General features: G+C 46.4%; 1 protein-coding gene across 1 annotated transcript; it reads left to right on the forward strand.

Annotated features, from left to right (window-relative positions):
- Window positions 1-67644: 67644 nt before the first annotated feature.
- LOC310648261 (glycylpeptide N-tetradecanoyltransferase 2-like) lies at window positions 67645-215936 on the forward strand (the record flags this gene model as incomplete). The annotated part of the gene is made up of 12 exons (XM_083376012.1): window positions 67645-67754; window positions 156989-157124; window positions 179324-179468; window positions 201087-201205; window positions 202098-202189; window positions 202893-203009; window positions 209300-209470; window positions 211257-211365; window positions 212087-212257; window positions 212865-213032; window positions 214886-215023; window positions 215666-215936. 12 exons carry the CDS (start codon window positions 67645-67647, stop codon window positions 215684-215686), a joined length of 1497 nt encoding a protein of 498 aa, XP_083232138.1. The 3' UTR covers window positions 215687-215936.
- Window positions 215937-288358: the final 72422 nt, after the last annotated feature.

A 288358-nucleotide genomic window follows, 5' to 3' on the forward strand; every position in this document is an offset into this window, starting at 1 on the left:
TACCTGCTGCCAACGCTACTATATACACACCCGAAAACCCCACCCATACTCCACCCAAACACGCCCACGCCCTCCCATTCCCTATAACTTCCCCACCCCTCCCCTACAAGGCCCTTCGCCTGACGGCCAGTCAAGTAAGCCCCCTCCCGTGTTTTGCCGCCACCGTGCTCCTCCCCCTCACCCACTCCCTGCCGCGGCCAACTCCGAACCCCACTGTCGTCGTCCACGCTCGAGGCCCCCAGCCACCCGGTCACCGCGGCGGGGAGGGACCCGTCCCCTAACGGCTTCGCCAGCTCCCGAATTACACAGTCCTGCGCAGGCATGGCGTCGGCCGGAGGAGACAGCCGCAACGGAGGAGTCTCCGAAGCATTCCGCTGCGAGGCCGAAGCTCCCGAAGCCTCCCAGGCCGCTGAGACGCTGAGTTGATCCGGGCCTCTACCGGTCATGCTGCAGGCCGGGGAACCTTGCGGAGACACGCCGCCGGGCGGGGACGGCAGCCACGGCGCGTCTGGAGGCGGCTGAAGCGGCGGCGCGGCCCCTGGAGCTTTTCGAGCCGAGGAGCCCTGCGGAGACGCGCCGCCGGGCAAACACGCCAGCCGCGGTGCGTCCGGAGACAGCAGAAGCAGCGGCGCGGGCCCCGGAGCTTTTTGAGCCGGGGAGCCCTGCGTAGACGCGCCGCCGGGTGAGGACAGCAGCCACGGCGCGTCTGGAGGCGGCGGAAGCGGCGGCGCGGGCCCCGGAGCCTTCCGAGCCGGGGAGCCTTGTGCAGACGCGCCGCCGGGCGAGGACAGCAGCCGCGGCGCGTCTGCAGGCGGCGGAAGCGGCGGCGCGGCCCCCGGAGCTTTTCGGGCCACCATGGAGCCTGGTGAGTTCGGCGGCAGGAAGGCAGGGGGTGCCGGGGGGGTGGAGGGCCCCCCCTCGAGTGTCAGGCTCCCGAGGCCCGACATGCTGCCCCCTCTACCAGGGGCCCACCTGGAATGCAAGGAGAGAGAGGTGAGTAGTCCGTAATGTGACCAGCAGTCCCCCCCTGGGTCCCCCCGGCTTCCCTGGGTGTTTCCGGTGGAAAGCGCGGAGAAGGCGTGGTGCGCACACATCCCCGTCCCGCACCCAGGTGGCCTCCTCCATGGGGTATCCCTTCCAGAGCACCAAGTATTGCACCCGCCCCCTCCATTTCCGGGAGTCCAGGATCTCCTGTACCTCATAGTGGTCGCCGTGTACAGGCCCTGGGCCGCCCTCCCCCACCGCCACAGAAGCGGTTGTAGCAGGCTTCAGCAGGCTACTGTGGACGACGGGGTGTATCTTCCCAAGGAGGGGGGGTAGCCGAAGCCTGACGGTGACAGGGTTTACTACCTGTATAACCCGGAACGGCCCGAGATATTTGGGCCCTAGCTTCTTACATGGCACCTGTAGCCGCAGGTACTTCGTGGAGAGGTATACAAGATCACCTACTTTAGGAAGTGCAAACGGCCGTCTCTTCCTGTCTGCCTGCTCTTTGTATGACCCTGCAGCCCGCTCTAACGCCTTCTTTACTATCCCCCACACTTCCTCCAACCGGTGCATCCACTCCCCAGGTGTGCAGGATGCCGGGGCCCCCTGGTCACAACCCGCGATGGGAATGAACTCGTAACCAGAGACTACTTTAAAGGGGGAGAACCCGGTGCTGCTATGCACTGCGTTGTTGTAGGCTACTTCCGCGAAGGATAGCAGGTCCACCCATTCAGACTGCTGGTATGAAACGTAACAACGCAGGTATCGCTCCACCGCCGCGTTTGCACGTTCCGCAGCTCCATTTGTGCTTGGGTGGTACGCCGAGCTCAGGCCCTGTGTTGCTCCGATATAACGTACGAAATCCCTCCAGAACCGGGCCGTGAATTGTACCCCACGGTCGGAGATGATACATTGTGGCACCCTGTGGAGACGGTAAATGTGTTGGACAAACAGCCAGGCCAGCCGACGGGCCGAAGGCAACCCCTTGCAGGGGATAAAGTGGGCCTGTTTCGAGAATAAGTCCACTACTGTCCACAAAACGTTGTATCCCCTGCTTTCCGGTAGCTCGACCACAAAGTCCATGGCAATGTCCTGCCAAGGTCGTACGGGGTCTGCCACCTGTTGCAGAAGGCCTTCCGGTTTGTTGGTGGAGGGCTTGGTGGTTGCGCAAATGCGGCATTTCTGCACATAGCTCTCAATGTCTCGCCCCATGGTTGGCCACCAAAACTGGCGGCGGGCCAGATGCAGGGTTTTCACGAACCCGTAATGGCCTGCCTGCCTGGCGTCATGGCATTGATAGAGCGCTTGATCCCGTGCCGCCGCAGGCACATACAGCCTGACCCCGTGCCAAGCTAAGCCGTCCCGCAACGAGAGGGTATCGGGGTGCGCCTGCATCCATTCATCAGTCGCCAACACTCCCTTACAGGTCCGCAGGAAGTTGTTCGTCAAGGCGTTGGCCCTGTGCTCCGCCGCCTCCACCGGGCGGGGTGGCGGTACCAGTGCCTGTACTACCTCCTCTTTCCGACAATCGTATTGTGGTAGCCGAGACAAGGCGTCTGCCAGGAAGTTTCTACCCCCGGGCACATACTTGAGACGGAACCGGAAGCGCTGAAAGTACTGGGCCCATCGCACGTGTTTCAGGGACAGACGGCGGGGTGTTTGCAGGGCTTCCAGGTTTTTATGGTCCGTCCATACCTCGAACTCCTGGCTAGCCCCCTCCAGAAGGTGTCTCCAAGTCCCCAAGGCCCAGCGGACCGCGAAAGCCTCTTTCTCCCAGATAGCCCAAGCCCTCTCCGCGGTGGTCAGTTTCTTGGAGGCGTAAGCGCAGGGCCGCAGTTCCCCCATCGCATGCCGTTGCAGAAGGACAGCTCCAACAGCCACGTCACTCGCATCAGCCTGCACTACGTAGGGCAGGTCAGGGTTCGGGTGTCGCAGGACGGGCTCCTTGGCAAATTGTGCCTTGAGCGTCTCAAAAGCCTGCTGGCATGTAGTGGTCCACGCTAGCTTCTGCCCTGGCCGCGGCGATGTTGCCATTTGTTTTGTCCGCAGTAGATCTGTGAGTGGCAAGGCAATGGAAGCGAAGTGCGGAATAAACTGACGATAAAAGTTAGCGAAGCCCAGGAAGCTCTGCAACTGTTTCCGGGTCCGTGGGGCCTGCCACTGTTGGATAGCCTCCACCTTCCCCGGGTCCATCTCCACCCCATTTGAGGACACCCGATATCCCAAATAGTCCAGCCGGGGCTTGTGAAACTCACATTTAGAGAGCTTCACATATAACTGGGCGTCCCTCAGTTTGGTCAGTACACACCGAACTAAGGCGACATGCTCCTCTAGCGTTGACGTATATATGAGGATGTCATCAAGATAGACTAGGACCCCCCGGTACAAATGATTATGCAGGACCTGGTTAATTAACTGCATGAAGACCGCGGGGGCTCCTTGCAGACCAAACGGCATTACCCTGAACTGAAAGCTCCCCAACGGGCAATTGAAAGCCGTCTTCCATTCGTCGCCAGCTTTAATCCGGACACGGTAGTACGCCTCCCTGAGGTCTAACTTGGTGAACACCCGGCCCGTAGCCAAATGGGCCAAAAGGTCCTTCACCAAAGGGAGGGGGTACAAGTGCTCTACACATACCGCCTTAACCCCCCGGTAATCCATGCACAGTCTTAGGGTCCCATCCTTCTTCTCCCTGAACAGGACAGGGGCCGCCATCTTGGACCGGGCGGGCTGGATGAACCCCCTCCGCAGGTTCTTGTCTATGTATTGGCGAAGCTCCTGCATCTCCCGGGGTGCCATTGCGTACATGCGGGGTTTCGGCAGTTTTGCCCCCGGCTCCAGTTCGATGGCGCACTCCGTAGGGCGGTGGGGTGGCAAGGCATCACACTCTTTCTCATCGAAGACATCTGCTAGATCGCTGTACTCCCGTGGCACCTGTATCTCAAGCCCAGCTCCCACCCCCGCGGCCCCCTCTGGCCCACCGATCCCCTCCGGACCCATGAAGGAATGCTTTGCAGAAGGCTGGGGCCCTGTCCCAAGACGAAGGTGTCGGCACCCCCCCTCCCACCAAACCGTGGGGCCCCACCTGTCCAACCATGTGAGCCCCAGAATGACCGCCTCCGTCATGGACGGCACCACGACAAACCGGAGGGTCTCCCAGTGTGTACCCAATTCCATTCTCACCGGTGCCGTTACATGCGTAATGGGTGCCCCACCCAGAAGGGACCCATCTACCTGCTGGAACCGGAGAGGTTTGGGGAGCCGCTGAAGGGGGATGCCGGCCTCCCTTGCCATTACCAGGCTGATAAGGCAGCGCGTGCTACCTGTATCGATCAAAGCCTTACACTCCCTCCTCTCGCCTGTTCGTGGGCTTATCAATGCCACAGGCAGCACAAAAGGGCACACTGGAGCACTTACCATCGGGTCCTCCTCGTACTCGTGATCCTCAGACCCATCGGATATGTCAGTCCGTCCATCCGCCGGCCCCTCTGGACGCACCGGTGTTGACGTTCGGGGTGTCTTGTCGGCCACCTGGTACGCTGCTCTGGAGCGTTCCGCAGCTCTCCTGGGGGTTGGGACCCGTGCCACCGGAGGGTTGGGCCCTGGCCGCGGCGGTGGGAACGGGCAGTCCACTGCCCGGTGGCCCGGTTGGTCACATCGGAAGCAGCGGAACGTTGGATGGGGCGCCGGTAGGGGGGCGGGTTGTGACACCGCCGGCCCGGACTTCCGGCTCTCGGTTTTCGGCCCCTCCGGGGCCCTCCAGGCTCCAGGGCCCACTACAGGCCTTCCCCGGGTGTCCTGCAACCCAATATCTAGCTCCACCGCCACCCGGAACCAGTCCTGAAGCCGTGCAGGAACCCCCCGCACCACACATGCCCGCCGGAGAGCTCCATCAAGGCCGGCCCGAAAGTGGTGCACCAGGAAGCGCTCGGGCCACGAGCGCAACCTGCCCGCAACCCTGCGGAACTCGTGCACGTACTCCTCCGCTGGCCGTCCCCGCTGCCTGATGGCTAAAACTTCAGCTTCCGCACGATGTATACAAGAAACATCCTCGAAGCGGACGCGCAGGGCTTCCAGGAATAGCCCCACATCCCCGAGTTCACGGGCGTGGTCACTGTAAAGATCCGCTGCCCAGGTTGCAGCCTCTCCCTGAAGGCACGCGGTGACCGCCACCACCATCGCCCACTGTGATGTGTAGGCCTGGGCATACCCATCCAGATGGTTAATCACCTGACCCAGGAACATAGCCAGGCGGTCGGGATACCCATCATAGGTTATGGTGAGCGGTGGAGGTCCCCACACCACACCCGGACCCCAATGCCCGACAGGTGAAGGGGTCTGAGCCTGGGACACCCCCGCCGACCTGGGCGCCGGACGTCCAGGGCCCCGGTCAGGCGTTGGCCATGCATCACGCCCTCCTTGTGCTCGTGTGGATGGGGGCCGAACGCCACCCTCCCCAGGCACCTTGAACTTCGGGCTGGCCAGTCGGAAACGGGACGTCGCTGGCTGACTGGGTGCCCCCCCAAGAGACCACTGTCCCGTGTCTCCTTCAGGGCCCATGGCCGCCCAGGAACCGCCGTCACGTGCCCCGACCTCTCCAAACCTATCGTGCAGCACGTCCATAGTCTGGCTCCCCGGTGCGGTTGAATAGCTCCATTCCTCGCCGTCGTCATCGGTCAGCCGACGCTCCCTCCAACCCAGTGGAGCCCCACCGGGCCGGCCCGTTCGTCCTTGCTCGAGTCCCGTGCGCCCCAGGACCGAGCTCAGCCACCACTCCCCCCCCAGGGTCTGACTACTAGCACCCTGGGACTCCACCGCAGGGTCTGCTGGTGGCGCTTCCCGCACCTTAGGCCGCACAGCTGGCTGGGCGTCCTCCACTTCCCTCTCCGCAGGTGGTGTCGCCTCCGCCCCGGCCACGCCAGCCTCCTCCAATCCAGTCTCCTTGCAAACCCTCTGCCATGGCGCACAAAACGGAACACAGCAGAAAGGCAGAAAGACCGCAGAGCTATGGAAACGCTGGCTTTCTGTCAAAACTCGTCCTGCAGCAAGCAGGGCAGGGTGCCGAACACAGGAACGAGAGACTTCCGCTGCAGTCTAGAAGCACTTTATTCTTCAGGGCAACAGCCGCAACAAGAAACAAAGCCAGCGTTGGCCGCTACCTGCAGCCAACGCTACTATATACACACCCGAAAACCCCACCCATACTCCACCCAAACACGCCCACGCCCTCCCATTCCCTATAACTTCCCCACCCCTCCCCTACAAGGCACTTCGCCCGACGGCCAGTCAGGTAAGCCCCCTCCCGTGTTTTGCCGCCACCGTGCTCCTCCCCCTCACCCACTCCCTGCCGCGCCCAACTCCGAACCCCCCTGTCGTCGTCCACGCTCGAGGCCCCCAGCCACCCGGTCACCGCGGCGGGGAGGGACCCGTCCCCTAACGGCTTCGCCAGCTCCCGAATTACACAGTCCTGCGCAGGCATGGCGTCGGCCAGAGGAGACAGCCGTAACGGCGGAGTCTCCGAAGCATTCCGCTGCGAGGCCGAAGCTCCCGAAGCCTCCCAGGCCGCTGAGACGCTGAGTTGATCCGGGCCTCTACCGGTCATGCCGCAGGCCGGGGAACCTTGCGCAGACGCGCCGCCGGGCGGGGACGGCAGCCGCGGCGCGTCTGGAGGCGGCTGAAGCGGCGGTGCGGGCCCCGGAGCTTTTCGAGCCGAGGAGCCCTGCGTAGACGCGCCGCCGGGCGAGGACAGCAGCCGCGGTGCGTCTGGAGGCGGCAGAAGCGGCGGCGCGGGCCCCGGAGCCTTCCGAGCCGGGGAGCCTTGTGCAGACGCGCCGTCGGGCGAGGACAGCAGCCGCAGCGCGTCTGCAGGTGGCGGAAGCGGCGGCGCGGCCCCCGGAGCTTTTCGGGCCGCCATGGAGCCTGGTGAGTTCGGCGGCAGGAAGGCAGGGGGTGCCGGGGGGGTGGAGGGCCCCCCCTCGAGTGTCGGGCTCCCGAGGCCCGACATGCTGCCCCCTCTACCAGGGGCCCACCTGGAATGCAAGGAGAGAGAGGTGAGTAGTCCGTAACGTGACCAGCAGTCCCCCCCTGGGTCCCCCCCGGCTTCCCTGCGTGTTTCCGGTGGAAAGCGCGGAGAAGGCGTGGTGCGCACACATCCCCGTCCCGCACCCAGGTGGCCTCCTCCATGGGGTATCCCTTCCAGAGCACCAAGTATTGCACCCGCCCCCTCCATTTCCGGGAGTCCAGGATCTCCTGTACCTCATAGTGGTCGCCGTGTACAGGCCCTGGGCCGCCCTCCCCCACCGCCACAGAAGCGGTTGTAGCAGGCTTCAGCAGGCTACTGTGGAAGACGGGGTGTATCTTCCCAAGGAGGGGGGGTAGCCGAAGCCTGACGGTGACAGGGTTTACTACCTGTATAACCCGGAACGGCCCGAGATATTTGGGCCCTAGCTTCTTACATGGCACCTGTAGCCGCAGGTACTTCGTGGAGAGGTATACAAGATCACCTACTTTAGGAAGTGCAAACGGCCGTCTCTTCCTGTCTGCCTGCTCTTTGTATGACCCTGCAGCCCGCTCTAACGCCTCCGGCGCGGGCCCCGGAGCTTTTCGAGCCGGGGAGCCCTGCGTAGATGCGCCGCCGGGCGAGGACAGCAGCCGCGGCGCGTCTGCAGGCGGCGGAAGCGGCGGCACGGCCCCCGGAGCTTTTCGGGCCGCCATGGAGCCTGGTGAGTTCGGCGGCAGGAAGGCAGGGGGTGCCGGGGGGGTGGAGGGGCCCTCCCTCGATTGTCGGGCTCCCGAGGCCCGACAGCTTGTTTATTTATTTATTGTTGTAGAGTTGCTTTTTGTTGTTGTTTTGTTTTTGTTTTTATGTTTTTATGTCTGTGTGCAGGACACACTGTTAGAAAATAATACCTAAGAGAAATTGAACAGTGTAAAAAGGACATTGAAAATTTTCCCTTTGATAAACATCCAAATATATCAGCCTTCCCCTTAAGGGAGTTGCCAAATGAGGTAGATGGGAACAATGCCCCAAGGATAAGCTTTGTCCAAGAGCCGTTAAAGGCATCTGAAGTAAGGGCATTTAAAAAAAATGAAAAATTTAATTGAGGACCCGCTGGGGGCCGCTGAACAGTTGGATAATTTATTAGGACCAAACATTTATACCTGGGACAAACTGACGGCTATTTTAAATGCTTTATTTTCGGCTGAAGAAAGACAATTAATTAGAACTGCAGCAGCAGCAATTTGGACTAAGGAACACCCAAATTGGGGGGGGGCGGTAGTGGCAGATGTAAAGCTTCCTCTTGCCAGACCAAACTGGGATAACAATGAGTTGGCTGGAAGACAAAATATGGAAGATATGAGAAATCTTATAAGTAGAGGAATGAAAGAAGCAATACCAAAGGCTAAAAAAAAAAGGATCGCCCTAAATGCACTCCCCGTTGTGGGCCTGTTGAACCAACGAGATGGTTCCGCCCCAGGCACTTAATGGACCCTGAGAGGTTCCAGGCAGCGCTGGGGTCCCCACCTGCCTCCTTTGCTCACAGCTCGGCAGATGCCTTAGTGGAAGCCTGGGAAAAGGCAGCCACGGAGGCACTTGACCGAGTTGTACCCTTGCGGCCCCTGATCCGGTGCAGATCCCAGTGGGCTCCATGGTTTTCCGCGGAGCTCCGGGAGATGAAGCGTCGGAGACGGGGCCTAGAGAGCTGTTGGAGATCCAGCCGGTCTGAATCCGACCTATCGCGACTAAGATCCTTTACTAGGTCTTATCTCGCGGCGATCAGGATGGCGAGGTCTAATTGCTTCGCTACCCTCATCGCGTCTGCAGATAACTGCCCGGCCGCCCTGTTTAGGGTGACCCGCTCCCTCCTTAATCAGGAGGTGAGGGAGGAGCCCTTGCAGGGTCGTGCCGAGGAGTTTAGTCAACATCTGTCGGACAAAATCGCTCGGATTCGGACCGGTTTGGACTCCAACTGGGCAGAGTCTGACGATCAGGACATGGGTGGTCTTATCGATGTTATCTGGGAGGAGTTCGATCCTGTGACTCCGGAGGAAGTGGACAGGATTATGGGGAAGCTGAGCTCCACCACGTGTTTATTGGACCTGTGCCCTTCCTGGCTGGTTTATGCGGCTCGGGAGGGGACACGAGGCTGGCTCCAGGTGGTGATATCTGCATCTTTGAGTGAGGGTAGTTTCCCCGCCGTCTTGAAGGAGGCGGTGGTGAGACCTCTCCTCAAGAAGCCTGACTTGGACCCAGCTGTATTAAAAAACTTTCGTCCGGTCTCCAACCTTCGCTTTCTTGCGAAGGTTGTTGAGAGCGTGGTGGCGCATCAGCTCCCTTTGGTCCTGGAGGAAGCTGACTATCTAGACCCGTACCAATCGGGTTTCAGGCCCAGGTACAGCACGGAGACGGCATTGGTCGCTCTGGTGAATGATCTCTGGAGGGCCCAGGACAGGGGTTGTTCCTCTGTCCTAATCCTATTAGACCTCTCAGCGGCTTTTGATACCATCGACCATGGTATCCTGCTGCGGCGTCTCAGGGGATTAGGAGTGGGAGGCACGGTTCTTCAGTGGTTCTCCTCCTACCTCCTGGGACGTTCGCAGTCGGTGTTGGCAGGGGGACAGAGGTCGACCTCGAGGCCTCTCGTTTGCGGAGTTCCTCAGGGGTCGGTCCTCTCGCCTCTCCTGTTCAACATCTATATGAAGCCTCTGTGTGAGATCATACGTGGTTTTGGAGTTGGGTATCATCAGTATGCTGATGATACCCAGCTTTTTATTTTGACCCCAAACCACCCCAGTGATGCCCTTGACGTGATGTCCTGTTGCCTGGAAGCAGTTTGGGTCTGGATGGGGAGGAACAGGCTTCGGCTCAACCCTGACAAGACTGAGTGGCTGTGCGTGCTGGCATCTCGGGAAACTCAGATCATTCCATCTCTTACTATGGGGGGTGAGTTATTACCCCCCGTAGATAGGGCTCGCAACTTGGGAGTCCTCCTAGATACACAGCTTTCTTTAGAAGATCATATAGTAACTGTGACTAGGGGGGCCTTCGCCCAGGTTCGCCTGGTGTGCCAGTTGCGGCCCTATCTAGACCGGGATGCCTTGCATACAGTAACTCATGCGCTCGTGACCTCTCGGTTAGACTACTGCAACGCTCTCTACATGGGGCTGCCCTTGAGGACCACTCGGAGGCTCCAACTGTTGCAGAATGCAGCTGCGAGAGTTGTGTTGGGGGTCTCCTGATACTCCCATGTTACACCTCTGCTCCGTGAGCTGCATTGGCTTCCAGTTACCTTCTGGGTGAGATTCAAGGTGCTGGTAATGACCTACAAAGCCCTACATGGCATGGGTCCAAAGTACCTTAGGGAGCACCTGCGGCCGGCATCAACTTCCCTCCGCCCAGTGCGCTCCCACAGAGAGGGCCTCCTCAGGGTGCCACCAGTCAGAGAATGCTGACTGGTGGCCCCCAGGGGGAGGACGTTCTCTGTGGGTGCACCTTACCTGTGGAACCATTTACCGGTTGAGCTCCGGATGGCCCCCGACCTTCGCTCCTTCCGACGTGATCTAAAAACCTATTTGTTTGAACAAGCCGGCCTGGTCTGATGGGTTTGGGTTTTAATTATTGTTTCTAAGTAATTTATTTATTGGAAAAGTGGTCTCACGAGGTCGATGGATCGTTAAGGTGCTTCAAAGTGAAAGGCATCACGCAAGAATGCGATCATTCAAAGCTTTATTTAACGATAAAGTAAATAGAAGGAGTTTCCTGGCATGTAGGCCTCCATGCCTTGATTGTAAGCTAGCAGAAGAGAGAACAGAGAGCAAGCAAGCATAGCATAGCTGGACTAGAACAGACGTAGAACAAAGAGCAGCCCCTTGAGCAGAGGTATTTATGGGGAGTCTCAGCCCCTCCCTAACCATAAAACTCTCTCGCCAATGGGGCTGCAGGGGCCGGGGACCCCTGACCCACCAGTGGGAGCAAAGAAGCCTCTTTGCTCCCATCTGATGACCTTTTTGGGGAACTGCCAATGGCTGGCACAAAACATCTAACAATTCCCCATCTTGCCAGCCAATGACAGGGACCAGTGAATGTGTGTGAGGGGGCGAGCAGGTGTCATAGACATGCATAAAAACGTTCAGAAGACCAAACACAAACGCTTACACAGAAGGTTGTGCTGGTCAATGGGAACAGGTTTGGTGAACAGGTCAGCTATCTGGTCAGTTGTATTACAATGCTCAATATGTATAAAACCCTCTTTGGCAAGCTGCCTGACATTTTTATAGCGTATGTCTATGTGGCGGGACCTAGAGCCCACAGCATATGCCCCTGAGATTGCTATTGCGGCTGTATTATCCTCTTGAATTTGGATGGGCAGAGGAGGAGATGCCCAGATGCTCGTTATCAGAGCATCGAACCAAATCAAATCATTGGCCGTGTCTGACAGGCTGGCATATTCAGCCTTGGCCGTGGAGCAAGAAACAAATTTTTGCTGCCTAACATGCCAATGGATAGGACAGCCATTTAGCAATATGAGGAAACCAGAGGTGCTCCGTCTACTCTTGGTGTCGCCAGTCCAGTCTGCGTCTGAGTAAGCGGAGAGCTGGGCCGTCTTCCCCTTCTCTGGTTCCAGCACAAGGAGAGCATCGGTTGTGCCCCTGAGGTACCTAAGTACCCTCTTAACAGCAGTCCAGTGGAATTCCTTTGGGTGTTCCACATGCCTGGACAATAGATTCACAGCTAAAGCTATGTCAGGCCTGCTCCAATTGCTGATGTATAGCAAGGAGCCAATCACAGATCTGTAAAGCGTGTTATCTGTGAACTCAGGACCGTCCTTGTGAGTGTGATTGTAATAGTCACTTTGTATCGGGCTACGTGTTGGGTTAGATTCTGCCATTTTGCATTTGGCCAATAACTCCTCTATCTTTTCTTTCTGAGATAGAGCGAACCCCCCCTTAGTGGCCAAGATGTGCACGCCCAAGTACTTGTCAACCTGCCCCAAAGACTTCAGCAAATTCATCACACCCTTCCTTGTCAGGCCCTACATATAGTAGGTCGTCCACATAAACTAACACCCGTTCTGTGGTACCCTTGGAGTTGCGTGTGAAAACACATTCATCTGCATGGGATGCACTGAAACCAACTCATTCTAAACTTTTTCTAAGGCAGTCGTACCATAGTTTCCCCGACTGCTTGAAGCCATATAACCCTTTGTGGAGCAACCATGTATTTCCCCCTTCCTGCTGGTAGCCAGGAGGGGCCCTCACGTAGATCTGTCGGTCCACGTTGGTGTGGAGGTAAGCCGTCTGGATGTCGAATTGGAAGACTTCCTCCCCCAGAGCGGCTGCAGTCACGAGGGCGGCCTTGACGCTCTCTGCCCGGACGGTTGGAGAGTAGGTCTCCCTGTAGTCCTCCATGTAGCGCTGAGAGAACCTCTGAGCTACCAAACGGGCCTTATACAGGTAGAGGCCATTGGTAAGTGGTTTGGCCTTGTAAACACACCTTGTGCCAATGACTTTCCTCTCCTTTGGTGGTTGCTGGGGGGTGAAGACCTTGAGCTTTCTTAGGCTCTGCATCTTCTTCTCCATCGCGAGCTGCCATTTCTCTTGTTCTTCGATGGGCAGCTCCTGGATGTCAGAGAAGGATTTGGGGGTGACCACAACGCTGTTGACAGACGCGATGTGCCCAATGTCAATTCTCTTTGGCGGGATCCCTTTGTTGGACCGCTTTGATCTCCTGACCTTCTGCCACTCACCGCCCTTTTCTTCCGCGGGTCTCTGAGGCATCGCTGGGGGACTGGACGGCTCATCCTCTCCATCTGAACCAGGTGGGATGACATCTTCCTCTTGTTCCTCACTTTCGTTGGTGGCAGGGTATGTGGTCGTCTCAGGTGATGTCGTGGTCGGTGTGTCCTTGCTGGGTCAGTTGATATATGGGCTCAGATCATTGGAGTGAATCTGGGTCCAATTGGAGTCCTCTTCGAAGGAGGCAGATTGGGAAGTCACAATCCTGCCCCCTTCTCCCAGGAAACGGTAGGCCTTGGAGCCAGGAGCATAGCCCAAGAGCCTCAGTCTCTGGGAGACAGATCTCCCCTTCTTCCGCAGCTGCTTGGGGATGTGGACCCATGCGTAAGACCCAAACACACGCAAATGTCCCAGATTTGGTTTCCTACCGTGAACCAGGAAATATGGGGTCTGGTTCACAACACTGCTCCAGGTGCGGTTTAAGGTGTAATTGTCGTATTTTACTGCCTCTGCCCAGTATGATTCTGCGACCCCAGCGTCCGCAATCAGACTACGCACCATAGTTTGCAGGATTCCATTTCTTTTCTCTGCTACGCCATTTTGAGCAGGGGTGAATGGCGCAGTAAGAAAATGGCGGATGCCCTTACGCCTTACCCAGTCCTGGAATTTTCGAGACATGAACTCAGCCCCGCGGTCGCTCTGTAGTTGTGTGATCTTGGTCTTATACTGGGTCTCTACAAAGTTGTACAGTGATTTTATGGCGTCAAAAGCTTCGCATTTTTCTGTGAGGGTATACACGTGGCCGTACCGTGAAAAATCGTCAACGGCAGTGAGAAAATACTGTCTTTTCCCTAGTGATGGTGTGAATGGCCCAACCAAATCAACATGTACTAGTTGGTACGGGTATTGGGTCTTACGCAGTGACACCTTAGGGATGGGGGCAGCCTTCCTCTTTGCCCTCTTACAGATAGCACAGTCCAGGAATACCTCACAATCCTTGAGCTGGACACCCTCAGCAAACTCTCCCATCTTTTTAACCACAGGAAAGCTCGCATGACCTAATCTTCGGTGTAAGAGATGGGCACACTTATCGTGGAGCGGCTTCCCCACTGACACCTTCTTGGCTCTGGTTGCCTTGAGCGGTGCTGTAGGTGCCTGCTGAGATTCGGGTTTCTTGTCCACACTGCCCTTGGAAAGCCGTGGGGCTGGCCGAGGTGGCTTGGGTGCAACCGCTTCGGCCTTGCGCTCCTTAAACAGCCTTGGGGCTGGCTGTGGGGCCCCTTCTGAGGTGGCTGGGTTCTCAGGGGAGAAGTATGGCAAACCATTTATGATGGCAATACTTCCAATGACCCTCTGGTTCCGGGTGACATGACCTTCCCCTTTGCGAAATAAAACTTCCACCTTGTCATCGTCACATAATTTGATAATGCTTAATAGGTTGTTGGCAATGGAGGGAGCATGCAATACCCCTTCAACTTTTCCCAGCCCGTGTACAGAAACAGTGCCCTCCCCAACAACCAAAGCCTTATCACCATTTGCCACCTTGACAGATGAGTTAATTTTCTTTAACCTTTTTAACCCTTGACTCATATTGGTAATGTGAGATGAAGCTCCAGAGTCCAGTAACCATATGTCAGTGGGGCTATCAGCTTTTGTGGTGGGGGTGAGAGCACAAGTACACACAAAATTGCCCTTGGCACTACCTTTGCCCCCACCACGCCCCCTTCCTTGCCCCTTGCCCCTTCCTTGATTGGGACCACGTTTGGGGGCTTGTTGGTGATGGGGGCAGTCTTTCTTCAGATGCCCCTCAGAGCCACAGATGAAACACTTAAGTAGAGCATTAACCTGCTCTGGGTTGTGGTGCCCTCTTCTGGCTCACTGGGTGGTGACTCTGGCGTATTCTCCTGCATCTCTTCGCCTTCTATCTTCCTCAATGAGTCTGCCTGCAAGGTAGGACAGAGTCATGGCTTCGTTTCCGGCCCCCTCCAGTGAAATAATGAAATTGCTCCAGTTTTTGTCTAGGGAAGCCAGAATGACAGCGACCATGTTCTCCTCAGGTACACGGTAGTTTCTGGACATCAGTTCTGCTCTGAGCGATTTTAATTTTCCTAGGTGTTCTGCCATGGTAGCTCCAAACTTGAGTCTTGTGGTGTAAAACTCAGTTGTGAGTCTGGTGAGTGAACCAATGCTGTTGCTGTTGAATAAATTGTATAATAAGTGCCAAACTGCGCCAGCTGTGAGCCCATCTGGAATGCTAGGGAACAAGTTGCCATCCAGTGAGCTCAGCAGAGTGGTGTATGCTTGTCTATGACACCTCTCTTCTCGGGGTCCCCAGGGAAGAGGTGGGGGATTCAGAACCATCTCTAGAGTCCCATCCTTTAATAGACATACCTGCACATCTCTACTCCAACTGCTGTAATTCTCCCCCCCAAGTTGCAGTTTTTCAAAATCATTTGGGAGGGGAGAGGCAGGTAAAAAAGAGTTCTTGTTGGTTCTATCCTCATTTGCAAACATCTGAGAGCTGTCCATTGAGATAAATGGTAGAGGGATCCCTCCGGTGGCAGTTGGTGGTATTTTTCTCTGATTTTTGGATGGCCCCGACTGGGCATGCTCAGGATTCAGCTGCTCCCATGAGGCATAGGGGGGCGGAGCCCAAATTTGCCAGCCGGCATTAGAGTTTGAGAAGGCCGCAGATGCCCCAAAGATTCCCCCTGGAGCCCCCCCGGCAGTGGAACACTCACCGGGGGGCGAGGATCGCTGGATGGGTCTTGGATGGCACATGGATTGCCTGGATTGCCTTGAGAAGCCCATCGCTGGTCTTGAAAACCTTGGAGATGGCTAGAGACGATGCGGGAGGAGGGGGCCTCATCCAGAGCCCCCCCAAAGGCCATCTGGTAAGCAGGGCGTCTGGGCGGTAGCGAAAGGAAAATTGGGGGCCCCGGGGGTTCACTGGGGGCCCTCTGGGGTTGCAGGACCCAGTTGGGAGGCTCCAGGCTGGATGCCTCCCGGCAGTTAGGCCCCGGGGAGAGGGTTGGAGGTCTGGGAATTCCTCTGGGAGGCCCCTGCGTTTGGGCCTCCAGAGCTGCAACCAGAGTCCGGATAGTTGCTCCAATCTCTGCTGCAGTAGGCACGGCTGGGCAGGCCTTGAGGCTTTCTGGTGGGGAGGACCAGGGAGTTTGCATGCTGCTTTGGCTGGATGCTCCCGATTGCTGGGCCTCCAGGCTTGGTTGAGGCCTATCTTTATCAGACCATGTGGGTGCCCTGGGGGCCGCCATCTTGTTTCCGGTTGCCCCAGGAAGGTGTAGGTCATAGTTTGGCGGGAAATTTCACGCCAAAAGCTCTGGGGTCCTGGGGTCACTCAGGGTGGCCGGCGCCATGTTAGGGGGCCTCGTGGGCATTGGGGAAGGACTCACCCGGTGTCCAGAGGCCCTCTGTGCTGGTGTCCCTCGTGGAGGGGCTTGTGGCATCCTTTGTGCTGCAAGGAACTTTAGAAGCAGCTCCTTGCATTCTTGTTCAGTCATTTGGTCCACGCGGTGCCTGTCTTGGGCCCGGGCCGCTTCTGCTGCATCTGGGCAGTCTTGGGCAGACTGCAAGCCTTCCATGCTTCCCTCTGTGGCTTGCAGCTGTAGGGAGGCATGCGAAGGGGTCCCTGGCGCTCTGCTGGGTCCTCTGAGGGAATAGAGGTCATCTGTGCTCTCACCTGGAGCGGAGCTTGCGTCAGGGGCTGGATGCAGGGCAGCTGTCTTTGATTGAAGACTTCTTGTCACAATCGGAGACCTCCTGCCATCCATTTTAAATGGATTCTTGCTCATCTTGCAGTAGCCACTGGCTTGGAAGCGTTGCCTTAAACCATCCTCTTGCTTCCAACTTGTGAACTGGTCTCACGAGGTCGATGGATCGTTAAGGTGCTTCAAAGTGAAAGGCATCACGCAAGAATGCGATCATTCAAAGCTTTATTTAACGATAAAGTAAATAGAAAGAGTTTCCTGGCATGTAGGCCTCCATGCCTGGATTGTAAGCTAGCAGAAGAGAGAACAGAGAGCAAGCAAGCATAGCATAGCTGGACTAGAACAGACGTAGAACAAAGAGCAGCCCCTTGAGCAGAGGTATTTATGGGGGGTCTCAGCCCCTCCCTAACCATAAAATTCTCTCGCCAATGGGAATGCAGGGGCCGGGGACCCCTGACCCACCAGTGGGAGCAAAGAAGCCTCTTTGCTCCCATCTGATGACCTTTTTGGGGAACTGCCAATGGCTGGCACAAAACATCTAACATTTATTGTATTTGGGCGTTATGGTTTAATCTGTTCTTAATTTTTGTATTTTGGTATTTATTGCCCTGTTCACCGCCCTGAGTCCTTCGGGAGAAGGGCGGTATACAAATTAAATAAAATAAATAAATAAATAAATAAATAAATAAATAAATAAATAGAGCAGCAAATTTACTCAGTGTGGGAAGGAGAGGATAGTTTTACTAGGGGTGTCAGGGGCAGTTTATTTTTAGGTCCCACAATGAGCCCTTGATAAATTTAGAAGTGGGACCCGAGAAGGAAGAGGTAGTGTTTTTAATTGATACTGGGGCAGCGCGCACTTCAGTGTCAACTTTAATACCTACCATGAAGATTAGTCAGAATCAAATTAGTGTGTCTGGAGTGAAAGGAGAAGGATTTTATGTAAAAGAATTGGAGGAAATTCAAATTGGGCAAGAAAATGGAGAAACTATAAGGGCAAAATTATTGTATATACCGGAGGCAGGTGTGAATTTGCTAGGAAGAGATGTGTTAGGAAATTGGGACTTACAATTACATTTAAGGAAGAAACGAATCCTCTTTTTGTATTAACAGAAGAAGATGAAAAGAGGATAAACCCAAAGGTGTGGGTTGGGGAAGGAAAAGGGGAGGTTTTCAAATTGAACCCCTAAAAATAGAATTAACAAGTCCAGATGAAGTAGTAAGACAGAAACAATATGCATTGTCAATGGAGGGTCGGAAAGGTTTTCAATCTGTAATTGATGGTTTAGTGAAAGATGGGTTATTAGAACCTACCATGTCACCTTTTAATACACCTATACTTCCTGTAAAGAAATCAGATGGAACATACAGGTTAGTACAAGATCTTAGGCTTTTGAACAGAATTGTGAGGACTAGACACCCTGTAGTCCCAAACCCATACACTTTAATGGGACACATTCCACCTGAACATCAGTGGTTCAGTGTGGTAGATTTAAAAGATGCATTCTGGGCTTGCCCCTTAGCAGAGGAATCACGTCCATTATTTGCTTTTGAATGGGAAAATCCCTTTACAGGAAGGAAACAACAATACCAATGGACTGTGCTTCCTCAGGGATTTACGGAATCTCCAAACCTGTTTGGACAAGTGTTGGAACAGGTATTGGAACAATTCCAGGTCCCTGGAGAAACATACATGATACAATATGTAGATGATTTATTAATCTCAGGAAAGAAACAACATCAAGTAAAAAAGGCAACTGATAAATTGCTAGAATTTTTGGGAGAAAAGGGGTTGAAAGTTTCTAAGAAGAAACTACAATATGTTGAAAGAGAGGTGAAGTATTTGGGACATTTGATAAGTAAAGGTAGTAGAAAAATAACACTGGATAGAATTGAAGGGGTGGTTAAACAGCCTCTTCCTAAAGATAAAAAGGAGTTGAGAAAATTCCTAGGCTTGGTAGGTTATTGTAGGTTATGGATTGACAACTATGCTAGTCTGACTAAACCTTTATATGCTAAATTGATTGAATCTGAACCATGAGATTTGGAGTGGGAGAATCAGGAAAAAGAAGATTTTAAGCAAATTAAAGAAGCTTTGACCCAAGCTCCTGTGCTGAGCCTTCCCAATTTAAACAAACCTTCTCATTTGTTTGTAAATGCAGAAGAAGGAATAGCTTATGGGGTTTTGACTCAAACCTGGGCGGGTCAACGCAAACCTGTAGCATTTCTGTCAAAAACTATGGATCCTGTAGTAAGAGGATGGCCAGTCTGTGTACAGGCTATAGCAGCAACGGCCCTCTTGGGGGGGATCTCGTTGTAAGCACACCTCACCAAGTAAGAACAATTCTCCAGCAAAAAGCAGGTCGCTGGTTGACTGATTCGAGAATTTTAAAATATGAGGCAATTTTAATGGAAAAAAAATGATTTGGTTTTGACAACGAATCATAATGTGAATCCGGCTCAAATTTTAGTGAATAAATCGCAAACAAGTGAAGAGAATTTGGAGCATTTTTGTTCTGAAGTAATTGAGATGCAAACAAAAATACGACCTGACCTGGAGGAATGTCCCTTGGAAAAAGGGGAATCCCTGTTTATAGATGGGTCATCCCAAGTAGAGGCAGGGATTAGGAAAAATGGATATGCTATTGTGAATGGACACACGAAGGAATTATTGGAGGCTGGTGGGCTACCCACTAACAAATGTGTTGTCGGGCCGGGCACGCCCGACATTCGGACGGGCCGCGGGGTGACTCACCAGACCGCCAGGCTCCCGCAGAGCACCCCGTCAGGCCCCGAAGCCTCTCGCCGGCGCCCGTCGTCTCCCGGAGGGCCAGGACGGCATACGGCCCTCCCCAGCACACCGGCAACCAGAGCAACCCCCCACCAGGCCCCGAAGCCTCCCGCCGGCGCCCGTCGTCTCCTGGAGGGCCGGGTCAGCATACGGCCCTCCCCAGCATCCCGGCAACCGCCCGCCTCCTCCAGAGCAGCTTACCAGGCCGGAGGGTCGTTCGCCGGCATCCTCACCTCCCCGCCGTGCTGCCGGGCTCCGGAAACGGCCGGCCACGCCCACGCCACTCCGACGGGTCGGGGAATGGATCAACTAGAAGAACGGCGCAGCGGCGGGCCGCCTGTCAGCTGGGGAGGCCGCGGACCAGCCAGCCGGCCTCCAGAAGCTGCCTACAGGCCGGGGAGGGGCCGTACGATAGAGTAGCCGGTGACTGCCCAGCGCCCGAGCAGCAGGACAGGAACGGGTGCCTGGGTGGGCCAGGGGGTGACGGAGACGACCGGTGGGCCGGGGAGGGGTTTAAGGCGCAATTCGCGGCGGTCTGGGGTGGTGAGGGGAAAGAAGAGCCTAGGCAGAGCTCTGGGCGAAAAGAGGGAGGTTTAGGCTGGGGGGGTAACTTACCGGCTGCATTGGTGGTGGGACGGGAGCCAAAAGGAGGGAACCTTGGGAGGCGGTGTTTAAGTAGGGTGGGGGCGTGGTGGTGTAATTAAGGGTGTGGTGGTGGGAGTCGGCCTTGCCGGTTATTTAACAGCGTTGACTGTCCTGTGAAGTCAACGCTGACTTCGTTTGTCTTTGAGCAACTGTTTATGCGGCTAATAAACACAGCTTAGAAGAACCAGCTCCCGTTCTGGTTTCAATCTTTTGGTGACTCGTCGGACGGGGACTGAAAGTAAGTCAGCGTTCCTTTATTCTTAGCGGGGAGCTCTTTTCTCGGAAGTTTGCTATGGCAGAAGGCACGGAGGATTCTGCACCACTGGCTGAGGAGCAGGAGGAAGCTGGAGCTGCGGCTGGGCTCTTGCAGTCGGTGGAGGTGGGGGAGGAGGCGTTGCCCTCGGTGCGGCGGAAGGAAAGGCCTCCCCCACTCGAAGGCCCTGGTCCGGGGCCGCAGGAGGCTGCAGTGCGGAGTCGCAGCAGCGATCGGTGGACGCATTCTGATGGGGATCATCGAGGGCTCGGCCAAGGCCTGATGAACCGGCCTAAAGGTGCGTCTACTGAGTGGAGGGAGCGGTGTTTCATGGAGGACAGCGGTGAAGAATGGAGCTACTCCACCGTTCCGGGCAACCGTACTATGGAGATTCTCAGAGAGCGGTTCGGGGAAGTGAGGGGTCGGAAGCCTGGGTTTTGGTCTGTTCCAGATGAGTCTGATCAGGGGCAGTGGTCCCTCCCAGGTGGCCTTGCTCGGCGGTCTAGCCCACCCCGCTTCCGTATGGACAGCCCGAGGTACCAGGGATCAGCTCGCCAACCTGAGGTTCACAGAGGTCCCGGGGTTTCGGCTCCCGCAACGGCGGTACCAAGCGGCACGACTCCCTGGGACAGTGTAACCGGAAGACCAAGACAGCAGCCGTCACGACCAGATGGGGGGTTCCAGCCCAGGGGATGCCGCTGGGTCCTTGGGGTCAAGGGCTGGCGTGGGGTCCTCCGCCCCTGACCGCGGTCTATGATGGTCATCCAGACCGCCTGGCAATGTTTTTGGGGCAGGTGATTAATCACATGGACCAATACGGCCCGGCCTATACGTCCCAGTGGGCGATGGTAGTGGCTGTAACGGCATGTCTACAAGGAGAGGCCGCGGCCTGGGCGGCTGACCTATACGGCGATCATGCCCGTGAGCTCGGGGACCTTGGTCTTTTCCTGGAGGCTTTACGGGCCCGTTTTGAAGATATCTCACGGGTACTCCGTGCCGAGGCCGAAGTGTTGGATCTGCGCCAGCAAGGAAAACCGGCAGTGCGTTACGTTGGGGAGTTCCGGAAGGTGGCCGGGAGGCTACGGTCATGGCCTGAACGCCTTCTTGTGCATCACTTTAAGGCTGGACTGGATAGTGCCTTGCGGCGAGCTTGTGTGGTAAGAGGGGTGCCGGCCCGTCTGCAGGACTGGTACCGGGTGGCTATTGAATTGGACATTGGCTTGCAGGATACTCGAGGAAGGTCTGAGGGGGTGACTGGGGCCCGGCGGCCGGCCGAAAGAATGAAGGTGGAGGAGCGGCCCGGCTTGCCGGTGACCAAGGCCAACCCTGTACCGCCACCACGTCCTGGTATTAGGTGTTTCCGATGTGACCAGCCGGGTCATCGGGCGGCTGAATGCCCGCTTCCGCCAGCCCGGATGGTTCCCCCAGCAACCTCGACACGGGCTTTGCCTGCTAGGAAGACCTCGGAGCGGTCCCGAACTGCTTATCAGGCAGCTGACGACAACCGTCGGGTGACGACACCTCCCTTGGCAACCGGGCCCGTAACCACCCAGACCGTGCCGACGGAAGACCTTGAGGATCTGGAGTTGGAGGAGGATCCGATGGTAAGCGCTCCGGTGTGTCCTTTTGTGTTCCCGGTGGTGTTGGTGAGCCCCGTGTCTGGGCAAAGGCGGGCGGTTAGGGCTTTGGTCGATTCAGGGAGCACCCGGTGTCTGATCAACCGGAAAACAGCGGCTGCAGTGGGTATCCGGTTGCAACGACTGGTAACCCCTCTTCGTTTCCAACAAGTGGATGGGTCGCTCCTTGGGGGGGCTCCTATCACCCACGTCACTGAACCAGTCCGGCTGGAATTGGGGGCCCACTGGGAAATTCTGCGTTTTGTTGTGGTGCCCTCTATGACTGAAGCTCTTATCCTGGGCCTTACGTGGCTTGACAAATGGGGCCCCACGATTTGGTGGGAGGGGGGTAGTCGTCATCTTCGGGTGGGTCTGGGCCCTGAGCCCCCTCTCCACCATTCCTTCCTGGGGCCGGGGGACACGGGGACGCGGGAGAAGGTTTGCGGGGTCACGGATGACTCGAAGGTGCATGTACCCCGGGTTTATTCTGATTTAATGGACGTCTTCGATGAGCGGGAGTGCGATTCGTTACCACCCCACCGGCCGACGGATTGTGCCATTGAGTTCGAACCTGGGGCCAGACTGCCTAAGCCCCGTATGTACGCCATGTCCCCAAAAGAGATGCAGGAGTTACGGCGGTACATAGATAAGAACTTGGAGAGAGGATTTATTCAACCAGCACAATCCCGGGTGGCGGCGCCAGTTCTTTTTCGTGAAAAGAAGGATGGGGGCTTGCGCTTGTGTGTAGACTACCGGGGGGTTAATGCGGTGTGCGTGGAGCACCTCTATCCCCTTCCTTTGATGAAGGACATGCTGGCCCATTTGGCGACAGGCCGGGTATTCACCAAGTTGGACCTCAGGGAAGCCTATTACCGGGTGAGGGTCAAAGCTGGGGACGAGTGGAAGACTGCGTTTAATTGTCCCCTTGGTAGTTTCCAGTTCCGAGTGATGCCATTTGGCCTACAGGGAGCTCCCGCTGTGTTCATGCAATTGATCAATCAGGTCCTGCATGAGTTCCTGTATCGGGGTGTTTTGGTGTACTTGGACGACATCCTGATTTACTCGGACACATTGGAGGAGCATGTGCTTCTTGTGCGGCAGGTGTTGTCAAGACTGCTGGAAGCACAGCTCTATGTTAAACTGTCCAAGTGTGAGTTCCACAAGGCCCAGCTGGACTACCTTGGGTATCGTATATCGGCGGCGGGGGTGGAGATGGACCCTAGAAAGGTACATGCCATTCAACAGTGGCAGGCTCCACGGACTCGTCGACAGTTGCAAAGTTTTCTTGGCTTTGCCAACTTCTACAGACAATTCATCCCACGTTTCGCGGCCATCGCCCTGCCGTTAACTGATCTTCTGCGCACACGACAGTTAAAGACACGCCCGCGTCCGGGGCTTAAACTGGAGTGGTCCACCGCGTGACAGCGGGCGTTCGAGGAACTGAAGTCCCTCTTTGCTAAAGAGCCCGTTTTGAGACATCCCGACCCCGAACTGGCTTATGTCGTACAGGCGGATGCGAGCGATGTTGCTCTTGGGGCCGTCCTCCTTCAGCGGAACAGTGCCGGGGTCCTGCAGCCGTGTGCTTATGCCTCTAAGAAACTGACTCCCACTGAACGGGCCTGGGCGGTGTGGGAGAAGGAGGCTTTTGCGGTCCGTTGGGCTTTGGAGACCTGGCGACATCTTCTGGAAGGGGCCTCCCGTCCGTTCGAACTGTGGACGGACCATAAAAACCTGGAAGCCCTACAAACCCCTCGCCGCCTGTCGCCTAAACATGTCCGATGGGCCTTATACTTTCGTCGCTTCCGTTTTGTGCTGAAGTATGTGCCGGGGGGTCGGAACTTTCTGGCGGATGCCTTGTCACGCATGCCTCAGTTTGACAGCAAGAGGGAGGTGGTGGTGCAGGCACTCATCCCGACACTGGCAAACGAGGGGGTTGGTCCGGAGAGTGCTAGACAGGTGTCGGAGGAGAATTTGAACCAGGCCATCCAAAGGACCTTGCAGGAGGATGCTTGGTTGCAGAGTAATCCGGGACTTTTAACTATACGGGACGGTTTAGCGTGGCATGGAACACGATTGTATGTGCCCGAAACCGTGCGGCCACACGTTCTGCATGGGTGTCACGACGCCAAACAGGCGGGACATTTCGGGTTTGTGAAAACCTTACATCTAGCACGTCGTCAATTCTGGTGGCCCCGCATGAAGAGTGACATCGAGCAGTATGTACGGCGTTGCCATATTTGTGCCACTACAAAACCCCAAGTTGGGAAGCCTTTGGGGTTGTTGCAACAGGTAGCTGACCCAACTCGGCCATGGCAGGACATCGCCATGGACTTCGTTGTGGACCTCCCAGAGAGTAAGGGTCACACCGTTATCTGGACAATAGTTGACCTGTTCTCTAAACAGGCACACTTTGTCCCGTGTAAGGGGTTACCATCAGCTCGTCGCCTAGCTTGGTTGTTCCTCACGCAAGTATACCGACTGCATGGAGTGCCGCGGCGTGTGATTTCAGATAGAGGGGTGCAGTTCACGGCCCGGTTTTGGAGAGAGTTCCTGCGTCATATCGGCTTGTCCCAGGGATTGAGTACCGCCTATCACCCTAGCACCAACGGGGCCGCAGAACGAGCCAACGCTGCTGTTGAACGCTATTTACGGAGCTATGTTTCTTTTCGGCAGACGGACTGGGTAGACCTGTTAGCGCTTGCTGAAGTCGCATACAATAATGCAGTTCACAGTAGTACTGGCTTCTCTCCATATCGGGTGGTCACCGGTCACGAGTTCGTTCCTTTCAGTGAATGTCCCCAGGAAGAGGGATCTCCGTGCTCACCGCTTGACTGGATGCGTCAAATCACGGCTGCCTGGGGGGCGGCGAAGGAAGCGTTGGATCGGTCCGCCGTGGTGACCAAAGCACAGGCGGACAAAAAACGAAAACCCTTTGTGACACCGCGGGTGGGGGACCTGGTTTACTTGTCCAAGTATTTACGGTTACAGGTCCCGTGCCGTAAGCTAGGACCCAAATACATCGGGCCGTTCCGGGTGGTGCAGGTGGTGAACCCGGTGACGGTGCGGCTGCGGTTGCCTAAGTTTTTGGGTAAGGTCCACCCGGTGTTCCATAGTAGCCTGCTGAAACCTGCTCCAGCGGCTACTGCGGCAGCAGGGGAGGGGGGTCCCGGACCGGTTCACGCTGACCAGTATGAGGTGCAGGAGGTCTTGGACTCCAGGGTGCGGAGGGGTGCCCTACAGTATCTCCTTCGGTGGAAGGGGTACCCGGTGGAAGAGGCAACGTGGGTGTCGCAGAAAGACGTCCATGCTCCACGTTTGATCCGGGCGTTCCACCGAGCCCACCCTGGCAGGCCGGGGGGTAGGGGTCACGGGGGTGTGTGCACAGTGAATGATGCTATAACCTTGTTTTCTACATCTGCAGGAGGACCCTTGGTAGGGGGGGCGGCATGTCGGGCCGGGCACGCCCGACATTCGGACGGGCCGCGGGGTGACTCACCAGACCGCCAGGCTCCCGCAGAGCACCCCGTCAGGCCCCGAAGCCTCTCGCCGGCGCCCGTCGTCTCCCGGAGGGCCAGGACGGCATACGGCCCTCCCCAGCACACCGGCAACCAGAGCAACCCCCCACCAGGCCCCGAAGCCTCCCGCCGGCGCCCGTCGTCTCCTGGAGGGCCGGGTCAGCATACGGCCCTCCCCAGCATCCCGGCAACTGCCCGCCTCCTCCAGAGCAGCTTACCAGGTCGGAGGGTCGTTCGCCGGCATCCTGACCTCCCCGCCGTGCTGCCGGGCTCCGGAAACGGCCGGCCACGCCCACGCCACTCCGACGGGTCGGGGAATGGATCAACTAGAAGAACGGCACAGCGGCGGGCCGCCTGTCAGCTGGGGAGGCCGCGGACCAGCCAGCCGGCCCCCAGAAGCTGCCTACAGGCCGGGGAGGGGCCGTACGATAGAGTAGCCGGTGACTGCCCAGCGCCCGAGCAGCAGGACAGGAACGGGTGCCTGGGTGGGCCAGGGGGTGACGGAGACGACCGGTGGGCCGGGGAGGGGTTTAAGGCGCAATTCGCGGCGGTCTGGGGTGGTGAGGGGAAAGAAGAGCCTAGGCAGAGCTCTGGGCGAAAAGAGGGAGGTTTAGGCTGGGGGGGTAACTTACCGGCTGCATTGGTGGTGGGACGGGAGCCAAAAGGAGGGAACCTTGGGAGGCGGTGTTTAAGTAGGGTGGGGGCGTGGTGGTGTAATTAAGGGTGTGGTGGTGGGAGTCGGCCTTGCCGGTTATTTAACAGCGTTGACTGTCCTGTGAAGTCAACGCTGACTTCGTTTGTCTTTGAGCAACTGTTTATGCGGCTAATAAACACGGCTTAGAAGAACCAGCTCCCGTTCCGGTTTCAATCTTTTGGTGACTCGTCGGACGGGGACTGAAATGTGTGAATTATATGCCCTAAACCAGGCATTGAAATTGTTGCAAGGTAAAATAGGAAATGTATATACAGACTCTAGATATGCCTTTGGTGTAGTCCATACTTTTGGAAAAATATGGAGAGATCGGGGAATGATTAATAGTAAAGGGAAAGAGTTGGCTTATGTAAAGTTGATAGTGGAAGTAGAAAAGACAGAAGTTAGGCCAGAGTGGCAGAAGAAAAGGATAAAGGAATGGATAATAGAAGGAAGAAACAAGAAAGTTGTTTTTAAGTTGGTTTGAACAGACTTGTGAATTGCATGCATTAAAATTGCTGGAAGCAGGGAGACTGCTGGTAATGGGATCAGCTCAAACATGTGAGTTGTATGCCTTAACACAAGCCTTAGAATGTTGAAGGAACAAGAATGTACTATAGAAATATGGAAAGAGAGAAACATGGGAAGTAGAAGAAAGTGAGAGGTGGATGTTGCAAGATGGAAGACGGATGTTGAAAAGAAAAAAACCCAATAGCTAGGACACAGAAGCAGCCACTGAAAGGGGGTTGCAAGGGATGAATGATACTTAAAAAAAAACAGGATGGTTGTATTTATGCTCTAGTTAAATAAATCTGTGATAAATATATGATATGTAAACAAGTAAATAAAAAGCTCTATAATATCTAGTGGTGAGGCTATTTCAATGCGTTCAAGTTGAATTTAAATTATCTCAAGTGGGGAAAAATTCCACAATTTGAAACTAATGACATTTTTATAAAGGATTAGATACTGGGGCTGTTTTCTGCTTTGTCTTTTCTCAGGAAACAAGGATTGCTAGCCCAGACACCTCCATTGGAGTTTGCTGTCCACAAGTTTCAGCCTGGTGATTGGGTCCTGATAAAAAGCTGGCGTGAAGAAAAACTTACTCCAGCCTGGGATGGTCCCTACCAAGTCCTCCTAACAATTGAAACAGCAGTTTGAAAGAAAGAAAAAGGGTGGAGCCAAAAGAGTGGAAAATAATTCCTGGAGAAGACCCGCTGTGAATAAAAATTACCAAAAACTGATGTGATCATTGTGGGATGAATAGCTTGGATTTTGTTTGTGGTTTTTCTCATTGCAGGAGTAGCAGCTTTCTGGCTTTTTCGATCTGAGTGGTGGCCTATGCTGTACCATCCAAAGGATTCCAGAGGAAGCTGTGGACCTCCGCATTCTACAAACCCTTACATAATATGTTGGTTCTGTGATTGCAACTGTATCACTGAATGCTGTTGTTGTTATCACTGTTGTGATTGTGGACCAATCTGTCCCTATGAAGAACCTTGTGACATAGTAATAGTGGAAGATTGGTTATAAATTGGACTACTGCAATGCTCTCTACATGGGGCTGCCCTTGAGGACCACTCGGAGGCTTCAGCTGGTGCAGAATGCAGCTGCGCGAGTAGTAATGGGAGTTTCCCAATACTCTCATGTAACACCTCTTCTCCACGAGCTGCATTGGCTTCCAGTTGAGATTCAAGGTGCTGGTGATGACCTATAAAGCCCTAAATGGCATGGGTCCGGATTACCTTAGGGAGCACCTGCTGCCAGCATCAGCTTCCCATCGTCCTGTGCACGCCCATAGAGAGGGCCTCCTTAGGGTTCTGCCGGTCAGAGATTGCCGGCGGGTGATTCCCAGGGGGAGGGCGTTCTTTGTGAGTGCGCCCGCCCTTTGGAACGAACTGCCGATGGAGCTTCGGACTGCCCCCGACCTTTGCTCGTTTCGCCGAGATTTAAAAACTTGGTTGTTTGAATTGTCTGGCCTGGACTGAGGGATTTTAAGTTATATTAATTAAATTAAATTAAATTAAATTAATTTTAAATTTTAATTTTTAATGTTATCTTAATTGTGGGCTGTATTAATTTAATTTTATTTTATTCTCTCTTTTGTATTGTTTTTAACTTGCCCTGTGAACCGCCCTGAGTCCTTCAGGAATAGGGCGGTATATAAATTCAACTAATAAATAAATGTGTAAAGGTCCAACACCAAAAGAGCCTTTTTATCCCACATACCCAATTACAGGAGAAATTGAAATTGAGACAGCGGAAACACAACCTGACCTAAATTCTGTTATTCTGGGAGATAGTGATATTCAAATTCCACTGGAGGATATAGAATGGATAGATTTAAGGTATATACAGGCTAATCAAACATATATTGGGACAATTAAGTTAAGGGATGAGGTTTTCTACCACATTACACTGAATACTACTGATATCACATTTCAAGTTGATGCTAATGCTGCTATATTAGCATGTTGACAAAAAAAATCATCAAGCCTTTGAGGTTTTAAAAATGGAAACATGTGTCCAGGATGGAGTAATATATGATGGATGACAAATAGTTGGTACTCTCCCTGGACCCAAGATGAAAGGGAGAGTGACTAATAAAACCTTACATGGAAGGAAAGAATCAATTGCTATAAAACATCAAGTAGATAAAGAACATTGGGAGGATTTTTGGAGTCCCTTTAATTTTTTTTAATAATCTATTTCTAGATCTTAGAGATCAGGCTAACACAGGGATTGCATTTTTATTACTAATTATAGTTACAGGAGTAATTTGTTGCTGTTTCCAGTGTTTTTAGTGGATTATTTCAGTATGCAAAGAACATGTTCTTTTATATATCAAAATAGGTTAGCATTAGATTGTTTGCTGGCAGAAGGAGGTGTGTGTGGAAAATTTAATTTAACTAACTGTTGTTTGCAAATAGATGATAATGGAAACGATATAGAAGAAATTACTAATAAAATGCGAAAATTAGCACATGTCCCTGTACAAACGTGGATTGGAATATTGGATGATAATGGCTTTTTAGGGGGAATTTTTAGAAATTGGAAGCAAGCTTTATTTATGCTTGTAATGTTAGATGTTTTGTGCCAGCCATGGCAGTTCCCCAAAAAGGTCATCAGATGGGAGCAAAGAGGCTTCTTTGCTCCCACTGGTGGGTCAGGGGTCCCCGGCCCCTGCAGCCCCATTGGCGAGAGTTTTATGGTAAGGGAGGGGCTGAGACCCCCCCATAAAAACCTCTGCTCTGGGGCTGCTCTTTCTCTGATCCTTTTGTTCGTTCTTCTGCTTGCTTGCTAGCTGATCCATGAGCTCAACCCAGGCATGGATGCCTCCATGCCAGGGAACTCTTTCTATTTACTTTATCGTTAAATAATGCTTTGAATGATTGCATTCCTGCGTGATGCCTTTTACTTGGAAGCACCTTAACGAATCATCGACCTCGTGAGACCATCTCACAAATTGGAAGCAAGAGGATGGTTTAAGGCAATGCTTCCAAGCCAAGCAGCTACTGCAAGATGCCTGGACGTTCCAGCAAGAACCCATTTGAAACGGATGGCAGGAGATCCCCGATTGTGACAAGGAGTCTTCAATCAAAGACAGCTGCCCTGCATGCAGCCCCTGATGCAAGCTCAGCACCAGGGACCCCTTCACATGCCTCCCTACAGCTGCAAGCCACAGAGGGAAGCATGGAAGGCTTGCAGTCCTCCCAAGACTGCCCAGACACCGGGGAAGCGGCCAGGGACCAGGCCACCCCCAACGTGGACCAGATGACTGAACGGAAATGCAGGGAGCTGCTCTGAACGTTCCTTGCAGCACAAAAGACGCCACAAGCCTCTCCACGGGGGATGCCAGCGCAGGGGGCCTCTGGACACCGGGTAAGTCCTTCCCCAGTGCCCACGAGGCCCCCTAACATGGCGCCAGCCACCCTGAGTGACCCCGGGACCCCAGAGCTTTTGGCGCGAAATCTCCCGCCAAACTCTAATCTGCAACTTCCGGCCCCAACCGAAAACAAGATGGCGGCCCCCAGGACACCCACATGGTCTGATAGGCCTCAAACAAGCCTCGAGGCCCAGCAATCGGTGGCATCCAGCCAAAGCGGCACGGAAACCTCCTGGTCTTCCCCACCGGAAAGCCTCAAGGCCTATGATGGCATTGAAGCCTGCCCAGCCGAGACTGCTACAGCAGGGCTTGAAGCAGCCATCCAGGCCCTGATTGCGGCCCTGGAAGCCAAAAGGACCGCAGCCTCGACATCGGGGTTAGCCAGCCTCCCTCGCTACCCCCAGAGGCCTCCAACCCTCTCCCTGGGGCCTAACTGCCGGGAGGCGTCCGGCCTGGAGCCTCCCAACTATGTCCTGCAACCCCAGAGGGCCCCCAGTGAACCCCCGGGCCTTGCAGCCTACTTTTCGCCGCCGCCCAGATGCCCTGCTTGCCAGATGGTCTTCGGGGGGCCTCCGGACGAGGCCCCCTCCCCCAGCACCGTCTTCAGCCGCCTCCAGGGTCTTCAGGACCAGCGATGGGCTCCTCCGGGCAATCCAGGCAATCCAGGCAATCCATGTGCCAACTCTGCCCCATCCTGCGATCTTCGCCCCCCGGTGTGTGTTCCAGTGCCGGGGGGGGGGGGGGGCTTCAGGAGGAATCTTCGGGGTTTCTGCGGCCTTCAGCCCCTCTTCAGGCTCAAATCCCGGCCTGCAGACCTGGGCCTGGCCCTCCCTCCGTCTCATGGGCTCAAATGAATTCTGAGAATGCCCAGTCGAGGCCATCCAACTCTGAGCATGCCCAGTCGGGGCCATCCAAAAATCAGAGTAAAATACCACCATCTACCAGCAGAGGGGTCCCTCTTCCATTCACCTCAATGGAAGGCTCTCAGATGTACAAACATAGAGCTAAGAAAGAGTCTCTTTCATCTGCTTCTGCTCTCCCAAATGATTTTGAAAAACTGCAACTTGGGGGGGAGAATTACAGCAGTTGGAGTAGAGATGTGCAGGTATGTCTATTAAAGGATGGGACTCTAGAGATGGTTCTGAATCCTCCACCTCTTCCCTGGGGACCCCAAGAAGAGTGGTATCATAGACAAGCATACACCACTCTGCTGAGCTCACTGGATGGCAACTTGTTCCCTAGCATTCCAGATGGGCTCACAGCTGGCGACGTTTGGCGGTTATTATACAATTTATTCAACAGCGACAGCATCGGTTCGCTCACCAGACTCACAACTGAGTTTTACACCACCAGACTCAGATTTGGAGCTAACATGGCCGAGCACCTGGGAAAATTAAAGGCGCTCAGAGCAGAACTGATGTCCAGAGACTACCTTGTACCTGAGGCGAACATGGTCGCTGTCATTCTGGCTTCCCTGGACAAAAATTGGAGCAGTTTCATTGTTTCACTGGAGGGGACCAGGAAGGAAGCCATGACTCTGTCCTACCTCGCAGGGAGGCTCATTGAGGAAGATAGGAGATGAAGAGATGCAGGAGAATACGCCACAGTCACCACCCAGCGAGCCAGCAGGAGGCACCACAACTCAGAGCAGGTTAATGCTCTACTTAAGTGTTTCATCTGTGGCTCTGAGGAGCATCTGAAGAAGGACTGCCCCCATCACCAACAAGACCCCAAACGTGGTCCCAATCAAGGAAGGGGCAAGGGGCAAGGAAGGGGGCGTGGTGGGGGCAAAGGTAGTGCCAAGGGCAATTTTGTGCGTACTTGTGCTTTCAACCCCACCATAAAGGCTGATAGCCCCACTGACTTATGGTTACTGGACTCTGGAGCTTCATCTCACATTACCAATATGAGTCAAGGGTTTAAAAGGTTAAAGAAAATTAACTCATCTGTCAAGGTGGCCAATGGAGATAAGGCTTTGGTTGTTGGGGAAGGCACTGTCTCTGTACCCGGACTAGGAAAAGTTGAAGGGGTATTGCATGCTCCCTCCATTGCCAACAACTTATTAAGCATTATCAAATTATGTGACAATGACAGGGTGGAAGTTTTATTTCGCAAAGGGGGAGGTCATGTCACCCGGAACCAGAGGGTCATTGGAAGTATTGCCATCATAAATGGTTTGCCATACTTCTCCCCTGAGAACCCAGCCACAGAGGACAGTCCACAGGGTGCCACCTCAGAAGGGGCCTGCACACGGAAAGAGAGAAAGCCCCCACAGCCAGCTCCAAGGCTGTCTAAGGAGCGCAAGGCCGAAGTGGTTGCACCCAAGCCACCTCAGCCAGCCTCACGGCTTTCCAAGGGCAGTGTGGACAAGAAACCCGAACCTCAGCAGGCACCCAAAGCACCGCTCAAGGCAACCAGAGCCGAGAGGGTGTCAGTGGGGAAGCCGCTCCACGATAAGTGTGCCCATCTTACACCGAAGATTAGGTCATGCGAGCTTCCCTGTGGTTAAAAAGATGGGAGAGTTTGCTGAGGGAGTCCAGCTCAAGGATTGTGAGGTGTTCCTGGACTGTGCTATCTGTAAGAGGGCAAAGAGGAAAGCTGCCCCCATCCCTAAGGTGTCACTGCGTAAGGCCCAATACCCGTACCAACTAGTACATGTTGATTTGGTTGGGCCATTCACACCATCACTAGGGAAAAGACAGTATTTTCTCACTGCCATTGACGATTTTTCACGGTACGGCCACGTATATACTTTCACAGAAAAATCCGAAGCCTTTGAAGCCATAAGCCTTTGATCGCACAACTGCAGAGCGACCGCGGGGCTGAGTTCATGTCCCGAAAATTCCAGGACTGGGTAAGGCGTAAGGGCATCTGCCATTTTCTTACCGCGCCATTCACTCCCGCTCAGAATGGCGTAGCAGAGAAAAGAAATGGAATCCTGCAAACTATGATGCGTAGTCTGATTGCGGACGCTGGGGTCGCAGAATCATACTGGGCAGAGGCGGTGCACTACGTCAACTACACCTTAAACCGCACCTGGAGCAGTGTCGTGGACCAGACCCCGTATTTCCTGGTCCACGGTAGGAAACCAAGTCTGGGACAGTTCCGTGTGTTTGGCTCCTACGCTTGGGTGCACATCCCCAAGCAGCTGAGGAAGAAGGGGAGATCTGTCTCCCAGAGACTGAGGTTCTTGGGCTATGCTCCTGGCTCCAAGGCCTACCATTTCCTGGGAGAAGGGAAGACTGTGACTTCCCAATCTGCCTCCTTCGAAGAGGACTCCAATTGGACCCAGATCCACTCGAATGATCTGAGCCCATATGTCAACCGACCCAGCAAGGACACACCGACCACGACATCACCTGAGACGACCACATACCGTGCCACCGACGAAAGTGAGGAACAAGACGAAGATGTCATCCTACCTGGATCAGATGGGGAGGATGAGCCGTCCAGTCCCAAGGGGGAAGACACGCCGTCTTCACCCCCAGCGATGCCTCAGAGACCCATGGAAGAAAAGGGCGGTGAGTGGCAGAAGGTCAGGAGATCAAAGCGGTCCAACAAAGGGATCCCGCCAAAGAGAATCGACATTGGGCACATCGCGTCTGTCAACAGTGTTGTGGTCACCCCAAAATCCTTCTCTGACATCCAGGAGCTGCCCATCGAAGAACAGGAGAAATGGCAGCTCGCAATGGAGAAGGAGATGGCAAGCCTGAAGAAGCTTGAGGTCTTCACCCTCCAGCAACCACCAAAGGAGAGGAAAGTCATTGGCACAAGGTGGGTTTACAAGGCTAAACCACTTGCCAATGGCCTCTACCTGTATAAGGCCCGTTTGGTAGCTCAGGGGTTCGCTCAGCGCTACATGGAGGACTACGGGGAGACCTACTCTCCAACCGTCCGGGCAGAGAGCGTCAAGGCCACCCTCGTAACTGCAGCTGCTCTGGGGGAGGAAGTCTTCCAATTCGACATCCAGACGACATCCAGACATCCAACTTGGACCGGCAGATCTATGTGAGGGCCCCTCCTGGCTACCAGCAGGAAGGGGGAAATACATGGCTGCTCCACAAAGGGTTATATGGCCTCAAGCAGTCGGGGAAACTATGGTACGACTGCCTTAGAAAAAGGTTAGAGCGAGTTGGTTTCAGTGCATCCCATGCAGATGAATGTGTTTTCACACGCAGCTCCAAGGGTACCACAGAACGGGTGTTAGTTTATGTGGACGACCTCCTATATGTAGGGCCTGAGAAGGAAGGGTGTGACGAATTTGCCAAGGCCCTGGGGGAAAAGTTTACCCTGAAGTCTTTGGGGCGGGTTGACAAGTACCGTATATACTTGAATATAAGCCGACTCGAATATAAGCCGAGACCCCTAATTTTACCCCCAAAAAATGGAAAAAGTTGGTGACTCGAGTATAAGCCGAGGCTGGGAAATGCAGCAGCTCACCTTATGCTCCTCTCCAGAGATCTTCCCTCAGCAGCGGCCGGCAAAGTAGCTCGCACGCGAAACAAGCCCGGCAGAGGAGCCGGAGCGGCGAGCAGAGGCGCCCGGCCCAGATCCTGCAAGGCCCGGCCGAGACGCGCCCCCAGCAGCGGAGCTGCTCCGGCTCCTCTGCCGGGCTTGTTTTGCATGTGAGCTACTTTGCCTGATGCTGAGAAGACCCGCTTGGGCACTCGGGTTGCTGTCAGTCTCCGCAGGCCCTTCTCGTTTCCAGGAATGTCAAGCGCGCTTGGCTCTCCACCCCCACGGCAGGGCAGGGCAGGGCAGAGACTTGCTCGCCCTTCTGACGGCCCTGAAGAGAAACGAAGGGCTTGCAAACTCCCCGCGAGAAGCTGGGCGAAGCGCGCGGCTGGGCGAGTGTGTGCCTGCGCGCGTATTTATGAAAGAAACGCTCCGAGAGTTCTTCTTTCTCCGCCCCCTTGGGGGGAACTCTAGCGACTGCTGTAGCCGCGCTTCTCTTCTCGGCTCCGAAAATAGGGATTTCTACTCTCTCTCTCTCTCTCCCCTCCCCACCCCGCATTCTCCTGCCTCTTCGATTGCGACAATAAAAGGGCGAAGGGTGCGCTGGTTTCTTCCTCCTTCCTCCCCCCCTCCCCTCCCCGATTGTCAGGTGAGGCAGCTGGAGGTCTGGCCGGGAGATTGTAGCAGTTTTGAAACGCCGCGGCTTGAAACGCCCGATCAGCTGATTTTCGGGTGGAAGAGCCGCGGCTTGAATCTGTTTGCATCTGCCTGAATTAGACCGAAACGGCCTGAATTTGACCAGAGTTGCTTTGTAATGGCTGGAGGAACTGCAGAGGAGGTCTTGCCGGGAGATTGTGGCCGTTTTGAAACGCCGCGGCTTGAAACGCCCGATCAGCTGATTTTCGGGGCGGAAAGAGCCACGGCTTGAATCTGCTTGTATTTGTTTGAACTTAACCAGAAACGGCTCGTAATGGCTGGAGGAACTGCGGAGGGAGTGAATGCTCTTCTTTCTCCGCCCCCTTGGGGGGAACTCTAGCGAATGCTGTAGCCGCGCTTCTCTTCTCGGCTCCGAAAATAGGGATTTCTACTCTCTCTCTCTCTCTCTCTCTCCCCTCCCCACCCCGCATTCTCCTGCCTCTTCGATTGCAACAATAAAAGGGCGAAGGGTGCGCTGGTTTCTTCCTCCCCCCCTCCCCTCCCCTCCCCGATTGTCAGGTGAGGCAGCTGGAAGTCTGGCCGGGAGATTGTAGCCGTTTTGAAACGCCGCGGCTTGAAACGCCCGATCAGCTGATTTTCGGGGCGGAAAGAGCCACGGCTTGAATCTGCTTGTATTTGTTTGAACTTAACCAGAAACGGCTCGTAATGGCTGGAGGAACTGCGGAGGGAGTGAATGCTCCAGCCTGGAATATTTCTAAAGGCTGGGGGAACCGGATGAACTGCAGCTTAAGCGACTGTTGCCGGAGGAGCCATGGCTTGAAACGCCCCAGTTTTGGGGCAGCGTTTGCTTGTTCCCTCCCTCCCTCCCTCCCTCCCCTTTCCCTCCTCTCTAAATCCTTCCTTCCTTCCTTCCTTCCTTCCTTCCTTCCTTCCTTCCTTCCTTCCTCCCTCCCTCCCCTTTCCCTCCTCTCTAAATCCTTCCTTCCTTCCTTCCTTCCTTCCTTCCTTCCTTCCTTCCTTCCCCAGCCCTAATCCGGAAAGTGGAAGGAAAGAAGAGTAAAGGCTGGGCGGAGGAGGAGGGGAAGTTTAAAAAGGGGGCGCCGTTCCCTTTAAAAAGCCGCCCGCCACGCCGCGCTCCCTCGCAGCACTCGCGGCGGCTGGCTTCTTGGCTCCCGGTCTCCCCCAGGCTTCCCGGCTGTGATTGGCGAGCGAGCCTCCCGAGCTCCGGCGGCCGTGACATCAGCAGAAGCGGAGCAAGCAAAAGCGAAGGGGGAAGGAAGTTCACCAGCAGCACCTCGAGCCCGCTCCAAGCGCTGGCGGACGCGGAGCCGAAAGAGAAGCAGCATCTCTGCGCGCCCGGGCTGCTGGGGTGAAGTTGCAGCCGCCGCACCAACCAGCCGAGGAGAAGCAAGAGAAGGAAGTCGCCGCCGCTGCCCAGGCTGGGTTTCCTTGAAGGCTGCTGTTTGCACCCGGGAAGGAAAGTGCAGGAAAAAGGGCAAAGTGGCGAGCTAGCCCGGCATTCAACGTTTCTTCGCCGCTGCCATCCCCGAGAAGGCGAAGGGCTCCTATTTACAGCCACCCATCCGAGAGAAAAGCAGATGTCGGTGCTTCGTCGGCCTTGATCCGGGACGCAGCCTGACCTCCCCTCGTCCCGGGAGACTCTCGCTTCCCCCCACCCCCCACCCCCCACCCTCCCTACATCCCGAGCCTTCCAGATCTTCGCCTGCCTACTCGCGAGCAGGCATGTTTTCCAGCCAATCCGGGCCTGGGAGCAGGGCGCCGGTGGCACGTCCACTTTCCCCGCACTCTCCGTTCAGACGGCGCCCTTTGAGCCTGGAGTGATGCGGACGTCGGAAAAGGGCGCCGGGCGAAAGCAGCGAGTGCCCAAGCGGGTCTTCTCAGCATCAGGCAAAGTAGCTCACATGCAAAACAAGCCCGGCAGAGGAGCCGGAGCAGCTCCGCTGCTGGGGGCGTGTCTCGGCCGGGCCTTGCAGGATCTGGGCCGGGCGCCTCTGCTCGCCGCTCCGGCTCCTCTGCCGGGCTTGTTTCGCATGTGATTCCGGGCCAGGTGCTGCTGAGGGCGAGCAGAGGCACCCGGGCGACCCCAGCAGCATCAGGCAAAGTAGCTCGGCCGCGCGCAAGTCCTCGGTAAGTTCTTTTTATTTGTTGACTGGAGTATAAGCCGAAGTGGATTTTTTCAGCCCAAAAAGTGGGCTGAAAAATTCGGCTTATACTCAAGTATATACGGTACTTGGGTGTGCACATCTTGGCCACTAAGGGGGGGGGGGGTCGCCCTATCTCAGAAAGAAAAGATAGAGGAGTTATTGGCCAAATGCAAAATGGCAGAATCTAACCCAATGCGTAGCCCGATGCAAAGTGACTATTACAATCACACTCACAAGGACGGTCCTGAGTTCACAGATAATAAGCTTTACAGATCTGTGATCGGCTCCTTGCTATATATCAGCAATTGGAGCTGGCCTGACATAGCTTTAGCCGTGAATCTACTGTCCAGGCATGTGGAACACCCAAAGGAATTCCACTGGACTGCTGTTAAGAGGGTACTTAGGTACCTCAGGGGCACGACCGATGCTCTCCTTGTGCTGGAACCAGAGAAGGGAAAGACGGCCCAGCTCTCCGCCTACTCAGACGCAGACTGGACTGGTGACACCAAGAGTAGACGGAGCACCTCTGGTTTCCTCATATTGCTAAATGGCTGTCCTATCCATTGGCATGTTAGGCAGCAAAAATTTGTTACTTGCTCCACGGCCGAGGCGGAATATGCCAGCCTGTCAGACACGGCCAATGATTTGATTTGGTTCGATGCTCTGATAACGAGCATCTGGGCACCTCCTTCTCTGCCCACCCAAATTCAAGAGGATAATACGGCTGCAATTGTAATCTCGGGGGCATATGCAGTGGGCTCTAGGTCCTGCCACATAGACATACGCTATAAAAATGTCAGGCAGCTTGCCAAAGAATGGTTTATACATGTTGAGCATTGTTACACAACTGACCAGATAGCTGACCTGTTCACCAAACCTGTTCCCATTGACCGGCACAACCTTCTGTGTAAGCGTTTGTGTTTGGTCTTCTGAATGTGTATATGCATGTCCATGACACCTGCTCGCCCCCTCACATACATTCACTGGTCCCTGTCATTGGCTGGCAAGAAGGGGAATTGTTAGATGTTTTGTGCCAGCCATGGCAGTTCCCCCAAAAGGTCATCAGATGGGAGCAAAGAGGCTTCTTTGCTCCCACTGGTGGGTCAGGGGTCCCCGGCCCCTGCAGCCCCATTGGCGATAGTTTTATGGTAAGGGAGGGGCTGAGACCCCCCATAAAAACCTCTGCTCAGGGGCTGCTCTTTCTCTGTTCCTTTTGTTCTTTCTTCTGCTTGCTTGCTAGCTGATCAATGAGCTCAACCCAGGCATGGATGCCTCCATGCCAGGGAACTCTTTCTATTTACTTTATCGTTAAATAAAGCTTTGAATGATTGCATTCCTGCGTGATTCCTTTTACTTGGAAGCACCTTAACGAATCATCGACCTCGTGAGTCCATCTCACATGTAATAATTATTATGGGATTAATGTTTTTACCTTGTCTCATCCCTCTCATTAAGAATATTGTTCAGAGTACTGTGGAAGGAATAATACAAATTAATCAGAAGGAATCATTAGGGAGAAAAATGTATAACCTTACACAAATCAATGAAGAAACTAATTTTGTAGAATATGAAAAGAAATTAGAAATACAAAGAAATTTGGAAAGATTTTAATGTTTTATTTTTAAAGAATGGGTAAAAAGAAAAAGGGTGGATTTGTGGAAAATAACTGGAAGTAGCGAGGAAATTTAAAAATAAAAATATATATGGTTTTAGTATTATCATGTAATCATATTTTATATTTTATAATAATCATTTTATAATCAATTGCCTGAGTAGATGCTTTGAGTATATGGGGAAAAATACAGGCCTCAAATGGAGGGAGAGGGAGAACAGGAGTTACCATGGGACCCAGTGTGAGTCACCATCTAGGAATTGTTTTTAAGTACCTTCTGGTGCCTGGTACCCCTGGCAGGTGTAGAAGATGGGAGACATCTCTCCCCTAGAAACAGGATAGTAGGGGAGGGATCTTGTTAGTATAATGTAAGCAAACAGGGGCAGAGATAATGTATTCTGTTTAGGCGCTTCTGATAGATTGTAACCTCCAAAGCCTAAGCCAATGGGGCCATGGGGGAGGGAATGGGGCGTCGCAATAGGATGTATAATAATATGTGATTTTGGAATTTGGGGTGTGGTTCAGTGCTTGGCTGCATTGTTTGCCTTCCTGAATCCACCACGCTTTGCAAACCGTTACTTTTTAGACTTTGTTATGAAGTCTAATAAACTTCTTTTTTATTTGTAACTCAAACAGAGTGGATTTCAATTTGTGACTATTTTTGTGTCTAACAGAAGTAACCATCATTGTAGAGATCCTTACAAAATTCTAACTGGGTATTTGATGAACCTGCAGTTGAAGAAGAAGCTCTCTCGAAAAGGAGGCATTGCCTGTTCTCATTGAAGGTAAATCTTGCTAAACAACTCTTGTGTTTCACAGTGTCACAATGTTGTTGAATATTAAAAGGCTTTGGGGCCGATACCTTAAGTTCACACTATTTACAAAACAAAATATCACCATTGTTACTGAAAATCTGCTCCCCAACTTCTTGAACAAGACGCCATAATTTCACACTCACTGAACATCTACTTTTAGGCATGTTAAAATCAGATTGCAGATCTCACATGACTCCACCACCTCAAACACACACACACACACCTGAGTTGGGGAGCAAATAAGAAAAAGAAAACAAAACAGGCAATTTCTCACCGTTTTTTTTCCAGGCTTGATCAGTGGGAGAAGCCTTTGCCCTCTCCCTCCCTCCTTGGCACACACACATCCCTGAGTTGGGGAGCGAATAAGAAAAAGAAACCAGGCAAATTCTCACTTTCTTTGCTGGCTCAAACTTGCTGGCTTATCAGAAGGGTTGCCAATACCAAAATATGACCAAAATATGACATGTGTTACAAAATTAAGCAGAAATATGACACACCTTTAAAAAGTCAAAATATGACTTTTTAGACAAAATAAAAGGCATCTAATTTTCACCAGTTTACTCTAAAACATGCTTTAACTTACTTATGAATTCAAATAAAGGTTCCAGAAAATATATGTCATAGAAATTCTCACCCTATTTATCACAAATTCTCAGCCTGCAACCCACAATGTTTGAAAAGCCAAATAATTTACTGTCTAGTTGAAAAACCTCTGGTCATCTCTAAAAAGCAAACAACCCTCTCTATCTCAATAAGTAAATACAAATCTACATATACTGTGTTAGAAGAATTTACTTGGTCCGTTTTCTGAGCTGGGTTACTTTTCACAAAAATTGTTCCTGCTGAAAAGTACTTCTAAAGCAGAAATGGCTTTAGCTTTCAGCCTTAGAGAATTTAATATAACATAGAAAGTACCCATTTCTGGACAAATTGGATTACTGGCCCCACCTCTCAGCCTAACTCCTACATATACCGTGTTAGAAGAATTTACTTGGTCTGTCTTATGAGCAGGGTTAGGAATAAACACAAGTGGCAGCTGTTAGAAGGAGGGTGTACAATGACTGAAGGTAGCCTACAACATTAGATATGTATTTCTAGAGGTATATATTATAACAAGTGGGATTTGATGTTGAGATATACAGATTGAGGTTCCTGCCCTAGACTTTGATTGTGATTTGTCCTGAGGATGTGTTAAGTCCCGGAAGGAAGATACAAAGGATTTTAATATTATCTTATTTCCTTAATAATTTCCTAGGATGAGAACTTGCAGAGCTGGAAAGCTACATAAGAATGTATTTATTATTGCCTGGATTGCTTCCAGAGCTAAAAGGTGAAGAAAAAAAATATTTTTCTTGTTTCGGATAGACTATACCTGTCCATGGAAGCTCTATCAAATATTTCCAAACTTTACCTTTCCTCCCCCATTTCACCCTTATCAAATGCCATGTTAAGGGACAAAGATGAAACCCAGTAAACGTGTTCTCATGACATATTTAGGATTTTAAAGGTAAAACACATAGGTAAAGAATAAAAGTTACACACCTTTAGATTTTTCTTTTTTCACCAACCAGCACTGAGCAACAACAGAGGAATGATTTTGACTTCCATTTTTTGTGCCGTAGCGCATGGCTGCAGGATTGTGAACTCTTGCATCCCGCGGCTGCTTTCGTCCTGCCAGGGGACCCTAAATGGGTCTGAAGTCTCCCCGGAGAGGCGGCAAAGGAAGAGGGGCACCCCTCTGATCACGGAATGGCAGCGGTTGTTCTGTTTCAATCTGGTAGAAGCCCTCTGACCTGACAGGAGAAAGACTAGCTGCATGTCAGCGTCTAGCCCAAGCTACCTGCAGCCGAAGTCCAAGAGCACTAACCAGAACAACGGTGAACAGCATGCTTGGAATTGGTGAGAGTATTTGATCGTCTCTCCCTTATTTTGCAACTATGTCCCTGGGAAAGATCCCCAAAGCAAAAAAACCTCCAAAAGTGAGGAGAGGGGACTATATTCCCATTCCCCCATAGACGGAAGTGGCGAATTAACCTTTAAGGAGGAAAGAAACATATTGAAATTAAATTAAAAATACTACAAACTGATCAAACTTAGAAACTAAAAAACCCTGCTAAGATTATATTCTAAAGCATTTTGATGAAATAATAATAATAATAATAATAATAATAATAATAATAATAATAATAATAATAATAATAATAATAATAATCAGAACTGTTTTTATAGACAAGTTTTATTGATTTTTTAATATTTACATATACATGTATTTGTGAAACAATATGGTGGTTGGGTAGTTAAAATAAGAAATAACCAGCTGTAAATAGTTCAGGTTACATCAACAGAGATGCCCTCTCTACTTTCCTTAGTTATTACATAGTCAAAATAGGCAAGTTAGTACATTTCTAGCTGTAACCTAGTCAATCAACAAAACTTAAAGTATATTTTCAGTAATACATATCAATATCCTGTTTTTAAATTTTATCTAACTGCAATAGGATATTCTAAAGTGGCCTATAGTATATAGGAAAAAGCTTAATTTTGGGGTAACCCACAATTCCCTATTTCAATAAAGAATACTTCTTTTGTCTACAAAACCTAGATTGTTCATTACAAAGCATTCTTATGTTTTACCATTAAAGTCTAATTTTCATCTTAACAAATCACCAGTTATTAGAAATATGTTTTTTGCCTTAACCATTCAACAATTATTAAAATACTATCTTTTATATATAAAATTCTAGGTTCTATACTATGATTCAAAAGTTTACGTTTACGTTTACGTTTACGTTTTATTTAATTTATATACCGCCCTTCTCCCTGGGGACTCAGGGCGGTTCACAGGGCATATAAATAAAAATACAGTACTATACAAAAGTTAAAACAAAAATTAAATCAGTGCCCAATTAAAAAAAAAAACAATAATGCAATCTAAAATGACAATTTAAAACCCAGCTCCCCCATCAGGCCAGACCGGCCAATTCAAACAAATGGGTCTTCAGGCCACGACGGAAAGTTCGGAGGTCCGATGCCGTCCGGAGCTCCACCGGCAGTTGGTTCCACAAAGCCGGGGCACCCACAGAGAAGGCTCTCCCCCTGGGGGCCGCCAGTCGGCATTCCCTGACCGGAGGCACCCTGAGGAGGCCCTCTCTGTGGGAACGCACAGGGCGGAGGGGAGTTGAAGCCGGCAGCAGGTGGTCCCCGAGGTAACCCGGACCCATGCCATGTAGGGACTTAAAGATCATAACCAAGACCTTGAACCTCACCCGGAAGACAACTGGTAACCAATGCAGCTCGCGGAGCAAAGGTGTAACATGGGAGTACCGGGAAACTCCCAAGACAACTCTCGCGGCCGCATTCTGTACCAGTTGGAGCCTCCGAGTGGTCTTCAAGGGAAGCCCCATGTAGAGAGCATTACAGTAGTCAAGGCGAGAGGTCACGAGCGCATGAGTGACTGTGCACAGGGCATCCCGGTCCAGATAGGGCCGCAACTGGCGCACCAGGCGAACCTGGGCAAAAGCCCCCCAGTCACGGCCACTACATGATCTTCTAGGGTAAGCCGTGAATCTAGGAGGACTCCCAAGTTGCGAGCCCTATCCACGGGGGGTAAGAGCTCACCCCCCATAGAAAGAGATGGAACATTTTGAATGTCCCGGGATGCCGGAATGCACAGCCACTCAGTCTTGTCAGGGTTGAGCTGAAGTCTGTTCCTCCCCATCCAGACCCGAACCGCCTCCAGGCAACGGGACATCACAGCGAGGGCATCACTGGGGTGGTTTGGGGTCGAAAAGAAAAGTTGGGTATCATCGGCATATTGATGATACCCAACTCCAAAACCACGAATGATCTCACCCAGCGGTTTCATGTAGATGTTGAACAGGAGAGGCGAGAGAACCGACCCCTGAGGAACTCCACAAACGAGAGACCTAGGGGCCGATCTCTGCCCCCCTGCCAACACCGACTGCGAACGTCCCAGGAGATAGGAGGAGAACCACTGAAGAACTGTGCCTCCCACTCCCAATCCCCTGAGACGCCGCAGCAAGATACCATGGTCGATGGTATCGAAAGCCGCCGAGAGGTCTAATAGGACTAGGACAGAGGAATATCCCCTGTCCCGAGCCCTCCAGAGATCATTCACCAGAGCGACCAATGCCGTCTCCGTGCTGTACCCGGGCCTGAAACCCGATTGGTAGGGGTCCAGATAATCCGCTTCATCCAGGACCAGAGGGAGCTGATGCGCCACCACACTCTCAACAACCTTCGCAAGAAAGCGAAGGTTGGAGACTGGACGAAAGTTGTTCAATACAGCTGGGTCCAAGGCAGGCTTCTTGAGGAGAGGTCTCACCACCGCCTCCTTCAAGACGGTGGGGAAATAACCCTCACTCAAAGAAGCAGATATAACCGCCTGGAGCCAGCCTCGTGTCCTCTCCCTAGCTGCATAAACCAGCCAGGAAGGGCACGGATCCAACAAACATGTGGAGGAGCTCAGCCTCCCCATAATCCTGTCCACTTCATCAGGGGTCACAGAATCAAACTCTTCCCAGATAACATTGACAAGACCGCCCGTGTCCTGATCGCCTGACTCTGCCCAGCTGGAGTCCAAACCGGTCCGAATCCGAGCGATTTTATCCGACAGATGTTGACTAAATTCCTCGGCACGACCCTGCAAGGGATCCTCCCTCACCTCCTGATTAAGAAGTGAGCGAGTCACCCTAAACAGGGCGGCCGGGCGATTATCTGCGGACGCAATGAGGGTAGAGAAGTAATTACACCTCGCCACCCTCATCGCTGCGAGATAAGACCTAATATAGGTTCTTAACCGCAACCGGTCGGGTTCGGATCGGCTCGACCTCCAACAGCTCTCTAGGCCCCGTTTCCGACGCTTCATCTCCCGGAGCTCCGCGGAGAACCATGGAGCTCGCTGGGATCTGCGCCGGGTCAGGGGCCGCAAGGGTACAACCCGGTCAAGTGCCTCAGTGACTGCCCTTTCCCAGGTTTCCACTAAGGCATCCGCCGAGCTGTGAGCAATGGAGGCAGGTGGGGACCCCAGCGCCGCTTGGAATCTATCAGGATCCATTAAGCGTCTGGGGCGGTACCATCTAATTGGTTCCGTATCCCCACGGCGGGGGGTGGCAAAACGGAAGACCATCCGCAGGAGATGATGATCGGTCCATGACAGGGGCATAATAAATGGAGAGCCCCCACCAAGATCATCCAACCACCGTCTAGATAAAAAAATCAGGTCAAGAGTGTGGCCTCCCTCATGAGTTGGTTCAGAAATTACTTGCGTCAGGTCCATGGCCGTCATGGAAGCCATGAACTCCCGAGCTAGCTCAGATGAGCCTCCCAGGGATGGTAGATTGAAGTCTCCCAAAACTATAAGTTTGGGAAACTCAACCACCAACCCTGAGAGGATATTGAGCAGCTCGGGCAGGGCTGCCGCTGTACGACTAGGCGAAATGTACATCAGCAGCAAACCCAACTGCGCCCCAGAACCAAATCTCACAAAGAGAGACTCACACCTGACTATCTGAGAAACGGTGGTCTCCCGCGGACATAAGGTCTCCCTAATAATAACCGCCACTCCCCCACCCCTACCTTGAGCTCGTGGCCGGTGCAGCACCCGGAAGCCTGGTGGGCAGAGGTCAACCAAAGGGACCCCACCCTCTGGGCCCAACCAGGTCTCCGTGATGCAGGCCAGGTCCGCATGCTCACCCTCAACTAAATCCCTAACGAGGGGAGCTTTGTTAACCACGGACCTGGCATTCAGATACACCAGCCGGAGCTCAGGAGGCTGCACATCCTCGCTCCCGGAACCTCGGGGAAGAAGCAGAGGGTCGGAGCGCCTCACCGCTTGCAAGTAGCGGAGATGGCCCTCCCGGTAGCGATACGGCCCCCTGTCTATCCGCCTGCTGCCATTCCCCGTCGTGGGAATTGGTAATCCCACGACCCGCTCGTGAGCTCCGGAGACAGCGACACCCCGTTCTCCCGCCGTGCGGTCAGACCCAAGTCTGGCCTGAACCATGGTTGATTGGCCACCCCCCAAGGCCAGACAACCCTTATCACCCACCCCGCTCCCTAACCCTATAAAAAATCTAGATAAAAAAATGATCAGAGGCCTTCTATTAACTTTATATTGACGGCCCCTGCCCCTGCCCAGCCATCTCTCAGGGTCCCAAAACTCGGGCCCGTCATCGAGGTTGAAAGTGTTTAAGGAGGCGGGTCACACCCAGGAGAGGGGGGCTCCCCTGAGGGCATACAAATCCGTGCTAGTATATTTCCGCATAAGTCTAGCAAGTCCAGGAAAGGCGTCCCATTAGTGGGAGGATCGAAGCATAAAGACAGATATCTTGGTCCCCACCCAACTTCACTGCCACTCAGTTGGGTGCCCCCAGAGACAGGCCACCCCCCGCCCTCTCACGACGGGTTGCAACTCTGTTCCTGGAGGTGGGCCAGATATCCTCTGGGTAGGCAACCCCATAGAGCTCCCACCTCCATGGGGTCGCAGATGGAAAAAGTCAAGCCACTCTCCCACCGTGGCCGATACCCAGTTGTGTCCCAAAATCCAAGGGGAGAGGGGGAAGGTAGGCAGACAAGATGATAAGTATGTATGTCCATATGTCCGAGGCAAAAAGGGCAAGCAGGCCAGGATAGTGAAGATGGTCCAAATCGCGAACATCGCTGCAAAAGCAGTCCAAAGGCGGTGCGGGAACCACGTCATCCTAGTACCATTATGATGATCCGCGGTCATCTTCTCCGCCACTGAATGGATTGAAGACGCCGTCGCCGCCAAGATGACTAACAGTCACCCTTTCCACCGTCGAAACGGCCCGAGGGCGACATTGCCGCTAAAGAGCAGCCCAAGGCGAGGTAGGGCAACGTGGAAATCCCACCGCCGGCGAGAGGGCCAAAAGCCGAAAAAGCGCGAAGCCAGCCACCGGCAAACAGGCACACGGTCCAAGAAACGCCGGTGCAGCCGTAAGCAGTCCAAAAGCTGGCCCCCGAAATGTCTCATCAGCTGTTGGGCCGCTAAAGACGGCCAGAACATACCATCTTCGCCGTCGCCGCCAAACACGTATTGCCGCCGCTGCCGCCGAGCACGGGCCGCCGTCGGCGCCAGGCGCGGCCCAGACACCACCGCAACCAGTGCCGGGGACGCCGCCCACGCCATTGCCGCCATTGCCCCATCACCATCATTGCCGCCATTACCGCCTTCGTCATCGCCCGAAATCGCCGCCGCCCGAGCAGATTCACCGGCGTCCACCCCGACAACCGGGGCCAGTCCGGGAGCGCCTAGGCGGCCCAAAACGGCCCGAAGTGCAGGAAAAAAAACGCCGGCGTCAGCCCCGAGCAGCCGCAGACAAACCGGGGAGAAACAGCTGACAAGAAAGAAGACAGCCGGCGTCGGCCCAAGCAGCCGCAAATGGTCCGGAGAGGCGGCCGCAGGAAAAGACCGCCGGGAGACAGCAAGAAGCAGGCGACAAACAGCAGGGCCAGTGGGCGGCCCCAAGCAGCCGTAAATGGTCCGAAAAGGCGGCAGCAGAGAGAACAGCCGGCGGACAGCAGGAAGCAGCCGAAAAACAGCAGGGCCAGCAGACGGGCAGCTCAGCAGATGGAGTAAGTCATTGCCAGCTTCGTCGACCTCCTAGTTGTCTCGCTGCCTAATTCCCCAACCCCTCAATCCCCATACTCAAAAAGCCCAAAGGCTCATGAGGGGCTCCCAAGGGACGCCTAACAGCTGGTGCTCGCGGAGCTCAGCCGAGCACGTCCGCCATCTTGGGTGGGGTAATAGTAACCACTGAATATTCTATAAGTCATCTTGACTGTACATCAATTATTAAAATACTATATTTTGATATGTCATTCCAAATTCTAAGATATAGTTCGGAGTTATATTCTAAACGCTTACATTTGTTTACCTTTACAGATCTAAAATCTAAATGTAAAATCAGTTATATTTTTTAGAGATTCTCCTTAATCCATAGTCTATCTTTAGGAATCCCAAAAGAGAAACAAGTTCAGTTTTTTTAAAATCTAACTCTTGCCTTCCTTTTGTGCCAATCATGCTTCCCTCTTGGCATCTTTAAAATGTCAAATGTATCTTCCTTTCTTCCTATACCCCTTATTTGAATCCAGGGAGCGTATCCAAATGTCAGTTTTGCAAGGAAGATGTCTCCTTTGTAACCATTGTATTTTTGCTTTGATTATTCAGTTGTTGATGGTTGATATAATATAGTTGTCATTAAATCAGTCAAATCTTTTTGTTCTTCCAATTCTATCTGGGCTAGGCAGAAAGTAGTAGCTGGTATTATGATTGTCCTTTGATTAATTGAATTCTCAATATAGTATATTTGGAGGCCTTTAGTATCTTCACTCTTGGTGTTGTTTTCTTCAGGTGCTGCTGCTTTTTGGGTTGCAAGTTTTGTAGTTGCCATTAAAGTTTGGACTTTAAGGTGTTCTGTAGGTTGCTTTTGTTGTTCTTTGAAATCTCCTATTTTAGTATTAGTTTCCACTTCTTCTATTTGGTTTTGGGTTATCTTTTCCTCATTTAAAATCAAAATTTGATTTGGTGGCTTTAAGTTGTCAGATTTTTCTTGCAATTTGGCTTTAGTTTGCTCTGTCATTGCCAAAATCGTGTCCAATATCAGTTTATAATCAAGTGGTGGGATGTATTCATCCATTTCGTTGTTGTTTGCAGTTAAATCTTCCATGGAGGCTATTAAAACAATAATAGTCATAGATTTTCCACCTCCTGAAGAGTTGTATTCAGTGCCAGGTGTTCCCACCCTTATCTTAGTGTCAAGGACAGCTCTGTTATTTAGTGAGCTCTCACAACAAAAAAAGGAAATTTACTTGCTGTACCAGGTTTCGCCACAAGATGTCATCAGTAACATTTAACATGCAATGTAGAAATTTTCTTTTCTTTTCTTTTTCCAAATTAATACAGAACTTTTGTGGGATTGGTCCAATTTTTTTCCTTAATTCACAGTTTAGAGAAAAGATAGGGTAGTGGATTCCCAACAACAAATAGAAGCTTTTTAGTAAATACAGATGAAATTACTTAATTTATTTGCTGAATTAATTAAAGTTCTTTTGTAGCTTTGAGGCTTTAAGATTTGTTCCCAGAGTAGATATTCACCATTTTCTCAAAAAATGGGGAAAGAGGTTTTCAGGAAAGTCCCACAGAAAGATGGTTAGGGAATAAGAAAGGTAAAAGCTCACCCAGGTGCTCCAGATTGCTTCTTAGTGCTAGGTAGTACTTTGGCTTTCGGCAGGGAGCGGCTTAATGATTGGCAATCTTTATGCCTGGTCTCTTCTTCTTCAGGCCAAAGGAGATGATTCTGGATTCCAGCGGAGGGTAATCGCCCCTCCAGGGTGATTTTTGACCCTTTTTAGGGTCCTCCAAAAAAGAAAGAAACGGACAGCAGGAAGCAGGCTGTTCCTGGACGTCCGGAAGCGCCGCGCACGCAAACCAGAAGCCAATAATCAAAACTTCTTGTCTGAAAGAGCTGGAAAACAAATATTTGCTGACATCTAGTGGACAATTAGAATATAGCACATTAAAGTCAATGTCCAGAAACAAAGAAAAATCTGTTCCCATGAACTCTAATAACCTTTAAGAAGATAGTTGCCAGGGAACAAAGAAGAGGTTGTATACTGGGCCAGCTATAAGATTGAAAAGTGTTTGAAGGAAAAGAAATACTTTGATTGTGGACTAAATTTAAAAACTTTGATTTATGACTAATTTTTGAGAGGAGAAGTTACAGGAAGGATTTAAGGTGGCTAAATATATTGAATTGCAATTCTGACTGGTTGACAATTGACTCTTGAAAGAAAGAATTGTTATAAAACATTGATTTTACTGAAGCCTTTACAATTGAAAATTACAGTGGATTATAAAAATTATATATAAAGACAAGAACTATACAAAATTGGACTGTTTTCTTTTTGAGTTTTGGCCAGCTTGACAAGGCTAATTACAGAGACTATGGCACTTATGATACATTACTTGAAATGGGGAGACAACATGGATATGACATATTCATCAAAAAATGATAGAAAACCACACTTAATATCTACTCCTGAAGGATTCAGCCTCAAAGATCAAAGACCTCTAGAAGCAACATTTCAAGACAAGACAAATACTCTCCAAGAAGACATTTATGCAATGCTACCACAGATACAAATCACAATAGCGTTAAACCACAAGGAGATTAAACATAACTTTGATAACATAAATGAATGCACTTCTAACTTAAATTTACAATAAAAAAACATCCAAACAATGATGGTAAAGAATGAACAAACAAATCAGATAACAAAATGTGAACTAGAAAAAAATGACTTACAGGTGAAACTCGAAAAATTAGAATATTGTGCAAAAGTTCATTTATTTCAGTAATGATTTGTCATAATTGTGATGATTATGGCGTACAGCTCATGAAAACCCCAAATCCACAATCTCAGAAAATTAGAATATTACATGCAATCAATAAAACAAGGAGTGTACATAGAACAATATTGGACCTCTGAAAAGTATAAGCATGCATTCACTCAGTACTTGGTTTGGGCCTCTTTTGCAGCAATTACTGCCTCAATGCAGCGTGGCATGGAAGCTATCAGCCTGTGGCACTGCTGAGGTGTTATGGAAGACCAGGATGCTTCAGTAGCGGCCTTCAGCTCTTTTGCATTGTTCGGTCTCATGTCTCTCATCTTTCTCTTGGCAATGACCCATAGATTCTCTATGAGGTTCAGGTCAGGCGAGTTTGCTGGCCAATCAAGCACAGTAATCCCACGGTCATTGAACCAGGTTTTGGTGCTTTTGGCAGTGTGGGCAGGTGCCAAGTCCTGCTGGAAAATGAAGTCAGCATCCCCATAAAGCTCGTCTGCGGAAGGAAGCATGAAGTGCTCCAAAATCTCCTGGTAGACGGCTGCGTTGACCCTGGACTTAATGAAGCACAGTGGACCAACACCAGCAGATGACATGGCTCCCCAAATCAACACAGACTGTGGAAACTTCACACTGGACTTCAAGCATCTTGCAGTGTGTGCCTCTCCATTCTTCCTCCAGACTCTGGGTCCTTGGTTTCCAAATGAGATGTAAAAGTTGCTCTCATCAGAAAAGAGGATTTTGGACCACTGAGCAACAGACCAGGTCTGTTTTTCTTTAGCCCAGGTAAGACGCTTCTGACGTTGTTTGTTGTTCAGGAGCAGCTTGACAAGAGGAATACGACATTTGAAGCCCATGTCCAGGTTCTGTCTGTGTGTGGTGGCTCTTGATGCACTGACTCCAGCCTCAGTCCACTCGTTGTGAAAGTCCCCAACACTTTTGAATGGCCTTTTCCTGACAATCCTCTCCAGGCTGCGGTCATCCCTGCTGCTTGTGCACCTTTTTCTTCACACTTTTCCCTTCCACATAACTTTCTATTAATGTGCTTTGATACAGCACTTTGGGAACATCCAGCTTCTTTTGCAAATACCTTTTGAGGCTTTCCCTCCTTATGGAGGGTGTCAATGATGGTTTTCTGCACAACTGTCAGGTCAGCAGTCTTCCCCATGATTGTGACTGCTAGTGAACCAGACTGATAGACCATTTAAAGGCTCAGGAACCCTTTGCAGGTGTTATGGCTTAATTAGCTGATTAGAGTGGGACACTTTGAGCCTAGAATATTGCACCTTTTCACAATATTCTAATTTTCTGAGATTGTGGATTTGGGGTTTTCATGAGCTGTAAGCCATAATCATCACAATTATGAAAAATCATGGCTTGAACTATCTTGCTTTCCATGTAATGAGTCTATCTCATATATTAGTTTCCCCTTTTAAGTTGCATTACTGAAATAAATGAACTTTTGCACGATATTCTAATTTTTCGAGTTTCACCTGTAATTGGCGAAGTCACAAATGAAGGGAATTACAACTTAATATAAACAAGAAAAACCTCACAAGATTTGGATACAACAATAAATATGGAAAAGATACTTTATGCATTAGAATGTCAACATAAACCTGAGAAGAAAGAAGACTTAATAAAATGGACACTGCTAGGAGAATCACTGTTTGGGAGATAAAAAGCATACATCTTACGTACTATGTACTCTGTATGTATTCGCTTGGAAAAGTTAGTGGTAAAAGGAAACCAGGTCACCAAAGAACACAATGGAAGAGAGTAGGAAACTGTTGTTATGTGCTCCTGGCTACTTTCCTTCATGACCAGAGGCAAGCTCGCCTGACCAATAACCAGCCAAAACACAGTGAAGGCCTTTTGTTTCATTTATTGCAATAAGTGGGGAGAGAAGCTATCAAAGCTTGGTTCTCTCCAAAGTTTCAACCCAAAATATTCCCTTCTTTATACAGCCCTGTCCCGGCCGCCACATCCCTCCTCTTTCCCCATTGGCTGAGGTACTATGAGGTTACACTCTTTCCGACCGCCTCCTACATATTTCCTGCTACATACTAAATCATACATCACATGTACATTAAAATTAGGAGATAATTTATGCAAGGTGTGTCAGTTAATATTAATCAACTAATTGCACATGCTCAGTTGCCTGAGTTCTGGCCCCCCTTTTTTATGACTTCTTAGAAAAATAGGTTTTTTCCTGTTTTGCTAGTTATCTTCTCTTACAGCTCCTTTTCCCATTCTGAAGACCCAGATAACAATTTTGCCTACGTGTTTCTCTTACATCCTTCCTTTATGCTATCCTTTCCTGGTTCCCATCTATTATAAGCTTGTTTCTCCACTCAGTAAGTTTCCACTGCAGCAAATTCAATTTTAAATTTCTCTTTCAATATTAAATTTTGAAGACCTTTCCTTTACTTCTATCACTGTTCATAACATTTTCCTTAAAAAAAGAAAAAGAAACCCCAAAACATTATGCTAGGATTTCTCCCCTGATCTTTCTTATGTTTCTCATCTTCTTGGCACATTTTTCAGAAGTGGCCTGCCAGTATCTCCTTCCTAGGGTTTAGAGAGAATGACTGGCTCAAAGTCATCCAGCTGGCGTTCATAGCTAAGGTAGGACTTGAACCCACAGTCTCACACTTTCTAGCCTGGTGCCTTAATGACTAGACCAAACTGGCTCTTCTATAAAAAAACACTTTGCCTTCTTTTCCTTTGCTCCAAGGAAAAGGACAACAAATTTAGTATGCACATTTAACAATAACTTGTCACCTCTTTTGCAGTAGCGAGGAGTTCCAAATGCACATGCTTTATTACATCTTAAATTGTATTAAGCAAAAGCAAGTCAAACTTTATTTCCTTGGTCCTAACGCAGAAAAATCATTCAGATCCTAACGCAAAATGTACCACATCAAACAGCACAAACCCTCCTTCTGTCTCCTCGTAGCCAAACAAGCACAATGGTGGGGAGGGTCCATGCTCCCGGCAGCTGGGGAAAAGGGGGACATATTCTGTAGCCCTTTTTCCCACTTTGCCAGTTCTGGGATAATCAGCAATTGGAAATAAGCAAGCACACAATGGAGAATACACATTGAAAGGGATGCCCTGGCCCCTGTTCCCAACCACTTTTGATACTAAAGGGAGCCTGGGCTGTAGACAAAGAGAGAATTATAAATTTCAGGGGGGAAAAAATCTTTTTTGAACTATTTGGATTACAAATATTTATTTAATTGGGACTCTAAAGCTATTTGCAGAGAAAAGAAAGGAAGAGAAAAACTCAAATTCTTGGCCATCATGGATCAGAGACATGTAGAAAGAACATATCAAGAAAACATAAATAACTTCACATGAGATATATAGTATACTGCAACTAATTCAAACAACAATGACTTTAAACCACAAAGAAATCCAAAATAACTTTGGAAAATATAAATCAATCTATTTCTAAGTTAACTCTACAACAAAAAAACCTCCCAGAAAACAACAACAGAGAAGGAGCAGATAAAACAGATAAATGGATATAGAATTGAGAATAGAGACTTAAAGATGGAACTTAACAAAATAAGGAAACATGATTTAATCCTAGTGGAAAAAAATTCACAAGAATTGGAAAATCATAATCATAACAGTAAAGTTGGAAGGGACCTTGGAGGTCATCTAGTCCAACCCCCTGCCCAGGCAGGAAACCCTATACCATTTCAGACAAATGGCTGTCCAGTCTCTTCTTAAAAACTTCCAGTGTTGGAGCATTCACAGCTTCCGGAGGCAGGTTGTTCCACTGGTTAATTGTTCTAACTGTCAGGAAGTTTCTCCTTAGTTCTAGGTTGCTTCTCTCCTTGATTAGTTTCCATCCGTTGCTTCTTGTCCTGCCTTCGGGTGCTTTGGAGAATAGCTTGCCTCCCTCTTCTTTGTGGCAGCCCCTGAGATATTGGAACATTGCTATCATGTCACCCCTAGTCCTTCTCTTCTTTAAACTAGACATACCCAATTCCAGCAGCCGTTTCTTATATGTTTTAGCCTCCAGACCTCTAATCATCTTTGTTGCTCTTCTCTGTACTCTTTCCAGAGTCTCAACATCTTTTTTACATCGTGGTGACCAAAACTGGATGCAGTATTCCTGGATGCCTTACCAAGGCATTGTAAAGTGGTATTAATACTTCACGTGATCTTGATTCTATCCCTCTGTTAATGCAGCCTAGCACTGTGTTGGCTTTTTTGGCAGCTACAGCACACTGCTGGCTCATATTGAAGTGATTGTCCACTAGGACTCCGAGATGCCTCTCACAGTTACTACTATTGAGCAATGTACCCCCTATACTATACCTGTACATTTGATTTTTCCTGCCTAAATGTAGAACCTTACCTTTTTCACCATTGAATTTCATTTTGTTAGATAGCGCCCAGTGTTCAAGTCTGTCCAGATCCTCTTGTATCTTAGTTATGTCTTCTGGAGTGTTGGGTATTCCTGCCAGCTTGGTGTCATCTGCAAATTTGATGAGTTCCCCATCTATCCCCTCATCCAAATCGTTGATGAAGATGTTGAAGAGCACTGGGCCCAGAACAGAGCCCTGGGGCACCCCACTACACACTTCCCTCCATGTAGATGCACTTCCATTGAGGACCACACGCTTAGTACGGCCAGTCAGCCAGCTACGAATCCATCTGGTGGTGATGCTATCTAACCCACATTTTTCTATCTTATCAAGTAGTACTTTGTGGTCTACTTTATCAAATGCCTTACTGAAGTCCAAGTAAATTATATCCACAGCATTCCTCTGATCCACTAATTTTGTCACTTGGTCAAAGAATGCAATAAGATTTGTCTGGCATGATCTGTTTTTGACAAACCCATGTTGGCTTTTAGTAATGACTTTGTTTGCCTTTAGGTGCTCACTGATTTGTTGTTTGATTATCTTTTCCAGAACCTTCCCAGGTATTGAGGTCAGGCTGATAGGTCTGTAGTTTCCTGGATCATTTTCCCCCTTTTTTGAAGATGGGAACTACATTAGCTCTTTTCCAGTCCTCTGGTAGTTCCCCAGTGCTCCAGGATCTTTGAAAAATATAGTTCAGTGGTTCTGAGATCACATCTGCCAGTTCCTTGAGAACCTTGGGATGTAACCCATCTGGTTCTGGTGATTTGAACTCGTCTAGGCTGGACAGGTGCTCACTTACCATTTTCTTGCCTATCTTAACTTGCGTTTCTATTCTGTTTTTCATGGCACTATTTTTGATAGGTTGGTCTGTTTTTTCCCTTTGTGTAAAGACAGATGCAAAAAACGAGTTAAATAGTTCTGCTTTCTCCCTGTTGCTTGTCACCTTCTTGCCACTTTCCCCCACTAATAGTCCAATCATTTCCTTCACTTTTTTCTTGTTTTTTACATGTTGAAAGAAGCTTTTTTTGTTATTTTTGACTTTGGTCACAAGCCTTAGTTCATTTTGAGCCTTAGCTTTCCTCACTTCGTCTTTGCAGGCTCAGGCTATTTGCTGATATTCTGCCTTAGTTATGTGCCCCTCTTTCCACTTTCTATACTTGTCCTTTTTATCTTTCAATTTATCAGAGAGTTCTTTATGCAGCCATGCTGGTTTCTTTTGAGAGCTGTTATTTTTCCTCTTTGTTGGTATTGTGCTAGACTGGGCTTTTATTATCTCACTTTTCAAAATTTCCCAAGCTTCTTGAGTTGTTTTCCCCTTTAGGATTCTCATCCATGGAATCCTTCCCAAGCTCTCTCTAAGTTTATTGAAATTAGCTCTCTTAAAGTCCAAGACTCTAGTTTGACTGTATTCTATTGCTTGTGCTTCCAACGTATCCCTTAAGACTACAAAATAAATCTGAGGACAAGAAAACAGATTGGATAAAATGGACTGCAGAGATGTCAGTTACATTGGAGAGAAAGGAAATGATAAGAGAAGCGGAAAGAAAGAAAAAGAAAAAAGATTTTCAACAAACATGGAAAGGCAGAAGTCCCGTACAAAGACACTTCACCAGATTTACTTTTTATATCTACAGCAACATCTATGAACATACAAAAAAACTTTTTGATTCAGCAAAATACATTGATTAAAAAAGATATTGGGCAAAGGAAAAAGACTAAAGTGGAAACCAAGAAAATAGATGATGGGACTTACCAGAGAGAATACTTAAAAAAGAAACATTTGTTTGAATATGGTTAAAGAAATAGAAAAGTGGATTTCCGGTGACATCAGCTGAAAATCAGACTCGGGAAAAGTTCTCTCTCTTCCCTGGGTCCGAATTCTACCAGCTGGTGGGTCCAAATGGACTGAACGCTGCCCTGTAGAGGCAGCCCCCAAAGGGTGAATGTCTGAGGACTGCGGTTAGGCGGTAGCCAGACCGCTGGTCCCAACAGAGCCCCTGGAACCGGCATACGACTGCCATTGCCAGCTGCTCAGTGGAGACAAAAGACTTCTAATTTACATGCAAATAGTCAACTCGGTGAGGAACTTCCTTTTACTCTCTTTGCAAGCCAAGACCCTTAGCGATTAGCACTTTGGGAGCGAAGCCCTTACTCGAGGGAGGGGGGTGGAATCCTCTTTTATCCCCCCCTTCCAATTTACAAGCTGAGGTTTAAGCTTCTGGCAAAGTGAAAATGCTACTTTATCACAGGGCTGTTTTTGGCTAGAAGCTTGGAAAAGCTTTTGCTTCTATAAAATTGGGCCTGTGTGTGAAAGCCACTATGATTTTTACTTTTTATTTTTCCTTTTAGCTTTTAATTTTTAATTCTTTTTAAACTTGAAAGGTTTTATCCCCCCCCCTCACTCCTTCTATTTTATTTTCCCTGCAAAGGGTGGGACTGGATAGATAATCCCATCTAGTGGTGAAACTTGAAAATTTATCCCACCCTTCTTGAATGGCTTTATCTCACACTGGAATTTGGCTATTCGCCCAGACATTGCCCTGAAAGTCTTCGGCATCTCTGTTTTTGAAAGGAAAAAGGACTCCCTCTGGTCTTTTCGGCCTGTTTGGTTTTGAAGATTATTGCTTAAACAAGTTTGTCCTTGAAGCTATTTGATTCCCCTGGACTATAAGTACACAGAGATTTGTAATTGTTACTACCTGCTTCTGAATATAACTTTTTGGATTATAACTTGGATTGACCAATTTATATCACTCATATTACTTTTACTATATTTCTTATTGAATTTTTTTTACCTCCTTTTATTATTAGCCTTTTGTGGGCTCTTTTCCTTATTTTTATTTTGGGGGCATCTCCTCTTTTTGCTCCACTATTTTTCAACATACTGCTTTTTTGGCTCCCTCTATTCTCACTTTTTATTATTATCACTATTTTTATCTTTACCTTTGCTTTTTTATTATTATTTTCTTTTTTTCCCCTTTGCTCATGTGCTACCTTTTTGGGACTTCTTTTTTTTGGGTTCCCTTTACTTTTTACTACCTCTACTGTTTTTGATGGTTCATCTCTCCTAATTATTAGGAGCTCCCTGGATTACAAAACTTAACCATTGGGCGGAGATACTATACGATTTGAAGGAAAAGATGAGTATTTCTAATTTATCCAAATTTGGAAAAAATGGCTCTTCTGCTCCTGCATCAACGTCTGCAAGCCCAGTCTACCAGAAATCAATAACTACAATGTTACAACAGGAGAAGACCGATACCCAACAGAAGGATACCCAAGCTATCTTACAAGCAATTTTTGATGCCAACGCTGCCCAGTCCGCCACAGCAACTAAAAACCATGAAGAGTTGAAAAGTGACCTAGACAAAATGAACCAAAAAATAAACAACATAGATTCTCAATTGGCAGACTTCAAAAGATGATTGCAGAAAACCAGCAAAGAATCCAAAAAATGGAACATAAGTCAACAGAGGTTGACCATCAAATAGCAGACCTGAAAGATGAAAACCAAAAACTCATCCAAATAAATGGAGAACTGGAAGATTCTTTGATGACCATAGAAATGGAGCGGGCGTCGTATTTCCTAAGATTCCAAAATATACAAGACAAGGAAGAGGATCTTCTCGAATTGATGATAGAGTTGCTGGCAGACCTTCTAGGCTCGAGGAAGTCACAAATACAAGGAGAGGTCGATCAGGCCTATCGTGTCAGCTCAAATTATGCTAGAAGAAATAAGGTGCCCAGGGAAGTCCATGTCAGATTTTTAAAAAGAGCCATAAGAGATGAAATCCTGAGAAAAGTAAGAGATGAGCCGTTGAAATACAAAGAAAAAGAAATTGTGGTTCTTAAGCAAATTCCTAGAAGGATAAGAGAGGCTCGAAGAGACTACCAATTGTTGAAAAAGGAGTGAATTTTAGATGGCTGATTCCAGACGGGATTTTACTCTACTGGGATACAAAAAGTTACAGACTGGATACACCACTTAAAGCATTGGAGTTTTTTGACAGTCACAGAGCCTTTTTGGAGAAAGACAATCCGGAACCCAAAAAACAAGAGGAATTGCCAGTTCAAGGTGAGGCTGACCAAAAAGAGAGGGAAGAGACCAAAGAAACCCAAACCACATATGCCTATTCAGAAGAATGTGCAAGACCAAGAGACCAGAGACAGATAAGATCGACTAGAAGATTAAGACCCAGATATAACTGAAAAGGATGGAAGAGATGGGGATACTATCAGTAAATATTAACGGCCTATATTCTCCCTCAAAAAGAAGAAAAACTTTCACTCGCTTACAAAAATTAAATATGGATATAATTTGTCTCCAAGAAACGCACATTAAGAGGCAACATTCCAAAATTCTAGACCAACCAAAAATAGGCAAACTTTTCTTTGCATCGGCATCCCAAAAGAAAAGAGGAGTAGCCCTTTATATGAAAGAAAAGATGCGCCCCAAACAAATTTATGCAGACGAAGAGGGGAGAATTTTAATGGTGGAAACTATGATGGATCAAAAGCAAATACTAATCATTGGAATATATGCACCTAACGATAAACAAGAACAATTTTATCTTAAACTTTATAAGAAAATACTAGATCTAAACTACCAAAACTTTTGCATAATTGGAGACTTTAATGCAATTGCGGATGCATCCTTGGACTACAAAAGTGCCAAGCAAGGAAGGAAAGGAGGAAATCTATTACCTAGAGCATTTTTAAAAATGATAGGTGAATTTAGCATGTTAGATATATGGCAAGAGAGAAACCCAGAGAAATTACAATATAAATTTTACTCAAATAGACACAAATCATGGTCAAGAATTGATATGATATGGATCTCATTGGACTTGAAATCGATGATTCAAGAGGTGGAAATTGAAGCCAACGACAGGGCAGACCATAATCCAATAAAAATGATCTGGAAAGGAACTAAGAAGAAACCTAGATGGTCTCTAAATAAATTGATACTGAAGGAAAAAGAATTTCTACAAGTAGCTACAAAGGAAATGGAAATTTTCTTCAAAATAAATAAGAAGGAAGAAATATCACTCCAAAATGTTTGGGACACTGCTAAAGCATAACTTACATGGCTAAGAAGAAAAGAAACAACTACAACTAAACTTGAGGGAGGAACTCAGAAGACTAGAAGCAGAACTACAAACAGATCGAGATAAAGTATCACTCAAGAAACAAATGGAAATAATAAAGCATAGGTTAAATTTAGCTGAGATGGAACTAATGGCTCAACAGATCAAACGGGCTAAACCGAATTTCTTTGAAAATGCAAATAAGCCGGGAAGATGGCTAGCATATAGATTGAAAAAAGAAAAAGAAAATGATAAAGAAATTACAAAATACAAATGGAGAAATACAGTTTCAAAATGACACAATGAAAAAAATTGTTAAAGAATATTATGAGACACTTTACAAAGCAAAGGAAATCCCCAAGGAAAAAATACAGCAATATTTTAAAAAAGCAAACTTACCAAAAGTTTCCCAGAACATTCGAAATTGTTGTGATTCAGGGTCAGCCTGTGGGTTCGGCAGTTGGGTCGGACGAATCAGAGGAGGAGGGGGGTGTTGAAGACCTTGCTGAGGGGGTTGAAGATCTTGCTGATGATAGCCCTCAGGCAGGCCCCTCCCACTTGGTCACCATGGAGACCCAGCTGTGTGAGCCTGACAGTGTGGATGAAGATGACCCACAGCTGGCCCTGTTCAAGGACGCCCGACGCAGGAGGCAGTCAAGTAGGAGTAAACAGAGGAAGGCTGTGGGGCTTCTCGGAAGGAGGCAGAGAGAGGCCACGCCCTGAACTCTTTATAAAGGGAATGTTTGGGGAGGGCTGGTTTGCTGAAAGCAACCGCTCAGATAGTGTTTCAAAGCTCCTGTATCTTGGTACGTGTCTTGTTTGTTTTTTGTAGTAATAAATTTGGCAGACGTCATTCCAGCCTCTTGCCGTTTATAAAGGGGTTGCCTTTTCTGCAGGGCCGGTAGCAGGCTGGTACAGAACAGAAATATATTGAATGAACCAATATCAATGATGGAAATTACAGAAGCTATAACAAGGCAAAAAAAAAAGATAAGACCCTGGGGCCAGACGGACTGCCTGCAGAATTCTACACTGCTTTACAAGATATCTTAACTCCAACTTTGAAAGAACTTTGCAATGAAATTCTCCTGGAAACAAAAATACCAAAGACATGGACTGAAGCTAATATCACTTTAATACCTAAAGAAGATGCAGACTTGACACATATAAAAAATTATAGACCAATCTCATTACTCAATGTGGACTATAAAAACTTTGGTACAATAATGGCAGAAAGAATTAAGAAATGTTTGAGTGAATTTATACATATTGATCAAAACGGCTTTTTACCTAAAAGACAGATAAAAAACAATTTAAGAACAATCCTGGATGTCCTAGAGTACTATGAAGCCCATCCAGGGAAACAGATGGCTCTGATATTTCTTGATGCACAAAAAGCATTTGATAATCTTAATTGGTAATTCATGTTCCAGTAACTTGCCGAAATGGACTTTGGGGAAAACTCTATGAATGCAATCCATGCAATTTATGATAAACAGACTGCTAGAATAATTGTAAATGGAGACTATACAGCAAACTTTAATATTAAAAAGGGCACAAGACAGGGATGTCCTTTATCCCCACTACTATTTATACAGCTCTGGAAGTAATGAACAGAAACAATAGACAAAACTCTGAGATTAAAGGACTAGAGATAAAGGTTGAAAAATATAAATTACAAGCATTTGCAGATGACTTGGTTTTTATATTGGAAGAACCCTTGGAAACGAGCACGAATGTCAGGACCCACCTCAATCCACATCTTAGGAAATAAGAACTCTTGGATGCAAGTTTAGTCCAAAAGGGAAATGTTTACTAGGATGGAATTGATTGTGGCAATACAAGACAGAATCTAACAAAGTTACATTTCAATCCTATATAAAGCATTCCCATTACAGCCCCTCCCCTCATCCATTTGGTCAGATGTCAGGCCCTTCCATGGGAAAGGGAACTCTCCTTGGTTTTATGGTTATTGCTTCCTTTTTTGTTCAAATGTTCCCTGTTGTTTGAAGATGCCTAAAGTCTATCCTCTCCCCCCCCCTTCGGAGAGATGGCAGAATCCCCAGAATAAGCACATTGTTCTACCTATACATTTATGAAATGTGATATAAATGGATTCTGACATTCGGCTCTCCTTTCAGAAAAAAGATGAGTCCATCTGTGGGGAAAGAAAACATATAAATGTTAGCCTGGTTTGTTCGGATATTCTGTATGAAACCTCTTAAGCAACTTAGGTGCTTTAACATGGAGTTTGTTAACCCACTCATTTTCTGAGGAGGGGAGGTGTTTCCATGCCACTAAATATTTTATCGTTCCATGGTGTTTTCTGGAATCTAAGATTTCTTTCACTTCAAAATGTTGTTCTCCTTCCACCATGATGGGGGGTGGTGGTGGTGGGATTTTTGCTCATAGTGGTGATTGTTGTTCTCTCTTTAATAGACTGCAGTGGAAGGTTGGGTGTATTCGTCTAAGATTTTGGGGTAGTTCTAATTCAACTGTTACTGGGTTTATGATTCTTTTAATTGGAAAGGGTCCAATATATTTTGGTCCTAGTTTTTTACAGGGTTGGAGTGATTTCAGGTATTTTGTGGATAAATATACCATCTCTCCTACCCTAAATGGTGTGGGATCGGTTCTTTTTTTGTCTGCCTGTGTCTTGTATGCTTTTCTGGCATCTTCCAACGCTTTCCTAACGATTGGCCATGTATTTTGTAATTGAGCAATCCATTCCTTCAGATCAGGGATAACCGGTTCTTTTGGGGTTAGTTCTGGTATTGGGTTGAAACTCTGGCCTGTAGCTACTTGAAAAGGAGTGTAACCTGTGCTTGAGTGGACTGCATTATTATATGCTACTTCTGCAAAAGGCAGTAGGTCCGCCCAGTCGGACTGCTGAAAATTAATAAAGCATCTCAGATATTGTTCAAGTATATTATTAAGTCTTTCAGAAGCTCCGTCTGTCTGAGGATGGTGACTAGATGACAGTCCTTGGGTGGTTCCTAAGAGGGATAAAAATTCTTTCCAAAATGCCGACGTAAATTGCACCCCTCTGTCAGATATGATGCGTTGTGGTACCCTGTGCAATCTGTAAATATGCTGTACAAAAAGTTTTGCTAATGCTTTTGCGGTCGGGATTTTTTGGCAAGGTATGAAATGTACTTGCTTAGAGAACAGATCTGTGACAGTCCAGACTACGGTGTTTCCATTACTTTCTGGCAGTTCTACGATAAAATCCATGGCTATTTCTTTCCATGGGGCTGAGGGGTTTGCCACTGGTTGTAACAGACCTGGCGGTTTCCCTTGCAGTCTTTTGGCCATCGCGCAAATTTGACAGCTACCCACATAGCTTTCTATGTCCTTTTTCATAGATGGCCACCAAAATTGCCTTTTAGTTAAGTGTAAGGTTTTTACAAAGCCAAAGTGTCCTGCTGATTTTGTATCATGGCACAGTTGCATGAAATTGATTCTCTGTGTGGCAGGTATATATAGCTTCTCCCCCACCCATGGCAGTCCATCTTTAATTGTGCACACATGTCTATTTTTCTGGAACCATTCGTCACTTTCCAAAGACTTCCTGAATTCTATTCCAGTTTGGCTATCTACCTTCGGCTTCATTTTTTCTTGTGCCCTGGTGGTGACTGGTGCTGCCAGTTGTTGTTCCGGTATAAGTGGTTTAAAGTCAGTAACTCTTGTGCTGTTATATTGGGGCATGCGGGATAATGCATCTGCCAGGAAGTTCTTCCCCCCTGGTAAGTGTTTGAGAGTGAAATTGAATCAGTGAAAATGTTGGGACCAGGGGGCTTGCTTAGGAGTGAGCTTCCTGGGTGTTTTTAGTGCTTCCAAATTTTTGTGGTCTGTCCAGACCTGGAAAGGTATTTTATTTCCTTCTAAAAATTGGCGCAATGTTAGTAATACCCACCTCAACGAGAATGCCTCTTTTTCCCATATTGGCCAGCGTTGTTCTGTTTCTGTGAGTTTTCTGGATGTGTAAGCACATGGTTGCAATGTCCCCCCATCATTTTCTTGTAATAGTATGGCTCCTACCGCTACATCACTCGCATCTGCCTGTATTACAAAAGGTTTGTCGGGATCTGGGTGTTTTAGGACAGGTTCAGCAGAAAAAAGTCTCTTTAGCCTCTCAAATGCTGCTTGACATTCCATTGACCATTTCAGAGGCTGGCTGGGTTTCACGGGTGACCCCCCCTTCGTTTTCAACAAATTTGTGAGGGGCATGGCTATTTGGCCAAATGCGGGGATGAATTGGCGGTAGAAATTTGCAAACCCCAGGAAACTTTGTAATTGCTTCCGTGTGCGGGGGGGTGCCCACTCTAGTACTGCCCTGACCTTCTCAGGGTCCATTTCGATGCTCTCTGGAGATATGCGATACCCCAGGTAGTCGATTTTTTCCTGATGGAATTCACACTTCGATAATTTAGCATATAAATGGGCAGCTTGCAACTTCTTCAGGACTGCTCTGACTAGTTTGATATGTTCCTCTTTGGTTTCTGTGAAGATAAGGATGTCATCGAGGTAAACCAGGACCCCCTTATATAGGTGCTCTCAGCACATCATTAATTAATTGCATAAAGACTGCGGGGGGCCCCTTGCAGTCCGAATGGCAATACTTTGAATTGATAGCACCCCATTAGGCAGTTGAATGCAGTCTTCCATTCGTCTCCTTCCTTAATCCTAATATGGTAGTATGCTTCCCTCAGGTCTAGTTTGGTAAAAATCTTTCCTTTCGATAGGTGGGATAGCATATCCTTCATTAGGGGAAGGGGGTACAGATTACATTCACTAATTGTGTTCAAATTTCTATAGTCCACAACCAAGCGAAAAGACCCATCCTTCTTCTCCCTGAACAGAACCGGGGCGGCCACTTTGGGTTTGGCAGGCTCAATAAATCCTCTTTCTAAGTTTTTCTTTATGAATCTTTCCATTTCTGCCATTTCCCTTGGGCTCATGGCATACATCCTGGGTTTTGGGAGTTTTGCCCCAGGTTTGAATTCTATGGTGCAGTCTGTGGGGCGGTGGGGGGGAAGCTCATCTGCTCTTTCCTCACTGAAAACCTCAGCCAGGTCCCTGTATTCTTCCGGTATCTCTGGTAACCCCTTCTCTTTCCCCACCGCTGCTGTCTCCTCCCTCTGGGTTGGGGGGGTGCTTTTGGAGTCTAAGTTCTTCTGCCCCCCCTTTGGGAAATTGAGTTCTGCTGTCCTCCAGTTTATCCCAGGGTTCCATTTCTTCAGCCATTCCAGTCCTAGAATCATTGGGCATTCCATGCCTGGGGCCACTATAAACGTTATGTCCTCCTCATGGGGCCCCAGTGATAGGTGGATTGGTAAAGTGGCTAGGGTGGCTGGTCCTCCCCCTGCTATTGTCCCATCTAATTGACTAAAAGAGATTGGTTGTTTTAGCTTCCTCACTGGGATGCTCAATCTCTCCACCAGCGTTGGGCTGATAAGGCAGCGGATGCACCCAGAGTCTATCAGAGCTTTTATTTTGGCTGCTTCAGGCATAGGGGAAGCTAATATAGTCACTGTCTTAAGTATGGGTGGAAGGGGTCCACTTACCAATGGTTCTCCCTCTGAGCTGTCTTCCGAGTTGTCCACCGTCCCTGCGGTGCAGGCCGGAGTCCAATCCCAGTTCCTGGCAGGAATTGTGGACTCTACAGCCTCTGTCCCCTTCATGGAAGATTCTTTTGTGTTGCCTTGGGGCTTCCCCGGCTTCTTGGAGGATGATGCCTCTGGTTTTCGTGGGGGGGCTTTTGAATGACATTCTGCAGCACGGTGGCCCTCTCTCCCGCATTTGAAGCAACCTGTTGATTTTTTGGCTGTGGCTGGTGGTTTTTCCCCCTCACGTGTTCGCTCGGGTGGCAGGCGGCCCCATGGTTTTCCTCTGCGGTGTCTCTTCAGTAGGTCTATTTCCACTTCCTCCGCCAGGATGTACCAGTCGTCGAGATGGGGTGGGTCTCCTCGAGGCAGGCAAGCATCATACAGGTCGTAGTTTAGACCGTCTTTGAAATGGCTGAGGAGGATGTCTTCTGGCCAGTTCAGCTTGCTGGCAATGGCTCGGAATTCTTGGGTATAATTAGCCACTGCTCGCCTGCCCTGCCTCACCGTTTTGATTCTCTCCCGGGCCTTATGGTCAGCCAAAGGATCCTCGAACCGCCGCCTCAAAGATGACATGAATCGGTTGAAGTCGTTGAGTTCTGGGGCGTTGGAGTCATGCAAGTTCACCACCCAGTCTGCAGCCGTCCCGTCCAGGGCAGATTGCACAATTCGGATGCGTGCTTTGTCACTGGGGATGTCCTGTCCGTACTCTTCCATGTAGCTGAGGACTTGGGTTAGGAAAAATCCCAGTCGTGATGCCTCCCCCTTGAATTTGACTTCCAGGGGCGGGAGTCTTTGGCTGGAGCGTTGTCTGCGCCGGGGCCGGTATCGCTCCTCATCCTGGTCCCCGTCTGTGGTTCTGGGGTGGGTGGGTACTGCTGAGGCAGCAATTCCTGTTCCATTGGACGGCCCCGGGGTTTCAGGTGTTGGATCCCCTCCGTTGCCTTTCCAGTTGCGTCCCCAGGCGCTGCCTCGGTTGCGATTTTCAGCTCTCTCCTCCCTCAGTGAGCTCAGGGTTGCTTTCATCAGATCAATGGCCTTTTCCAGGATCCGCTCCTCCTTGCTGGCGTGCAGGGAACTCTCCATCTCTTGCCTCCATTCCGGTTGGTGGTTACTCTGCCTCAGGGTCGCTTCTCCCGAAGCCTTTTCCCACTCACTTTTCCTTCCAACGCCCATCGACCATCGGGGTTTTCGGTCATACTGCTCCACCGCTTCTTCCCCGGGGCAATATGCTGCTTCAGCTTCCCATTGTCTCTGGGATTCCATTTGGGGGGAAGACTCCCCCTCCATGGGGCTTCCCTCCTCTCTTGCTTCGTAGCCAGACATTGTATTTGTTGCAAAGTCCCCCGGTAAGGTTTTCCCTTCCAGGTTGACTCTTAAAGCAGATTCTGTCTACTGTCAGGACCCACCTCAATCCACATCTTAGGAAATAAGAACTCTTGGACGCAAGTTTAGTCCAAAAGGAAAATGTTTACTAGGATGGAATTGATTGTGGCAATACAAGACGGAATCTAACAAAGTTACATTTCAATCCTATATAAAGCATTCCCATTTCAGCCCCTCCCCTCATCCATTTGGTCAGATGTCAGGTCCTTCCATGGGAAAGGGAACTCTCCTTGGTTTTATGGTTATTGCTTCCTTTTTTGTTCAAATGTTCCCTGTTGTTTGAAGATGCCTAAAGTCTATCCTCTCCCCCCCCCCCTTCGGAGAGATGGCAGAATCCCCAGAATAAGCACATTGTTCTACCTATACATTTATGAAATGTGATATAAATGGATTCTGACAGCAGGGCTGTCAGGGCTGAGCGGAAGCACCAGGATCAGTGCCAGGCTCCAGCTGGAGCTCGGTGCTGATCCTGGTGCTTCTGAGCCCAGAGGAAGTGCCAATCAGCTGGAATGTTGCAGCATCTCCAGGGTCTTGTGATTTACATTCAGATTCATATTTATTATGGTCTCAGTGTCCCAGGGTCATGTGAAGTGACCAAAACCTGCTGCAACCACCCAGCAGATGGGGGGAATAAAAACCAACCCCCCCACTGCCAATTCTCAACAGAAATGCTCACAATGAAAACCTTGGGCAGGAGGAAGAGCTCCACCAGGCGGGCAAGCAGGTGTCTTGCTTGGCTGTGGCTTGGGGGGCATTTTCAGTGCCATTGTAACTTTGAACAGTCACTAAGCGAACTGTTGTAAGTCAAGGACTACCTGTACTTCATCACTTTTTTCCTTTTTTTTTGGTCATCAAGTTTTTGACACCTTGCTAGGCGACTGGTGGTACTCGGATGTTGCCATATCCTAAAAGTGGTACAATGGGTGAAAAGGTTGAAAAGCCCTGGTCTAACCTACCTCAGTGGTCTGTTCTGTGGATAAAACTGCAGGAGCGGAACACTGCAGAAAGGGCAGGCTAGCGATAACCATTGTCTTTCGCAGTCCCAGATCCAGCTTCTCAGACGAGCAGGAGCGTGTCCGAGGGCGGGGGGATACGGGGGGGGGGGGAAATAAACATCCGACTGGCGTCTGCCGAGAGACACAAGTCGACCGCTAGGGGGCTCTCGTCCGGCGGCTGCCGCCTGCCAATACGCCTTCTCGCGTGGAGTCCTTCCTCCCCCCCGCCCCCCCCCCCCCGTGATGGCGGAGGATAGCGAGTCTGCCGCCAGCCAGCAAAGCCTTGAGCTGGACGACCAGGACACCTGCGGCATCGACGGCGACAACGAGGAGGAGACGGAGCACTCCAAAGGGTAGGGCCGCCGCTCCCGATGCTCCGGCGCGCCCAAGTCTGCCCAGGAGCTGCAGTATTGCTTGAGTGCTCTGTCGGCCCGACTTGGGGGCAGCCAGAGCCTGGCCTGAGCCGGTCTCCTGCGGCAAGGATGGGGGCAGCCGCAGCAGCCCGGAACTGGCGAGCAGGGGCGGCCCCTGAGTCGAAGAGGCCACGCGGGGCATGGAGCAACCTTTCTGGCTGGGGCTTTCGTGCGAGGTGGGCGGGAAGAGCCGCTCCCCTTTGCTGCGGTGGAGGAAAAGGAAAGCGCCGGGCAGCAGGCTGTTTCCCTGCCGTGGAAGCTGCGTGGCATCCCTGCCCGGGGCTTTCCACTGGACGCGTTTCGTTGACAACCGCAGTCTGCCGCACCGCCGTTGCCCTGATGCGGAGGCTGAGGCTTTGGCCTCTTGGCTCCCCCGCTTCCCTCTGGCAGCTCTCTGCTGCGATTTCTGGCGAAACAAAGCAGCCCCGTCTACCGTCCTCTTCATTTCCTTCATGTTTCCTTTGTGATCGCCACCATCCTTTGCAGCCACTGGCAACGCAGACAAAAAGCATCCGCGTCGTTTTCACTTCGGAGAGGGATCGAGGGCGCCTCATAAAGTCTGATTTAGAGTTGCCCACAAATACCCTCAGCTGTGGCCTCATACCTACACCGTTAAGGGGTTGATGGGTAAGCGTAGGTTGCAGATGGCTGACGCAAACACCTCCCAAATCCCAATTGCCCGTTGTGCCTTAAAGGTTAGGGTTAAGGGCTTGAGCAGGTTTCTCCGGCACCGCACGTGAAGAAACAAGTATCTGTCGTTTGTAGCTGTTGCATTCATAGGTCTGCGAATTTTAACGCTTCTGGCTAGGGGGCACTCAAACAGCAAAGTACAGAACAGGAAGTCGGATCAACCAATCAGCACGCAGGAGGCGCACTTCCGCACAACGGGCAGTTCGGATTTGGGAGCTGTTCGCGTCGACCCCTCTGCGGCCATCTGCAACCTACGCTTACCCATCGGCCCGTTCGCAGTATTAAATGCAGCGTCGGCTACGGAGCAACTCTTAAGCGTTTAAGCTGGGCGGAAGTGGTGGGGGTCCTTCCCGCTGCCAGGCACTCGCTCTGGCGATAGTGGTGGGAGGTGTGGCTCACAGGGATGTGGTTTGGGTCACCTGCACATTATATATCTTACTTGGACTGAGTTTTGGATTTCCAGGTGCCTTCCCTATGCCTTGCTGTTTGTAATCTCTGATGAAGCGTCCACCTGTTTTTGGTGATTATTTTGTTAGTCTGACCTGTACTGGATATTTTTCTTTCTGACAGCTGTCATTTATGCGTTTCTGCTGCCATCTCATATTGCACTTTTTAGGTTTTTCCCCAGATAAAATAGGGAGCAAGATAAAAGCATAGATAACCAACCATGATATGGCTTTGCATATTTATGAACTGAGATGCCATTTGGAATGCCTTTCATTTACTTCTATCAATTCCCCCCTTTTAATTTTAATTACACTGAATGGTCTTCATTATCATGCTTAGAAAATCTTATCTTTATCTTTATTAGACTTATATACCACCCTTCTCCCGTAGGACTCAGGGCTGTTCACAAGGTTTTATTAAAATAATAACAATTAAAAAAATTAAAAACAGTTAAAATAATTACATTTAAACCTTGAATAAGTATAAAACCCCAATTAAAATCCAATTTAAAACCCAATTAATACTCTCAGTCCAGGCCGGAAAGCTCAAAGAGTCTTCACGTCCCAGCGGAATGAGCGAAGGTCAGGGGCCGTCCTATAACCATTAACTGTATAATTTCTTCTCTTCCTAAAGCTTTTGCTACAGCTTTGGTTAAAGTAGATGCACATAAAGGAATACATTGCAGACCTGTATAACACATAAGTCCTACACATATTTGTTTTAGCCATCCAAAATTGAGAAGCCAATTAGTTAACCAACTCCAATCACTCCACATATTTTCATACTTTTGTTCAGGAGCTTTAGCCACTTTCCTAATTCCTTTTGTAATATCCATGAGTGTCATCTACCTTTAAATCCCACAAACAAAGTTTTACTTTTATTTCCCAGGCTGCTCTGGTGTGTTGTCTTCAGTAATATTAGAATTATAATCCACCCCCTTTCACAGTATTTCACACCCACAAATTGATCCACAATCACAACAGCAATAACAGCAATAGCAATCACACTGACAATAACAAAAAATATACATTTACCACCTAAATCTTACAATTTACAATTCTACATTTTCAGTTTCTAATGGTGTGACTTCTGTCTCAGTTATTGGTTTTATTTGTAACAAACCACTTTTACTTCTCTCATGAGTCACCACCAATTTCTTTGTTCTTCATCTAGGGTCACCTGAAATTCTAATAGAGATGTTCAAAATAGGTAGGGGTTCTGGTCCACTACCCATTCAAGTCCTTTTAAGCATGGCTTTCAGTCCTTGTCCTGGAATGACCATCCAACCTCTTTCAGGTCCAGTCACCACCTTTACTCTTGTGTAGTGAGTCCAACCCTTCTCAGCCCTCCGGACAGCAGATTCAATATAAGGAACTTGTGAGGTTTTCTCACGATGAATCGTTAAAGGAGCTTCCAAGCAAAGGCATCACGCAGAGATGCAATCATATTTAGCTTTATTCATGATAGATCAAAGAGAAAGAAGTACTTGGCATGAAAGCATTCATGCCTGCATGTAAGAGAGAAATAAAATAAAACAAAACAAGCTAGTATTACATGACTAATATAGAGGTTAGGAGTAGAGATAGAACTAGAAGTAGAAACTAGAACTGGAGAAAGAGGAGACAAAAAGCAGCCCCTCGTGCGGAGGTATTTATGGGGGGTCTTGGCCCCTCCTTGACCATAAAACACTCTCACCAATGGGGCTGTGGGTCTGAGACCCTTGGCTCATCAGTGGAAGCGAAGAAACCTCTTTGCCTCCATCTGATGACCCTTTTGGGGAACTGCCAATGGCTGGCACTAAACATCTAACAATTCCCCTTCTTGCCAGCCAATGACAGGGACCAGTGAATGTATGTAAGGGGCGAGCAGGTGTCATAGACATGTATGAAAACATTCAGAAGGCCAAACACAAACGCTTACACAGAAGGTTGTGCCGGTCAATGGGAACAGGTTTGGTAAACAGATCAGCTATCTGGTCAGCTGTATTACAGTGCTCAACATGTATAAAACCCCTTTTGGTAAGCTGCCTGACATTTTTGTAGCGTATGTCTATATGGCGAGATCTAGATCCTACTGCATAAGCCTCTGAGATTGCAATGGCAGCTGTGTTGTCCTCTAGAATTTGGATGGGCAGAGGGGGAGATGCCCAGATGCTTGTTATCAGCTCATTGAACCAAGTCAAATCATTGGCCGTGTCTGACAGGCTGGCATATTCAGCCTCGGCCGTGGAGCAAGAAATGAATTTTTGCTGCCTAACATTCCAATGTACTGGGCAGCCATTTAGCAATATGAGAAAACCGGAAGTGCTCCGTCTAGTTTTGGTGTCGCCAGCCCAGTCTGCGTCTGAGTAAGCGGAGAGCTGGGCCGTCTTCCCCTTCTCTGGTTCTAGCATAAGGAGGGCATCAGCTGTGCCCTTTAGGTATCTAAGCACCCTTTTAACAGCAGTCCAGTGGAATTGCTTTGGGTGTTCCACATGCCTGGACAATAGATTCACAGCTAAAGCTATGTCAGGTCTGCTCCAATTGCTGATGTATAGCAAGGAGCCAATCACAGATCTGTAAAGCGTGTTATCTGTGAACTCAGGACCGTCCTTATGGGTGTGGTTGTAAAAATCGGTTTGCATTGGGCTATGCGTAGGATTAGATTCTGTCATTTTGCATTTGGCCAGTAATTCCTCTATCTTTTCTTTTTGAGATAGAGCGAACCCCCCCTTAGTGGCCAAAATATGCACACCCAAGTACTTGTCAACCCGCCCCAAAGACTTCAGAGTAAATTTTTCTTCCAGGGCCTTGGCAAATTCATCACACCCTTTCTTGTTTGGCCCTACATATAATAGATCATCCACATAAACTAACACCCGTTCTGTGGTACCCTTGGAATTGCGTGTGAAAACACATTGATCTGCATTAGATGTATGAAAACCAACTCGTTCTAAACTCTTTTTAAGACAGTCATACCATAATTTCCCTGACTGCTTAAGACCATATAACCCTTTGTGAAGCAACCATGTATTTTCCCCTTCTTGCTGGTAGCCAGGTGGGGCCCTCACGTAGATCTGCCGGTCCAAGTTGGCGTGGAGGTAAGCCGTCTGGATGTCGAACTGGAAGACTTCTTCTCCCAGAGCGGCTGCAGTCACGAGGGCGGCCTTGACGCTCTCTGCCCGAACGGTTGGAGAGTAAGTCTCCGAGTAGTCTTCCATATAACGCTGAGCGAAGCCCTGGGCTACCAAACGGGCCTTATACAGGTAGAGGCCATTGGCAAGTGGTTTTGCCTTGTAAACCCACCTTGTGCCAATGACTTTCCTCTCCTTTGGAGGTTGCTGGGGGGTGAAGACCTTAAGTTGTTTCAGGCTCTGCATTTCCTTCTCCATCGCGAGCTGCCATTTCTCTTGCTCTTCGATGGGCAGCTCCTGGATGTCAGAGAAGGATTTTGGGGTGACCACAACGCTGTTGACAGACGCTATGTGGCCAATGTCAATTCTCTTTGGTGGGACCCCCTTGTTGGACCGCTTTGACCTCCTTACCTTCTGCCACTCACCGCTCTTTTCTTCCGCGGGTCTCTGAGTTGTGGCTGGGGGTGAAGACGGCGTGTCTTCCTCCGTGGGACTGGACGCATCTTCATCTTGTTCCTCACTTTCGTCGGTGGCAGGGTACGAGGTCGCCTCTGGTGATGTCGCGGTCGGTGTGTCCTTGCTGGGTCGGTTGGCATATGGGCTCAGATCATTTGAGTGGATCTGGGTCCAATTGGAATCCTCTTCGAAAGAGGCAGATTGGGAAGTCACAGGCCTGCCCCCTTCTCCCAGGAAACGATAGGCCTTGGAGCCAGGAGCATAGCCCAAGAACCTTAGTCTCTGAGAAACAGGTTTCCCCTTCTTCCGTAGCTGCTTGGGGATATGCACCCATGCATAGGAACCAAACACACGCAAATGTGCCAGATTTGGTTTCCTACCGTGAACCAGGAAATATGGGGTCTGGTTCACAACACTGCTCCAGGTGCGGTTTAAAGTGTAATTGGCATAATGAATTGCCTCCCCCCAGTATGATTCTGCGACACCCGCGTCTGCAATCAGACTATGCATCATGGTTTGCAGGATTCCATTCCTTTTCTCAGCTACACCATTTTGCGACGGGGTGAACGGTGCAGTTAGGAAATGATGGATGCCCTTATGCCTTACCCAGTCCTGGAACTTCTGAGACATGAACTCAGCCCCGCGATCGCTCTGCAATTGTGCGATCTTGGTCTTGTACTGGGTCTCTACGAAGTTGTACAGCGACTTTATGGCGTCAAAGGCTTCAGATTTCTCTGTGAGAGTATATACGTGGCCGTAACGTGAAAAATCATCAACGGCAGTGAGAAAATACTTTTTCTTTCCTAGGGATGGTGTAAAAGGCCCAACCAAATCAACATGTACTAGTTGGTAAGGGTATTGGGTCTTACGGGATGACACCTTTGATGTAGGAGCAGCTTTCCTCTTTGTTTTCTTGCAAATGGCACAGTCCAGAAACACGTCACAGTCCTTGAGCTGGACTCCCTCAGCAAACTCTCCCATCTTTTTAACTACAGGGAAGCTTGCATGTCCTAGCCTTCTGTGCATGAGGTGGACGCACTTATTGTGCATTGGTTTTCCCATGGACACTCTCTTGGCTCTTATTGCTTTGAGTGGTGCTGTAGGTGTCTGCTGAGATTCAGGCTCCTTGCCCACACTGCCCTTGGAAAGCCTTGGGGCAGGTTGTGGTGCCTTGGGAGAAAAATATGGCAAGCCATTTATTATTGTAATATCTCCAATGACCTTCTGGTCTCGGGTGACATGACCTCCCCCCTTGCGAAATAGGACTTCCACTTTGTCATCGTCACACAATTTGGTGATGCTCAAAAGGTTGTTGGCTATAGAAGGCGCGTGCAAGACACCCTCTACTTTCCCAAGTCCAGGTAGAGAAACGAAACCTTCCCCAACAACCGAGGCAGTATCACCGTTTGCAACCTTGACAGATGAGGTAATTTTCTTTAACCTTTTAAAACCTTGACTCATATTAGTAATGTGAGAAGAAGCTCCAGAGTCCAGTAACCATAAGTCAGTGGAGCTATCAGCCTTTGTTGTGGGGGTGAGGGAACAAGTATGCAGTGAATGTCCTTTGCCCCTGCCACGCCCCCTTACTTGCCCCTTCCCTCTTACTTGATTGGGACCACGTTTAGGGGCTTGATGTTGATGGGGGCAGTCTTTCTTGAGGTGCTCCTCAGAGCCACAGATGAAACATTTAAACAGAGCATTAATTTGCTCTGAGTTGTGGCGCCCCCTTCTGGCTTGCTGAGTGGTGACTCTAGCGTATTCCCCAGCATTTCTCCTTCTCCGATCTTCTTCAATCAGTCTCCCTGTGAGGTAGGACAGATTTATGTCTTCCCTCTTGACCGCTTCGAGTGAAACAATGAAATTGCTCCAACTCCTGTCTAGGGAAGTAAAAATTATGGAGAGCATGCTCACATCAGACACAGGAAAATCTCTGGAAATCAATTCTGCCCTGAGTGCCTTTAATTTTGCAAGATGTTCAGGCATGCTGGCACCAAATTTCAGTTTGGTTGTATAAAGCTCAGTTGTATATCTGGTGATGGAACCAATGGTATCGCTGTTGAATAATTTGAATAACAGATCCCAGACCTGAGCAGCTCTGAGACCAGCTGGGATGCTAGGGAACAAGTTATTATCCAGGGAACTGAGTAGAGCGGAATAAGCCTGCAAGTGTAGCAGCTCTTCTTGACGTCCCCATGGGGAAGGGGGTGGTTTTCGAACCATCTGTAGAATCCCATGCTTTAAGAGATATAGCTGTATATCTTTACTCCAACTGCTATAATTTTCTCCTGCTATTTGCAGTTTTTTAAAATCACTAGGTAGGTCTGTGACCAGAAACTCAGACCCATATTTAAAAAATTCTGAGATGGGCATTGATGTAAAAGGAAGCGGAAAAACGCTTACTCCTGAAGCTGTTTCTGCATTGAAAGGGGACACTCTTTTTTCTTGTTGCTTATTTAGCAATTCCATATGGGCGTGCCCGGAGACCATGTGATCAGGGGGAGGGCGTTGTTCAGGGTTTCTCCCTTCTTCCCATGAGGCATTGGGGGGGCGGAGCCCAGATTTACCAGCCCGGGGTTGTTTGAATGGATCCTCCCGAGAATTAAAACCACATGGATTTTCATCATTGCCTGGCTTGCCTTGAGGAGCCCATTGCTGGTTCTGAAGACCTGAAGAGAAGGTGGGAGGCCGCAGGGGTTGATTGTTGGGAGGCTGCAGGCTGGATTCCTCCCGGCAGTTGGGCTCTGGGGAGAGGATGGGAGGCCTTGGAGGGGGGGTGGGCACCCCCGATGTCTGTGTGGCCGCTGTCTTGCTAGCCTCTAAGGCAGTGGCCAGAGCTTGCATGGCTGTCTGGAGAGCCGTTGTAACAGTTTTGGCTGGGCAAATCTCATTGCTATCATAGCATTTAAGGCTTTGTGGGGGGGAGAAATCAGGAATATGCATGCTGTCTTGCTCGGATGCCAGGGATTGCATGTCATTTAGGCTGGATGCCAGTGACTGCAGGCTATTTTGGTTGGAAGCCAGAGATTGCTGGCTTTCCAGACTTAAAGAAGTCAAGTCTTTGTTAGACCGTGTGGGGGCCGCCATCTTGTTTCCGCTTGCCCCCGGAAGCTGTAGCTCACAGCTGGGAGGGGGGGTTCCCGCCAAAAGTCCTGGGGTCCCGGGGTCACTAAGGGTGGCAGGCGCCATATTTGGGAGCCTCGTGGTCTCTTCGGTTTCCTGGGCTGCCTTCCCCCTCCCTTTCCCCTGCATTGCAAGGATCTCTTTAAGCAGCTCTTCACGTTCCTGTGCAGTCAGTTTACTCACGCGGCGTTTGGTTTCAGCCAGGTCCGTCTCTGCAGCATCTGAGCAGCCTTGGACAGTTTGCAAACCTTGTATGCTCTCCTCTGTGGCGTTCAGTTGTAGAGAGGCATATGAAGGGGTCCTAGACGCTCTGCTGGATCCTCTGACGGGATGAAGGCCATTTGTGCTTTCATCTGCAGCTGAGGTTGCCTCAGGAACTGAAGTCTTGGATGTAGGCAGGGAAGCTGTCTTCGATCGATGACTTCTGGTCACGATGGGAGAAATCCTGCCATCTGTTATAAATGGATTGGAGCCGGGCCTTTCAGACATCTTGTTGGCTAGTTCCTGGCTGGCTTGGAAGCTTTCCTTTAAACCATGCTCTGACTACCAACTTGTGAGGTTTTCTCACGATGAATCGTTAAAGGAGCTTCCAAGCAAAGGCATCACGCAGAGATGCAATCATATTTAGCTTTATTCATGATAGATCAAAGAGAAAGAAGTACTTGGCATGAAAGCATTCATGCCTGCATGTAAGAGAGAAATAAAATAAAACAAAACAAGCTAGTATTACATGACTAATATAGAGGTTAGGAGTAGAGATAGAACTAGAAGTAGAAACTAGAACTGGAGAAAGAGGAGACAAAAAGCAGCCCCTCGTGCGGAGGTATTTATGGGGGGTCTTGGCCCCTCCTTGACCATAAAACACTCTCACCAATGGGGCTGTGGGTCTGAGACCCTTGGCTCATCAGTGGAAGCGAAGAAACCTCTTTGCCTCCATCTGATGACCCTTTTGGGGAACTGCCAATGGCTGGCACTAAACATCTAACAGAACTTCCCTTCTTTGGGTGTAGAAGTTCCTCCTTCCATTTCAGCACCCACTGTCCCCGCTGGATCTTCGACTGGAAATCCCAAAGGAGCTGTTTGTTTTCTCTTGACAGGAAGGCTTGGTGGCACAAAGACCCCAGTACTTGTTCTACATATAGCTATTGGTCTCCCTTCTTTGGGAGCCTTAACCCTTTTACATATCAAAAATCCCAAGGGTAGTATTAGAATTTCAAATACATTTCTACCTATGCTTTAATTCCCCAATGACTCCCCTCTTATAGTTTTTGGATCACCATTCTTGCAGGACCTTGTAATAACCACAGAATTCCCTTAAGACCATTTTTATTGTTTGATAATTATAAATGTACTATAGCCTCAATCCTTTTACTATCTATTTTCCTTTCCCCTTCAACTATAATATATCCTAGATATGTTACCTCCTTTCATACCAATTGGGCTTTATTTGCTAAACACCCTCAATCCTTTCTTCTGCTAAAAATTTGCTTTCCCATTTCTTGATAATTACCAGAATAAGATCTTACAAAACTGGGAAGCTACATAAAATTGTATTTGCTTCCACAGCTTAAAAGTGGAGGGAAGAAAAAACCATTTGTCCTGTGTCAGATAGACTATACTTGTCCATGGAAGCTCTATCAAAAATTGTCACATTTTTCTTTCTCCTCCCCCTTTCACCCTGATTAGATACCATGTTACAAAAAATATAACTCAATAAACCTATTGTAAATAACACATTCAGGATTTTAAAAGGTAAAGCACATAGGCTCACCAATCAGTATTGGGCCAACATTTCTGCAATACCTTTTGTCTCAGGCAGATAATATTCAAATCACTCTTGTGGTAGCACATCAAAGAACAACAGGATAGCTAAGAAGACAAAAGATTGTCTCCCCCTTCCCCCATTCACCAAACCAGACAGAGTAAAAATTTACACAAAACGTTTGCTTTCAGAGAACTTGAAACAGCCCTCAGGAGGAAAAATGCCATAACATTTACAGAAGTGGCTTGCCAAAACCTCCCTCCTATGGCTGAACAAAAATAAACCAGCCCCAAAATACTCAGCCATCCCTCATGGCCAAATCAGGATTTGAACTCAAATCCAGCCTTGCAGCCTGTGGCTATAACCCTGAAACCAAACTAGTTTTCTATAAAGATTTCCCTTCCTCTCCTTGGCTCCAAGGAAAAGGAAAACAAATTGAACACACACAATATGCAGCCATTAATCATCTCTTTTGCAGTAGCAAGGAGTCCCAAAGACACATACCGGTATTTATCAGATGTTAAATAAAACTTCATACGATTGTTCCTTTTTGACAAGAATACCCTCAAATGCATTATTAAGGATAAATCCAAACTAAAATGCAAAGGAAAATCACTGAAGCATGCCACACATACAAAAACAATACCAGAGTTGGATGGGACATTAGAGGTCCTCTAGTCCAACCCCTTACTGAAACAAGAAACACTATCCATTCCAGACCCTATCAATTACTAACCTCCTCCCAAAAACCTCCAATAATGAAGCATCCACAGTTTCTGCAGACAATTATCCCACTGATTAATTATTCTTACAGTCAGGAAATTTTACCCAATTTCTGTTCTTTAAAACAAACAAACAAAAACCAAATATGCAGACAGAAACTGCCTCCCCCGCTTTTAATTTTCTTTCTTTTTTCTGTATCTCTTGCTTTTCCAAGGCAGAAATTCTTGGGTTAAAAAAAGTAACAAACTAAACATGTTTAAAAGGATTGCTCAAAAATTTCACCCCCCTTCCATAGCCCTTCCACCATGGGCTTTAAACCCATTCTTCCTTCCAATGTAATGTTATATACTGTTTCTGGTGAATTGCTTCACCAGGGTTCTTTAAAGTCACCTTTAAAGGATCCATGTGTACCACTCTTTTATTGCCCTCTTGGGCCCATATAAGAGGGTCCACATTTCCTTGGGCTTCCTCACTCAAGGCCATAATATTTACAATTATTTCTCTTTCATTCCCCATAATAACAATCCCCAATTTACCAATTAAGTACCTCCTGGCCAAATTGCAGCTCCCTTTTACCAATACAAAATTGCACCATAGTTCAGGTACTTTTGCTACTGTCTGGACCATCACAGATTTAAATATTGTTGCTTCTACTACATGTCCCTAATTCCCTGATCCTTAATCTTCTCTTTCCCAATTTGCATTCCTGGAGGTATATAGTTTAGGGTAAATCTGGTGGCTTTGGAATCCACCCAGTACACCCTTTCCTTCTACAGGGGTCCAACCTTTAAGGTTTATCAGGCGTTCCTAGAAAGCTGGACCAGAAAACAGATTAGTCCCCTGACACCCCTTATCCTCAAAATTCACCAAATTTGCTAGTTCTTCCCCCTCCTTCCTCTTAAGGCACTCATTTTCCCAGTGTCCTTCCTCCTTACAAAAGGCACCTTTATTTATTTATTTTTACGGACTGGGGAATTTTTTCCCCCTAGGGGTTTATATCCCCTGGTGCCAAATGGCTGTCCTCACCCTCAGCCTCTCCCAAGACCCCTTATTGATTTTCTGTTTATTTCCCCTCCCCCGTCCTTTTTGCTGGCCTGCTTGCACCAATTGAGCCATCATTTTTATCTTATCTTACGCTTATCTTTCTCCTCTCTTTGCATATACTTTCTGAGCCTCTTACCTGTAATAAATCTTCTATTGTTTTAGTTTTCCATGTGTCTAATTTCTGCATTTTTACCCTAATATCTTCCCATGATTTCCATACAAATTGATATTTCAAAATCATTTGATGTCCTGGATTACCAGGATCCAAATGTCCATACTTTTAAGTTGGCTTTTTAACCTCTCTAGCTATTCAGTCATACTTCCTCCTTTCCTTGTTCTAATCACAGTGCCTTCTGAATGTTAAGACTCTGAGGCACTGCATATTTAAATACCTTCTATCCCTTATAATCAGCCATAGCATTCCTCTCTGCACTCTGTTGCCTGTCCATTCTTTTTGTGAAAACCTTTTCTTACAGTATTCCCTAGCTACTCACCTAATCATCCCATTCTCTTCTGGTGTAAACATGTTAAAAATGGGTTGCATTTCTCCCCATGAATATTCCATTGGTCCTAAAAACATTTCTACCCTGTTTTCCTACTTCAATAGGATCTTCTATTAGTTTGGACAATTCTTTCCTAAATTGCCTGATTTCAAAAGCTGTTAGGGGGGGCAATTTTTTCCCTCTTGGAGAGGGGTTTTCCCCTCTCTAGTCATCTTCCAAATTATAGGAACCTCAAGAAATACATAGCTTTCTACTTAACTCTCGCACACAAAATAGCAGATCAGAGTACTTGCCTTTCATCCTGGCCATGCATAAAACTTCACACAGCTCCTTTCTTTCTCTTTCTCTCTCTCTTTCTCTACCTCTCTTCCATCTGATTATTTCCATTCGTTTAACACCTTCTATTGTCCTTCTGAAGGGACGCGGTGGCTCAGTGGGTTAGGACGCTGAGCTTGTCGATCAGAAGGTCGGCAGTTTGGTGGGTCGAATCCCGAGTGCCGCGTAACAGAGTGAGTGCCTGTTACTCGTCCCAGCTTCTGCCAACCTAGCAGTTCGAAAGCACGTAAAAATGCAAGTAGAAAAATAGGGACCACTCCGGTGGGAAGGTAACAGCGTTCCCTGCGCCTTTGGCGTCTAGTCATGACGGCCACATGACCACAGAGACATCCTCGGACAAGCGCTGGCTCTTCGGCTTTAAAACAGAGATGAGCACCGGCCCCTAGAGTTGGAAATGACTAGCACGCATGTGCGGGGGAACCTTTGCCTTTACCTTATTGTCCTTCTAATTACTAAGAAACTAGCCTTCTTCACCCTTTCTTGGATTTACACCAGACACAAAAAATTCCAAATACTTCACCCCAGGCAAAATGATCATTATTATTTTCAAGGAGCTTTTTCACAAGCCAATTTCCCAAATTTCCTTTTGGAATAAGGCCTTGTTGTTTTGTATATTACTGTTAGAGGGTCTCTCCCCCTTCCCCCAGTCTTTAGGAATGAGCCAACACAAGCACACAAACACAGAGACCCTTAAACATCACTTCCAGACCTTTGGAGGTTTGTGTCCCTTTAAATTTCCACTTTTCCTCTCTTTTGGGGCAACTTGTAGCTTGTTCTCCAGGCAGTGGGGAAATGCAAGAAGCATTTCTGATAGACCTTAACCACTGCCTATCCATTCCCCACTGCTCTGAGCCAAGCTGATGTTAGACACAAAAATAGACACAAATTGAAATCCACTCTGTTTGTGTTACAAATAGAAAAGAAGTTTATTAGACTTCACAACAAAGTCTAAAAAAATAACGGTTTGCAAAGCGTGGTGGATTCAGGAAGGCAAACAATGCAGCCAAGCACTGAACCACACCCCAAATTCCAAAATCACATATTATTATACATCCTATTGCGACTCCCCATTCCCTCCCCCATGGCCCCATTGGCTTAGGCTTTGGAGGTTACAATCTATCAGAAGCGCCTAAACAGAATACATTATCTCTGCCCCTGTTTGCTTACATTATACTAACAAGATCCCTCCCCTACTATCCTGTTTCTAGGGGAGAGATGTCTCCCATCTTCTACACCTGCCAGGGGTACCAGGCACCAGAAGGTACTTAAAAACAATTCCTAGATGGTGACTCACACTGGGCCCCATGGTAACTCCTGTTCTCCCTCTCCCTCCACTTGAGGCCTGTATTTTTCCCCATATTCTCAAAGCATCTACTCAAGCAATTGATTATAAAATGATTATTATAAAATATAAAATATGATTACATGATAATACTAAAAGCACATATATTTTTATTTTTAAATTTCCTCACTACTTCCAGTTATTTTCCACACTGAAAAGCCCAATTTAATTTATTGGCTGGCCAAACATGTACTTAGGCCAGATATATACTGTAATGTATCATCCTTCCTTTGTTCAAATGCCTTGTTTAAAGCATTGACTTAAAATACTTCAACATTCTCCCTAAGGGATTCCCATCTCCCTAAGGGGATTCATTCCAGAATGTAAATACCTTTCCTCTTTTTCCTTATTGGCTGGCACACTGGCCGGGGAGGTGTCCCTCCTCTTCAAACCCTTATTGCCATGGACACCCCTCTGGTATCTAAATACCCCTCTGGTATCTTACCTGTCAGGCTGAGGTGAAGTCCTTCCTCTAGTCAGCCAACTTTCCCTTAGGTTTTCACTGCGTCCTGGCTTTCTGTCACAGGATTTCCAATTTCTCTTTGTTTGAGCAGGGGCAATCCGACCTTTAGGGCTGGGGAAAAAAAACTTACCCAGGTGCGCACTCCCCTTTCAAATATCCCCGGCTGCCAAAGATGAAACGGATGCAAATCCCGGACGAGCCCCCAAGGCTGTTATGCGCTCCTGGCTACTTTCCTTCATGACCAGAGGCAAGCTCGCCAGACCAATAACCAGCCAAAACACAGTGAAGGCCTTTTGTTTCGTTTATTGCAATAAGCGGGGAGAGAAGCTATCAAAGCTTGGTTCTCTCGAAAGTTTCAACCCAAAATATTCCCATTTTTATACATCCCTGGCCCCGGCCGCACATCCCTCCTCTTTCCCCATTGGCTGAGGTACTATGAGGTTACACTCTTTCCGACCGCCTCCTACATATTTCCTGCTACATACTAAATCATACATCACATGTACATTAAAATTAGGAGATAATTTATGCAAGGTGTGTCAGTTAATATTAATCAACTAATTGCACATGCTCAGTTGTCTGAGTTGTAGCCCCCCTTTTATGACCTTTTTGGAAAAAAATAGGTTCTTTCCTGTTTTGCTAGTTATCTTCTCTTACAGATGTTTTTATAGCTTGTCTTCTTCCTTTCCCACTCTTTTTTTTATTGAAAAGTTTTACAATTTTTAAATACAATTAACTCCCTCCTCCCCCTCCCCTCTCCCCAACCCTCCCCTCCCCTCCCCCCTCCCCGACTTCCCAGAGCTGAATACAGGGTATAATAATACAAACATAAACTAAAATATGCTAACAACAAAAATAAAACATTAAGTTCTATCGGACTTTAACTCTCCATAGTCATAATATTAATAAAGTAACAAATAACTAATCATACATCATAAAAATCCACTACTTATTCAAATTTATTTTTTTATTTTAATTCCATTTATATCCCGCCCTTCTCCGAAGACTCAAGGTGGCTTTACAAACTTAGCAGTAGCCTTCATTCTATGTATATGCCTGCTTATTAGGGCTTTCACACACCCCAAGCGGCATTATTACAAAGTCAGATTGTTGCCCCCAACAATCTGCTAAATGAAACTTTTAGTCCCATATTTATTCTGAATATATTCAATCCATCTTCTCCATTCCACAATATATCTCTGTTGCGAATGATCTTTCAAATATGCCGAAATCTTTGCCATTTCCGCCAAGTTGGAAACTTTCAAAGTCCACTCTTCTATAGTCGGCAATTCCTCCTTCTTCCAGTATTGTGCAACTAAAAGTCTTGCCGCCGTAATTAGATGCAACATCAACTTAGTGTCTATAACAGTAGTATCTGTAATAATACCCAATAAAAACAATTGCGGAGAAAACTTTATCCTTTTCTTAAATATCTTTTGCATATTCCACCAAATTTTAATCCAAAAGGCTTTAACCATTTTACAAGTCCACCATATATGAAAATATGTTGCATCCTCACAACCTTGAGCCTTGGTGGAGCAGTGGGCTAATGCCTCCTTAAGTAACACCAGCTGCCTGCAATTAGTGCAGGTTCGCATCCCACCAGGCTCAAGGTTGACTCAGCCTTCCATCCTTCCGAGGTAGGTAAAATGAGGACCCAGATTGTTGGGGGCAATTAAGCTGACTTTGTAATAATGCCGCTTGGGGGTGTGTATGAAAGCCCTAATAAGCAGGCATATACATAGAATGAAGGCTACTGCTAAGCTTGTAAGCCGCCCTGAGTCTTCGGAGAAGGGCGGGATATAAATGGAATTAAAATAAATAAATAAATAAATAAACCACACCTCCAACATTTGGGCTGGCAGTTCGGATACATACTTGCTAATTTTTTAGGGTCTAAGTGCCACCTATAAAACATTTTATAAAAATTCTCTCTTTATAGAAGAATGGACTCTAAAAGTTTCTGACCTGGCGGAAATGGCAAAGATTTCGGCTTATTTGAAAGATCATTCGCAACAACGTTATATTATGGTGTGGAAAAAGTGGATTGATTATATCCAGAACAAATATGGGACTAAAAAGTTTCACTTAGCATTTGAATAAGGTTTTTTTAATGTGATATTAGTATTGCTTGTAGTCATTTCATATGAGCTAGAGCAGGGGTGTCAAACTCAATTTCATTGAGGGCCGCATCAGCATTGCGGTTGCCCTCAGGGGGCCGGGTGGGTATGGCCAGGGTGGGCGTGGCATACTGGGTGGGCGTGGCTAGAGTGCGTATGGTCTACTGGGTGGGCGTGGCCAGCTCTACATCATTCGCATCAAGGGTGCCTATGGGGGCCTGGGCAGGAGTGGGACAGATCTGGGGGTCTCTGGCAGAAGGAGGGTCTCTGGGCCAGGGCCAAGGCAGTGGGGGCCGTTCCCTCACTGTTTCCAGGATGGTTTCGCGGGCCACTTGAAACCACTTCACGGGCCGGGTCCGGCCCCCGGGCCTTGTGTTTGACATGTCTGAGCTAGAGTGCGATAGACTTAATAGTTTATTGTTGTTAGCATATGGTTGTTTATGATTGCTTCTTGCTTTTATACCTTGTATTTAGCTCTGGGAAGTCGGGGAGGGGGGAAGGGGGGAGGGTTAGGGAGGGTTAGGAAGGGGTGGGCGGAGGTAGGGGGGGAGGGATTGTTAAAGATAAAATGTATTGTAAAACTTTTCAATAAAAAAAAATTCTCTCTTAAGTTTTGGGCCTGTGTAAATTTTACATTTCTAACCCAGATCTTTTCCCAAGTGTCCATTGTTATAACTTCTTGAAAATTCTGGGCCCACTTTATCATACAATCTTTAACAAGTTCCGTTTCTGAGTCAATTTCTATCAATGCATTATATATCCTTTTAATATGTGCTTGACCTTGATCTCTAATTTGTTTTACCAAATTTTCATCAGTCATCGAAAAGCCAGCTTTCTGGTCCTCTTTCCATCTTGCCTGTAATTGCCCATACTGAAACCAAGTTTGTACAATCTTTTCTTCTTTTAAAATATTATATGGCTTTAATTGCCATACATTCCTTTCTAGACTTAAAATTTCCTTATATGTAGTCTCATCCTGTTTGAATCCCACATTTATATTTTCTATTGCATGTTTAGGTATTGCCCAAATTGGTATCTTATAATTTAACTTATGTCTATACTTTTTCCAAACTCGCAACAGAGCATACCTTAAAATATGTATCTTAAACACATTATCCACCTTCTTATCATACAATAAATATGCATGCCAACCAAATAACAAATCATAACCCTCAAGATTTAAATTTGTGTTAAATTAAATTTAAATTTGTGTTAAATTAAACCAGTCACTTATCGATGACAAAGCAGCAGCCTCATAATATAATTTAAAATTAGGCATTTTAAGACCACCTCTTTCACGCGTATCTTGCATTATCTTAAATTTAACTCGTGGCTTTTTCCCTGCCCAAACAAATTTATTAATTCCTTTTTGCCATTCCTCCAGATTTAAATCCTTTTTAAGTATAGGTATCATTTGAAACAAAAACAAAAATTTTGGCAAAACATCATCTTCACTGCTGCAATTCTTCCCAACAAAGACAATTGTAATTTTTTCCAACTATCTAATTCTTTTTGTATTTTTCCCCATAACATTTCATAATTATTTTTATATAATTTCACATTTGAGGCTGACAGATATATCCCCAAATATTTACCGTATATACTTGAGTATAAGCCGACTCGAGCATAAACCGAGATCCCCAATTTCACCCCCAAAAACTGGAAAAAGTTATTGACTCGAGTATAAGCCGATCCGCCGTTCTGCAAGCCTCCGCCGCTGGCGGAGGCTGGATCCGCGCTCTGCAAGCCTCCGCCGCTGGCGGAGGCTGGATCCGCGCTCTGCAAGCCTCTGCCGCCAGCAGAGGCTCGATCCGCCATTTTGCAAGCCTGAATACACAGGAATACCCTGTGTGGCCGCGGCTCTCGGGGAAGCCCTGGCTGTCCGCTTCCTCGCTCCACGCTGCCATTCGGGGCCCGCGCGTTCCCCGGGCAAATCGCGGCGCCCAGCAGGTGAGGAAACACGCCTGCTCCAGTCGCCCCCCCTTCCCTCAGGAGACGCGAAGCAAGTGACCGCCCGGAGCTTACCGAGGACTTGCGCGCGGCCGAGGCTTCGGTGCTTCCAGGATCGCGCGCACCTCTCCCAAGCCGCCGCCGTCCGGAGACCTGCCGAAGTTTGGGGAGGTTTGGGGAGGTGCGCGCGCACCTCCCCAAACCTCCCCAAACGTCGGCAGGTCTCCGGACCTCCGCGCCCTGCCTGCCTGCTTCTTTCCGCTGCAGGGCACGGAAGTCCGGAGACCTGCCGACGTTTGGGGAGGTTTGGGGAGGTGCGCGCGCACCTCCCCAAACCTCCCCAAACTTCGGCAGGTCTCCGGACGGCGGCGGCTTGGGAGAGGTGCGCGCGATCCCGGAAGCACCAAAGCCTCGGCCGCGCACAAGTCCTCGGTAAGTTTTTTTGTTGACTGGAGTATAAGCCGAAGTGGAATTTTTCAGCCCAAAAAGTGGGCTGAAAAATTCGGCTTATACTCAAGTATATACGGTAATCTTTTTAACTATTTCAAATCCCATTAGCTCTTCTAGAGCAGCCTTTTGTGCTACAGTCATATTCTTAGACAAAATTTTAGTTTTTTGTGTGTTTATCTTAAATCCAGAAACTTTCCCATATAACATTATCTCCATCAATTCTACAACTGAGTAATCCAGCTGAGTTACTGTAATAACCAGGTCATCCGCAAGCGCCCTCAATCTGTATTCCTGATCTCTTATTTGAACTCCCCTAATTTTATTTGGCGGGTCGAATCCCGAGTGCCGCGTAACAGAGTGAGCGCCTGTTACTCGTCCCAGCTTCTGCCAACCTAGCAGTTCGAAAGCACGTAAAAATGCAAGTAGAAAAATAGGGACCACTACGGTGGGAAGGTAACAGCGTTCCGTGTGCCTTTGGCATCTAGTCATGCCGGCCACATGACCACGGAGACGTCCTCGGACAAGCGCTGGCTCTTCGGCTTTGAAACGGAGATGAGCACCGGCCCCTAGAGTCGGAAACGACTAGCACACATGTGCGGGGGAACCTTTACCTTTACCTTTAATTTTATTTGAAGCTCGTATTTTAATCAGTAATATTTCCAATGTTAAAACAAACAATAAGGGTGACAGCGGACACCCCTGTCTTGTACCCTTTTCAATATTGCATGATTCTGTCAAACTGTTATTTACTATTATACGAGCTGTTTGCTTCTGATATATTGCCCTAATAGGTTGTCTTCCTTTCCCACTCTTAAGACCCAGCTAACTTTTGCCTACGTGTTTCACTTAACATCCTTTCTTTGTGCTCTCCTTTCCTGGTTCTCATCTTCTCCATTCACCTAGTAAATTTCCACTGCAGCATATTCAGTTTTAAATTTCTCTTTCAATATTAAAATTTGAATACCTTTCATTGACTTCTATCAGTTTATGACAGAACGTATTGTGTTGATCAATCTATGTTTTTTTAAAAAAATGTCCCATGTGTAGTCTGCTACTAATAAGATATTTTTTTCAAGTTGAAAAATCTGAATAGAATAGAATAGAATAGAATAGAATAGAATAGAATAGAATAGAATAGAATAGAATAGAATAGAATAGAATAGAACTGGAATGGACCTTGGAGGTCTTCTATTCCAGCCCCCCACCCCACTCAAGCAGGAGAACCTATAGGGGTAGGCAACCTTGGCTCTTTTATGACTTGTAGACTTCAACTCCCAGAATTCCTGAGCCAGCATGGGAGTTGAAGTCCACGAGTCATAAAAGAGCCAAGGTTGCCTACCCCTGACCTATACCATCTTAGACACAAGTGACTGTCCAGTCTCTTCTTAAATTTTTTTTTAAAAGTTTTTATTGATTTTTAATACAATTCAAAAGTACTTATTCAACAAATGTGTTGTCTGAGTATATCATTCACTAGTACGAATTGAATTCCTAATCCCTTATTCTTTTCTCCAGCCATTGATAAAATAAGTCCCAAGTTTGAAAATATTCTGTTTCTTCTTTTTCTTTTAATCTCAGAGTAAGTCTGTTCATTTCTGCACAATCTAGTACTTTTTTAATTATTTCTTCCTCTGGTGGTATTTCTTCATTTTTCCAATATTGTGTGAATATGATTCTTGCCGCTGTTATCACATGTAAAATCAAGTATATACTTTGTTTGTCAAGGTTTTCTGACATTATACCTAATAAAAAAGTTCAGGTTTAAAAACTACATGTTTTCCCAACATCTTTTCTAGCCAAGTATGATTTTTTGTCCAGTACCTCTTTGCTTTAACACATGTCTACCATATATGATAATATGTACCTGACTTGTAATTACATTTCCAACATCTATCTGACATATTTTTAAACATTTTTGCTAATCCTGCTGGTGGCAAGTGCCATCTATAAAACATTTTATAGAAGTTTTCTTTGTAAGAGGTTGACATTGTCAATTTATAATTTCTTTCCCATACGTTTTGCCATTTCTCTAAATCTATATTGTATCCAAAATTCTTTGCCGCAAGTCTCCATCTTGCGGACAAAATCTCTCAGATTCGGGCCGGTCTGGACTCTGACTGGGCAGAGACTGACGGGGAGGAATTGAGCGGTCTTGAGAACGTTATTTGGAGTGAGTTCGATCCTGTGACCCCGGATGAGGTGGACAGGACCATGAGGAGACTGAGTTCCACCACGTGTTTATTGGACCCGTGCCCCTCCTGTCTGGTGTATTCAGCTCGGGAGGAGACACAAGGCTGGTTCCAGGCTGTAATAACTGCTTCTTTGAGAGAGGGTACCTTCCCTACCGCCTTGAAGGAGGCAGTGGTGAGGCCCCTTCTCAAGAAGCCTGCTCTGGACCCGGCTATTTTGAATAACTATCGTCCGGTCTCCAACCTTCGCTTTTTAGCGAAGGTTGTTGAGAGCGTGGTGGCGCATCAGCTCCCTTTGTTCCTGGAGGAAACTGATTATCTCGACCCGTACTAATCGGGCTTTAGGCCTGGGTACAGCACGGAGACGGCATTGGTCGCACTGGTGAATGATCTCTGGCGGGCTCGGGACAGGGGTTGTTCCTCCGTCCTAGTCTTGTTAGATCTCTCAGCGGCTTTTGATACCATCGACCATGGTATCCTACTGTGGCGTCTCAGGGGGTTGGGAGTGGGGGGCACTGTTTTACAGTGGTTCTCCTCCTACCTCCTGGGCCGCTCACAGTCAGTGTTGACGGGAGGGCAGAGATCCGCCCCAAGGCCTCTTGTTTGTGGAGTTCCTCAGGGGTCGGTTCTCTCTCCCCTCTTGTTCAACATCTATATGAAGCCGCTGGGCGAGATCATTCGTGGTTTCGGGGTGGGGTATCATCAGTACACTGATGATACCCAGCCTTTTCTTTCCACCCCGAACCAGCCCAGTGATGCCCTCGACGTGATGTCCCGTTGCCTGGAGGCGGTCTGGGTTTGGATGGGGAGGAACAGGCTTCGACTCAATCCCGCCAAGACTGAGTGGCTGTGCATACCGGCATCTTGGGAGAACCAGTTTTGTCCATCGTTAACTATGGGGGGTGAGGTGTTACCCCCCGTTGATAGGGCTCGCAACTTGGGCGTCCTCCTGGATTCACGGCTCAGTTTGGAAGATCACATAGGAGCCGTGACCAGGGGGGCTTTTGCCCAGGTTCGCCTGGTGTGCCAGTTGCGGCCCTATCTGGACCGAGATGCCCTACGAACAGTCACTCATGCGCTTGTGACCTCCCGGTTAGACTTCCTAATGCTCTCTACATGGGGCTGCCCTTGAGGACCACTCGGAGGCTTCAGCTGGTGCAGAATGCAGCCGCGCGAGTTGTGATGAGAGTTTCCCGATACTCCCGTGTAACATCTCTTCTCCGTGAGCTGCATTGGCTTCCAGTTGCCCTCCGGGTGAGATTCAAGGTGCTGGTGATGACCTATAAAGCCCTAAATGGCATGGGTCCGGATTATCTTAGGGAGCACCTGCTGCCAGCATCAAATTCCCATCGTCCTGTGTGCTCCCATATGGAGGGCCTCCTTAGGGTGCCGCCGGTCAGGGAGTGCCGGCGGGTGATCCCCAGAGGGAGGGCATTCTCTGTGGGCGCGCCTGCCCTTTGGAATGATTTACCTGTGGAACTCCAGACCGCCCCCGATCTGCATTCGTTTCGCCAGGACCTGAAAACCTGGCTTTTCGATCTATCAGGCCTGGACTGAAGGGGTTTTAAGCTTTTTTAAACATTGTTTTAATTGTTTGGGCTATATTTAATTTAATTCATTTTAATTCTATTTTATCCTAATTTTATATTGTCTTTTATATGTTGCCCTTTAAACCGCCCTGAGTCCTTCGGGAATAGGGCGGTATAGAAAACTAATTAAATAAATAAATAAAATAGGTCAAGTTACATCAACAAGAATTCCCTCTCCAATTCCCTTAGTTATGATAGGTAAAGGTAAAGGTTCCCCCGCACATGCGTGCTAGTCATTTCCGACTCTAGAGGCCGGTGCTCATCTCCGTTTCAAAGCCGAAGAGCCAGCGCTTGTCCGAGGACGTCTCCGTGGTCATGTGGCCGGCATGACTAGATGCCAAAGGCGCACGGAACGCTGTTACCTTCCCACTGTAGTGATCCCTATTTTTCTACTTGCATTTTTACGTGCTTTCGAACTGCTAGGTTGGCAGAAGCTGGGACAAGTAACAGGCGCTCACTCTGTTACGTGGCACTCGTGATTCGACCCGCCAAACTGCCGACCTTCTGATCAACAAGCTCAGCGTCCTAACCCACTGAGCCACCGCGTCCCTTCTTAGTTATGATAGCATAGTCAAATTAATCAAATTAATACATTTCTAATTGTAACACAATCAGTTACAGCAATTTTCAATATATCTTCACATATACATATCCATGTCCTGTTTTTAAGTTTTACCTAATTGGAATAAGATATTCCAAACTAGCCTATAATATATAAAAGAGAACTTAATTTTCGGTAGCCCACATTTCCCCCATTCCATTATATAGTAGTTATCCTGTCTAAAATACATATATTGTTTATTTCAGTGCATTGTTATGTTATACAAATTTATTCTATAAGGTTTCTCACAATTGCCCCAGCATTACTCAGGAATTTAAAAGAGCCAAAAGAAACTCCTGAGCTGAGGTTTCAGCAAGCAAACAACTTTTATTTTGATCAAAATAGAGTTGGGTGGCCACATCTCTCTTTGTGGCTTGTAGAGAGATGAAGGCAACAACCAGGAAAGATGTCTTCCACCTTTTATACCCCTTCAGAACAAAGAGATCTGGTCTTGGTACTAGGAACCAAAAGGTACAGAAAAATAATTTCTAGATCATGACTCATACACAACAACCCAGGCTCCACCACAGCTCCTTTTCCCCCTCCCCTTACCATGCTTACCATGTAAGCAATCACCTGTACCTAAAGCACGAAACATTTGCTTTTATATAACTAATTACCCAATATAAAGCACCTACAAAGCTGCTTGCACATAAACAAAGATGATTACAAAGTATCACTACTAATATCAATATTGCTAACATCAACCTTAAGCATAATAAAATCCCTTCAGTTCTATTTAACATCTTAATAGTTCACCAATTATTGAGAAAATATCTTTTGTTGTCTCCTTCCAAATTCTGTAATATAAGTCAATTCTAATAGCTAACTTTCCTTTAAAAGTCTAAAAGTTAAGTATAAAATCAATACAGTATGTATCTTTTAAAGATTCCCCTTAGCCCATTAAGAAATTTTTTTAGCTCTATCATTACAACAAATATATTCTCTTTATCATCTTAGTAGTTCATCATTTTTTAAAATAATATCTTTTATTACCGGTATATCATTGCAAATTCTATAATATAATTCAGAGTTATGTTCTAATAGCTAATCTATTTCATTATATAGTACATACATATTCTGTTTGTCATCCTTACAGTTCATCTATAGTTAACAAAGTATGTTTTATTGTTTATAGCTAATTTTCATTCCCTTAAAAATCTAGATCCTAAATATAGACTCAGTTTATATCTTTTAACAGTTCTCCTTGGCCCGTTGAAAGAAAAAATTAAGCTTTATTATTGCAAATCCTAACACTTACAACAGAAAAAGAAGAAAAGTTCTTTCTCCCCCCCTTAAATCTAATTCTAGCTTTCTTCTTGTGCCAGGCAGGCTTCCATATCATTGCCTTTAGCTTCTCAAATGTGTCTCCCTTTCTTCCTACGCACGTTGTTTGAATCCAGGGAGACCATCCAGTTATCAATTTTTCATAGAGAGTGACCCCTTTGTAGTCATTAAATTTTCGTTCCAGTAAATCCAATCTCCATGTTTGGTGTAGTGCAGTTGTCATGAATTCAATCTGGTCTTCTTCTTCTTTCAAATCCATCTGTCTTAGGTAAGAAGTCATGTCTGGTGTTATAGTTATTGTTTGGTTGGTTGAAGTCTTGGTGTACTGTATTTAAAGGCCTTTGGCATCCTCCATCTTAGTATTGCTTTCTTCAGCTTCTGTTGCTTGTTGGTTTGTAGGTTTTATAGTTGAAATCAATGTTTGGGCATCAAGGCTCTCAGTAGATTGTACTTGTACGTTAAAGTCCCCTGTTTTGTTGTTAAATTCCTCATCCTCTGTTTGTTTTTGGATTGTCAGTTCATCAATTGAAGTAAGAGTCTCATTTGGTGAGTTTGTGCTGTCAGATTTGTCTTTAAGTCTGGCTTTTATTTCTGCAGTCATTGCCAAAACTGTATCAAGTATGAGTTTATAATCAAGTGGTGGAATATATTCTTCCATTTCTTTAGTATTTTACAGATAGGCCTTTAGTGGAGTCAATAAATGTCCACCTCCACTATTCCTAAAAGTTGTTTTCAGTGCCAGGTGTTCCCAATTTTTATCTTTAAAGATAAGGACAAATCTGTTAGAGCCAAATCTCAGAGTAAAAAAAAAGGTTTACTTGCTATACCAGGTTTCGCCACAAGATGTCCTTAAGAGCATGTACAATCCTTTTGCAAACTAATATAATATAAGTCTTTTATCCAATTAATTCATTTTTAGTAGTAAATAGGGTAGTAGGTCCCCATAAAATTAAGCAATAAAAACTTAGTGGCCCAAAAGTTTCAGAGGTAGAAATAAGGTTGCTTAGTTATTTAGCTTAGTCATTTGATTTCTTTTGAGGCTTTAAGGTTGTAAATCCCCAAGTAAGCAGTCACCGATCTTTCAAGAAGGGGGGGGGGAAGATTTTTCAAGAAAGTCCCACAGGAAAGTAATTAGGGAACTAAGAAGGGTAAGGTCTCACCCAAATCCTCCAGATTGATTCGTTGTGCTTGGTAGTAATTTTGGCTTTTGGCAGGGAACGACTTAGTGATCGGCCATGTTATTGGCCGATCTCTTCTTCGGGCCAGAGGAGTAACTCAAATGGACTCGCAGAGAGAGTCTCCTCATGGTGGTTGCCCCTCCAGGGTGACTTTTAACCCTTTGCAGGGTCCTCCGAGGCAGAAAGACCGGACGGCGGTGGGAGAGCTTCTCCTGGCACGTCCGCTAGCGTTGTGCGCGCAAACCATAAGCCTCAATTTTTTGTCTTCTTATCACCTCTATCAGTTCCATCATTGTTATTTTGTCATTTAACATAGTTTTAAAGTTTTCTGAGATTTTTGGTAATTTTTTTCCCATATATTGAATCATGTTCTCCAATGAAATTTCTTCTATATCATTCAGTTTCTCATACTATTCTTTAATTATATTTATTACTTCATTTTTAAATTGTAAACAGCCTTTTTCATCTGCTAAGTTATTTATCAATTTTTTCTTTTTCTGTTTTTTAAGTTTGTAAGCTAACCATTTTCCTGGTTTATTTGCATTTTCAAAAAAGTTGTTTTGCTCTTTTAATTTGCTGTGCCAGTTTTTCTGATTCTATTTAATTTATGTTTTATTATTTCCATTTGTCTTTTCAGTATTTTCTTTTGTGGATTTATTTGTAATTCTAATTCTAATTTTTTAAATTCTTCCCTTAACAGTATATATTGTTGTCTTTTTTCTTTGGTTTTTCCCGCCATGTATCTTATAGCTATATCTCTAAAGCAGATATGTCAAACTCGCGACGTCACATGACGTCGCATGACGTATTGGAGCTTTTTCCCCATTGCCAGCAATGGGGTGGGTGCAGTTTCTTTGTGACGCGTCTGGCCTGTGGGCTGGCAGTTAGACACCCCTTTGTTTTTTTCGCCATGTATGTTATAGCTATACCTCTAAAGTATGCTTTGGCTGTATCCCATACATTTTGTAATGTATCTTTTTTATTTTATTTTTAAAAAAGCTCCATTTCTTTTGTTGCTAATTCTATAAATTCTTTCTCTTTTAATATGAATTGGCTCAAGGTCCACCTTAGGTTTTTTTTGTATTCCTTTCCACGTCATTTTTAAAGGATTATGGTCTGCCCAAGTGCCTAATTCTATCTCAATCTCCTGCATTTTGGTTCTTAATTCAGGCATCATCCAAATCACGTCAGTTCTGGACCAAGATTTATGGCTATTCGAGTAAAATGTATATTGTAATTTTTCTGGATTGGTTTCTCTCCAAGTATCTTGTACACCAATTTCCTCTATCATATTGAAAAAAGTCTTAGGTAATCTTTTTCTTCCTCATTTTCCTGTTTTGCTACTTTTATAGTCTAATGTCCCATCTACTATTGTATTAAAATCCCCTACTAGGCAAATGTTTTTCCTATTTGTTTGGTCCATATATTACTACCAAAAGTATCTGTTTTTGATGTAAAAATATTTCTACCATCACAATTTTTCCTTCTTCATCTGAATAAATCATTTTAGAATCTATTGTCTCTTTAACATATACAGCTACTCCTCTTTTTTGTGCTGATGCATAATAGTTTCCCAATATTTGGGTATTCCAAAAGTTTATAATATTGTTTTTTTATATGTGTCTCTTGCAGACAAATTATATCATTATTTAATTTCTGCATTTTTTAAAGATTCTGTTCCTCTTTGATGGGGAATTTAGTCCGTTTATATTCACTGAAAAAAATCCATTTTCCTTCTCTATTTTATTTACTTATATTTAAGTCTTGTCGATCTCATAGTCCTCTTCTCTCTTGCCATTCCCTCACCCTCTTGATCTGGTTTGTCTTTCTCTTCTTCTGTTTGTGTAATTGTTTCCTCTGTTGTTTGTTCTGTCTGTTTCTGGCCTTTTCTATCCTCTTGATGTTGTACTCTTTCATCCAGGAATGTTGTGTTTCTTTCGTTGAAATCTTCTGCCTTCCAAACTGAATCCAATTTATATATTATATTGTTCCAGTTGATTAAGGTCACTTCTGGCATTAACCATCTAAAGTTTAGACCTTTTGCAATTAACTTTGTAGTCAAAAAGTGATATTGTTTTTGGGTGTCCCTTATTCTGTTAGGAATCTGCTTCAACACCACAATTTCTTTGTTTTTATATTGTAATGGGTCATCCCTAACTCTTCTCAGTATCTCATATCTTATTGTTTTCTTTACAAATCATACATGAACTTCTCTAGGCAATTTGTGTTTCCTCGTATAGCTTGAATTCATTTGAAATATTTCATCCATTTCCATCTGTATCTCCGCTCTATCTGTTTTTAGAGCCTCCACCAGTAGATTGATAATCAGTTCTGCTATATCTTCCTCTTTATCTTCAGGTATATTTTGGAATCTTAAATAGGGTACAGCTTTCTCCATTTCCAAGGCTGTAACTGCTCATTCTAAGCTTTGATTTGCTTGTTCTAGCCTTTCATTTTCTTCCATTAATGCCTCCATTTTTTATCAATTTCTTCTGATTTATCTTCTATTTTCTGAATTCTTTGTTCATTTTTGGCAATCATTTGTTGATGGGCATCAAATTGTGTCTTTATGTCAAGCATTTTCTCATTTTGCTTATCTAAGTTACTTTTTGTCTCTTCATGATTTTTCTGCATTGTTTCTTGAATTACTGTAGTGTGGCTTGCATCTCTTTTTGAAAGCTGTTTTTTTCCTCATTGTAACATTGTTTCAATAGAACCCTGACTTGCTGGGCTAGATATTCCAGACGGGGGTGTAGAAGAGGGTTTTTTTGTGATTTTAGTAAAATTTGGTGCAGTCATTTTTCAATTGAGCAGGTTTTGTAAATCCACAAAGAGAAAAGGAAGAAGTAAAGAAAAGCCAACTGCCTTAGGCTATTAATCCAACCGTGAAACAAGCCAACTGCTTTAGGCTAATCCAAATGTTCCAGTTAGTTTAAAGATGTAAAAAGTCCTCTATTTCCAACTAGTTTCTATTATGGTTATATCCAGGGTCAAAAGATATGATTGTAAAAAGTCTTTTCTAGCATAGAGTCACATAAAGTTCTTTTTGTTTATAGCAGGTGTTAATTCAAGGTCAGCAATTTCTCCAGTTGTTTTAGTGTTGTTGTAGTATCTCCTCTCACCACTAGATGTCCTTATTTACTGTATTGTCTATATCAGGGGTAGGCAACCCTGGCTCTTATATGACTCGTGCTGGCTCAGGAATTCTTGAAGTTGAAGTCCACGAGTCATAAAAGAGACAAGGTTGTCTACCCCTGGTCTATATCCAGGTTTTAAAAAATTCTTTTTAAAAATGCTTTTGCACAGAAAATAAATGAAAAAAAATTCCCACATCATGAAGGTTAGCCAAATTTTCTTTAAATCAGTCCCAGTTTCATTTTTGTATATTTTTTTGTATTCCTTAATTTCATACCCCCATTTAAAAAAATTTGCCGCTTTTGCCTCCCTTCTTCCTGGGGACTTTGCTTTGAAAATTTATCCAATCAGAGGATTTTTATTTCTAAGTCCACAGGGAAGAGAAATAAACAGTCTCACCCAGATCTCAGCACATTATTGACAATCAGCTGTTCGGCGGCATGCCGCAGCTCTTTACTTTTTTCCCGGTTGTCTATGACTTGAGCTGCCTGTGCATTTGTAGAGGTTCCTCGGTTTGTTTGGGCCGACCGCCATTGGCTCCAAGCTGCCAAGGCTTCACTTCCTCTTTGTTGCCTCTCCAGGGCAACTTTCCGACCCCTTGGGGTCTCCAGATGGAGCAAAATCGGACTAGGAAACCGGAGCCCTGATTTCTTTTGCCCATCTCGTCATGACACCAAACTGGATCTGGAGCACCCACGATTTCTGAAGGCAAGCTGTTCCACTGGTTAATTGTCCTCACTGTTAGGAAGTTTCTCCTTAATTCTAGGTTGCTTCTCTCTTTGATGAGTTTCCAAACATGGTTTCTTGTCTTGCCCTCTGGTGCTTTGGAGAATAGTTTGACTCCCTCTTCTTTGTGGCAGCCCCTCAAATACTGGAATACTGCTATTATGTCGCCCCTGTTTCTTTTTTTCTTTAGACTAGCCAAACCCGAGTCCTGCAGCCGTTCTTCATATGTTTTGGTCTCCAGGCCTTGGATTATCTTAGTTGCTCTTCTCTGAATTTTTTCCAAAGCCTCAACATCTTATTTGTAGTATGGTGACCAAAATTGGTTGCAGTATTCCTGGTGTGGTCTTACTAGGGTTTTATAAAGCAGTACTAATACTTCACATGATCTTGATTCTATGGCTCTGTTTATACAACCCAGGATTGTATTAGCTTTTTTGGCTCCTGCTGCACACTGCTGGCTCATAGTCAAGTGATTGTCCACTAGGACTCCAAGGTCCCTCTCACAGTTACGGTTTTTAAGCCAAGTCTTGCCTAATCTGTACTTAAACCTTTAATTATTCCTGTCTAAATGTAAAACTTTGCTTTTCTCCATGTTAAAACTCATTTTGTTGGATAATTTTAATTTAATTTAATTTTATTGAATTTATATACCGCCCTTTCCCGAAGGACTCAGGGCGGTTTACAGGGTATATAAAAAAAATCAATACAGGGACTTCCGGTGGCGCCGCGACGCTGAAGACAGCCATCTCCGGGCTGTCCGCTCCGCGGCTTTGTTTGAACTGCTGAAAACAGCGCCGATCAGCTGTTTTAGTGGTTCGGAAGCCCCCTCCTCGGGAGAAGAGGAGGGGGTGAGGCCCCAGGTAGGGGTTGAGCTCTCCGGGGCCGCCTGAGCTTTTAGATCGGGCGGCTGAAGGATCGAGCCCCCCCGAAGCCTGGGTTTGCTCCGGGCTGCGCAGCGCTTCTGCTCCGTGCTTTTGGCAGCAGAACCAAGCGTTAGCAACCACCCCTGCCAGAAGGAAAGACTTTCGAGTGTGAAGAGGCAGGCAGAGCGATACAGGATGTCAAGGTGAAGTGGATTTTTGTTCTCTAGTTCAATGGGCTTTATGGACTTTAAAAGTGAAAGTGCGTAGCAAGTGAAAGTGGGGAAAGATGGCGACTAAAACTTCTAAAGTTCTCCGGAGTGCGGGGGCTTCCCCGGTGCAACAGTCCTCGCTGCAAGCCTTACTTCCTCCTGCACCTGCTCCGGCACTGACGGTTAAGGACTTACAGGATGCTTTGGAAAAGCACTCACAACAAATAGCAGATATTATAGATGAAAAGATGGAAAAGCTGGAGGAGAAGATGGAAAAGCTGGAAGAGAAGATGGAAGAGAAGTTTACAGCAATGAGGGCAGACATCTTGCCTGCACTTGAAGGTGTGGCTTTATGTATTCAATGCTTGAATGAAAAAATGGAAGATCTTAGCCAAAAGAATTCCAGACTAGAAGCAAAAGTCTTAGAGAATGAAAATATGATGGATAAAATGGATGGGGACTTGACTCTGGTCCAGTACCACCAGATGGAGTTTGCTATCAGAATTAGAGGCTTAAAAGAGAATCCTAAAGAAGATTTAAAGCAGATAGTCTCCGAGGCTTTGGAAGTGGTACTGGGACAGCCAGCAGCTGAAATTGAGGGAAATGTAGACAAAATCTTTTGTGTGAATTCATGGATTGCAAGGCAGAGGAAGCTACCTAGAGATGTGGTGGTTTATTTCACAAAGAGAGCAATCAGGAATGAAGTTATCCAAGTTTCTTATGATACTATGCTTGTGGTTGCTGAGCAAGAAGTTTTGGTTTTAAAAGAGATTCCTCCAAGAATTTTAAGGAGAAGGAAAGATTTTGCTTTTCTGGCACAGGAACTTAAGAAACATGACATCAAGTTTAGATGGGAGATACCAGTGGGCATGGTGGTGATGCATGAAGGCACGAGACACCGTTTGGTCACAGTGATCCAGGCACGTGATTTTTATAGCAAAGTTCTAAAAGCAACCCCTCTATCACTTTTGGAATCTGCAAAGAAAAATGGCGAGGGAAAGCCTCAAGGTGCTGAAGGAACACAGACAGATGAGAAAGATATTGGAGGGGATCAAATTACAGTTTCATCGGAAGATGCCAGAGAGCAGAGGATGACGCGTGCCGCCTCGAGACGAGTGAGACAAGAGCAAGAGCAAGACCAGCAGAAAGTTAAGGAACCTTCAAAGCGTACCTATAGCGAAGCTGTGCGAGGGGTGCAGCCTAAGGAAGTTAAGGGACTCCTAACAGGCGTGTTCCAGAAGCTTCAGGACGCCAAGGATGGCGACTAAGTTCTTAACTTGGAATGTCAATGGTTTAAATTCACCACAGAAGAGAAAGAAAGTTTTTCAATACTTAAAACAATTTAAGACTGATGTTATTTGCTTGCAAGAAACACATATTATGGTTATGGACCAAAAGTACCTATTGAACTTAAGTTGGGTACGCAATTTATTGCCTCTGCAATGAATAAGAAAAATGGAGTGGTTATTTATGTCAAGAATACTGTGACAGCGGAACTAATAGAAGCAGATAAACAAGGAAGATACGTTATGATAGATCTGCTGTTAGAAGGCAAAAAAACGCTTTTGGTTGGACTGTATGCTCCTAATCAACAACAAGCTGACTTTTATAGTTCACTACACAGTAAGATTACCCAGATGGATTATAAATCTTTTATTTTTATGGGAGATTGGAACGGCGTCTTGGATGTACAACTGGACAAGTGTGGTTCTTTTAAACATGCTCCGAGCCACGCTAGATTGCCTAAATCTTTTTTTGAAATGAAGGATGATTTGGAATTGCGAGACATTTGGAGAGAAACACACCTACATGAAAAGGATTACACTTTTTTTTCTGATAGACACCAATCTTTTTCCAGGATTGATTTTATATTACTGACTAATGATTTTTTTTCTAGGATTAAGAAGATAAAGATTTGTCCAAGAACTATATCTGACCATAGTCCAGTCTGGTTAGAGATTAATAAGGATAATAGAGATAGGCGCTCTTGGCGCTTAAATAAGAACTTGTTTAGAAATCAGAGTAATGTGGAAGAATGTAAAAAACAGATGAAGGACTTTTTTGAAATTAATATGAACAAGGATACTTCTATGGACATGGTTTGGGACGCTAGTAAAGCTTATATGAGAGGGGTGTTAATATATATGAATAATAAATACAGACGTAACTTGGAAGTTAGGAGGAAAGAATTGGAGAATGAAATTAGGGAAAAAGAAAAGGCCCTATTTTTGAATCCATCGGATGTGAAGATCAAAGAGGTTATTAATTTGTTAAGAGGACAATTTGATAAGCTGATGGCTGATCAGGTGGCAACTAACTTACGGTTTGCTAGACATAACACTTTTTGCAATGCCAATAAACCAGGTAGATGGTTAGCCTACAGGTTAAGGAAAAAGCAAAGGGCTTCTAACATAGATAAAATAGAACATAAAGGTAAGGTTGTGTATCAACAGGACCTTATTAAGGAAGCCTTTGTGGACTTTTATTCTAAATTATATGCTAAAGATAAGATTAATGAAGCAGATATTGACGTATATCTGAAGAATGCCAACATCCCGGTTCTTACACAAGAACAAAAGGAAGAGATTAATCAATTGATAACAGAAGAAGAAATTCTTTTAGCAATTAAGCAATTGAAGGTGGATAAAGCACCAGGCACGGATGGACTGACTGCGGTCTATTACAAAAATCTACAATCGGAGGTGATAAAGCCATTAAGGGAATTGTTTCAGACAATTCAAAGGGGAGGAAGGGTGCCTCCGTCTTGGAGAACTGCTTTTATTTCCCTGATTCCGAAGGAAGATCAGGATGTTACTCAAGTAAGAAATTACAGACCAATATCACTTTTGAATACGGAATACAAGATATTTGCTAAGGTTTTAGCTAACAGATTGATGAGGGTTTTGCAACAGATGATTCATAGGGACCAAACTGGGTTTATTAGTGGTAGACAAATGAAAAATAATGTGAGGCATATAGTAGACTTGGTGGAGTTTTTGGAAAGGAACAACCAGATCCCTGCGGCGTTGATCTTTTTAGATGCTGAAAAAGCTTTTGATCAACTGGATTGGCAATTTTTGATGAAAGTTTTAGATAAAATGAATTTTGGGGATAAATTTTTACAACCAATTAGGGCATTATATCAAAAACAAACTGCCCGAATAATAGTAAATAATAGTTTGACTGAAATATGCAATATTGAAAAGGGCACAAGACAAGGGTGTCCGTTATCACCTTTATTATTTGTTTTAACATTGGAGATATTATTGATTAAAATACGGAATTCAAAAAAAATTAAGGGTATTCAAATTAGAGATCAGGATTATAGACTGAGGGCGTTCGCAGACAATCTGGTTGTTACGGTGACCCAGCAAGAAAATTCTGTTGTGGACCTGATGGAGATAATAATGCAATATTGGAAGGTTTCTGGATTTAAGGTTAATGTACAAAAAACTAAAATATTAGCCAAAAATATGACAGCATCGCAAAAGGCCCTTTTAGAAGGGTTAACTGGATTCGAGATTGTTAAAAGGGTTAAATATTTGGGGGTGTATTTGTCACCCTCAAATGCAAAGTTATATAAAAATAATTATGAAAAGCTATGGGGAAAAATTCAAAAAGAATTGGAGAGTTGGGAAAAATTGCAATTGTCTTTACTGGGAAGAATTGCAGCAGTGAAAATGAATGTCTTGCCTAAATTTCTATTTTTATTTCAAATGATACCTATTCTTAAAAAAGATTCAAATTTGGAGGAATGGCAACGGGGTATCAATAAATTTGTATGGGCAGGGAAAAGGCCACGAGTTAAACTTAAGATTATGCAGGATACGTGTGAAAGAGGTGGTCTTAAAATGCCCAACTTTAAATTATATTATGAAGCTGCTGCGTTGTCAGTGATAAGTGATTGGATTAATTTGACACAAGGGAGATTATTAAATCTTGAGGGCCACGATTTGTTATTTAGCTGGCATGCATATTTATTGTATGATAAGAAGGTAGATAATGTGTTTAAAGTGCATATTTTAAGACAGGCATTGCTGAGAGTTTGGAAAAAGTATAGACATAAGTTAAACTACAAGATACCTTTGTGGGCCATTCCGAAACATGCAATAGAAAACATAAATGTTGGCTTCAAACATGATGTGACTACGTACAAGGAGATCTTAAGTTTGGAGAGGAACGTATGGTGTTTGAAGCCGTATAACCTTCTACGAGATGAGAAGATTGTTCAAACTTGGTTTCAATATGGTCAATTACGGGCCAGGTGGAAAGAAGACCAGAAAATTGGTTTCTCAATGACTGATGAAAATTTGGTAAAGCAAATTAGAAATCAGGGTCCAGCACATATCAAACGGATATATCTTGCATTGATAGAAATTGACTCAGAAACAGAACTTGTTAAAGATTGTATGATAAAGTGGGCTCAGAATATTCAAGAAGTTATCACAATGGACACTTGGGAAAAGATTTGGGTGAGGAACGTAAAATTTACACAAGCTCAAAACTTAAGAGAGAATTTTTACAAAATGTTTTATAGGTGGCATTTAGATCCTAAAAAGCTGGCAAGTATGTATCCGAACTATCAACCTAAATGTTGGAGATGTGGTGGCGAAGATGCAACGTATTTTCATACAGTATATGGTGGACCTGTAAAATGGTTATGGCTTTTTGGATTAAAATCTGGTGGAATATGCAGAAGATATTTAAGCAAAGGATAAAGTTTTGTCCGCAATTGTTCTTATTGGGCATAATTACAGATACTACTGTTGTGGACACCAAGTTGATGTTGAACCTAATTACAGCAGCAAGACTTTTAGTAGGTCAATACTGGAAGAAGGAGGAACTCCCTACTATAGAAGAATGGACTTTAAAAGTTTCTGACCTGGCGGAAATGGCAAAGATTTCGGCTTATTTGAAAGATCATTCGCAACAACGTTATATTATGGAGTGGAAAAAGTGGATTGATTATATCCAGAACAAATATGGGACTAAAAAGTTTCATTTAGCATTTGAATAAGTTTTTTTTCTTTTTTTTTATGTGATATTAGTATTGCTTGTAGTCATTTCATATGAGCTAGAGTGCGATAGACTTAATAGTTTATTGTTGTTAGCATATGGTTGTTTATGATTGTTTTTTGCTTTTATACCTTGTATTTAGCTCTGGGAAGTCGGGCAGGGGGGAGGGGGGAAGGGGGGGAGGGTTAGGGAGGGTTAGGAAGGGGTGGGCGGAGGGAGGGGGGGATTGTTAAAGATAAAATGTATTGTAAAACTTTTCAATAAAAAAAATCAATACAAAAATTAAGAGCAATTTAAAAAGATTAAACTAAGTCCCTGAAAAAAATATAAAACCCCAGTTAAAACCCCCAATTAAAACTCAGCCTGGGCCGGAAAGCTCGAAGAGCCAGGTCTTCAGGTCTCGGCGAAATGATCGAAGGTCAGGGGCAGTCCTAATCTCCACGGGCAGCTGGTTCCAAAGGGCAGGTGCCCCCACCGAGAAGGCCCTCCCCCTGGGTGTCATCCGCCGGCATTCTTTGACCGGCGGCACCCTGAGAAGGCCCTCCCTGTGGGAGCGCACAGGACGAAGGGAGCTTGATGCCGGCAGCAGGTGTTCCCTCAAATATCCCAGACCCTCGCCATTTAGGGCTTTATAGGTCATCACCAGCACCTTGAATCTCACCCGGAGGGCAACTGGAAGCAAATGCAGCTCGCGGAGCAGAGGTGTTACATGGGAGTAACGGGAAACCCCCATCACAACTTGCGCGGCTGCATTTTCCACCAGCTGAAGTCTCCGAGTGGTCCTCAAGGGCAGCCCCATGTAGAGAGCGTTGCAGTAGTCTAAGCGGGAGGTCACGAGCACATGAGTGACTGTGTGTAGGGCATCTCGGTCCAGATAGGGTCGCAACTGGCGCACCAGGAGAACCTGGGCAACCCCCCCCTGGTCATGGCTCCTATATGGTCTTCAAAACTGAGCCGTGAATCCAGGAGGACACCCAAGTTGCGAGCCCTATCAACGGGGGGTAACACCTCACCCCCCATTGTTAATGATGGAATAGTTTGGTCAACCCGAGATGCCGGTATGCACAGCCACTCAGTCTTGGCAGGATTGAGACAAAGCCTGTTTCTCCCCATCCAAACCCGGACCGCCTCCAGGCAACGGGACATCACGGTGAGGGCATCACTGGGTTGATTTGGGGTGGAGAAAAAAAGTTGGGTATCATCAGCGTACTGATGATACCCCACCCCAAAACCACGAATGATCTCGCCCAGCGGCTTCATATAGATGTTGAACAGGAGGGGAGAGAGAACCGACCCCTGAGGGACTCCACAAACGAGAGGCCTCGGGGAAGATCTCTGCCCTCCCGTCAACACCGACTGCGAGCGGCCCAGGAGATAGGAGAACCACCGTAAAACGGTGCCTCCCACTCCCAACCCCCTGAGACGCCGCAGTAGGATACCATGGTCGATGGTATCAAAAGCCGCTGAGAGGTCTAATAGGACTAGGACAGAGGAACAACCCCTGTCCCGAGCCTGCCAGAGATCATTCACCAGCGCGACCAATGCCGTCTCCGTGCTGTGCCCGGGCCTGAAACCCGATTGGTACGGGTCGAGATAATCAGTTTCCTCCAGGAACAGGGGAAGCTGATGCGCCACCACACTCTCAACAACCTTCGCCAGAAAGCGAAGGTTGGAGACCGGACGATAGTTGTTTAAAACAGCCGGGTCCAGGGCAGGCTTCTTGAGGAGGGGTCTCACCACCGCCTCCTTCAAGGGGGCAGGGAAGACACCCTCCTTCAGGGAAGCAGTTATTACTGCCTGGAACCAACCTCGTGTCTCCTCCCGGGCCGCAAAAACCAGCCAGGAGGGGCACAGGTCCAATAAACAGGTGGTGGAGCTCAGCCTCCCCATAATCCTGTCCACATCATCAGGGGAAGCAGGATTGAACTCAGTCCAGATAACATGCTCAAGATAGTCCGATTCCTCCACATCAGACTCTGCCCAGTCCGAGTCCAAACCGGTCCGGATCTGAGCGATTTTGTCCGTCAGATGATGGCTAAACTCCTCGGCCCGACCCTGCAAGGGATCCTCCCTCACCTCCTGGTTAAGAAGGGAGTGAGTCACCCTAAACAGGGCGGCCGGGCGATTATCTGCGGACGCGATGAGGGCAGTGAAATAATTAGCCTTCGCTGTCCTCATTGCTGCAAGATAAGACCTTATGAAGGTTCTTAACTGCAATCGGTCAGATTCGGATCGGCTGGACCTCCAACCGCTCTCCAGACACCGTCTCCGACGCTTCATCTCCCGGAGCTCCACAGAAAACCAGCGAGCCCAACGGGATCTGTGCCGGGTCAGGGGTCGCAAGGGTACAACACGGTCGAGTGCCTCAGTGGCCGCCCTTTCCCAGGCAAACACCAGGACATCGACTGGGCTGTGAGTAAGGGTGATGGGTATAGACCCAAGCGCCCTCTGGAACCGTTCCGGGTCCATTAGGCGCCTGGGGCGGAACCACCTGGTCGGTTCCGCAGCCCAGCGGCGGGGGCTGGCATAACGGAAGACCAGCCGCAGGAGGTAATGATCTGACCATGACAGGGGGGCAATGGTTGGTGAACCCCCTCCCAGATCATCCAGCCACTGTCCAGATAGGAACACCAGGTCGAGAGTATAATCCCCCAAATGAGTCGGGCCCTCTATAACTTGGGTCAGGCCCATGGCTGTCATGGAGGCCATGAACTCCCGAGCTAACTCAGACGACCCTCCCAGTGAAGGCAGGTTGAAGTCACCCAGAACTATAAGCCTGGGGAACTCCACCGCCAACCCTGAGAGAGTGTCGAGCAGCTCGGGCAGGGCTGTTGCCACACAGCTGGGCGCCAGGTATGTGAGCAACAAGCCCAATTGAGCCCGAGGACCACATCTCAAGAGGAGGGATTCACTCCCGGCCATCTGGACTATGGTGGCCTCCCGCGGACATAAAGTCTCCCGGACAACCACCGCCACCCCACCGCCCCTGCCCTGAGCCCGTGGCTGGTGTAGCACCCGGAAACCTGGAGGGCATAACTCGGTCAGAGGCACCCCTCCCTCCGAGCCCAACCAAGTCTCTGTAATGCATGCCAGATCCGCGCATTCCTCCTCGATCAGATCGCGAACGAGGGGAGCCTTGTTAACGATGGATCTGGCGTTAAAATAAACCAGCCTAAGCTCAGGGACCTGATCACCCTCATCCCCGGGTAAGAGGGTGCTAACCGGAGGGTCAGAGCGCGCCACCACTCGAAGATAGCAAGGGCGCGATTGTTCTGTACCAGCCTGCTACCGGCCTTGCAGAAAAGGCAACCCCTTTACAGCCGGCAAGAGGCTGGAATACGTCTGCCAAATTTATTACAAAAACAAACAAGACACGAACCAAGATACCGGAGCTTTGAAACACTATCTGAGCGGTTGCTTTCAGCAAACCAGCCCTCCCCACACAAGTCCTTTATAAAGAGTTCAGGGCGTGGCTTCTCTCTCCCTCCTTCCGAGAAGCCCCATTGCCTTCCTCTGTTTACTCCTACTTGACTGCCTCCTGCGTCGGGCGTCCTTGAACAGGGCCAGCTGTGGGTCATCTTCATCCACGCTGTCAGGCTCACACAGCTGGGTCTCCACCAGGTAGGAGGGGCCTGGCTGGGGGCTCTGCGGAGCCTCAAAGCCATCATCAGCAAGTTCTTCAACACCCCCCTCCTCCCCCTCATCTGAGTCATCCGACCCAACTGCCGAACCCACAGGCTGACCCTGAATCACAACACTATCCCGCACCGCAGGGCCCTTCCCCCGGGTCTGCCGATCCGGATGCGGTCGAGATGGAAATTGTTCATGAAAAGCGGTCACCAACGCAGGGGCATGAACGGCGGTCGCGTCTTCCCAGGTGAAGTCCTCTGGTCCGTAACCTTTCCATTCAATCAGGTACTGGAAACGACCTTTCAGCCAACGGGAATCCCTGATGCTGGCAACCTCGTACTCGGGGGTGCTGCCTCCATCACGAGGTCCTGATGGGGGAGGTTCCGCTCAACGAAGTGGACAGGCCGGTTTGCTCGGGGACCAACAGAGACCGATGAAAGACTGGGTGCACGCGCAGGGAACGTGGCAGAGTTAAGCGATAGGCGACCGGATTGATGACAGCCTCGACTGGGAACGGTCCTAAATATCGGTGATCTAACTTTCTCACCGGCCGTGTTGACGGTAGGTTCCTGGTGGACAACCAGACCCGATCTCCCACCGATAGTGGAGGCGTATCCCGTCTTGACCGATCAGCAAACCTTTTGTAATCGGCCTTGGCCTTCTCTAACTGACGTCGCACCAATCGATGGATTGCCTGTAACTCTGCCACAAAGTCGTTCGCTGCCGGCTCCGGTGAGTCCACGGGAGAAAGGGGGAAAAACCGGGGGTGATATCCCACATTGGCCAAGAACGGTGTCATCTGTGTGGAGGTGTGCTGCGAATTGTTAAATGCAAACTCAGCTATGGCCAGATAGTCCACCCAATTGTTTTGCTGCAGATTGACGTAGCAGCGCAGATATTGTTCCAGGATACCGATGACCTTCTCGGTTCCCCCGTCAGTTTGAGGATGATGCGCGGATGAGAGGCAAATCTTGATATCCAATGCATGCATCAACTCCTGCCAAAAGCGGACTGTAAACTGGGCCCCCCTATCAGAGACGACTCTATCAGGGAGGCCGTGCAGCCGAAACACCTGCTGAATGAACATACGACTAGTGGCGCGGGCTGACGGTAAGCCGCGACAGGGGATGAAGTGCGCCATCTTGGTCAGCATGTCCACCACCACATACACTGTCGTAAAACCAGAGGATGGGGGTAAATCCGTCAGAAAGTCCATGGACACAGCCCCCCAGGGTCTTTTGGGTGTCGGCAAGGGCTGCAGTAATCCAGGCGGGGCCCCTGTCGCTGACTTGGCCTGCCTGCATGGGATGCAGGAAGTGACATAGGACTGGACGTCGTGTCGGACTCGGGGCCACCAGAAGGTACGGGAGACCAGGTTCAGGGTCTTGAACAGGCCAAAATGCCCCGCCGCCGGGTTATCGTGACACTGGCTGAGGATGAGTCCCCTGAGTGGCCCTCCCGGAACGTAGAGCCGGTCACGATAATACAAGAGTCCATCCATGACCGTCCAAGGAGAATCTGGCCCCACCTCCTCCTTCCGCTGAGCCACCCACACCTCTTGCTGCTGTGCCTCCCGGATCCGAGCCCGTATATCAACCGGCTCCCGCACCGCAGCAAAAGACTCGACGGGGATCACTGTCCTGGGCAGAAGCTTGTCTTCCACTTGGGAATATTCGGGCTTCCTGGACAGAGCATCCACTCTTTGATTGTGCCCGCTAGGTATGTACCGAACCCGGAAGTCAAACCTCGCAAAGAAAAGAGACCACCGGATCTGGCGTTGGTTCAAATTCCGAGCGGTCTGCAGGCTTTCCAAATTCTTATGGTCCGTCCGGACCTCGATTTGATGCCGCGCTCCCTCCAGATGATGCCTCCAGGCCTCGAATGCCGCTTTGATGGCCAGCAGCTCCTTCTCCCAGATTGTATAATTGCGCTCCGAAGGGTTCAGTTTTCGCGAATGGTACGTGCAAGGGAAGAGGGTACCGCTGGGCGTCGTTGCCTGGAGTAACACCGCCCCAATGGCAATGTCGGAGGCGTCCGCCTCCACAACAAACGGCCGTTGCGGGTCAGGATGCTTCAAGATGGGCTCCTTCATGAAAGCTTCCTTCAAAGTCTGGAAAGCTTGTTGTTCTGGAGCGTTCCACTGGAACCGAGTCTTCTTCTGCAGGAGCCGGGTGAGGGGGGCTGTCAAAGCAGCAAACCCAGGGATGAAAGTTCGGTAATAGTTGGCATATCCAAGAAGTCGCTGAACATCCTTCACGCGACGCGGGGGTTGCCAACTCTGCAAAGACTCAACCTTACTCGGCTCCATGGCGATGCCCTCAGGAGAAATGCGGTGACCCAGGAAATCGATGGTCACCCGGTAGAACTGGCACTTCTCCAACTTGGCAAACAGCCGATGTTCTCGGAGTCGCTGCAGGACCTGATGGAGATGCTGATGGTGTATAACATCAGGCAAGAGTGCTAGATGAGATCCGCTTTGCAGGATGAAGCAGGCAGATGCAAGCGCCAGTCAGCCTGAGCCATGCGCCAATCAGCTGGAGCCCTGAGCTGATCCTGGGCGCTCAGCAGAGCCCTGGCAACACCGCAGCTCCAGCTGACTGTCCCACATGCCTACACTTTTACACTTTTTTACAGTGCTTTTCAACCTGCCATACGTGTACTGCCTGCCAGGTGCCAATGTACCACCAGTGGTACGCGTAGCCCTGTACTAGGACACCTAGATTTCTCTCACAGTTGTTACTGTTGAGCTAGGTACCACCTATTCTATCAAAAACATTTCAGAAGCTGTAGAATGCAGCTTTCGAGATCTGCAAGTGGGCATCGCACACTGCCCAAAGGCTACCATACGAGGACAAATTATGCATTGTAAACATCGCTTGGAGGTGGGAGTTACTTCCAATGTAATTTACCAAATCCCCTGCATGGATTGTCCCTGTGACTGTGTAGGACAGATGGGGAGGAAGCTAACCACCAGATTGCAAGAACACAAGACCTGAAACCATTGTTAGCCTCACACTGTAATAAACAAGGACACACATTCAAGTTTGCAGCTACTAAGATTGTTGGATGAGCAGGCACAAAAACAGCCAGAGAAGTGATTGAAGCCTGGGAAACAGACCCTTGTCAGTTAACAAGAGTGCTGATTTACCACCAACATATCAAGTACTTAGAAGGTGGGGGCTGGGCAGCACAAACAGGCAACGTCTTAAAAGCCAGCCATCAACACACCCCAATTAGCATCTAGAAAGCCACATACAATAGGTACCATATAAATACCACACACAGAACAGCACACACACTGCTAGAGAGAGGTTCCCTGAAGATGGGCTCCAGCACAAGTCTGAAAGCTCAGAAGACAAAACCTCTGGTCTCTGTGACCGACCCAGATTAGATCCTGCATGGTTCAGTGGTTCTGAGATTATGTCTGTCAGTAAGTGTGCAGAGGTCTCCTTGAACTACAAGAAGTTGCACAGACAATGAAGGGTACTGAGAGCAGTAATAGTCACACAGTAACCACAAAAGACACTGAGTTGTGATAAACAGAAAAATATTTTACTTTGTGGTTGAAAAACAAAGCACGGTCAAAAATAAACAGTCCAGGTCATACACAATAGTAACAGTCCAAGTACTAATCCAAATACAAAGTCTTCTTACCGGTCCAGAGGTCAAAAACACAGTTGTTCAGGTTTAACACAGTAGTAAACCAACAATAGCAGTAACAGAGTGACTAACAGTGAAAAACAGCGAGAGCAGAGAGAGAGAAGCTACGTTCCTAGCTCCCTCTTATGGCCATGAGAACACTTACACACCCATCAGCCAATTAGCACCTCAAAGTCATAACATCATGGTTTATATATTTCCAACCCAACTATGTAGGCTATCACCATATGCGTAACAATGTCTGCTAGCTCCTTCAGAACCCTGGGATGTAATCCATCTGGTCCTGGCAATTTGAACTCATCTAGAGTGGACAGGTGTTCTCTTACCATTTTCTTACCTATTTTGACTTGCATTCCTATTCTCTCTCCTATGGCTTTTGTTAGGTTGGACTATATTTCCTTTTGCATGAAGACAGATGTAAAGAATGAAGTAAGCAGTTCCACTTTCTCCCTGCTACCTATCACCTCCTTGTGATCTTCTCCCATTAATGGACCAATCATTTCCTTGAATTTTTTCTCATTTCTTACATGTTGAAACTTTTAAAAAATTCTTTTTGACATTTGTTGCAAGTCTTAGTTCATTCTGAGCCTTAGCTTTCCTGACTTTGTCCTTGTAGATTCAGGCTATTTGCTGCTATTCTGTTTTAGTTATGTGCCACTCTTTCTATTTTTAATACTTGTCATTTTTGTCTCTCAGTTTATCAGAGAATTCTTTATGCAACCATGGTGGTTTCATCTGGAATCTCGTGTTTTTCTTTCTCTGTGGTATTGTGTAATATTGGGCTTCTATAACCTCATTTTTCAGAGTTTCCCAAGCATCTTGTTTTCCCCTGTAGGATTTCCATCCAAGGAATCCTTCCTAAACACTCTTGGTTTGTTAAAGTCAGCTCTCTTAAGAAGACCACAAAGATATGTTCATATTGTTTTTCCAAGCAACAATATGTAATTCGGGTGCTAAAAAAACCCCTGCGATCTTGGATATATTAATTGGTACACAAATTACAGATCATGGGAAGTAATTCTACTCTATTCGGGACTTCACAGTTCCAAAAGGACAGTGACAAACCAGACAGCCAACAAGAGAGTGAGGAAACCAAGCACTATGAGGAGTGGCTAAAGGATATGGGTATGTTTAGCATACAGGAGAGGACTGAGGGAAGATATGTGTTTTCAAATATCTGAAGGGTTGCTATCACATAGACAAGGGGATTGATTTAGTCTGTATTAGGGCACGACTAATAAAGAACTTTATAATTTTATTAGTGCTCTGTCAGCAGAACAGGACATCATATGAACTGCTGAGTTCTCCTGCTGTACAGGTGAAACTCGAAAAATTAGAATATCGTGCAAAAGTTCATTTATTTCAGTAATGCAACTAATATATGAGATAGACTCATTACATGCAAAGCAAGATAGTTCAAGCCGGGATTTTTCATAATTGTGATGATTATGGCGTACAGCTCATGAAAACCCCAAATCCACAATCTCAGAAAATTAGAATATTACATGCAATCAATAAAACAAGGAGTGTACATAGAACAATATCGGACCTCTGAAAAGTATAAGCATGCATATGTACTCAGTACTTGGTTTGGGCCTCTTTTGCAGCAATTACTGCCTCAATGCGGTGTGGCATGGAAGCTATCAGCCTGTGGCACTGCTGAGGTGTTATGGAAAACCAGGATGCTTCAATAGCGGCCTTCAGCTCTTCTGCATTGTTCGGTCTCATGTCTCTCATCTTTCTCTTTGCAATGCCCCATAGATTCTCTATGGGGTTCAGGTCAGGCGAGTTTGCTGGCCAATCAAGCACAGTAATCCCACGGTCATTGAACCAGGTTTTGGTGCTTTTGGCAGTGTGGGCAGGTGCCAAGTCCTGCTGGAAAATGAAGTCAGCATCCCCATAAAGCTCATCTGCGGAAGGAAGCATAAAGTGCTCCAAAATCTCCTGGTAGACGGCTGCATTGACCCTGGACTTAATGAAGCACAGTGGACCAACACCAGCAGATGACATGGCTCCCCAAATCAACACAGACTGTGGAAACTTCACACTGGACTTCAAGCATCTTGCAGTGTGTGCCTCTCCATTCTTCCTCCAGACTCTGGGTCCTTGGTTTCCAAATGAGATGCAAAAGTTGCTCTCATCAGAAAAGAGGACTTTGGACCACTGAGCAACAGACCAGGTCTGTTTTTCTTTAGCCCAGGTAAGACGCTTCTGACGTTGTTTGTTGTTCAGGAGCGGCTTGACAAGAGGAATACAACATTTGAAGCCCATGTCCAGGATCTGTCTGTGTGTGGTGGCTCTTGATGCACTGACTCCAGCCTTAGTCCACTCAAGTTTCAAGTTTCAAGTTTTATTTAATTTGTATACCGCCCTTCTCCTTGGTAGGGACTCAGGGCGGTTCACAGGGCATATATAAAAAAGACAATACAAAAATTAAAAAAGATTAAACCCATGCCCAGTTAAAAACAGTAATACAAATCTAAAACGACAAATTAAAACCCATAATCCCCCGTCAGGCCAGACCAGCCATTTCAAATAGGTGGGTCTTCAGGCCACGACGGAAAGTTCGGAGGTCTGATGCCGTCCGGAGCTCCACCGGCAGTTGGTTCCATAATGCCGGAGCGCCCACAGAGAAGGCCCTCCCCCTGGGGGCCACCAGTCGGCATTCCTTGACTGGCGGCACCCTGAGGAGGCCCTGTCTGTGGGAACGCACAGGGCGGAGGGGAGTTGATGCCGGCAGCAGGTGGTCCCTGAGGTATCCCGGACCCATGCCATGTAAGGACTTAAAGATCGTAACCAAAACCTTGAACCTCACCCGAAAGACAACTGGTAACCAATGAAGCTCGCGGAGCAAAGGTGTAACATGGGAGTACCGGGAAACTCCCAAGACAACTCTCGCGGCCGCATTCTGTACCAGTTGGAGCCTCCGAGTGGTCTTCAAGGGAAGCCCCATGGCTCCTTGTGAAAGTCCCCAACAGTTTTGAATGGCCTTTTCCTGACAATCCTCTCCAGGCTGCGGTCATCCCTGCTGCTTGTGCACCTTTTTCTTCCACACTTTTCCCTTCCACATAACTTTCTATTAATGTGCTTTCATACAGCACTTTGGGAACATCCAACTTCTTTTGCAATTACCTTTTGAGGCTTTCCCTCCTTATGGAGGGTGTCAATGATGGTTTTCTGCACATCTGTCAGGTCAGCAGTCTTCCCCATGATTGAGATTCCTACTGAACCAGACTGAGAGACCATTTAAAGGCTCAGGAACCCTTTGCAGGTGTTATGGCTTAATTAGCTGATTAGAGTGGGACACTTTGAGCCTAGAATATTGCACCTTTTCACAATATTCTAATTTTCTGAGATTGTGGATTTGGGGTTTTCATGAGCTGTAAGCCATAATCATCACAATTATGACAAATCACGGCTTGAACTATCTTGCTTTGCATGTAATGAGTCTATCTCATATATTAGTTTCCCCTTTTAAGTTGCATTACTGAAATAAATGAACTTTTGCACAATATTCTAATTTTTCGAGTTTCACCTGTAAATGATGTAAAATAAATGATGACATGGTGTAATATGTCATGTGTTGGTCAACTGAAGTGGTATTTACCTTTAAGAACTGCTAAGGATTTTTACTAGGTCCTGATCCCTAAAATCATAGAACTCAGAGGGTGTACTTTCTTTTTCACATGACTATATAATATAAATGTCATGGTTCCGACAGATGAAACTCTTCAAAGAACTTTGAGGTATTGTTTACCTTAAAGAATCTTTGTTCAAGAAGCATAGCATCGGCATGTACATGATCAAAGCCAAAATCTGAATTCCGCTCCCCTGAACACATAGTATCAAAGCAAAATTCCCTCCTCTAATTAACAGTCATAAATCACATTCTCCAATTAATTTGAAATGCAGACTTCCACTCATTCTCCAACCCATTTCTTATCATCTCTGATTTCAAACAACCTTCAATCATACACTACTACGACATTGTTATATCTAAGTAATTCCCATACACATTCTTCCTCCTCCCCCCCAAGTATCATCTAATTCTAACTCTAAGAGTAACACACAAGTTAAAGAAAAAGGCTGCATCTCCATATGTTGTCAAAGCAAGAACATTCAATGTTAGCAGCATTGACATCTGGGCCCCCTCTGCCAACCAGCCAAACCCTTTCTGCAAGCAAGTGAGCTGCACAGGAGTGTTTGATTGGGTTTCTCAGTGCAGCTCAGCTGTAGTTGCACAGGGTGATCCTGTGCTCCTGCCCAGTTAACTTGCTTGCAGAAAGCAAGCAGAAAACAAGAAAGTGAGCTGCACAGGAGTGTGTGATTGGGTTTCTCAGCGCAGCTCAGCTGTAGTTGCACAGGCTGATCCCGCGCTCCTGCCCAGTTAACTTGTTTGCAGAAAGCAAGCAGAAAACAAGCAAGTGAGCTGCGCAGGAGTGTGAGATTGGGTTTCTGTGAGACAGTGGGGGGGAGGGAGTCAGGTAGGCGCGTTTTTCCCTCCACACCCACGTTCTGATGGCTTCGCCTGGCACGCATCAGCAAAACAAACATGAGCCTCGATTCCCACCTGCTGCCACGGGATGAGTCCTTTGGGAGGGCGTGCGCCATCTGGCCGCTTTGCTTTCCCCTCTGTAAAGCCAGGCACCTTGGGAAGAGGAGAGGGGGAAAAGTCTCGAGCCTCGGGAGGCCACGTGAGGGGTATCGCAAGCTCGCGGGGGGGGGGAGCAAAAGAAGATGGAAGGCCACAACAGAGAGAGAAGGGGAAAAAGAAGGAGGGGGTGTTTCTGACGTTGGCACTCAGGGCCGCGACGCGAGCGGTCTCAAACACCTACCTGCCAAGGGAGTGGATGGCTCTGTCCCCTTCAGGCTCGCGCTTGCTTATAAAGTAAAAAGAGGGGGGGAAGGACGACACCGATCCAACACGAGAAGGGGTCAATCCAGTTGCTGCACGAGTCCCTGGGGATGGCGGGGCCTCTGCCAAGCAGCATGTTTTCTGGCAGCAAGTAAGCTGGGAAGGAGCAGAGTGGGGGGGAGGTGGGGGGTGGAAGGTGACGCTGCGTACCACCAGTGGTACGCGTACCACCAGTTGAAAAGCCCTGGTTTAAAGGATTTTGGGAGGCTGTTAATCAGTAACTTTGTTGAAGACCTGTGTTAGTTAACATATCATTTCCTATACAATATTTCTAACAGAGGTATATAAATTTGTAAATTCTTCCCACAGAAGAGCTTACCCAGGAAGAAAAGCAGCCCTTCCCCAATTGGAGAAATGGCCTAGACATTAACATATAGAACACTTATTTTAATTGCATGAACCAACATGTTTTAAAATGTAACTTATAACTTAATATATACCTTCTTGAATTTTTTATACCTTACAAAATTGACCACACATCTCCATCATACTTATACCATATTATTGTGTGTTCCATCTATATATCCCTACTACTATTATCCATTTATTGACATACGCTAAATAAGTAAATAAATCCGTGGCCAAATTCTGTTACGCTGTATGTAAAATTAGGCAAACTTTTAACTGCCCACTGTTAATCCACCAATCACAATATATTATTCTGTCTTTTTATTTTTAACTATTATTGTTGTTTTTAATGCTTTTATTTGTAATATTGGTCTGTGACCATAATAAAACTTGATTGATTAAATAAATCCAATTTACGGTTTTCTGGTGACAGAGAGGGGCATTTAATCAATTGCATCCTAAGTGACAAAAGCTAAGATCAGAGGTGGTTGAAGTTGAAGTGTGATCGCGCTAAGGGGGGTTGTCATAGGGGCTTTTATCTTCCAACATAAGTCACAGGCAGGTTGGTTTGATGTGCATGTAAACTGAACAATGAGCATGTAAACTGAATTATAATTTGCCTGGTAAGAAATTGGGAATAAACTAGGTATCTTGGTAGGTGGAGTTGGGGTGGACTCAGCAATTTCAGTGATCACCCACAAGTGCTCTGAATGGCAGGTCCTCATGAAGAGACCGTAAAACAGCAGTCTCCCATGGATTTGAGTACCAGGAGCCAAGGGAGATGACATCTTTGCTCTCAACAACAGCAAACCCTTTCATAAAAACACTAAGCCAGCCAAACTCATACTCTAATCACATTGGGAAATGTTCAGTTTAACCACTTTATGGATATTACAGACCTTCAGAACTGTAAACTTAATTTGACATCTTAATGTTACCTTCTTTGTATTTAAGAAATTTTAAACAGACACTTAAGAATTTAAAATAATATATATTTAGCAAAAAGCAAAACAAAACGTTTTTGATTTAGGAAAGTTTTAAATGGATTGGGAAACCAGACAGATTTGGAATACTGGTTATTTTTTGCTGTAAGATTTTTTTAAAAAGTATAATTAAATAATATACTTGTGGGAAATAAACGTACCGGTAACTAAACCCATATTAGGAACTGAGGCTTCATGAAGGTTGCCAATAGGTACTACAGGGAACTAAATGATCAGGCAGGGACGAGTTAAAATGTCTAAACTAGTGTAGAAAGAAAATTTCTCTGATTTGTTTCTCTACCTGGGGACAAGCCTTCAACACGCACGAAAATAGACACAAAGCGAAGCAGATGATGTATGTCGGCCCTGCAAATCTGTTTAGTGTCTGATGCCAGCAAAAGGTCATCCACATATTGAATTAATATTGAACCCCCTGGCAGGGAAATGGATGACATGTCTGCTTTTAGAATCTGTGGGAAGGGGGTGGGGCACTCGGTATAACCTTGTGGCAAGCGGGTCCACGTGTACTGTTGATCTTCCCAGGTGAAAGCAAAAAGGTATTGGGAGTCCCGGTCTACCGGAATACTGAAAAAAGCGGAACAGAGATCTATAACTGAAGTGTGTGGCTGAAGCTGGGACCTCAGTGATGATTGTGGCTGGGTCTGGGACCTCAGTGATGATTGTGGCTGGGTTGGGAACTACTGGGGCACGGGGTATCACGTGACTGTTGACCAGTCTCAGATTGTGAATGAATATGAAGACTGGGTTTCTGTCCTGGTCTACCTTTGGTTTTCAAACCGGGAAAATAGGAGTGTTGCAGGGGGTGGTACATTTGCAAAAATCTACCTGTTTTAGATATGCTTCAATTAGTTTCCTAATAGGCTTTATTGCTTCCGCCTGGATTTTGTATTGGGGAATACACAGGGGTGGTCCTTCCTTTACCTGAATTCTGACTGGGGTGGCTCCTTTTAGTAACTCCTTTTAGTGTGGAAAGGAATGCAGAAGAAATTAAGATGGACTTTGGATCAGTCTATTTTAAAAGAGAAAGAATTTATAGAGTTAGCAACAAAAGAAATGGAATTTTTCTTCAAAGAAAATAAAAAAGAAGATACAACATTACAAAATGTATGGGATACAGCCAAAGCATATTTTCGAGGCGTAGCGATAACATACATGGTGAAAAAAAATAAAGAAAAGAGAGAACAATGTCAGTTGTTAAGAGAAGAATTTAAAAAATTAGAACTTGAACTACAAATAAACCCACAAAAGAAAATATTGAAAAGACAAATGGAAATAATAAAACATAAATTAAATTTAATAGAATCAGAAAAATTGGCACAGCAAATGGAACTGACAGAGGCAATAAAAAGACAAAAAAATGAAAAAACACCAGGACCAGATGGACTCCTGGCAGTGTTTTATAAATGTTTACAAGATACATTAAGTTTATCATTGAAAGATGTATGTAACGAACTTTTATTGGAGGCAAAACTCCCAAATACATGGACAGAAGCAAATGTTACTTTGATACCAAAAGAGGACTCAGATTTGACCCAGATAAAAAACTGTAGACCGATATCACTATTAAATGTGGACTACAAAATCTTCACTTCAATAATAGCTGAGAGGCTGAAAAGATTTTTGATTGAATTTATACACCCAGACCAAAACGGATTTTTGCCAAAGAGACAAATAAAAATAATTTATTTTTTTTAAATATTTTTGCTTTATTGATTTTTTAAAACATAAATCACATAATAGTTGGTTAACAGTGTGTTTGCTAGGTTTACATTTATAAAGAGAAATCATTAACCATTGGTTTCTACAACTCACCGTCCTGACCAGTTTGACATGTTCCTCCATTGTTTCAGTATAAATCAGAAAGTTGTCTTAAGTAAACTAAGACCCCTCTATATAAATGTTGATGCAGGACTTTGTTAATTAATTGCATGAAGACTGCTGGTGTCCCTTGTAGCCCGCAGGGCAGTACTCAGAACTGGAAACATCCTAAGGGACAATTGAAGGCTGTTTTCCACTCATCTCCCTCTTTAATGTGCATTTGGTAATATGCTTCCATCAGGTCTAGTTTGGTGAAAATCTTCCCTTTGGCCAGGTGGGCCAGCATGTCTTTCATCAGTGGTAAGGGATAGACATTCTCAACACAAATTGCATTTAGCCCATGTTAATCTGCGCACAGATGGAAGAGCAGATCTTTTTTTCTCAAAACAGTACAAGTGCTGCCATATGTGATTTTGCCGGTTGAATGAAGCCCCACACTAGATTTTTGTATATGAAGGACCGGAGTTCATCTAGTTCCCTTGGGGTCATATACTATAACTTTGGCTTGGGCAGTTTTGCTCCCAGCATTATTTCTATGGAACAGTCCGTGGAGCAATATCTGAATCCCGCTCACTGAAAACTTCCTACAAATTCCAGTACTCTATAGGGATCAGAGGGGCCACCTTCTCCTGTTCGTGTGCCACTGTGGCATTTTCTGTTGTGATTCCATGCCAGCCTGTGATCCCGACAGCTGAGTCTGGGGAATCTGAGGAGGAGGAGGGGCCTGGGGAGCCATCGGAGTCGGAGGAAGGCTCTGAAGACTTACATTCCAGTGAGAAGCCTGGCCCTTCCGCTCGTGCTCAGGATGAGACACAGCTGTGTGGGGAGGCTGGGTTGGACTCGGAGGACGCACAGCTGGAGGACATGAGAGACTCCCGCAAACGAAGACAGGCCAGGAAAGTAGGCCAGAGGGAGGCAATGGGGCGACTCCGGGGGAGGGGGAGAAGGCATTGAGAATCCACGCCTTGAGGACTGAATTACAAAAAGGGAATGTGTGGGCGCTGCTGGTTGCTGAAGGCAACCGTTGCAAAGTACTTCATGGGATCATGTTCTGTTGGTATTGCCAGTGAATAATTCTCTGTTTTGCATTGTTTTGTGAGGACAATTTTCTCTGTTTGGATTGTGTTTTGTTACCTTTGTTTTTGGACCATTTGGCAGGTTTGTTACCAATATTAAAAGGGGTTTTGTTTTCTTCTGAGTCTCCAGCCTACTTGTCAAAAGGGGTTTTGTCCTTGTGCATTTAACAAGGACGTACATAGGCTGGAACAGAACATTTTCTCCTTTCACTTTCTTAATGGGCATGTGGCGGTTTGAAGCTGGTTTCTCTGCTAGCCCTCCCTCGACCCGCTTTTGCTGGATCTTCAATATCCACTTCCTCCAATTTACAGAGGGATTCCATTTTAGTCACCATGCTAATCCTAGTACCGTGGGTCTTTTCATGCCTGGTGCAACTATGAAACTGAGGGTTGCTTCGTGGGATCTCATTTTCATCCTCACCAGTTTGGTGACAAAGGTTGCAGGGACCCCTCCTGCCTCTGAGCTGTCCAATTGGCAGAATGGTACAGGGACCTTCAGTTCCCTGAGACACATCCCCAGTTTTTCCACTACACTAGGGCTGACCAGGCACCTGGTGCAGCCCGGGTCCAGCAAACCAATTAGGCTCTGCAATAAGCAAATAACTGTAGCTCGGGTGTAGGATGAGGGTGAAGGTACGTTCTCCAAGCTTGTGGGTTGGTTTCCGAACGTTTCGTTACCAGGCTAGGTATCTGTGAAGAGTGTATTTGTATACATTTGTATAATACATTCACATGTATTAAATAAACCAGTAAGATTTTCAGAAATAAAAGAAATCCTGGACTTTATTTGGATACTCAAGCTGGAGGTTGACAGTAACATCTTCAGTGGAGTTTAGGGGATGTCAGTGTCAGTGTTCTGTTTATAAGGGTTTCAGGTGTGCGTGTGTCAAGTGAGGGTCTTGTGATGGGTCAGGTATGAGTCATTAGTGAGAGGCTTGTGATGGGTGTTGTCATAGGGAGGTTATATCAGGTCAGGGTCATTGGGAGGTGAACTGCTGATGTGAGGGGGAGGCTGTTGACATTCCATCAACAGACACATCGACCTACAACCAGACTACGAACCCCTCAGAATCCACATCAACCGCATAGCCAGCCAGAGACAGCACTGGCTCTCAACCAACCCACACAAGCCCCTCCTCCCCCTCCCACCAGCAGTTCACCTCCCAATGACCCTCACCTTTCCATATACCATTTTAAAGGCCAAAGTTGTTCTCCCTTAGTTTAGAAGCCACTGAACAATATGTAGGATGTAAACCAATTAGACCAGGGGTGTCAAACTCGCAACATCACATGACGTGTCGTGACGTATTGCGACTTTTTTGCCATTGGCGCCAATGGTGTGGGCATGCTTTCACTATGATGCATTAGACAAACCAATTGTTGCTATAAGTTATCCTGTAGATTCTAAAGATTGGTCACCCTTCCCCATCAATTTTAATTTAAAGCCCTTCTGATCAGTTGGGCCAGTCTTTTTCCAAGTACATTTTTCCCTGTTTTTGTGAGGTGCAGCCCATCCCTTGCCAAGAGTCCTTCACATAGGAAATGCAGTCCATGGTCCAGGAAACCAAAGTTTTCTTGGCGACAGCAACCCTTTAGCCAATGGTTTATTTCTAGAATTCTTTTTTCCCTCAATGAGGGTTGGCCTTTTGTTGGGAGTACTGATGAGAACACTAGTTGTGGTCCTAGCTCCTTAACTTTATTGCCTAGTTGCTTATAGTCTCTCAATATTGTACTCAGGTTCTTTGTTGTGTCATCCTTCCCAATGTGAAGGAGGAGGAAAGGGTAGTAATCTGTGGGCCTAATTATTTTGGTTAAGTTCTCAGCCACATCTTTGACTTTTGCTCAAGGGAGACAACATACCTCTCTGGTTTGTATGTCCGGTCTGCAGATGGCTGATTCAGTTCCTTTGAGGATAGAATCTATTACCAACACCTGCCTTCCTTTTTGTGGGGTGCAGTCTGGGATGCTTTTCTGTTTATCTCAGGTGTGTTTGTTGTTGTGACTCTTTTAGGGATGTTTGGTGTTGTTTCTTTGCTAGATATCTGCATGTTTTCTTTCAGGGGGAGGTTGTGGGTCTGCGTATTTCCATCTAAGGGGAGAAATCGATTGCTCAGTTTTAATGGGGCTGCTTCTGGTTGGGTTAGATTGGGCAGTAGGGTTTGTTAGATGTCTGTTGCTTCTTTCTTTGATTATTGTGTTTCCTTCTACATGTGGCATACCTCCATTTGTCTTCCTCCAAAGGTTTTATCAGTAGGGTCAAATCCTCTGGGAGTTATTTGTTCATTATTTGGTTCAGTTTGGTTATAGCTTTTTTTGTAGGATGGAGTTTGGCTAGAGTTTCCTCTAAGTGCCTTACTTTTTCCTCTAGTAGTTCACATTGTTTACATCTAATGTATGTGTTATGTATGCAGGCACCTGCATAGCAACAGCCACCAGGGGGCGCTGGCCTGAACGGTTTTGGCGGGAAACCCAGTTTCGGCGGGAAACCTAGGGCCAACCTCATTGGCTGTCCGCTTACCTGGCTAGGTATTTAAGGAGGCCAGGTAACCCTCATCCCTCAGTTTGCTACCCCCTTCCAATAAAGAGCTGAACTCACACTCTGGCTGGCGTCTCTTCCTTGCGTCGGACCTACTACACAATAGTGGCGACGAGGATGGGATCGCTGCTGACCAAGAGCTGAAGTCACTGGGGAAATGCTCCGCGAGCTGAAGGAAAAGGCATTTTCCTTCCTTCTCTCCCCACGACCGCCAGCCGACCGGACCACGCCGAGCACCGCATCCGTGACCGGACTGCAACAGCACCGCCATGGCAAGAGCCGGACAACCCCACAAATTCGACACCCGCCGCCCCGAGACCTGGGCCCGTTACCTGGCTCACGCCGAACTGTACATGCGGTTCAATCAGATATCGGAGGACGGTGCGAAGGCGGCCGCCCTGCTCTGCATCGGTGGGCCAGCGCTGCTGGAGATCGCCGTGAACCTGTTCGCCCAGGAGGCCATCAACACCGTCACGTACCGGGACCTCGTGGCCAGGCTCAACACCCACTTCAAGCCCCGGCGCTCCAAAGTGGCCGCGCAGTCGCAATTCGAAAAGAGGGACCAGCGCCCCGACGAGACCGGTGCCGAATTCCTCGCCGCCCTCCGAGAAGCCGCCGTCGCCTGCAGGTTCTCAAACTTGGAGGAGCGGCTACGGGACCGGCTGATCTGCAGCCTACGAGACAGGCGGCTCCAAGAGCGCCTGTTCGAGAGAGAGGAGGTCTCGCTCCAGGAAGCCGAGGACGCTATCCTAGCCCACGAGGCGGCCTGTGGGGCCGTCCAAGCATGCCAGGAAACCCGGACCGGCAGTCAGGCGACCAGCATCCACCGGCAACTGGCCACAGAGGAGGACGACCAGAGCATCGACCTCCTCCAGCGGAAGTCAGTTTCGGCGGGAAACCTAGGGCCAACCTCATTGGCTGTCCGCTTACCTGGCTAGGTATTTAAGGAGGCCAGGTAACCCTCATCCCTCAGTTCGCTACCCCCTTCCAATAAAGAGCTGAACTCACACTGTGGCTGGCGTCTCTTCCTTGCGTCGGACCCACTACACAATAGTATGTATAATTTGGGTGTTCTTTGGGCATAAGCACATACATAGAACACCTATTGCATACCACAATAGTATCAGTCTCCTGTTCCATGAGTTTGTTGTTTGAAAATCCCTCTTTTGGTTGGTGGATGTGCTTTGCTGTTAGCCTTGTTTCTTCCTTCTCTGTTCTAGGTAATTGTGCCTATTTTTTTTCCTATCCTTTTTTCTGCCTGTTTGTGCTCGTTTTTCTACCTTGTTATTTATTTAACCTTCTTACTCTTACGTTAGTTTTATTTATCCTTTTCTTCCCTCTATTTTTTAAAAAGTTTTTGAGCTGCAGTTCCCTTTTAATCTTTACTGGGCGTCTTCCCTCTCTTCCTCAAATTTAATTGTTGCCTTCACTTCCTTGCTTCCTGCTCCGGCCTCTTGTTGTTTTCTCTGCCAGCTCCCTTCTGTCTTTCAGTGCTCGTCTCTGCTCTGGTCAGGCCTGCCGTTCAGCTTTCTGGTCGACTCAGCTCCGCTGTCTGGTCTGCTCCTCTCAGCCGGCCACTCAGCTTGAGAGATCGGAGCTCTCTAGCTCCAAGCGTCTGTGTTGCTGCTGCTGCTGTGTTTCTCCCCCCCAACCAGGTTTTGCCGCCTCCAATTCCTCACAGCCTACCGATTGCTGTAGGCCTTTTGTCCTCTGCCAGACCAGGCTAGCAGGAGGTGGGGGAGGGGGCTGCTGATCTCACTGGGGAGGGAACGCTTATGCAATCCTCCACCTGAGGCAAGTCCCTACTGGGGAGGGCTGCAGGGCTGGAAGGAGGCAGGGAGAGGGCTGTGGTAGTCGGGCTTTCTCTACTTTGCTAGGCCCTGGGTCGGGCTGCCTGGCTGCCCCCTCCAGCTGGGCTGCCTTTTTTATATATAAATATTTTATTAATTTTCTATTTTTACAATCAAGTGCCTAATAGACAACGTGATGACTGAGTCCATTAGTAATTCCCTGGTACATGTAAGCTTCTTCAAACTAAATCTAATATTACACCCTCCAATACATCCTCTCTTCTTCTGGTAATAAACATTTTTCCACACTAAACAAATACAATTCTTATTGTTGTTAGTAAATAAACAGTTGCATATCAACATTTGTTACATTTTTCTAATAGTGTGAATAATATCAGTTGAATAATATCAATGAAATAAGATTGGTTTGGCATGATCTGTTTTTAACAAACCCATGCTGGCTACTAGTTATAACTTTGTTTGTGTCTAGTTCAGGGGTCAGCAACCCAAAACAGCAAAAGAGCCACTCGGAACCGGTTCTGTCATACACTCAAAAAAGTGGGAGCCGCAAAATGTGCGCATGCATGTGGGCACGCACGCGCATGTGCAGAACAAGCAAAAACATACACAACCCCTATGCCCGCACCGCATCCTGAGCCACACGCACCTGTCGCTGCCCAGTGCCACCAGCTTACCGGGGGGGGGAGGGACGGACTCGCAGGCCAAGAAAGGAAACGGCCTTTCAGAGGATCCTGCCCGGCCCCCCTCGGAGGCAACGGGCCCTTCCCCGGCTGAAGGAAGCCTCGCGAGCGTCTCCTGCAGCGCAGCTGTGCAAAGAGGACGGTGGCAGTTTGGAGAGTGCGCGCGCACCTCTCCAAACCTCCACCGTCCCGTTTGGAGATCTGCCGCGTTCGTCAAACACGGACGAACGCAGCAGCTGTGCAAACGGGGCGGTGGTAGTTTGGAGTTAATTAAAAGAACGAAGACACGCGCTCACGTCTAGTCGGAAGAAAATAAAATGCAATAGTACGATCAATGATTTTTTTAAAAAAAAAAATAGTTATTTTCCTCTGTAAAATTTAAGTAGTGGGACCTGAAGCCACCAAAACTTTCTCACTTCTGATCACCTCCTGCCTTCTTTCATTTCCAAGCAGGGCTTCTTGCTCCCGCTTCTCCCGTTTTCCTTCTGAAAGGATCTATCTCGGCAGACCTTTTAGCAGAGAACCGAAGGGCTGCCCTCCATCGATCTCTGCGCAGCCCATCCTGTCCTGTGAAGAGTGCATTAATCAAGCCTGGGTTAGAGCCTTGGGAGGCTACTTAAGTTACACCTTCCAGTTCTGCATTAGCTGCCTTGAACTGTGAGAGAAAAAGCGAGGAATAGGTGCGATCGGTGTAATCGTGCACAGTTTTTTGTTCCCAGAAATCACTAAAAGGCGAATTGCAAATACATTTGCACAAAAAGCAAAATGTAGTTAATATTAACTTTGGTTAGTTTTGCAGTTTGCACGAATGTAGCCACGGCGAGAGAATAAGGTATTCTTTTTTCAATAAAGGAGAATACTTGTAGCTCAGGGTTGAAATGAAGGGATCCTTGGTGCTCTCTGAGCTTGCAGACATTTCATTACTCATTAGGCAACATCATTCGTACAGCTGCTGCGCTCATCCATGTTTGACGAGCGCGGCAGACCTCCAAACGGGACGGCGGCGCTTTGAAGAGTGCGCGCACACCTCTCCAAACTGCCGCCGCCCGTTTGGAGACCTGCTGCGCTCGTCAAACATGGACGAGCGCGGCAGCTGTACGAACGGGACGGTGGAGGTTTGGAGAGGTGCGCGTGCACCTCTCCAAACCGCTGCCGTCCCATTCGGAGGTCTGCCGCGCTCGTCAAACATGAACGAACACGGCAGACCTCCGAACGGGACGGCAGCGGTTTGGAGAGGTGCGTGCGCACTCTCCAAACCGACGCCGCCCGTTTGGAGACCTGCCGCGCTCGTCAAACATGGACGAACGCGGCAGCTGAGCAAACGGGGTGGTGGTAGTTTGGAGAGTGCGTGCGCACCTCTCCAAACCGCCGCCACCCGTTTGGAGACCTGCCGCGCTCGTCAAACATGGACGAACACGGCAGCTGTGCAAATGGGACGGCGGCGGTTTGGAGAGTGCGCGCGCACCTCTCCAAACCACCGCCGCCCGTTTGGACACCTGCCGCATTTGTTCATGTTTGATGAGCGTGGCAGACCTCCAAACGGGACGGCAGCGGTTTGGAGAGTGCGCGCGCACCTCTCCAAACCGCCGTCGCCCATTTGGAGACCTGCCGCGCTCGTCAAACATGGACGAGTGTGGCAGCTGTACGAACAGGACGGTGGCGGTTTGGAGAGGTGCACGCGCACCTCTCGAAACCTCTGCTGCGGGCAGCAGTTCTACAAACTGTTTGGAGAGCTGCTGCCTTCGTCAAACATGGACAAAGGCAGCATCTCTGCAAATGGGGCAGTGGAGGTTTGGAGAGCTGCGCGCGCAGCTCCCCAAACCTCTGCTGGTGGAGGAGGACTGGGAGCCGCAGGAGACGGCTCAAAGAGTCGCATGCGGCTCCGGAGCCGCGGGTTGCCGACCCGTGGACTAGTTGTTTGCAGATCTGTTTTTTGGTTATCTTTTCTAGGATCCTCCCAGGTACTGATGTTAAACTGATTGGTCTGTAGTTTCCTGGGTCTGATTTTTTTCCTTTCTTGAAGATGGGAACCACATCAGCCCTTTTCCAATCCTCAGGTACTTACCCTGTGCTCCAGGATTTTTGAAAGATGTGGTGCAATGGTTCTGAGATAACATCTGCCAGCTCCTTCAGAACTCTGGGATGTAATCTGTCAGGCCCCGGTGATTTGTATTCATCAAGGTTGGACCTTGACAAGGTTACCATTTTCTTGCTTATTTTAATTTTTGTTTCTAATTTGTCTTTTGCAGTGGTTTTTTTGGTATGTTGGACTATAGTTTCTTTTTGTGTGAAGACTGATGCAAAGTATGTGTTAAGCAGCTCTGCTTTACTAGAAAAACAAATAGCCCTTTGAAAATCTCATCAAGACTTCAATAGCACAGGGAGGTATTAGAGTTGGATCATTTTCCTTGGAAAAATTGCTAGCTAGCCCAGAATCCATTGCTGAGTCACTATTCTGTCTGGCTTCTGAATTAAAATCCACTTTCTGGCAGCTTCCTTCGCTTTTTGTCTATTTTCGTGCGTGCTGAAGGCTTGTCCCCAGCTGGAAAAATGAACCGGAGAAATTTTCTTTCTAAAATTCTGGTGTCGAGGAAGGGACTTCCAGCCAACCCAACCACCAGACCGGGTCCATAGGGCCACTACCCAGCCAGCAACAGACCCTTTTGTCTATGGAGAAGCCCACGGGCCCTGCCCGGGTGGCATAGGGTAGTAAAGGGAGGTCTTTGAGTCTTGTGCTCAACAGCTGCCTGAAAGTGGGTAAGTACCGCTAAATTATAGTTTTAAGGAATCTTGGGGAGTGAAAGGGCTTCTGTGGGGCTTCCTCCTCTGGCTGCAGCTAGGATTCCACCTCCTCTGTGTTTTTTCCACCCGCCTCCAGGCCTGCTACTAGCTTTACCAAGCCATGACCAGCAGGAATCTGGAACGCAAGGGGCTTGAACTGGAGTATGGAACCTTTTGCAGAAAGGAGGGAAGGGAGCCGAGTGGGCATCAAATGAGAACAGGGGGTTGAAAGGATGAAACCAGGATGAAAGGATGAAACCAGGAGACAAATTTGGCCAAGGGACGGTACTTTTGATTTTTCAACATTAAAGGCACTTACAGGTGAAACTCGAAAAATTAGAATATTGTGCAAAAGTTCATTTATTTCAGTAATGCAACTTAAAAGGGGAAACTAATATATGAGATACTCATTACATGCAAAGCAAGATAGTTCAAGCCATGATTTGCAATATTCTAGGTTCAAAGTGTCCCACTCTAATCAGCTAATTAAGCCATAACACCTGCAAAGGGTTCCTGAGCCTTTAAATGACCTCCAAGGTCCCTTCCAACTTTATATTAGTATTATTATTATTATTAAATGGTCTCTCAGTCTGGTTCAGTAGGAATCACAATCATGGGGAAGACTGCTGGCCTGACAGTTGTGCAGAAAACCATCATTGACACCCTCCATAAGGAGGGAAAGCCTCAAAAGGTAATTGCAAAAGAAGTTGGATGTTCCAAAAGTGCTGTATGAAAGCACATTAATAGAAAGTTATGTGGAAGGGAAAAGTGTGGAAGAAAAAGGTGCACAAGCAGCAGGGATGACCGCAGCCTGGAGAGGATTGTCAGGAAAAGGCCATTCAAAAGTGTTGGGGACTTTCACAAGGAGTGGACTGAGGCTGGAGTCAGTGCATCAAGAGCCACCACACAAAGACGGATCCTGGACATGGGCTTCAAATGTCGTATTCCTCTTGTCAAGCCGCTCCTGAACAACAAACAACGTCAGAAGCGTCTTACCTGGGCTAAAGAAAAACAGACCTGGTCTGTTGCTCAGTGGTCCAAAGTCCTCTTTTCTGATGAGAGCAACTTTTGCATCTCATTTGGAAACCAAGGACCCAGAGTCTGGAGGAAGAATGGAGAGGCACACACTGCAAGATGCTTGAAGTCCAGTGTGAAGTTTCCACAGTCTGTGTTGATTTGGGGAGCCATGTCATCTGCTGGTGTTGGTCCACTGTGCTTCATTAAGTCCAGGGTCAATGCAGCCGTCTACCAGGAGATTTTGGAGCACTTCATGCTTCCTTCCACAGACGAGCTTTATGGGGATGCTGACTTCATTTTCCAGCAGGACTTGGCACCTGCCCACACTGCCAAAAGCACCAAAACCTGGTTCAATGACCGTGGGATTACTGTGCTTGATTGGCCAACAAACTTGCCTGACCTGAACCCCATAGAGAATCTATGGGGCATTGCCAAGAGAAAGATGAGAGACATGAGACCGAACAATGCAGAAGAGCTGAAGGCCGCTATTGAAGCATCCTGGTGTTCCGTAACACCTCAGCAGTGCCACAGGCTGATAGCTTCCATGCCACGCCGCATTGAGGCAGTAATTGCTGCAAAAGGGGCCCAAACCAAGTACTGAGTACATATGCATGCTTATACTTTTCAGAGGTCAGATATTGTTCTATGTACACTCCTTGTTTTATTGGTTGCATGTAATATTCTAATTTTCTGAGATTGTGGATTTGGGGTTTTCATGAGCTGTACGTCATAATCATCACAATTATGACAAATCACGGTTTGAACTATCTTGCTTTGCATGTAATGAGTCTATCTCATATATTAATTTCCCCTTTTAAGTTGCATTACTGAAATAAATGAACTTTTGCACAATATTCTAATTTTTCGAGTTTCACCTGTAGAACTCTTCAGTCAGAGTTTGGTGATCATCTGCCAGAGAAGCTGTAGTGCAGGGCTTTTCAACCGGTGGTACGCGTACCACTGCTGGTACGCGATCACCTGGCTGGTGGTACGCGGCGTCGCCTTCTCCCCCCCCTCCCCGCTCCGTTCCTTCCCAGCCCACTTGCTGCCAGAAAACATGCTGCTTGGCAGAGTCCCGTGCAGCAACTGGATTGACCTCTTCTCATGCGGAATCCGTGTCGTCCTTCCCCCCTTTTTACTTTAGAAGCAAGCGCGAGCCTGAAGGGGACAGAGCCATCCCCTCCCTTGGCAGGTAGGTGTTTGAGACCGCTAGCGTCGTGGCTCTGAGCGCCAACCTCAGAAACAACCCCTCCTTCTTTTTCCCCTTCTCTCTCTTTGTTGTGGCCTTCCATCTTCTTTTGCTCCCCCCCCGCGAGCTTGCGATACCCCTCACGTGGCCTCCCGAGGCTCGAGACTTTTCCCCCTCTCCTCTTCCCAAGGTGCCTGGCTTTACGGAGGGGAAAGCAAAGCGGCCAGATGGCGCACGCCCTCCCAAAGGACTCATCCCGCGGCAGCAGGTGGGAATCGAGGCTCACGTTTGTTTTGCTGATGCGTGCCAGGCGAAGCCATGAGAACGTGGGTGTGGAGGGAAAAACGCGCCTACCTGACTCCCTCCCCCCCACTGTCTCACAGAAACCCAATCTCACACTCCTGCGCAGCTCACTTGCTTGTTTTCTGCTTGCTTTCTGCAAGTAAGTTAACTGGGCAGGAGCGCGGGATCAGCCTGTGCAACTACAGCTGAGCTGCGCTGAGAAACCCAATCACACACTCCTGCGCAGCTCACTTGCTTGCAGAAAGCGAGCTAGCGAGATTGCAGGGAGCCAGGGTCCAAAGGATTTGTGCAACGTGTCTGAGAAGGTGAAATGCCGCCACATCTCCTGCCTGCTTTGCATGGGGCGAGCCTGGCGAGATGCAGGGCTGTAACTTGTCCTTCTTTTAAAATATTATATGGCTTTAATTGCCATACATTCCTTTCTATCCTAAGAATTTCTTTGTATGTAATCACATCATGTTTAAATCCCACATTTATATTTTCTATTGCATGTTTAGGTATTGCCCAAATTGGTATTTTATAATTTAACTTATGTCAATATTTTTTCCAAACTCGCAACAGAGCATACCTTAATATATTTGTCTTAAAAACATTATCCACCTTCTTATCATACAATAAATATGCATGCCAACCAAATAACAAATCATAACCCTCAATATTCAATAATCTCCCTTGTGTTAAATTAAACCAATCACTTATTGACGATAAAGCAGCAGCCTCATAATATAATTTAAAATTGGGCATTTTAAGACCACCTCTTTCACGTGTATCTTGCATTATTTTAAATTTAACTCGTGGCTTTTTCCCTGCCCAAACAAATTTATTAATACCTTTCTGCCACTCCTCCAAATTTAAATCCTTTTTGAGTATAGGTATCATTTGAAACAAAAATAAAAATTTTGGCAAGACATTCATTTTTACTGCTGCAATTCTTCCCAATAAGGATAGTTGTAATTTTTTCCAACCATCTAACTCTTTTTGTGTTTTTGACCATAACAATTCATAATTATTCTTATATAACTTCACATTTGAAGCTGAAAGATAAACCCCCAGATATTTAATCTTTTTAACTATTTCAAATCCCGTTAACTCTTCTAAAACAACCTTTTGTTCTATAGTCATATTTTTAGACACTATTTTAGTTTTTTGTATATTTATCTTAAATCCAGAAACTTTCCCATATGACGTTATTATCTCCATCAACTCTACAACTGAGTAAGTCGGTTGACTTACTGTAATAACCAGGTCATCCGCAAACGCTCTCAGTCTATAATCCTGATCTCTAATTTTGATTCCCATAATTTTATTTGAGTCTCGTATTTTAATCAATAATATTTCCAGTGTTAAAACAAACAGCAAAGGTGACAACGGACACCCCTGTCTTGTACCCTTTTCAATATTACATGTTTCTGTCAAACTACTATTAACTATTATTCGAGCTGTTTGCTTCTGATATATTGCTCTAATAGGTTGTAAAATTTTTTCCCCAAATTCCATTTTCTCCAATGCTTTAACTAAAAATTGCCAATCCAATTGATCAAAGGCTTTTTCAGCATCCAAAAAGATCAGCGCTGCAGAGACCTGGTTATTTCTATCCAAAAATTCCAATAAATCTACAATATGTCTCACATTATTCTTCATTTGTCTTCCACTTATGAATCCAGTTTGATCACTATGAATCACTTGCTGCATTACCTTCATTAATCTATTTGTTAAAATTTTTGCAAATATCTTATAATCAGTATTTAAAAGCGATATTGGTCTATAATTTTTGGCTTGGGTAGCATCTTGATCTTCCTTCGGAATCAACGAAATAAAAGCTGTTTTCCACGATGGAGGCACTTCTCCCAATTGAATTGTCCTAAACAATTCTCTTAACGGTTCCACCATGTCTGAATGTAAATTTTTATAGTAGACGGCAGTCAAACCGTCTTTTCCTGGTGCTTTACCCACCTTTAATTGCTTAATTGCTAAAATAATTTCTTCATCATTTATCAATTGATTCATCCCTTCCCTTTGTTCTTGTGTAAGAACAGGAATATTAACTTCCTGCAAATATCTATCTATATCTATATCTAGAATCTTATCTCTAACATACAACTTAGAATAAAAATCAACAAAAGCCTTTTGAATAAGGTTCTGCTGATACACCACTTTACCCTTGTACTCTATTCTATCTATATTACGTGCCCTTTTGTTTCTTCCTTAACAAGTAGGCTAACCACCTACCCGGCTTATTGGCATTACAAAAGGTGTTATGTTTAACATACTGTAAATTAGTTGCCACTTGATCTGCCATCAACATGTCAAACTGGCCTCTTAGTAAAGTAATTACCTCTTTGATCTTCCCATCAGATGGATTCAAAATTAAAGCCTTTTCTTTTCTCTTAATTTCCTCCTCTAATTCTTTTCGCCTAAATTCCAATTTACGTCTGTATTTATTATTCAAATATATTAACACTCCTCTCATATAAGGTTTACTTGCATCCCAAACCATCTCAATAGAAGTACCCTTATACATATTCATTAAAAAAAATTCTTTCATCTGTTTTTTACACTCTTCCACATTTTCTTGATATCTAAACAAATTTTCATTTAGTCGCCAAGACCGTCTGTCTCCATTGTCTTTTTCTATTTCTAACCATACTGGACTATGATCAGATATAGTTCTTGGACATATCTTAATCTTCTTAATCCTAGAAAAATAATCATTGGTAATTAATACAAAATCAATCCTAGATAGGGATTGATGCCTATCAGAGAAAAAAGTAAAGTCTTTTTCTTGCAAGTTTCTTTCTCTCCAAACATCTCTCAATTCCAAGTCATCCTTCATCTCAAAAAATGATTTAGGCATCCATCTTGGAGAACTGCTTTTATTTCTTTGATTCCGAAGGAAGATCAAGATGCTACTCAAGTTAAAAATTATAGACCAATATCACTTTTAAATACAGATTATAAGATATTTGCTAAGGTGTTAGCTAATAGATTGATGAGGGTTTTGCAACAGATGATTCATGGGGATCAAACGGGGTTTATTGGTGGTAGACAAATGAAAAATAATGTGAGGCATATAGTAGATGTGGTGGAGTTTTTGGAAAGGAACAACCAGATCCCTGCGGCGCTAATTTTCTTAGATGCAGAAAAAGCTTTTGATCAATTGAATTGGCAATTTTTGATGAAAGTTTTAGATAAAATGAATTTTGGAGATAAATTCTTGCAACCAATTAGGGCATTATATCAAAAACAAACTGCCCGAATAATAGTTAACAATAGTTTGACTGAAGTATGTAATATTGAAAAGGGCACAAGACAAGGGTGTCCATTATCACCTTTACTATTTGTTTTAACACTGGAGATATTATTGATAAAAATACGGAGTTCGGAAAAAATTAAGGGTATTCAAATTAGAGATCAGGATTATAGACTGAGGGCGTTCGCAGATGATCTGGTTGTTACGGTGACTCAGCCAGAAAACTCTGTTGTGGACCTGATGGAGATAATAATGCAATATGGGAAGGTTTCTGGATTTAAGGTTAATGCACAAAAAACCAAAATTTTGGCCAAAAATATGACAGCACCGCAAAAGGCCCTTTTAGAAGGACTAACTGGATTTGAGATTGTTAAAAGGGTCAAATATTTGGGGGTGTATTTGTCACCCTCTAATACAAAGTTATATAAAAATAACTATGAAAAGTTATGGGGAAAAATTCAAAAAGAATTGGAGAGCTGGGAAAAACTGCAATTGTCTTTGTTGGGAAGGATTGCAGCAGTGAAAATGAACGTCCTGCCTAAATTTTTATTTTTATTTCAAATGATACTGGTCCTTAAAAAAGATTCTAATTTGGAAGAATGGCAACGGGGTATCAAGTTATTACAATGGACACGTGGGAAAAGATCTGGGTGAGGAATGTAAAATTCACGCAAGCCCAAAACCTAAGAGAGAACTTTTATAAAATGTTTTATAGATGGCATCTAGACCCTAAAAAGCTTGCAAGTATGTATCCGAATTATCAGCCTAAATGTTGGAGGTGTGGAGGCGAAGATGCAACGTATTTTCATATATGGTGGACCTGCAAAAAGGTTAAGGCTTTTTGGATAAAAATTTGGTGGAATATGCAGAAGATCTTTAAGCAAAGGATAAAGTTTTGTCCACAACTGTTTTTGTTGGGCATAATTACGGAAGCTACTGTGGTGGACGTTAAGTTGATGCTGAACTTAATCACAGCAGCAAGACTTCTAATAGGTCAATATTGGAAAAAGGAGGAGCTGCCGACTATAGAAGAATGGACTCTAAAAGTTTCTGACCTGGCGGAAATGGCAAAGATCTCGGCTTACCTGAAAGATCATTCGCAAGAACGTTATATTATGGAGTGGAAAAAGTGGATTGATTATATTCAGAACAAATATGGGACTAAGAAATTCCATTTAGCATTTGAGTAAGTTTTCTTTTCTGTTTTCTTTCCTTTTTATATGTAATATTAATATTGTTTGTAATCATTTTACTGTATATGAGCTAGAGGGTGATAGAATTAATAGTTTATTGTTGTTAGCATATGGATGCTTATGATTGTTCTTTGTTTTTATACCCTGTATTTAGCTCTGGGAAGTCGGGGGGGAGGGGGAAATGGGTGGGAGGGATAGGGAGGGTTAGGTAGGGGTGGGGGGAGGGGGGAATTGTTAAAGTTAAAATGTACTGTAAAACTTTTCAATAAAAAAAATGATTTAGGCAATCTAGCATGACTTGGTGTACTTCGAAAAAGGCCTTTTTTGTCCAATTGTACGTCCAAAACGCCATTCCAGTCTCCCATAAAAATACAAGATTTGTAATCCCACTGAATAATCTTGCTATATAATAGTTTATAAAATTCTCCTTGCTGTTGATTAGGAGCATATAATCCAAACAAAAGTATTTTCTTGCCTTCTATTAATAGTTCAATTATAACATATCTTCCTTGTTTATCTGTTTCAATTAAGCTAGCTGTTAAAGTATTCTTGACGTAAATAACAACTCCATTTTTCTTATCAGGAGCAGAGGCAATAAACTGTGTACCCAGCCTAGAGTTTATCAAATACTTTTGATCAACTGCTCGAATATGCGTTTCCTGTAAGCAAATAACATCGTTTTGAAATTGTTTTAAATAGTGAAATACTTCTTTCTCTTCTGCGGGGAATTTAATCCATTAACATTCCAAGTTAGAAACTTTGTCGCCATCTTTTGCGACCTGAAGCTTTTGGAGCACCTCTTCCAGAATCACCTGCACTCTCTTCGGCTTCGCTCCTCCCACTGCTTCACTATGAGTAGGTTTTTGAGATGTAATTATCGCTTTCTATTGTTCTTGCTCTTTTTTTTATTGAAAAGTTTTACAATACATTTTATCTTTAACAATCCCTCCCCCCTCCCTCCGCCCACCCCTCCCTAGCCCTCCCTATGCCTCCCCCCCTTCCCCCCTCCCCCCCGACTTCCCAGAGCTAAATACAAGGTATAAAAACAAAAAACAATCATAAACAACCATATGCTAACAACAATAAACTATTAAGTCTATCGCACTCTAGCTCATGTGAAATGACTACAAACAATACTAATATCATATAAAAAAACTTATACAAATGCTAAATGAAACTTTTTGGTCCCATATTTGTTCTGGATATAATCAATCCACTTTTTCCACTCCATAATATAACGTTGTTGCGAATGGTCTTTCAAATAGGCCGAAATCTTTGCTATTTCCGCCAGGTCAGAAACTTTTAGAGTCCATTCTTCTATAGTCGGCAGTTCCTCCTTCTTCCAATATTGACCTACTAAAAGTCTTGCTGCCGTAATTAAGTTCAGCATCAACTTGGTATCCACAACAGTAGTATCTGTAATTATGCCCGATAAGAACAACTGCGGACAAAACTTTATCCTTTGCTTAAATATCTTCTGCATATTCCACCAGATTTTAATCCAGAAAGCTTTAACCTTTTTACAGGTCCACCATATATGAAAGTATGTTGCGTCTTTGCCACCACATCTCCAACATTTAGGTTGGCAGTTCGGATACATACTTGCAAGCTTTTTAGGATCTAAATGCCACCTATAAAACATTTTGTAAAAGTTCTCTCTTAAATTTTGAGCTTGTGTAAATTTTACGTTTCTCACCCAAATCTTTTCCCAAGTGTCCATTGTGATAACTTCTTGAATATTCTGAGCCCACTTTATCATACAATCTTTAACAAGTTCTGTTTCTGAATCAATTTCTATCAATGCAAGATATATCCGTTTGATATGTGCTGGACCCTGATTTCTAATTTGCTTTACCAAATTTTCGTCAATCATTGAGAAACCAGTTTTCTGGTCTTCTTTCCACCTGGCCCGTAATTGACCATATTGAAACCAAGTTTGAACAATCTTCTCATCTCGTAAAAGATTATACGGCTTCAAACACCATACGTTCCTCTCCAAACTTAAGATCTCCTTGTACGTAGTCACATCATGTTTGAAGCCTACATTTATATTTTCTATTGCGTGTTTCGGAATTGCCCACAACGGTATCTTGCAGTCTAACTTATGTCTATACTTCTTCCAAACTCTCAGCAATGCCTGTCTTAAAATATGCACTTTAAACACATTATCTACCTTCTTATCATACAGTAAATATGCATGCCAGCCAAATAACAAGTCGTGGCCCTCAAGATTTAATAATCTCCCTTGTGTCAAATTAATCCAATCACTTATTCCTATTGTTCTTGCTCTTGTCTCATCCGTCTAGTTGCAGCCCGTGTCACTCTTTGATCTCTAACCTCTTCCATTGGTACCGGAATCTGGTGCACTCCTTTAGTTTGCTGGGATTCTCTATCCTTCAGCTGAATAACTCCTTTAGATCCTTGTATACTCCCCCTTCGTGACTGACGCTCTCCTTCGTCATTCCTCCTTTTAAGTTCCGAAGATGGTGGGGAGCCTGCCTTCAAAATATTAGCATAGAAATCTCGTGCCTGCAAAACTGTGTTAAGACTATATCTCGTGCCTGCGTGCATCACCACCATGCCTATTGGAATCTCCCATCTAAACTGGATATCCTGTTTCCTTAATTCTTCTGCCAAAAAGGCAAATTCTTTTCTTTTCCTTAAAATTCTTGGAGGAATCTCTTTCAGAATTAAAACTTCTTGCTCTGCAACTGTAAATTTATTATTATAGAAGGCTTGAATAACCTCATTTCTAATTGCTCTCTTCGTAAAATAAACCACCACATCTCTAGGTAGCTTTCTTTGTCTTGCAATCCAAGAGTTCACACGAAATATTTTATCTATATCCACCATAATATCTTCTGCTGAATGCCCCAAAACTTGTTCAAAAGCCTGTGCCAATATTTCTTTCAAATTTTCCTTAGGATCTTCTTTCAAACCTCTGATTCTCACAGCAAACTCCATTTCACGATACTGTATCATTATCACATCATCATCAATCTTTTCCATCACAGTTTCAGCATCCAGCATTTTAGCATCTAGTCTCATGTTATTTTGACTAAGTTCTTCCACTCGGTCATCCCGACGTTCAATACACACTGCCAATCCTTGAAAGGCAGCCAAAATGTCTGCTCTTATCTCAGTATTCTTCTCCTCAATAAGTTCAGCTATTTCTTGGGATTGTATTTTTAAAGCATCCTGCAAATCTTTTATTGTTAAAGCTGGTGCGGGTGCAGGTGCCGCAGGAGGAGGCATCAAAGCCTGTAATGAAGACTGCTGACCTGGCGAGGCACCAGCACTTCTAGGAACTTTAGTTGGTTTGGAAGCCATTTTAACACCGTTGAATTCTATTGCACACTTTCACTTTCCGCACCGCTTGCAACTTTTTCCACAAAGTACTCTGAGTTAAAGTTCAAATACTTGCTATTACAGCATTCTCCTGCACAGCTCTGCCTGCATCCAAGTAATCCACAATTCACTATCGATGGCAGGGATGGTTGCAGCGTCCTGCTCTTCTCCAAAGCCTTGGAGCAGAGGCGTCCCGGAGTCCGGAGCAAACTCAGGCTTTGGGGGGGCTCACACCCTTCAACCACCAGAGTTTAAACTCTGGCGATCTAGGGGAGCTCTACCCCTGCCTAAGTGCTCACCCCCTCCTCCCGAGGAGCGGATTTCCGAGCCGCCAAACAGCTGATCGTCGCTGTTTTTGGCGGCTCTATGGAAAACAGCAGGGCTGACGGCCGAAATGGCCGCCATCAACGGAGCCTTGCCACCCGGAAGTCAAACAAATGCCTTGCCACCCGGAAGTCAAACAGAAAGAACAAATATTTTGTTTCAACCAACCTTTGCAAATAATTTATGTTTGTAGACTGCTTTTTAATTTTTAATTCCTAAATTTACAGCCCTAGAAACAGAAACATAGCACTAAGAGACAATGATTCATTTGGACTGAAAAACAAATTAAGAAACAAGACAGTATGAAATCCAATAACATGCATTCCAGTAAACAAAGCCCTGGTGTATCAAAAATTACCTAAAACAAGGCATGTGATGGGATTGGTGGGCAGAGGAGACAGATGCCATTAAGTTAGGCTTAATGTCTTCCCCTTCTATTTCCCTCAATCTTTTGGAGAATGGCCTTTTAAAACTTGTGTTATTATTATTATTATTCCTTCATCTACTCATCCCACAAATTGGGGAAAACTGTTGAAAAACATCATGACTGTTAATACAGACGATGAACAAACTTTAAAGCTCAGGAAAAAGAGGTTGCATAAAAGAGAAAATTTGTAAGACAATTCAGATTTATAATCAATACAGGTGAAACTCAAAAAATTAGAATATCGTGCAAAAGTTCATTTATTTCAGTAATGCAACTTAAAAGGGGAAACTAATATATGAGATAGACTCATTACATGCAAAGCAAGATAGTTCAAGCTGTGATTTGCCTTCAGCTCTTCTGCATTGTTCGGTCTCATGCCTCTCATCTTTCTCTTGGCAATGCCCCATAGATTCTCTATGGCAGGGGTGTCAAACTCAATTTCATTGAGGGCCGCATCAGCATGGCGGTTGCCCTCAAGGGGCCGGGTGGGTGTGGCCTGGGTGGGCGTGGCCTACTGGGTGGGCGTGGCTAGAGTGTGTATGGCCTACTGGGTGGGCGTGGCCAGCTCTACATCGTTTGCATCAAGGGTGCCTATGGGGGCCTGGGCAGGAGTGGGACAGATCTGAGGGTCTCTGGCAGAAGGAGGGTCTCTGGGCCGGGGCCAAGGCAGTGGGGGCTGTTCCCTCACTGTTTCCAGGATGGCTGTGTGGGCCACATGAAACCACTTCGCGGGCCGGATCCGGCCCCCGGGCCTTGTGTTTGACATGTCTGCTCTATGGGGTTCAGGTCAGGCGAGTTTGCTGGCCAATCAAGCACAGTAATCCCACGGTCATTGAACCAGGTTTTGGTGCTTTTGGCAGTGTGCACAGGTGCCAAGTCCTGCTGGAAAATGAAGTCAGCATCCCCATAAAGCTCGTCTGCGGAAGGAAGCATGAAGTGCTCCAAAATCTCCTGGTAGACGGCTGCGTTGACCCTGGACTTAATGAAGCACAGTGGATCAACACCAGCAGATGACATGGCTTCCCAAATCAACACAGACTGTGGAAACTTCACACTGGACTTCAAGCATCTTGCAGTGTGTACCTCTCCATTCTTCCTCCAGACTCTGGGTCCTTGGTTTCCAAATGAGATGCAAAAGTTGCTCTCATCAGAAAAGAGGACTTTGGACCACTGAGCAACAGACCAGGTCTGTTTTTCTTTAGTCCAGGTAAGACGCTTCTGACGTTTGTTGTTCAGGAGCGGCTTGACAAGAGGAATACGACATTTGAAGCCCATGTCCAGGTTCCGTCTGTGTTTGGTGGCTCTTGATGCACTGACGCCAGTCTTAGTCCACTCCTTGTGAAAGTCCCCAACACTTTTGAATGGCCTTTTCCTGACAATCCTCTCCAGGCTGCGGTCATCCCTGCTCCTTGTGCACCTTTTTCTTCCACACTTTTCCCTTCCACATAACTTTCTATTAATGTGCTTTGATACAGCACTTTGGGAACATCCAACTTCTTTTGCAATTACCTTTTGAGGCTTTCCCTCCTTATGGAGGGTGTCAATGATGGTTTTCTGCACAACTTGTCAGGTCAGCAGTCTTCCCCATGATTGTGATTCCTACTGAACCAGACTGAGAGACCATTTAAAGGCTCAGGAACCCTTTGCAGGTGTTATGGCTTTATTAGCTGATTAGAGTGGGACACTTTGAGCCTAGAATATTGCACCTTTTCACAATATTCTAATTTTCTGAGATTGTGGATTTGGGGTTTTCATGAGCTGTACGTCATAATCATCACAATTATGACAAATCATGGCTTGAACTATCTTGCTTTGTATGTAATGAGTATCTCATATATTAGTTTCCCCTTTTAAGTTGCATTACTGAAATAAATGAACTTTTGCACAATATTCTAATTTTTCAAGTTTCACCTGTAAGTGCCTTTAATGTTGAAAAATCAAAAGTACCGTCCCTTGGCCAAATTTGTCTCCCGGTTTCATCCTTTAGTAAAGCCCATTCTTTACAATTTTTTCGTGCTCACTTCTTCATATTGGCTAGGACGGGCACTTGCCTCTTATCCCATGCCTTGAGCAAATCTCCAATGGGGGATCTAGACCTGAACCTCGAACTACAGCTTCCCATGTTCCCCTTACGATGTGGGGTTCAATCAGCTTAGTCAGGTCCTAGTGGCACTGCCCAGCCACTCTTAGTGACACCAACCCTGCCGCCCCGCCATCAACGTCCTGGAGGGCTCTGGTTCCCTCACAGAGCATGGGCACCTCCTAAGCAGGGTACTTCCCACTGTCAATTTTCAGACCAAAAAGGGGTCTGGGAGGACCTGCTGCCCTCAACAGGTACGGGCACCTCCTTCACCCACTGTCAATTTTCAGACAAGGAGGGGTCTGGGAGGACCTCTGCTTTGTGCAGTGGTACGGGCACCTTCCTTCAAATGGGCTTTGCCTACAGGATGTTACCGGGATCTCCTATTAACTCTAACCCCCTGTTCTCATTTGATGCCCACTCGGCTCCCTTCCCTCCTTTCTGCAAAAGGTTCCATACTCCAGTTCAAGCCCCTTGCGTTCCAGATTCCTGCTGGTCATGGCTTGGTAAAGCTAGTAGCAGGCCTGGAGGCGGGTGGAAAAAACACAGAGGAGGTGGAATCCTAGCTGCAGCCAGAGGAGGAAGCCCCACAGAAGCCCTTTCACTCCCCAAGATTCCTTAAAACTATAATTTAGCGGTACTTACCCACTTTCAGGCAGCTGTTGAGCACAAGACTCAAAGACCTCCCTTTACTACCCTATGCCACCCGGGCAGGGCCTGTGGGCTTCTCCATAGACAAAAGGGTCTGTTGCTGGCTGGGTAGTGGCCCTATGGACCCGGTCTGGTGGTTGGGTTGGCTGGAAGTCCCTTCCTCGACACCAGAATTTTAGAAAGAAAATTTCTCCGGTTCATTTTTCCAGCTGGGGACAAGCCTTCAGCATGCACGAAAATAGACAAAAAGCGAAGGAAGCTGCCAGAAAGTGTATTTTAATTCAGAAGCCAGACAGAATAGTGACTCAGCAATGGATTCTGGGCTAGCTAGCAATTTTTCCAAGGAAAATGATCCAACTCTAATACCTCCCTGTGCTATTGAAGTCTTGATGAGATTTTCAAAGGGCTATTTGTTTTTCTAGTAAAGCAGAGCTGCTTAACACATACTTTGCATCAGTCTTCACACAAAAAGAAACTATAGCCCAACATACCAAAAAAACCACTGCAAAAGACAAATTAGAAACAAAAATTAAAATAAGCAAGAAAATGGTAACCTTGTCAAGGTCCAACCTTGATAAATACAAATCACCGGGGCCTGACAGATTATTTATTTATTTATTTATTAAATTTTTATACCGCCCTTCTCCCGAAGGACTCAGGGCGGTGTACAGGGCAATAAATATCAAAATGTAAATACAAAAATTAAAAAAGAGATTTAAAAGAATTAAATAATTATGCCCAATAATACAATACTAAAAATGTGTTAAAACTTATTTAAATCCAACCCCAAACCCATCAGACCAGGCCAGATTGTTCAAATAAATAAGTTTTTAAATCACGCCGGAAGGAGCGCAGGTCAGGGGCCATCCGGAGCTCAACCGGGAGGCGATTACATCCCAGAGTTCTGAAGGAGCTGGCAGATGTTAGCTCAGAACCATTGCACCACATCTTTCAAAAATCCTGGAGCACAGGGTAAGTACCTGAGGATTGGAAAAGGGCTGATGTGGTTCCCATCTTCAAGAAAGGAAAAAAATCAGACCCAGGAAACTACAGACCAATCAGTTTAACATCAGTACCTGGGAGGATCCTAGAAAAGATAACCAAAAAACAGATCTGCAAACAACTAGACACAAACTAAGTTTTAACTAGTAGCCAGCATGGGTTTGTTAAAAACAGATCATGCCAAACCAATCTTATTTCATTCTTCGACAAAGTGACTAAACTAATAGACCAGCGAAATACTGTGGACGTAGTATACTTAGACTTCAGTAAGGCATTTGATAAAGTAGACCACAACCTAGTCCTTGGTAAGCTAGAAAAAGGTGGAATAGACAACATCACCACCAGATGAATCTGTTGCTGGCTAGCAAACCGTACTCAATGAGTAGTCCTCAACGGCACTACATCCACATGGAGCAGTGGGGTACCAGAAGGTTCCGTGTTAGGCCCAGTACTCTTCAATATCTTCATAAATGACTTAGATGAGGGAATTGAAGAGGAACTCATCAAATTTGCAGATGACACGAAACTGGCAGGAGTAGCCAACACCCCAGAAGACAAACTCAGGATCCAAAAAGATCTTGACAAACTTGAACAATGGGCCCAATCCAACAAAATGAGTTTCAGTGTGTTTCAAGTACAGATTGGGCAAGACCTGGCTTAAAAACAGTAACTGAGAGAGACCTTGGAGTCCTAGTGGACGATCACTTAACCATAAGCCAGCAGTGTGCAGCAGCAGCAAAAAAAAAAAAGCTAATACAATCCTGGGCTGTATAAACAGGCATAGAATCAAGATCACGCAAGGTATTAGTACCACTTTATAAAACCCTAGTAAGACCACACCTGGAATACTGCAGCCAATTTTGGTCACCATATCACAAAAAAGATGTTGAGAGTTTGGAAAAAAAATCAGAGAAGAACAACTAAGATGATCAAAGGCCTGGAGACTAAAACATATGAAGAACGACTGCAGAACTTGGGTTTGGCTAGTCTAAAGAAAAGAAGAAATAGGGGAGACATGATAGCAGTATTCCAGTATTTGAGGGGCTGCCACAAAGAAGAGGGGGGTCACATTATTCACCAAAGCACCAGAGGGCAGGACAAGAAACAATGTTTGGAAACTGATCAAAGAGAGAAGCAACCTGGAATTAAGGAGAAACTTCCTGACAGTGAGGACAATTAATCAGTGGAATAGTTTGCCCCCAGAAATCTTGGGCACTCTATCACTGGGGGTTTTTAAAAGAGGCTAGACAGTCACTTGTCTGAGATGGTATAGGTTCTCCTGCTTGAGCAGGGTGCTGGACTAGAAGGCCTCCAAGGTCCCTTCCAGCTCTATTCCAGCTCTAGTCTAGTCTAGTCTATTTATTGTAATTTTCTTGCTGGGGCTTGGCTTGGTCCAATCCTTGGTTAATCCTATCTCTAGGGAAAGGAGATAGATAGTCCATGGGTTTCAGTGTGTTGTTGTTGTTGTTAGTTGCGAAGTCGTGTCTGACCCATTGTGACCCTATGGACAACGTTCCTCCAGGCCTTCCTGTCCTCTACCATCTTCTGGAGTCCATTTAAGTTCACACTTACTGCTTCAGTGACTCCATCCAGCCACCTCATTCTCTGTCGTCCCCTTCTTCTTTTGCCCTCAATCTTTCCCAGCATTAGGCTCTTCTCCAGTGAGTCCTTCCTCCTCATTAGGTGGCCAAAGTATTTGAGTTTTAGCTTCAGGATCTGGCCTTCTAAAGAGCAGTCAGGGTTGATCTCCTCTAGGACTGACCGGTTTGATCGCCTTGCAGTCCAAGGGACTCACAGGAGTCTTCTCCAGCACCATAGTTCAAAGGCTTCAATTCTTTGGCGCTCAGCCTTTCTTATGGTCCAACTTTCACTGCCATACATTGCAACTGGGAAGACCATAGCCTTGACTATACGCACTTTTGTTGACAGGGTGATGTCTCTGCTTTTTAGTGTGCTGTCTAGATTTGCCATGGCTTTCCTCCCAAGGAGCAAGCGTCTTTTAATTTCTTGGCTACAGTCCCCATCTGCAGTGATCATGGAGCCCAGGAAAATAAAATCTGTCACTACCTCCATTTCTTCCCCATCTATTTGCCAGGAATTGAGAGGGCCAGATGCCATGATCTTGGTTTTCTTAATGTTTAGTTTCAACCCAAATTTTGCACTCTCCTTCTTCACTCGCAACAAGAGGCTCTTTAGTTCCTCTTCACTTTCTGCCATTAGAGTGGTATCATCTGCATATCTTAGGTTGTTGATGTTTCTTCCGGCAATCTTAATTCCAACTTTTGATTCATCTAGCCCTGCCTTTCTCATGATGTGCTCTGCATATAAGTTAAATAGGCAAGGCGACAGTATACAGCCTTGCCGGACTCCTTTCCCAATTTTGAACCAATCAGTGGTTCCGTGTCCAGTTCTCACTGTTGCTTCTTGGCCCGCATATAGGTTTCTCAAGAGACAAATAAGATGGTCTGGTATGCCCATCTCTTTAAGGACTTGCCACAGTTTGTTATGATCCACACAATCAAAGGCTTTAGCATAGTCAATGAAGCAGAAGTAGATGTTTTTCTGGAACTCTCTAGCTTTCTCCATGATCCAGCGTATGTTAGCAATTTGATCTCTAGTTCCTCTGCCTCTTCGAAATCCTGCCTGTACTTCTGGTAGTTCTCGATCCACATACTGCTGGAGTCTAGCTTGTAGGATTTTAAGCATAACTTTACTAGCATGTGAAATGAGTGCAATGGTGCGATAGTTTGAACATTCTTTGGCACTGCTTTTCTTTGGAATTGGAATGTAAACTGATCTTTTCCAATCCTGTGGCCACTGTTGAGTTTTCCAAATTTGCTGGCAAATTGAGTGTAGCACTTTTACTGCATCGGCTTTTAAGATTTTGAATAGCTCAGCTGGAATACTGTCACCTCCACTAGCTTTGTTGTTGCTCAACTTTTCTAAGGCCCACTTCACTTCACATTCTAGGATGTCTGGCTCGTGGTCAGTGACCACCTCATTGTGATTATCAGGGACGTTAAGCTCATTCTTGTATAGTTCTTCTGTGTAATTTTGCCACCTCTTCTTAATCTCTTCAGCCTCTGTTAGGTCCCTGCCATTTTGCTCCTTTATCATGCCCATTTTTGCATGAAACGTTCCTTTCATCTCTCCAATTTTCTTGAAAAGATCTCTGGTCCTCCCTATTCTATTGTTTTCTTCTATTTCTTTGCATTGTTCATTTAAGAAGGCATTCTTATCTCTTCTAGCTATTCTTTGGAATTCTGCATTTAATTGGGCGTATCTTTCTTTTTCTCTCTTGCCTTTCGCTTCCCTCCTTTCCTCAGCTATTTGCAAAGCTTCCTCAGACAGCCATTTTGCTTTCTTGCATTTCTTTTTCTTTGGGATGGTTTTGGTTGCTACCTGTTGTACAATGTTGCGAACCTCTGTCCATAGTTCTTCAGGCACTCTGTCTATCAGATCTAATTCCTTAAATCTATTTGTCACCTCTACTGTATATTCAACAGGGATATGATTTAATTCATACCTGACTGGCCTAGCGCTTTTCCCTACTTTCTTTAATTTAAGCCTAAACTTTGCAACAAGAAGCTCATGGTCTGATCCACAGTCAGCTCCTGGTCTTGTTTTTACTGACTGTATAGAGCTTCTCCATCTTTGGCTGCAGAGCATATAGTCAATCTGATTTCTGTGTTGACCGTCTGGTGATGTCCATGTGTAGAGCCGTCTCTTGGGTTGTTGGAAAAGAGTGTTTGCTATCACCATAGTATTCTCTTGACAAAATTCTATCAGCCTGTGCCCTGCTTCATTTTGTACTCCAAGGCCAAACTTGCCTGTTATTCCCGTTATCTTTTGGCTTCCTACTTTAGCATTCCAATCCCCCATGATGATAAGAACATCATTTTTTGGTGTTAGTTCTATAAGCTGCTGTAGGGCTTCATAGAACTGGTTAATTTCATCCTCTTCAGCACCGGTGGTTGGGGCATAGACTTGGACTACTGTGATATTGAATGGTTTCCCTTGGATTCGAACTGAGATCATTCTGTCATTTTGAGGATTGTATCCCAGTATTGCTTTTCCTACTCTTTTATTGACTATGAAGGCTACTCCATTTCTTCTGAGGGATTCTTGCCCGCAGTAGTATACCTGATGGTCATCTGAATTAAATTCACCCATTCCTGTCCATTTTAGTTCGCTGATACCTAAGATGTCGATGTTCAGTCTTGTCATCTCTTGTTTGACCACGTCCAGCTTTCCTTGATTCATGGATCTTACATTCCAGGTTCCTATGGAGAAAAAATCTTTACAGCATCGGACTTTCCTTTCACCACCAGACACATCCACAGCTGAGCGTCCTTTCGGCTTTGGCCCAGTCGCTTCATTCTTTCTGGCGCTACTAGTACTAGCCCTCTGCTCTTCCCCAGTAGCATATTGGATGCCTTCCGACCTGAGGGGCTCATCTTCCAGCGTCATATTGTTTTGCCTTTTGGAACTGTCCATAGGGTTTTCATGGCAAAGATACTGGAGTGGGTTGCCATTTCCTTCTTCAGTGGATCACATTTTGTCAGAACTCTCTTCAGTGTGTGCCTAAGGGCAATCCTGTCAGTTCTTTATTGTTTACTCAAGGCAGCCACTTGCAGTTTCTTTTTGTTACAATTGTTTTCTTTGGCAGTCTGCCCAGAGCTATTAACTCCATAGGTCGGGGGAGGAGGAGAGAGGAGAGGAGAGAAAAAAACTCTTTGGTGCTTTTTATTTTCGGCTTGGCTTTTCTTATGCAGGGGAAATGGCTGTTTCTTTTGAAGCAGTCTTCTTGAACAGATCTGTGTTTGTGATGGCTGGTTTCTGGGGCTAGGCTTGATGTCTCTTAAGATTTTCTATTATTCCTTTAGGAAAGATCTGCCTGTTTAATATTTCCCAAAATGTTTCTTTCTCTGGGGGGTAGGTAGGTGCTGACTTCTGACACATTTTTAATTGAATACAATTAATAATTAATAATCAATCACTAGCTATAACTATATCTATCTATCTATATTTAATTATTGATTTTATCATAATCATAATAGTAAAGTTGGAAGGGACCTTGGAGGTCATCTAGTCCAACCCCCTGCTCAGGCAGGAAACCCTATACCATTTCAGACAAATGGCTGTCCAGTCTCTTCTTAAAAACTTCCAGAGTTGGAGCATTCACAGCTTCTGGAGGCAGGTTGTTCCACTGGTTATTTGTTCTAACTGTCAGGAAGTTTCTCCTTAGTTCTAGGTTGCTTCTCTCCCTGATTAGTTTCCATCCGTTGCTTCTTGTCCTGCCTTCGGGCACTTTGGAGAATAGCTTGCTTCCCTCTTCTTTGTGTCAGCCCCTGAGATATTGGAACACTGCTATTTTTGACTTTCGTCTCAAGCCTTAGTTCATTTTGAGCCTTAGCTTCCCTCACTTCATCTTTGCAGGCACGGGCTATTTGCTGATATTCCTAGTCACCCCTAGTCCTTCTCTTCATTAAACTAGACATACCCAATTCCAGCAGCCGTTCCTTATATGTTTTAGCCTCCAGTCCCCTAATCATCTTTGTTGCTCTTCTCTGCACTCTCTCCAGAGTCTCAACATCTTTTTTACATTGTGGTGACCAAAACTGGATGCAGTATTCCAAGTGTGGCCTTACCAAGGCATTGTAAGGTGGTATTAATACTTCACGTGATCTTGATTCTATCCCTCTATTAATGCAGCCTAGCACTGTGTTGGATTTTTTGGCAGCTGCAGCACACTGCTGGCTCATATTGAAGTGATTGTCCACTAGGACTCCGAGATCCCTCTCACAGTTACTACTATTGAGCAAGGTACCACCTATACTATATCTGTGCATTTGATTTTTCCTGCCTAAATGTAGAAGCTTACTTTTTCACCATTGAATTTCATTTTTTTAGATAGCGCTCAGTGTTAGAGTCTGTCCAGATCCTCCTGTATCTTAAGCCTGTCTTCTGGAGTGTCTTCTGGAGTGTTGGCTATTCCTGCCAGCTTGGTGTCGTCAGCAAATTTGATGAGTTCCCCATCTATCCCCTCGTCCAAATCGTTGATGAAGATGTTGAAGAGCACTGGGCCCAGAACAGAGCCCTGGGTCACCCCACTACACACTTCCTTCCATGTAGATGCAGTTCCATTGAGGACCACATGCTTAGTACGGCCGGTCAGCCAGCTATGAATCCATCTGGTGGTGATGCTGTCTAACCCACATTTTTCTATCTTATCAAGTAGATTTTTCCAATATTACACTGTATATCTTTGAAAAGCAATGTGGTGTCTGGGTTACAATAGTTCCATTTCATACAGGTACATGTTATTACAAATCTCCAATTTATTGTAGCCAATATTTCCTCTCTTTTTTCCTTTAATACATATTGTCTCTTATCTAAATTAATATACTTCTTATTTTATCTATCAATTATTTAATGGTTTCCTTGCATTTGTCAATACTTTCATACATTTTATTTATTTTAACGTTTCATCTTTAAGGCATCAATCACCTTATAAATTTTCCCAGCTTTAATTTGCATTAATATTAAAGTTAAACATTTAAAGTTTCTCATTTTCATATTTCTAGGTGACCCCACTTCCCTTTATCACAATTCTCTCCAATCCCTAATATCTATCTCATTTCCATATCAACAGGTTAATAATACAATATAATATTCTTGTTTTCATTATAATTTCCACATACTGTAAATTCAATAACCAAAATTTCTCCCCTTTCAACATTTAACACATCTTTTCTCTTCTCCTTTATGTCTGCTCTCTCATGCTTAGACTTATAATTTTATTTTTATCACTACATCCAAATATATTAGTTACATTATATCACTCCTAACATCAATACATCTTAATCAATTTCATTTAAACAGTTCGATATTTCAATTTAACTGTTGATATTCGCACATCTAAGTTTTTAATTAGCCAATATTTTTATCTGCACATCAAAACAGTCTCTCATAATCCAAGTACAATCCTGTCTATTTAGATATTTTCTGTATCAGGCCTCTTAAATATATCCATTCTTCTTCAATCTTCTTCTGGCTTTTTTCCTTTGCCATATCATCTTCCGTTTTATTGCTTCAGGGTCATCAAAGAGTTCTTGTGTTGTAGTATCATATTGAAGTGACCCTCCAATCTCTATTTTTGAAGGGTTGAGGGGACTGATAGAGATACCAAATCTTCTCATTATTTTCTCCTCTTGGTATAATTGTCCTGGACTATCTTTTTTTTTCTTCCATCTGTTTCTCATTTTCATCATCAAATTTCTTCTGCTTTATGTAACCCTTTGTCAGGTTTTTCTCCAAATTTTCTCTTGTCTGTGCTTGTTGAGTCGTTAAATCTTCTGTCAGAGTATTTGATTGTTCAATTTGTTCTGTTATGTTCTGTCCCGATAAGTTGTTAGCTATAATCACAATTTGTGTATGCTTATACAAGACGCTTTCTAGTTTTTTCCCCAAAAGCTCTTATTTCATCACCAGCTGCGGAAAGGAACTGATAAGTTTGACAGGTTATTTTCATCATACCATAAATTTGTTTTTGTATTTCTTCCATGGTGGACTCTCACATCTGGTGTTCAAGTTAGTCTTATCTTGTTTTCTAAAGTCTCTGTCACAAACGTCCTCCGTGGGATGAAATCAGGAACCAACAAGCAGGAATGAGTAACAGAGGCTTTATTCTGCACAAAGAAAAAGTCAGCGCTGGGAGTGAACTGCTCCCAGTGCTTTACATAGACGCCTAAGGACATGACCCTGCCCCCAGCCCACAAACCAGCATCTGGCAATATCCCTTTATAAACCCTCCTCCTCCCCTGCAGTTCCCCCCCAGCAGTGAAATTCCTAGCCGGCTGCCATGTCCCACGCTGCACTGAACGGTCTCCCTCCTCTGCGCATCCTGCAAGGCTCCCCTCCCCATACCCAGCAGACCGCCCGAAAAGCAGAAAGAAGAAAGGCAAAGTTCCATTCACTGCTGGCCCATCTTGAAACGCTGAGAGGCCTCCACAGCCTGCAAAGGCCCTGGCAAATGGGAAGGCTCCGCTGGTGAGCCCTGATCCTCTGAAAGCCCTGGCAGCATCGGTAGGTGGCTCTGCAGTCCCACTAGGATGGGAAGACGTGGGAGGGAGGCTGCAACTGGCCCCGGCCCCCGATGGCAAACTTCGGGGCCTACAGAGGTCCTGCAGCAGCGATGGCAGTGACGGCGGCCGTTCAGGTGGGAGGGAGGCTGCAACCGTCGGCGGCAGTGGCCGTCTCACATGGGAGGGTGCCTGCAACCGGACCCGGACCCTGCTGGCAAACCTTGGGGCCGACGGAGGGCCTGTGGCGGCAGTGGCGGCTGTTCTGGTGGCTGGGAGATGGTGAGGGAGGCGGCCGGCCGTCGTGAGGCATTTACCCCCCTCTCCATTGTATGTCGGGCCAACGGGCTCGACAGGTGGCCCCCTCTACCAGGGCTCCACCTGAAAGACGATGGTTTGGATGAGTAGTCATCCACCCTGGTGGACGGTTCGACTGACCCCCCACCTGGTTTCCCAGGATACTGGTGATGGAATGCTCGGACCAGGCGGGGTGCATAGATGTCCACCTCCCCCACCCAGGATGCCTCCGTGATGGGGTACCCCTTCCACCACATGAGGTATCGCAGCCTTCCTCGTCGAACCCGAGAGTCCAGGATTTCTTGGACCTCATACTGATTGCCGGACACAGGCCCTGGTCCCTCTTCCACTGGCCCATGGAATGTTTCCACAACCGGCTTCAGTAGACTGCTGTGGAACACAGGGTGTATTTTCCCCAGGAATTTGGGTAGCCGGAACCGTACGGTCACTGGATTAATGACTTGTACAACCCGGAAGGGTCCTAGGAACTTTGGCCCCAGTTCCCTACACAGTACCTGCAGCCGCATATACTTCGTGGAGAGGTACACCAGGTCACCCACCTGGAAGGGCTTCTGGGGCCTCCTCTTTTTGTCTGCTTGTGCTTTGGTGGTCTCTCCGGCCTTTACCAGGGCCTTTTTTACTGCACCCCACACATCCCCCACCTGTGTCATCCACTCCATGGGTTGGCAAGGTAAGGGGACCCCTTGGCCATACTCAGGAATGGGAACGAACTCCCTGCCAAGCACCACCCGGAAAGGAGAAAACCTGGTGCTGCTGTGCACCATATTGTTATGCGCCACCTCTGTGAATGCTAACAGGTCCACCCAGTTGGATTGTTGGTACGATACATAGCACCCCAGGTAGTGCTCCACCATAGCGTTCGCCCGTTCTGCTGCCCCGTTGATGCTGGGATGGTATGCTGAACTAAGACCTTGGGACAACCCGATGAATTGGACGAATTCGCTCCAGAAGCGAGCCGTGAACCGTCTGAGATGATTCTTTGGGGTACTCCATGCAGGTGGTATACGTGTGTGATGAACAACCTGGCCAGCCTTTGGGCAGACGGCAGCCCTTTGCAGGGCACGAAGTGCGCCTGCTTGGATAAAAGATCGACCACTGTCCAAATAATGTTGTAGCAATGGCTCTCTGGCAACTTAATGATAAAATCCATCGCAATGTCCTCTCAGGGCCTGGTAGGATCTGCCACTGGTTGTAACAGCCCCAAGGGTTTCCCCATATGGGGCTTTGTGGTGGCACAGACGTGGCACCCCTGGATGTAGCCCTCTATATCCGCTTTCATTCGCAGCCACCAAAACTGCCGCCTTGCCAGATGTAGAGTCTTCAGGAACCCGAAGTGTCCTGCCTGTTTTGCATCATGGCATCGTTGAAGCACCCCTTGCCGCATAGTTTGTGGGACATAAAGTTTATCCCAGTACCAGGCTAGGCTGTCCTGCCTCGTCAACAGGTCTGGGTGGTCTCGTAACCAGGGGTTGTCCTGGAGTGCCGTCTGCAACTCTTGTGCCAGATCTCCTATTACAACACGGGATACCGCTCTCACCACAACCTGCTGGTAAGGGGGCAAAAATGCCTTCACCACCTCCTTCCTCTTGCTATTATATTGTGGCAATCTCGAGAGGGTGTCGGCCAGAAAGTTCTTCCCCCCGGCACGTATTTCAGTTGGAAATGGAACCTCCGGAAGTACTGCATCCATCTCATGTGTTTTGGGGACAGGCGTCTTGGTGTCTGCAGTACTTCCAAGTTTTTGTGGTCTGTCCATACTTCGAACGGTTCCTTCGCCCCTTCCAGGAGGTGTCACCACGTCGCGAACACAGCGAATGCCTCCTTCTCCCAGATTGCCCATACACGTTCAGTGTCTGTTACGTTCCTTGACGTGTAGGTGCAGGCTTGCAAGGAGCCGTGACTGTTTCTCTAGAGTAGAACAGTCCTGACTGCAATGTTGCTGGCGTCAACCTGCACCACAAACGGTGTGTCGGGGTCTGGGTGAAGCAGGACAGGCTCCCTCACAAACAAGGCCTTCAGGGTCTTGAAGGCTTGCTGACATACCGTAGACCATGCCAGTGGCTGACCAGGACGTGGCTTTGTCGCAGCCTGTCGGGTGTGTAGCAGGTTCATAAGGGGAAAGCTATTGCAGCAAAGGATGGGATAAATTGGCAATAGAAATTGGCAAACCCCAAGAAGCTCTGTGGCGCCTGCCACTCCAGAACAGCCTTGATTTTGTTGGGGTCCATCTCCACCCCTGCCCCTGATATCCGGTAGTCCAACTGAATCTGGTGAAACTCGCACTTAGACAATTTCATGAATAACTGGGCTTTTAACAGTTTCTCTAACACCTGTCTCAACAAATTGATGTGTTCCTCCATGGTGGTGGTATAGATGAGGATATCATCTAAATACACAAGGACCCCACGGTACAGGTGTTCATGCAACAACTCGTTGATGAGTTGCATGAATACCATTCAGGTGGGAGGGAGGTTGCAACCAGCGCTGGCGGCGGCCGTCTCACATGGGAGGGTGCCTGCAACCAGCCCTGGCCCCTGCTGGCAAACTTCAGGGCTGACGGAGGGCCTGCGGCAGCAGCAGCAACAGCAGTAGCTGTTCCGGTGGCCGGGAAATGGTGAGGGAGGCGGCGGGCCGTCATGAGGCATTTCCCCCCGTTGTATGTCGGGCCCACGGAGCTCGACTCCCTCTCTCTCTCTCTCTCTCTCTCTCTCTCTCTCTCTCTCTCTTTTTAAGAGTGTCACCTTACAATTTCAGGTTTAGCCACAGGATGTCCCCCAAGTATTTGGAAAACTCTTTTCTTTTAGGGAAAGTACCTGTTAATCTCATTTCAATTGCTTCTTCTGTTTTAAAAGAACAGAGCCGAATTTTCAAATAAGGATAGAAGTAAGTAATAGACAAAAGCTTTTAGTCCACAAGTTTTTGTTTAAAGGAATAAAGTTCTAGTTGAGGTCCAATTTTCAATGTTTTTTTTTTAAATCACCCCTGGATGTTCAGTCGCCACTGATTCTGAAGGGAGGGTTGAAATCCTCCCTCCCTCTCCGCAGGGGGGAAGGTACTTAGCAGCTTATTTAGGTGATAAAAGAAGTTTATTATTTATTTATTATTTATTAATTTAATTTCTATACTGCCCTTCTCCCGAAGGACTCAGGGCGGTGTACAGGGTTATAAAAATACAATAAAAATACAATATACAAAAGTTAAAAATAAGATTAAATAGAACTAGCCCATTACAATAAATAATTACAAATTACAAATTAAAATACCCCAAACCCGTTAGACCAGGCCGGCTTGTTCAAATAGGTAAGTTTTCAGATCACGGCGGAAAGAGCGAAGGTCAGGAGCCATCCGGTAATTGATTCCAAAGGGCTGGCGCGCCCACAGAGAATGGTCTCCCCCTGGGGGCCACCAGCCAGCACTCTCTGACTGACGGCACCCTGAGGAGGCCCTCTCTGTGGGAGCGCACAGGACGAAGGGAAGTTGACGCCGGCAGCAGGTGCTCTGGTAAGTAACCTTTACCCATGCCATTTAGGGCTTTATAGGTCATCACCAGCACCTTGAATCTCACCCGGAGGGCAACTGGAAGCCAATGCAGCTCGCGGAGTAGAGGTGTTACATGGGAGTATCGGGAGACCCCCATCACAACTCGCGCGGCCGCATTCTGCACCAGCTGAAGCCTCCGAGTGGTCCTCAAGGGCAGCCCCATGTACAGAGCATTGCAGTAGTCTATACGAGAGGTCACGAGCGCATGAGTGACTGTACGCAGGGCATCCTGGTCCAGATAGGGTCGCAACTGGCGCACCAGGCGAACCTGGGCAAAAGCCCCCCTGGTCACAGCTACTATATGATCTTCCAGACTGAGCTGTGAATCCAGGAGGACACCCAAGTTGCGAGCCCTATCTACGGGGGGGTAACACCTCACCCCCTGTGGTTAAAGATGGAATAACCTAAATTTCCTGAGATGCCGGCACGTACAACCACTCAGTCTTGTCGGGATTGAGCTGAAGCCTGTTCCTCCCCATCCAGACCCGAACCGCCTCCAGGCAACGGGACATCACATCGAGGGCATCACTGGGGTGGTTTGGGGTGGAGATGAAGAGCTGGGTATCATCAGCATACTGATGAAACCCGACCCCAAAACCACGAATGATCTCACCCAGTGGCTTCATATAGATGTTGAACAGGAGAGGCGAGAGGACTGACCCCTGAGGAACTCCACAAACGAGAGGCCTCGAAGCCGACCTCTGCCCTCCTGCCAGCACCGACTGCAAACGTCCCAGGAGGTAGGAGGAGAACCACTGGAGAACAGTGCCCCCCACTCCCAACCCCCTGAGACGCCGCAGTAAGATACCATGGTCGATGGTATCGAAAGCCGCTGAGAGGTCTAATAGGACTAGGACAGAGGAACAACCCCTGTCCCGAGCCCGCCAGAGATCATTCACCAGCGCGACCAATGCCGTCTCCGTGCTGTGCCCGGGCCTGAAACCTGATTGGTACGGGTCGAGATAATCAGTTTCCTCCAGGAACAGGGGAAGCTGATGCGCCACCACACTCTCAACAACCTTCGCCAGAAAGCGAAGGTTGGAGACAGGACGATAGTTGGTCAAAATAGCCGGGTCCAGGGCAGGCTTCTTGAGGAGGGGCCTCACCACCGCCTCCTTCAAGGCAGCGGGAATGCTACCCTCACTCAAAGAAGCAGTTATCACTGCCTGGAGCCAGCCTCGTGTCCCCTCCCGAGCCGCATAAACCAGCCAGGAGGGGCACAGGTCCAATAAACACGTGGTGGAGCTCAGCCTCCCCATGATCCTGTCCACATCTTCCGGAGTCACAGGGTCGAACTCTTCCCAGATAACATCACGAAGACCGCTCGCGTCACCTCCGTCAGACTCTGCCCAGTCAGAGTCCAGACCGGTCCGAATCCGAGTGATTCGGCTAAACTCCTCGGCACGACCCTGCAAGGGCTCCTCCCTCACCTCCTGATTGAGGAGGGAGCGGGTCACCCTAAACAGGGCGGCCGGGCGATTATCTGCGGACATGAGGGTAGCAAAGTAGTTAGACCTTGCCGCCCTCATCGCCGCGAGATAAGACCTCGTAGAGGACCTTAGTCGCAATCGGTCGGATTCAGTCCGGCTGGATCTCCAACAGCTCTCTAGGCCCCGTCTCCAACGCTTCATCTCCCGCAGCTCCGCAGAAAACCATGGAGCCCACTGGGATCTGCGCCGGGTCAGGGGCCGCATGGGTACAACGCGGTTGAGTGCTTCCGTGGCTGCCTTTTCCCAGGCTTCCACCAAGGCATCGGCCGTGCTGTGAGCGAAGGCGGCTGGCGGGGACCCGAGTGCCACCTGGAACCGCTCAGGGTCCATTAGGCGCCTGGGGCGGAACCATCTTATTGGTTCTGTAACCCCGCAGTGGGGAGTCGCGAAATGGAAGGCCAGCCGCAGGAGATGATGATCGGTTCATGACAGGGGCATAATAATTGGAGAACCCCCACCCAGATCATCTAACCACCGTCCAGATAGAAAAACAAAATCGAGCGTGTGATCCCCCCCCATGAGGTGACCCCCCCATTAACTGCTTTAATGTTACCTGGTAGTAAGTGTGGCTTTGGCTGTCTGCAGCCTAGTGACTGGCCGTATTGCTATGGCTGGTCTTTCGTCTGCTGGTTTGAAGGGAATGCGGCTCCCCCGCATTTCTGCAAAAGCCCCTTCTTGCTGGTCGCCCCTCCAGGGTGACTCTTCGGCCCTTTTAGGACCCCCCAGTGATGCGAAACTGGACGTGGAGGATGAGAGCCGTCCTCCAAGCGTCCATAACGGCAGTGTTGGCAAACCGGAAGCCCACTAGCTATAACTTTTTCTTATCTTAAATATTTTTTTGTTAACTGGTCTGACAAATTAATAACTAATATCTGAGAAAGAATACAGATTTCAATGGATAAACCTAAAATGAATAGAATTAAAAACTTTTACCTGACATAGATATTGTAGAGTTTGAAGGTATGGAAGACAACAGAATTAAGATTACCAAAATGGGAATAACAGTAAAGGTAAAAGTTTCCCCTGTCCAGTCATGTCTGACTCTAGGGGGTGGTGCTCATCTCCGTTTCTTAGTCGAGGGAGCCAGCATTGTCCAAAGACATTTCCGTGGTCATGTGATATAGTTTAAGGCAAAAATGGGTGCAATAGACTTAACAGAGGTTCAATGCATCTATTTTACACCTTGGTTTAAATAAACATACCTGCACCCCCATATACATACAAAGGTATACAGCCCAAAAGCAATAATTTTGCATCAGATTTTGGCTCTCCAATCCTGCAGGATACGAGCACTGCAAAAGTGGGGCTACATGTCATCTGCAAGTTGCTCATGGGTTACTTCCTCTTTTCAAGCCTTACAGCGAATTGTTGTCTTATTCTTTTTGCAGAAGTCCAGGAGGAGAATTGGGAGCTAAAAAGAAGAAAAAGAAGCAGAAAAGAAAAAAGGAAAAAACAAATTCCAGACATACCAAATCAGACTCTGCTTCTGACTCGCAGGAGATTAAAATTCAGCAACCTTCAAAAGTGAGAGCTTTGCATTTATTTTCACATCACTATTTTACTCTTGTTATTAGTGACCACATAAATCTTTTTTAATTAAATCAGATTTATAAATTGACCTAATTCATACATTCAAATTGATAATTGGAATCAAATCATTTTGAAAGTTCAAATTGAATCATTTATTTGCATTGGCTAAATGCAATATTTTTAACAAATCAGATCAGACTCAATGCACATAAATGTTGTAGTTTTGTAACTTTTTTTCCCTACAAAATTTGTTTTAGAATTTTTTTCAAAGAAGAAGAGACTTTCAAGAAAATTCTGTGATTGATAGTTGTGTTCTTACATATATTTACTTGTGAGGCACCCAATGGCTGTAAATGTCACACCATTATTTCTCCAGTGATTGTAGCCTCACTGTTTTTAATGACAATGATGATGATGGACCACCTGGTTAGCTGCTGTAAGAAGATCGCTCAGACTGACTACAGACAATAGCATGACAAAGTACCAACAAAGGTATATTGGTAGATCTGCAAGAAATACCATTTGCCTGCAAGCAAGAACTGGTGGGAGCATAAAATAGAGAAAGTAATAGAAAATGAAGAAGCAAAAGTGTTGTGGGACTTTAGACTTCAAACAAACAGGTACGTCTGCATCACACTCAAGTCTTAACAATTGTCAATAAGAAAGACAAAAAAAGTGTGGATTGTGAATGTTGCATTACCCGGAGAGAGCAGAAGAGAAGAAAAAGAAGTGGAGAAGATAACAAAATACAAATACCTGCAAATAGAAATAGAATGACTGTGGCAAAAGAAGGCAAAGGTAGTACCAATAGTCATAGGTACCTTGGGTGCAATCCTAAAACAACTGGAGCACCACTTGAACACCATCAGCATGATCAAGGAAGCACTGGAAATAATAAAGCAGCAAATAACAGCTATAGCCAGGAAAATCAGTAGATACGAAGCTCGAATTGCAAATTATAGGCAGAACCTCTAATTTCAATCCAATCAGAAACGTTTCTACCAATCCATCAATGGAGAAACTGCAATGAATCAGTCAGTACCTGACAAGGAAAAAACAGTGCAGTTCTGGAAGCAGATATGGGACAACCCAAAGAAACACAACAAGGATGCGGCTTGGTTAAAAGAGGTGGATGCAAATAAAACAGAAGTTGAAATGAAAGAACTAGTAATAAAAACAAAAATGCTAGAAAAAAGAGCAAGGAAGATCAAAAATTGGTCAGCACCAGGTGAAGATGAACTGCATGGGTTTTGGTTGAAACATCTAACTGTTATATACCCACTCATTGCCAAGCAGTTCAACAATATACTACAAGGAGGAGAAATTGAAAAGTGGCTAACAACTGGGAAAACCTACCTTATAATGAAAGATCCAGCAAAAGGGGCAGCACCAGGCAACTACAGGCCAATTACCAGCTTACCAACAACTTTCAAATTGCTAACTGGTGTGGTAGCTGATGCAGTACAACAGCATCTAGTTGAAAACAATCTCTTTCCACCCAAGCAGAAAGGAAACTGCCCCAATAGCAGAGGAACAAAAGATCAACTCCTAATAGACAAAATGATCTTGGAAAACTGCAAGAAAAGGAAGACCAACCTGAATGTGGCATGGATTGACTACAAAAAGGCATTTGACTCTCTGCCACATGACTGGATAATCAAGTGCCTAGAAATAACAGGAGTCAGTAGAAACATCAGAAAATTTGTGCAAAGATCGATGGCACAATGGAAGACACAGTTGCAGGTCAGTGGTGAAAGACTGGGAGAGGTTAATATCAAGAGAGGAATATTTCAAGGAGATTCATTATCACCACTACTATTTGTTGTTGCACTGTTTCCTCTGTCAACAATACTGAATAACTCAGGACATGGCTCTCAAACATCAAAAACATCTGCCAGACTATCCCACCTCCTTTACATGGATGATCTGAAGCTGTATGGAAAAACATCATCTGAAATAGAATCGCTGCTGAACACTGTCCGTATATATAGCCAAGATATTGCAATGAAGTTTGGCTTGGACAAATGTGCCACACTTACTCTCAAACAAGGAAAAATAGTGAAAACTGAAGGAATCAAGATGCCCCACAAAAATAACTTTAAGAGTCTGGATGAGGAAGATTACTACAAATACTTGGGTATCCTTCAAGCTGACAACATCAAGCACACTGAAGTCAAGAAAAAGATTAGAGGTGAATACATCAAGAGAGTGAAGAAGATCTTAAAGTCCAAACTCAATGGAGGAAATACCATGAAGGCAATCAACGCCTGGGCAATTCCAGTCATTAGATACACAGCTGGAATAGTGGACTGGACTCAAGCAGAATTAAAAGCAATGGATAGGAAGACCAGAAAAACAATGACAGTGAATCATGCCCTTCATCCACGCAGTGACATTGACAGACTCTATCTACCAAGGCAAATAGGTGGGCATGGAATGTTGCAAATACATCAGATGGTTGAAGAAGAAAAAATTGGCTTTGGAAGTATATCTGAAGGACAATGATGAAGATGCACTGAAATTAGTATATCAAGAAGGCTTACTGACTACTGGAGAGACCAAACTGGCCTATAAGAAAGACCAAATGAAGAACAGAATAGAGGCATGGGAAGAAAAAGCACTACATGGCCAGTAGATTAAAAAAATTGCTGGGAAAGCAGATAATAACAAGACCTGGCAATGGCTAACAGCAGGAAAGTTGAAGAAAGAGACCGAGGGACTAATTCTGGCTGCACAAGACCAAGCCTTAAGGACAAATGCATACAAAGTAAAAATTGAGAACACAGCAACAGACAGTAAGTGTCGCCTATGCAAAGAAGCTGAAGAAACAGTGGACCACCTGGTAAGCTGCTGCAAGAAGATCGCAAAGATTGACTACAAGGAGTGGCATGACAAAGTAGCAACAATGGTGCATTGGAAGATCTGCAAGAAATATCATTTGCCTGTAAGCAAGAACTGGTGGGATCATAAAATAGAGAAAGTCATAGAAAATGATAAAGTTAAACTGTTCTGGGACTTCAGAATTCAAACAGACAAGCACCTGCAACATAACACCCCGGACTTAACAATTGTCGATTTGTTGTTGTTAGCTGCGAAGTCATGTCCGACCCATCGCGATCCTATGGACAACTTCCTATGGACAACATCTTCTGGAGTCCATTTAAGCTCACGCCTACTGCTTCAGTGATTCCATCCAGCCACCTCATTCTCTGCCGTCCCCTTCTTCTATTGCCCTCGATCTTTCCCAGCATGAGGCTCTTCTCCAGTGAGTCCTTCCTTCTCATTAGGTGGCCAAAGTATTTGAGTTTTAGCTTCAGGATCTGTCCTTCTAAAGAGCAGTCAGGGTTGATCTCCGGTTTGATCGCCTTGCAGTCCAAGGGACTCGCAGGAGACGTCTCCAGCACCATAGCTCAAAGGCCTCAATTCTTTGGCGCTCAGCCTTTCTTATGGTCCAACTTTCACTGCCATACATTGCAACTGGGAAGACCATAGCCTTGACTATACGCACTTTTGTTGACAGGGTGATGTCTCTGCTTTTTAGTGTGCTGTCTAGATTTGCCATGGCTTTCCTCCCAAGGAGCAAGCGTCTTTTAATTTCTTGGCTACAGTCCCCATCTGCAGTGATCATGGAGCCCAGGAAAATAAAATCTGTCACTACCTCCATTTCTTCCCCATCTATTTGCCAGGAATTGAGAGGGCTGGATGCCATGATCTTGGTTTTCTTAATGTTAAGTTTCAACCCAAGTTTTGCACTCTCCTTCTTCATCCGCAACAAGAGGCTCTTTAGTTCTTTTTCACTTTCTGCCATTAGAGTGGCATCATCTGCATATCTTAGGTTGTTGATATTTTTTCCGGCAATCTTAATTCCAACTTTTGATTCATCTAGCCCTGCTTTTCTCATGATGTTCTCTGCATATAAGTTAAATAGGCAGGGCGACAGTATACAGCCTTGCCGAACTCCTTTCCTAATTTTGAACCAATCAGTGCTTTCGTGTCCAGTTCTCACTGTTGCTTCTAGGCCCAAATATAGGTTTCTCAAGAGACAAATAAGATGGTCTGGTACACCCATCTCTTTAAGAACTTGCCACAGTTTGTTATGATCCACACAATCAAAGGCTTTAGCATAGTCAATGAAGCAGAAGTAGAGGTTTTTCTGGAACTCTCTAGCTTTCTCCATGATCCACCGTATGTTGGCAATTTGATCTCTAGTTCCTCTGCCTCTTCGAAATCCTGCCTGTACATCTGGTAGTTCTCGATCCACATACTGCTGGAGTCTAGCTTGTAGGATTTTAAGCATAACTTTACTACAGGTGAAACTCGAAAAATTAGAATATCGTGCAAAAGTTCATTTATTTGAAACTTCCGGTGGCTGCGCGGCGCCGGAGACAGCCTTCCCGGGCTGCCCGCGGCTCAGCTGAGTAATTTTCGCCTGAAACAGCGCCGATCAGCTGTTCGGGCGAATTTGAAACCCCCTCCTCGGGAGAAGAGGAGGGGGTGAGGCCCCAGGTAGGGGTCGAGTTCTCCGGGGCCGCCTGAGCTTGTAGCTCGGGCGGCTGAAGGATCGAACTCCCCCGTAGCCTGGGTCGCTCCCAGCTGGTCAGCGTCTCTGCTCCGGATTTCTTGGAGCAGAGCCAGGCGTCTGCGACCACCCCTGCCTGAAGGAAGGACTATGGAATAAAGGGAGCAGGCAGAGCGGTACAAGAGGAAAAGGTGAAGAGGATTATTTTATTTTACTCTCGAGCTTGATGAACTTTTTTAAGCTTAAAGTGAAAGTGCGTCACAATTGAAAGTAAAAGATGGCGGCTAAACCTCCCCCTAAAACTCTTCGGAGTGCTGGAACTTCTCCGGTGCAACAATCATCATTGCAGGCGTTGCATCCTCCTGATGTATTGACACCGAAGGATTTACAAGATGCTCTTGAAAAACATGCCCAGGTAATTCTGGAATCAATGGGTGATAAATTTGCACAGATGGAGGAGAAATTGGAGAAATTGGAGGAGAGAATGGAAGAGAGGATGGAACAGAAGTTCAGTGTGATGAAGGTAGACATTTTGTCTTCAGTGCATAAAGTGGCTGAATGTGTGGAAGATTTGGATGAAAAAGTGGAAGATTTGACTCAAAAGAATGCCATATTAGAAGCAAAAGTTTTGGAGAATGAGGATTTAAGAGACAAAATGGATAGAGAATTGAGTCTTGCTCAATATTACCAGATGCAGTTTGCTGTTAGAATCAGAGGTTTAAAAGAGAATATTAAGGAAGATTTAAAGCAGCTGGTCTCTGAGGCTCTCGAAGTGGTATTGAATCAGCCAGCATCTGAAATAAAAGGAGGCTTGGACAAAGTGTTTCGTGTGAATTCATGGATTGCCAGACAGAGAAAGCTGCCTAGAGATGTGGTGGTTTATTTTGCAAAAAGGGAAACTAGAGATGAAGTTATACAAGCTGCCTATGATACTAAAGTTGTGATTGCTGATCAAGAAGTTTTGGTTCTAAAAGAAATTCCTCCAAAGATTTTAAGGAGAAGGAAGGATTTTACATTTCTTGTGCAAGAGCTCAAGCAACGAGATATAAGGTTCAGATGGGAGATCCCAGTTGGGTTGATGGTGATGCATGAAGGTAAAAGGTACCGTCTGGTTACTGTGAGGCAAGCGCGTGATTTTTACAATAATGTTTTAAAAGCAACCCCATTATCACTTTTGGAAGCTGCAAAGGGATCTGGAGAAGGAGAACATCAAGAGGCTGAAGATGGACAGACAGAGGAGAATGGTGCTGGAGGAGATCAAGCTACAACGTCCTTGGATGATCCTAGAGAGCAGAGGGTGACGCGTGCTGCTTTAAAACGATTAAAAAAGATAAAAGAACAAGATCAGCAGAAGTCTATGGAAACTCCACAACGTACTTACAGCCAAGCAGTGGGAGGAGCACGGCCTAAAAAAGATAGTCCTATCAAAGCAGTGCTCCAAGAGCTTTGGGAGGATATGCATGGCAACTAAATTCTTAACTTGGAACGTTAATGGACTAAATTCACCACAGAAGAGGAAGAAAGTTTTTCAATATTTAAAACAATTCAAGATAGATGTTATATGTTTGCAAGAAACGCATATTAGGGTTGTGGATCAAAAGTATTTATCGAACTCAAGGTTGGGTACGCAATTTGTTGCTTCTGCAATGAATAAGAAAAATGGAGTGGTTGTTTATGTTAAAAGTGTTCTAACAGCAAACTTAATCGAAGCAGATAAGCATGGAAGATACGTTATGATAGAGTTGTTGCTAGAAGGTAAAAAGACGCTTCTAGTTGGATTATATGCTCCTAATCAACAACAAGCTGACTTTTTTAGTTTACTTCATACAAAGCTTGCCCAGTTGGATTATAAATCTTTTATTTTTATGGGGGACTGGAATGGTGTTTTGGATGTACAGATGGACAAGGCTGGAGCTTTTAAGCGCATTCCAAGTCATGCTAGACTGCCTAAATCTTTTTTTGAAATGAAGGATGACTTGGAACTGCGAGATATTTGGCGCGAGAGACATTTGCAGGAAAAGGATTATACTTTTTATTCCGACAGATATCAATCTTTTTCCAGGATCGATTTTATTTTGTTGACTAATGATTTTTTTTAAGGACTAAAAAGGTGAAGATTTGTGCAAGAACTATTTCTGATCATAGTCCAGTTTGGCTAGAGATTGATAAGGAGAATAGAGACAGGCGCTCGTGGCGCGTAAATGAGAATTTGTTTAGAAATCAGAGAAATGTGGAAGAATGCAAACAGCGGATGAAGGATTTTTTTGAAATTAATATGAATAAGGGCACCTCTATGGACATGGTTTGGGACGCTAGCAAGGCCTATATGAGAGGGGTGTTGATATATATGAACAATAAACATAGACGTGCTGTGGAAGCTAGGAGGAAAGAACTGGAGAATGAAATAAAGGAAAAAGAAAAGGCTTTGATTTTGAATTCAGAGGATGTGAAGACTAAGGAGGCTATTAAACTGTTAAGAGGACAATTTGATAAATTAATGGCTGACCAAGTGGCAACCAATTTGCGGTTTGCCAGGCATAATACTTTTTGCAACGCTAACAAACCAGGTAGATGGTTAGCTTATAGATTGAGGAAAAAACAAAGGGCTTCTAATATAGACAAAATTGAGTATAAAGGAAGGGTTGTGTTTCAACAGGATCTTATCAAGGATGCTTTTGTGGATTTTTATTCTAAATTATATGCTAAGGAGAAGATTAATGAAAAAGATATTGATATATATTTGGAGAATGCTAGCATCCCGGTTCTTACGCAAGTACAAAAAGAGGAGATTAATCAATTAATTACAGAAGAAGAAATTTTTACAGCAATTAAGGAATTGAAGGTGGATAAAGCACCAGGTACGGATGGTTTGTCTGCGGCTTACTACAAAAATTTACAATTAGAGATGATGAAACCGTTAAAGGAACTGTTCCAGACAATTCAGAGGGGGGGAAAGGTGCCACCGTCTTGGAGAACAGCTTTTATTTCTTTGATTCCGAAGGAAGACCAAGATGCTACTCAAGTTAAAAATTATAGACCGATAACGCTTTTAAATACAGATTACAAGATATTTGCTAAGGTTTTGGCTAATAGACTGATGAGGGTTCTGCAACAGGTGATTCATGGGGACCAAACGGGGTTTATTAGTGGTAGGCAAATGAAAAATAATGTGAGGCATATAGTTGATGTCTTAGAGTTTTTGGAAAGGAACAACCAGATCCCTGCGGCGCTAATTTTTCTAGATGCTGAAAAAGCTTTTGATCAATTGAATTGGCAATTCTTGATGAAAGTTTTAGACAAAATGGATTTTGGGGAAAATTTTTTACAACCGATTAGGGCATTATATCAAAAACAAACTGCCCGAATTATAGTTAATAATAGTCTGACAGAAGCATGTAATATTGAGAAGGGCACAAGGCAAGGGTGTCCGTTATCGCCCTTGTTATTTGTGTTAACATTAGAGATATTATTGGTTAAAATACGGAATTCGGAAAAAATTAAGGGTATACAAATTAGAGATCAGGATTATAGATTGAGAGCATTTGCAGATGATCTGGTTGTTACAGTGACCCAGCCAGAGAACTCTGTTGTGGACCTGATGGAGATAATAACACAATACGGGAAGGTTTCTGGATTTAAAGTTAATATACAGAAAACCAAAATTTTGGCCAAAAATAAGACAGTTTCGCAAAAGGCTCTCTTAGAAGGATTAACTGGATTTGAGATTGTTAAAAGGGTTAAATATTTGGGGGTGCTTTTGTCGCCCTCTAATACAAAGTTATATAAAAATAATTATGAAAAATTATGGGGGAAAATTCAAAAAGAATTGGAGAGTTGGGAAAAATTGCAATTGTCTTTGTTGGGATGGATCGCAGCAGTGAAAATGAATGTCCTGCCTAAATTTTTATTTTTATTTCAAATGATACCGATTCTTAAGAAAGATTCTAATTTGGAGGAATGGCAGCGAGGTATCAATAAATTTGTTTGGGCAGGGAAAAGGCCACGAGTTAAACTTAAGATTATGCAGGATACTCGTGAGAGAGGTGGTCTTAAAATGCCCAATCTTAAACTATATTATGAAGCTGCTGCGTTAGTAGGAATAAGTGATTGGATTAATTTGACACAAGAGAGATTATTAAATCTTGAGGGCCACGACTTGTTGTTTGGCTGACATGCATATTTGTTGTATGACAAGAAGGTAGACAACGTGTTTAGAGTGCATATTTTAAGACAGGCATTGTTGAGAGTTTGGAAGAAGTATAGACATAAGCTAGATTGTAAGATACCACTGTGGGCAATTCCAAAACACGCAATAGAAAATATACATGCTGGATTCAAACATGATGTGACTACGTACAAGGAGATCCTAAGCTTGGAAAGAAATGTTTGGTGTTTGAAATCATATAGCCTCTTGCGAGAAGAGAAGGTTGTTCAAAATTGGTTTCAATATACTCAGTTACGGGCCAGGTGGAAAGAAGACCAGAAAAATGGTTTTACAATGACTGATGAAAATTTGATAAAGCAAATCAGAAATCAGGGACCAGCACATATTAAACGGATATATCTTGCGTTGATAGAGATTGATTCAGAAACAGAACTTCTTAAGGATTGTATGATAAAATGGGCCCAAAACATCCAGGAAGTTATTACAATGGACACGTGGGAAAAGATCTGGGTGAGGAATGTAAAATTTACACAAGCTCAAAATGTAAGAGAGAATTTTTACAAAATGTTTTATAGATGGCATTTAGATCCTAAAAAGCTTGCAAGTATGTATCCGAATTATCAGCCTAAATGTTGGAGGTGCGGTGATGAAGATGCAACATATTTTCACATATGGTGGACTTGTAAAAAGGTTAAAGCCTTTTGGATAAAAGTCTGGTGGAACATGCAGAAGATTTTTAAACAGAGGATAAAGTTTTGCCCGCAACTTTTTTTGTTGGGAATAATTACAGATGCTACAGTTGTGGACACTAAGCTGATGTTGAATCTAATTACGGCAGCAAGACTTTTGATAGGTCAGTACTGGAAGAAAGAGGAACTGCCGACCATAGAAGAGTGGACTTTAAAGGTTTCCGACCTGGCTGAGATGGCGAAGATTTCGGCCTATTTGAAAGATCACTCGCAAGAACGCTATATTATGGAATGGAGAAAATGGATCGAGTTTATCCAGAACAAGTATAGGGTTAAGAAATTTTATGTAGCATTTGAATAAGTCTTCTTTCTTTTTTTCTTTTTTTCTTTTGGTTTTTCTATATATATTTAATATTACTAAGGTTTGTTTTATCCTATATAAGCTAGAGAGTGATGGATTTTAGAGTTTATGGTTGTTAGTATATGGTTGTTTATGATTGTTTTTTTTATATATACCTTGTATTTAGCTCTGGGAAGTCGGGGGGAGGGGGGGAGGGGGGAGAGGTAGGGGGGGGAGGGAGAAGGGAGGGGGAGGGGGGATTTTTAAAGAAAAAATTGTATGTTAAAACTTTTCAATAAAAAAAAAGTTCATTTATTTCAGTAATGCAACTTAAAAACTTCTCTATGTGGTTCAGGTCAGGCAAGTTTGCTGGCCAATCAAGCACAGTAATCCCACGGTCATTGAACCAGGTTTTGGTGCTTTTGGCAGTGTGGGCAGGTGCCAGGTCCTGCTGGAAAATGAAGTCAGCATCCCCATAAAGCTCGTCTGCGGAAGGAAGCATGAAGTGCTTGTCTGTTTGTTTGTACCTTGAGGGAGGGGGAACAGAACATCAGTAATGCAACTTAAAAGGGGAAACTAATATATAAGATAGACTCATTACATGCAAAGCAAGATAGTTCAAGCCGTGATTTGTCATAATTGTGATGATTGTGGCATACAGCTCATGAAAACCCCAAATCCACAATCTCAGAAAATTAGAATATTACATGCAATCAATAAAACAAGGAGTGTACATAGAACAATATCGGACCTCTGAAAAGTATAAGCATGCATATGTACTCAGTACTTGGTTTAGGACCCTTTTGCAGCAATTACTGCCTCAATGCGGCATGGCATGGAAGCTATCAGCCTGTGGCACTGCTGAGGTGTTATGGAAGACCAGGATGCTTCAATAGTGGCCTTCAGCTCTTCTGCATTGTTCGGTCTCATGTCTCTCATCTTTCTCTTGGCAATGCCCCATAGATTCTCTATGGGGTTCAGGTCAGGCAAGTTTGCTGGCCAATCAAGCACAGTAATCCCACGGTCATTGAACCAGGTTTTGGTGCTTTTGGCAGTGTGGGCAGGTGCCAGGTCCTGCTGGAAAATTTATTTATTATTTATTTATTTATTTATTTAATTTATATACCGCCCTTCTCTCAAGAGACTCAGGGCGGTTAACAGGGCAATACGTAAAAGACAGATACAAAAGTTAAAATTATTAAAACATGATTAAACAATGCCCATAGTACAAATTTAAAATTAAAGTCATAATAACAAACCCACCCCATCCCATCAGGCCAGGCCCGCTTCCTTAAAGAGATGGGTTTTAAGGTCGCGCCAGAAGGAGCGGAGGTCGGGCGCCATCCGGAGCTCTACCGGAAGATGGTTCCATAAGTCCGGTGCACCCACAGAGAACGCTCTCCCCCTGGGGGCCACCAGTCGGCATTCTTTGACCGGCGGCACCCTGAGGAGGCCCTCTCTGTGGGAGCGTACTGGGCGGAGGGAAGTTGACGCCGGCTGCAGGTGCTCCCCAAGGTATTCTGGACCCATGCCATGGAGGGCTTTGTAGGTCATTACCAACACCTTGAACCTCACCCGGAAGACAACTGGCAACCAATGCAGCTCGCGGAGCAAAGGTGTAACACGGGAGTATCGGGAGACCCCCGACACAACTCTCGCGGCTGCATTCTGTGCCAGCTGGAGCCTCCGAGTGGTCTTCAAGGGTAGCCCCATGTAGAGAGCGTTGCAGTAATCAAGACGAGAGGTCACGAGCGCATGAGTGACCGTGCGCAAGGCATCCCGGTCTAGATAGGGCCGCAACTGGCGCACCAGGCGAACCTGGGCGAACGCCCCCCTAGTTACAGCTACAATATGGTCTTCTAAAGAGAGCTGTGAATCTAGGAGGACTCCCAAGTTGCGAGCCCTATCTACAGGAGGTAATGACTCACCCCCCATAATGAGGGGTGGGATATCCTGAATATCCCGGGATGCCGGTACGCACAGCCACTCCGTCTTGTCGGGGTTGAGACGAAGCCTGTTCCTCCCCATCCAGACCCGGACCGGCTCCAGGCACCGGGACATCACGTCGAGGGCATCACTGGGGTGGTTTGGGGTCGAAATGAAAAGTTGGGTATCATCAGCATACTGATGATACCCAACTCCAAAACCACGAATGATCTCACCCAGCGGTTTCATGTAGATGTTGAACAGAAGGGGCGAGAGGACCGACCCCTGAGGGACTCCACAAGCGAGAGGCCTCGCGGTCGACCTCTGCCCCCCCGTCAACACCGACTGCGAACGTCCCAGGAGATAGGAGGAGAACCACTGAAGAACCGTGCCTCCCACTCCCAGTCCCCTGAGACGCCGCAGCAAGATACCATGGTCGATGGTATCGAAAGCCGCTGAGAGGTCTAATAGGACTAGAACAGAGGAGTATCCTCTGTCCCGAGCCCTCCAGAGATCATTCACCAGCGCGACCAATGCCGTCTCCGTGCTGTACCCAGGCCTGAAGCCCGATTGGTACGGGTCTAGATAATCTGCTTCATCCAGGACCAGAGGGAGCTGATGCGCCACCACACTCTCAACAACCTTCGCAAGGAAGCGAAGGTTGGAGACCGGACGAAAGTTATTCAAAACAGCCGGATCCAAGTTAGGCTTCTTGAGGAGAGGTCTCACCACCGCCTCCTTCAAGGCGGCGGGAAAACTGCCCTCACTCAAAGAAGCAGCTATAACCGCCTGGAACCAGCTTCGTGTCCCCTCCCGGGCTGCATAAACCAGCCAGGAAGGGCACGGGTCCAATAAACATGTGGTGGAGCTCAGCCTCCCCATGATCCTGTCCACTTCCTCCAGAGTCACAGGATCGAACTCCTCCCAGATGACATCGACAAGATCACTAGTGTCCTGATCGTCCGATACTGCCCAGTCGGAGTCCAAACCGGTCCGAATCCGAGCGATTTTGTCCGACAGATGTTGACTAAATTCCTCGGTACGCCCCTGCAAGGGATCCTCACTGACCTCCTGGTTGAGGAGGGAGCAGGTCACCCTAAACAGGGCGGCTGGGCGATTATCTGCGGACGCGATGAGGGCAGCGAAAATGAAGTCAGCATCCCCATAAAGCTCGTCTGCGGAAGGAAGCATGAAGTGCTTGTCTGTTTGTTTGTACCTTGAGGGAGGGGGAACAGAACATCAGTAATGCAACTTAAAAGGGGAAACTAATATATGAGATAGACTCATTACATGCAAAGCAATATAGTTCAAGCCATGATTTATCATAATTGTGATGATTATGGCGTACAGCTCATGAAAACCCCAAATCCACAATCTCAGTAAATTAGAATATTACATACAATCAATAAAACAAGGAGTGTACATAGAACAATATCGGACCTCTGAAAAGTATAAGCATGCATATGTACTCAGTACTTGGTTTGGGCCCCTTTTGCAGCAATTACTGCCTCAATGCGGTGTGGCATCTTTCTCATCTTTCTCTTGGCAATGCCCGATAGATTCTCTATGAGGTTCAGGTCAGGCGAGTTTGCTGGCCAATCAAGCACAGTAATCCCACGGTCATTGAACCAGGTTTTGGTGCTTTTGGCAGTGTGGGCAGGTACGAAGTCCTGCTGGAAAATGAAGTCAGCATCCCCATAAAGCTCGTCTGCGGAAGGAAGCATGAAGTGCTCCAAAATCTCCTGGTAGACGGCTGCGTTGACCCTGGACTTAATGAAGCACAGTGGACCAACACCAGCAGATGACATGGCTCCCCAAATCAACACAGACTGTGGAAACTTCACACTGGACTTCAAGCATCTTGCAGTGTGTGCCTCTCCATTCTTCCTTCAGACTCTGGGTCCTTGGTTTCTGTTCTGTACCAGCCTGCTACTGGCCCTGCAAAAAAGGCAGGGACAACCCCTTTTACAAGAAGGCAAGAGGCTGGAACTAAGCCTGCCAAATTTATTGACACAAAAGCAAACAGAACAAGACATGAACCATGAAACAGGAGCTATTCAAGCAGTTGCCTTCAGCAAACCAGCCCTCCCACGCATTCCCCTTTTATACAGTTCAGGGCGTGGCTTCTCTCTGCCTCCTTCCGAGGTGCCCCATTGCCTTCCTCTGTTTACTCCTGATTGACTGCCTCCTGCGTCGGGCGTCCTTGAACAGGGCCAGCTGTGGGTCATCTTCATCCACGCTGTCAGGCTCACACAGCTGGGTCTGCGTCGTGACCAGGTGGGAGGGGCCTGGCTGAGGGCTCTTTGGAGCCTCAATATTATTCTCAGCAAGCTGTTCAACACCCCACTCCTCCTCCTCTGAGTCGTCCGACCCAACTGCCGAACCCACAGGCTGACCCTGAATCACAACACTATCCCGCACCGCAGGGCCCTTCCCCCGGGTCTGCCTATCCGGATGCGGTCGGGATGGAAATTGTTCATGAAAAGCGGTCACCAACACAGGGGCATGAATGGCGGTCGCGTCTTCCCAGGTGAAGTCCTCTGGTCCATAAACTTTCCATTCAATCAGGTACTGGAAATGACCTTTCAGCCAACGGGAGTCCCTGATGCTGGCGACCTCTTACTCAGGGGATGCTGTCTCCATCATGAGGTCCTGATGGGGGAGGTTCCGCTCGGCGGAGTGGACAGGCCGGTTGCTCGGGGACCAACAGAGATTGATGAAAGACTGGGTGCACACGCAGGGAATGTGGCAGAGTTAAGTGATAGGCGACCGGATTGATGACAGCCTCGACTGGGAACGGTCCTAAATATTGGTGATCTAACTTTCTCACCGGCCGTGTTGACGGTAGGTTCCTGGTGGACAACCAGACCCGATCTCCCACCGATAGTGGAGGCGTCTTGACCGATCAGCAAACCTTTTGTAATCGGCCTTGGCCTTCTCTAACTGACGTCGCACCAATCGATGGATCGCCTGTAACTCTGCCATGAAGTTGTTCGCTGCCGGCTCCGGTGAGTCCACGGGAGAAAGGGGGAAAAACCGGGGGTGATATCCCACATTGGCCAAGAATGGTGTCATCTGTGTGGAGGTGTGCTGCGAATTGTTAAATGCAAACTCAGCTATGGCCAGATAGTCCACCCAATTGTTTTGCTGCAGATTAACGTAGCAGCGCAGATATTGTTCCAGGATACCGATGACCTTCTCGGTTCCCCCATCAGTTTGAGGATGATGCATGGCCGAGAGGCAAATCTTGATATCCAACGCATGCATCAACTCCTGCCAGAAGCGGGCTGTAAACTGGGCCCCCCTATCAGAGACGACTCTATCAGGGAGGCCGTGCAGCCGAAACACCTGCTGAATGAACATACGACTAGTGGCGCGGGCTGACGGTAAGCCGCGACAGGGGATGAAGTGCGCCATCTTGGTCAGCATGTCCACCACCACATACACTGTCGTAAAACCAGAGGATGAGGGTAAATCCTTCAGAAAGTCCATGGACACAGCCCCCCAGGGTCTTTTGGGTGTCAGCAAGGGCAGCAGTAATCCAGGTGGGGCCCCTGTCGCTGACTTGGCCTGCCTGCATGGGATGCAGGAAGTGACATAGGACTGGACGTCGTGTCGGACCTGATGGAGATGCTGATGGTGCACCTCACGCGACGGGGAGTAATCAGGATGTCGTCCAAGTAGATCACGACAAACTGATCCAACAAATCCCGGAAAATGGCGTTCATGAAATGCTGAAACACGGCGGGGGCGTTGGTCAGGCCAAATGGCATCACCGTGTACTCAAAATGTCCATAACGAGTACCAAACGCCGTCTTCCACTCATCACCCAGCCGAACCCTGACGAGGTTGTAAGCTCCACGCAGGTCCAGGTTCGTGAAGATCTTAGCCTCCCGGAGTCAGTCCAAGAGTTCGAGGATGAGGGGCAGCGGGTAACGATTGCGCACCGTGATGGCATTGAGTTTCCTATAATCGCAGCAAAGCCGCAATTCGCCGGACTTCTTTTTGACGAAGAGCACGGGTGCAGACACTGGCGAGGATGAGGGCCGGATGAAACCGAGAGCCAAATTCTTCTCCAGAAAGTCCCGCAATGCAGCCAACTCGAGGTCCGACGTGGAGGCGCATCAGGTTCTAAATCAATGGGGCAGTCATAGGGCCTGTGCAGAGGTAATTGATCAGCCTCTGTCTCGCTGAACACATCAGCAAAGTCGGACAGTTCGGGAGGCAAGGAAACCCCTGGGGAACCCTCCACCTGGCCGGCACAGATATGGCGGGAGTGGTCCACACACTGCAAGCTTGGGTAAGTGACCAAGTTCTGTGACCAATAGATCTGTTGGTCATGCACCCGGAGCCACGCCAGTCCCAAGACCACAGGGAAATGCAGATCTGAGGTGATATAGAACTGGATGGCCTCCACATGGGAACTGATGGCCATACATAATGGTTGCGTGGCGGCCGTAATTTGCCCAGACAGGAGCACTCGACCATCGATAGTCTCCACTAACATGGGCGGTTCCACCGGGCACTGGGGAACAGCCCATTTGGCCACAAATGCTGAGTCCATAAAATTTGTAGTGGCCCCAGAGTCAATTAAGGCATGGACTGGAATCCCCTCTGGCTTGCCAGGAAGGATCAGACGTGCCTCCAATATCAGATGCCGTGGAGGTCCACAGGCAGCATCGGAAAGACGTCGCTCAGTGTTGTTGTGGGACGCCCGATCTATCACACCATCTAGATCGGGCTCGGGGCGTTTCCCGACAGAAAAGTAGGGGACTTTCTCGGGGCAGACTCGGTCACTGATGCCCGCTGTCGCTTCTTTGGGCAAAAAGCAGCCAAATGCCCAGGGTCCTCGCAGTAAAAACACAACCCCCCCGATCGTCGTCTGTTCATTTCAGTCACCGATAGACGAGACCTGGCGGCACCCAGCTCCATTGGCTCCTCCCATTGAACTGGGGGCTCACACACAACAGGGGCTGCAGGGGTCTGTGGGGTGGCACGGCGACTCCTTCGCTGCTGCAACCGAGCATCGATCCGCAGGCAGAGATGGATCAGCCCATTCAGGTCTGAGGGAATATCCACACGGGCCAGCTCATCCAACATCTCCTCCGACAATCCATCGTGGAAGGCATCCACGAGCCCAGCCTCATTCCAGGCGGAATCCTGGCTAAGCAGCCGAAAATCGCTGATATAGCCCTGTAGGGGGCGTTGACCCTGCCTCAGAGCTTTCAGGCGTCGAGTAGCAGTCTGCGTCTTTATAGGGTCCTCATACATCAGACGCATATGATCACAAAACCCCACAAAGTTGTCCAACAATGGACTAGGTTGAGCCAGCCGAGGCGTGCCCCAACGAGCTGCATCACCCGAAAGAAGGCTTAACACAAACCCCACCTTATCCCGGTCAGTGGGGAAATCGGCTGCTCTCACGCTGATAAAGAGCTGGCATTGTCCCAGGAAAGCAGGAAACAGTTCTGGATTGCCAGTAAATTTATCCGGCATCGCAACTTGGCATTTTCTCCTGGGTGGTGGTGATGGTGGGGGTGCAGCATAGACCTGAGCTTGCAGTTGAGCCACCTGAGCTGCCAGCAAAGTGAGTTGCTGGGCGAGCTGGGCATTCTCAGCACATAGCTGCTCCGTAATAATAGTAAAGGGTGGGAGGCTGAAGGCAAACTGTTCTGTACCAGCCTGCTACCGGCCCTGCAGAAAAGGCAGGGACAACCCCTTTTACAAGAAGGCAAGAGGCTGGAACTAAGCCTGCCGAATTTGTTGACACAAAAGCAAACAGAACAAGACACAAACCATGAAACAGGAGCTATTCAAGCGGTTGCCTTCAGCAAACCAGCCCTCCCACGCATTCCCCTTTTATACAGTTCAGGGCGTGGCTTCTCTCTGCCTCCTTCCGAGGTGCCCCATTGCCTTACTCTGTTTACTCCTGATTGACTGCCTCCTGCGTCGGGCGTCCTTGAACAGGGCCAGCTGTGGGTCATCTTCATCCACGCTGTAAGGCTCACACAGCTGGGTCTGCGTCGTGACCAGGTGGGAGGGGCCTGGCTGAGGGCTCTGTGGAGCCTCAATATTATTCTCAGGAAGCTCTTCAACACCCCCCTCCTCCTCCTCTGAGTCGTCCGACCCAACTGCCGAACTGCTGACCCTGAATCACAACAGTTTCCAAATGAGATGCAAAAGTTGCTCTCATCAGAAAAGAGGACTTTGGACCACTGAACAACAGACCAGGTCTGTTTTTCTTTAGCCCAGGTAAGAAGCTTCTGACGTTGTTTGAATGTGTGCAACGTTTGGATGAAAAAGTGGAGGATCTTAATCAAAAGAACTCTATATTAGAAGTAAAGGTACTGGAGAATGAAAATTTAAGGGATAAAATGGACGGAGAATTGAGCCTTGTCCAGTATCATCAGATGCAGTATGCTATTAGAATCAGGGGCTTAAAAGAGAATCCTAAAGAAGACTTAAAGCAGCTGATTTCTGAGGCTTTGGAAGCAGTATTGGGCCAGCCAGCATCTGAAATAGAGGGATGCATGGATAAAATTTTTCGTGTAAATTCATGGATTGCAAGGCAGAGGAAGTTACCTAGAGATGTGGTGGTCTATTTTACAAAGAGAGCAACTAGAGATGAAGTTATTCAAGCTGCTTATGATACTAAAGTTGTGGTTGCTGAGCAAGAAGTCCTGGTTCTAAAAGAGATTCCTCCAAAGATTTTAAGGAGAAGGAAAGATTTTGCATTTCTTGTACAGGAACTTAAGCAACGTGATATTAAGTTCAGATGGGAGATTCCAGTTGGATTGGTGGTGATGCACGAAGGTAAAAGATATCGATTGGTTACTGTGACTCAGGCGCGTGATTTCTACAACAATGTTTTAAAAGCAACCCCTCTATCACTCCTGGAAGCAGCAAAGGGATTTGGAGAGGGAAAATCTCAAGAGGCTGATGGTGGACAGGCAGAGGAGAATGGTGCTGGAGGGGATCAAATTATAGCTTCATCGGCTGCTGCTGGAGAGCAGAGGTTGATGCGTGCCGCTTTAAAACGAGCAAGACAAGTACAAGAGCAAGATCAGCAGAAGTTTATGGAACTCTCAAAGCGTACTTACAGTGAAGCTGTGGGAGGAGCGCGGCCCAAAGAAAATATAGGGGCTATTGAAGATGTGTTCCAAAAGCTTCGGGGCGCCACGCATGGTGACTAAATTTTTAACCTGGAATGTTAATGGATTAAACTCACCACAGAAGAGAAAGAAAGTTTTTCAATATTTAAAACAATTTAAGATTGATGTTATATGTTTGCAAGAAACGCATATTAGAGTTATGGACCAAAAGTATTTATCGAACTCAAGGTTGGGCACGCAATTTGTTGCTTCTGCGATGAATAAGAAAAATGGAGTGGTTGTCTACGTTAAAAGTACCTTAACAGCGGAATTAATTGAAGCAGATAAGCAAGGAAGATATGTTATGATAGATTTGCTGTTAGAAGGTAAAAAAACGCTTTTAGTTGGACTGTATGCTCCTAATCAACAACAAGCTGATTTTTTTAGTTTACTTCATATAAAGCTTACTCAATTGGATTACAAATCGTTTATTTTTATGGGGGACTGGAATGGTGTTTTGGACGTACAGATGGATAAGGCTGGTTCTTTTAAGCGTGTTCCGAGTCATGCCAGATTGCCTAAATCTTTTTTTGAAATGAAGGATGATTTGGAACTGCGAGATATCTGGCGTGACACACACCTACATGAAAAGGATTATACTTTTTTTTCTGACAGACATCAATCTTTTTCCAGGATTGACTTTATTTTGCTGACTAATGATTTTTTTTCTAGGATTAAGAAGGTAAAGATCTGTGCAAGAACTATTTCGGACCATAGTCCAGTTTGGTTAGAGATCAATAAGGACAATAGGGATAGGCGCTCGTGGCGCGTAAATGAGAATTTGTTTAGAAATCAGAGAAATGTGGAAGAATGTAAACAGAAGATGAAGGATTTTTTTGAAATTAATATGAATAAGGATACCTCTATGGACATGGTTTGGGATGCTAGCAAGGCCTACATGAGAGTGGTGTTGATATATATGAATAATAAATACAGATGTACTTTGGAAGCCAGAAGGAAAGAATTGGAGAATGAAATTAGGGAAAAAGAAAAGGCCTTAATTTTGAACCCATTGGATGTGAAGACTAAGGAGGTTATGAAGCTATTAAGAGGACAATTTGACAAATTGATGGCTGATCAAGTGGCAACCAATTTGCGATTTGCCAGGCATAATACTTTTTGCAATGCTAATAAGCCAGGTAGATGGCTAGCTTACAGACTAAGGAAAAAGCAAAGGGCTTCTAATATAGACAAAATTGAATATAAGGGAAAGGTTGTGTTTCAACAGGATCTTATTAAGGAAGCCTTTGTGGATTTTTATTCTAAATTATATGCTAAGGAGAAGATTAATGAAAAAGACATTGATGTATATTTGGAGAATGCTAGCATCCCGGTTCTCACGCAGGCACAAAAAGAAGGGATTAACCAATTGATAACAGAAGAAGAAATTCTTATAGCAATTAAGGAATTGAAGGTGGATAAAGCGCCAGGTACGGATGGTTTGACTGCGGTTTACTACAAAAACTTACAATTGGAGTTGATAAAGCCGTTAAAGGAACTGTTCCAGACAATTCAGAGAGGGGGAAAGGTGCCTCCGTCTTGGAGAACTGCTTTTATCTCTTTGATTCCGAAGGAAGATCAAGATGCTACCCAAGTAAAAAATTATAGACCGTTATCACTTTTAAATACAGATTACAAGATATTTGCTAAGGTGTTGGCCAACAGATTGATGAGGGTTCTGCAACAGGTGATTCATTGGGATCAAACTGGGTTTATTAGTGATAGGCAAATGAAAAATAATGTGAGGCATATAGTTGATGTGTTAGAGTTTTTGGAAAGGAACAACCAGATCTCTGCGGCGCTTATCTTTTTAGATGCTGAAAAAGCTTTTGATCAATTGAATTGGCAATTTTTGATGAAAGTTTTAGATAAAATGAATTTTGGGGATAAATTTTTGCAACCAATTAGGGCATTATATCAAAAACAAACTGCCCGAATAATAGTTAACAATAGTTTGACTGAAGCATGTAATATTGAGAAGGGCACAAGGCAAGGATGTCCGTTATCGCCTTTACTATTTGTGTTAACATTGGAGATATTACTGGTAAAAATACGGAACTCGGAAAGAATTAAGGGTATACAAATTAGAGATCAGGATTATAGATTGAGAGCGTTCGCAGACGATCTGGTTGTTACGGTGACCCAGCCGGAGAACTCTGTTGTGGACCTGATGGAGATAATAATGCAATATGGGAAGGTTTCTGGATTTAAAGTTAATGCACAAAAAACTAAAATTCTGGCCAAAAATATGACAGTATTGCAAAAGGCTCTTTTAGAAGGATTAACTGGATTTGAGATTGCTAAAAGGGTCAAATATTTGGGGGTGTTTTTGTCACCCTCTAATACAAAGTTATATAAAAATAACTATGAAAAATTATGGGGAAAAATTCAAAAAGAAATGGAGAGTTGGGAAAAATTGCAATTGTCTTTGCTGGGAAGAATCGCAGCAGTGAAAATGAATGTCCTGCCTAAATTTTTATTCTTATTTCAAATGATACCGGTTCTTAAGAAAGATTCTAATTTGGAAGAATGGAAACGGGGTATCAATAAATTTGTTTGCGCAGGGAAAAGGCCACGAGTTAAACTTAAGATTATGCAGGATACTCGTGAAAGATAAAAGATAAAATGTATTTTAAAACTTTTCAATTAAAAAAAAAGACGACATAGAAGATGGTGATAAAGACTCTTAGAACAATAGTCTGAGGTGCTGTAAAGTTGCAAACTACAAGGATAAGAACATAAGTTGTACCCTTCTGGATCAAACCTGAAGCTCATCTAATCCATCAGTCTGTTTGGACAGTGGTCAGCCACAAGGAAGCCCACTAGTCTCCCAGTAGATGCCCTTCAGGGGCAATCTCATTGTCATCACAGCTAATAGCCATTGATTCCCATGACTGCCATAAATTGGTCCAACCAAGCTGGTAGCCAGCACTACATCTCATGGTAGTGACTTCTAAAGTTTAATTACTGGTTGTGTAAAAAAAATCCTTTTGTTGGTCCTGATTCTTCCAAGATTCAATATCATTGGGTGAAGTAGGATCTCAGATTCTTGTCTGATTGGAGCATCAAAGAGAGAAAAAATGAAAAAATCAGGATGCTGAAAAGACATAAGAGGTCATATAGTTACTATGGTCTCCTCTTCTCCATATTTGCAATGTCAAGGGGCCCATATGATCACTCTATATACTAAATACAAACTTTATTGATATATCCTGGAATTAATATTTGCTTTAAATACAACTCTGTTTTTCATCCTGGAAGCGGAAACAGTTTTTTGTAGGATAGCTTTGATAACAAGGTGTAATATATCCAAAAAGCACAACAGGTTGTGGTAAACTCAGTATAGTTGTGACAGTATTAATGAAATAGCATTCTCCTTTTACCTGTGATTATATGCCTGCAGAATCCAGCCATTCCAATGCAGAAGCTACAAGACATTCAAAGAGCTATGGAGTTGCTCTCAGCCTGTCAGGGCCCAGCAAAGAATATTGATGAAGCAACCAAACGTAAATACCAATTTTGGGACACACAGCCTGTACCCAAGCTTAGTAAGTTTATTGACTAAATTTAAAAAGTACTGATTCCTTGTTTATTGGGGTGGGATAGGGTTGTATTTTTAAAAATGTACAGTTTACAGATCACAAAACATTCACCTCAGAGGCACAGATGAAACCACTGAGTACTCAAAACAGCTTTAAGACTAAGTTAAAAACAGGTTTTACCACTTCAAGTACAAAATTGGGATTTGAAAAACTATGTCAGATTTTCAGCAGTAAAGAGTTGAAGACAATATATATATAGTCCTAAAAATACGAGTCTTGGGTATATTCGTGACAAAACTGGAAACACGGATCACCGAGACTAAATTTTTTTATTAAAACTGAGCTTTCATCAGCACCTGCTGATGTCGTCAGAGTGTAAGCCGGGATTGGGAAGCACGTTCTTATAGTCTGTGAAGCCAACAGTTTAGCTAATGAGCGTGTTACAGGTCTATTTTGTTTGCTGTTTGCTTGGGCTATTTGCCCAAGATGGCGGTGGCTGCAGTTTGAGCTTTGGGCGCTCCACAAGGGCTCTAAATGGGTCAGTTTAGGGAGGCCCAGCCGTGGCACGGTATGGTGAGGCGATTCCGGGGGGGTGGGGTGGATGCAGAGACGGCTGCTGGGTGCTGTTTTCGGGGACGCTGAGTCCCCTCCCTTCGGATAGCGGCGCTTCGGATGTCGCCGGCCTGCCAGCCTGGAGAGCAATGCTGTAATGCTGCGGGCATCCTTTTCCTGTCTTCTCATCGTGGATACCCTCTGCTTGTGCGGAGGGGCGGCAACGACGATTCCACCGGCTGGAGATTTGATCGGGAGTTAGGATTGTTATCAGCTGGCAGGCGCCGTTTTCGGCGGTGCGGAGCCCTCCCTCTCCTTCCGGATGGCGGCAGTGGATTGTGGGCCTGGACATCGGCCTCGGTGGATTTGTTGGTGAATGCCTGGATATTAGATTGCTGCCGGGAATGCCTTTGCTCGCCGCTGGATCATCGTTTGGACTGGCGTGTGGACGCTTGGGGGAGAGGATGTTTTTTGCCCTCCCCCCAGACTGGCGGCAGTGGCCGGCGGCCCGAAGATCAGCAGCAGCCTGGCTTGCTTCCTGTGCTGGCAGGCAGGTATTATAGCTATCTCAATGCCCGGCTGGAATCAAGACCTCCCCATTGACAGTCCAGTTTGGCCTTGGGACTTGACCGTGGTGGGAGGACGGTCTTGGACTGGTTATCGACCACTTCACTGGTATGAGAGACCAGTTGGGGTGGGCTTGGCCCAGGACTCCCTTCTCTCTCCACCCCAGATTGGACTCCTCAGCTGGAGTGAGAGGACGGCTGGGGCTTCCTTTTTGATTGCCATCTCAGGTGAGAGCTGAGCTGGTCTAGTGGATCGAGAGACATGCCTACTGGACTCAATATCACTTCATCTGAATAACAATACTCCATCGAACTACCCATTGGAAATATTTGTAACATCTGCCCTATGTGGACATTTTATTGCTGCATGGTCTGTCTCCATTACTCTGGAGCTGATCTGTATGCCCTCAGGGGGGTTTCTCCCTCCTGGGCACGACCAACCACCTGTTTCCACACTCCCCTTAATGACGAGCCCAATTGTTGGGACTCCGAGAGGTGGCTGGGCTTAGATAGGGGCCTCGAGTTGAGACACGCTAAGAGGCCCCTGATACATTTTTAGCCGGTTATTTTAAAAGGTTAGGGAGGGGGAGGGAATCATTAACCGGCACTCACTCTGGGCCTGTTAGGGGTCCTGACGGGACGGGGTTGGGGGAGGTGGTTGCTGGTTCTGTGAATGTTGGGGTGGGGCTTCAAATCCCCATGCCGATAGGGAATGGTAGCAGGTGGTTGCACGGAGGGCCATATCAACATCTGGGATCGCGCCCCCGCTGTCTCCGAGCGGTGGCGCGCTCCGACCCTCCGGTTAGCACCCTTTTGCCCGGGGATGAGGGTGATCAGGTCCCTGAGCTTAGGCTGGTTTATTTTAACGCCAGATCCGTCGTTAACAAGGCTCCCCTCATTCATGACTTGATTGAGGAGGAATGTGCAGATCTGGTGTGCATTACGGAGACTTGGTTGGGCTCGGAGGGAGGGGTTCCTCTGACCGAGTTATGCCCTCCAGGTTTTCGTGTGCTACACCAGCCACGGGCTCAGGGCAGGGGTGGTGGGGTGGCGGTGGTTGTCCGGGAGATTTTATGCCCGCGGGAGACCACCATTGTCCAGATGGCCGGGAGTGAATCCCTCCTCCTGAGATGTGGTCCTCGGGCTAAGTTGGGCTTGTTGCTCACATACCTGGCACCCAGCTGTGTGGCAACAGCCCTGCCCGAGCTGCTCGACACTCTCTCAGGGTTGGCGGTGGAGTTCCCCAGGCTTATAGTTCTGGGTGACTTCAACCTGCCTTCACTGGGAGGGTCGTCTGAGTTAGCTCGGGAGTTCATGGCCTCCATGACGGCCATGGGCCTGACCCAAGTTATTGAGGGCCCAACCCATGTGGGGGATCATACTTTCGACCTGGTGTTCCTGTCTGGACAGTGGTTGGATGATCTGGGAGGGGGTTCACCAACCATTGTTCCCCTGTCATGGTCAGATCATTATCTCCTGCGGCTGGTCTTCCGTTATGCCACCCCCCACCGCTGGGCTGCAGAACCGACCAGGTGGTTCCACCCCAGGCGCCTAATGGACCTGGAACGGTTCCAGATGGCGCTTGGGTCTATACCCATCACCCTTACCCACAGCCCAGTCGATGCCCTGGTGGATGCCTGGGAAAGGGTGGCCGCCGGGGCACTTGACTGTTGTACCCTTGCGACCTCTGACCGGCGCAGATCCCGTTGGGCTCCGTGGTTCTCTGTGGAGCTCCGGGAGATAAAGCGTCGGAGACGGGGTCTAGAGAGCGGTTGGAGGTCCAGCCGATCCGAATCTGACCGATTGCAGTTAAGAACCTTTATAAGGTCTTATCTTGCGGCGATAAGGACAGCGAAGTCTAACTACTTCGCTGCCCTCATCGTGTCCGCAGATAATCGCCCGGCCGCCCTGTTTAGGGTAACTCGCTCCCTCCTTAATCAGGAGGTGAGGGAGGATCCCTTACGGGGATGAGCCGAGGAGTTTAGTCATCATCTGGCGGACAAAATCGCTCAGATCCGGACCGGTCTGGACTCTGACTGGGCAGAGTCTGACGTGGAGGAATCGGACGGTCTTGAGCATGTTATCTGGACTGAGTTCGATCCTGTTTCCCCTGATGATGTGGACAGGATCATGGGGAGGCTGAGCACCACCACCTGTTTGTTGGATCCGTGCCCCTCCTGGCTAGTTTATGTGGCCCGGGAGGAGACACGAGGCTGGTTCCAGGCAGTAATAACTGCTTCTTTGAAAGAGGGTGTCTTCCCTGCCGCCTTGAAGGAGGCGGTGGTGAGACCCCTCCTGAAAAAGCCTGCCCTGGACCCGGCTGTTTTAAATAACTATCGTCCAGTCTCCAACCTTCGCTTTTTGGCGAAGGTTGTTGAGAGTGTGGTGGCGCATCAGCTTCATCTGTTCCTGGAGTAAACTGATTATCTGGACCCGTACCAATCGGGTTTCAGGCCCGGATACAGCACGGAGACGGCATTGGTCGCGCTGGTGAATGATCTCTGGCGGGCTCGGGACAGGGGTTGTTCCTCTGTCCTGGTCCTATTAGATCTCTCAGCGGCTTTTGATACCATCGGCCATGGTATCCTGCTGCAGCGTCTCAGGGGGTTGGGAGTGGGAGGCACCGTTTTACGGTGGTTCTCCTATCTGCTGGGACGTTCGCAGTCGGTGTTGACGGGAGGGCAGAGATCCGCCCCGAGGCCTCTCATTTGTGGAGTTCCTCAGGGGTCGGTTCTCTCACCCCTCCTGTTCAACATCTATATAAAGCTGCTGGGTGAGATCATTCGTGGTTTCGGGGTGGGGTATCATCAGTACGCTGATGATACCCAACTTTTTCTTTCCACCCCGAACCAACCCAGCGATGCCCTCGACGTGATGTCCCGTTGCCTGGAGGCGGTCCAGGTCTGGATGGGGAGAAACAGGCTTCGTCTCAATCCCGCCAAGACTGAGTGGCTGTGCATATCGGCATCTCGGGTTAACCAGACTATTCGATCTCTAACGATGGGGGGTGAGGTGTTACCCCCCATTGATAGGGCTCGCAACTTGGGCGTCCTCCTGGATTCTCGACTCAATTTTGAAGACCATATAGGAGCCGTGAGCAGGGGGGCTTTTGCCCAGGTTCGCCTGGTGCGCCAGTTGCGACCCTATCTGGACCGAGATGCCCTACGCACAGTCACTCATGCACTCGTGACCTCCCGTTTAGACTACTGCAACGCTCTCTACATGGGGCTGCCCTTGAGAACCACTCGGAGGCTTCAGCTGGTGCAGAATGCGGCCGCGCGAGTTGTGATGGGGGTTTCCCGATACTCCCATGTAACACCTCTACTCCGCGAGCTGCATTGGCTCCCGGTTGCCCTCCGGGTGAGATTCAAGTTGCTGGTGATGACCTATAAAGCCCTAAATGCCTTGGGTCCGGGATATCTGAGGGAACACCTGCTGCCGGCATCAAGCTCCCTTCGTCCAGTGCGCTCCCACAGGGAGGGTCTTCTCAGGGTGCCACCGGTAAGAGATTGCCGGCGGACGACACCCAGGGATAGGGCCTTCTCAGTGGGTGCGCCTGCCCTTTGGAACCAGCTGCCAGTGGAGCTTAGGACTGCCCCCGACCTCCATTCATTCCGCCGGGACCTGAAGACCTGGCTTTTCGAGCTCTCTGGTCCAGGCTGAGAATTTTAATTTTAGTTTTAATTTTAATTTTTTTTTTAATTGAAAAGTTTTAAAATACAATTTTCCTTTAAAAATCCCCCCTTCCCCCTCCCTCCTCCCCCCCTACCTCCCCCCCCTCCCCCCTCCCCCCCCGACTTCCAAGAGCTAAATACAAGGTATATATATAAAAAACAATCATAAACAATCATATACTAACAACTATAAAGTCTAAAATCCATCACTCTCTAGCTTATATAGGATAAACAAGTTTTAATTTTAATTTTAACTGGGGTTTTACTTATGCAGTGACGAATATAATTTTTTAATCTGTTTTTAACTTTTGTATTTTTGTTTTTAATCACCCTGTAAACCGCCCTGAGTCCTTCGGGAAAGAGCGGTATATAAATGTAATAAAATAAAATAAATAAAATAAATATTTGGCCCCCGCCCTGCCGCAATCAATTGCAACGATCCTATTTCTGTTGAGGTCGGTGACGTCTGTTTTAAGTTTTGGCGCTCTGCCCCTCTCCACTCGCCCTGCCTGCCGGGAGCATTCGTCTTGCTGTGCGCAATTGTCTCGCTGCCCAGATGACTCTCCTGCATGCAATGCTGCTGTCTCGGTTGGTCGCTCCTCCATCGTGCTGGCATCACTGTCCACGTTGGTCAGGTGCCCTCTCCTGATGTCCATGGGTCCGGTCTGCCTCATCATCATCTCCTGCTGCGCTGATGTATCAGCTAGTGAGAGGTTACGATCCTCTGCCCCCCTGCTCATGCCGGGGTGAAGTGATCGTTGGTTCATCCATTCAGTCCTCCTGCATGATAATTCATGGCGCAGCATCTGGTAGGCTGGCAATAGCTCAATATGCCAGTTACCGTATTTTCCGTCATATAAGACGACTTTTTAACCCATGAAAATCTTCTCAAAAGTCAGGGGTCGTCTTATACTCCGGGTGCTGAAACGTTAGGGACAGGGCTGGCTGGAAAACCTGGAGCGGATCTCCCATTTAGTCTGCGCAGGGAAAGCGGGACCAATTGGAGTAGAAGCTGCAGTCTGTGATTTTTTACAGGCTGGGGTCTGGGCGTCTTTCCTTCTAAAGTTGAAGAGCAGCTGTAATTTATCCCAACTTGAAAGGCAGGTGGTGAATGCCGCAGTCAGAGCAGCTGCTTAGCTCTAAGGACACATTTGACTCAGGAACTGGGCGGGCAGGCTGGCTGGAAAACCTGGAGCGGATCTCCCATTTGGTCTTTTTTTTTTTTAATCCCATTTATATCCCGCCCTTCTCTGAAGACTCAGGGCGGCTTACAATTTAAAGCACAAATCAATGTGCTTAGCAATAGCCTTCATTCTATGTATATGCCTGCTTATTAGGGCTTTCGCCCCCCCCCCCGCGACATTATTACAAAGTCAGCTTATTGCCCCCAACAATCTGGGTCCTCATTTTACCTACCTCGGAAGGATGGAAGGCTGAGTCAACCTTGAGCCTGGTGGGATGCGAACCTGCACTAATTGCAGGCAGCTGATGTTACTTAAGGCTCTGCGCAGGGAAAGCTTTAGAGTGAATTAGGAAAAGTGAAAAAGTGAATTAGGAAAATAGGGAATGGTTGCTGGAATTGGGTATGTGTAGTTTAACGAAGAGAAGGGTGAGGGGTGACATGATAGCAGGGATCCAATATCTCAGGGGCTGCCACAAAGAAGAGGGAGCCAAGCTATTCTCCAAATCACCTGAAAGCAGGACAAGAAGCAACGGATGGAAACTAGTCAAGGAGAGAAGCAACCTAGAACTAAGAAGAAACTTCCTGACAGTTAGAACAATTAACCAGTGGAACAACCTGCCTCCAGAAGTGGTGAATGCTCCAACACTGGAAGTTTTTAAGAAGAGACTGGACAGCCATTTGTCTGAAATGGTATAGGGTTTCCTGCCTTAGCAGGGGGTTGGACTAGATGACCTCCAAGGTCCCTTCCAAATTATTATTATTATTATTATTATTATTATTATTATTATTATTGTTGTTGTTGTTGTTGTTGTTGTTGTTGTTGTTATTATTATTATTATTATTATTATTATGTTTTATCCACTTGCACTGTTTTATGTTTACATGTTTGATGACAAACAGCCTTATGTTTATAAGTGACAGTTTTCCTACTAAGTACCTGCATGTCATAAGCATTTGAATTAAAATTACCATATTAAAATCAAATCTGATGTTTTTTAATTTTTATTTGCTGTGCGTTGGAAGAGGGGTAGTCTTTTACGGCGAGTATAGCCCAAACCCTATAATTTAATAGGAAATGTAGGGGGTCGTCTTATATGCCCAGTCGTCTTATACGCCGGGAAATACGGTAACAGAATGTTGATTGGACAACCAAGCCTTTTTATCAGGTATGCACACAAAATGGATATTCTATTGATTTCATCCAATGTTGCCACCAACAACAAGCATCACAGATTGCAGATGACAGAACGACTACCACCTGGGTCACACTCCCCTACATCCATGGCGTCTTGGAAACAGCGGCACGAATACTATCAGCACATAACTTCAGAGTGGCTCACAGACCCAGTCAGACTCTGTGCACACAAATAATCTGCCTTAAAGAACCCCTATCCACGGGCGACATGTCATCCGTGGTCTACCAAATCAACTGCAATGATTGCTCATGTAACTGGTGAATGATCTCTGGAGGGCTCGGGACAGGGGACATTCCTCTGTTCTAGTCCTATTAGACGGCTCAGCGGCTTTCGATACCATCGACCATGGTATCTTGCTGCGGCGTCTCAGGGGACTGGGAGTGGGAGGCACAGTTTTACAGTGGTTCTCCTCCTATCTCCAGGGACGTTCGCAGTCGGTGTTGACAGGAGGGCAGAGGTCGACTGCGAGGTCTCTCGTTTGTGGAGTTCCTCAGGGGTCGGTCCTCTCGCCTCTCCTGTTCAACATCTATATGAAACCGCTGGGTGAGATCATTCGTGGCTTTGGAGTTGGGTATCATCAGTACGCTGATGATACCCAGCTTTTTCTTTCGACCCCAAACCACCCCAGTGATGCCCTCAACGTGATGTCCCGTTGCCTGGAGGCGGTTCGGGTCTGGATGGGGAGGAACAGACTTCAACTCAACCCCGACAAGACTGAGTGGCTTTGCATACCTTCATCCTGGGCCAATTTGGATATTCCATCTCTCTCCATGGGGGGTGAACTATTACCCCCCCCGTAGATAGGGCTCGAAACTTGGGAGTCCTCCTAGATTCACGGCTTACCTTGGAAGATCACATAGTGGCTGTGACTAGGGGGGCTTTCGCCCAGGTTCGCCAGTTGCGGCCCTATCTAGGCCGGGATGATTTATGCACGGTCACTCACGCGCTCGTGACCTCTCGTCTGGACTACTGCAACGCTCTCTACATGGGGCTTCCCTTGAGGACCACCCGGAGGCTCCAACTGGTACAGAATGCAGCCGCGAGAGTTGTGTTGGGAGTCTCCCGATACTCCCATGTTACACCTCTGCTCCGTGAGCTGCATTGGTTACCAGTTGTCTTCCGGGTGAGATTCAAGGTACTAGTAATGGTGTTTAAAGCCCTACATGGCAGGGGTCCGGAGTACCTCAGGGAACACCTGCTGCCGGCATCAACCTCCCTGTGCCCTGTGCGTTCCCACAGAGAGGGACTCCTCAGGGTGCCACCGATCAGAGAATGTCGATTGGTGGCCCCCAGGGGGAGATCCTTCTCTGTGGGCGCTCCGGAACTATGGAATCAGTTACCGGTAGAGCTCCGGATGGCGCCTGATCTTCGCTCCTTTCGCCGCGATCTAAAAACATTTTTATTCGAACAAGCCAGCCAGGCCTGATGGGGGATTGGTGGGGTTTTTATTGCTGTACTTTTGGGGTTTTTATAAATGTATTGTATTAATTGTTTTTTAATGGGCAATTATTTAATCTTCTTTTAATATTTGTAACTTCGCATTTTATTCTTGCCCTGTTCACCGCCCTGAGTCCTTCAGGAGAAGGGCGGTATAGAAATATTAATAAACTAAACTAAGCTAAACTACATTGGGGAGACCACGAAACGCCTCTGGACAAGGCTCTATGAGCATGAACTGGCCATCAAGTGCAAAGAAAAACGATCTCAGGTATGGGCTCACACTATCGAGCACAACCATACTTTCAATTTTACAGAGGCCAGAGTCATTGCTCACGATACAACTAAGGGTGGCCACCTGTTAAAAGTGGCTTGGTTGTCGACTTCCAGGTGGCAAGGCTCCGTCGATGGTGGCCGTTCCGGCCATCAGCCCCGTTGTTTTCCGTTGGAGCTGCTAAAACAGCGACGATCAGCTGTTTTGCAGCTCGGAAACCCTCTCCTTGGGAGAAGGGAGGGGTGAGCGTTTAGGTAGGGGTAGAGCTCCCCTAGACCACCAGAGTTCAAATTCTGGGGCTTGAAGGGTGAGAGCCCCCCCGAAACCTGAATTAGCTCCGGACTCGGGGACTCCTCTGCTCCAAGGCTTTGGAGCGGAGCCGGACGCTGCAACCATCCCTGCAATCAACAATTAACTTTGGATTACCTGGATGCAGGCAGAGCTGTGCAGGAGAATATTGAAACAGCAAGTATTCGAACTTTAACTCTGTTTACTTTGAAAGAAAAAGTTGCAAGCGGTGTGGAAAGTGAAAGTGCGCAACAGAAATTAACTGGGTGTTAAGATGGCTTCTAAACCAACTAAAGTTCTTAGAAGTACTGGTGCCTCACCAGTTCAGCATTCTTCACTACAGGTTTTGATGCCTCCTCCTGTGGCACCCGCACCTGCACCCGCATTAACAATAAAAGACTTACAAGATGCTTTAAAAATACAATCCCAGCAAATAGCTGAACTTATTGAGGAGAAGAATACTGAAATAAGAGCAGACATTTTAGCTGCATTTCAAGGGCTTGCAGTCTGTATTGAGCGTCTGGATGATCGCATGGAAGAGCTGAATCAAAATAATTTGAGATTAGATGCTAAAATGTTGGAAGCTGAAAATGTGATGGAAAAGATTGATGATGATGTAGTTATGATACAATATAGAGATATGAAGTTTTCTGTGAGGATTAGAGGAATGAAAGAAGACCCTAAGGAAAATCTGAAAGAGTTATTGGCACAAGCTCTCGAACCGGTTTTGGAGCGTCAAGCAGAAGATATTATGGGGGATATAGATAAAATATTTCGTGTTAACTCTTGAATTGCCAGACAAAGAAAACTACCTAAAGATGTGGTGGTTTACTTTACAAAGAGATAAATTAGAAATGTGATTATCCAAGCCTTTTACAACAATAGATTTAAAGTTGCTGAGCAAGAAGTTTTAATTCTGAAAGAGTTTCCTCCAAGAATTTTAAGGAGAAGAAAAGAATTTGCTTTTTTGGCAGATGAATTAAATAAACGTCAGCTTCAGTTTAGATGGGAGATTCCAGTAGGCTTGGTGGTGACTTATGCTGGCACGAGATATCGTCTTAATACAGTTTTGAAGGCATGAGATTTTTATTCTAACATATTGAAGGCAGGTTCTCCGCCATCTTCAGAATTTAAAGTAAGGAAGGACGAAGGAGAGCGTCAGACTCGAGTGGAGAGTGTACAAGGAGCTGAAGGAGTTACTTTGCAAAAGGATAAAGAATCTCAGCACATTTCAGAAGTGGAGCAGTCCCAGATGCCATCAGAAGAGGTTAGAGAACAAAGAATGACACGGGCTGCAATTAGACGAATGAGACAAGAACAAGAACAACAGAAAGCTACTATCATAACTCAAGAACCTACTTATAGTGAAGCAGTGGGAGGAGCGAAACCGAAGAGGGTGCAGGTGCTTTTGCAAGAGGCACTCCGAAAGCTTCAGGTCGCAAAAGATGGCGACAAAGTTTCTAACCTGGAATGTTAATGGATTAAATTCCCCGCACAAGAGAAAGAAAGTATTTCAGTATTTGAAACAATTTAGAAATGATGTTATTTGTTTACAGGAAACGCACATTCGAGCAGCTGCTCAAAAATATTGGATAAACTTTAGATTGGGTACACAGTTTAGTGCATCTGCTCCTGATAAGAAAAATGGAGTAGTTATTTACGTCAAGAAAAATTTAACAGCTAATTTAATTGAAACAGACAAACAAGGAAGATATGTTATAATTGAATTGTTAATAGAAGGCAAGAAAATACTTTTGGTTGGATTATATGCTCCTAATCAACAGCAAGGAGAATTTTATAAACTTTTACATAGCAAGATAATTCAATGGGATTACAAATCGTGTATTTTGATGGGAGATTGGAATGGTGTCCTGGATGCACAAAAAGACAAAAAAGGTCTTTTCAAAAGTATACCAAATCATGCTAGATTGCCTAAATCTTTTTTTTTATTGAAAAGTTTTAAAATACATTTTATCTTTAACAATCCCTCCCTCCCCCTCCCCTACCTATCCCTCCCTACCCCTCCCCCCTCTCCCCCCCCGACTTCCCAGAGCTAAGTACAAGGTATAAAAACAGAAAACAATCATAAACATCCATATGCTAACAACAATAAACTCAAATCTATCGCCCTCTAACTCATATAAAATAACTACAAACAATATTAATATTACATATAAAAAGAAAAAAAAGAAAAAAAAGAAAGGAAGATTCATTCAAATGCTAAGTGAAACTTTTTAGTCCCATATTTCTTCTGGATATATTCAATCCATTTTTTCCACTCCATAATATAGCGTTCTTCCGAGTGATCTTTCAAATAAGCCGAGATCTTTGCCATTTCTGCCAGGTCAGAAACCTTTAAAGTCCATTCCTCTATAGTCGGCAATTCCTCCTTCTTCCAATACTGACCTATTAGAAGTCTTGCTGCTGTAATTAAATTCAACATCAACTTAGTGTCCACAACAGTAGCTTCTGTAATTATACCCAACAAAAAGAATTGCGGACAAAACTTTATCTTTTGCTTAAAGATCTTCTGCATATTCCACCAAATTTTTATCCAAAAAGCCTTAACCTTTTTACAAGTCCACCATATATGAAAATATGTTGCATCTTCATCACCGCACCTCCAACATTTAGGCTGATAGTTCGGGTACATACTTGCCAGCTTTTTAGGATCTAAATGCCATCTATAAAACATTTTATAAAAGTTCTCTCTTAAGTTTTGAGCTTGTGTAAATTTTACATTCCTCACCCAAATCTTTTCCCACGTGTCCATTGTAATAACTTCTTGAATATTTTGGGCCCATTTTATCATACAATCTTTAACAAGCTCTGTTTCTGAGTCAATTTCTATCAATGCAAGATATATCCGTTTGATATGTGCCGGACCCTGATTTCTAATTTGCTTTATCAGATTTTCATCAGTCATTGTGAAGCCAGTTTTCTGATCTTCTTTCCACCTGGCCCGTAGCTGAATATATTGAAACCAAGTTTGAATAATCTTCTCATCTCGCAAGAGGCTGTACGGTTTCAGACACCAAACATTTCTTTCCAAACTTAAAATCTCTTTATACGTAGTCACATCATGTTTAAAACCAACATTTATATTTTCTATTGCGTGTTTTGGGATTGCCCACAATGGTATCTTACAGTCTAACTTACGTCTATACTTCTTCCAGACTCTCAACAATGCCTGTCTTAAAATATGCACTTTAAACACATTATCTACCTTCTTATCATACAACAAATATGCATGCCAACCAAACAACAAGTCATGGCCCTCAAGATTTAATAATCTCTCTTGTGTCAAATTAATCCAATCACTTATTCCTGCTAACGCAGCAGCTTCATAATATAATTTAAGATTGGGCATTTTAAGACCACCTCTTTCACGAGTATCCTGCATAATCTTAAGTTTAACTCGCGGCCTTTTCCCTGCCCAGACAAATTTGTTGATACCTCGTTGCCATTCCTCCAGATTAGAATCTTTCTTAAGAACCGGTATCATTTGGAATAAGAATAAAAATTTAGGCAGGACATTCATTTTCACTGCTGCGATTCGCCCCAACAAAGACAATTGCAATTTTTCCCAGCTTTCCATTTCTTTTTGAATTTTTCCCCATAATCTTTCATAGTTATTTTTATACAACTTTGTATTAGAGGGTGACAAAAACACCCCCAAATATTTGACCCTTTTAACAGTCTCAAATCCAGTTAATTCTTCTAAAAGGGCCTTTTGCGATGCTGTCATATTTTTGGCTAGAATTTTAGTTTTTTGTGCATTAACTTTAAATCCAGAAACCTTCCCATATTGCATTATTATCTCCATCAGGTCCACAACAGAGTTCTCCGGCTGGGTCACCGTAACAACCAGATCATCTGCGAACGCTCTCAATCTATAATCCTGATCTCTAATTTGTATACCCTTAATTCTTTCCGAATTCCGTATTTTTATCAATAATATCTCCAATGTTAACACAAATAACAAAGGCAATAACGGACACCCTTGCCTTGTGCCCTTCTCAATATTACAAGCTTCAGTCAAACTATTGTTAACTATTATTCGGGCAGTTTGTTTTTGATATAATGCCCTAATTGGTTGCACAAAGTTATCCCCAAAGTTCATTTTATCTAAAACTTTCATCAAAAATTGCCAATTCAATTGATCAAAGGCTTTTTCAGCATCTAAAAAGATTAGCGCCGCAGAGATCTGGTTGTTCCTTTCCAAAAACTCTAACACATCAACTATATGCCTCACATTATTCTTCATTTGCCTGCCACTAATAAACCCAGTTTGATCCCCATTAATCACCTGTTGCAGAACCCTCATCAGTCTATTAGCCAACACCTTAGCAAATATCTTGTAATCTGTATTTAAAAGCGATATCGGTCTATAATTTTTTACTTGAGTAGCATCTTGGTCTTCCTTCGGAATCAAAGAGATAAAAGCAGTTCTCCAAGATGGAGGCACCTTTCCCCCTCTCTGAATTATCTGAAACAGTTCCTTTAACGGCTTTATCAACTCCATTTGTAAATTTTTGTAGTAGACCGCAGTCAAACCATCTGTACCTGGCGCTTTATCCAACTTCAATTCCTTAATTGCTGTAAGAATTTCTTCTTCTGTTATCAATTGGTTAATCTCCTCTTTTTGTACCTGCGTAAGAACCGGGATGCTAGCATTCTCCAAATATACATCAATATCTTTTTCATTAATCTTCTCCTTAGCATATAATTTAGAATAAAAGTCCAAAAAGGCTTCCTTGATAAAATCCTGTTGAAACACAACCTTTCCCTTATGTTCAATTTTATCTATATTAGAAGCCCTTTGCTTCTTCCTTAGTCTGTAAGCTAGCCATCTACCTCGTTTATTGGCGTTGCAAAAAGTGTTATGCCTAGCAAACCGCAAATTAGTTGCCACTTGATCAGCCATTAATTTATCAAATTGTCCTCTTAGCTTAATAACCTCCTTAGTCTTCACATCCAATGGGTTCAAGATCAAGGCCTTTTCTTTTTCCCTAATTTCATTCTCCAATTCTTTCCTTCTGGCTTCCAAAGTACGTCTATGTTTATTATTCATATAAATCAACACCCCTCTCATGTATGCCTTGCTAGCATCCCAAACCATGTCCATAGAAGTATCCTTATTCATATTAATTTCAAAAAAATCCTTCATCCGCTGTTTACATTCTTCCACATTTCTCTGATTTCTAAACAAGTTCTCATTTACGCGCCACGAGTGCCTATCTCTATTGTCCTTATTGATCTCTAACCAAACTAGGCTATGGTCAGAGATAGCTCTTGCACAAATCTTTACCTTCTTAACCCTAGAAAAAAAAGTCGTTAGTCAACAAAATAAAGTCAATCCTGGAAAAAGATTGATGTCTATCAGAAAAAAAAGTATAATCCTTTTCATGCAGGTGAGTGTCACGCCAAATATCTCGCAGTTCCAAATCATCCTTCATTTCAAAAAAAGATTTAGGCAATCTGGCATGACTCGGTGAGCGTTTAAAAAGACCAGCCTTATCCATCTGTACATCCAAAACACCATTCCAATCCCCCATAAAAATAAACGATTTGTAATCCAGTTGAGTAAGCTTTGTATGAAGTAAGCTAAAAAAATCAGCTTGCTGTTGATTAGGAGCATATAATCCAACTAAAAGCGTTTTTTTACCTTCTAGCAGCAAATCTATCATAACATATCTACCATGCTTGTCTGCTTCAATTAGTTCCGCTGATAAAGCGCTTTTAACATAAACAACCACTCCATTTTTCTTATTCATTGCAGAAGCAACAAATTGCGTACCCAATCTTGAGTTGGATAAATACTTTTGGTCCATAGTCCTAATATGCGTTTCTTGCAAACATATAACATCAATCTTGAATTGTTTTAAATATTGAAAAACTTTCTTTCTCTTCTGTGGTGAATTTAGCCCATTAACATTCCAAGTTAGAAATTTAGTCGCCATGCGTGGCATCCCGAAGCTGTTGGAGCAGATCTTTAATAGCCCCTCTATCTTCTTTGGGCCTTGCTCCTCCCACTGCCTCGCTGTATGTACGCTTTGAGAATTCCATAAACTTCTGTTGGTCTTGCTCTTTTAATTGTTTTGCTCGTTTTAAAGCGGCATGTGTCACCCTCTGCTCTCCAGCAGCAGCCGACGAGGTTATAATTTGATCCCCTCCAGCACCATTCTCCTCTTTCTGTCCACCTTCAGCCTCTTGAGATTTCGCTTCTCCAAATCCCTTTGCAGCTTCCAAAAGTGATAGTGGGGTCGCTTTTAAAACATTATTGTAGAAATCACGCGCCTGTGTCACAGTAACCAGACGGTATCTTTTACCTTCATACATCACCACCAATCCGACAGGGATCTCCCATCTAAACTTTATTTCACGTTGCTTAAGTTCTTGCACCAGAAATGCAAAATCCTTCCTTCTTCTTAAAATCTTTGGAGGAATTTCTTTTAAAACCAAAACTTCTTGGTCAGCAATCACAACTTTAGTATCATAAGCGGCTTGTATAACTTCATCTCTGGTTTCTCTCTTTGTGAAATAAACCACCACATCTCTAGGTAGCTTTCTCTGTCTGGCAATCCATGAGTTAACACAAAAAACTTTATCCATGCATCCCTTTATTTCAGATGCTGACTGATCCAATACTGCTTCCAGAGCCTCAGAAATCAGCTGCTTTAGATCTTCTTTAGAATTCTCTTTTAAACCTCTTATTCTGATAGCATACTGCATCTGATAATACTGAACAAGACTCAATTCTCCGTCCATTCTATCCCTTAAATCTTCATTCTCCAGTACCTTTACTTCTAATATAGCATTCTTTTGACTCAGGTCCTCCACTTTTTCATCCAAGCTTTGCACACATTCAGCCACGCTTTGCACTGTGGACAAAATGTCTACCCTCATCGCACTAAACTTCTCTTCCATCCTCTCCTCCAATTTCTCCAATTTCTCCTCCAATTTCTCCTCCACCTTTGCCAACTTGTCACCCAGTATTTCTGATATTACCTGGGATTGTTTTTCCAAAGCATCTTCTAAATCCTTCGATGTCAATGCAGCAGGAGGAAGCAAAGCTTGCAACGATGTCTGTTGCACCGGGGAAGTTCCAGCACTCCGAAGAGTTTTTGAGGGAGGTTTAGCCGCCATCTTTTCACTTTCACTTGTTGCGCACTTTCACTTTAAGTTTATAAAGTCCATTGAGCTAGAGAGTAAAAATAAAAGTCCTCTTCACCTTGGCCTCCTGCACCGCTCTGCCTGCTCCTTTTATTCCAGGGTCTTTCCTTCTGGCAGGGGTGGTCACAAACGCCTGGCTCTGCTCCAAGAATCCCGGAGCAGAGACGCTGAACAGCTGGGAGCAACCCAGGCTGCGGGGGAGTTCAATCCTTCAGCCGCCCAAGCTTCAAGCTCAGGCGGCCCCGGAGAACTCAACCCCTACCTGGGGCCTCACCCCCTCCTCTTCTCCCGAGGAGGGGGCTTCAAATCCACCCGAACAGCTGATCGGCGCTGTTTCGGGTGAAAAAACACAGCTGAGCAGCGGGCAGCCCGAAAACGGCTGTCTCCGGCGCCGCGCCGCCACCGGAAGCCCGCGCCTAAATCTTTTTTTGAGATGAAAGATGACCTGGAATTGAGAGATGTTTGGAGAGAAAGAAATTTGCAAGAAAAAGATTTTACTTTTTTTTCCGATAGACACCAATCCTTTTCTAGGATTCATTTTGTATTAACTACTAATGATTTTTTTCTAGGATTAAGAAGATTAAGATATGTCCAAGAACTCTATCAGATCATAGTCCAGTATGGTTGGAACTGGAAAAAGAGAGTGGAGATAGGCGGTCTTGGAGATTGAATGAAAAATTGTTTAGATATCAAGAAAATGTGGAAGAATGTAAAAAACAGATGAAAGAATTTTTAATATAAATATGCATAAGGGTACTTCTATTGAAATGGTTTGGGATGCAAGCAAAGCTTATATGAGAGGAGTGTTAATATATTTGAATAATAAATATAGGCGTAAACTGGAATATAAGCGAAAAGAATTAGAGGAGGAAATTAAGAGGAAAGAGAAGGCTCTAATTTTGAATCCATCTGATAAGAAGATTAAAGAGGTAATTACTTTGTTAAGAGGTCAGTTGTTGTTGATGGCAGATCAAGTGGCAACCAATTTACGGTATGTTAAACATAATACTTTTTGTAATGCTAATAAGCCGGGTAGGTGGTTAGTTTACTTGTTAAGGAAGAAACAAAGGTCACATAATATAGATAGAATAGATTACAAGGGTAAAGAGGTGTTTCAGCAGAATATTATTAAAAAGGCTTTTGTTGAATTTTATTCTAAGTTATACGTTAGGGATAAGATTCAAGATGTAGATATAGATAGATATTTACAAGAAGTTAGTATCCCTGTTCTTACACAAGAGCAAAGGGAATGGATGAATCAACTGATAAATGATGAAGAAATTATTTTAGCAATTAAACAATTAAAGGTGGGGAAAGCACCAGGAACAGATGGCTTGACTGTCGTTTACTATAAAGATTTACAGTTAGAAATGGTGGAACCTTTAAAAGAATTATTTAGAACAATTCAATCTGGAGGAGAAGTGCCTCCATCATGAAAAACAGCTTTTATATCGCTGATTCCAAAGGAAGGTCAAGATCTTACCCAAACCAAAAATTATAGGCCAATATCGCTTTTAAATACTGATTATAAGATATTTGCAAAATTTTTAGCAAATAGATTAATGAAGGTAATGCAGCAAATGATTCATAGTGACCAAACAGGATTTATAAGTGGTAGACAAATGAAGAATAATGTGATACATATTGTAGATTTATTGGAATTTTTGGAAAGAAATAACCAGGTCTCTGCAGCGCTGATTTTTTTGGATGCTGAAAAAGCTTTCGATCAATTGGACTGGCGATTTTTATTTAAGGTACTGGAGAAAATGGAGTTTGGGGATAATTTTTCACAACCTATTAGGGCAATATATCAGAAGCAAACAGCTCAAATAATAGTCAATGGTAGTTTGACAGAAACATGTAATATTGAAAAGGGTACAAGACAGGGGTGTCCGTTGTCACCTTTGTTGTTTGTTTTAACATTGGAAATATTATTGATTAAGATACGAGACTCAAATAAAATTAAGGGAATTAAAATAAGAGATCAAGATTATAGATTGAGAGCGTTTGCGGATGACTTGGTTATTACATTAACTCAACCGACTTACTCAGTTGTAGAATTGATGGAGATAATAATGTCATATGGAAAAGTTTCTGGATTTAAGATAAATACACAAAAAACTAAAATATTGTCTAAAAATATGACCATAGAACAAAAGGTTGTTTTAGAAGAGCTAACGGGATTTGAAATAGTTAAAAAGATTAAATATTTGGGGGTATATCTTTCAGCTTCAAATGTAAAATTATACAAAAATAATTATGAATTGTTATGGTTAAAAATACAAAAAGAGTTAGATAGTTGGAAAAAACTACAATTATCCTTATTGGGAAGAATTGCAGCAGTAAAAATGAATGTTTTGCCAAAATTTTTATTTTTGTTTCAAATGATACCTATACTTAAAAAAGACTCAAATTTGGAGGAATGGCAGAAAGGTATTAATAAATTTGTTTGGGCAGGGAAAAGACCAAGAGTTAAATTTAAGATAATGCAAGATGTACGTGAAAGAGGTGGTCTTAAAATGCCCAATTTTAAATTATATTATGAGGCTGCTGCTTTATCATCAATTAGTGATTGGTTTAATTTAACACAAGGGAGATTATTGAATATTGAGGGTTATGATTTGTTATTTGGTTGGCATGCATATTTATTGTATGATAAGAAGGTGGATAATGTTTTTAAGACACATATATTAAGGTATGCTCTGTTGCGAGTTTGGAAAAAATATTGACATAAGTTAAATTATAAAATACCAATTTGGGCAATACCTAAACATGCAATAGAAAATATAAATGTGGGATTTAAACATGATGTGATTACATACAAAGAAATTCTTAGGATAGAAAGGAATGTATGGCAATTAAAGCCATATAATATTTTAAAAGAAGGAAAGATAGTACAAACATGGTTCCAGTATGGGCAGTTACAAGCAAGATGGAAAGAAGATCAGAAAGTTGGTATTTCGATAACTGATGGAAATTTGGTAAAACAAATTAGAGATCAAGGTCAAGCACATATAAAAAGGATATATAATGCACTGATAGAAATTGACTCAGAAACGGAACTTGTTAAAGATTGTATGATAAAGTGGGCCCAGAATTTTCAGGAGGTTATAACAATGGATACTTGGGAAAAGATATGGGTCAGAAATGTAAAATTTACACAGGCTCAAAACTTAAGAGAGAATTTTTATAAAATGTTTTATAGATGGCATTTAGATCCTAAAAAATTAACAAGTATGTATCCGAACTGCCAGCCCAAATGTTGGAGGTGTGGTTGTGATGATGCAACGTATTATCATATATGGTGGACTTGTAAAAAAGTTAAAGCTTTTTGGATTAAAGTTTGGTGGAACATGCAAAAGATACTTAAGAAAAAGATAAGGTTTTCTCCACAGTTATTTCTGTTGGGTATTATTACAGATTGTACTTTCATAAATACTAAATTGATTTTGAATTTAATTATGGCAGCAAGACTTTTTAGTAGCGCAATATTGGAAGAAGGAGGAACTGCCTACTATAGAAGAGTGGACTTTGAAAGTTTCAAACCTGGCGGAAATGGCAAAGATTTCGGCATATTTGAAAGAACAATTGCAACAGAGATATATTGTGTAATGGAGAAGATGGATCGAATATATTCAGAATAAATATGGGACTAAAAAGTTTCATTTAGCATTTGAATAAGTATTAGTTTTACATGGTGTATTATCAGTTATTCATTATTGGTTAGTAATTTAGTTATGTTTAAGGGGAGTTAAAGCGTGATAGAATTTAATATGCTTTTTTAGTTAGGTAGCATATTTTAGCTTAAGTTTGTAAAGTTAATACCCTGTATTCAGCTCTGGGGGAGGGTTAGGGAGGGCAAGGGGGAGGGGAGGGGGAGGGAGTTTATGTTATTAAAAATGTATTTTAAAACTTTTCAATAAAAAAGAAAAAGAGGCTTGGTTGTCCAATCAACTATGTCGTGCCCACCTCATTGCCGGCAATGGCGAAAAGGCTCAGATACGTTGCGCGACGTCATGTGACGTCACAAGGTTTACATGTCTGGGTTAGAGGGAATTCCCAGATCGAACAGGACGACCGCCATCATTCCTGGATCGCTGGGGCACCCCTCTTTCTTCGCTGCCTCTTCGGATTGGCTTTAGACCCATTTAGGCTCCCCTGGCAGGACAAAAAGAGCCACAGGAAGTGGAGCTTTGCAATCATGCGACCGTGTGCTACCATGCAAAACCGGAAGTCCAAGAGTTGAAGACTTTCATGCTGAATCTTGTAAGCATTTTAGAAAGAAGAGAAAGGCTAGCTTATATTTGTTTTATTATATTTTGAGTCTTGTTGAAATGTTACAATTAATAATTTTTGCAAGGTTCCATGTCTATCCTTTGTATTGTTTTTCAGTCCTCTGACAAAATGAGATCAATTTTGAAATGGAAATGGAAAATAAAAACAATACAATAACTGCCTTGATCCACCTGCCATCAGTCACATAGCAAGAAGAACTGATGGCAAGTGGTCCAAGGCAGTCATAGAATGGATTCCACTTGATAAAAAGTGTCCACAAAAGAGACCTAAAACAAGATGGATTGACAACATCAGCAAGTATTATGGGCCCAATTGGCAAAAGAAAGCTCAGGACTGTATTGGTTGGACACATGCGGAAGAGGCCTTCGTCCTGCAGTGGATAGACAATGGCTAAAATGATTATGATGATGATGCTACAATAGCTGCTCTGAGAATATGGGCATTGCTTAATTATACTGCATGTCATTAAAAATTAGTTCCTAATTGCATATTACATAAATATAAAATCAATTAAAGTTGGTTTTTTTGAAACCTGCCATATATTTCATTATAAATCCCTTTGGTAGACAGTCAAACCTGAGGTATGAAAGAAGAGGATTTTAAATCTGCAGGCTCCAGTATGTTACTATAACTAGTTCCTCCTTTAATTGGAAATTATAAGTCTGCTGTTTGAGTCTGAATTCATTCTAAAGTGACTCATCTTGAGACATTGTTTATTGCAGTCAAAGAAAAGAGGCTCAAGGTGGTAAGCAGTCCAATAATGTGTACTCAAATACTGTATAGAATTAATGACACAATAATTGTAATACAATTAAATCTTTAGGATAATACAGTGACATTATTGATAATCTAGTTTACATAAAATGAATTTAGTCATAGACTTCTAACAGCTTCGCTTTGTTTAGTAAGCCTTGTCTCACTCTCCTTGAAAACATAAGAAATTATTTAAAAATATATCAAGCTTACCTTCTTTTTCTATTAGGTGAAGTTATAACATCTCATGGTGCTATTGAACCAGATAAGGATAACATTCGTTTAGAGCCATATTCTTTACCGCAGGGTTTTACTTGGGACACGTTGGATCTGAGCAGTGCCGAAGTTGTAAGTAGAGTTACTTTTAGTCTTTCAAATACAAATTGGGGCGTGTGTGTATGTATGTGTGTTATACATTCTGCCAGTGTAGTGTAATCATCAATGGACATGAACTGGGGAGATCCAGGTGCAGGTCCCCTCCTGACCATATAGTTCTCTGTTTGACTTTGGACCTCTATGTTAGGGTTCCATTTGTTTTTTCTGGGAAAGAAAATAGCAAAGAAAACACCTCTTTCCCCCCATATACTGAATTTTTAGATCCCAAGGGGAAAATGTTGAGTTCCAGAACAGAACAGAAGTGAGAGCAAAACAGATGGCATACAGAACAGAAGTGAGAACATTTCATCCTCTGGATTCATCATTGACTGAAAACTGATATCACGGACTTTGCCCACTCTCTGAGTAGCCAAGAAGTAGCTTTAATCACATGACCCTGTCAACCAGTGTTAAACACTGAGAGCCAGTGTGGCATAGTGGTGAAGGTCTTGGGCTAGGACTGGGAAGACTTGGATTCTACCCTCAGCCATGAATGCTCATTGGGTGACCTCAGACTAGTAACTCCCTCTGGTAGCCCAGCCAACTTAACAGGGTTGTTCTGGAGAGAGAAAAAATGGAGGACTCCTACATATTGCTACCATGGGCAGCTGGAGGAAGTAAATAAACCTCAGCTACTTTTAAACCCAAAGGGTGGGAGGGAACAGATATGTCTTTATATGTAAGCAGGCCTCTCCATTGCCTACCTTCTGGTCAGAATTCCTGTCCCACTCCACCCCAGGTTTGATAAGTTTGATTTGGCTAGGTAGACTGTTTCTCTTAAGATAACTCAAGTGCTCAAGCTTACCTCAAAGTGAGCTGCTGGATTCAAGAAATTAATGTTTTCTCTCTAATGATTTTTTTTCAGTTAAAAGAGTTGTACATGCTGCTAAATGAAAATTATGTTGAAGATGATGATAACATGTTTAGATTTGATTATTCAGCAGAATTTTTGTTGTGGTGAGTCACAGTTTCCATATACATGATGATGTTATCCATTCAGTTGAGTCTCATGGCTATTCTATGGACCAGGTCTCCACATCTTCCGATCTTGCACTATTTCTCTGAGTTTTCCCATGCTGTAGCTGGTGTCAGCTTTGATAGTGTCCAGCCACCGTGTTCTTTGATGGCCTGGTTTCCTTTTACTGCTAACTCTTCCAAACTTAATTGCTTTCTCCAGTGAATTTGCCTGCATGATATGGCCAAAGTAAGTGAGATACAGTTTCATGATTTTGCCTTCTAGTGACATGTCTGGTGTTATGCGCTCCAGTACTTGCTTGTTAGGAGCCTTCTCCAGCACCACAGCTCAAACAAGTTGATTTTCTTCCTATCTTGCTTTTTTAAGGTCCCGCTTTTACAACCATAGGTAGTTACGGGGAACACAATAAAGTGAATTAACCTACATTTGGTTGCCAGGCTGATGTCCTTGCTTTTCCATATTCAGCTCATGTTCCATATACATCAAGAGGGTAATCTGTGGACAAGTAATTTCTGAATGTTTTTATTATTTTCCTGTTCTTTTCTCAGCCTTTCCCTTTTCTGTCAGACAGCAAGGAGGGTGTATACTGATTTTATATATATATTTGATGCTCAGAAAGTTTACAGTATTCTATAAAAGGTCAGACGTAATCATTAATTTCTTGCTTTTTCCCCACTGTTTTAGGGCCCTTAGACCACCAGGCTGGCTTCCACAGTGGCACTGTGGGGTCAGGGTATTGTCCAATAGGAAACTGGTAGGGTTCATCAGTGCCATTCCTGTACACATTCGGATGTATGATAGGTAAGCCCTAACTGAATTGGAAGTTAGCTAGGGTCTCTTAGATTTTTTAAAAATCATTTGCATGTGATTTTTTATTAGCAGAGAGGTTAGATTTGGCAGTGCCTGCTGGAAGAAACTTTAACGGAAAACTGGTGAAGTATTGGAAAAGTCTTAAATATCTCAAGCTAAAATCTTTGTACAGATGAAACTCGAAAAATTAGAATATCGTGCAAAAGTTCATTTATTTCAGTTGTTGTGGCCCCGACCCCCGCGCCTGTCCTAACCGAGGAAGAGGACTCTGAGGATGATGGGGAGGGACTGGCAAGGCCTCCCTCTCCGGGGCCCTCTTCTCTGGCAAGGCCTCCGTCTCCATCTGAAGGCCGAGAGGAGCAGCCTGGGAGTAGCCAGGCTGGGGGGGAGCTCGAGCAGCTGCAGCAAATACAGTCTAGTGAAGATGACTCAGGGCTAGACCCTCGAGACAGACGCAGGGCCAAGCGTTTGCAGCAACGTAGGTTGAGTAGGAGGGCCAGGGAGTAGCTGAGTCACTGAGCCACACCCCATAAGGTACAAAAGGGGGTGTGGCTGCTCTCAGAACTTTGTGACGAACAATTTAATTCACCACAGCTTCTGGTCACGTCTGTAGGATTTTTCTACCTGTGTGAACCCTGGTCTGGATTTCGTGCCTACGCTTCTTCATCTCTGCTTTTCGGTTTGTTTGTCTGGACTTTCTTGGAATTTCTTGTTGGCAGTTATCTCATGTCAGCGAACGTTTGAGATAACTAGCCTATTTTGGCTGACTGTGGGTAGCTTGCTGCCAAGACTTTATCGGACAGCAATTATATTGTGGTATAAAGACTTAACCCTTTTGTTTCGTACCTGCTTGTCTGTTTGTTTGTACCTTGAGGGAGGGGGAACAGAACATCAGTAATGCAACTTAAAAGGGGAAACTAATATATGAGATAGACTCATTACATGCAAAGCAAGATAGTTCAAGCCATGATTTGTCATAATTGTGATGATTATGGCGTACAGCTCATGAAAACCCCAAATCCACAATCTCAGAAAACTAGAATATTACATGCAATCAATAAAACAAGGAGTGTACATAGAACAATATCGGACCTCTGAAAAGTATAAGCATGCATATGTACTCAGTACTTGGTTTGGGCCCCTTTTGCAGCAATTACTGCCTCAATGCGGCGTGGCATCTTTCTCATCTTTCTCTTGGCAATGCCCCATAGATTCTCTATGAGGTTCAGGTCAGGCGAGTTTGCTGGCCAATCAAGCACAGTAATCCCACAGTCATTGAACCAGGTTTTGGTGCTTTTGGCAGTGTGCGCAGGTGCCAAGTCCTGCTGGAAAATGAAGTCAGCATCCCCATAAAGCTCATCTGCGGAAGGAAGCATGAAGTGCTCCAAAATCTCCTGGTAGACGGCTGCGTTGACCCTGGACTTAATGAAGCACAGTGGACCAACACCAGCAGATGACATGGCTCCCCAAATCAACACAGACTGTGGAAACTTCACACTGGACTTTAAGCATCTTGCAGTGTGTGCCTCTCCATTCTTCCTCCAGACTCTGGGTCCTTGGTTTCCAAATGAGATGCAAAAGTTGCTCTCATCAGAAAAGAGGACTTTGGACCACTGAGCAACAGACCAGGTCTGTTTTTCTTTAGTCCAGGTAAGACGCTTCTGACGTTGTTTGTTGTTCAGGAGCGGCTTGACAAGAGGAATACAACATTTGAAGCCCATGTCCAGGATCCGTCTGTGTGTGGTGGCTCTTGATGCACTGACTCCAGCCTCAGTTCACTCCTTGTGAAAGTCCCCAACCCTTTTGAATGGCCTTTTCCTGACAATCCTTTTGAATGGCCTTTTCCTGACAATCCAATTCCTGCGGTCATCCCTGCTGCTTGTGCACCTTTTTCTTCCACACTTTTCCCTTCCACATAACTTTCTATTAATGTGCTTTGATACAGCACTTTGGGAACATCCAACTTCTTTTGCAATTACCTTTTGAGGCTTTCCCTCCTTATGGAGGGTGTCAATGATGGTTTTCTGCACAACTGTCAGGTCAGCAGTCTTCCCCATGATTGTGATTCCTACTGAACCAGACTGAGAGACCATTTAAAGGCTCAGGAACCTTTTGCAGGTGTTATGGCTTAATTAGCTGATTAGAGTGGGACACTTTGAGCCTAGAATATTGCACCTTTTCACAATATTCTAATTTTCTGAGATTGTGGATTTGGGGTTTTCATGAGCTGTAAGCCATAATCATCACAATTATGACAAATCACGGCTTGAACTATCTTGCTTTGCATGTAATGAGTATCTCATATATTAGTTTCCCCTTTTAAGTTGCATTACTGAAATAAATGAACTTTTGCATGGTATTCTAATTTTTCGAGTTTCACCTGTACATTTACTCCAGCAGTTAGCAACTTTTTCTGTGATAGGCACTATCATGCAAAAACTCTAGAGTTTATTTCCATCTAAAAAATTCTTCCTTTTCTTTCTCTTCATTGTCATCTTTTAATCTTGGAGATCACCAGTCATTATCTAGTAGTACCTTGAGCATTGGGGTGCAATCACACACATATCCCTATGCTTTCTTTATCCCACTAATAATGTTTATTGAGACTGTTCACAATAATAGCATTTCAGCATTTTTTCCCTCTAAGAAGGCACTGCAGTAATACTTAAAAAAGAGATAGCTCTCATCTATTTATATAGTGGACCACATTGGAGAATGCTAATCAATTTCAGCCTTACGTTTTCTCTGATACTTCCCTGCATGTGTTTACACTTGTGCACACCCAAAGCACACTATCCTTCACTTTCTTCCCCTTTGTCCCCATTGTGCCCCAACACTCAACAATAAAATCCAAAACATGTTCTTACCCTTAGTAGTTTTTAATGTATCGCTAACATTTGGCTGCTGACCATTAATTTAGAGAATAAAAATGTTCAGAGCAGTAAATGATATGTAAGGTAGCAAGAAGAGGTAAACATAGCTATGCAGAAATCTCAGATAAATATTGCATTTGCCAGAGTCAGCAACTCAACCTGTGCTTATAATTTATGTAACATATTAACCCAAGCGCCGAGCAACTGAATTAGTGAAATTAGTAGTTAATGTAACAACCAAACCCCCCCCCCTTAATTAGCAGTTACTTTTGGTTTCTACCAGAAAATCCTTTGAAGCAGAAAATCACTGTCACGGCAACTATTTTTTGGCTTCATTTACTTCTGTAGAATCAACTGTGACCTCTTAAAAGTGGGAAAGGTGAAGCTAGAATCTTCCACATGTCAGGCACATGGTAGATAGGTTTTATTGTATTTATTTACCTCAAATACATGACACCCACAGGGGATCCTGCAGAGGGTTGCAGAATGAACTGTAAAATTTACACAAGAAGTTATTTCCAACACAAAACATAAATATATACCAAATCAGCAGACTGGGCTGAAATATTTCCTGAAAAATCAGAAGATGCAATGTGTTTAGGCAATTTACTATCCATAACCCTTCCCTATAAAGGAAATAGTTTTCCTTGCTATGCTATATTTTTACACAGTATTATCCACATGCACCTGGGAAAGAGAATACTAAAAATGAGTGTGCCTAATATGGATTCAAAATACATTTGGTTTATACAACTGGAAGACAGCAGCATTTAGAAATATAGCCATGTGCGCTTAATAGCAAATAATAATAATAATAATAATAACAACAACAACAACAACAACAACAACAACAACAACAACAACAACAATAATAATAATAATAATAATAATAATAATAATAATAATAATAATAATAATAATAATAATTTTATTTATATACCGCCCTTCTCCCGAAGGACTCAGGGCGGTGAACAGGGCAAATGTATAAAATACAAAAAATACAAAAGTTAAAAGGAATTAAACATAATGCCCAAGGTAAAAAACAATAAATACAAATATTAAGAACAATAAAAAACCCAACCCACCCCCCATGAGGCCAAGCCAGCTTGTTCAAATAAATGCGTTTTCAGATCATGTCGGAAGGAGCGGAGGTCGGGTGCCATCCGGAGCTCAACCGGCAACCAATTCCATAACTCTGGGGCGCCCACAGAGAAGGACCTCCCCCTGGGGGCCACCAATCGACATTCTCTGATCAGTGGCACCCTGAGGAGGCCCTCTCTGTGGGAACGCACAGGGCGGAGGGAAGTTGATGCCGGCAGCAGGTGCTCCCTAAGGTACTCCGGACCTATGCCATATAGGGCCTTGAACACCATTACCAGTACCTTGAATCTCACTCGGAAGACAACTGGGAGCCAATGCAGCTCACGGAGTAGAGGTGTAACATGGGAGTATCGGGAGACTCCCAACACGACTCTCGCGGCTGCATTCTGTACCAGTTGGAGCCTCCGAGTGGTCCTCAAGGGCAGCCCCATGTAGAGAGCGTTGCAGTAGTCCAAACGAGAGGTCACGAGCGCATGAGTGACCGTACACAGGGCATCCCGGTCTAGATAGGGCCGCAACTGGTGCACCAGGCGAACCTGGGCGAAGGCCCCCCTAGTCATGGCCACCATGTGATCTTCCAAAGTAAGCCGTGAATCTAGGAGGACTCCCAAGTTGCAAGCCCTATCTACAGGGGGTAATAACTCACCCCCCATAGATAGAGATGGAATATTCTGAATATCCCGGGATGCCGGTATGCACAGCCACTCAGTCTTGTCGGGGTTGAGTTGAAGTCTGTTCCTCCCCATCCAGACCCGAACCGCTTCCAGGCAATGGTACTGTTAGCTGCCACCTCACTCTTGCTTGTGCTTCACCACCATGCGGTGACAGTCTACCATGGATTCTGGGGAAGGGGAAGGGGAGGGGGGATGCTTGGGGGAAAGCAAAAGTACTGCTGTACCTCCCCAAGATACTGCTTCAAGGTCACCCAGCTAGGAGAAGAATGCAGCTGCATGCCAACCTGTGCTTGAAGTGACCGTTGTGAAAACACCTTGCTTAAACCTGATTGGTCATGGGTGTGTGTGTCAGCGATAGGAGGCAGTTAAGGGAGGGAAAAGTTGAACTTAGGGAATTTGGCACACGATTCTCAGTTCTAGCTATGTTTTACTGCAATACACTTAACTTCTAATAAACTATACCTTTCTCAACAAATGGAGCCAAGGATCGTTTCTAGTTAGAGGTTTAAACTGTGGCAGGTCTGACAGGTACATATTCCTCAAAGAGCACGTTACTTCCAGAATAAGGAATATTGACAACCATCCATTGGAATAATCTTCGTTTTATTTAAAAATATTTTAAAAGGTACAAAAATTCCATGTAATAAATCATTGATGGTGGAAAACAAAATGACTTCATTTCCAGTGTACCTCAAGAAAAGGTATATAGAAGCTGTAATTATGGAAATTGTTTATTTTTTTCCACATATGATGCTTGAATTATTTGTGTAGAGCAGTGCTTCTCAACCTTGGCAACTTTAAGATAGGTGGACTTCAGCTCCCAGAATTCCCCAGCCAGTAGATGGCTGGCTGGAGGACTTCTAGGAGTTGAATTCCACCTATCTAAAAGTTGTCATGTTTGAGAAACACTAGTGCAGAGCCACCTAGCCCTTTTCTTTTCACAAAGCCCCATTAGTAACTAGCTAGAGAACGCTATAGAGCAGGGGTGTCAAACTGCCAGCCCATGGGCCGGATGCATTATAGCGAAATCGCGCCCACCGCATTGCCGGCAATGGCAAAAAAGTCACGATACGTCGCGACACGTCACGTGACGTTGTGAGTTTGACACCCCTGCTATAGAGCAAGGATAGCTGTAGCTCCCATGTGGACCCCAACTCCTTTCTTGTGACTCCAGGAATTCTCCAAGATGGTGCTTCTGAAATTAGCAGCAAACCCAAGATAGCAGCCACAATACTTTCCATTGTCTTTAAAACATAGAGAATAGCACAAGGTATTAAACATCTGATTCATTTAATTCAGCTATTTTATTTTAAAAAACAAACAGCAATTCCCCCCCCACCCCCAAATTTGCAAAAAACTGGGGACAAAACTTAAGGTTCTGTCTTCCTCTGATATCATTCCTCTGCACCCTTCTGTAAGAGGAGGAGGAGGATATTGATGTAGTTCTTTCTTAAAAATGACTCTTCTGGGTTTAAAAATTTGCCTGTTCCTTCTGTAGGGAATATAATTTGTGTAAAATTGGGAAGAGCCAGTTAGTGGGGTAGGTCATATTAGGTAGATAATATATAAGAATATTTATAAACACCCCACCCCCCGCAAATGCAAGCAGTCACTTATACATTTTCATTCACAGTGAGAAGAAAATGGTAGAAATTAATTTTCTGTGCGTCCATAAAAAACTACGATCAAAGCGAGTAGCACCAGTCCTGATCCGTGAAATAACCAGGAGAGTTAACTTGGAAGGGATTTTTCAGGCTGTTTACACTGCAGGAGTAGTCCTTCCGAAACCTGTAGCAACTTGCAGGTAAGCAAAGGTTTTAATTTGCTTGAGAACTTATATAATTTTTTGTTTTAAATGTGTAGCTAAAACTCACATTATAAGTTGAATGGTTAGTTTAGGATTCTTAAGTTCAAACCAAAAGGAGGGCTTATGTATTAGAGAGGTATTTCACATTAATGGCAGTGTTGAATGGGAGGTTGACATTTCTGCCATTTACGAGTTCGTTATGAAACTCATGGCCATGATAAATACATACAGTTTCCATTTTCCCTGTTATTATCACAAGATGAAAACACAAAACAGTGGAAATTGAGGTGTGGTTCCTTTGCTTATACCTCTCATTTCCTTTGTAAATTACAAAATGTGGTTGACTTCTTATAGACAAACATGAGGCTGTTTGTCATCAAACATGTAAACATGTAAACATAAAACAGTGCAAGTGGATTAAACTTAATAATAATAATAATAATAATAATAATAATAATAATAATAATAAGAAGAAGAAGAAGAAGAAGAAGAAGAAGAAGAAGAAGAAGAAGAAGAAGAAGAAGAAGAAGAAGAAGAAGAAGAAGAAGAAGAAGTTGGAAGGGACCTTGGAGGTCATCTAGTCCAACCTCCTGCTAAGGCAGGAAACCCTATACCATTTCAGACAAATGGCTGTCCAGTCTCTTCTTAAAAACTTCCAGTGTTGGAGCATTCACCACTTCTGGAGGCAGGTTGTTCCACTGGTTAATTGTTCTAACTGTCAGGAAGTTTCTTCTTAGTTCTAGGTTGCTTCTCTCCTTGACTAGTTTCCATCCGTTGCTTCTTGTCCTGCTTTCAGGTGATTTGGAGAATAGCTTGGCTCCCTCTTCTTTGTGTTTTACAATCCATAAAGCACTTCTGGCCATTGTAAAATGTGCCCTCCCCCAATGGTCACATGATCATATTTCAGGCACTTGGCAATTGGCTCACATTTACAACTGGTAGCAGCATCCCATGGTCATGTGACTGTGATTTGCAATGCTTTTTGCTGATTTCCAGCACTATTTCGGCAAAAAATGCCCACGCAGGAGAATGGGTTTGCACTTATGATCACATGATTCCCTTAAAATCGGGTCCAGCCATGTGGGCGTCTCAACTTATGACCATCATGACTTCAAACTGAAATTCCTATCCCAATTGTGGTTGTAAGTCAAGGACTACCTGAAAATATTTTGTACATGTAATCAAATCCCAGACAGAGCTGAAGTGCAATGATATCCTACAGCCTTACCCATCTTGCTACCTTCCAGTTGTGGACAGCAACTTCCATAATCAGCAAAGACTTTGGGAGATGTATCCCAACACAAATGTAAAATATCAAGTTCGATGAAGATGATATGTAGCTACTTACTTTTAAGACTCATTGATCTTACAGACTCTTGTTTCTGAGTAGACATGGATAAAACTGCATTCTGAAATAATATGTTGAACTGAGTACCCTAGAAGATATTTGCTATCAGATCTGAGTTGGAAACATATAACCCCTAAGAAATAATCTAAGCTACTGGACTTGTCAGGTTCTTGGTGGATTGTGATGGATATATGATTAGGTAATATCTAACATTTTATTACTATTTGATGCAAAAATAAAAAAGAATTCAGAAAGAACAAAAATTTGATTTCAAATCTAAAACTTCAGTTATTGCCCAAATGTCCTGTTCATATTGTCTCCTACATTAACTAAATTTGTAAAATTAATTCCTTGAAGAGAAAACAAAGGCATTTGATGGTGCTGAGCAAAATATATTTTACATTTGTGTGTTTATATAATCATTTGATTTTCCAGATACTGGCATCGATCACTGAATCCCAGAAAATTGGTAGAGGTGAAATTCTCTCACTTGAGCAGAAATATGACATTACAGAGAACAATGAAGCTCTACAGACTTCCTGATGTAAGCAATGCTTCTACCCAGAAGACCCTCATTCTCACTTCAAAATAGCCTTCTGTACATGCCAAGGCAAGCTTTTCATTTGGGGGACACAGTACAATGGTTGTGGGGCTGAGCTTCCAAAGAATAGACTTTCCTGGAAAGATTACTTGCATATATTGTCACACCTGGTAGCATTAGACATTTTTTGTGAAGGCATGGATTGGTTGGAGGAAAAGGACCATTTTCTTGATTATGTGACATTTGAGAAACTGAGATTTGTAACTTTGAACAGTCACTAAATGAACTATTGTAAGTCAAGGATTACCTGTATCTCTCTTCTGCCAATGGAAAGTACTTGGTACTAATGGTAAAGTCTAAGGTAAAGTATGATATGGTTGAATTCTCTTAGTTTATTGAAGTTTCAGAGGAATTCCTTTGATAAACATGCATGCATGCACACATGCACACAGAGACCAGTTTATTTATAATGTGACCATTGATTATGCTCTTTACTTTTTAATAATTGTTGGGAAGAACAGAAGAAAGTATTAATCAAAACAACTGGTTTTGTACCAGTTGAGTATGTGTACTCAGCTCTGAGAAATTCTGGCTGAGAAATTTTGGGAACTATAACCCCAATTCATTTTGATTGTTGCCTTTGGCTGAATACTATCCTGTTGATGGAAGCCTAGATGGGGTATTAGCTCTTCTTTGAATTTCTGTCGTCTTTCATTATAACAAGGCCACAAAAACTTCAGGCTTGAGAGCTATGGAACGAAAAGATATCAAAGCGGTGCAAGAGCTGATTAACAATTACTTGAAGCAGTTCAATCTCGCTCCTGTTATGGATGAGGAAGAAGTGGCTCACTGGTTCCTGCCTCAGGATCACATTATTGACACCTTTGTGGTCGAGGTGAGAAAGTGGCCCTTCCCTGCTTCCTTTTCCTACTGGTGCCTTTTCCATCTAGAAATCCCTGGCCTTTACTGGGCTGTTTTGTTTCTAATTGGTGAGGTTTCTGTGCTTGAAAGGAGGGCTAAAATATATATAAATTAATGCTGGGCCAAAATCTGCTTTGTAATTTCTGAAAAACGTTCTTCCTCATACCCAGAGGCTTCTGTTTTTCTACCTTAATCTATTTCTTTTAAGTTCCTCTTGGAGGTGTTCCTGAGACTTTTTTTATTGTTGGTATTATGTTGTTGGAGGCATTGCAGTTTGCAGTTACACAGCTTGTTTCCACTCTGATGCCCATAATCCCCTCACACTGGGATGGGAGAGTGCATAAAACAAATATTTGTCACTGAAGAAATTGGGCATCTGTTCAAATGTCAGAAGGGTACTCAGGGTCAGAAAGATCTGGGTTAAACTCAAACTGGATGGATTCAGGCTCCAATCTTTGCTCTACCTCACCAGTTTACACAGAATTATTGTAACCTATACTTTGGCAAAGCAACTGGGTGACTTAAGAGTTTATGATGCTGTAGAGTCCTTTGTTTCTATTCCTTTTTCTTTTCTTCTCCAGAGTTCAAATGGTGTTTTAACTGACTTTCTGAGTTTCTATACATTACCTTCAACAGTCATGCACCACCCTGTTCACAAAAGCCTCAAAGCAGCCTATTCCTTCTACAGTGTTCATACTGAGACCCCTCTCTTGGATCTAATGAATGATGCACTCATTATAGCAAAGATGGTAAGTAATGCAATAGTTCCTTTATTTTCCTTTTCTTACAGAAGAGTGAAGTTGGATAAAAGTCATTGATTTACTTGTTTCAGCAAGAGAAGTATAATTGCTGAACAATTTTGGATAATGTTTTCTTTGCACATTGGAACTTGTGTTTCAGCCTGGTCCTTCATATGAAGGTGTTAAGAGGCACAGCCTCTGCTTACTCAAAACTCCTGTGCTTGCCTTATAGCACCAGATGACTTTGAGGTTATATTTAGCAGTTCTAAATCAAAACTTCATAGCTGGGCTTGTTACAAGTGAAAAGTCATTGTTAAATATGACTTCTGTGATCTACTGTAGGAACACAGACAAAAAAATTTGTGTTGTGTGTGCATTGTTTGCATTACACAAGGGTTACTAAAACTTAAGATTTTCAGGTACTAAGTTGTAAATGTACAGAGTACTGTGTTGGTTTGTTTGGCGTTTTTGAGCTTTAGTGTGTATGCAGTTTCAGTTTACAGTATATGCCCTTGGATTGTGCTGATGTTGAGTGTGCTGGGTAAACTCACTGCTAAAAATGCAAAAACTTTCTGGTTTATTGAGTTTGCTGTCTGGCAGACATAGCAGTATTAGTGTATTTTTCAAGAGGCAACTGGACTTACTTGTTTTTCTTTGAAGATGTTTTGCTTCTCATCCAAGAAGCTTCTTCAGCTCTGACTGTATGGTGGGGAATGCAAGGATTTATATTCCTTGCAGACAGCTGGTCATTTGCATTTGCATTTGCATCTCAAATTGAAGTGCAAATGGTTCCTATAGTCTGCATTTTTTCTGGAAACCCATTCATACTCCCAAACCCTTCGAATGGTGCAGGAGTATGAACGGATTTCCAGAAAAAATGTAGACTACAGGAACCATTTGCGTTTAGGTTTAGCAGACATCCAGTCAAAGAAAACATGCTAAATTGGCTGCTTTCATTCCTTGCTATGGCATGTGAGAGGAAGATCTTTTCCTTTTTTAAAAAAGGCATCCTCTCAACTAATTTTTCTGTAGGTTACCAGAATTAGCACCGTAACTAATAGTGTGGCCTACCGTTAAAAAAACAAACCCTGGAGCATTCGAAATCTTTTAAAAAGAGAATATTTGTAGCTCAGGGTTGAAATGACGGGTCCTTGGTCTTCTCTGAGCTTGACTGTTTTCTTGAAGAAGTTTCATTACCCAAACTAGGTATCATCATAATGTGGGTAATGAAACATCTACAAGAAAACAACCAAGCTCAGAGAGCATCAAGGACCCCTCAAAATCTTTTGTTCCATATGCATACATGATTCAAAGTAAGCTTGGGTATAATTTCACTTCTGGCTGTACACTGTATGCATGTTAAGGTATTATGTTAATTATAACTAGAATTCTAGGAAGAAGGACATGGCTTATTGTGCTCAAAACAATTTGTAATATAGTTAATTGTAGGAGAGGTACGTAAATTTATTTTTTATTTATTTATTTTTATTTTAATTCCATTTATATCCCGCCCTTCTCCGAAGACTCAGGGCGGCTTACAAGCTTAGCAGTAGCCTTCATTCTATGTATATGCCTGCTTATTAGGGCTTTCACACACCCCCTAAGCGGCATTATTACAAAGTCAGCTTAATTGCCCCCAACAATCTGGGTCCTCATTTTACCTACCTCGGAAGGATGGAAGGCTGAGTCAACCTTGAGCCTGGTGGGATGCGAACCTGCACTAATTGCAGGCAGCTGGTGTTACTTAAGGAGGCATTAGCCCACTTGACAGATTGTGGGGTTTCCTTTCTAAATAAAATATTTTACCAACCTTGATGTAAATCCAATTAGAAAATCAATTTATAATCTCTTTATGTTGTCAGAAAGGATTTGATGTGTTCAATGCACTAGACCTGATGGAAAACAAAACATTCCTGGAAAAACTGAAATTTGGTATTGGAGATGGCAATCTGCAGTATTATTTGTATAACTGGAGATGTCCTGGTATGGATTCTGAAAAGGTAACATTTATACCAGAGATTTATACCAGAGATTCGATTGTCTTTTTACTAAGTGACTGGGTATAATAGTAGTAATTAATACATCTGGAAGGTATCAGTATAGAAAAGGCTGACACACAGTAATTTCCTTTAGACAGATTCTCTGTATCTTTATTTAATGATATGAAATATACCAAGGAGCTCCTCCAGTACAAGTGTTTGTGTGTGCCTGCCTTCCCTCTATATTTGGGGTTCCCCATGCAGTGCCTGTGGACGCTAATGTTAGTAAAATTCCCTTGATGGACTCTACATCAATGGGAAACTAGCATTCTGCAAAACACTACCCTCCAGCATTACCTTTGATTTCAAAAATGCCTCTGGGTCTCCTAAGTAGGCATGGGCTCACTGCACATAGCTCCCCCCAAACTGGAGGTGGAAGTGAGAGTCCAGTGTGTGTGTGTGTGTGTGCACAGGTAGAGAATGTGATGGTATTTTGTGACTGGCCATACCCATATTTGACAAATAGGCAGGATTTATCTCCCTGTGGCAATATTTGTGACAGTCCTTACAGTTTTCTGCTAAAACTCCAAGTGCCCCACCATTGTCTAAACATGAGGGACTTTGTTTTTATCTGCAGTAACATCCATGTTATCATCTTTCTAGGTTGGTCTTGTATTACAATAAGGTGAAAGGATGCTTATAGTTCTTGGAAGTCATCATCTGGGCTGTTAGATGCTCTCGGATCCATATAATTCAAGAGGAGCCAAAGTACAATCCCTGATGAACTTAAATCAATCAGGCAAACTTTGGGGGAAGGAACTACAAGAAGAGGTGAAGATTTCTGAACTCAACCAGCCCTTCTACTCTGAATGGGAATAAAAACACTTATGATTCTTTTACTGTTTGTCAATGAAAAAAATAAATAAAGTGCATTTAATTTTCAGTGCTTAGCTCTTGGTGAAAAGGGTTCTTTTCTCTGTTTCCCTGCATAAAAATAAAAACGACTTTGTACAGCAATGCAGTTGCAGTGGGTGGAATAGAGTACAAATACTTTAATGTGACTGAACTGCTGCATTTCTATTTATGAAGTGGTAGTGTATGATTATCAATGTAACAAAATGAAGGAGACGGTTTTGAGTATTTCTGCTTATTTTCATGACGTGGATGTCATCCTCCCCAAGAAAAAAGCCTTCGAAATATGATTGTTAGGAAACATGAAGATATTGGATGTCTTTTTGTAATGTGGAGTGATACAGATGTGCTGGTTGGATTAGTACAGTGATGGTGAACCTTTTAGAGACCAAGTGCCCAAACTGCAACCCAAAACGCACTTATGTCTCGCCAGATGCCGGGTGGGCGTGGCCCACTGGGTGGGCGTGGCTACGGTGGTCATGGCAGACTGGGTGAGCGTGGCCAGGGTGGGTGTGGCCACCTTGATGTAACTCCTGGGGATGGATGCCTGTGGGGGCCAGGCAGGGTTGGGGGAGATCCAGGGGGTCCCTGGCGGGTGGGGCAGTGGGCAGGAGGCTCATCCTGCAGGGTGAGGCAAGGCAAGGCAGTGTTGTGACTCAGGGCCAGCCTGTGGGCCCGACAGCCGGGTCCGATGTATCGGAGGACTCAGATGTGGGGGAGGAGGGAAACGAACCGGCTGATGATGATTTGGAGACTTTGCAGAGTCCTCAGCCGGGAACCTCTTCTCAGCTGTGTGAGCCCGAGAGTGCGGAGGATGATGACCCACAGCTGGCCCTGTTCAAGGACGCCCGACGCAGGAGGCAGACGAGCAGGGACAAACAAAGGAAGGCTATGGGACTCCTCGGGAGGAGGCACAGGGAGACCACGCCCTGAGCTCTCTATAAAAGAAGTGTTTGGGGAGGGGCTAGTTGCTGAAAGCAACTTTTTCTTTGAGAAGTCAAGCTCTTGTATTTTTGTAACAGTGTAATTAAAACTTGGCAGAAGCCTTTTGATCTTGGACGCTTTCCAGACTCTTCCTTTGATTAGGGGTGCGAGAAGAGGGCTGGTTTAGAACAGTTTGCTTTCAGCCACCCACCCCTTAATACTACGATGGAGCAGCTTCTTGCCGAGAATGTCCAGCTCAACCAGCAACTCACCTTGCTGGCCACTCAGGTGGCACAACTGCAGGCTCAGGTACATGCTGCCCCCCCACCCAGGAGGAAATGTCAGATAGCTATGCCGGATAAATTCGCTGGTAATCCAGAACTGTTTCCTGCCTTCCTGGGACAATGCCAGCTTTATATCAGCGTGAAAGCAGCTGATTTCCCCACTGACCGAGATAAGGTGGGATTCGTGTTGAGCCTTCTGTCGGGAGATGCAGCTCGTTGGGGCACGCCTCTGTTGGCACAGCCTAGCCCTTTGTTGGATAACTTTGGGGGGTTTTGTGACCATATGCGCCTCATGTACGAGGACCCGATTAAGGCACAGACGGCCACCCGACGCCTGAAAGCTTTGAGGCAGGGTCAGCGCCCTCTACAGGCCTATATCAGCGATTTCCGGCTGCTTAGCCAGGATTCCGCCTGGAATGAGGCTGCGCTCGTGGATGCCTTTCAGGATGGCTTGTCAGAGGAGATGTTGGATGAGCTGGCCCGCGTGGACATTCCCTCAGACCTGAATGGGCTGATCCATCTTTGTCTGCGGATCGATGCCCGGCTGCAGCAGCGTAAGAGTCGCCGTGCCACCCCACAGACCCCTGCCGCCCCTGTTGTGCGTGAGCCCCCGGTCCAGAGGGAGGAGCCAATGGAGCTGGGTGCCGCCAGGTCCCGTCTATCGGTGACGGAAATGGACAGACGACGATCGGAGGGGTTGTGTTTTTACTGTGGGGACTCTGGACATTTGGCTGCTTCTTGCCCGAAGAAGCGTCAGCGGGCGTCAGTGACCAAGCCTGCCCTGAGAAAGTCCCCTGCTTTGTTATCGGGAAACGGCCCGAGCCCGATCTAGACGGTGTGAAAGATCGGGCGACCCACAACATCCACTCCGAGCGACGCCGTTCCAACGGTACCTGTGAACCTCCACGGCATTTGATTTTGGAGGCACGTCTGATCCTCCCTGGCAAGTCAGAGGGGATTCCAGTCCATGCCTTAATTGACTCTGGGGCTACCACTAACTTTATGGATTCGGCCTTTGTGGCCAAATGGGCTGTTCCCCAGTGTCCAGTGGATCCGCCCATGCTTGTGGAGACCATCGATGGACGAGTGCTCCTGTCCGGGCCTATCACGGCCGCCACGCAACCCGTGTGTATGGCCATCAGTACCCATGTGGAGGCCATTCAGTTCTACGTCACTTCGGATCTGCACTTCCCCGTGGTCTTGGGACTGGCGTGGCTCCGGGCGCATGATCCACAGATCTATTGGTCTCAGAACTTGGTCACCTTCCCAAGTTTGCAGTGCGTGGACCACACCCGCCATATCTGTGCCGGCCAGGTGGAGGGTTCCTCAGGGGTTTCCTTGCCTCCCGAACTGTCCGACTTTGCTGACGTGTTCAGCGAGTCAGAGGCGGACCAATTACCCCCGCACAGGCCCTACGACTGCTCCATTGACCTAGTCCCTGATGCGCCTCTCCCAGTGGGGCGTTTGTACTCCATGTCGGAGCCCGAGTTGGCTGCATTGCGGGACTTCCTGACGAAGAACTTGGCTCGTGGTTTCATCCGGCCCTCGTCCTCGCCAGTGTCTGCGCCCGTGCTCTTCGTCAAAAAGAAGTCGGGCGAGTTACGGCTTTGCTGTGACTACCGGAAACTCAACGCTATCACGGTGCGTAACCGCTACCCGCTGCCCCTCATCCCCGAGCTCTTGGACCGACTCCGGGAGGCTAAGATCTTCACGAAACTGGACCTGCGTGGAGCTTACAACCTCGTCAGGGTTCGGCCGGGTGATGAGTGGAAGACGGCGTTTGGTACTCGCTATGGACATTTCGAGTACACGGTGATGCCGTTTGGCCTGACCAACGCCCCCGCTGTGTTTCAGCATTTTATGAATGACGTCTTTCGGGATCTGTTGGACCAGTTTGTTGTGATTTACCTGGACGACATCCTGATTTACTCCCCGTCGCGTGAAGCGCATCATCAGCATCTCCGTCAGGTCCTGCAGCGCCTCCGGAATCATCGGCTGTTTGCCAAGTTGGAGAAGTGCCAGTTCTACCAGGTGACCATTGATTTCTTGGGTCACCGCATTTCTCCTGAGGGCATCGCCATGGAACCGAGTAAAGTTGAGTCATTGCAGAGTTGGCAACCCCCGCGTCGCGTGAAGGATATTCAGCGACTTCTTGGATTTGCCAACTACTATCGGACATTCATCCCTGGCTTTGCTGCCTTGACAGCCCCCCTCACCCGGCTCCTGCAGAAGAAGACTCGGTTCCAGTGGAACGCCCCCGAACAACAGGCGTTCCAAGCTCTGAAGGACGCCTTCATGAAGGAGCCCATCTTGAAGCATCCTGACCCGCAACGGCCATTTGTCGTGGAGGCGGACGCCTCCGACATTGCCATTGGGGCCGTGTTACTTCAGGCAGCGACGCCCAACGGTACCCTTTTCCCTTGCGCGTATCACTCACGGAAATTGAATCCCTCGGAGCGCAACTATACCATCTGGGAGAAGGAGCTGCTGGCCATCAAGGCGGCGTTCGAGGCTTGGAGGCATCATCTGGAGGGGGCGCGGCATCAAATCGAGGTCCGGACGGACCACAAGAATCTGGAAAGCCTGCAGACCGCTCGGAATTTGAACCAACGCCAGATCCGGTGGTCCCTCTTCTTTGCGAGGTTTGACTTCCGGGTGCGGTACATACCAAGCGGGCACAACCAGAGAGCGGATGCTCTGTCCAGGAAGCCCGAGTACACCCGAGTGGAAGACAAGCTTCCGCCCAGGACCGTGATCCCCGTCGAGTCTTTTGCTGCGGTGCGGGAGCCGGTGGATATACGGGCTCGGATCCGGGAGGCGCAGCAGCAGGAGGCGTGGGTGGCTCAGCGGAAGGAAGAGGTGGGGCCAGATTCGCCTTGGTCGGTCACGGATGGACTCCTGTATTATCGTGACCGGCTCTATGTTCCAGGAGGGCCACTCAGGGGACTCGTCCTCAGCCAATGTCATGATAACCCGGCTGCGGGGCATTTTGGCCTGTTCAAGACTCTGAACCTGGTCTCCCGTACATTCTGGTGGCCCCGAGTCCGACACGATGTCCAGTCTTATGTCACCTCCTGCGTCCCATGCAGGCAGGCCAAGTCAGCGACAGGGGCCCCGCCTGGTTTACTGCAGCCTTTGCCAACGCCCAAGAGACCCTGGGGGGCTGTGTCCATGGACTTTCTGACGGATCTACCCCCATCCTCCGGCTTCACGACAGTGTTTGTGGTGGTGGACATGTTGACCAAGATGGCGCACTTCATCCCCTGTCGCGGCTTACCGTCAGCTCGCGCCACTAGTCGCATGTTCATCCAACAGGTGTTCCGGCTGCACGGCCTTCCCGATAGAGTCGTCTCCGATAGGGGGGCCCAGTTTACAGCCCGCTTCTGGCAGGAGTTGATGCGGGCGTTGGACATTAAGGTTTGCCTCTCGTCCGCGCATCATCCTCAGACCGACGGGGGTACCGAGAAGGTCATCGGCATTTTGGAGCAGTATCTGCGCTGCTACGTTAACCTGCAGCAGGACAATTGGGTGGACTATTTGGCCATAGCCGAGTTTGCCTTTAACAACTCGCAGCACACCTCCACGCAGATGACACCGTTCTTGGCCAATGTGGGTTATCACCCTCGGTTTTTCCCCCTTTCTCCCGTGGACTCACCGGAGCCGGCAGCGAACGAATTCATGGCGGAGTTACAGGCGATCCATCGGTTGGTGCGACGGCAGCTGGAGAAGGCCAAGGCCGACTACAAGAGGTTCGCCGATCGGTCGAGAAGGGATACGCCTCCATTATCGGTGGGGGATCGGGTCTGGCTGTCCACCAGGAACCTACCATCCACTCGGCCGGCGAGGAAGCTGGACCACCGTTACCTTGGACCGTTCCCAGTCGAGGCCGTCATCAACCCGGTCGCCTATCGTTTAACTCTGCCACGTTCCCTGCGCGTGCACCCCGTCTTCCATCGGTCCTTGTTGGTCCCCGAACAACCGGCTTGTCCACTTCGCCAAGCGGAACCTCCCCCATCAGGACCTCGTGATGGCGACAGCACCCCCGAGTACGAGGTCGCCAGCATCAGGGATTCCCGCTGGCTGAAAGGTCGCTTCCAGTACCTGATCGAGTGGAAAGGGTACGGGCCGGAGGACTTCACATGGGAAGACGCGACCGCCGTTCATGCCCCTGCGTTGGTGACTGCTTTTCACGAACAGTTCCCATCCCGACCGCATCCGGATCGGCAGACCCGGGGGAAGGGCCCTGCGGTGCGGGATAGTGTTGTGACTCAGGGCCAGCCTGTGGGCCCGACAGCCGGGTCCGATGTATCGGAGGACTCAGATGTGGGGGAGGAGAGAAACGAACCGGCTGATGATGATTTGGAGACTTTGCAGAGTCCTCAGCCGGGAACCTCTTCTCAGCTGTGTGAGCCCGAGAGTGCGGAGGATGATGACCCACAGCTGGCCCTGTTCAAGGACGCCCGACGCAGGAGGCAGACGAGCAGGGACAAACAAAGGAAGGCTATGGGACTCCTCGGGAGGAGGCACAGGGAGACCACGCCCTGAGCTCTCTATAAAAGAAGTGTTTGGGGAGGGGCTAGTTGCTGAAAGCAACTTTTTCTTTGAGAAGTCAAGCTCTTGTATTTTTGTAACAGTGTAATTAAAACTTGGCAGAAGCCTTTTGATCTTGGACGCTTTCCAGACTCTTCCTTTGATTAGGGGTGCGAGAAGAGGGCTGGTTTAGAACAGGCAGGGACCAGGGCAGGGGTGCCATTGCCACGGGGCAAGGCAAGACAAGGCAGGGGCCGGGGCTGGTTGCAGACAAAGGGGGGTCCGGTGAGGAGGAGGAAGAGGGTTTAAGCAAGCTTAGCAAATGGAGTGGGGAAACCCCCCAAAAAACAAACATGCTTTGTGGATAACCTAAAAGCACAACAGAAGAGACCAAAACCTGCTGCAAACACCCAGCAGAGGGGAGGGGAATAAAAACCAAACAGCCCCACCCCGCCAATCCTCAACAGAAATGCTCATGACAATGAAAGCCTTGGACAGGGGGAAGAGCGCAGGCAGGCGGGTGTCTTACTCAGCTGATGACTTGGGGGGGGAGCGGGCAGCTACACCCCCTCCCAATCACTGCCCTCTCACAAAAGCAGGATGAAAACTCCAAAAAGCGACAAGGAAAAAAAGTTAAAACAGAAGAGTTGTCTCGCAGTGGTTTTCTTCCCCACTTCCTTCTAGTTGCAGTTTAAATATGTAAAGACCACAAAAAAAAAAACACTTGGCTTTCTCTCATTTTAATTCAGAAGGCAGGAACAGGAGGATTGGGGGGGGGGTTTTCAAAGGAAGGGAAAGGGGCTGGGGGAGTGCAGCAGGCGAACAGTGATGGTGGAAGGCTTCTGGCTATGCAGGGGGCGTTGAGGGCTCCTCTTTAAAAGAGCAAAATGAGGCAAAAAGTAAAATTCCCCACTCACTCCACCTCCCAAAAACACAATAACAGAGCTTTCCATGATACAAACAACTTTTAGTGAAATGCAAAAAAGTTTACATTTGGCATGCTTTTGAAGAATTAATGTGATTTTTGCTGTTGTATGCATGCTGATAATTTATCTAACCGTGGCTCATATTTTGTAAGTTTGAGAGCAACACATGCAACACTCAGGTCATCTGTTAGTCTGTTTCTGGTGTCAGATTTGATATAATTCAAAGCTGAAAACAGCTGCTCACAAGCATAAGATGATCCAAACTTTCCAAAGTAAGGAAAGCCATCCCAAGTGCTTTCATTGACTTAAAATTATTTGGCAGAGAATTCCACACTTTAAGGATTTCATTTTCAAAACTAACTGTGCTGTCCTTTGTCATCCCTTCTATCTTCTCAAGTGTTTCATGCAGGTCATAGAATTTATTTTTCCAGATAGAGCTTTCTTGAAATTCCAATAGCTCCATTTCCAGATTTCCTAAATCTAACCAGTGTAAGCAGGAAAGATCAAGTTCTTCAAATTTGGCTTTATCTGGAGAAGTAAGAAAACACAGGGTTGTCTCTATCATACGGAACTCTAAAAATCTGTTAACTAAAATTCACCTTTGCAGCTGCTACAATGCTAGAAAATTCCTTGTAGATTTCCTGATGGCTTGTAGGATTGTCTGCAACTGTAAAAGTTTCTAAATGGATTTTTAGATTTGAAAAATATTTCAGCTGCCCACTTTTAAGGTCTCTTTCAAAAACCTGCAGTTTTCTCTCAGTTGTGAGGGATTTTTGATTCTAGGGATCTTCCTTTCTAATCCCAGCTTCCTGGCTCCAATCCTTCTGACAAGATTATCACATCTGCATTTCTGCAGACCTGGTTTCTGTCTGGGGCAGAGAGACTTGGGGGTGGGGAGTGTTGGTTTCTGCCTTTAAAATCCTTTGGGGAAATATATTCTGCCTTTTTAATATTTCCCAAAATATTTCTTTCTCTGGATTCTTCCCACAGTTGTAAGTCAAAGACTACCTGTATATGCGCTAAATAATGCTAATCCAAATGCTTGGGGTAATTTACAGAACCAAAACCAGTGATTTAGTTCACACAACAGATTGAGCTGCAAAGCAGCCAGCCACAGTTAAGCTCAACATAGAAACTTGCCACTACTGTGTGCAGTCTAACCAAAGTAATTTTGGCAAGTAAGCGCAGCCCCATTCCTGCCTGCTACATTTTGCTGCATAAACAGCCCCACTTCAGATGTTGCATTTTGGCATCAAGAGTCATCCCTGCCGATGTGTGTATACAGAGGCATTTGTGTGTAGTCTGTACAAAGGCTTCCCGGAATTCCAAACTAGTGATGTGTGGTTGCAGCAAAGCTTTCATTCACAGTGCTATTCATACAAGACTGCAGCCAACTCCCACAAACTTTTGGAGGGACTTGGCTGCCTAGTGCTGCTGCTTGGGTGGCTGTTCTGTTCCAGCCTACTACCGGCCCTGCAGAAAACGCAGGGACAACCCCTTTACAAAAGGCAAAAGGCTGGAAGTAAGCCCGCCAAATTTATTTACACAAAACAGATCCAAAACAGAGCAAACTGAGCAAAAAAAACCACGAACCACTAAAACAGGAGCTATTTAAAGGGTTGCCTTCAGCAAACCAGCCCTCCCACACATTCCCCTTTTAAACAGTTCAAGGCGTGGCTTCTCTCTGCCTCCTTCCGAGGTGCCCCATTGCCTTCCTCTGTTTACTCCTGATTGACTGCCTCCTGCGTCGGGCGTCCTTGAACAGGGCCAGCTGTGGGTCATCGTCATCCACACTGTCAGGCTCACACAGCTGGGTCTGCGTAGTAAACAGATGGGAGGGGCCTGGCTGAGAGCTCTGTGAAGCCTCAGAACTGTCCTCTGCAGGCTCTCCAAACCCCTCCTCCTCCTCCTCTGAATCGTCCGACCCAACTGGGCTGACCCTGAATCACAACACTATCCCGCACCGCAGGGCCCTTCCCCCAGGTCTACCGATCCGGATGCGGTCGGGATGGAAATTGTTCATGAAAAGCGGACACCAAAGCAGGGGCATGAACGGTGGTCGCGTCCTCCCAGGTGAACTCCTCTGGGCCGTAGCCTTTCCATTCGATCAGGTACTGGAAATGACCTTTCAGCCAATGGGAGTCCCTGATGCTGGCGACCTCGTACTTGGGGGTGCTGTCTCCATCATGATGTCCTGATGGGGGAGGTTCCGCTCGGCGGAGTGGACAGGCCGGTTGCTCGGGGACCAACAGAGACCGATGAAAGACTGGATGCACGTGCAGGGAATGTGGCAGAGTTAAGCGATAGGTGACCGGATTGATGACAGCCTCGATTGGGAACAGTCCTAAATATCGGTGATCTAACTTTCTCACTGGCCATGTTGACGGTAGGTTCCTGGTGGACAACCAGACCCGATCTCCCACCAATAGTGGAGGCGTATCCCGCCTTGACCGATCAGCAAACCTTTTGTAATTGGCCTTGGCCTTCTCTAACTGATGCCGCACCAATCAATGGATCGCCTGTAACTCTGCCATGTAGTCATTCGCTGCCGGCTCCAGTGAGTCCACTGCAGAAAGGGGGAAACACTGGGGGTAATATCCCACATTGGCCAAGAACGGTGTCATCTGTGTGGAGGTGTACTGCGAATTGTTGAATGCAAACTCAGCTATGGCCAGATAGTCCACCCAATTGTTTTGCTGCTGATTGACATAGCAGTGCATATATTGTTCCAGGATACCGATGACCTTCTCAGTTCCCCCGTCAGTTTGAGGATGATGCACGGACGAGAGGCAAATCTTGATATCCAACGCATGCATCAACTCCTGCCAGAAACAGGCTGTAAACTGGGCCCCTCTAACAGAGACGACTCTATCAGGGAGGCCGTGCAGCCGAAACACCTGCTGAATGAACATACGACTAGTGGCACGGGCTGACGGTAAACCATGACATGGGATGAAATGTGCCATCTTGGTCAGCATGTCCACCACCACAAACACTGTTGTAAAACCAGAAGACGGGGGTAAATCCTTCAGAAAGTCCATGGACACAGCCCCCAGGGTCTTTTGGGTGTCAGCAAGGGCTGCAGTAATCCAGGCGGGGCCCCTGTCGCTGACTTGGCCTGCCTACATGGGATACAGGAAGTGACATAGGTCTGGACGTCATGTTGGACTTGGGGCCACCAGAAGGTACAGGAGACCAAGTTCAGGGTCTTGAACAGACCAAAATGCCCCGCCGCCGGGTTATTGTGACACTGGCTGAGAATGAGTCCCCTGAGTGGCCCTCCTGGAACGTAGAGCCAGTCACAATAATACAAGAATCCATCTGTGACCGTCCAAAGGGAATCTGGCCCCACCTCCTCCTTCCGCTGAGCCACCCACACATCCTGCTGCTGTGCCTCCCAGATCAGAGCCTGTATATCAATCGGCTCCCGCACCACAGCAAAAAACCCGATGGGGATCACTGTCCTGGGCAGAAGCTTGCCTTCCGCTCGGGAATATTTGGGCTTCCTGGACAGAGCATCCGCTCTTTGATTGTGACCGCTGGGTATGTACTTGACTCGGAAATTGAACCTCGCAAAGAAAAGAGACCACCGAATCTGGCGTTGATTCAATTTCTGAGCGGTCTGCAGGCTTTCCAAATTCTTATGGTCCGTCCGGACCTCGATTTGATGCCACACTCCCTCCAGATGATGCCTCCAGGCCTCGAACGCCACTTTGATGGCCAGCAGCTCCTTCTCCCAGATTGTATAATTGCGCTCCGAAGGGTTCAGTTTTCGTGAATGGTACGCGCAAGGGAAGAGGGTACCGCTGGGCGTCGTTGCCTGGAGTAACACCGCCCCAATGGCAATGTCGGAGGCGTCCGCCTCCACGACAAACGGCCGTTGCGGGTCAGGATGCTTCAAGATGGGCTCCTTCATGAAGGCTTCCTTCAAAGCCTGGAAAGCCCATTGTTCTGGAGCGTTCCACTGAAACCGAGTCTTCTTCTGCAGGAGCTGAGTGAGGGGGGCTGTCAGGGTAGCAAACCCTTGGATGAAACCTCGATAATAGTTGGCAAACCCAAGAAGTCGCTGAACATCCTTCACACGACGCGGGGGTTGCCAACTCTGCAAACACTCAACCTTACTCGGCTCCATGGTGATGCTCTCAGGAGAAATGCAGTGACCCAGAAAATCGATGGTCACCCGGTAGAACTGGCACTTCTCCAATTTGGCATACAGCCGATGTTCTCGGAGTCGCTGCAGGACCTGACGGAGATGTTGATGGTGCACCTCTCACGATGGGGAGTAGATCAGGATGTCGTCCAAGTAGATCACTACAAACTGATCTAACAAATCCCGGAAAATATCGTTCATGAAATGCTGAAACACGGCGGGGGCGTTGGTCAGGCCAAACGGCATCACCGTGTATTCAAAGTGTCCGTAAAGGGTACCAAACACCGTCTTCCACTCATCACCCGACCGAACTCTGACAAGGTTGTAAGCTCCATGCAGGTCCAGTTTCGTGAAGATCTTGGCCTCCCAAAGTCAATCCAAGAGTTCGGGGATGAGGGGCAGTGAGTAACGATTGCGCACCGTGATGGCATTGAGTTTCCTATAATCGCAGCAAAGCCACAATTCACCGGACTTCTTTTTAACGAAGAGCACAGGTGCAGACACTGGCAAGGACGAGGGCCGGATGAAACCTCGAGCCAAATTCTTCTCCAGAAAGTCCCGCAATGCAGCCAACTCAGGGTCCAACATGGAGTACAAACGCTCCACTGGGAGAGGCGCATCAGGGACTAAATCAATGGGGCAGTCATAGGGCCTGTGTGGTGGTAATTGATCCGCCTCTGTCTCGCTGAACACATCAGCAAATTCAGTCAGTTCGGAAGGCAAGGAAACCCCTGGCGAACCCTCCACCTGACCGGCACAGATATGGCGGATGTGGTCCACGCACTGCAAGCTTGGGAAGGTGACCAGGTTCTGTGACCAATAGATCTGTTGGTCATGCGCCCGGAGCCACGCCAGTCCCAAGACCACGGGGAAATGCAGATCTGAGGTGATATAGAACTGGATGGCCTCCTCATGGGAACTGATGGCCATACATAACGGTTCTGTGGCAGCCTTAATTGGCCCAGACAGGAGCACTCGACCATCGATAGTCTCCACTAACATGGGCGGTTCCACCAGGCACTGGGGAACAGCCCATTTGGCCACAAATGCTGAGTCCATAAAATTTGTAGTGGCCCCAGAGTCAATTAAGGCATGGACTGGAATCCCCTCTGGCTTGCCAGGAAGGATCAGACGTGCCTCCAATATCAGATGCCGTGGAGGTCCACAGGCAGCATCAGAAAGACGTCACTCAGTGTTGTTCTGGGACGCCCGATCTATCACACCATCTAGATCAGGCTCGGGGTGTTTCCCGACAGAAAAGTAGGGGACTTTCTCGGGGCAGACTCGGTCACTGATGCCCGTTGTTGCTTCTTTGGGCAAAAAGCAGCCAAATGCCCAGGGTCCCCACAGTAAAAACACAACCCCCCTGATCGTCATCTGTTCATTTCAGTCACCGATAGACGAGACCTGGCGGCACCCAGCTCCATTGACTCCTCCCTTTGAACTGGGGTCTCACACACAACAGGGGCTGCAGGGGTCATTGGGGGTGGCACGGCGACTCCCTCGCTGCTGCAACCGAGCGTCGATCCACAGGCAGAGATGGATCAGCCCATTGAGGTCTGAGGGAATATCCACACGGGCCAGCTCATCCAACATCTTTTCCGAAAATCCATCCTGGAAGGCATCCACGAGCGCAGCCTCATTCCAGGCGGAATCCTGGCGAAGCAGCTGAAAATTGCTGATATAGCCCTGTAGGGGGTGCTGACCTTGCCTCAGAGCTTTCAAGCGTCGGGTAGCAGTCTGCGTCTTTATAGGGTCCTCATACATCAGACTCATATGATCACAAAACCCCACAAAGTTGTCCAAGAATGGACTAGGTTGAGCCAGTAGAGGCGTGCCCCAATGAGCTGCATCACTCGAAAGAAGGCTTAACACAAACCCCACCTTATCCCGGTCAGTGGGGAAATCAGCTGCTCTCACGCTGATAAAGAGCTGGCATTGTCCCAGGAAAGCAGGAAACAGTTCTGGAGTGCCATTAAATTTATCCAGCATCGCAACTTGGCATTTTCTCCTGGGTGGGGGTGATGGTGGGGGTGCAGCATGGACCTGAGCTTGCAGTTGAGCCACCTGAGCTGCCAACAAAGCGAGTTGCTGGGAGAGCTGGGCATTCTCAGCACGTAGCTGCTCCATAATAATAATAAGGGGTGGGAGGCTGAAGGCAAACTGTTCTGTTCCAGCCTACTACCAGCCCTGCAGAAAAGGCAGGGACAACCCCTTTACAAAAGGCAAAAGGCTGGAAGTAAGCCCACCAAATGTATTTACACAAAACAGATCCAAAACAGAGCAAACTGAGCAAAACAAAATACAAACCACTAAAACAGGAGCTATTCAAATGGTTGCCTTCAGCAACCAGCCCTCCCACACATTCCCCTTTTAAACAGTTTCAAGGCGTGGCTTCTCTTTGCCTCCTTCCAAGGTGCCCCATTGCCTTCCTGTTTACTCCTGCTTGACTGCCTCCTGCTTCGGGCGTCCTTGAACAAGGCCAGCTGTGGGTCATCTTCATCCAAGCTGTCAGGCTCACACAGCTGGGTCTGAGTTGTAACCAGATGGGAGGGGCCTGGCTGAGAGCTCTGCGATGCCTCAGAACTGTCCTCTGCAGGCTCTCCAAACCCCTCCTCCTGTTCCTCCTCTGAATCGTTCGACCCAACTGCCGAACCCACAGGCTGACCCTGAATCACAACACACTGGCAGCTTCTCGTTAAAATGAGTGAGTACAGAGTTCAAGGACAGCAGTGATTTGACTGCCTAGAAACTTCTTTCATGGACACTGGTCCACTGCCACTGAACCTTTTTGTCTAAGAGCCGGTGTAACAGCTCTGCCACTGTGGCCTTATGTGGGAGGAATGCATGATAAAAATTGAGAAGGCCCAAGAAGGCTTGAAGCTCTCCCTTGGACTTCAGACTTGGGGCTGCTGAATCGCTTTCAGCTTTGAGTCTGCCAGATGAATGCTGTTGGTGTCGATGTGGAACCCCAGGAACTCAGTTGACTCTACTGCAATCTTGCACTTTTCTTTTTTTAATTTAAGTCCTGCTGAGCGGAACTGCTGAAGGACGGCTCTAAGCCGTTCAGCCAGTACTTCTACAGATTCCCCTGCAATGAGTACATCATCGAAGTAGGGGCAGACCCCTAGAATGCCCTTGAGCATGCACTTCATTACTCCCTGGAAAATCCCTGGGGCTACACTCAACCCAAACTGTAGGCGCTTGACCTTGAAGGCCTCCCAATGGGTGACAATGGTTTGGGCGGCTGCTGTGGCCTTGTTCACTGGCAGCTGTTGGTGGGCCTGCACCAAATCTAATTTGACCCATATTGGTTTTACCAGGGGATCAAGCTTGAAGGCTATTGGAGGACCCTTGTTCTCCCCTAGGCTTGAACTAAAAACATCCACGAACTCTTGGCAGAATGAAGACAAGTCTGCTGCCTGTGTTTGGTGAATGCCGGTTACTTGAAAGCCCAATGCATCAAACCAATCGAGCTCTATGAGACTTGTGCATTGGCCTTCCACCACTACAACATCTAGTGGGCCTGCAAACCCCTTGAAATTCACCAGAAGTGTGGCTTCGCCCTTGACCACCACTCAGAAGTTTTGGAAGTCTGTTAGCAGAAGGTTAGATGGCCGAAGTTTGACCCATCTGTTGCCGCAGTTGCATATGTGCCTGAAGGTTCCTATGGAGATGATGGACATGGCTGAGCCTGTGTCCAGTTCCATTTTGCATGGAACTCCCTGAAGCTTGACCTGAAGTCGAAGCTTCTGTTTATTTATTTAGTTATATTTATATACCGCCCTATTCCCTGAGGACTCAGGGCGGTTTACAGGGAATTAAAAATCCAAAATACAAAAATTAAGAACCAAATTAAAAAATATTAAATTAACCCTGTAGTCAATTAAAAAGAACCCCAAATTAAAAATTCCTCCTCAGTCTGGGCCCGAGAGCTCAAAGAGCCAGGTTTTCAGGGCCCGTCCGACGAATCACCCAACAAATGAAACCGGAACGGGAGCTGGTTCTTCTAAGCCACGTTTATTTGCTTCATAAACAAGTGCCCGAAGATTGATGAAGTCAGCGTTGATTTTACAGCACAATCAACGCTGCTAAATAGCCAGTAACGTCAACACCCTCCACCACACCCTTAATTATTCCACCACGCCCACACCTAACTTAACTACCACCCCCTACAGTATCCACCCTTTGGCACCCGCCCCACCACCATTGCAGCCGGTAAGCCACCCCCCAGCTCAAACCACCCTCCTTTCCCCCAGAGCTCCGCATAATTTCATTTCCCCCCCCATCTCTCCAGTCTCTCCAGTCCGACGAGGGCTGTGCCCCGAGCCCCTCCCTAACTCGCCGGCAGTCTCCACCACCCCTTGAACCCTCCTGGCACCCGTCCTTGTCCTGCCGTTTGAGTTGCTCCTTGGCCCTCTGGTCGGCCTCGAAGGCTTTTGCTCCGCGACGGCATTCTTGCCCTTCCCCCCAGCTCCCAAATGTCAGCTGGCCGCTCCATGGCCTTGCACGCCAACCGCACTCCCTCCCGACTTGCTGATCGCTTCCGGGGGTCGGCAAGAGCGGCGCGGCGCTGTGGGACGTGCTGGCAAGCGGGCCCCAGGCTGGGAGGCTGCAGCCGATGCCTCGTGGTCGCTGCTCTCCGTTCCAGGCGCCACCGAGGGAGGAAGAGCGAGGAAGAAGCCGCCGGGAGTCCCTGGAAGCCGGTAAGTTGCTTTTTGGCTTCCCCGGACGTTGGGCGGGCGGTTGCTGAGGCGCGGGGAAGGCCGAGCATTGTCCCGGCCTTCTAGGAAGACGCGGGCGCTGGCGCTTGACTCCGGGGCCTGGCGGGGCGCTCCGCGGGCGCCGGCGGTGGTTTTCGGGCCCGGGCAGGTCGCTCCGCGGCCCCTCCGTATGTCGGGCATGCCAGGCCCGACATGCCGCCCCCCCTACCAAGGGTCTACCTGCAGATGTAGAGAACACGGTTAAAGAATCATTCACTGCGCAAATTCTCCCATGTCCCCTACCCCCCGGCCTGCTAGGATGGGCTCGATGGAACGCTCGGACCAAACGTGGAGCATGGACATTTTCCCGTGACACCCACGTAGCCTCCTCCATCGGGTACCCCTTCCACCGAAGGAGATACTGTATGCCGCCCCTCCGTACCCTGGAGTCCAACACCTCTTGCACCTCGTACTGGTCAGCGTGAACTGGTCCGGGGCCCCCCTCCCCTGCCGCCGTAGTAGCTGCTGGAGCGGGTTTCAGCAGACTGCTATGGAACACCGGGTGGATCTTACCCAAGAATTTAGGCAACCGCAGTCGCACCGTCACCGGGTTTACCACCTGCACCACCCGGAACGGCCCGAGGTATTTGGGCCCCAGCTTATGGCACGGAACCTGTAACCGTAAGTACTTGGTGGACAAGTAAACTAGATCCCCCACCCGCGGCGTAGCAAAGGGTTTCCGCTTCTTGTCCGCCTGTGTTTTGGCTGCCATAGCAGACCGGTCCAATGCTTCCTTCGCCGCCCCCCAGGCGGCCGTGATCTGACGCATCCAGTCCTGCGGTGAACACGAAGACCCCTCCTCCTGAAGGCATTCAGCAAAGGGAACAAATTCATGACCCGTGACCACCCGATAAGGAGAGAAGCCAGTGCTACTATGGACGGCGTTATTGTACGCCACCTCAGCCAGCGCTAACAGGTCTACCCAATCCGTCTGCCGAAAAGAGACGTAGCTTCGCAGATAACGTTCAACGGCAGCGTTGGCTCGTTCTGCGGCCCCGTTGGTGCTGGGGTGATAAGCCGTACTCAGACCCTGCGACGAGCCGATATGACGCAGGAAGTCTCTCCAAAATCGAGCCGTGAACTGCACCCCTCTGTCTGAAATTACACGTCGCGGCACTCCATGCAGTCTGTATATCTGCGTGAGGAACAACCAAGCTAGTCGACGAGCCGATGGTAACCCCTTACACGGAACAAAGTGTGCCTGTTTGGAAAACAGGTCGACCACTGTCCAAATAACGGTGTGACCCTTGCTCTCTGGGAGGTCCACAACGAAGTCCATGGCGATATCTTGCCATGGCCGAGACGGGTCAGCTACTTGTTGCAAAAGCCCCAAAGGCTTCCCAACCTGGGGCTTTGTAGTAGCACAGACATGACAACGCCGCACATACTCCTCGATGTCACTCTTCATACGGGGCCACCAAAATTGACGACGTGCCAGATGCAAGGTTTTTACAAACCCGAAATGTCCCGCCTGTTTGGTGTCATGACAACCATGCAGAACGCGTGGCCGCACAGATTCAGGTACATACAATCGTGTTCCATGCCACGCCAGACCGTCCCGCATAGACAATAGTCCCGGATTACTCCGTAACCAGGCGTCCTCCTGTAAGGCCCTTTGGATGGTCTGGTTCAAATTCTCCTCTGTCACCCGTCCAGCACTCTCTGAAGCATCCCCCGCCTCCACCAGTGTCGGGATAAGCGCCTGCACCACCTCCTCCCTCTTGCTGTCAAACTGTGGCATGCGGGATAAGGCATCCGCCAGAAAGTTTCGACCCCCCGGCACATACTTCAGCACAAACCTGAAGCGACGGAAGTATAGAGCCCACCTGACATGCTTGGGCGACAGGCGGCGAGGGGTTTGTAGGGCCTCTAGGTTTTTATGGTCCGTCCACAGTTCAAATGGACGGGAGGCCCCTTCCAGGAGGTGTCGCCAAGTCTCTAAGGCCCAACGGACCGCAAAAGCCTCCTTCTCCCACACTGCCCAGGCCCGTTCAGTGGGAGTCAGTTTCTTAGAAGCGTAAGCACACGGCTGCAGGACCCCGGCACTACTCCGCTGAAGAAGGACGGCCCCAAGGGCAACATCGCTCGCGTCCGCCTGTACGACATAGGCCAGTTCGGGGTCGGGGTGTCGCAAAACGGGCTCTTTAGCGAAGAGGGACTTCAGTTCCTCAAATGCCCGCTGGCACGCTGTGGACCACTCCAACTTAAGCCCTGGACGTGGACGTGTCTTTAATTCTCGTGTGCGCAGAAGATCTGTTAACGGCAGGGCGATGGCCGCGAAACGTGGGATGAACTGTCTGTAGAAGTTGGCAAAGCCAAGGAAACTTTGCAACTGTCGACGAGTTCGCGGAGGCTGCCACTGTTGAATGGCGTGTACTTTTCTAGGATCCATCTCCACTCCTGCCGCCGATATACGATACCCAAGGTAGTCCAGCTGGGCCCTATGGAACTCACACTTGGACAGTTTAACATAGAGCTGCGCTTCCAACAGTCTAGTCAACACCTGGCGCACTAGGAGTACATGCTCCTCCAATGTGTCCGAGTAAATTAGGATGTCGTCTAAGTACACCAAAACTCCCCGATACAGGAACTCATGCAGGACCTGATTGATCAATTGCATGAATACAGCCGGAGCTCCCTGTAGGCCAAACGGCATCACTCGGAACTGGAAGCTACCAAGGGGACAATTAAACGCAGTCTTCCACTCGTCCCCTGCTTTGACCCTCACCCGGTAGTAGGCTTCTCTCAGGTCCAATTTAGTAAACACCCGGCCTGTTGCCAAATGGGCCAGCAGGTCCTTCATCAAAGGAAGGGGATAGAGGTGCTCCACGCACACCGCGTTAACCCCCCGGTAGTCCACACACAAGCGCAAGCCCCCATCCTTCTTCTCGCGGAAGAGCACTGGCGCCGCCACCCGAGATCGGGCTGGTTGGATGAACCCCCTCTCCAAGTTCTTATCTATGTACCGCCGTAACTCCTGCATCTCCTTCGGGGACATGGCGTACATACGGGGTTTAGGCAGTCTGGCACCAGGTTCAAATTCGATGGCACAATCCGTCGGCCGGTGGGGTGGTAACGAATCGCACTCCCGCTCATCGAAGACGTCCATTAAGTCGGAATAAACTCGGGGCACATGCACCCTCGAGTCATCCGCAACCCCGCAAACCTTCTCCCGCGACCCTATGTCCTCCGGCCCCAGGAAAGAATGGTGGAGAGGGGGCTCGGGGCCCAAACCCACCCGGAGATGGCGACAACCTCCCTCCCACCAAATCGTGGGACCCCATTTATCAAGCCACGTAAGGCCCAGGATAACAGCTTCAGTCATAGAGGGCACCACAATGAAACGCAAAGTCTCCCAGTGGGCCCCCAACTCCAGCCGGACTGGTTCGGTAACATGGGTGATAGGGGCTCCCCCAAGGAGCGACCCATCCACTTGCTGGAAGCGAAGGGGGGTTACCAGGCGTTGCAACCGGATACCCACTGCAGCCGCTGTTTTCCGGTTGATAAGACACCGGGTGCTCCCAGAATCGACCAAAGCCCTAACTGGCCGCCTTTGCCCAGACACTGGGCTCACCAACACCACCGGGAACGCGAAGGGACACACCGGGGCGCTTACCATCGGATCCTCCTCCAGCTCCAGATCCTCAAGGTCCTCTGTTGGTGTGGGCTGGGTGGTTACGGGTCCGGTCGCCAAGGGAGTAGTCGCCCGCCGGCTGTCATCGACTGCCTGATAAGCAGTTCGGGACCGCTCCGAAGTCTTCCTAGTGGACAAAGCCCGTGTCGAGGTCGCAGGGGGAGCCATTCGGGCTGGCGGGAGCGGGCATTCAGCCGCACGATGACCCGGCTGGTCACACCGGAAACACCTGATACCAGAACGTGGTGGCTGTACGGAGGGGGCTTTGGACGCCGACAAGCCAGGCCGCTCCTCCACCTTCTTTTCGGCCGGCCGACGGGCTCCGGTTGCCCCCTCAGGTCGTCATCGAATATCCTGCAAGCCAATGTCCAACTCAACAGCCACCCGGTACCAGTCCTGCAGACGGGCCGGCACCCCCCTTACCACACAAGCTCGCCGCAGGGCACTGTCCAGTCCAGCCTTGAAGTGGTGCACAAGAAGGCGTTCAGGCCATGACCGTAGCCTCCCGGCCACTTTCCGGAACTCCCCAACATAACGCACCGCTGGTCTTCCTTGCTGGCGCAGATCCAACACATCGGCCTCGGCGCGGAGCACCCGTGAGATATCTTCAAATCGGGCCCGTAGAGCCTCCAGGAAAAGACCAAGGTCCCCGAGCTCACGGGCATGATCGCCGTATAGGTCGGCCGCCCAGACCGCGGCCTCTCCTTGAAGACACGCCGTCACGGCCACTACCATTGCCCACTGGGACGTATAGGCTGGTCCATACTGGTCCATATGATTAATCACCTGGCCCAGAAACATTGCAAACGGTCTGGATGACCATCATAGACCGCAGTCAGGGGCGGAGGGCCCCACTGCAGCCCTGGACCCCAAGGACCCAGCGGCACCCCCTGGATTGGAGCCCCCCCATCTGGTCGTGACGGTTGTTGTCTCGGTCTTCCAGTCACGCTGTCCCAAGGAGCCGTGCCACTCGGTACTGCCGTTGCGGGAGCCGGGACCCCAGGACCTCTACGAACCTCAGGCTGACGGACTGGCCCCTGGTACCTTGGGCTGTCCATACGGAAGCGGGGCGGACTAGACCGCCGGGCAGGGGCCCTTGGGAGGGACCACTGCCCCTGGTCTGACTCTTCTGGAACAGTCCAAAACTCAGGCTCCCGGCCCCTCACCTCCCCGAACCGCTCTCTGAGTACCTCCATAGTACGGCTGCCCGGAGCGGTGGAGTAGCTCCATTCTTCACTGCTGTCCTCCATGTAACACCGCTCCCTCCACTCTGTAGACGCACCTTTAGGCCGGGCCACCTGGCCTTGGCCGAGTCCTCTATAGTCCCCATCAGAGTGTGGCCACCGATCACTGCTGCGACCCCTCACTCCAGCCTCCTGAGGTCCCGGACCAGGGCCGTCGAGTGGGGGAGGCCTTTCCTTCCGCCGCACCGAGGGCAAAGCCTCCTCCCCCACTTCCACCGACTCCAAGAGCCCAGCTGCAGCTCCAGCTTCCTCCTGCTCCCCAGCCAGCGGCGCAGAATCCTCTGTACCTTCTGCCATAGCAAACACCCAGGAAGAACTCTCCACAAAGGTTAAAAAAACGCTGACTTACTTTCAGGGCCCGTCCGACGAATCACCCAACAAATGAAACCGGAACGGGAGCTGGTTCTTCTAAGCCACGTTTATTTGCTTCATAAACAAGTGCCCGAAGATTGATGAAGTCAGCGTTGATTTTACAGCACAATCAACGCTGCTAAATAGCCAGTAACGTCAACACCCTCCACCACACCCTTAATTATTCCACCACGCCCACACCTAACTTAACTACCACCCCCTACAGTATCCACCCTTTGGCACCCGCCCCACCACCATTGCAGCCGGTAAGCCACCCCCCAGCTCAAACCACCCTCCTTTCCCCCAGAGCTCCGCATAATTTCATTTCCCCCCCCATCTCTCCAGTCTCTCCAGTCCGACGAGGGCTGTGCCCCGAGCCCCTCCCTAACTCGCCGGCAGTCTCCACCACCCCTTGAACCCTCCTGGCACCCGTCCTTGTCCTGCCGTTTGAGTTGCTCCTTGGCCCTCTGGTCGGCCTCGAAGGCTTTTGCTCCGCGACGGCATTCTTGCCCTTCCCCCCAGCTCCCAAATGTCAGCTGGCCGCTCCATGGCCTTGCACGCCAACCGCACTCCCTCCCGACTTGCTGATCGCTTCCGGGGGTCGGCAAGAGCGGCGCGGCGCTGTGGGACGTGCTGGCAAGCGGGCCCCAGGCTGGGAGGCTGCAGCCGATGCCTCGTGGTCGCTGCTCTCCGTTCCAGGCGCCACCGAGGGAGGAAGAGCGAGGAAGAAGCCGCCGGGAGTCCCTGGAAGCCGGTAAGTTGCTTTTTGGCTTCCCCGGACGTTGGGCGGGCGGTTGCTGAGGCGCGGGGAAGGCCGAGCATTGTCCCGGCCTTCTAGGAAGACGTGGGCGCTGGCGCTTGACTCCGGGGCCTGGCGGGGCGCACCGCGGGCGCCGGCGGTGGTTTTCGGGCCCGGGCAGGTCGCTCCGCGGCCCCTCCGTATGTCGGGCATGCCAGGCCCGACACAGGTCTTCAGGCCCCGGCGGAATGATCGGAGGTCGGGGGCAGTCCTCAGCTCCACCGGCAGCTGGTTCCAGAGGGCAGGCGCTCCCACCGAGAAGGCCCTATCCCTGGGTGTCACCCGCCGGCAATCTCTCACCGGCGGAACCCTGAGCAGACCCTCCCTGTGGGAGCGCACTGGGCGAAGGGCGTTTGATGCCGGCAGCAGGTGTTCCCTCAAATAACCCGGACCCAGGCCATGTAGGGCTTTATAGGTGATAACCAGCACCTTGAATTTCACCCGGAGGGCAACCGGAAGCCAATGCAGCTCGCGGAGTAGAGGTGTTACATGGGAGTATCGGGAAACCCCCATTACAACTCGCGCGGCCGCATTCTGCACCAGTTGAAGCCTCCGAGTGGTCTTCAAGGGCAGCCCCATGTAGAGAGCGTTACAGTAGTCCAAACGGGAGGTCACGAGCGCATGAGTGACTGTGCGTAGGGCATCTCGGTCCAGATAGGGTCGCAACTGGCGCACCAGGCGAACCTGGGCAAAAGCCCCCCTGGTCACGGCTCCTATGTGATCTTCAAAATTGAGTCGTGAATCCAGGAGGACGCCCAAGTTGAGAGCCCTATCAACGGGGGGTAACACCTCACCCCCCATCATTAGGGGTGGAATAACATGGTTAACCCGAGACGCCGATATGCACAGCCACTCAGTCTTGGCGGGATTGAGACGAAGCCTGTTTCTCCCCATCCAGACCTGAACCGCCTCCAGGCACCGGGACATCACGGAGAGGGCATCACTGGGTTGGTTCGGGGTGGAAAGAAAAAGTTGGGTATCATCAGCGTATTGGTGATACCCCACCCCAAAACCACGAATGATCTCGCCCAGCGGCTTCATGTAGATGTTGAACAGGAGAGGTGAGAGAACCGACCCCTGAGGAACTCCACAAATGAGAGACCTCGGGGCGGATCTCTGCCCTCCTGTCAACACCGACTGCGAGCGGCCCCGGAGGTAGGAGGAGAACCACCGTAGAACGGTGCCTCCCACTCCCAACCCCCTGAGACGCCGCAGCAGGATACCATGGTCGATGGTATCAAAAGCCGCTGAGAGATCTAATAGGACCAGGACAGAGGAGCAACCCCTGTCCCTAGCCCTCCAGAGATCATTCACCAGTGCGACCAATGCCGTCTCCGTGCTGTGTCCGGGCCTGAAGCCCGATTGGTACGGGTCCAGATAATCAGTTTCCTCCAGGAACAGAGGGAGCTGATGCGCCACCACACTCTCAACAACCTTCGCCAGAAAGCGAAGGTTGGAGACTGGACGATAGTTGTTTAAAACAGCCGGGTCCAAAGCAGGCTTCTTGAGGAGGGGTCTCACCACCGCCTCCTTCAGGGCGGCAGGGAAGACACCCTCCTTCAAAGAAGCAGTTATTACTGCATGGAACCAGCCTCGTGTTCCCTCCCGAGCCGCATAAGCTAGCCAGGAGGGGCACGGATCCAACAAACAGGTGGTGGAGCTCAGTCTCCCCATGATCCTGTCCACATCATCAGGGGAAACAGGGTCGAACTCAGTCCAGATAACATGCTCAAGACCGCCTGATTCCTCCACATCAGACTCTGCCCAGTCAGAGTCCAAGCCGGTCCGGATCCGAGCGATTTTGTCCGCCAGATGATGACTAAACTCTTTGGCTCGTCCCTGCAAGGGATTCTCTCTCACCTCCTGGTTAAGGAGGGAGCGAGTCACCCTAAACAGGGCGGCCGGGCGATTATCTGCGGATGCGACAAGGGCGGCAAAGTAGTTAGACTTTAAGGGGGAGGTGGGCACCAGTGCGGAACACGCTCCTCCATCTGGAGCAGAACCCCACTTGGTGTTGCCCAGGGGCCCCAATACTTCTCCTGAATGAGTCTTCCTGCTGACGGTCCCTCTGGCAACCTCGGCAGATGGTGGAAATGTGGCCTGGTTTGCCACACGCATGGCATGTTGCCGTTCGGAATCGGCATTCTGCACGTTGATGGCGGCCTCCACAGCCCATGCATCTAAGGAACGGAACTGCCTTCTCAGCTGGCCGTGGTCCCTTCTCCTGGTGCTTCTGTAGCTTGTTGACTTTGTAGTCTGAGTTGGTGTCTTCCATCTGTTTGGCATCCTCGTGGTGGACGGCTTCGGTGCTTGAAGTGCTTTTGGAGGGCCGCAGCGCTTTCACGGCCCCTCCGGCGGCTTTGTCTGCCATGACATCCTTCAAGGCCTCTTTGGCGAACAGTTTTTGTTGGAATTCTCTATTCCGGAGTGTCACTGCACGTTTTTTTTTTGTTCGTCAGAAAAGTTCATTCCTAACTGTACATTTCCCCTGCTCTCTGCACCTGTTGTGATAACCTATCTGGTAACCATAGTGAATCCCATATGACTAGTTATGTTATGGTTTCAGTCTGTTTAGTGCGCATCTCTAGAAAAAGTTCCCAGAGTTTATCCTTATTGTTTTATTCACTTTGCTGTTACTGTCTGTTATGTTAGGATGTAGTGAACTGGATCTCTTTATAATATATATTTAGTTTTTATATTTTTGTAAGTAAAAGGTATTTAGTAAGATTATGCGTCGTGTTTTTCTTGCCTTCCTGCATGCACATCATGCATTCTCTGAAGCACGGTCCGTCGCCCTCTACAAAGGTGATTTTTACCTTGACACGGAGGCCGCAGACTAAGCTGTCTCTTAGTCTCTCCTCTAAATCCACGAAATTGCAGAGTCGGGACGCTTGACGAAGAGTGGCAATGAATTCTGTAGCAGTCTTGCCGGGCTGTTGCTCCCACTCCTCAAAAGCATGCCTCCACGCTATGACAGATAATTTGGGCTCAAAGTGGTCTCGGAGTTTCTTCAAGTCCGCGTAGGTGATGGACTCGAGCGGCGTCAGGGCAACCAGGTTCTCGGCAATATTGAAAGTGGCAGGGCCAAACACGCAGAGGAGAGTCGTGGCCTTCAGCTCCTCTTTGCCGAACTGGTTGGCGCGGAGGTAATTTTTGATGCGGGAAACGTAGGACGCCCATCTCTCGGAGTGTGTGATGTTGAACTCTTCGGGTTTCCACACTTTCACCATGGTGAGTTGCTTGCGTTGCTTGTTGCTCGTGTTGCCTTGTGCTGCTGGCTTCTGCATAGGCCCTAGGACGGATCCTTAGGGCGAGGTGGTCTCCAGCATGTCTTGCTGGCAGACCGAGGTGGGGGGGAATGTGGTTCCTGCCAGGCTCTGTGCTGGCCTCAACCCCTAGTGACTTCAGACTCTTACGATGAAGCAGCACATCCCATCCTTGTCGCCACTGTTATATCTTCGGTTCTTTAGGCATTAAGCGAGACGAAGTGTTGAAACAGCAAACAAGTTTATTAACTCAGAACAGAAGCAGCCCTATTGGCTGCTGCACAGCTATTTATATGGTTAGCCTCTAGGCGGTGACCAATAGGTTTAAAGTAACAGTTTTCCGCCCCAAGCCTAATTATCAGCCTGGAGACAGCAAGTCTGGCTTTCAGTAACAGCAACCATTATATAACAGAGAAATCTAGGTCAGACATTAAGCAAGTGATTTAAAACAGTTATGACCAATACAGTACACCTGGGTCCGGTGAGGCTTTCATGGGTCTCCCAGTGGATTGATGGTCTCCCCTCTTTGCTGGCACTTTGCTGCAGCAGTCGACTGCTCAGTGCCCCTCTTTTCAGCATTTGAAGCAGTGGAGCAGGGTGTTGCTGGTGATGTGCAGGTGGTTTCTCCTTTCCTCGCATGCTGTGGCTTGAAGCTTGTTCTCACCAGGCGGTGAAAGAAATATTTTATTTATTTATTTATTTATTTTATTACATTTATATACCGCCCTTTCCTGAAGGACTCAGGGCGGTTTACAGGGTGATTAAAAAACAGAATCAGCAAGGTCCTCCAAAAACACAACATCAAAACAGCATTCTACACAGACAGAAAAATATCCACCATCCTAAGAAACCCCAAGGACATAATTGGCTTAGAAAACCAAGGAGTATACGAAATCCCATGCACCACCTGCCCCACCACATACATCAGACAGACCAACAGAAGAATAAGTGCACACATTGAAGAGCACAAAAACTCACTCAGAAAAGGAGAACAAACTTCATCCCTGGTCCAACACTTTGAAGCCACGGGACATGAAATTGATTTTAAAAAAACCAAAACTATCGCCAAAATTGAACATTTTAACAACAGAATAATCAGAGAAGCCATTGAGATAGAAAAACGCCCCCACAGCATAAACAAACGAGATGATACCTCTCGCCTACCAACCATTTGGAAACCCGCCTTGATTGACAGACGAGTCCCAACCACCAAGAATGATAGACCCAAACTCATGATAACACCACATGACATCACCACCACACAACCATTCAAAAAGCAAATCCGAACCCACAATGATAACGAGGCACAACCACAAAACAGAAACCTAACTACAGCTGCAACATCAGCCACTTTAAACCCCTCCAAACCACACAATAAGAAAACTGACACCCACTATAAAAACATGGCACCACCACAAACACGAAGCCGAACAAAAGCAGCACAACTCACCAGCTCAGGTCTAAGGCTGGCAGCTGAGACCAGCCCATCCACTCAAAACACACCCCCACCCAATCAGAACACACCCACCATTCAAAACACACTCCCACCCAATCAGAACACACTTACTCCCCCACCCAATCAGAGCACACCTCCACCCACAGAACACACCCCCTCTGGCAGTTTAAAAAAGAGGAACAAACAGCCACATGCTTCTCCCAGAAGAAGGAAGCAGAAGACACCAGCCTGATGATGACGGATGGGATTCCGTCGAAACGTCGCCCCTACACCTTTAGTTCTACGCAGGAAAAAACCCGAATAACCAAAGATCCACATACGAACACCCGCGAAAACCTCAGAAAACAAATATCTTACCTCTACGGGGAGGAAATCCACCAGCTAACTAGGACCTATGAAAAACTCGAAGTACGAAGAGCTTCCATTCTGTGTGACCTCACATTCCTACGCAACTGCCGAGATCAAAATTTAATCCCCACATCCTTCCAATTGAAATTCCACTCCAACTCTGCAGCCATCAAACGCATCCTGATAAGAACTGAACTGGCCCTAATCAGAAATGAACTCCACACAAAAAGATTCCTCCTGGACCGAATCAACAGAGACCTCCTCACACTTCACCTCAAACTCAGCAACAAGATCCACCCCACACTTTGGGACAAATTCAAACAAATTGCCGTCTGGAGAGCTGAAACAGAGACTGCCTACAAAACAGACACACACACCAATAAACTCCGAAGACTAAAGGAACGCCAGAAACAAACCCCTCCTCTCTCACAGCAACACATGAAACAAACTGTGCACAACATCTCAGATAGGATCCTCACCAAAGCCGAAACCAACGTCCTGTCTAAGGGATTTAATTTTGCAGTCGCTCCCAAACACATTCCCACGGAAACCATTATATGCGGAGTCGAATCCAGCCTGACCAAAATTAACCCTGATGACGCCAACAAAATCAGACTCGAAGTGACCAACATCCTCTGCACCAGCAAACCACCCAAAAGCAACTTACCCAAAGAGGAACAGACAGCACTACTTAACCTAAAAAATGACACCAGCATAATCATTCTGCCAGCAGACAAAGGCAATGCCACGGTGGTAATGAACTCATCTGACTACCATACCAAATTATCCAACCTACTCCGAGACTCCACATACAAACTCCTCAAGACAGATCCCACCACCTACCTGGAAAAAACCACAAAATCCAAAATAAAAGCCACCCCCATCAGTGAAGAGATCCAGAAAACAATCATTCCCAGAGAAAAATCATCCAGATGTCCTAAGCTCTATGGTCTGCCCAAGATACACAAAGAAGGAACCCCACTCAGACCCATAGTCAGCTCCATAGGCTCACCTCTACAAAATCTAGCCAAATTTCTTGCCAAACAACTACAGCCTTACGCAAATTCCATCACCTCACACGTACAAGATTCATTCCAATTCATAGAGATCATAAGTAAACTAAACCTACAGCCCTGTGACCTACTTGTGAGCTTCGATGTCGTATCCCTCTTCACCCAAGTGCCAATCAAAGAAGCCTTGACAGCTATCCTAAATAAATACAACCCCCCAAAACACATCCTAGATCTGACCAACCACTGCCTATCTAACACATACTTCATCTACAATGGACAAAGATACAAACAAATGGAAGGAGCACCCATGGGATCACCCCTTTCACCTGTCATCGCAAACCTCTACATGGAACACTTTGAAACCCTCGCTCTAGAAAAATCCAACCACAAACCCAAACTCTGGCTCAGATACGTAGATGACACCTTTGTAATCTGGCCACACGGCAAAGAAAAACTGGATGACTTCCTGTTAGGATATGTTGTTGAAAAAATGGTTTGTTTATCAGAGTATTAGTAATACACAGTGGAAGTTGTACTGGGACTCTTAGGCAAACAGTAATGCACTAACATGAGTTTTATAACTTATTTTTACTCAGACAACAAAAAGAAACACAGTAAGAAATAGTCCAAATATCAATCCAGTATCATGCACATAAAAGTCAGTCCATAAAAACATAGTATCAAAATACAAAAGCTGCTTACCAATATCAAAAACAATATACACTGTAGCAAGCAGTTGATTCTCGAGAGAATAAATATCAGGTTAGCAAACAAGAGAACAAGAGGTATCCAAACACTAACATCAAACACATATACAAGAGCAAGAGAGCAACTATGTGTAACATCTAACTCTCTTTTATGTGGAATAATTACAGCCACACCCTTAGGCCATTTAACTCCTTAAAGGGGCTTTTACTCCATTATCTAATATTGTCACCCAAACCAAATTTAATCTCTAACAATCTCCCCTTTTTGGGTGGCATATTATACATATATTTTTACAATCTCAAATTACACATATCACAAACAGATTTATGCTTTATAGCACCCTGAGCTTTAGTAAACTGGTCAGCAATATTATCTTCAGTTGCACAATATTCCAGTTTAATCAAATTATCTTTAACACATTGTCTGACATTTAGATACCGTAGATCCGTATGTTTTGATCTAGTTTTCACTGCAGCATTAGTTGCTAATTTTATAGCTGCTTGATTGTCTTCATACACTTTTATTGGTTCATTACAATTTAAACCCATATCAAACAATAATTGTTTCCATACCAATAGCTCAGTACATAATAAAGATAAACAAGAAAATTCAGATTCAGTTGTTGATAAGCTTATATGCTTCTGTCTGTTAGACCTCCATCCTACTAAAGCGTTTCCCAATAATACAACCAATCCTGAAGTGGATTTCCTGGTTACAGTATCAGATGCAAAACTAGCATCTGCAAATGCTTTTAGTTCTAATTCCTTTGTTGGCTCTAGATATAGAGAATAATGTATGGTGTGCTTCAAGTATCTTAAAACTCTTTTCGCACCTTGCCAACATCTGGTTGTAGGATTCTCACAATATCTAGCTAAATGATTAACTGTGAATGCTATGTCAGGTCTTGACCAGTTACATAAATACATCAAGCTGCCTATTAATGATTGATATATCTTTTTATCAAAGACATTGCTGTTATCTGCTGAACTCTCAAAACCTTGAACCATAGGTGTTTTTACTGGTTTACAGTTTTCCATATTATAACGTTTCAGCAAACCATTAATTTTCTTAGCTTGAGACAGTTTAAATCCTTTACTAGTCCTGACAATATCCAGCCCTAGATAATGACTAATAGCTCCTAGATCTTTTACTCTAAATTTTCTTTTTAACCCTGAAATTATTCTTTCAGTTTCTGTTTCATCTTTTGCTATAATAGCAATATCATCAGTGAATAATAATAACAAGGATAATTCACTATTTTGCTGTTTTATAAATAAACAAGGATCTGCAATACTAGCTTTAAATCCCAAACTATTTAACTCTTTTACTAAACATCTATTCCACTCATAACCTGACTGTTTTAAACCATACAAACTCTTATTCAGTTTCCAACAGTACCCTACCTTACTTTCTATTCCTGATGGAACTTTCATATATATATCATGGTTTAATGTTGCATGCAAATAAGCAGTTTCAATATCTACATGTTTTATACTATAATTCTTATTTGCTGCCCAAACTAAAGCAGCCCTAAGAGTGGAAGCTCTTAACGTTGGGGAAAATACTTCATCATAATCACTATTATTCTGTGCAAATCCTTGAGCAACTAATCTTGCTTTATGTATTACCTCTCCTGTAACACTTTCTTTCAGTTTAAAAACCCATTTACATCCAATTAACTTTTCTGTTTTAGGTATTTTAACCTCTTGATAAACATTAAGATCCTGCAAAGATTTTATTTCTTTATCCATAGCTACTTTCCAATTCTTTCTTTCATTCTCAGGATACATTTTTATTTCTTCAACATTAGAAGGTTCAATGTCTATTTGACAAATTAAACCTGCCTCAAAACGATCAGGCTGTCGTCTTTCCCTGTTAGACCTTCTGAGAATTATTGGACTTATAGGTACATTTACATTATTATCTTCTTCCTCTCCTGTCTCCACTATCAGTGGTTCTTGTTTGATCTCTCTAGCAAGTTCCTCCTCTTCTTTATCACTTTCATTTGAAGAGTTAGTTAAATCTTGTTGAGGAATATATACAATATCTTCTACCCTTTCCCAGCCTGACTGTTCTTGAAAAACAGCGCTAGAACTACAATAAATGTTTTTAGTACCTTTCTCCCAGAACCGATAAGACTTATGGTTTAACTCATAGCCAACAAAAAATAATTGTTTAGCTCTATGTTCTCCTTTATTTCTTATTGAACTCGGAATATGTACCCAAGCAGGTGTCCCAAATGTGTGAATATAACTAAGATTTGGTTTTCTCTTATACCATAAGGTATAAGGAATTTTACCTGTAGCTGAACTAACCACATTGTTTAAAATATGATTAGCACATTTTGCTGCTTCTCCCCATAAGCTATCAGGTAAACCAGAATCTTCAATCATAGATCTAATCATAGCTTGCAATGTTTGGCCCCTCCGTTCAACAAATGCGTTATGCTGAGGTCTATAAGGAGCTGTACGTCTATGCTCTATTCCCTCTGAAACTAACAGCTCATTGAACTGTTTATTAACAAACTCAGTTCCATTGTCTGTTATTATGGTTTTTACATTTAACTGAGTTTTCCTTTGCACAAACTTGAGCCAATTAGATATTGTTTGTGTAGTTTCAGTTTTTGACGTAAGGAGATAACAGAACCCATATCTGCTATAATGGTCTAGAATATTTAATATGTAGCAAGCACCCCCTAAACTGGGTTTCATAGGACCTATCAAATCCATAAATACCAGTTCTAATGGAGTTGTGGTTTTAAATCCATCTAACCTATTAGCTGGTGCTGCCCTGCTCTTTTCTCTACCACATACATTACACTGCAGATATTTCTTACAAGCCTTTAACTTAAACCCATTAGACAAAGCTACAGTTCTTTTTAGTGTATTAAAATTCACATGACCCAATCTTCTATGTAATAAATGAATACATTCATCATGTGGTTTTTCATTTGTACAAGTAGTAGCCATTATTATAGGATCATTGCTAATTACAAACAAACCATCTTTCATCCTAGCTATTAAATTCACTTCATTCTTTTGAATAAGACATTCCTCCCCTTGGAAAGTAACTTTAAAACCTGCTTCCAATAATGCCTTAACTGATAATAGATTATAATCACATCTGGGAACATATAGCATTTCCAAATTTTGTTTTAAAAATGAACAGTAAACCTTACCCTCTCCAGAGACCTTGACTCTCCAGCCATTAGCCATAGAAATATATTTTTTACTAGACCTTATATTATCAAAATCCCTTTTTATTTTTGAAATACAGTGTGTAGCTCCACTATCTACCACCCACCAATTGTGGTTATTAGTAGTTCTATTAGCTACAGCTACATTAATCAGCTTTTTGTTCTTTCTATGGCTTTCCTTTCTCTGACAATTACTATTCTGACAAAACTTAGCAATATGTCCCTTTAACCCACAATTAAAGCATTTCCTTAAAATATAAGCAGATTCAGTCTTCTTTATTTCTTGTTGCAATGGCTCTCTCAACTGTTTTCTCTCCATACGACATCTTGATTCTTCCAACAACCTTCCAGTTATTGAAGAAACAGTTAGGTCTTCTTTGGACAAAACCTCCAAGGACGATACAAAGGCATCGTAGCTCTCATCCAATGATGATAAAATGATGTAAACCTGGTGAAGCTCTGAGAAAATAAGTTCTTTTTCTTGCAGTTCCAACAAAGTTGCTTTTATAAAGTTAAGGTGAGCTAACATATCGCCATTCTTTTCCAGTCTAGCTTTAAATAGCTTTCTGGTAAGATTTATATGAGCACCAACACTGTCCCGAACAAAAATCTTTTTCAACTTAGCCCAACATTTAGCAGCAGATTCTTCTCCACGCACATGGACTAGCTGTTGGTCTCCTAATGTTAGCCCAATGATAGATAAAGCCTTATCATTGTCTTTATTGAAGTCTACAATCTTCTTGTTATCCTCTTCATTAGTTGGATCCCAGGCAGTTACATCAGGAGGATTATGGACTATTTTCCAAAGACCTTGATTTTGTAATAGCAAACTACATTGTGTAGACCAGGATACGTAGTTTGACCCATTAAGCCGGGTAATGCAGAATGGATTGAATAGTCCTTGTGCCATTGTCTGAATTTGAAAACTCAGTTAGGAAATATAAATACAATACTGTGCCTGTCCTCAGCACCACACTGGATCTGGGCCCATAACCATTGTTAGGATATGTTGTTGAAAAAATGGTTTGTTTATCAGAGTATTAGTAATACACAGTGGAAGTTGTACTGGGACTCTTAGGCAAACAGTAATGCACTAACATGAGTTTTATAACTTATTTTTACTCAGACAACAAAAAGAAACACAGTAAGAAATAGTCCAAATATCAATCCAGTATCATGCACATAAAAGTCAGTCCATAAAAACATAGTATCAAAATACAAAAGCTGCTTACCAATATCAAAAACAATATACACTGTAGCAAGCAGTTGATTCTCGAGAGAATAAATATCAGGTTAGCAAACAAGAGAACAAGAGGTATCCAAACACTAACATCAAACACATATACAAGAGCAAGAGAGCAACTATGTGTAACATCTAACTCTCTTTTATGTGGAATAATTACAGCCACACCCTTAGGCCATTTAACTCCTTAAAGGGGCTTTTACTCCATTATCTAATATTGTCACCCAAACCAAATTTAATCTCTAACACTTCCTCACACACCTCAATAGCCTACACCCCAAAATACAATTCACCATGGAAACAGAAGCTAACAATCAACTTCCCTTCCTTGATGTCTTAGTCTACAAGAAATCCAACGGCTCCCTAGGACACACTATCTACCATAAAAAAACACACACAAACCGCTATCTGAACGCACTCTCACACCACCACCCAGCACAGATCAACTCCGTAGCCAAGACACTCATCTCCAGAACAAAACACCTAGCTGACGAACAACACCAAAAAACCGAACTACACACTCTCACTAATGTACTAACAGCCAATGGATTCCAAAGAAACAGGATTACCAACTTAATCCGAAGAGAGACACCCACAAAAACCCAAGACAGAGAACAAGAAAATGGCAAAGCCCTCCTCCCATACTTAAAAGGGACCACAGACAGAATCAGCAAGGTCCTCCAAAAACACAACATCAAAACAGCATTCTACACAGACAGAAAAATATCCACCATCCTAAGAAACCCCAAGGACATAATTGGCTTAGAAAACCATGGAGTATATGAAATCCCATGCACCACCTGCCCCACCACATACATCGGACAGACCAACAGAAGAATAAGTGCACGCATTGAAGAGCACAAAAACTCACTCAGAAAAGGAGAACAAACTTCATCCCTGGTCCAACACTTTGAAGCCACGGGACATGAAATTGATTTTAAAAAAACCAAAACTATCGCCAAAATTGAACATTTTAACAACAGAATAATCAGAGAAACCATTGAGATAGAAAAACGCCCCCACAGCATAAACAAACGAGATGATACCTCTCGCCTACCAACCATTTGGAAACCCGCCTTGATTGACAGACGAGTCCCAACGACCAAGAATGATAGACCCAAACTCATGATAACACCACATGACATCACCACCACACAACCATTCAAAAAGCAAATCCGAACCCACACTGATAATGAGGCACAACCACAAAACAGAAACCTAACTACAGCTGCAACATCACCCACTTTAAACCCCTCCAAACCACACAATAAGCAAACTGACACCCACTATAAAAACATGGTTTCGCGCCCCGCGGGCTCGACGCCCAGCGGCACCACGGGCGCGACACTCACCAGCGCTGGTCTCTTCCGCTCCTGCTTCTTCTGCTCGGGCCGGCTCGGGTCGGGAAAGTGCTCAACAGCTGCGGCAGCGACAACGGCCTCCACACACGGCCGCCGAGCTGGCTGACGCCCCGACTGCGCGCACGCGCGTTGTGCAACCCGGCCCCGCCCTGCCGGCTACGGAGGCCTCACAGGATCCTGGACTCAGCTTCGCCCTGCCGGCTATGGTGGCCTCGCAGGACCATGGGCCCAGGTCGGATAGTAATTCGGGCCTTGCGGCGTTGGCGGGCGGGGCCCTCGGCAGCGAAGCTCGGTTACATCAAGAACGGACTGGGGGCTTGCCAGCCTTCCGAGGGGGGGCCGGACAGCAGGGCAGAGGTGTGTCCACAACAGGAGGGAAGGTGGCGGGATCAGGGACGGGGGTGGGGGTGGAGACTGGCGTTCGCGAGAGGACTCACCTGGGAGGTAGAGGGTGCCGGGTGGTGGGGCGTGTCGCAAAAGAAGGTGTTTGGGAGAAACGGGAGTTAAGTAGGGAATGGGCGGAAGTAGGTGCGGCTGGGTGGGGCATGGGTGTATACATGCAGTGTGTATTTAACAGCGTTGGATGCGGGTAGCAGCCAACGCTGGCTTTGTTCCGTTTGAAGATCGTTTGCTTTTGCTTATTAAACCGTTTTGGAAACTCAGCTTTCATCTCGGTTGCTTGAATCTCCTGCTCTCCGGACGAGGTTTGAGACATGGCACCACCACAAACACGAAGCCGAACAAAAGCAGCACAACTCACCAGCTCAGGCCTAAGGCTGGCAGCTGAGACCAGCCCATCCACTCAAAACACACCCCCACCCAATCAGAACACACCCACCATTCAAAACACACTCCCACCCAATCAGAACACACTTACTCCCCCACCCAATCAGAGCACACCTCCACCCACAGAACACCCCCTCTGGCAGTTTAAAAAAGAGGAACAAACAGCCACATGCTTCTCCCAGAAGAAGGAAGCAGAAGCCACTAGCCTGATGATGACGGATGGGATTCCGTCGAAACGTCGCCCCTACACCTTTAGTTCTACGCAGGAAAAAACCCGAATAACCAAAGATCCACATACGAACACCCGCGAAAACCTCAGAAAACATATATATACATATATATATACATATATACATATACATATACATATACATATACATACATACATACATACATACATACATACATACACACACATATATATATATATATATATATATATATTTCCCGCGTAGAATTGAAGGTGTAGGAGCAACGTTTCGACGGAATCCCATCCGTCATCCTCAGGCTGGTGGCTTCAGCTTCCTAACATATATATATATATATGTTAAATGCTTGTTAACTATTTAGATATATAGTGTTTGTTAAGTATTTAGAATACCTTGCTAGGCCCCAAACATGGGGCAAATCTTATTTCCTGTTTCAGCCTAACCCAAGGCCCCATGTTTGGGGCTTAGCAAGGTATTCTAAATACTTAACGAACACTTAACACATATCTCCCTTGCTTCTCAGCTAACAAAGCGAGAAAGAGCCTGTGGCCTAAGGGTTAGAACAATTGCCTAATATGCAATCAGCCCAGGTTCGAATCTCAGAAGGGTGTGGCTGACTGATGAGAACAAATAAGTTTGAAATAGCTATATCAGTCTCCCTTTAATTCTTTGTTAGCAACCCAAAAAATTTTTACACAAATATGAGCTGTCACTGTGACTATATATATATTTTATAGGGTTAGGGATAAGGTGGGGTTGGGATTAGGGTTGAGATTTGGGTTAGGGTTAGGGTTGGGGTTTTTCCAAATAACATTTTCAATATTTAGCAAACAGCATAATGTCTGGGTACATGTATTTAACTAACAATAATATAGTTAATTATCATAAACAATTTGTTAATTAATCACTCAATAGCCTTCTTGCTAATATATACAAAATTACATATCACGTTCCTTTCTCTCTCACTCATTTTTCTAGCCATTGATAGAATTTATCCAATGTTCTAAAGTACACTGAGTCTTCTTTCTCTTTAATCTTTAAAGTCAATCTATCCATTTCTGCACACTCTAGAATTTTCTTAATTAGTACTTCTTCAGCTGGTAAGTTTTCATTTTTCCAATGTTGGGCAAATACAATTCTTGCTGCTGTTAATATGTGTAGTATTAGATATCTGCAATCTTTCTCATAATTAGCTCCTATTATTCCTAACAAAAATAATTCTGGTTTAAAGTCTATTTGTTTTTTAGTCATTTTCTCCAACCATAAATGTATTTTAACCCAAAATCTTTTTGCTTTGGGGCATGTCCACCAGACATGATAATAAGTACCTGGTCTTTGTTTGCATTTTCAACAGTTGTTTAAAGTATTTTTAAACATTTTTGCTAATCTCACTGGTGTCATATCTGTAAAACATTTTATATAAGTTTTCTTTATATGGCACTGCTTTAGTTAATTTAATCTTGAGCATGTTATCTGGACTGAGTTCGATCCTGTTTCCCCTGATGATGTGGACAGGATCATGGGGAGGCTGAGCACCACCATCTGTTTGTTGGATCCGTGCCCCTCCTGGCTAGTTTATGCGGCCCAGGAGGAGACACGAGGCAGGTTCCAGGCAGTAATAACTGCTTCCTTGAAAGAGGGTGTCTTCCCTGCCGCCTTGAAGGAGGCGGTGGTGAGACCCCTCCTGAAAAAGCCTGCCCTGGACCCGGCTGTTTTAAATAACTATCGTCCAGTCTCCAACCTTCGCTTTTTGGCGAAGGTTGTTGAGAGTGTGGTGGCGCATCAGCTTCCTCTGTTCCTGGAGGAAAACGATTATCTGGACCCGTACCAATCGGGTTTCAGGCCCGGATACAGCACGGAGACAGCATTGGTCATGCTGGTGAATGATCTCTGGAGGGCTCGGGACAGGGGTTGTTCCTCTGTCCTGGTCCTGTTAGATCTCTCAGCGGCTTTTGATACCATCGACCATGGTATCCTACTGCGGCGTCTCAGGGGGTTGGGAGTGGGAGGCACCGTTTTACGGTGGTTCTCCTCCTATCTCCTGGGCCGTTCGCAGTCGGTGTTGACGGGAGGGCAGAGATCCGCCCCGAGGCCTCTCATTTGTGGAGTTCCTCAGGGGTCGGTTCTCTCACCCCTCCTGTTCAACATCTATATAAAGCTGCTGGGTGAGATCATTCGTGGTTTCGGGGTGGGGTATCATCAGTACGCTGATGATACCCAACTTTTTCTTTCCACCCCGAACCAACCCAGCGATGCCCTCGACGTGATGTCCCGTTGCCTGGAGGCGGTCCAGGTCTGGATGGGGAGAAACAGGCTTCGTCTCAATCCCGCCAAGACTGAGTGGCTGTGCATATCGGCATCTCGGGTCAACCAGACTATTCCATCTCTAACGATGGGGGGTGAGGTGTTACCCCTCATTGATAGGGCTCGCAACTTGAGCGTCCTCCTGGATTCACGACTCAATTTTGAAGACCATATAGGAGCCGTGAGCAGGGGGGCTTTTGCCCAGGTTCGCCTGGTGCGCCAGTTGCAACCCTATCTGGACCGAGATGCCCTACGCACAGTCACTCATGCGCTCGTGACCTCCCGTTTAGACTACTGCAACGCTCTCTACATGGGGCTGCCCTTGAGGACCACTTGGAGGCTTCAGCTGGTGCAGAATGCGGCCGCGCGAGTTGTGATGGGGGTTTCCCGATACTCCCATGTAACACCTCTACTTCGTGAGTTGCATTGGCTCCCGGTTGCCCTCCGGGTGAGATTCAAGGTGCTGGTGATGACCTATAAAGCCCTAAATGGCTTGGGTCCGGGATATCTGAGGGAACACCTGCTGCCGGCATCAAGTTCCCTTCGTCCAGTGCGCTCCCACAGGGAGGGTCTTCTCAGGGTGCCACCGGTAAGAGATTGCCAGCGGACGACACCCAGGGATAGGGCCTTCTCAGTGGGTGCGCCTGCCCTTTGGAACCAGCTGCCAGTGGAGCTGAGGACTGCCCCCGACCTCCGTTCATTCCGCCAGGACCTGAAGACCTGGCTCTTCGAGCTCTCTGGCCCAGGCTGAGAATTTTAATTTTAGTTTTAATCTTAATTTTAACTGGGGTTTTACTTATGCAGGGACAAATATAATTTTTTAATCTGTTTTTAACTTTTGTATTTTTGTTTTTTAATCACCCTGTAAACCGCCCTGAGTCCTTCAGGAAAGGGCGGTATATAAATGTAATAAAATAAATAAATAAATAAATAAAATATTTCCTTCCCATAACTTTTGCCAATCTTCTAATTCTATATTATATCCAAAGTTCTTTGCCCATTTTATCATTGTTTCTTTTACTTGTTCTTCCTCCATCTTTAAGTTTAACAGAAATCTACAGTATAGAGTTTCTTAAACAACTTTTCATCTGTTTTTAGCAGTATCTGATCAAATTCTGTCTGTTCTTTATAAAATCCCATTGTTTTAACATCTTTTTATATCTTGTTTGAATTTGCAGATATGGCCACCATGCTAGATCAATACCTTGTTCTTGTAAATCTTGTCTTTCTTTCCATTTTCCTTCATTGTCCAAAATATCTTTATAAGTCACAACTTTATCGTAGTTAATTAAATTTGATTGGATCTCCATCGCTTTTCAGCAGAATTTCAACTTCTCAGAGCTGCTGGGAAGTGCTACATTCTGTAAGTTTTGGAAAGACTGCACGAAAAAAGTAGCTAGAGCCCTGATTGGTTTGCATTGTATTTGAACTGCATTTGGGGCCCTGATTGGATCTCCATCACTTTTCAGCAGAATTTCAACTTCTCAGAGCTGCTGGGAAGTGCTACATTCTGTAAGTTTTGGAAAGGCTGCACGAAAAAAGTAGCTAGGGCCCTGATTGGTTTGCAGTTGAAATTCTGCTGAAAAGCGATGGAGATCCAATCAGGGCCCAAAATGCAGTTCAAATACAATGCAAACCAATCAGGGCCCTAGCTACTTTTTTCGTGCAGCCTTTCCAAAACTTACAGAATGTAGCACTTCCCAAATAAGTAGCGGCCTGGCGCGCAAATTATATAACTAAAAATCAAAAACAGCAGCGGTACATTCAGGGCAAGTGCATCTGAGATTCCTTGTATCTAAGAATGTCTGGCTTAGTTCAGTGCAACACTTGTTTTGCAGCTGTCTTTCGCAGTACCCTTTTCAAACTTGGAAACTGTCCTATCTGTAAACAAATCACTAGTCTACAAGGACAGATTATTTATCTAGGGTCTGTAATCTGTGCTCTTCAGGCAGAAATTAGGTGTCCAGTTCAGCCCTTCTACCCTATTGAGCCTCTGTGCTACCAGCCCCCTCTACCACAAAGATCCTGCAGGAGAAGGGCAGTGTGGACAACCACGGGATCTGGCAGGGGGAGAGCTGTGAACCATAAACACAAAGCTTTCGCTGTGTCCCTGCACAACAGATACAGTGCCCTTTCTGACCTTAATAGGGACATTAAGGAGACAGGTAAAGGTATCTGTGATAATAACTCAAATAAGCAGGGGATCATGGTCCAAGATGAAAAACTTGTTTTCGACAGGGGGAAGTGCGAATCTGGTATTATTTATTATTATTTATTTATTAATTCAATTTGTATACCGCCCTATTCCCGAAGGACTCAGGGCGGTTTACAGGGCAAAATTTAAAAACAATACAGTATAAAACTAAGTTAAAATAAAATAAAATTAAATATGGCCCCAAGAATTAAAATCCCAATTTAAAATCATTAAAACCCCTCAGTCCAGGCCTGATAGCTCAAAGAGCCAGGTTTTTAGGTCCCGGCGAAACGAACGAAGGTCAGGGGCAATCCGGAGTTCCGTTGGCAATTGGTTCCATAGGGCAGGTGTGCCCACAGAGAACGCCCTCCCCCTGGGGATCACCAGCCGACAATCCTTGACCGGCGGTACCCTGAGGAGGCCCTCCCTGTGGGAGCGCACAGGACGATGGGAAATTGACGCTGTCAGCAGGTGCTCCCTCAGATAATCCGGGCCCATGCCATTTAGGGCTTTATAGGTCATCACCAGTGCTAGGCATATGGTGTTAGCCTACAATGTTGGGTTGAAAATATATTAACCATAATGTTATGACTTTAAGAAGTTAATTGGCCAATGGGTGTGTAAGTGTTCTCATGGCCATAAGAGGAAGCTAGGAACATAGCTTCTCTCTCTCTCTGATTTCACTGATCTCTACTATTACTGTTTTTGCTCTGTTGTTGGTTTACTACTGTTGTAAACCTGAACTGTGTATTGACCTCTGGACCAGTAAGAAGACTTTGTAGTTTGGATTACTCCTTGGACTGTTGCTATTGTTTATGACCTGGACTGTTTATTTTTGACTGTGCATTTTTGTTTTTACACCACCTCAAAGTAAAATACTTTTTGCTTTTACAAATCAGTGTACTCCTGTGTGTGACCTTTACTGCTCTCAGTGCCCTTTCTTGTCTGTGCAACTCTTTGGTAGCACAACAAATTCCTTAACACTGGTTATGGGCCCAGGCCTGTACTGAGAGTTAGTACACACAGTATTCCTAGTTGAGTTTGTGTTAGCTATTTGGTGTAAAATGGCACAAGAACAGTTGTCAGGCATCTCCTGGATAACCCGGTTGGATGGGACAAACTATGTTTCCTGGTCCATGAAATGCTGCTTGCTTTTGCGCAAGGAAGGACTATGGACTGTTGTAAATAATCCACCAGATACTACTGCTTGGGATCCAGATAATGAAGAGGATGCAAAGAAGATAGACAACTTTAAAAGAAACAATGAGAAAGCTCTTTGCATTATTGGACTAACACTGAATGACCAGCAGCTTGTCCATATTCGTGGTGAGGAGTCTGCTGCTAGGTGTTGGGGCATTTTGCGAAGGCTTTATGTTCGAGACAGTGTGGGTGCACATATACACCTTACACGTAAGCTGTTTAGGGTTCGTCTGCAGAAGAATGGAGATATGCTGACCCATTTAAATTACATGAAGGCAACTTTTCAAGAGCTTCATGAAAAGGAGCTGATTTTTTCAGAGTTGCATCAGGTCTACATTATTCTGTCATCTTTGGATGAGAGTTATGATGGGTATGTTTCTTCTTTGGAAGTCCTGACCAGAGAGGAACTGACATTGACTAACATTACTGGGAGACTGCTGGAAGAGTCCAGAAGGAGGCGTGACAGAGACCAGCCACGAGAGGAGCAGCCATTCACTACTGCTTACAACGTCAAGAAATGTTATTCTTGTGGGGCTAGAGGGCATATAGCCAAATTCTGTAGGAAGGGTAGAAAACAGAATGTAAATAGCAGTGGGAAGGCTAAAAAGAGCATTGGTTTGGCTATTTCTGATGAACCAACATCCAAAAATAATGAATTGTGGGTTGTTGATAGTGGGGCTTCACAATGCATTACTAAAGAGAAAAAGAGGTTTATTAATATGAGAAACAGCAACCAATATGTTTCACTAGCCAACGGTTGGAAGATGAAGGCCTCTGGTGAAGGTAATTCCTATTGTCCATGCATTGATGAACAGTTACCTATGTTATATATACCTAAACTAAGATTCAACCTGTTATCTGTAAGGGAATTGGTTAAAGTTGGGTTTGTGGTAACATTCAGAGGGGAGCAATGCACTATTGAGAGGAATGGAACCTGTGTAACTGCTAATTTGAAAAATGGTTTATTCGTTCTCACAGGTAACCAGGTTAGTACAGTTAAAGCTAACTCGATATGTGAGAACAAGAAGCCACATGATGAGTGTATACATTTATTGCATAGGCGATTAGGGCATGTAAACACTGCGTAAAACAGTTGAGTTAGTAGAAGGAATTAAACTGAAGCCATGTAGTAAGTATTTGAATTGCAATGCCTGTAATCAGGAAAAGAGTAAGGCAACTCCTGCAAACAGGTTAAATGGCTTCAAAACAACTGTACCTTTGGAAGTTGTGTTTGCAGATTTGATTGGACCCATGAAACCAAGTTTAGGAGGATCATGTTATGTTTTAAGTATATTGGACCACTACTCTTGTTATTTATTTATTTATTTAGTTAGTTACATTTATATACCGCCCTTTCCCTGAGGACTCAGGGCGGTTTACAGGGAATTAAAAATCCACATACAAAAGTTAAAAACCAAATTAAAAAATATTAAATTGACCCTGTACGCTTAAAAACCCCAATTAAAAAATTTCTCCTCAGCCTGGGCCCGAGATCTCAAAGAGCCAGGTCTTCAGGCCCCGGCGGAATGATCGGAGGTCGGGGGCAGTTCTCAGCTCCACCGGCAGCTGGTTCCAGAGGGCAGGCGCTCCCACTGAGAAGGCCCTATCCCTGGGTGTCACCCACCGGCATGGATTTTGTTATCTGCTTAAGTCAAAGGCAGACACTTTCCAACAATTTGCAAACTGGCTGAAGTTCGTGGAGAGAAAAACAAAGAGAAAGATTCAGTGCATAATTACTGATAATGGTACTGAATTTACAAACAAGTGTTTTGTTGATATGCTAGAATCAGCTGGCATTGAGCATAAACGTTCAGCCCCTTATAGGCCTCAACATAATGCATTTGTTGAGAGACGTGGGCAAACGTTACAAGCCATGATGAGAACCATGTTAAGAGATTCAGGCTTAACAGATAGACTGTGGGGGGAGGCAGCAAAATGTGCAAACCATGTTCTGAATATAGTTGTTAATACTTCTACTGGTAAAATACCATATACAATATGGCATGGTAGAAGACCAAACCTTGATTACCTGCACACGTTTGGCACCCCAGCTTGGGTCCACATTCCTGCACAACTCAGGAGTAAAGGCCAACATAGGGCTAGGCAATTATACTTCGTAGGTTACGAAGCTAACCATAGAGCCTATCGTTTCTGGGAACGAGGCACAACTAATGTATATAAAAGTTCTAGTGCAAAATTCCTTGAGCACGTTGGTTGGGATAGATTAGAGCAAGGAACCGTTAATACTGATCCTCTAGTGTTTGAGGACTCCTCTGATAATGTAACTAGTAATGATAATACATCTCCTGTAAATATAAAAGATGAAGAGGAGATAGGGGAGATTATAGATGAATCAGAGGAAGAAAAGGAGTCAGAAATTCAAAGCCCTGTAATTCCTTGGCATTCAACACGCATCAGACATCCACCTGATCGCTATGAAGCTAGTATAATATGTCAAGTTAGTTCAGTACCTTCTAACTATGATGAGATCAGGATGTATCCTGAAAAGGAACAGGCATCATGGAAAGCTGCAAAGAACAGGGAGTTGAAGTCTTTGCAGGATCTTAAGGTCTATGAGAAAGCAAAACTGCCACCTGGTGAGCAAGCTATAGGTTGTAAATGGATATAGAAGTTAAAGAAGGGAGCAGATGGGACCGTAACTCATAAGGCACGTTTGGTTGCACAAGGTTTTGCCCAAACTACTGAGGATTATGACGAGGTGTTTGCACCCAGTCTGAGGGCAACTACTTTAAGAGCAGCTTTAGTATGGGCAGCTAAAAACCAATATATGGTTACCCATGTAGATGTTGAAACTGCATATTTACATGCTCCATTGCAACATACTATTTATTTAAGAATAGCACCAGGATTGACCAATGATAGAGACCATGATTGTTGGGAATTAAAGAAAAGCCTCTATGGATTGAAACAATCAGGCTATGAGTGGAATAAATGTTTAGTTAAAGAGTTAAGTGCATTAGGTTTTGTAGCCAGTAATGCTGATCCTTGTTTGTTTAGAAGAGAACACAACGGAGCATTATCTTTTCTTTTATTATTCACAGATGATATTGCAATAATAACAAAAACTGAGTTAGAAGCACAAACTATCATTTCAAGATTGCAAAATAAATTCACAATTAAGAATCTTGGGAAAATAAGCCACTATTTGGGGTTAGATATTGTGAAAACAAATAGGGGTTTTAAGGTGTCGCAAGCCAGTAAAATATCTCAGTTATTAAAGAGATACAATATGGAAATGTGTAAACCAGCAAAAACTCCGATGGCTATGGATTTTAAGGACACTAATGTTGAGAGTCCTGTATTTGATAAGACTATGTACCAATCTTTGATAGGAAGCCTTATGTAACTTAGTAATTGGACTAGACCTGATATTTCTTACTGTGTAAACCAATTAGCTAGGTACAACAATAATCCAACTGTTAGACACTGGCAATCAGCTAAACGAGTATTAAGGTATTTGAAGCAAACTATTCACTACTCGTTATATCTAGAGCCAAATCGTGAGTTAATCCTTACTGCATATGCAGATGCGAGTTTTGCCTCTGATACAAGCACTCGTAAATCTACTTCAGGGTTGGCTATAATGTTGGGTGATTCTTTAATTGGATGGAAGTCCATCAGACAAAAGCACATAAGCTTATCTACAATGGAGGCTGAATTTTCATGTCTATCAGTGTTATGTACAGAACTGCTAGTGTACAAACAATTATTGTTAGATATGGGTTTAAATGTAAATGATCCATTCATTGTATATGAGGACAATCAAGCTGCAATAAAGATGGCTAACAGTGCTGCAGTAAGAACAAGATCTAAACATACTGATCTTCGTTATTTGAATGTCAGACAATGTGTCAAAGATAAATTAATACAGCTAGAGTATTGTTCATCTGATGTAAATATTGCAGACCATTTTACGAAGGTACAAAGTGCTGTGAAACACAATGCTAATTTTGAAAGAATGTGCATAAGATTGTAAGAGTTATATATTATTCTACCCAAAGGGGAGAATGTTAGGCATATGGTGTTAGCCTACAATGTTGGGTTGAAAATATATTAACCATAACGTTATGACTTTAAGAAGTTAATTGGCCAATGGGTGTGTAAGTGTTCTCATGGCCATAAGAGGAAGCTAGGAACGTAGCTTCTCTCTCTCTCTGATTTCACTGATCTCTACTATTACTGTTTTTGCTGTGTTGTTGGTTTACTACTGTTGTAAACCTGAACTGTGTATTGACCCCTGGACCAGTAAGAAGACTTTGTAGTTTGGATTACTCCTTGGACTGTTGCTATTGTTTATGACCTGGACTGTTTATTTTTGACTGTGCATTTTTGTTTTTACACCACCTCAAAGTAAAATACTTTTTGCTTTTACAAATCAGTGTACTCCTGTGTGTGACCTTTACTGCTCTCAGTGCCCTTTCTTGTCTGTGCAACTCTTTGGTAGCACAAGGAGACCTCTGCACAACAAAATCGTTAACAACCAGCACCTTGAATCTCACCCAGAGGGCAACTGGAAGCCAATGCAGCTCACGGAGAAGAGGTGTTACATGGGAGTATTGGGAAACCCCCATCACAACTCGCGCGGCTGCATTCTGCACCAGCTGAAGCCTCCGTGTGGTCCTCAAGGGCAGCCCCATGTAAAGACCATTGCAGTAGTCTAGCCAGGAGGTCACGAGCACATGGGTGGTTGTGCATAGGGCATCTCGGTCCAAATAGGGCCGCAACTGGCGCACCAGGCGAACCTGGGCAAAAGCCCCCCTGGTCACAGCTCCTATATGATCTTCCAAACTGAGCCGTGAATCCAGGAGGATGCCCAAGTTGCGAGCCCTATCAACGGGGGGTAACACCTCACCCTCCATTGTTAACGATGGAAAAAGTTGGTTAGTCCGAGATGCCAGTATGCACAGCCACTCAGTCTTGGCAGGATTGAGACGAAGCCTGTTTCTCCCCATCCAAACCTGGACCGCCTCCAGGCAACGGGACATCACGTCGAGGGCATCACTGGGTTGGTTCAGGGTGGAAAGAAAAAGCTGGGCATCATCAGCATACTGATGATACCCCACCCCGAAACCACGAATGAGCTCACCCAGCGGCTTCATATAGATGTTGAACAAGAGGGGCGAGAGAACCGACCCCTGAGGAACTCCACAAATGAGAGGCCTTGGGGCAGACCTCTGCCCTCCCATCAACACCGACTGCGAGCGGCCCAGGAGGTAGGAGGAGAACAACTGTAAAGCAGTGCCCCCGACTCCCAACCCCCTGAGACGGCGCAGTAAGATACCATGGTCGATGGTATCAAAAGCCGCTGAGAGGTCTAATAGCACTAGGACAGAAGAACAACCCCTGTCCCGAGCCCGCCAGAGATCATTCACCAGCGCGACCAATGCCATCTCCGTGCTGTACCCGGGCCTGAAGCCTGACTGGTACAGGTCCAGATAATCAGTTTCCTCCAGGAAAAGAGGGAGCTGATGCACCACCACCACCACGCTCTGAACAACCTGGTGGCTACTGCTAAGCTTGTAAGCCGCCCTGAGTGTTCGGAGAAGGGCAGGATATAAATGGAATTAAAATAAAAAAAATAAAAAACCTTCGCAAGAAAGTGAAGTTTGGAGACTGGACGATAGTTATTCAAAATAGCCGGGTGCAGGGCAGGCTTCTTGAGGAGGGGCCTCACCACCGCCTCTTACAAGGCAGCAGGAAAGGTACCCTCCCTCAAAGAAGCAGTTATTACTGCCTGGAACCAGCCTCGTGTCTCCTCCCGAGCTGCATATACCAGCCAGGAGGGGCAAGGGTCCAATAAACATGTGGTAGAGCTCAGTCTCCTCATGATCCTGTCCACCTCATCAGGGGTCACGGGATCGAATTCACTCCAGATAACGTTCTCAAGACCACTCGATTCCTCCCCGCCAGTCTCTGCCCAGTCAGAATCCAAACTGGCCCGAATCTGAGCGATTTTGTCCGCCAGATGATAACTAAACTCCTAGGCCTGCCCCTGCAAGGGCTCCTCCTTCACCCCCTGATTAAGGAGGCAGCGAGTCACCCTAAACAGGGCGGCCGGGCGATTATCTGTGGATGTGATGAGGGCAGCGAAGTAGTTATACTTTGCTGTCCTCATCGCCGCGAGATAAGACCTCGTAAAGGTTTTTAACCACAATCGGTCAGATTCAGACCGGCTGGATCTCGAACAGCTCTCTAGACCCCGTCTCCGACGCTTCATCTCCCGGAGCTCCACAGAAAACCATGGAGCCCACCGGGATCTGCGCCAAGTCAGGGGTCGCAAGGGTACAACACGGTCGAGCGCCTCGGTGGCAGCCCTTTCCCATGCATCCACCAAGGCGTCGGCTGGGCTGTGAGTGAGGGGGATAGGTATAGACCCAAGCGCCGTCTGGAACCGTTCCGGATCCATTAGGCGCCTGGGGTGGAACCACCTGGTCGGTTCTGCAGCCCAGCAGCGGGGGGTGGCATAGCAGAAGACCAACTGCAGGAGGTGATGATTGGACGATGACAGGGGGACAATAGTTGGCGAGCCCCCTCCCAGATCATCAAACCACTGCCCAGATAAGCAAACTAGGTCGAGAGTGTGTCCCCCCCTCATGAGTCGGAACCTGAATTACTTGGGTCAGGTCCATGGCTGTCATGGAGGCAATGAACTCCCGGGCTAACTCAGACGACCCTCCCAGAGAAGGCAGGTTAAAGTCGCCCAGAACTATAAGTCTGGGAAACTCAACCGTCAACCCTGAGAGGGCGTCGAGAAGCTCGGGCAGGGCCATTGCCACACAGCTGGGTGCCAGGTATGTTAGCAACAAGCCCAACTGAGCCCCAGGGCCACACCTCAGGAGGAGGGACTCACTCTCGCCTATCTGTACAACAGTGGACTCCTGCGGACATAAGGTCTCCCGTATAACTACCGCCACCCCACTGCCCCTGCCCTGAGCCCACGGCTGATGCAACACACAGAAACCTGGAGGGCAAAGCTCAGTCAGAGGGACACCTCCCTCTGAGCCCAACCAGGTTTCTGTAATACATGCCAGGTCCGCGCGTTCCTCCTCGATCAAATCGTGGACGAGGGGACCCTTGTTCACCATGGATCTGCCGTTGAAGTACACCAGCCTGAGCTCAAGGGCCTGATCCCCCTCACCCCCGGATAAACGGGTACCAAACGGAGGGTCGGAGCACGCCACCGCTTGAAGACAGCGGGGGAGTGATCCCAGATGTCGATATGGCCCTCTGTGTAACCGCCTGCTGCCATTCCCAAGCGTCGTGGGGATTTGAGACCCCACCCCAATGCCAGGAAAACCAGAAGCCCCCAACCCCAACCCCATCTTGGCGGGAACCATCTCAGGCCCGGACTGACAACTGGTTGAGGAAGCACATCCCAATTCCCTCCCAACCCTACCATTCCCCCCCTCCCTAATCCTTTAAAACAACCGGCTAAAAACATACTAGGGGCCTCTTAATACATTTCCACCAGAGGCCCCTATCCATGCCCAACCACCTCTCGGGGTCCCAACAATTGGGCCCGCCATTAAGGGAATTACAGGAAAAGGCGGCAGGTCGTACCCAGGAGGGAGAAGCCCCCCTGAGGGCGTACAGGTCAGCACTAGAGTAACGCAGACGAGCCATATAGTGCTAAAAATATCTACATAGGGCAATTGTAAACAAATGGGTAGTCAGATGGTATTAAATTAATATCAAGATGACATTGATATTGAGTCCGGAAGTACCTCAAGTCCACCAATCCGGCTCCGCTCTCACCCGAGCCGGTAACCAGGCAAAAGAAACTCCAACCGCCCTCTCACTACAGCTCAGGCATCCAACCTGGGGTGGACAGAGTACAAACTACCGGGGTAAACCTACCCCAACTGGTCTCTCACACCAGTGGGGTGGTTGATGGCCAATCCAGAACCGCCCTTTCACCATGGTCAGGTCCCAGGTCGATTCTGGACTATCAATAGGGAAGTCACAGGAGCAGGGGCATAAACCATGTCCAAATAACCAGCTTAATGCTAAAATGAGCAGATGAGCAGAAAGGTCCCGTGTCAAAACACCACAGTTCTAGTTCCGAGATCACGTCCGGAGCTGATCTCCAGGCCACTGTCATCTCCTCGCTGCTTCTGCATCTGCCGTGGAGAGGGGGGCCACCGTGCCAAAATACGGTGCTCACCAACTGCACCCTGCTCCAACCTCCAACTGGGTGTTAAAATGCGGCCGCGGCTGATCATCAGGCAGCCATAATCTCCCGGCCACTACTGCCGTTCCGAAAGAGCAGGAGGCCTCCACGTCGCAACAAGGGCGCACGCCAGCTCAGCCAAGTCGCTGGGCCGGGCCACGGCCAATCCTCGGGCCGCCAGGCCACTGCCACCATTCCGGGAAGGGCGGGAAACATCCACGCTGCAAGAAAGCACCCGCCAGCTGATCCAAGGGTCTGGGCTGGGCCATGGCTGATCTTCGGGCCGCCGGGCCGCTGCTGCCATTCCCAGGGGCAGGAAGCCTCCATGCCGCAAAAAGCAGTGCCCGCCAGCTAATCCAAGGCAGAGCCGGGCCGCGGCCGATCTTCGGGCCGCCAAGCCACTGCTGCCATTCCAGGGGGGCGGGAGACATCCACGCCGCAAGAAAGCGCCCGCCAGCTGATCCAAGGGGCTGGGCTGGGCCATGGCCAATCTTCAGGCCGCCAGGCCGCTGCTGCCATTCCCAGGGGCGGAAGGCTCCATGCCACAAAAAGCGGCGCCTGTCAGCTAATCCAAGGCAGAGCCAGGCCGCGGCCAATCTTCGGGCTGCCAGGCCGCTTTTGCCATTCTGGGGGGGCGGGAAATATCCACGCTGCACAAGCGCCCACCAGCTAATCCAGGCGTTGGGTCAGGCCGCGGCTGATGTTCGGGCCGCCAGGCCGCTGCTGCCCTTCCAGGGGGTTGGAGGCCTCCGGGCTGCAAAAAGTGGTGCCTGACAGCTGTTTCCTACTCCAACCCCCCATTAGACTGCCGAGCCTCGGTTGGGCTTCCCAGACTGCCCAAATTTTATTACACACCAGTCATGCAAGAACAGAAAGGCATCCAAAAAAAGAAGCCACCGTCTGGTTGGTGATTCAATTATAAGGGATGTATTTAGGAAAGGACACAGAGGTTTCGAAAGAGGTCAGGTGTCTTCCAGGTGCTACTGCCAGTAGGGACAAGAAGCGTATTTCTAAAATAATCAAGAATGCCAGCAAGGACTGTGATGTGGAGGCTATTGTACATCTTGGCACTAATGATCTGTCCCAAAAAGATGTACTCTCTGTGCAGAATGATTTCCAGAGCTTGGGGCAGGAACTTAGCAGAATAGGCTGTTGTTGTTGTTAGCTGCAAAGTTGTGTCCGACCAATCGCGAGCCTATGGACAACGTTCCTACAGGCCTTCCTGTCCTCTAACATCTTCTGGAGTCAATTTAAGCTCACGCCTACTGCTTCAGTGACTCCATCCAGCCACCTCATTCTCTATCGTCCCCTTCTTCTATTGCCCTCAATCTTTCCCAGCATTAGGCTCTTCTCCAGTGAGTCCTTCCTTCTCATTAGGTGGCCAAAGTATTTGAGTTTTAGCTTCAGGATCTGGCCTTCTAAAGAGCAGTCAGGGTTGATCTCCTCTAGGACTGACCGGTTTGATCACCTTGCAGTCCAAGGGACTTGCAGGAGTCTTCTCCAGCACCATAGTTCAAAGGCCTCAATTCTTTGGTGCTCAGCCTTTTTGATGGTCCAACTTTCACTGCCATACATTGCAACTGGGAAGACCATAGCCTTGACTATACGCACTTTTGTTGACAGGGTGATGTTTCTGCTTTTTAGTGTGCTGTCTAGATTTGCCATGGCTTTCCTCCCAAGGAGCAAGCGTCTTTTAATTTCTTGACTACAGTCCCCATCTGCAGTGATCTTGGAACCCAGGAAAATAAAATCTGTCACTACCTCCATTTCTTCTCCATCTATTTGCCAGGAATTGAGAGGGCCGGATGCCATGATCTTGGTTTTCTTAATGTTAAGTTTCAACCCAACATTTGCACTCTCCTTCTTCACCTGCAGCAAGAGGCTCTTTAGTTCTTCTTCATTTCTGCCATTAGAGTGGTATAATCTGCATATCTTAGGTTGTTGATATTTCTTCCAGCAATCTTAATTCCAACTTTTGATTCATCTAGCCCTGCCTTTCTTATGATGTACTCTGCATATAAGTTAAATAGGCAGGGCGACAGTATACAGCCTTGCCAGACTCCCTTCCCAATTTTGAACCAATCAGTGGTTCTGTGTCCAGTTCTCACTGTTCCTTCCTGGCCCACATATAGGTTTCTCAAGAGACAAATAACATGGTCTGGTATGCCCATCTCTTTAAGAACTTGCCACAGTTTGTTATGATCCACACAATCAAAGGCTTTAGCATAGTCAATGAAGCAGAAGTAGATGTTTTTCTGGAACTCTCTAGCTTTCTCCATGATCCAGCGTATGTTGGCAATTTGATCTCTAGTTCCTGTGCCTCTTTGAAATCCTGCCTGTACTTCTGGTAGTTCTTGATCCACATACTGCTGGAGTCTAGCTTGTAGGATTTTAAGCATAACTTGACTAGCATGAGAAATGAGTGCAATGGTGCGATAGTTTGAACATTCTTTGGCACTGCCTTTCTTTGGAATTGGAATGTAAACTGATCTTTTCCAATCCTGTGGCCACTGTTGAGTTTTCCAAATTTGCTGGCAAATTGAGTGTAGCACTTTTACTGCATCGTCTTTTAGATTTTGAATAGCTCAGCTGGAATACTGTCACCTCCACTAGCTTTGTTGTTGCTCAGCTTTTCTAAGGCCCACTTCACTTCACATTCTAGGATGTCTGGCTCGAGGTCAATGACCACCTCATTGTGATTATCAGGGACATTAAGCTCATTCTTGTATAGTTCTTCTGTGTAATTTTGCCACCTCTTCTTAATCTCTTCTGCCTCTGTTAGGTCCCTGCCATTTTGGTCCTTTATCATGCCCATTTTTGCATGAAACGTTCCCTTCATCTCTCCAATTTTCTTGAAAAGATCTCTGGTCCTCCCTATTCTATTGTTTTCTTCTATTTCTTTGCACTGTTCATTTAAGAAGGCATTCTTATCTCTTCTAGCTATACTCTGGAATTCTGCATTCAGTTGGGCGTATCTTTCTTTTTCTCCTTTGCCTTTCCCTTCCCTCCTTTCCTTAGCTATTTGCAAAGCTTCCTCAGACAGCCATTTTGCTTTCTTGCATTTCTTTTTCTTTGGGATGGTTTTGGTTGCTACCTGTTGTACAATGTTGCGAACCTCTGTCCATAGTTCTTCAGGCACTCTGTCTATCAGATCTAATTCCTTAAATCTATTTGTCACCTCTACTGTATATTCAACAGGGATATGATTTAATTCATACCTGAGTGGCCTAGTGCTTTTCCCTACTTTCTTTAATTTAAGCCTAAACTTTGCAACGAGAAGCTCATGGTCTGAGCCACAGTCGGCTCCTGGTCTTATTTTTACTGACTGTATAGAGCTTCTCCATCTTTGGCTGCAGAGCATATAGTCAATCTGATTTCTGTGTTGACCGTCTGGTGATGTCCATGTGTAGAGCCGTCTCTTGGGTTGTTGGAAAAGAGTGTTTGCTATGACCATCGTATTCTCTTGACAAAATTCTATCAGCCTGTGCCCTGCTTCATTTTGTACTCCAAGGCCAAACTTGCCTGTTATTCCGGTTATCTTTTGGCTTCCTACTTTAGCATTCCAATCCCCCATGATGATAAGGACATCTTTTTTTGGTGTTAGTTCTATAAGGTGCTGTAGGGCTTCATAGAACCGGTCAATTTCATCCTCTTCAGCACTGGTGGTTGGGGCATAGACTTGGACTACTGTGATATTGAATGGTTTGCCTTGGATTCGAACTGAGATCATTCTGTCATTTTGAGGATTTTAACCCAGTATTGCTTTTCCTACTCTTTTATTGACTATGAAGGCTACTCCATTTCTTCTGAGGGATTCTTGCCCGCAGTAGTATACTTGATGGTCATCTGAATTAAATTCACCCATTCCTGTCCCTTTTAGTTCGCTGATTCCTAAGATGTCGATGTTCAGTCTTGTCATCTCTTGTTTGACCACGTCCAGCTTTCCTTGATTCATGGATCTTACATTCCAGGTTCCTATGGAGAAAAAATCTTTACAGCATCGGACTTTCCTTTCACCACCAGGCACATCCACAGCTGAGCATCCTTTCGGCTTTGGCCCAGTCGCTTCATTCTTTCTGGCGCTACTAGTACTAGACCTCTGCTCTTCCCCAGTAGCATATTGGACACCTTCCGACCTGAGGGGCTCATCTTCCAGCATCATATCGTTTTGCCTTTTGGTACTGTCCATAGGGTTTTCATGGCAAAGATACTGGAGTGGGTTGCCATTTCCTTCTCGAGTGGATCACGTTTTGTCAGAACTCTCTGCTATGACCTTTCCGTCTTGGGTGGCCCTGCACGGCATAGCTCATAGGTTCATTGAATTACACAAGCCGCTTTGCCACGACAAGGCAGTAATCCATGAAGGGGAAATAGGCTGTAGGCTTACTTTTTCAGAGGTTTTACCAGTGTATAAGGCCAGCGTATAGCAGAATTTAATATGTGGCTAATGGAGTGGTGTAAAGGAGAAGGCTTTGGTTATATTAGTCACTATGTCTGTAGCTGGTCCAATGAAAAAATGTACAAAAGAGATGGTCTGCATCCATCCAAGAAAGGGACTGAGTTACTTGGCAAAAAATTCACAGCATTTCTGTAGGAACATTTAAACTAAACAATGGGGACAGTGAGTTAATTGATACATAACATCACTGTCACCGGCAAACTAAGAAAATAGGGGATGTCAGGCACCACACAAGTTATGTAGCAAGTAAACACAGGGTCAGTCATAAAGGACTCAATTGTCTATGCACCAATGCATAGAATATGAACAGCAAGCAGGGTGAACTAGAAATTCAGGTAAATGAGGGCGGATATGATATTGTTGCCATTACAGAAACATTGTGGGACAAAACCCACAAATGGAACACACAGCTAGAGGGATTTAAACTATTTAAAAGAAACAGACTAAACAAAAGAGGAGGTGGAGTTGCTCTCTCTATAAGAAATAACTTTATCTCTACAGAAATAGAGCACAACAATGACGAAAATTGTAAACTCTAATGCATTTGGGTCAATATAAAAGAGGGAAAAAAATGACATTGCCATAGGTGTATACTATAGGCCGCCCAACGAAGCAGAGGAAATAGATGAACATTTTGCTAGTCAGCTAACTAAGGTATGTAAGAAGCACATCACAATAGTAATGGGGGACTTTAATTACCCTGATATCAACTGGGAGACAAACTCTGCACCAAGTGGAAGATCAAACAGATTCCTGTCAAACCTAGCAGACAAATTTCTCTCCCAAAAAGTAGAGAAGTGAGCTAGGGGATTAGCCATATTGGATTTAATTCTCACTAACAGAAATGAAATGATAGAAAGTGTCAAAGCCACAGGAACCTTGGGGGGAAGTGATCATGCAATATTGGAATTCAACATTCTGGAAGCACAAGCAATAGAACACAGCCAAACTAGAGTCTTGGACTTTAAAAGAGCTAATTTCAATAAACTTAGAGAGACCTTGGGAAGAATTCCATGGATGAGAATCCTAAAGGGGAAAACAACTCAAGAAGCTTGGGAAATTTTGAAAAGTGAGATAATAAAGGCCCAGTCTAGTACAATACCAACAAAGAAGAAAAATAACAGCTCTCAAAAGAAACCAGCATGGCTGTTGTAGAAAGAAGAGACTCACGCCAGCTCTTCAGGAAAGGAAAAGTTTGATGCGCAGGTTCAGAAGGCTTGAACAAAGCAAAAGTCTGAACCTTGAAGGGCTCATAAACAGACATTTTTATACACCTCTAATTCCTAGTTATACATTGTTATACATTGTTATACATTGTTACTTATGTGGTTAATATTCTACACATTCTTATCCGAAGACAGTTTACAGAAGAAAATTACTTGTAGTACATGTAGACAGGATATAATTATCCCAATCATCATCTGCCTTAAGGACAAGACTATGTTTGCTTAAACAAGGACTTTGGTACATTCCTCTTTAAGACAGTCACCGGGGAATACCTGTAGTTACGCTAACAGGATTATGGCTTCCTTGATAAGCATCTGTTCTAAGGACAAGAATACTTTTGTTTCACTATTATTTTATTACATTTCCTCTTTATTCCCCCCTTTTGAGACTTATCTCAACTTGTGAAGATGAGTCTCAACAGAGGTCTTCTTTGGTTTGTAACCTTTCATATTCCCACATTGACATTACCTGTGCAGTCGCTTTTCTTTCAGCAAGTAAAGCTAAGCTATTGGATATAGTTCTTATAAAAATAGGCAAAATACAAGGAATCAGCACACATCCTGCAGCTATTTGGACTCTGACTGGGCAGAGTCTAATGTGGAGGAATCAGGCGGTCTTGAGCACGTTATCTGGAATGAGTTCGACCCTGTTTCCCCTGATGATGTGGACAGGATCATGGGGAGACTGAGCACCACCACCTGTTTGTTGGATCCGTGCCCCTCCTGGCTAGCCTATGCGGCTCGGGAAGGAACACGAGGCTGGTTCCATGCAGTAATAACTGCTTCCTTGAAGGAGGGTGTCTTTCCTGCCGCCTTGAAGGAGGCGGTGGTGAGACCCCTTCTCAAGAAGCCTGCTTTGGACCCGGCTGTTTTAAACAACTACCGTCCAGTCTCCAACCTTCGCTTTCTGGCGAAGGTTGTTGAGAGTGTGGTGGCGCATCAGCTCCCTCTGTTCCTGGAGGAAACTGATTATCTGGACCCGTACCAATCGGGCTTCAGGCCCGGACACAGCACGGAGACGGCATTGGTCGCGCTGGGGAATGATCTCTGGAGGGCTAGGGACAGGGGTTGCTCCTCTGTCCTGGTCCTATTAGATCTCTCAGCGGCGTTCGATACCATCGACCATGGTATCCTACTGCGGCGTCTCAGGGGGTTGGGAGTGGGAGGCACCGTTCTACGGTGGTTCTCCTCCTACCTCCAGGGCCGCTCGCAGTCGGTGTTGACAGGAGGGCAGAGATCCGCCCCGAGGTCTCTCATTTGTGGAGTTCTTCAGGGGTCGGTTCTCTCGCCTCTCCTGTTCAACATCTATATGAGGCCGCTGGGCGAGATCATTCGTGGTTTTGGGGTGGGGTATCATCAGTACGCTGATGATACCCAACTTTTTCTTCCCACCCCGAACCAACCCAGTGATGCCCTCTCCGTGATGTCCTGGTGCCTGGAGGCGGTTCAGGTCTGGATGGGGAGAAACAGGCTTCGTCTCAATCCCGCCAAGACTGAGTGGCTGTGCATATCGGCATCTCGGGTTAACCAAGTTATTCCATCCTTAATGATGGGGGGTGAGGTGTTACCCCCCGTCGATAGGGCTCGCAACTTGGGCGTCCTCCTGGATTCACGGCTCAATTTCGAAGACCATATAGGAGCCGTGACCAGGGGGGCTTTTGCTCAGGTTCGCCTGGTGCACCAGTTGCGTCCCTATCTGGACCGAGACGCCCTACGCACAGTTACTCACGCGCTTGTGACCTCCCATCTGGACTACTGTAACGCTCTCTACATGGGGCTGCCCTTGAAGACCACTCGGAGGCTTCAACTGGTGCAGAATGCGGCCGCGCGAGTTGTAATGGGGGTTTCCCGATACTCCCATGTAACACCTCTACTCTGTGAGCTACATTGGCTTCCGGTTGCCCTCCGGGTGAAATTCAAGGTGCTGGTTATCACCTATAAAGCCCTACATGGCCTGGGTCCGGGATATCTGAGGGAACACCTGCTGCCGGCATCAAACGCCCTTCGCCCAGTGCGCTCCCACAGGGAGGGTCTGCTCAGGGTCCCGCCGGTAAGAGATTGCCGGCGGGTGACACCCAGGGATAGGGCCTTCTCGGTGGGAGCGCCTGCCCTCTGGAACCAGCTGCCGGTGGAGCTGAGAACTGCCCCTGACCTCCGATCATTCCGCCGGGGCCTGAAGACCTGGCTCTTCGAGCTCTCGGGCCCAGACTGAGGAGAAATTTTTAATTTGGGGTTCTTTTTAATTGAGTACAGGGTCAATTTAATATTTTTTAATTTGGTTCTTAATTTTTGTATTTTGGATTTTTAATTCCCTGTAAACCGCCCTGAGTCCTCAGGGAATAGGGCGGTATATAAATATAACTAAATAAATAAATAAATAAATAAATTAGTCCTATGAGAGCTACGTTTGCTTGTAACCCTGGAAGTTTGGAAAACCATGCACTGAAAATCTCTTGGAAATTAAAACCCTTCCAGATTTGATCTGCATTGTGTGTCAATTGTCTCATTTCAGTGGTTAATTGTTTGATTACCTGTCCGGTTTCATCGATTTGAAGACAACAATTTAAAAGATTGAATTTTCCACACACTCCTCCTTCTTTTGCCAATAAGTAATCCAAAGCCAATCGGTTTTTATAGACAGCTGTCCGGATTTTATCAGTGGTTACAGCTAACAAGTTCAAGGCTTTATCTAGGCATTGCCCTGCCAGTTCCACAACAGCCTGCAGCCTAATTATACGGTTTATCATATAGATTGGTGTTCTGTAACCATAGGTGCCATCCTCTGCCCAGGTTGCTTGGCCATACACACAAACTATCCTCTCTGAATTCCATAAATCCCCAATTTTCTCATAATAATTGGATTCTCTGCAAGGGAAATTAGAGAAGCCTGTGTCCACCTCTCTTTTGCTTCGATTTCCCATTTGATCATAGACTGGCACACCAAGCACCTGTCGCGACTGTATTGGCAAAAGAAAGAATGAGGGCTTTATCCAACCTAATACACATGATCCTGACCAATTCTTAGGTAACACCTCATAAGCAAAGGTGCCACAAATCCAGTACATGTCACTAGGGGCTACCCATTCCTCTTCTTTGTTGGAGTTCAGATAAGGCATGATAGTCATATCAAACTTTAAAGGTTCAGAGGCATTTCCAAAAGATGTCCATACCTTATACTGTTCATCCCAATCCCCCAAACAGATAAGATCTCCCACTGGCCGGTCCCCTCTGCGTGTAAAACAATTTCAACCAACCAGATTTGTTGTGAGAGTCCACACTGTGCCATATACATGTATTCTTTGAGTGATGTTACCTGCCCTTGTCATGTTGTTATATATTTCCGGGTTAGCTTCCATTGCCTCCCATGGCCACTGTTCCCCCATATTCGTTCCTCCACATACAAAACAATTCTTTACAGTCAGGGCTTTTGCTATTTCCTCTGCTAACAACAGAAATAAATTGGTTGTTTTCATAGAAACCTCGTATTGGTCTTTTGATTTTTCCATTTGGGTTAAAGTGTCGTATACTGACCATCCTAGAGATTTTTGTTCTCCATCATAGAGTACCTGTTTTACGATTGTAATATAAGTCTTTGGATCCTCTCCTGTTCCATCAATTCCTATGGCATACACATATCGACTAGGCATCTCTCGGCTGACTTCTAGTACCACTTGATTACTCTGAGTCATACGATGGACATTAGTCAAGTACTTGCACCCTTTATATCCTCCCCCGGTATACTCACAAACACATTCCCACCATGAGCAGGCTGTTTTTCCACCATATCCTGCACAGGGGAGATATGTATGTCCATCTGTGATCCATGAACCCTTTGTATCACACAAATACTTATGATTGGACCAATATGCCTTTCTCCAACTGTCATCTCCACATTTTATGGCCTTTTTCCCTGAAGGACTCCGATCCATAGCTTGGCAGAAATCAATAGTGATCTCAGCTCTCTGGTTTCCAGTTTGTAATACCAGGGTTGAGTTAAGGTAATTGCTTGGCCCCACTTTAGCCTCATAAAACATACCTGCATAGATTGAGAAGTTAAGCCTAATTGGGGTCTCAGGGTTGTAACATATCTTTTTTCCTCTCTTATGAACATAGGGAATACATAGTCTTGTTATGCAGACATGTCATCCCTTCTGGTTTACAGCTGATAGGCTTTTTAGTATGATATACCAAAGTATTGATTATATGGGTCCCATGCCTTGCCTTGGTTATACAAACATCACAGGCTTCAGTTGTAGTTTCGTTCCCTTGGTAACCCTTAACTTTCTTTGAAACATTGTTACATATAGCAACAATACAATACACCCATAGCAACAGTAAACTTTTCTCCATTTTTCTCCTGTGCGTAGAAAGTCAGCTTCCGGAGTGACTTAGCAGGGGTCTTCACTACTGTGCGTAGAGGAACCTGTTGCCGGTAAGGTTCCAGCAGAGTAGTCTTTCAGCGATAAAAGCTTCTTAAATAAGTCCAGCTGCATTAACAAATCAAATTTCACTTTCATTTAAACGTTAACTTTGTAGGAACCACTGGATCTTTAGACACCACCCATTCAGGTTCAGCTGCTGCTTTGATCCTTGTCCAGTGAATCCATGATTTGGATTCTGCAATCTTGACAGCAAGACAGCACATAATAACAACATACGGTCCTTTCCATCTGCCTTCTAATTGTTCCCGCTTCCAATGTTTCACCCAGACTCTGTCTCCAGGTTTGAAGGGATGACACTTTGTTACTGTTCTAGGCGGGGTTTGTTCCAGCACATACCCTCGAAGCTTTTTAACCTGTTTATTTAGTTCTTGTACCATCTCCATGTTCCATACTCCCCCCTTATGTCGCAAATATGGCCATCCCATCAAGTTTCGTCTTAACAGAGTGGGAGGATGGCCAAACATCAATTCAAATGGGGATAATCTGTACTGTTTTCGCGGCGCACACCTCACAAAATACAGTGCTAAGGGCAAAGCATCCAGCCATTTCAAATGGCTCTCAGCACATATTTTAGTAATTTTCTCCTTTAAAGTGTGGCTCATTTGTTCCACCTTAGCCCCTGACTGCGGATGGAACGCACTGTGAAACCTCCATTTAGACCCTATTGCTTGAGCTATAGCTTGGTTAATACGATGAATAAATTCAGGGCCATTATCTGAAGAAATGAAAGATGGACTCCCAAACCTGGGAATTAGTTCTTTCAGCAGTATTCTTGCAACCTCCTTAGCCTTCTTTAGTTTTTGTAGGGAATGCTTCAGGCCATCCGGTATACATGTCAACAATTACTAACATAGGACTTCCGGATGGCAAGGCATCGCCGGAGGCAGCCATTCTTAGGCTGTCAGCCCCGCGGCTCTGTAGAGCCGCCGAAAACAGCACCAATCAGCTGTTTCAGTGGCTGTTTCAGTGGAGAAGAGGAGGGGGTGAGCGCCCAGGTAGGGGTAGAGCTCTCCGGGGCCGCCAGAACTTATCTGCCTACCTTCCCCCTCTCCCCTTGGATTTTGGGACATAACTGGGTATCGGCCACGGTGGGAGAGTGGCTTGACTTTTTCCATCTGCGACCCCATGGAGGTGAGAGCTCTATGGGGTTGCCTACCCAGAGGATATCTGGCCCACCTCCAGGAACAGAGTTGCAACCCGTCGTGAGAGGGCGGGGGGTGGCCTGTCTCTGGGGGCACCCAACTGAGTGGCAGTGAAGTTGGGTGGGGACCAAGATACCTGTCTTTATGCTTCGATCCTCCCACTAATGGGACGCCTTTCCTGGACTTGCTAGACTTATGCGGAAATATACTAGCACCGATTTGTGTGCCCTCAGGGGAGCCCCCCTCTCCTGGGTGCGACCCGCCTCTTTAGACACCTTCAACCTCGATGACGGGCCCGAGTTTTGGGACCCTGAGAGATGGCCGGGCAGGGGCAGGGGCCGTCAATATAAAGTTAACAGAAGGCCTCTGATCACTTTTTAATCTAGATTTTTTATAGGGTTAGGGAGGGGGGTGGGTGATAAGGGTTGTTTGGCCTTGGGGGGTGGCCAATCAACCATGGTTCAGGCCGGACTTGGGTCTGACCGCGCGGCGGGAGAACGGGGTGTCGCTGTCTCCGGAGCTCACGAGCGGGTCGTGGGATTACCAATTCCCACGACGGGGAATGGCAGCAGGCGGATAGACAGGGGGCCGTATCGCTACCGGGAGGGCCATCTCCGCTACTTGCAAGCGGTGAGGCGCTCCGACCCTCTGCTTCTTCCCCGAGGTTCCGGGAGCGAGGATGTGCAGCCTCCTGAGCTCCGGCTGGTGTATCTGAATGCCAGGTCCGTGGTTAACAAAGCTCCCCTCGTTAGGGATTTAGTTGAGGGTGAGCATGCGGACCTGGCCTGCATCACGGAGACCTGGTTGGGCCCAGAGGGTGGGGTCCCTTTGGTTGACATCTGCCCACCAGGCTTCCGGGTGCTGCACCGGCCTAGAGCTCAAGGTAGGGGTGGGGGAGTGGCGGTTATTATTAGGGAGACCTTATGTCCGCGGGAGACCACCGTTTCTCAGATAGTCGGGTGTGAGTCTCTCTTTGTGAGATTTGGTTCTGGGGCACAGTTGGGTTTGCTGCTGACGTACATTTCGCCTAGTCGTACAGCGGCAGCCCTGCCCGAGCTGCTTGATATCCTCTCAGGGTTGGTGGTTGAGTTTCCCAAACTTATAGTTTTGGGAGACTTCAATCTACCATCCCTGGGAGGCTCATCTGAGCTAGCTCGGGAGTTCATGGCTTCCATGACGGCCATGGACCTGACGCAAGTAATTTCTGAACCAACTCATGAGGGAGGCCACACTCTTGACCTGATTTTTTTATCTAGACGGTGGTTGGATGATCTTGGTGGGGGCTCTCCATTTATTATGCCCCTGTCATGGACCGATCATCATCTCCTGCGGATGGTCTTCCGTTTTGCCACCCCCCGCCGTGGGGATACGGAACCAATTAGATGGTACCGCCCCAGACGCTTAATGGATCCTGATAGATTCCAAGCGGCGCTGGGGTCCCCACCTGCCTCCATTGCTCACAGCTCGGCGGATGCCTTAGTGGAAACCTGGGAAAGGGCAGCCACTGAGGCACTTGACCGGGTTGTACCCTTGCGGCCCCTGACCCGGCGCAGATCCCAGCGAGCTCCATGGTTCTCCGCGGAGCTCCGGGAGATGAAGCGTCGGAAACGGGGCCTAGAGAGCTGTTGGAGGTCGAGCCGATCCGAACCCGACCGGTTGCGGTTAAGAACCTATATTAGGTCTTATCTCGCTGCGATGAGGGTGGCGAGGTGTAATTACTTCTCTACCCTCATTGCGTCCGCAGATAATCGCCCGGCCGCCCTGTTTAGGGTGACTCGCTCACTTCTTAATCAGGAGGTGAGGGAGGATCCCTTGCAGGGTCGTGCCGAGGAATTTAGTCAACATCTGTCGGATAAAATCGCTCGGATTCGGACCGGTTTGGACTCCAGCTGGGCAGAGTCAGGCGATCAGGACACGGACGGTCTTGTCAATGTTATCTGGGAAGAGTTTGATTCTGTGACCCCTGATGAAGTGGACAGGATTATGGGGAGGCTGAGCTCCTCCACATGTTTGTTGGACCCGTGCCCTTCCTGGCTGGTTTATGCAGCCAGGGAGAGGACACGAGGCTGGCTCCAGGCGGTTATATCTGCTTCTTTGAGTGAGGGTTATTTCCCCACCGTCTTGAAGGAGGCGGTGGTGAGACCTCTCCTCAAGAAGCCTGCCTTGGACCCAGCTGTATTGAACAACTTTTGTCCAGTCTCCAACCTTCGCTTTCTTGCAAAGGTTGTTGAGAGTGTGGTGGCGCATCAGCTCCCTCTGGTCCTGGATGAAGCGGATTATCTGGACCCCTACCAATCGGGTTTCAGGCCCGGGTACAGCACGGAGACGGCATTGGTCGCTCTGGTGAATGATCTCTGGAGGGCTCGGGACAGGGGATATTCCTCTGTCCTAGTCCTATTAGACCTCTCGGCGACTTTCGATACCATCGACCATGGTATCTTGCTGCGGCGTCTCAGGGGATTGGGAGTGGGAGGCACGGTTCTTCGGTGGTTCTCCTCCTATCTCCTGGGACGTTCGCAGTCGGTGTTGGCAGGGGGGCAGAGATCGACCCCGAGGTCTCTCATTTGTGGAGTTCCTCAGGGGTTGGTTCTCTCGCCTCTCCTGTTCAACATCTACATGAAACCGCTGGGTGAGATCATTCGTGGTTTTGGAGTTGGGTATCATCAATATGCCGATGATACCCAACTTTTCTTTTCGACCCCAAACCACCCCAGTGATGCCCTCGCTGTGATGTCCCGTTGCCTGGAGGCGGTTCGGGTCTGGATGGGGAGGAACAGACTTCAGCTCAACCCTGACAAGACTGAGTGGCTGTGCATTCCGGCATCCCGGGACATTCAAAATGTTCCATCTCTTTCTATGGGGGGTGAGCTCTTACCCCCCGTGGATAGGGCTCGCAACTTGGGAGTCCTCCTAGATTCACGGCTTACCCTAGAAGATCATGTAGTGGCCGTGACTAGGGGGGCTTTTGCCCAGGTTCGCCTGGTGCGCCAGTTGCGGCCCTATCTGGACCGGGATGCCCTGTGCACGGTCACTCATGCGCTCGTGACCTCTCGCCTTGACTACTGTAATGCTCTCTACATGGGGCTTCCCTTGAAGACCACTCGGAGGCTCCAACTGGTACAGAATGCGGCCGCGAGAGTTGTCTTGGGAGTTTCCCGGTACTCCCATGTTACACCTTTGCTCCGCGAGCTGCATTGGTTACCAGTTGTCTTCCGGGTGAGGTTCAAGGTTTTAGTTATGATCTTTAAGTCCCTACATGGCATGGGTCCGGGGTACCTCGGGGACCACCTGCTGCCGGCTTCAACTCCCCTCCGCCCTGTGCGTTCCCACAGAGAGGGCCTCCTCAGGGTGCCTCCGGTCAGGGAATGCCGACTGGCGGCCCCCAGGGGGAGAGCCTTCTCTGTGGGTGGCCCGGCTTTGTGGAACCAACTGCCGGTGGAGCTCCGGACGGCATCGGACCTCCGAACTTTCTTTCGTGGTCTGAAGACCCATTTGTTTGAATTGGCCGGTCTGGCCTGATGGGGGAGCTGGGTTTTAAATTGTCATTTTAGATTGTATTATTGTTTTTTTAATTGGGCACTGATTTAATCTTTGTTTTAACTTTTGTATAGTATTGTATTTTTATTTATATGCCCTGTGAACCGCCCTGAGTCCCCAGGGAGAAGGGCGGTATATAAATTAAATAAAACATAAAAACATAAACATAAACATAAACATAAAGTTTTGACGGCTGAAGGATTGAGCCCCCCCGAAGCCTGGGTATGCTCCAGACTGCGAGGCGCTTCTGCTCTGGGCTTTTTGGAGCAGAACAGGGCGTCTGCAACCATCCCTGCCAGCAAGAAAGAACTTTGGAGAACTAGGATGCAGGCAGAGCGATACAGGAGATTCAGGTGAAAGTGGACTTTTGATCTTTAACTCAATGGATTTTGCGGAGTTTGAAAGTGAAAGTGCGTAGCAGACAATAGTGGGTGAAAATGGCGGCTACATCTTTTAAAGTTCTTAGAAGTGCGGGGGCTTTTCCGGTGCAGCAGTCTTCGTTGCAAGCTTTATTGCCCCCTGCACCTGCACCTGCACCAGCCCTTACAGTTAAAGATTTGCAGAATGTGATGCAAGAGGTTATGGAAAAGCAATTGCAACAATTAGCTGAGATAATGGATGAAAAGCTGGATGAGAAGTTAACAGAAAAACTAGCTGAGGTTATGGATGAAAAGATCACAGAGAAACTAATAGAAATAAGGGCAGACATCTTATCTGCATTTCAAGGCATGGCTATATGTATTGAGCGTTTGGACGAAAGAGTGGAAGATCTCAGCCAAAATAATATTAGACTAGAAGTAAAAATGACAGAAACCGAAAATGTGGTGGAGAAAATTGATTGTGATTTGACCTTGGTACAGTATTATCAGATGGAGTTTGCCGTGAGAATCAGAGGCTTAAAAGAGGATCCTAAAGAAAATTTGAAGAAAATAGTTTCTGAGGCTCTGGAAGGGGTGCTGGGGCGATCAGCAGATGAAATACTGTAGATAAAATTTTCCGTGTTAATTCGTGGATTGCAAGACAAAGGAAATTACCCAGAGATGTGGTGGTTTATTTTACAAAGAGAGCGATTAGAAATGAGGTTATTCAAGCCTCCTACAATACTGAATTTGCAATTGCTGAGCAAGAAGTCTTGATTTTAAAAGAGATCCCTCCAAGAATTTTAAGTAGAAGGAAGGAATTTGCTTTTTTGGCACAAGAATTAAGACGACGTGATATCAAGTTCAGATGGGAGATACCAGTGGGTATGGTGGTGACGTATGAAGGTATGAGGCATCGTCTTACTACGGTGATTCAGGCACGTGATTTTTATAGTAATGTTTTAAAAGCAGCCCCCATACCACTTTTGGAATCTACAAAGAAGAAAGGTGAGGGAGAGTCTCAACGACACAGAGAGAATTTACATGGTGCTGAAGGAATAATGCAGACAGATGAGAAAGTTACAGGAGTGGATCAAATTTCAGTATCATTGCAGGAGGCCAGAAATTGGAGGAGGCGTGCTGCTTCTAGACGAATGAGACGAGCCTGAAGATTTAGTTGTAGAACTGAAGGAGATAATAATGCAATAAGGGAAAGTTTTTGGATTTAAGCTTAACATACAAAAATTAAAATGTTGTTTAAGAATATGATAGTATCATAAAAGGCTGTTTTAGAAGAGTAAACGGGAATTGAAACTGTTAAAAGGGTTAAATATTTGGGGATATATTTTTCACCCTCAAATGTAGAGTTATATAAAATAATTATGTTTTGTAATATTTTATGTTGTTTTAATTTTAAAATAATTATGAAAAGTTAATTGGGAAGAATTGTAGTAGTGCTTACTGAAATTTTGAAGGTCATGATTTGTTATTTGGTTGGTATGTATATTTATTGTGTGATAAGAAGGTGGATAATGTGTTTAAGGTATATATTTTAAGATATGCTCTGTTGCGAGTTTGGGAAAAAGTATAGATGCAAGTTAACTTGTAAGCTACTTATATGGGCAATAATGAAACACGTAATAGAAAATATAAAAATGATGTGACTACATATAAGGAAATTTTAAGTTTGGAAAGGAATGTATGGTACTTGAAGCTGTATAATATCTTAAGAGAAGGAAAGATTGCATAAATTTGGTTTTAGTATGGAAAATTACAGGCCAGGTGGAAAGAAGATTAGAAAATTGGTTTTTTAATGATTGATGTAAATTTGTTTTGTCTGTAATTGTTCTTATTGGGTATTTTTATTGACACTACTGTTATGGATATCAAGTGGATGCTGAATTTAATTACGGCAGCAAGACTTTTAGTAGGGCAATATTGGAAGAAGGAAGAACTGCCGATTATAGAAAAATGGACTGTAAAAGTTTCCAACTTGGAGGATATGGCAAAGATTTTAGTGTACTTGAAAGACTATTTGCAACAGAGAAATACTGTGGAGTAAATATGGGACTAAAAAGTATTATCCAGCATTTGAATAATTATTGATGTGATATTTATACTGCTTGGAGTTAATTTGTAAGAGTTAAAGTGCGATAGTTTTAATAGTTTATGATTGTTTGCATAAGGTAGATTATGATTGTTTGTATTCTTATACCCTGTACTTAGCTCTGGGAAGTTGGGGAGGGGGGAGGGGGAAGGGAGGGAGGGGTTGGGGAGGGTTGGGGAGTGGGAAGGGGGTGGGGAGGGGTTGTGTTTTGTTTGTTAAAAATAAAATGTATTGTAAAACTTTTTAATAATAACAATTACTAACATAGCCTTATATAGTCCACTCTGTGGCATATCAGTAAAATCTATCATTACAGAGTCCATTGGGAAATATGTCATCAGTATGGTTCCTGGTGGCAAGAGGGGTCCTTGATGGGGATTGACTCTTGCACACGTTGTACACTGAGATGTTATGCACGCTGCCATGCCTGCGAGTCCATTAATGAAATAATCCCTTCCCAATGCCATTTCTAGTCCTGTCTTCCCCATATGAGTAGCATCATGGGATGCTTGAACCAACATCTAGGCCACAGAGGCAGGCACAAAGATGCGTTTATCTGGTAACAGATACCAACCATCCCTAATAGTTGCTTTGAGGTCGTTTACTGCCTTTATACATTCCTGCTGAGAATATGTTGGCTTTGTTTCAGTAGACAACACCCCCAGATCCATAGCCACATGTATTGACAAATCCGGTGTAGCCCCTGTCTTCTTAGCCACACGTTTTGCTTTCAGATCTGCCTTTCTATTCCCAATAGCCACCTTATCACTTCCTCTCTGGTGTCCCTTACAGTGCATTACTGATGCTTTCGTTGGTTTTTTAACCGCATCAATGAGGCGCAGAATTAAATGTCCATGCTGTACTTGTTTGCCTGCCGAGTCTTTAAACCCTCTTTCCTTGTACACAGCACCATGTGCATACAATGTTAAGAAAGCATACTTGCTATTTGTCCACACGTTCAGTGTCCTTCTTCCAGCTAACTCCAGTGCTCTAATAAGTGCCCACAGTTCCGCCACCTGTGCACTATGTCCAGTCCCTAGAGGACCACTTTCCATGACATCATCATCATCTACAATGGCATAACCTGCAATCCTTCTGTTAGATGTTTTGTGCCAGCCATTGGCAGTTCCCCAAAAAGGTCATCAGATGGGAGCAAAGAGGCTTCTTTGCTTCCACTGATGAGCCAAGGGTCTCAGACCCGACAGCCCCATTGGCGAGAGAGTTTTATGGTCAGGGAGGGACCAAGACCCCCCATAAATACCTCTGCACGAGGGGCTGCTCTTCGTTCCAGTTCTTCTTCCAGTTCTACCTCTACTCCTAGCCCCTAGTCCTTCTTCTGTTTTAGTTATGTAATGCTAGCTTGCTTTTATTTTATTTCTCTCTCACATGCAGGCATGAATGCTTTCATGCCAAGTATTTCTTTCTCTTTGATCTATCATTGAATAAAGCTAATATGATTACATCCCTGCGTGATGTTTTTACTTGGAAGCACCTTTAACGATCCATCGTGAGATCACCTCACAAGTTGGTAGCCAGAGGATGGTTTAAAGGAACGCTTCCAAGCCAGCCAACAAGATGTCTGGAAGACCCGGCTCAAATCCATTTATAACAGATGGCAGGACTTCTCCTATCATGACCAGAAGTCATCGATCACAGACGGCATCCCTGCCTACATCCAAGCCTTCAGTTCCTGAAGCAACCTCCGCTGCAGGTGAGAGCACAGATGACCTCCACCCCGTCAGAGGATCCAGCAGAACATCTGGGAGCGCACTGCATGCCTCCCTCTCCCTGAACGCCACAGAGGAGAGCATAGAAGGCTTGCAGACTGCCCAAGATTGCTCAGATGCTGCAGAGACAGACCTGGCTGAAGCCAAAAGCCGCGTGAGTAAGCTGACTGCACAGGAACGTGAAGAGCTGCTTGTAAAGATCTTTGCAATGCAGGGGAGGGGGAAGACAGCCCAGGAAACAGTGCAGAAAGCCTCAGAAACCCTGGTGAGTCTTTCCCTAGAGACCACGAGGCCTCCAAATATGGCGCCCGCCACCCTTAGTGACCCCGGGACCCCAGGGCTTTTGGCGCGAACCCCCCCCGCCCAGCTGTGAGCTACAGCTTCCTGGGGCAAGCGGAAACAAGATGGCTCCGCCCACATGGTCTGGCACAGGAAACAAGATGGCGGCCCCCAGTAAGCCCACACGGTCTAACAAAGACAAGCCTCTTTTAAGCCTGGAAAGCCAGCAATCCCTGGCATCCAGCAGAAATAGCATGCAATCCCTGGCATCCGGCCAAGAGCCTTGGTGGAGCAGTGGGCTAATGCCTCCTTAAGTAACACCAGCTGCCTGCAATTAGTGCAGGTTCGCATCCCACCAGGCTCAAGGTTGACTCAGCCTTCCATCCTTCCGAGGTAGGTAAAATGAGGACCCAGATTGTTGGGGGCAATTAAGCTGACTTTGTAATAATGCCGCTTGGGGGGTGTATGAAAGCCCTAATAAGCAGGCATATACATAGAATGAAGGCTACTGCTAAGCTTGTAAGCCGCCCTGAGTCTTCGGAGAAGGGCGGGATATAAATGGAATTTAAAAAAAAAATAGCATGCAAATTCCTGGGCCCTCCCCACCACAAAGCCTAAAATCCTATGATGGCAATGAGGTCTGTCCAGCCAAAACTGTTGCATCAGTTCTTGAGACAGCCATACAAGCCCTGACTACGGCCCTAGAGGCCAGCAAGACAGCGGCCCCAGCATCGGGGGTGCCCAGCCCCCCCCAGGCCTCCCATCCTCTCCCCAGGGCCCAACTGCTGGGGGGGGGGTCCAGCCTGAAGCCTCCCAACAATCAACCCCCGCGGCCTCCCACCTTCTCTTCAGGTCTTCAGGACCAGCGATCAGGCAATTCAGGCAATCCATGTGCTTGCAAACCCCTGGAGGAATCATTGCAGCAACTGCAAACCGGCAAATCTGGGCTCCGCCCCCCCAATGCCTCATGGGAAGAAGGGAAAAATCCTGAACAACGCCCTCCCCCGGATCACATGGTTTCCGGGCACGCCAATTTGGAGTTACTAAATAATCAAGAAAAAATTCCCTCCTCGACCACTAGAGGGACCCCTTTCCCTTTCCCTTTTATGTCGATGGACATTTCTGAGATTTTTGAAAACGGATCTGAGAGGGACTTTTTTCCAGCAGCAAATCTTCCGAGCGACTTTAAAAAGCTGCAACTAGGAGGAGAGAATTACAACAGTTGGAGTAGAGATATACAAATGGTTCAGAAACCACCCCCTCCCCCATGGGGACGTCAAGAAGAGTGGCGACATTTGCAGGCTTACTCTGCTCTGCTCAGTTCGCTGGATAATAACTTGTTCTCCAGCATCCCAGCAGGACTCAGAGCTAATGAAGTTTGGCAGCTATTATACAATTTATTCAACAGCGATACCATTGGTTCCATCACCAGATATACAACTGAGCTTTATACAACCAGACTGAGGTTTGGTGCCAGCATGCCTGAACATCTTGCAAAATTAAAGGCACTCAGGGCAGAATTGATGTCCAGAAATTTTCCAGTAACTGAAGCGAACATGGTCGCGATCATTTTTGCTTCCCTAGACAGGAGTTGGAGCAATTTCATTGTTTCACTCAAAGCGGTCAAGAGGGAAGACATAAATCTGTCCTACCTCACAGGGAGACTCATCGAGGAGGATAGGAGGAGACGAGATGCCGGAGAATACGCCAGAGTCACCACTCAGCAAGCCAGAAGGGGGCGCCGCAACTCAGAACAAATTAATGCTCTACTTAAGTGTTTCATCTGTGGCTCTGAGGAGCACCTCAAGAAAGACTGCCCCCATCAACATCAAGCCCCTAAACGTGGTCCCAATCAAGTAAGGGGCAAGGGGCAAGGAAGGGGGCGTGGCAGGGGCAAAGGAAATTTTCTGCATACTTGTTCCCTCACCCCCACAACAAAGGCTGATAGCTCCACTGACTTATGGTTACTGGACTCTGGAGCTTCTTCTCACATTACTAATATGAGTCAAGGTTTTAAAAGGTTAAAGAAAATTAACTCATCTGTCAAGGTTGCAAACGGTGATACTGCTTTAGTTGTTGGGGAGGGGTTTGTTTCTGTACCTGGACTTGGAAAAGTTGAAGGTGTTTTGCATGCTCCCTCCATTGCCAACAACCTATTAAGCATTACCAAATTATGTGACGATGACAAAGTGGAAGTTTTATTTCGCAAGGGGGGAGGTCATGTCACCCGGAACCAGCAGGTCATTGGAAATATTGCCATCATAAATGGCTTACCATATTTTTCTCCCAAGCCACCACAGCCTGCCCCAAGGCTTTCCAAGGGCAGTGTGGGCAAGGAGCCTGAATCTCAGCAGGCACCTACAGCACCACTCAAAGCAACTAGAGCCAAGAGGGTGTCAGTGGGGAAGCCGCTCCACGATAAGTGTGCTCATCTTTTACACAGAAGTTTAGGTCATGCGAGCTTCCCTGTAGTTAAAAAGATGGGAGAATTTGCTGAGGGAGTCCAGCTCAAGGATTGTGACATGTTTCTGGACTGTGCCATTTGCAAGAAAACAAAGAGGAAGGCTGCCCCTACCCCAAAGGTGTCATCGCGTAAGACTCACTACCCGTACCAACTAGTACATGTTGACCTAGTTGGGCCTTTTACACCATCCCTAGGAAAGAAAAAGTATTTTCTCACTGCCGTTGATGATTTTTCACGATACGGCCACGTGTATACCCTCACAGAAAAATCTGAAGCCCTTGACGCCATAAAGTCACTGTACAACTTCGTAGAGACCCAGTACAAGACCAAGATCGCACAATTGCAGAGCGATCGTGGGGCTGAGTTCATGTCTCAAAAGTTCCAGGACTGGGTAAGGTGTAAGGGCATCCGCCATTTTCTTACTGCACCATTCACCCCTTTGCAAAATGGTGTAGCTGAGAAAAGAAATGGAATCCTGCAAACCATGATGCGTAGTCTGATTGCAGAGGCTAATGTCGCAGAATCATACTGGGGGGAGGCAATTCACTATGCCAATTACACCCTAAACCGCACCTGGAGCAGTGTTGTGAACCAGACCCCATATTTCCTGGTTCACGGTAGGAAACCAAACCTGGGACATTTGCGTGTTTTTGGTTCCTATGCATGGGTGCACATCCCCAAGCAGCTGCGGAAGAAGGGGAGATCTGTTTCCCAGAGAATAAGGTTCTTGGGCTATGCTCCTGGCTCCAAGGCCTATCGTTTCCTGGGAGAAGGGGGCAGGCCTGTGACTTCCCAATCTGCCTCTTTCGAAGAGGACTCCAATTGGACTCAGATCCACTCAAATGATCTGAGCCCATATGCCAACCGACCCAGCAAGGACACACCGACCACGACATCACCAGAGGCGACCACGTACCCTGCCACTGATGAAAGTGAGGAACAAGATGAAGATGCGTCCAGTCCCACGGAGGAAGACACGCCGTCTTCACCCCCAGTGACGCCTCAGAGACCCACGGAAGAAAAGGGCGGTGAGTGGCAGAAGGTAAGGAGGTCAAAGCGGTCCAACAAAGGGGTCCCGCCAAAGAGAATTGACATTGGCCACATCGCGTCTGTCAACAGCGTTGTGGTCACCCCAAAATCCTTTTCTGACATCCAGGAGCTGCCCATCGAAGAGCAGGAGAAATGGCAGCTCGCGATGGAGAAGGAGATGCAGAGCTTAAAGAAACTCAAAGTCTTCACCCCCCAGCAACCACCAAAGGAGAGGAAAGTCATTGGCACAAGGTGGGTTTACAAAGCCAAACCACTTGCCAATGGCCTCTACCTATATAAGGCCCGTTTAGTAGCCCAGGGCTTCGCTCAGCGCTATATGGAAGACTACGCCGAGACGTACTCTCCAACCGTCCACGCAGAGAGCGTCAAGGCCGCCCTCGTGACTGCAGCCGCTCTGGGAGAAGAAGTCTTCCAATTCGACATCCAGACGGCTTACCTCCACACCAACTTGGACCGGCAGATCTACGTGAGGGCTCCTCCTGGCTACCAGCAAGAAGGGGGAAATACATGGTTGCTCCACAAAGGGTTATATGGTCTCAAGCAGTCAGGGAAATTATGGTATGACTGTCTTA

Source organism: Vipera ursinii (assembly GCF_947247035.1).
Source record: "Vipera ursinii genome assembly, chromosome: W".
NCBI lineage: Eukaryota > Metazoa > Chordata > Lepidosauria > Squamata > Viperidae > Vipera > Vipera ursinii.